At 57.0% G+C, this 252,040-nt stretch overlaps 5 protein-coding genes and 2 long non-coding RNA genes across 15 annotated transcripts; 3 read left to right on the forward strand and 4 right to left on the reverse strand.

Annotated features, from left to right (window-relative positions):
* The first annotated feature begins 18,049 nt into the window (after nucleotides 1-18,049).
* On the forward strand, nucleotides 18,050-129,788 carry DAB1 (DAB adaptor protein 1). Of its 2 annotated transcripts, none has more exons than XM_029046709.1 (16): nucleotides 18,050-18,103; nucleotides 69,147-69,213; nucleotides 96,084-96,269; nucleotides 103,402-103,541; nucleotides 106,609-106,707; nucleotides 114,758-114,889; nucleotides 115,990-116,109; nucleotides 116,555-116,593; nucleotides 120,885-120,950; nucleotides 122,297-122,356; nucleotides 124,370-124,432; nucleotides 124,909-125,020; nucleotides 126,119-126,676; nucleotides 127,941-128,068; nucleotides 128,222-128,339; nucleotides 129,704-129,788. In XM_029046709.1, the coding sequence occupies exons 3-15, from the start codon at nucleotides 96,203-96,205 to the stop codon at nucleotides 128,321-128,323; spliced, it is 1,686 nt and encodes a 561-aa protein (XP_028902542.1). In that variant the 5' UTR covers nucleotides 18,050-18,103; nucleotides 69,147-69,213; nucleotides 96,084-96,202; the 3' UTR covers nucleotides 128,324-128,339; nucleotides 129,704-129,788. The 2 variants fall into 2 exon arrangements, with proteins under 2 accessions (XP_028902542.1, XP_028902548.1); XM_029046715.1 differs by having other exon boundaries at nucleotides 122,297-122,350.
* Nucleotides 129,789-132,783: 2,995 nt separating this feature from the next.
* On the reverse strand, nucleotides 132,784-136,664 carry LOC120638977. Its single transcript, XR_005661042.1, has 2 exons — nucleotides 136,492-136,664; nucleotides 132,784-132,992 (listed from the first exon to the last, which is right to left on the reverse strand). It is a non-coding gene; the product is annotated as an uncharacterized LOC120638977 (long non-coding RNA).
* A 2,550-nt stretch (nucleotides 136,665-139,214) lies between these two features.
* Nucleotides 139,215-156,881, forward strand: C8B (complement C8 beta chain). Its single transcript, XM_029082983.2, has 12 exons — nucleotides 139,215-139,379; nucleotides 139,902-140,064; nucleotides 140,858-140,999; nucleotides 142,660-142,801; nucleotides 143,512-143,644; nucleotides 146,295-146,492; nucleotides 147,878-148,118; nucleotides 149,423-149,551; nucleotides 151,543-151,706; nucleotides 154,544-154,697; nucleotides 155,714-155,782; nucleotides 156,457-156,881. Exons 1-12 carry the CDS (start codon nucleotides 139,303-139,305, stop codon nucleotides 156,606-156,608), a joined length of 1,764 nt encoding a protein of 587 aa, XP_028938816.1. The 5' UTR covers nucleotides 139,215-139,302; the 3' UTR covers nucleotides 156,609-156,881.
* LOC120638988 lies at nucleotides 139,991-149,874 on the reverse strand. 2 transcript variants are annotated; one of them, XR_005661067.1, is made up of 3 exons: nucleotides 149,862-149,874; nucleotides 143,844-143,846; nucleotides 139,991-140,030 (listed from the first exon to the last, which is right to left on the reverse strand). It is a non-coding gene; the product is annotated as an uncharacterized LOC120638988 (long non-coding RNA). The 2 variants fall into 2 exon arrangements; XR_005661068.1 differs by lacking the exon at nucleotides 139,991-140,030 and adding an exon at nucleotides 142,663-142,702.
* Nucleotides 156,882-158,827: 1,946 nt separating the features above from the next.
* On the reverse strand, nucleotides 158,828-179,575 carry C8A (complement C8 alpha chain). Of its 2 annotated transcripts, XM_029083029.2 has the most exons (11): nucleotides 179,315-179,575; nucleotides 173,147-173,246; nucleotides 172,031-172,175; nucleotides 170,651-170,798; nucleotides 167,843-168,032; nucleotides 166,721-166,921; nucleotides 164,457-164,697; nucleotides 162,861-162,986; nucleotides 162,528-162,685; nucleotides 161,843-162,077; nucleotides 158,828-159,051 (listed from the first exon to the last, which is right to left on the reverse strand). In XM_029083029.2, the coding sequence occupies exons 1-11, from the start codon at nucleotides 179,413-179,415 to the stop codon at nucleotides 158,900-158,902; spliced, it is 1,797 nt and encodes a 598-aa protein (XP_028938862.1). In that variant the 5' UTR covers nucleotides 179,416-179,575; the 3' UTR covers nucleotides 158,828-158,899. The 2 variants fall into 2 exon arrangements, with proteins under 2 accessions (XP_028938862.1, XP_039770642.1); XM_039914708.1 differs by lacking the exons at nucleotides 161,843-162,077; nucleotides 162,528-162,685.
* Nucleotides 179,576-179,705: 130 nt separating this feature from the next.
* Nucleotides 179,706-197,528, forward strand: FYB2 (FYN binding protein 2). 3 transcript variants are annotated; one of them, XM_029082997.2, is made up of 16 exons: nucleotides 179,706-179,814; nucleotides 186,568-187,039; nucleotides 187,582-187,749; nucleotides 188,421-188,517; nucleotides 189,278-189,372; nucleotides 189,662-189,761; nucleotides 190,217-190,257; nucleotides 190,985-191,051; nucleotides 192,364-192,462; nucleotides 193,433-193,461; nucleotides 193,835-193,898; nucleotides 194,588-194,677; nucleotides 194,887-194,971; nucleotides 195,295-195,451; nucleotides 196,180-196,213; nucleotides 196,592-197,528. In XM_029082997.2, exons 2-16 carry the CDS (start codon nucleotides 186,685-186,687, stop codon nucleotides 196,659-196,661), a joined length of 1,551 nt encoding a protein of 516 aa, XP_028938830.1. In that variant the 5' UTR covers nucleotides 179,706-179,814; nucleotides 186,568-186,684; the 3' UTR covers nucleotides 196,662-197,528. The 3 variants fall into 3 exon arrangements, with proteins under 3 accessions (XP_028938830.1, XP_039770632.1, XP_039770631.1); XM_039914697.1 differs by having other exon boundaries at nucleotides 179,709-179,814; nucleotides 196,642-197,528; XM_039914698.1 differs by lacking the exons at nucleotides 195,295-195,451; nucleotides 196,180-196,213; nucleotides 196,592-197,528 and having other exon boundaries at nucleotides 194,841-194,965.
* Nucleotides 197,529-198,576: 1,048 nt separating this feature from the next.
* PRKAA2 (protein kinase AMP-activated catalytic subunit alpha 2) lies at nucleotides 198,577-226,983 on the reverse strand. 4 transcript variants are annotated; one of them, XM_029046650.1, is made up of 9 exons: nucleotides 226,865-226,983; nucleotides 208,624-208,765; nucleotides 208,104-208,197; nucleotides 205,387-205,531; nucleotides 203,006-203,093; nucleotides 202,056-202,280; nucleotides 201,294-201,801; nucleotides 200,748-200,874; nucleotides 198,577-199,599 (listed from the first exon to the last, which is right to left on the reverse strand). In XM_029046650.1, exons 1-9 carry the CDS (start codon nucleotides 226,956-226,958, stop codon nucleotides 199,403-199,405), a joined length of 1,620 nt encoding a protein of 539 aa, XP_028902483.1. In that variant the 5' UTR covers nucleotides 226,959-226,983; the 3' UTR covers nucleotides 198,577-199,402. The 4 variants fall into 4 exon arrangements, with proteins under 4 accessions (XP_028902483.1, XP_028902484.1, XP_028902486.1 ...); XM_029046651.2 differs by lacking the exon at nucleotides 226,865-226,983 and adding an exon at nucleotides 224,990-225,101; XM_029046653.1 differs by lacking the exon at nucleotides 226,865-226,983 and adding an exon at nucleotides 212,347-212,371.
* Nucleotides 226,984-252,040: the final 25,057 nt, after the last annotated feature.

Genomic DNA, 252,040 nt, shown 5'->3' on the forward strand with positions numbered 1-252,040 from the left:
GAGCAGGAGGAGGAGGAAGGAGAAAGGAAGAGGAGGAAGGAGCAGGAGGAGGAAGGAGGAAGAATGGGGAGGAGGAAGAAGGAGAAAGGAGAAGGAGAAAGGAAGAGGAGGAAGGAAGAATGAGGAGGAGAAGGAGGAGGAGGAGGAAGAAGGAGCAGGAGGAGGAGGAAGGAGAAAGGAGGAGGAAGGAGGGAGAAGCAGGAGGAGGAGGAAGGAGGAAGGAGGAGGAGGAGGAGGAGAAAGAAGGAGGAGGAGAAGGAGGAAAAAGGAGGAGGAGGAGGAGGAAGGAGGAAGAATGAGGAGGAGGAGAAGGAAGGAGGAAGAATGAGGAGAAGGAGGAAAAAGGAGGAGGAGGAGGAGGAGGAAGGAGGAAGAATGAGGAGGAAAAAGGAGGAGGAGGAGGAGGAGAAAAGGCAGAGGAGGAGGAAGGAGGGAGAAGGAGGAGAAGGAGGAAGGAGCAGGAGGAGGAGGAAGGATTAGGAGGAGGGGGAGGAAAAAGGAGGAGGAGGAAAGAGGAAGCAGGAGGAGCAGGAAGAGGAATGAAGAGGAGGAGGAAGGAGTAATGATAATAAAAATGGCATGAGAAGCAGCATGGCTCATTGGAAAGAGCACGGGCTTTGGAGTCAGAGGTCATGGGTTCGACTCCCAGCTCTGCCACGTGTCAGCTGTGTGACAGTGGGCGAGTCACTTAACTTCTCTGGGCCTCAGTTACCTCATCTGTAAAATGGGGATTAAGACCGGGAGGCCCACGTGGGACAACCCCATTCCCCTGTGTCTACCCCGGCGCTTAGAACAGCGCTCGGCACACAGTGAGCGCTTAACAGATACCAACATTATGATTATTATTATTATTATTCATTTGTTAAGCACTTACTAGGTGCCGAGCACTGTTCTAAGCACTGGGGGAGATACAAGGTCATCAGGACGTCCCACGTGGGGCTCCCGGTCTCCATCCCCATTTTACAGATGAGGTAACTGAGGCCCAGAGAAGTGAAGCGGCTTGTCCCGAGTCACCCAGCAGAGACGTGGCGGAGCCGGGATTAGAACCCACGACCCGTGACCCCCGGGCCCGGGCTCCAGCCACTCGGCCGGGCCGCTTCTCGCTTGTTTCGTCGTCCAGGGTGGGGAACGGCTGGTGTAAGTTTTCGGTCCCTGGGTCACCTACTCTGTGAAATGGGCCCCTGCCCAGCCTTGCTCCCGAGCGCCCGGCCCGGTGCCTCCGCCCACACGCCTCGGGGAGTCTTCGCCGGCACTGTACTGGACACCCGCTCTCTCCAGAGCTCCGCGCCGAGCCCCAGCGGGTAGGGAAGGCGGTGCTGGGAGCCCGCCCGCTGCGGGCAGGGCCCCGGACGGGGCGTCCGCGGCGTCCCCGGGGCCGCGCCGGGCGTCTACGCCGTGCGGAGCGCCGTCCCGGACGGCGGAGGCCCGCCGCGTGCGGATCGGGGCGCTCTACCGGATGCCGGATGCAGGCCGTGTGCAAAGCCGGGTGTCTACTACGTACAGACCGCTGTCCTGGGTGTCTGCGGTGTGCAGAGCACTGTGTTGGATGCCGGCTGCGGGCGAAGCCCCGCACTGGGTGTCTACTACGTACGGAGTGCTCCCCTGGGTGCCTGCAGCGTCCGGAGCGCCAAACTGGATCTCTGCTGCGTTCACGGCACTCGGCTGCGTGTCCGCTGTGTGCGGGGCACTGTACCGGGTGCCCGGCGTGGCTCAGTGGAAAGAGCCCGGGCCCGGGAGTCCGAGGCCGTGGGTTCGACTCCCGGCCCTGCCCCTCGTCGGCCGGGTGACCGCGGGCGAGTCGCTTCACGTCTCGGTGCCTCGGCGACCTCGTCTGTGAAACGGGGCTGAGGCCCGGGAGCCTCCCGGGGGACGACCCGATGACCCCGCATCACCCCCGGCGCTCAGAACGGTGGTCCGCACGTAGTAAGCGCTTCACAAATGCCAGCATCGTTATTATCAGTGCTGTCCGCTGCGTGCGGAGTGCTGTACCGGATGCCTGCTGGGTACAGAGCACTTTACCGGGTGTCTGCTGCGGGCCGCTGGGTCCTCCCGACTGACCGAGCCGTGGAGCTCGGCTGGCCGGCTCCAAACTCCGTGCGCGCGTGTGGATGGAGCCGGGCCTGGAAGTCGGAAGGCCCCGGGTTCTAATTCCGCCTCCGCCATCTGTCCGCCGGGTGTCCTTGCGCAAGCCACTTGACTTCCCCGGACCCCGGTGACCTCATCTGGAAGACGGGGACGGAGACCGTGGGTCCCGCGTGGGACGGGGGACCGTGGCCGACCCGATTCGCTTGGATCCACCCCGGCGCTTAGGACGGGGCCGGGCACGTAGTAAGCGCTCGACAGATGAGAGGCGGCGTGGCTCGGCGGCGGGAGGCCGGACCTGGGAGTCAGAGGTCGTGGGTTCGAATGCCGGCCCCGCCGCTTGCCGGCCGGCTGACCTGGGGCGAGTCGCTTCGCTTCTCTGGGCCTCGGTGACCTCGTCTGGAAAACGGGGATGAAGACTGGGAGCCCCTCGGGGGACAACCTGATCACCTTTGTCTCCCCCCAGGGCTTAGAACAGCGCTTGGCACGTAATAATACCGCTGTTGTTATTACGAAAGGCCATTATCTTCATCCTCGCTGTTATCCCTCCATCCCTTCCCTTCTCCGTCACCATCTGTCTCCGGGTGCGAGGGGCTCCGGCCGTCTTTTCCGAGCCGGTCTCCGTCTCTGCGGCCCCGACCCCCTCCTCCCGGCGGCCTCCTCCCCGCGGCGTCCATCGGGGAGCCGGGCCGGAGCCCCCGCCGGGCGGCCGCCCCTTCCCTCTCCCCCCCGGCCGCGGGGCGACCGGGTCGGAGCCGCCTCCCCGCCCGCGGAGGTCGACGTGGCGGCGGCCGGCCCGCCGGCCCACCGTCGTCTCTCTCCCACGGCCTGCTTCGGGTTTCATTCGATGGTATCTACCGAGGGCCTGCTCTGCGCAGAGCGCTGTACTAAGCGCTCGGAATGGACAGTTCGGCAAGGGAGAGAGACCGGCCCCGCCCAACGACGGGCAGGGCGCGGGCGGTTCAGAAGAAGCTTCCGGGGCGCGAGGGTTCGGCGGCCGGGATCGTTGCCCGTCGGGGGATCGGCGGTCCCCTCCTCTTCCCGAAGGAAGTTATGTTTTCATGTCGTAGGCTCCCAGGCGTTGGGTACAGTGCTCTGCGCCCGGTAAGCGCTCGGTAAATGAGATCGACTGAGGCGGGAGTCCTGGGTTCCGATCCCGGCCCCGGTCCGCTGGGCGACCCCGGGCGGGTCGCCTCACGCCGCGGGGTCCCGGTTTCCTCTTTGGGACAGAGGGGGCTCGGGAGCCGGTCTCCCTCCCCCTCGGACGCGGAGGGTCACCGGGGGCGGGGGGCCGGGGCCGGACGGAGGATGTCCTCTCTCCCCCAGCGCTTAGCGCGGGGCTCGGCGAGGCGGGAGGCGTGCGCTCGGGCCGCCGCCCGATCCGTAATTAAAGGCGGACGCGGCGTGGCCCGGTGGCAGGAGCCCGGGCCTGGGAGTCGGAAGGACCCGGGTTTTAATCCCCTCGTCTGCCGGGTGACCTCGGGCCAGTCGCTCCGCTTCTCCGGGCCCCGGTCCCCTCACCTGGAAAATGGGGATCGGCACCGCGAGCCCCACGAGGGACAGGGGTCCGAGACGACCGTCCCCCCCGCTGCTTAGAGCGGTGTTTCGGACACGGTCCGCGCTCAACGAGTACCGTGATCATCATCTCCGGACCGTAAGCTCCTCGTGGGCGGGGACCGTGTCTGTTTATTGTTTTATCGGACCCTCCCTGGCGCTCAGCACGGCGCCCCGCACGCAGCGAGCGCTCGGTAAATGCCATCGATGGTGATTATGAAGTGCCGAGTGTGCGTGAGAGTGCGTGTGTTGGGGGGTGGTCAGATCCCCGCTTCCCTCCCCCGCTTCAGCCCGGGGCCCGGGGGGCCGGGACCGGGCCTCCCGCGCCCCGATTCCAGTTCTCCCCAGACTGGGCCCGAGCCCTCCGTTCAGTCGTATTGACCGAGCGCTTACCGTGTGCAGAGCACCGTGCTAAGCGCTTGGGAGAGGACGGTAGATGAGAACCGGGTGGCACGTTCCCCGCCCACGACGAGCTTACGGTCTGGAGATGATTCATTCGATTCATTCAGTAGTATTTACCGAGCGCTTACTATGCGCGGAGCGCTGGACTAAGCGCTTGGAATGAACAAGTCGGCAACGGATAGAGACGGTCCCCGCCGTCTGACGGGCGCACGGTCTGATCGGGGGAGACGGGCCGACGAGAACAGTGGCGACAGATAGAGTCGAGGGGAAGGACGTCTGGTAAAAACAGTGGCGACTAAATAGAACCGAGGCGATGTACATTTCGTTAACAAGATGATGATCACGGTCCCCGTTGGGCGCCCACCGTGCGCCGAGCACCGTTCCAGGCCCCGGGCCGGACACGGTCCCCCTCCCACACGGGACGCCCGGCCCGGTCCGGGGGCGGCGGGGGCGACGGTCCGCCGGGGCCGGGCCCTTCCGGATGCCAACGGGACGGGGTCCGGCTGGCCGTCGGACGCGTCCGCGCCCCCCCGTCCCCGTCCCCCCAATCGTGGCCGGCGCCGCCCCCCCCTCCCCCGGCTCCTTCTCCGGGGGGCTCCCGGGTGGGGATGGGAGCATTTCCTAGCGGAGCAGATGCTGGCGGCGGGGGGAAGGGCTGGCCTGGCGGCGCTCGGAGGGATGGAAACAGATTGCTTTGTTCTCTCCGTTATATCGGCCCCCAAATCGCGGGATAAATCTGAAATTCAACGTGCTCGCTAATAACCGCTCTCCATCTCCGTGACGACGAACGGGACCCCGTTCCAGGTAACGGACGGCGGTAGCCACGAAAATCGGGGTGGGCGTTAAATGCTTACTAGGCGCTAAGCGCCGCGCCGGGCGCCGGCGTCGATCAGGGCGGTCCCCGGCCCGCTTGGGGCCCCTCCGGCCGAGGGGGAGGGAGGGCGGGCATCGAAAGCCCCTTTTACGGAGGGGGGAGACGGAGGCCCAGAAGAGCCTCGCCTGGGACCCCGCGATCAATCGGTGGTATTTCCTGAGCGCTTACCGGCTCCGCACCCGGTAAGCGCTCAGGAGATACCACCGATTGACGGATGGGTCGAAGTGACTTACCCGAGGTCTACTTGTTTCGTCTGGGGGTCGGTCTCCCCGCTCCTAGACCGTGAGCCCCTCGTTGGGTGGGGATCGCCTCTCTGTTGCCAGACTGTACTCTCCAACCGCTCGACACAGTGCTCCGCACCCAGCAGACGCTCGGTAAATACGACGGAATGAACGAGGGTCACGCAGCGGGCAAGGGGCGGAGCCGGGACTAGAACCCGGGTCCTCTGACTCCCGGGCCCGAGGTTCGTCCCACTGGGCCGCGCCGCTTCGAAAATAAACTTTCAGGACCTTCCCGGTCTTCGTCAAACCCCCTCCTCGCCCCCAGACGCGAGCCACTTGGGCAAGCGGGTTCAGAGGAGGGACTTGCCTGAGGGAAGAGGAGGTACTCGATAAGCGCCCCCCCCCCCCCCAACGGAGCTCCGACTCTCCCTGGACCGTAGGCAACCCCGCCGTCCTTCTCGCCTCCCGGGCCCGCCGCCTCGGCCTCGTCCTCAAGTCTCTGCTCTCCTTCAACCCGCGTATTCAATCTGGCACCGAACACCGTCGGTTCCGCCGTCGCGACGTGGCCGAAGCCCGGCCTTTCCTCTCCGGCCCGACTGCTACCGAGCCCCTCCACACGCTGCGCCTCTTCCGCCTGGATGACCGCTTCGGCCTCCTCGCTGACCTCCCTGCCTCCCGTCTCTCCCTGCTCCGGTCCCTCTGCCTCGTACCCACCCCAGCGCTTAGAACAGTGCTCTGGACATAGTAAGAGCTTAACAAATACCAACGTTGTTATCATCATTGCTATTCTCTGCCGCCCGGCTCGTGCTCCCACAGAAACGTTGGGGCCTCGTCTCCCCGTTCCTCAAGAACCTCCGGTGGTCGCCCGTCCTCCTCCTCCTCCTCCTCATCAGACACGAACTCCTCACCGTTGGCTCCCGAGCCGTCCATCGCCCGCCCCCCCTCCTACCTCCCCTCCGCTCCGTCTCCATGGCAGCCCGCACGCTCCGCTCACTGGGCCTCCACCTCGTCTCTCTGGCCTCCCACCCCTGGCCCGCGTCCTGCCTCCGCCCTCCCCCTCCGTATCCGACAGCCCGCCGCTCTCCCCGCCTTCGACGCCCTCCCGTTATCACCTCCGGGAAGCCCTCCTTGACTACCGTCTCCTCTCCTTGTCTCCTTTTCTGTCACCCGTGCAACCGCTGGGTCCGACCTGAATAGCTTCTTCTGTTTGGCGTCTGTTAAGCGCTTACTATGTGCCGACCGCTGGTCTAAGCGCGGGGGGAGATACAAGGGAATCGGGTTGTCCCACGTGGGGCTCCCAGTCTTCATCCCCCTTTTACAGATGAGGGAACCGAGGCACCGAGAAGTGAAGCGACCTGCCCGGAGTCACACAGCTGACGGGTGGCGGACGTGGGATTAGAACCCGTGACCTCTGACTCCCAAGCCCGGGCTCTTTCCACTGAGCCACGCTACTTCTATCTATCCCAGTGCTGGACACGTAGAAACTTCTTAACAAATACCATTATTCTTGGTCTCTCCACCCCGGCGCTTAGAAGAGCGCCCGGCACCCGGCAGGCGCTTAACAGATACCACAATTATTAAACTATTGATCCCCAGCTCCCGCCACTCGTCGGCTGTGTGAACCTGGGCGGGTCTCTTGAAGCGGTGTGGCTCTGTGGAAAGAGCCCGGGCTGGGGAGTCAAGAGGTGGTGGGTTCTAATCCCGGATCCGCCACCGATCCGCTTCTGTGACTCGGGGCGAGTCGCTTGACCTCTCTGCGCCTCGGTTCCCTCAACCGAAAAATGGAGATTAAGACCGTGAGCCCCACGGGGGACCACCTGATGACCCTGCATCTCCCCCAGCGCTTAGAACGGTGCTCGGCACATAGTGAGCGCTCAACAAATACCATCATCATCATCATCGTTACTATGCCTTGGGGTCTGCGTCTGCGGACCACCTTGATACCCACGGTCCCCACATACGTATCCTTACGCCACGCCGCCTCTCCATCTGTCAGATATTTTATCGTCTGTCTCCTCGTAGTCGGGGATGACGTCGGCCAGCCAGTCGCTCGTATTTATTGAGCGCTTAGTGCGTGCGGGGCACTGTCCTGAGCGCTTGGGAGAGGACAGTCCGACAAGAAACGGTCACATTCCCCCCCCCCCCCCGCCCCGCGACGAGCTGACGGTCTAGAGAGGGAGAAAGACATTAAGTAAAATTTGTCTGCTCATTCCACTGGACTCTCCGAGGTGCGTAGTACAGTCCTCTGCACACACTAGGTGCTCAGTGAATTGCTTCGTTAGTGGATTCTTACCGAATCATAGGCTCGTGGCTAGAACCCGGGCCTGGAGATCGGAAGGACTTGGGTTCTCATCCCAGCTCCGGTCTGCCGGGTGACCCCGGGCAAGTCACTCCACTTCCCCGGGCTTCAGTTCCCTTATAAAACTGATAACGATGATGATGGCATCCGTTAAGCGCTTACTACCTGCCAAGCACTGGGGTGGACTCATGGTTATCAGGCCGTCCCACTCGGGGCTCACAGTCTTCATCCCCATTTTCCAGACGAGGGAACCGAGGCGTCGAGAAGCGAAGCGACCGGCCCAGAGTCGCCCAGCTGACGAGCGGCGGAGCCGGGGATTAGAACCCACGACCTCTGACTCCCAAGCCCGGGATCTTTCGGGGGAGGCGGCACGGCGGAGCGGTTAGAGCACGGGACCCCGGAGTCAGAGGGTCGGGGGTTCGTCGCTTGTCTGCCGTGTGACCTCGGTCGAGTCGCTTCACTTCTCTGGGCCTCCGTGACCTCGTCTGTCAAACGGGGATGAAGACCGGGAGGCCCACGTGGGACAACCTCGTCACCTTGAATCCCCCCAGCGCTCAGAACAGTGCTTTGCACGTAGTAAGCGCTTAACAAATACCACGATTATTATTATTATTACAGTGCCTGGCACATAGTCAGAGCTTAACAACGCCCCGGTCACTGTTTCCACTAAGCCGCTCTGCTTATCTGTAAAATGGGGACGAAGACCGTGAGCCCCAGGTGGGACGGGGACTGTGTCCAACCCCATTAGCCTGTATCTATTCCATTGTTTAGAACGGTGCCGGACGCATGGTGAGCGCTTAAAAAATACCGTTGTTATTATTAGTATTACTGTTATTACCGGGCGGGGGGTGCTGTGCCAAGCGCTCCGGGAGAGTCCGGCGAAAGCGCACCGTGCCACGTTTCCTTGTCTTCGCGGAGCTTCCCGTCCCCCGGGGGCGACGGGCAGAGAAATATTTACAAACGGGGACCGGCCCCCTGATTTCGGTCGCCGAGTGGCCATCTTGGGCCTCCTCTAATGACGACTCTAACCGGTCCAGGAACAGATGGTTGAAGTCCACAGAACCGGAGCGAACGGCTCCAAACGGTAAAAACCCTCAAAGGCTCCAGAATGCAAAATCTGCCCGAGTCACAGATCCGTCGTCATCCAAAGCCCCGCATTAGACTTCCTCTCTCCGCCTCTCTCCCTCTGTCTCTCTCCGCCTCCGTGTCCCTGCGGTTCGCGATCACGGGCCGGGCCTGGCCGTCGGTCGGCCTACGGCCCCTTCCCCCCCTTAGGTACACGAGGCGACGACCGGGTGGCTGGCCCCTCCCCGTCCCCGACCGTCCCTCGGTGAAGCGGCTCGGACCGTCCGACGTCCCCGGCTCTCCGCTCTCCGTCCCTGACCGTCCTCAGTGACCCGGTCCGGACCGTCCGTCCGCCCCCGCCCCGGCTCTCCCCTCTCCGTCCCCGCCTCTCCCCGGTGACCCGCGATGGACCGTCCCACCCCCCCCCCCCGCCTCTCCCCTCACCGTCCCCGTCTCTCCCCCGGTGACCGACCCCCGGCTCTTTCCTTCCCGGCTCTGGGTCCGGGGGCTTCACCGACGGCGCCCTCCCACGCTTCCCCGAGCTGGATCGGCCTTGCGGAAGTCATTCTCCGGCCCCCTCTGTCTCTCCCCCTGCCCCCCCGGCCCAGATGCAATCGATTCGGTATCGATCTATTCATCCACGCCGCTGTTTACTGTTTAGATCCATTTCCACGCTCCTCTGACTAGACTGTCTTTCTCCATTTACGCGTGTCCCGGTCACGGCCTCTTCCGGGCCACGGACATCGGCTTGCGCTCCTCTCCGTCCCTCAAGTGCTCAGTACAGCGCTCTGCACGCGCTAGGGGCCCGGTACAGCTTGGGAATCAGAGGTCACGGGTTCAGTATCCCAGCTCTGCCACTTGTCAGCTGTGTGACTGTGGGCGAGTCACTTCTCTGGGCCTCAGTTCCCTCATCCGTCACATGGGGATGAAGACCGCGAGCCTCACGTGGGACGACCCGATGACCCCGTATCTCCCCCAGCGCTTAGAACGGTGCTCGGCACATCGTGAGCGCTTAACAAATACCAACGTTATTATTATGACAGCACTCTGCACACAGTAGGGGCCCGGTACAGCGTTCTGCACACACTAGGGGTCCGGTACAGCGCTCTGCACGCATCAAGTGCCCAGTACAACCCTCTGCCCAAAGCAGGAACCCAGTCCAGTGCTCTGCACACAACAGATGCCCGGCACAGCGCTCTGCACACAGCGGGTGCCCAGTTTATGGGACCGGGCACCCTGCGGGAGCCCAGAAGAGGTCAGTTCGTCACTCCGCCCCGAGCGGCCCGCCCAGCACAGCCCCGGGGGCACACAGTAGGTGCCCCGTGCAGTGCTCTGCACGGCGCAGGCGTCCGGGGCAGAGTTCTGGACGCTTTAGGCACCCAGTACGGTGCACACAGAGTAGACCGTCGGCAATGAGGATGTCGGCGCTGATGATGGAGGGGGAGCGAGGCCGCCCGGAAGCTGAGGGCGGGTGGACGTGGACTCCGCTGCCCAAGAGGGGGAAGGGGAAGGCTGACCGCGGGAGCCGCTCCCGTCGGCGCAGGCGGGGCCGGGATAAAATGGCCGCCGCTGCAGCAGGACTTCCCCGCCCGGTGGTGTGTCCACCTCGGGCGGGCTAGGCCGGAAGGTCACCGTGGGCGGGGAACACGGCTGTCGACTCTGTCGCGGCGTCCTCCCCCGACCGCTTAGTCCGGTGATCTGCACAGAGTAAAGCGCTGGATAAATCCCGCCGATGGATGGCCAAGGGTGGACTTAGCCTCCTTCCCCCCGGCCCCCGACCGTCCGTCCGGTCCACCGGGCGCTGCCCGTTCCGTCCGTCCGTTCCTGTGTCCGTGAGCCTGCCCAGGTGGGAGGGAGGCTGACCGGGGTTGGAGGAGGAGGAGGAGGAGGAGGAGGAGGCCTACCCTATATGCCGGCGTATACGGCCCCGCTCTCCGCCCCAGGCGACGCTGTGCTGCTGCTGTGGCGACTCCCCCGGGACCCCGACCGTCGTCCTCCGTGGAGTCCTCGGGACCGTGGGCTTCCCCCCTCCCGGACACACGGCCCTTAGGCCCAGATGTGTCATTTATTTATTATCGTCATCACGGTTATCAGTGGCAACCGTGGCACCTCTTAAGCCCTTACTATGTGCCAGGCACTGTCCCGAGCGCTGGGGTGGTGGAGACAGGCAGATGAGGTTGGATACGGCCCCTCTTCCCCGTGGCGCCCACGGCCTCCATCCCCATTTCCCAGATGAGGTCGCCGAGGCCCTGAGAAGCAAAGCGACTTGCCCGAGGTCACACGGCAGGCAGGTGGTGGAGCCGGGATTAGAACCCACGACCCCGGGGGCGGGGAGGTGGAGAGGAGAACCACGGGCTTTTGTCGTCTCCTTCAATCGTTCTGTCAGCCCCCTGGCTGGACGCTTCCCGGTTTCAGCTGCCGAATAGAGGGTGTAGATCATAATCGTGATTACGGTACTCGTTAAGCGCTTACTACGCGCTGAGCGCCGTTCTAAGCGCTGAGGTAGATCCGGGGTGATCAGATCGTCCCGCCTGGGGCTCACGTTTTTTGAATCCCCATTTTTACCGATGAGGTCGCCGAGGCACCGAGAGGTGAAGTGGCTTGCCCGAGGTGACTCAGCTGACAAGCGGCGGAGCCGGGATCAGAACCCACGGCCTCTGACTCCCAAGCCCGGGCTCTTTCCACCGAGCCACGCTGCTTCTCTAAGAGCAAATCGAAGAGGCAGGCTGGTGCCGTAGGGAGAGGGGGAGATGAGGGTTCAGTCAGGGAAGGCCTCCTGGAGGAGGAGGTGTGCTTGGAAGGCGGGGGAGAGCCACCGTCCGTGGGATTTGAGGAGGGAGGGCGTTCCGGGCCGGAGGCGGGACGTGGGCCGGGGGGCGGCGGCGAGACGGAGCGGCGTGGCTCAGTGGAAAGAGCCCGGGCTTGGGAGTCAGAGGTCATGGGTTCGACTCCCGGCTCCGCCACTCGTCAGCCGGGTGACCGCGGGCGGGTCGCTTCACTTCTCTGGGCCTCGGTTCCCTCGTCTGCGAAACGGGGATTCGCCGCGAGCCGCACGCGGGACGACCCGATGACCCCGTATCTCCCCCGGCGCTTAGAACGGCGCTCTGCGCAGAGTAAGCGCTTAACAGATACCAACGTTATCATCATGGAGGCCCGGGGAGAAGGTTGGCGGCGGAGGAGCGCAGCGTGCGGGCGGGGCGGGAGTAGGGGGGCGGCGAGGCGAGGCTCTAAGGCCGACGGCGAGGGGCTTCCCTTCGATACGACGGGGGGCGGGCAACCCCCGGAGGTTCCCGAGGAGCCGGGAAACGTGAAGCGGGCGCTTTTGGAGAAAAATGACGCGGGCAGCCAGGTCTCGGCGGGAGTGGGGAGAGGCGGGAGGCCGGGAGGTCACCCGGGGGAGGCCGAAGCAGGAGCCAAGGTGGGATTAGGAGAAGCGCCCGGATCGGCGTGATAACAGTTTGGATGGAGTCGTTTAGGCCCCGAGCCCGTCGTTGGGCAGGGATGGCCTCTCTCTGTTGCCCAATTGCCCGTTCCAAGGGCTTCGTACGGTGCTCCGAACGTAATAAGCGCTCAATAAATAGGACGGAATGAATGAACGGAGGGGAAAGAGCCGATTTTGTGGACAGCCCGAAGGCGCGGGTGGAGCGAGGGAGGGGGGTCGAGGCTAACGCCGGGGTTATCGACTCGTGAGGCGGGGAGGACGGAGGGGTCGGCGACGGCGACGAGAGAGTCGGGGAGACGACGGGGGTATCTTCAATATCCTAAACATTTGGATATCCTAAATTTGAGGCGGGACAGCCACGGAGAGACGTCTCGAAGGCGGGGGGAGATGCGCAGAGAGGGGGAGAGAGATCGGGGTTGGAGGTGGAGATGTGGGAATCACCCGCAGAGAGGCGGTAGTCGACGCCGCGGGAGCGAACGGGTTCTCCGAGGGCAACGGCGCAGATGGAAAACAGGAGACCCCGAACCGAGCCTGGAGGGACCCCCGGTCCTGCGGCAGTCAGCCGGTCATTTGTCGATCGTCTTTCCTCGGCTCTCGCAGTGTGCGGAGCGCTGTACTGAGCGTCGGGGAGAGGACAGCGCAACACTATAACAGACACGTGCCCCGCCCGCGTCGCGCTCACGGTCCAGATGTATAGATCCGATTGAACGGACGGAGGGATTTAGGTGGGGATTTGTTTTAATCCCCACCTAAATTTTCATTTTAATTTAGGGAAGCAGCGTGGCTCAGCGGAAAGAGCCCGGGCTTGGGAGTCAGAGGTCATGGGTTCGAATGCCGGCTCTGCCCCTCGTCAGCCGCGGGACCCTGGGCGAGTCACTTCACTTCTCTGTGCCTCAGCTCCCTCATCTGTCAAATGGGGACGAAGACCGTGAGCCTCACGTGGGACGACCTGATGACCCTGTATCTGCCCCGGCGCTCAGAACAGCCCTCTGCACATGGTAAGCGCCTAACAAATACCAACATTATTAGTAGTAGTAGTAGTAGTAGTATTTAACGGCTATGTCCCCCCCCCCCCCCCGGGCTGTTCACTCGTTGTGGACGGGTGTGGTGAGCGGGAGAGCCTCCACCCAGGACCCCCAGGAGAGAAGCAGCGTAAGTGGAAAGAGCCCGGCTCCGCCACCCGTCAGCTGGGCGACTTCGGGCCAGTCGCTTCACCTCGCGGTGCGTCAGTGACCCCATGGAAAACGGGGATGAAGACCGGGAGCCTCACGGGGGACGGCCCGATGACCCCGCATCTCCCCCTGCGCTTAGAACAGTGCTCGGGACCTAGTAAGCGCTTCACAGATACCAACATTATCATCATTACCGTCGTCATTCCACCGCCGGGAGCCGGAGGCCGGGGCCCGGCTGCGGCCCCGTGGACCCGCGGGCCGGCGCGGGGGCGGGCGGGGGTGGCGACCCGCGGGGGGCACGGCACGAGGCCGAGGGCCGGAACGGCGGGAAGCGGCACGGAAGCGGGGCCGGGCCGGAGCGGAAATATCGGCTCGCAACCCTTCAGGGATCTTTGTGCTTAAATCGCAGGCCTGTCAAGGCCGGGCTCGACGAGCCCTAATTAATGCATCCGCCGCCACCCGCCTGCTGGCGCGGGAGGGGACCCGGCGGCTCCGAGCCCGGGAGGCCCGGAGGAGCCAGGCTTGGCTGCTGCCGGAGGGGGGGACGGGGGTCCCGCCGGGGTCGGGAGGGGGGTCTCCGCCCCGGCCCACCCCTGCCCCGCGTCCCACCTCTGGCCCGGATGCGCCCTCCCTCCTCAAATCCCACCGCTCGACCGCTCTCCCCCGCTTCAGAGCCCCGTCGGAGGCCCGTCTCCTCCAAGAGGCCTTCCCCGCCCAAGCCCCCCTCCGTCCCTCCCCTCCCTTCTGCGCCGCCCCGACTCGCTCCCTCTCTTCGTCCCCCCGGCCCGGCCCCACGGCACCCGTGGCCATATCTGCCATTTCTTTATTCAGTACAGCGCCTGGCGCATAGCAGGCGCTCAACAAATACCGGAATCATCATCGTTACGATTTATTCGCATCAATGTCCGTCTCCCCCCCGCCGCCCCCGGATCGCAAGCTCCTCGTGGGCAGGGAATGTGTCAGTTTATTGCCGTATCATCCTCTCCCAACTGCTCGGTACGGGGCCCCGCACACGGCGAGCGCTCAATAAACGACGATCCGGCGAACGAACGAGCGGACGTTACCGCAGAGGGGGCTACCGTGGCGTGGGGATAGCACCGGGGGGGGGGGGGGTCTTGGCGGGGGGAAGGCGGTTAGGCAGTAGTTAAAAATTCACCCACGCAACATTTGAAGCAGCACGAGGTATTGGCTAGAGCCCGGGCCCGGGAGCCAGGAGGTCACGGGTTCTAATCCCGGCCCCACCGCTCGTCTGCTGCGGGACCTCGGGCCGGTCGCTTTACTTTTCTGTGCCTCGGTGACCTCATCCGCAAAACGGGGATTCATTCTACCTCCCCCGCGCCCCGTCGTTCATTCAGTCCTATTTATGGAGCGCTTACAGAACACTGTACCGAGCGCCTGGGAAGTACGATACAGCAGTAAGGAGAGACGATCCCTGTCCACAACAGGTTTGCAGTCTGGGCTGGGGGGAGACACATCAGAACAGGTAGGCATCGATATAAATCAATAGAACTGTAGATATCTACTTATATACGGGAGCGCTGCGGGGCGGGGAGAGGGGGAAGAGCACGGGGAGCGAGGCGGGGGGACGCGGAAGGGAGGGGGAGATGAGGAAAAGGGGGCTTGGTCAGGGAAGGCCTCTCGGAAGAGGCGAGCCTTCCGTAGGGCTTCGAAGGGGGGAAGGGAGTCGGGCGGATGTGAGGAGGGAGGGCGTTCCAGCTGCGGGCCGGGGGTCGACGGCGGGACGGGTGAGACCAGGCCCATCGAGAAGGCGAGCGGCCCCGGCGGGGCGGAGCGTGCGGCCTGCGATGGGCAAGGAGAGAAGGGAGGCGAGGCAGGAGGGGGCCGGGGGATGGACGGCTCGGAAGCCAAGAGCGAGGCGTTCCTGTTCGACGCGGACGTCGACGGGCAACCACCGGAGATCTTTGAGGAGGGAGGGAGGGAGGGAGGGGGTGACGTGCCCCGAGCCTTTCCGTAGAAAGATGACTTGGGCAGCGGAGGGAAGTGTAGACCGGAGTGGGAAGGGGCGGGAGGTTGGGAGATGAGAAAGGAGGCTGACGCAGTCATCCGGTCGGGAGAGGAGATGAGCGATCGGGCTAAGGCGGTAGCCTTTGGGACGGAGAGGAGGGGGCCGGATCTCGGCGGTGTCGCGGAGGTGAGACCGGCGGGATGCGGCGACCGGCCGGACGCGTGGGGCCAACGAGAGAGCCGAGCCAAGGACGACACCGAGGTTGCGGGCCCGGGAGACGGGAAGGGTGGCGGCGCCGTCCGCGGCGCCGGGGAAATCGGGGAGCGGACGGGGTCTGGGAGGGAAGCTGAGGAGCTCTGTCTTGGACGTGTGGAGTTTGAGGGGGCGGGAGGACATCCAGGTAGAGACGTCCGGAAGGCGGGAGGAGACGCGAGCCTGGAGCGGGGCGGGGGGGGGGGGGAGAGAACAGGGGAGGAGACGGAGATTCGGGTATCGTCCGCGTAGGGATGAGAGTCGAAGCCGCGGGAGCGAATGAGTTCTCCGAGGGAGTGAGTGTGGAGGGAGAATAGAAGGGGACCAGAACCGAACCTCGAGGGACCCCCAGAGTTAGGGGGACGGGAGGCGGAGGAGGAGCCGTGAAGGAGACCGAGAGCCGGGGCGGCCGGGGAGATAAGATAGGGGAGGACCGGCGGGGGACGGAGTCGGCGGAGCCAAGGTCGGATAGCGCGTCGAGGGGAAGGGGGCGGTCGACGGCGTCCAAGGCGGCCGAGAGGCCGAGGAGGATTGGCACGGAGTAGGAGCCTTCGGATTCGGCAAGGAGGAGGTCACCGGCGACCTTCGAGAGGGCGGTCTCGGTGGAGCGGAGGGGACGGGAACCGGGTCGGAGGGGGTCCCGGAGAGAGTCGGAGGAGAGGGATCGGCGGCAGCGAGCGTGGACGACTCCCGCCGGGGGTTCGGCAAGGAAGGGGAGGAGGGAGGAGGGGCCGTGACCGGAGGGGGCTGTGGGGCCGAGGGAGGGTCCCTTCAGGATGGGGGAGACGGAGCCGTCGGGGAGCGAGCCGTCGAAGACGGACGTCGAAGCGGGGACGGGGCAAGGGGCCAGAGTTTTCGTAAGGTGGGAGGGAATGGGGGCCGACGCGCACGTGGAGGGCCTGGGGCTCCAGGGGAGGCGGGCCGCCTCCTCCGGGAAGGATGGGAAAGCCGGAGAGGGGGTCGACGGGAGAGGGGGCGGAGGAGGGGGAGGGGTGACCCGGGGGAGGGGGACGGACGGACGGACGGACGGACGGCCCGAGGAGGGAGTCGGACGTCCGGAACGGTCCACGAGGACGATGGGCAAGGGCGGCGGTAAGGGAAGAGGAGGGGTTCCGCCGGGCAGAGGAGAGGGCCAGAGGGGACGGTCCCGAAGGGGACGAGGCCGGCCCAGCATCTCTTCGGTCATCCAGAGCGGGCGGGGAGACGGGTGGGCCGCGATGCCCCGAGAGACGGGCGCCGGGCCGCGTCCGCCCGGCGGGGGCCAACTCGTCAGCTGTGTGACTGCGGGCGAGTCGCTTAACTTCTCTGCGCCTCGGCGACCTCGGCTGTAAAACGGGGATTAACACTGCGAGCCCCCCGGGGGACCACCCGATGCCCCTGCGTCTCCCCCAGCGCTTGGCCCGGTGCTCGGCGGATAGTAAGCGCTTCACAGCTACCGACGTTATTATTATTCTCCAAGGGAGTGAGTGGAGATGGAGGAAAGAACCGAACCTCGAGAGACCCCCCCCCACCCCCCCCAGAATCGGGGGCGGGGGGTCCCGAGGGGGAATCGTGCGGATTTCCAGGAGGAGGAAGGAGGGGGGGGCGGGAGAGGAGGCGGGCGAGAAGGCTGCGGGGAGAGAGGGGGATCTGCCGGAGGCGGACGGGGACCGTGTCCGGCACGTAGCGAGCGCTTAACGGATCCCGTGATTCCGCAGCGGTCTGAGCGGGTTTCGCTACGATGTGATTATCCCAGGCTGGAGGGCGGGGGGGATCCGGTCGGTCCATGACGTCATAGGGATGGGGAAAGGACCGGGAGACAAAGTCGTCGTCCCCCCCCCCCCTCCCCTCCCCATCTGGGAAGAAGAGCGGCCCCGGGGAGGGGAGGTGTCGGGAATGCCCGCGGGTGCGTGCGGGGGTCCGAGTGGGACCCCGTGCGCGTGCGGGCCCGTGTGCACCTGCGGGGCTTGGGTGTGCACCGGTGGAGGGATGCAGGTGTGTAGGCGCGCCCGGCCGGAGGCGTCGTGCGAGGCCGGGGTGCGTGGGCGCCCGCGGGTCGGGGTCCTGTGTGCGTGTCCGGGCGCCCAGAGCCTCAGCATCTTTCGGGCAGAGACAGGCGGAGGTCGTGCCGAGGCAGAGACCGGGGGGGTGGGGGGGCGGGGGAGCGGGGAGGAGCTGGGGAGACCCTCCTCCCCTCCCCCGACCCCGGATGCGGAGACCCCCCCCCCCTCCTCCCTCCCCGTTTGCAGGGGGGAGGGCGAGCTGCACGGGAGGGAGGACGGCTGCAAGGGGGGGAGAGCCGCAGAGGGAGAGGAGAGCCGCGGGGGGGAGAGCCGCAGGGGCAGAGGACAGCCGCGGGCGACGGAGCGCTGCAGGTTAGCGTCCAAACCCCCGTGTGCCCGGCCGTGTGCACGCCCGCGTGCTCGTGTCCCCGCAGGAGCCAGGCGCCCCGGCCCGTCCCTCCGTCTCTATCGGGCTCGGGGCCGGCCCCGCTCTTAGGGGGAATGCGGTAGGAGCGATGCGCCCCCCGCCCCCCGCCGCTCCCTGAGACCCCCCCCCCCCCGCGTCCCTCCCTCCCCCCGTCCATCCCTCCATCCCCGTCCCCCGGGCTGCGGCGCTTTGCTCAGGACCGGGCCCGGGAAGGACCGGCTCCGTAGAGGGGGGCGGGGGGGAGGGGAGGAGGGGGCTGCGGGGGGGCGGGAGGGGGAGGGGGAGGAGCAGCGGGAGGAGGAGGAGGAGGAGGAAGGAGGAGGAAGAGCGGCGGCGGTGGCCTCGGCGGTGTCGCGGACGGCGAGGTAGGTAGGGGGGCTTCGCACCTTCTCCCCTCCCCGCCCCCCGCCGGACGGGCTAAGGGGGGGGGGAGGGGCGCCGGGGGGGGAGGGGCTGCCGAACTTTGGGGGTCCGTTCCCCCCACCCCGGGGGCGGGGGGGGGCTGCACAACTGTGTGCGCGCGCGTGTGTGTGTCCGGGGGCGGGGGAAGGGAGGGGAAACTGAGGCCCCAATCTCCGGTCCTGCTGGGGGAGGGGGAGGAGGACGGAGGGTCGCCGTCACTTTTCGGACGGACGGACGGTTTGATGGACGGATGGGTGGGTGGATGGATGGATGGGTGGATGGATGGGTGGGTGGATGGATGGATGGATGGATTGTCGGGGGGCCCCCTCCTCTCCTCTCCCCTCCCCTCCCGGCCCCCCGCGGCGTGAGAAGGACGGGCCGGGGGGGAGGGGGCGGGTGGGGGGGGGGGTCCCCGCTCCCACACTGAGCGGTACGAGAGGCCGGGACCCCTCCCCCCGCCCTGCCGCATCTCCTCCCCTCCCCCACGTCTCTCCCCGCCCGCTGTCTCTCCCCCATCCCCGTCTCTGTCTCCGTGTCTCTCCCCCATCCCCGTCTCTCCCTGACGGTCTCAGTCCGTCCGTCCGTCGTCTCTTTATGTCTCTGTCCCCGTGTCTCCCCGCTCCGTCTCTCCCTGTCCGACTGTCTCTTTACGCCTCCGTCTCTCCGGGCCTCGCTCGCCGTCTCTGGCTGTCTCTTTATGTCTCTGCGTCCCCGCCCCTCGCTCTCTGTCTCTCTCTCCCCGTCTGTCTCTCTCCCCGACTCCGTCTCTCCCCACGCTGTCTCTCTCTGACCGTCTGTCTCTCTGTGTCTCTGCCTGCCTCTGTCTCTCCGCCCCTCCCTCGCTGTCTCTCTCTCTCTCTCTGTGTCTCTCTGTGACTCTGTCTCCGTCCCCGTCTCTCCCCACTCGCTCTCTGTCTCTCTCTCAGCCTGTCTCTCTAGGACTGTCTCCCTCTCTGTCTCTCTCAGCCTGTGTCTCTCAGACTCTGTCTCTGTCTCTCTCAGCCCGTCTCTCCACGACTCTGTCTCTTTCAGGCTGTCTCTCTATGACTCTGTCTCTGTGTCTCTCAGCCTGTCTCTTTATGACTCCTCCGGCCTGTCTCTCTGTGAGTCTCTGTCTCTCAGCCTGTCTCTCCGTGACTCTGTCTCTCACTCTCTCAGGCTGTCTCTCTATGACTGTCTCTGTGTCTCTCAGGCTGTCTCTTTGTCTCTCTCAGCCTGTCTCTCCGTGACTCTGTCTCTCTGTCTCTCTCAGGCTGTCTCTCTAGGACTGTCTCTGTCTCTCTCAGCCTGTCTCTTTATGACTCCTTCAGCCTGTCTCTCTGTGACTCTCTGTCTCTCTGTCTCTCTCAGCCTGTCTCTCCATGACTCTGTCTCTCTGTCTCTCTCACTCGCTCAGGCTGTCTCTCTACGACTCTGTCTCTGTCTCTCTCAGCCTGTCTCTCTGTCTCTCTCAGCCTGTCTCTCCGTGACTCTGTCTCTCTGTCTCTCTCAGCCCGTCTCTCCATGACTCTGTCTCTGTGTCTCTCTCAGCCTGTCTCTCTGTGACGCTGTCTCTGTCTCTCACAGCCTGTCTCTTTATAACGCTCTCTCTGTCTCTCTCTCTCTCTCTCTCAGCCTGTCTCTTTACGATTCTCTCTGTCTCCGTCTCTCTCCACCCGTGTACGACTCTCTCTCTCTCTGTCTCTATCTCTCTCAGCCTGTCTCTCTCTGACTCTCTCTCTGTCTCTGTGTCTCTCGGCCTGTCGATCAATGACTCCTTCAGCCTGTCTCTCCAGGACAGTCTCTCTCTGTCTCTGTCTCTGTCTCAGCCCGTCTCTCTGTGACTGTCTCTGTCTCAGCCCGTCTCTCTAGGACTGTCTCTCTCCCAGCCCGTCTCTCTATGTCTCCGTCTCTGTCTCAGCCCGTCTCTCTAGGACTCTGTCTCTCCCTGTCTCTCCCCACTGGCTCTCTCTGTCTCTGGGCCCATCTCTGGTCCCCTCGCTCAGTGTCTCTGTCGGGCCGCCTCTCTAAGACCCTGTCTCTGGGTCCCTCCCTCCGCCTATCTCTTTATGACCCTCTGTCTCTCCCTGTCTCTGCCTGTCTCTGTGGAGAGAGAGAGAGAGTGTGGGTGTGTGCGGTGCAGCCGCTGCGTGCGGCCTGTCGGCCCGCCGTGGGCAGGGATCGTCTCTCTTTATGGCCGGACGGTACTTTCCAAGCGCTCAGTACGGTGCTCTGCACACTGTGAGCGCTCAATCCGTAAGATCGAAGGAATGAAGCTGTCCGGCGGCCCCCATGTCCCATATCCGGTGGTCTCGATGACCCGTGTCCGGAGGCCCCGATGACCCGTGGCCGGCGGCCCCGATCACCGTGTCCAGCGGCCTTGATGACCCTCGTCCAGTGGCCCTGATGACCCTTGTCCGGCGGCCCTGATGGCCCGTGTCCAGAGACCCCGATGACCCTTGTCCGGCGGCCTCGATGTCCCATATCCGGTGGTCTCTATGACCCGAGTCCAGAGGCCCCGATGACCCTTGTCCGGCAGCCCCGATGACTCTTGTCCAGCGGCCTTGATAACCCTCGTCCAGCGGCCCCGATGGCCCTTGTCCGGCGGCCTTTGTGGCCCACGTCCGGCGGCCCTTATGACCCTTGTCCAGCGGCCCCGATGACCGTGTCCAGCGGCCCCGATGACCTTATCCAGTGGACTTGATGGCCCGTGTCCAGCGGCCCTGGTGACCCTTGTCCAACTACCCTGATGACCCGTGTCCGGCGGCCCCGATGACCATGTCCGGCATCCCTGATGACCCTTATCCAGCGGACTTGATGGCCCGTGTCCAGCGGCCTTAATGGCCCGTGTCCAGCGGCCCTGGTGACCCCCGTCAACGACCCCGATGACCCTTGTCCGGCGACCCCGATGACCATGTCCAGCGGCCTTGACGACTCTTGTCCAGCGGCCTCGATGGCCCGTGTCCAGCGGCCCTGGGGACCCTTGTCCAACGACCCCGATGACCCTTGTCCGGCGACCTCGATGACCTTTGTCCAGCGGCCCTGATGACCCGTGTCCAGCGCCCGCCCAGAAATCCTGCCGCGACCCCGTCACCCCAATTACCCCGGTCCCCTCCCCGGCCAGAACCCCCAGGCCCCGGTCCGCACCCCGCCCGTCGGGAGAGAGTCTCTGCGGTCGGTGTCTCTGTGGTGTGCGTCTCTGTCCCCCCGGAGAGAGACGCCTCCCCCCGGGAGGCCTCCCCTCCCCCCCGGCCCCCCCCCCAGCGTGGCTCAGGACAATTAAGCTTTATGATTTCCTTATTAATCGCGTTTGAATTGCCATGCGATATTAAGTACGGCGAGATGGAGGTGATTTCCGGAGAAAGGCCTTTTCCACTCCGGGAACCCAAGTCACACGCGCCGTCCTAGCGGGGACCGGCCGGGAGCCGGACCCCTCGTCTCCCGGCGCCGTTGCTTCGGACTCTCCCGGGCGCTTAGTACAGCGCTCCGCGAGCAGCGAGCGCTCGGTAAATATCACCGGGGGAGAACGAGGGACGGAGAGTGGCGAGGGGTGTCGGGTGCTGGGCCTCTGAGGGAGGGACAGGGGACGGAGAGGGGGTGACAGTTGCATAGTTTGATTTCTCCGTATGTTCGCCCCACGGAGTCGCTTATTCGTCTAGCGCTTAGAACAGTGCTTTGCACATAGTGAGCGCTTAACAGATGCCATCGATATTAGAATCATTTAGCCGTTTCGTCCCGATGGCTGTTTGGCCGCTCTCTGCGCCAGCGGTTGCATCAGTGGAGTCGATTCCCGCCTTCCCCTTCTTCTCCCACTGTCTCTTACTGGCTTTAGGGCGGGGAAACTGGGCCTCGCCTTTAGCGTCGTCGTCGTCCCCCCCCCCCCCCCCCAAGTGCTTAGTACAGTGCCGGGCCCTCAAGAGGTGATCGGTACAGCGCCGTGGCCTCGGTAGTCGGGGCACTCGGCGGGCGATCGGGACGCTGCCGTGCGTTCGGTAGGTGAAGGGTATGGCCCTGGGGGCTCAGTAGGCGTTCAGTACGGCGCTGCGTGTTCGGGAGGCGATCGGTACAGAGCCGTGCTCCCGGGTGATGGGTAAAGGCGCCGCGCGCTCAGCAGGGGATCGGGACGGTCGCTGGGTGTTCGGTAGATGATCGGCCCAGTAGGTGATCAGTACGGTCGATGGGCGTTCGGTAGACGATGGGTAAAGGCGCCGCGCGCTCAGCAGGGGATCGGGACGGTCGCTGGGTGTCCGGCAGACGATCGGTAAATTTGCTGCGCGCTCGGTAGGAGATCAGTACGGTTGCCGTACGCTCAATGGGCAATCAGTACAGTGCTGGACACTCGATAGAGGCAATCGGCACAGTGCCGTGCAATGAGGAGGAGTCACTCAGCGACTGCCGTGGAGTTCTGAATTCCCGCCAGGTCACCCCTCTCCCCGACTTCGAAGCGCGGCTCAGTGGCAAGAGCCCGGGCTTGGGAGTCAGGGGTCGCGGGTTCTAATCCCGCCGCCGCCGCCACGAATCGGCCGTGCGACCTTGGGGAAGTCACTTCTCGGTGCCTCGGTTCCCTCATCCGGAAAATGGGGATGAAGACTGTGAGCCCCACGTGGGACAACCCGATGACCTCGTACCCCCCAACAGCGCTTAGAACAGTGCTCGGCACGTAGGAAGCGCTAAACGGATGTCATCGTCATTATTATTATGACTAAAGTCACGCCTCCTCCAAGAAGCCTTCCCGGATAAGGCCCTCTTTTCCCCGGCCGGCTCTCCCTTTCGCATCATCGACGTACCTGGACCCGTGACCGCCCCCAAACCCCACGTATTAGGTACATATCTTTAAATTATAGATTACAAATTATTTTATTTCTGTTACCATCTGTCTCTCCCCCAACTATTGTCATCATCATCATCATTATTATTATTATGCTATCTGTTAAGCGCCTACTACGTGCCGCGCACTGTTCTGAGCGCCGGAGGGGATACGGAGTCATCAGGTTGTCCCCCGGGGGGCTCCCCGTCTTCCGCCCCGTTTTCCAGCTGAGGTCACCGAGGCCCAGAGGAAGGGAAGCGACCGGCCCGAGGTCACACAGAGGGCACGTGGCCGAGCCGGGATTAGAACCCAGGTCCCTCTGAGTTCCCGAGCCCGGGCTCTTGCCGCCAGGCCACGCCGGCAGCTCGGCGTGGGCGGGGAACTGGTCTAGCAACTCCGTTGCATCCGTCCGATGGTATTCATTGAGCGCTTCCCGGGTGCGGGGCACTGTACCGAGCGCTTGGGAAAGTACGACACAGCAATGAAGAGTGCCGATCCCTGCCCACCACGAGCTCACCGCCTAGAGGAGTGTGCTCTCCCCAGCGTTTAGTGCGGTGCTCTGCACGTAGTAGGCGCTCACTAAATACCCCTGATGAGGGTGACGACTGATGCCGTGCGCGGCGCGCAGAGCGCCGTGCCGAGCGCTGAGTGTGTGCAAGGAGCTCAACTGGATGCCTGCGGCAGAAGCGAGAAGCAGCGTGGCTCAGCGGCCAGAGCCCGGGCTTGGGAGTCAGAGGTCGTGGGTTCGAATGCCGGCACCGCCGCCTGTCAGCTGGGTGACTTCGGGCAAGTCACTTCGCCGCTCCGGGCCTCAGTGACCTCATCTGGAAAATGGGGATTAAGACCGGGAGCCCCACGAGGGACACCCTGATGACCTCGTGTCTACCCCAGCGCCTAAAACAGTGCTTGGCGCAGAGCGGGCGCTTAGCAAATACCATCGTTCCCATTATCCCGGAGGGCCGTAGTGGGCACCTACTGTGCGCAGAGCGCTGTACCGGGCGCTTGCGGTGTGCTGAGCGCCGGACCTGGGCAAGAGTAGGCCGTGAGAAGAAGCAGCGGGGCCTCGCGGATCGAGCCCGGGCCCGAGAGTCGGAAGGACCCGGGTTCTGATTCCGCCTCCGCCACCCGTCTGCTGCCGTGTGACCGATGAGCGGTATTTATGGAGCCCTCTCTGTGTGCAGAGCACTGTACTGAGCGCTCCCTTGATAGATAGATTCATTCCCTGCCCCCGGCAAGCTCGCTTGACTTCTCTGGGCCTCAGTTCCCTCACCTGGAAAATGGGGATGCAGACGGTGAGCCCCGAGTGAGTCATGAGACGCGTCCAATCCGACGTGCTTGCGTCTGCCCCGGCGCTCAGTACACCGCCCGGCACATAGGAGAAGCAGAGTGGCTTGGCGGACGGAGCCCGGGCCCTGGGAGTCGGAGGGACCTGGGTTCCAATCCCGCCTCCGCCACGTGTCTGCCGGGTGACCTTGGGCCAGTCGCTTCACTTCTCTGGGCCTCGGTGACCTCATCTGTCAAATGGGGATGAAGACTGGGAGCCCCACGTGGGACAACCTGATGACCTGGTTATCTCCCCCGGCGCTTAGAACAGTGCTTGGCGCGGAGTAAGCGCTTAATAAATACCAACATTATTGTTGTTATTACTCTCTGGGCCTCAGTTCCCTCATCTGTCAAATGGGGATTAAGTGTGTGAGCCCCAGATGGGCCCGGGACTGTGTCCGACCCCACTGTCTTGTATCTACCCCAGCGCTTAGAACGGTGTTTGGCACGTAGTAAGCGCTTAACAAGTACCGCGATTGTTATTATTACTAAGTCACTTCGCTTCTCTGAGCCTCAGTTACCTGATCTGTAAATTGGGGATGAAGAGCGTGAGCCTCATGAGGAACAGGGACTGTGTCCGACCCGACTGTCTTGTATCTACCCCGGCGTTTAGAACAGTGTTTGATACATGGTAAGCGCTTAACAAGTGCCGTAATAAAAATGATAATAAATAATAGTTTTCAACTATTAAGTCACTTCGCTTCTCTGGGCCTCGGTTCCCTCCTCTGTAAAATGGGGATTAAGCGTCGGGCCGCCATGCGGGACGGGGACTGGGTCCAACCTGATGACCTGCCCACAGTAAGCGCTCAATAGATCCGATCGAATGAACGATCTCGTCTCTTCCCCGGCGCTTAGCACAGTGCCCGGCACAGAGTAAAGGCGCTTCACCAGGACCATTCATTTTCATTCATTCATTCACGCGTGCGGTGGTATTTACTGAGCGCCTCTGAGCATCCTCCAGAAGCAGCGCGGCTCAGGGGAAAGAACCCGGGCTGGGGAGTCCGAGGTCCTGGGTTCAAACCCCGGTTCAGCCGCTCGTCAGCCTTGTGACTTCGGGCAAGTCACTTCTCTGGGCCTCAGTGACCTCATCTGGAAAATGGGGCTGAAGACCGTGAGCCCCATGTGGGTCAACCTGATCGCCTTGTATCCTCCCCAGCGCTTAGAACGGTGCTTTGCACGTAGTAAGCGCTTAACTGATGCCATAATGATTATCATCATAGCCGAGTCGCGGCTCCGGGCCGGGCCTCGGCGTCCCCCCGCCGAGTGCCGGCCAGCGGAGCGGGGCGCCCTCGAACCTAGGCCGGGCGTTCAGCGGTCTGCCCATCGAGGGGAGATCCCGGCTTCTCGAACCCAGGACGAGCCATCCCTTCCCCCTGCTCCTTTAGCGAAAATGCAAAAAGACGCCTTTTTGCTAATTGAAAAATGGCCGGATCGAATCTCCATTTCTCCCCCCTATTTTTCCCAGCCCGGCGGCCTCCGTGGAGGGGCCAGTCTCCCGACGGAGTGCGGGCGGGGGGGGTCGGGCGGCGGCCTGGAGCCCGGGACCACTTTCTCACAAAGTATTTATGAGAGTATTTAGAGGAGCAGCGCGGCTCCGTGGCCAGAGCCCGGGCTGGGGCGTCAGAGGCCCTGGGTTCTAATCCTGGGCGTCTGCTGGGGTGAAATGTGAAATCCGATTAGCTTGCGTCTACCCCGGCGCTCAGCACAATGCCCAGCACAGAGGAGAAGCAAAGCGGCTTATCGGATAAAGCCCGGGCCTGGGAGTCTGAAGGACCTGGGTTCTAATTCAGGTCCCGCCGCTCGTCTGCTGGGTGACCTTGGGCGGGCCGCTCTACTTCTCTGGGCCTCGGTGACCCCACCTGTAAAATGGGGATTAAGACCGCGAGCCCCACGTGGGACTACCTGATGACCTTGTATCTACCCCGGCGCTTAGCACAGTGCTTGACATATAGTAAGCGCTTAACAAATATCATCATCATCATCATCATCATCATTATTATTTAACATTCTCCTGGAATGGGAGGAGCACCCCACCTCAGTGGAAAGAGCACGGGCCCGGGAGTCAGAGGACCTGTCTGCCGGCTGGCTGCTGGGCGACCTTGGGCGAGTCACCCGGCTACTCTGGGCCTCAGTTTCCTCATCTGTAACGTGGGGATTCAATGCCTCTTCTCCCTCCTACTTAGACCGTGAGTCAGGGTCTGTTTCTGACCTGCCTTAGGCTGTAAGCTCGTCCCCTAATAATAATAATTTGGGTATTTGCTAAGCGCTTATTATGTGCCAGGCACTGGGGTGGATACAAGCAAATCGGGTTGGACGCGGTCCCCGTCTCCCACGCGGGGCTCCCGGTCTCGATCCCCATCTGACAGGTGAGGGAACCGAGGCACGGAGGAGGCGAAATGACTCGCCCAGGGCCACCCAGCAGGCAAGTGGCGAAGCAGCGCGGCTCAGTGGCGAGAGCCCGGGCTGGGGAGTCAGAGGTCGTGGGTTCGAATCCCAGCTCTGCCTCTTGCCAGCTGTGAGACTGTGGGCCAGTCACTTCACTTCTCTGTGCCTCCGTTCCCTCATCTGTGAAATGGGCATTAAGACGGTGAGCCTCGCGTGGGACGACCCGATTCCCCCGTGTCTACCCCAGCGCTTAGAACGGTGCTCGGCACATAGGAAGCGCTTGACAGATACCAACATCATCATTATTAATCCACGACCTTCTGACTCCCAGGCCCGGACTCTAGCCACGCTGCTTCCCGCTGTGGGCGGGGAATGCGTCTGTTTCTTGTTCTCCCGCGCTCTCCCAAGCGCTCAGTACAGTGCTCTGCACACAGTAAGCGGTCGAGAAATCCGACTGGATGACTGACTCGAGCGCCAAGGTTCGTCGTCGGTTCCGCTGACGCCCGGAAGCCGCGCCGTCCCCGGGAGCTGCAGTGACCGCGGGCGAGTCACTTCACTTCTCCGTGCCTCGGTGACCTCATCTGGAAAATGGGGATGAAGACCGGGAGCCTCACGGGGGACGACCTGATGACCCTGTACGTCCCCCAGCGCTTAGAACGGCGCTCTGCGCGTAGTAAGCGCTTCGCCAATACCAACCGATACCTAATCGCGTGATAGCCCACGTTTCCACCTCCCTTTTCCTAGACCAGGAGCCCGCGTCGGGACAGGGACCGCGTCCGCCTCGGCCCTGCCGACCTTCCCCCGACGCTCGCCGAATCCCCCCTCCGTCGGGGCTCCCGGGAGCAATGAGAACTGCGGCGTTCGGTAAGCGCCTACCGTGGGCCGGGCACCCTCCGAAGCGCCGGGGTGGAGACGAGGGTTGAACGCGGTCCCCGTCCCCCGTGGGGCTCCCGGTCTCCATCCCCGTTTTACAGATGGGGTGGCCGAGGCCCGGAGGAATGAAGCGACTGGCCCAAGGCCTCCCAGCTGACAGGCGGCGGAGCCGGGATTAGAACCCCGGACCTGACTCCCAGGCCCGGGCTCCGGCCCTGCGTGGCTCAGTGGAAAGAGCCCGGGCTGGGGAGTCGGAGGTGGTGGGTTCCAATCCCGGCTCCGCCGCTTGTCGGCCGTGTGACTCGGGGCCGGTCACTTCACTCCTCTAGGCCTCGGTGACCTCATGGGGATGGAGACCGTGAGCCCCCCGTGGGACGGGGACTGTGTCCGACCCGATCCGCTTGTATCCATCCCGGCGCTTAGTACAGCGCCTGGCACCTAGTTAAGCGCTTAACGAACACCCTAAGCGCTATTATGATTAGTCCTGCGGCCCAGGCGGCCGGGTGGTCGGCGGGCGGGAGACCGACCTGCTGTGCGGGTCTCGGCCGTGCCACCCGCGGAAGCTGGCGTCGCCTCCTCCAGGGACACCTCCCGCAACTTCCGGAGAAGCGGCGCGGCTCGGCGGAAAGAGCCCGGGCTTGGGAGTCAGAGGTCATGGGTTCGAATCCCGGCTCCGCCACTTGTCAGCTGCGTGACCGTGGGCGAGTCACTTCACTTCTCGGGGCCTCAGTGACCTCATCTGGAAAATGGGGACGGTGAGCCCCAGGTGGGACAACCTGATTCCCCTGTGTCTACCCCAGCGCTTAAGAACAGTGCTTGGCGCTTAACAGATACCAACATTATTATCATTCCAGAGGCGACAACACGGGCCGGAAAGATCCAGGAAGTGTGGACAGACGCAGGGACACCAAAGGGACCGCGGGAATTCCTGCTTCCCAATCCCGCCGCCCCCCTGGGAGAGGGGTCCCCGGCGGGGCAGGGGACGGCGGGTTCGACTCCCGGGACTCCCTCCGTCCCCGCGGGGAGCCGGGAACTGGACACGTCCGCCGGTCCGGGGGGGGGGGGGCGGACGGGTCCGCGGACCACCCTCCGGGCCGGCTCGGCCGGGGAGAGGCAGGGACGGAGAGGGGCGACGCGGGGGCGTTGGACGGTCCGTGCCGGGTCACCGGGGGACGGTCGGGGATGGACAGGGAAGAGTGAGGGGGGTCGGATGGCTTGTACTGGTTCACATAGAGATGGCGGGATCATATAGAGATGGCGGGATCATATCTCATTCTCCAGTGTACTGTCCCAAGCGCTTAGTACAGTGTTCTGGACTCGGCGAGGGCTCGATAATCCCCGGGTCGATCGACTTGAGAAAGTCTGAGCTTAAATTAGACAAATTGGGTGCAGCTCCTTTCCCAAACAGAACTCCGACTCCAGAGGGACAGAGAGAGAGAGAGAGAGAGAGAGAGCGCGCGTGAGGATTTTATCCCCATTTTACAGGTGAGGTCACCGAGGCACAGAGAAGTGACTTAATAATAGTAACAATCGCGGTATTTGTTAAGCGCTTACGATGTGAAAAGCACCGTTCTAAGCACTGGGGGCATACAAGGTGATGAGGTCGTCCCACGTGGGGCTCCCAGTCTTCATCCCCGTTTTACAGATAAGGGGACGGAGGCCCAGAGAAGTGAAGTGACTGGCCCAAAGTCCCACAGCTGGCAAGCGGCGGAGCTGGGATTCGAACCCAGGACCTCGGACTCCCAAGCCCGGGCTCTTTCCACCGAGCCCCGCCGCTTCTCTTGGCCAAGGACCCAGAGCAGGCTGAGGGCAGAGCGGGCATCATCCCCGGCCCCCCGGCCCCCCGCCCCAGCTCCCACCCCTCACCCCAAGCAGCTCAGTCCTTGGGCGGGTCACTTCACTTCTCTGGGCCTCCGTCCCCTCATCTGTAAAACGGGGATCGAAACCGTGAGCCCCACGTGGGACGGACACCGGGTCCAACCCGATCTGTTGGCATCCACCCCGGCGCTTCGTACGTTTGGCGCGGAGTAGGCGCTTAACAAATAGCACGATCATCGGCATTATCGCGATCATCGTCTCGTTTTAGCAAGGTGAGGCCACCTGAGATCGCTTTGGTCACTGTGGGGGGGTCGCTGTGGGGTCATCACGGGAGGCGGGGACCACTTAGGTCCGCTCCAGGCCGGCCCATAGGGCAGTTGGGGGCACCGCACCGGGAGCGCCACGCTAGACGCATCAGGCTCCTCCCCACCCTCCTCCGGCCGCGGAGCCCGAGGCCTCCATTCCCTCCCATCTTCGGGGGGCTCCCGCCGGCTCCTGGCGGGGTCCGGGAGCGAGACGCCCGGGTCTTCTGCCCCGGACCCCTACGCTCAGCCCCGAGAGGGCGGGCCTGGGGGTCAGAGGACCCGGCTTCTAATCCCGCTCCGCCCCTGGCCCCTTAGGAGACCCCGAGGCGTCGCTTCGCTTCACTGGGCCTCGATTTCCTCCTCCGTAAAATGGGAAGTCAGCTGCCGTTCTCCCTCCCCCTTAGACGGTGGGACCGGGCCCGCGTCCGACCCGATCGTCTCGCCTCTGAGCCGGTGCTCAGCGCGGTGTTTGGAACGGGGTGAGCGCTTAACCGATTCTACCGCTAACTACTATTATGACGACGATTATGATCATTATTATTACGATTGACACTTCTTTTCGGGCCAGGGCATAAGGGACCGCTCCCCCTCTAGACCGGAAGCAGTCCTTATTGTGGCGTACCCTCCCAAGCGCTCAGTACAGTGTTCCGCACAGAGTGAGCGCTCGATAAGTACGATTCGCAGACCGACCGTAAAGGACGGGAAGCCGGCCGACCCACCGCACGGGAGGGGGTGTTCCGGGGGGACGCGTTCCCTGCCCTCGACGAGCTCGTCAGTATACACAGATAGATAAGTAATTAATAAATGAACGACGGCGCGGAATGGGTCCGGGGAGGGCGAGTCCCGGGCCCGAGCGACGGGCCGTGGGCAGGGGCGGCTCCGCTCCTTGAGGGGCGTGGGTGTGAGAGCGTCGCCCCGTCGGAAGATGTGTGTGTGTCTTTGGGGGCGAGTTTATCGGGGGGGGGGGGAGTCTGCGGGTGGGTGCGTTCGCGTCAGCGTGTGAGTCTGTGGCGTATCTGCCAGCGGGCGTGCGTATAAATGTGTCTGTGTGAGTGCGTGTTTATGTGCGTATGCTTTTGCGTTCGCACGGGCGTGCTGGTGCAAGTGTGGTTGTGTCCGTGCGTCTGAGTGTGCGTGCGGATGTGGTCGGGTGAGCGTGCGTGTGTTTATGGCGGGGGTGTACCCGTGTGTGAGCGTGTGAGTTTATGCCGGCGTGTACGTGTCTGTGTGAGTTCGTGGGTGTGTGCGGGCCTATGCGTGTGGATGTGCGTGTGTGAGTTTATGCCGGCGTGTACGTGTCGGTGTGAGTTTATGCCGGCGTGTACGTGTCTGTGTGAGTTCGTGGGTGTGTGCGGGCCTATGCGTGTGGATGTGTGTGTGTGAGTTTACGGCGGGGTGTGTGTGTGTGTGTGTGGATGGGGGTCTACGGTGGTGTGTCTGTGCGGATATGGGTCTACGGTGCGGACGTGCGGCCGTGCGGCGTGAACGTGTCTGCGTGGGGGTGCGAGCGAACGTGGCCGTGAACGCGCGAGCGGCCGGCGGCGGTCCGGCCGGGCCGCGAAGGCCTCACGCGCCGTAGCGGGGGAGGATGACGACGAGGGCGGGCCGCAGGGACGGCCCCTCGGGCCTTTTCGGACGGAGCCCCGAAGGCGCCGCGTCGTCGACCGATGAGGGGGGGCCCTCGCCCGCCGCCCCCTTGCCTTCTGGCCTCGGCCCTCGCTCGGCCCCCGTCCTAGATCGGGCGGAGCGAGGTGGACGCTTCGAGGACCGGGGGGGGGGGGCGGTCGTCCATCCGGCCGTCCCTCCGGCCGTCCCTCGTCGCTACGTACCGAGCGCCTGCTGCGTTCAGACCGCCGTGCTGGGCCCCTGCCGCGTGCAGGGCGCCGTGCTGGGCGCCTGCTGTGTGTGGAGTGCTGCGTCGGGTGCCTGTTGGGTAGCAGGAAGCAGGATGGCACAGCGGACAGAGCTCGGGCCCGGGAGTCCGGAGATCGTGGGTTCTGATCCCGGTTCCGCCACTGGTCTGCTGGGTGACCTTGGGCAAGCCGCTTCACTTGACTGGGCCTCGGTGACCTCATCTGGAAAATGGGGGTTAAGACCGTGAGCCCCACGGGGGACCACCCGATGACCTTGTACCTACCCCAGCGTTTACAACAGTGCTCGGCACATAGTCAGCGCTTAACAAATACCAACATTATTATTACCACATATACACCCCCCCCCACCCGCACGTTTATTATTTAGTCATTTTTATTGAGCGCTTACTGTGTGCAAACACTGTTCTAAGCGAATGGGAGAGGACGGTAAAACAATAAACCGACACGTTCCCCGCCCACAACGAGCTCACGGTCTGGAGGGGGAGACGGGCCTAATAATAACTGATAATAATAATAATTATGGTATTTGTTAAGCGCTTACTAGGTGCCGAGCACTGTTCTAAGCGCTGGGGGAGATAGAAGGTCATCAGATGGTCCCACGGGGGGCTCACCGTCTTCATCCCCATTTTCCAGATGAGGTCACCGAGCCCAGAGAAGTTAAAGTGGCTCGCCCGAGGTCACACAGCAGACGGGTGGCGGAGCCGGGATCAGAACCCGCGACCTCTGACTCCCGGGCCCGGGCTCTTGCCTCGCCGCGTTAATAGACCGGTAAATAAATAAATTGATTAACGATATACACTTGCATACAAACGCACGCCTGCGTACAAGCAGAAAGACACTGAGACAGGTGCCTGCATACACACTGACACGCAGGCACGCACACAGATTGGGACACACCCGCATGTGTAAAAAGTCACAGGCACCTCCCCACACACACCCCCACACAGCGTGGCTCGGTGGAAAGAGCCCGGGCTTGGGAGTCGGAGGTCGTGGGTTCGAATCCCCGCTCCGCCGCTTCTCAGCTGGGTGACTTGGGGCAAGTCACCTCACTTCTCTGGGCCTCGCTTACCTCGTCTGTCAAATGGGGATGAAGACCGGGAGCCCCACGTGGGATAACCTGATCACCTTGTACCCCCCCCCCCCGCCAGCGCTTAGAGCAGTGCTTTGCACATAGTAAGCGCTTAACAGATATCACCGTAACTGTTATTATTACACAGACTCACACACAGAGACGCCCCCGGCCCCCTCCCCAAACCCTGGGAAGGTTTTCGTTTCCCCGCTTCCCTCTCTCCATAGCGGCCTATGTCTTGGCCTCTTTCAGTAGCTGTGACCAATGGGAGGGTCGTGGGGAGGGGGTCCCACAGATTTATAAATCTATAAATTATAATAAATCTAAATCAAGATTTATTCATTTAGGACTGTGTCTCGATCCCTCCTCGCTGACCCTGAATCCTCTGACCGCCCACTGTCCGACTCTCATTGCCCAGAAAAATAATAACGATATTTAATCATTCTGATACTGGTTAAGCGCTTGCCGGGCGCCGGGCACCGCGCGAAGCGCTGGGGCGGATTCAAAGCGAATCGGGTCGGGCGCAGTCCCCGTCGCCCGTGGGGCTCCCGGTCTCCACCCCCATTTTACAGAGGAGGGAACTGAGGCAGGGGGAAGTGAAGCGACCGGCCCGAGGTCACACGGCAGACGAGTGGCGGAGCCGGGATGGGAACCCGCGGCCTACTGAGCGCCGGGTCCGTGGCCTATCGGCCACGCCAGGCCGAGGCTCGGAAAAGCGAACTAACTTGCCCAAGGTCACGCAGCGGACACGGGCCAGAGCCGGGATCGGAACCCAGAGCCCCTGGTTCGCGGGCCCGGGTGCTTCCCGCTGGGCCGAGCTCGCCAAACTTTCGGGAGACGCGAGCTCCGTTTCGGGCCGTGACATCTGGAAAGGAGGTTATCGGTGTCGGGAAAGAACCTCCTGGAGGCACACGGCGGCGGCTCGCGAGGCGGGCTGTGTTTGCGGGGTCGGTGAGCCCGGCTCCTGCCCCCAGGTTCTGCGCATGTGAGAGGAAAATGTTTGCGCTGAAAGCATCGGAAGTGTGATGGCGCGACTTCCCGAGCGAAGTGGTGTGTGCTCGTCGCACGGAAGCTGTTCCAAAACAAACGGCGGGGAGGGGCGGATGGGGCTGAGGGGCTGAGGGGAGACCGAGGAGAGCGAGGCGGCCGCCGGGCCGGCCTCCCCCGGCTCCCTCCCGCTCTCCCTTCCCGCCGCCCTCCCCCGGCCCGCGCCCTCCGCAACCTCTCCGCCTGGCTACCCTCAAAGGCGGTCGGGCATCCGGCACCGCGCCCCGCACCCAGCGGGGCACCCGGGACGGCGGTCTCTCCTCTCCGGCCCCGACCCCGGCACCGGCCATCCGGTGCCCCTGACTGTCCCCTCTCCGTCCCCGGCTCTCTCCCGGGGATCCAGCACGGATTGTCCGATGCCCCTGACTCTCCCCAATCCGTCCCTCACTCTCCCCGAGTGACCCAGCAGGGACTATCCAACACTCCTGACTCTCCCCTCTCCATCCTGACTGTCCCCCAGTGATCCGGCGCGGACCGTCTAACCCCCCTGACTCTCCCCTCTCCATCCTGACTGTCCCCTTGTGACCCAGCATGATCCATCTCCCACTCCTGACTCTCCCCTCTCCATCCCTGACTCTCCCCCAGTGCCCCAGCACGGACCGTCCAACCCCCCTGCCTCTCCCCTCTCCATCCCGATTGTCCCCCAGTGACCCCAACCCCCTCTGGACCAGAGTGTGTTTCTGGGTCCCCGTTCCCTGTGGGGATGGAGGCCCCGGGGTTCACTCCTGCCAGGGGGGAGGAAGACGGGTTCCCCCCCCCCCGTCCCGTCCACCTCCTCCGTGGCCCTTCCCCCTCCGGCCCTCATCTGTCCGCACGTCCCTGCCCCGACCCTTCCAGCCTGTCACATAGAACGCGCTCCCCCGCGAGCCCCGGCCATCTCGGTTGGCCTTCCCGACTCTCGTCCCGCTCCATCCCGTCGGAACAGCCTTTTGGAGGGGAGCGGGCTTCCCCTGTCCGCTGCGATCGATACCGATTATACTGACAAAGGCTCGTATCCGTTCAGCACGTACTCGGCACCAAGCATTGTGCCAAGTGCTGGGAGGGCCTTCCCGTGGCTTCCAAAATTCCCCTGTTGCCTCTCCCCCACCTTCCCGGGATCTGCGCGGCCAGTTAACTCCTCACTCGGGGCTCGAGGCCGGGCCCTCGGCTTTTGTTTTTTTCATTTAAATGGTATTTGTTAAGCGTTTACTATGCGCCAGCCACGATACTGAGCACTCGGGTTGGTACGAGCTCATTGGGTCGGACCCAGTCCGTGAGGCTTACGTTCTTAATCCCCATTTTATAGGTGAGGAAACCGAGGCCGGGAGAAGCGAAGTGACCTTCCCAAGGCCCCACAGCAGACGGGCGGCAGAGCCGGGATCGGAACCCGGGTCCCCTGCCCTCCGGGCCCGGGCTCCGTCCACTAGGCCACGCTCCTTTGCTTGGCACAGTGTCAGAGCTTAGAACAGTGCTTGGCACGTAGCAAGTGCTTAAAAAATAATAATAATAATAATAATGATAAAGTTGGTATTTGTTAAGCGCTTACTATGTGCCGAGCACTGTTCTAAGCGCTGGGGTAGATACAGGGTCATCGGGTTGCTCCACGTGGGGCTCACAGTCTTAATCCCCATTTTACAGATGAGGGAACTGAGGCACAGAGAAGTTAAATGAGTCGCCCAAGGTCACACAGCTGACAGGTGGCGGAGCCGGGATCAGAACCCACGACCTCTGACTCCTGAGCCCGGCCTCTTTCCACTGAGCCGCGCCGCTTCTAATCCCACCTCCGCCACTTGTCTGCTGTGAGACCTCGGTCCAGTCACTTCGCTTCTCTCAGTTCCCCCGTCTGAAAAATGGGGCCGAAGACCGTGAGCCCCACTTGGGACAGGGACCGTGTCCAACCCCGTTGGCTTCTATTCCCCCGCAGCGTTTCGAACGGTGCCTGGCACATAGTGAGCGCTCAACAAATACCACAGTTATAATTACTATCAATCCCAGCTCCGCCACTTCTCGGCCCTGTGAACTCGGGCAAGTCACTTGAAGCGGCGTGGCTTAGTGGAAAGAGCCCGGGCTTGGGAGTCAGAGGTGGTGGGTTCTAATCCCGCCTCCACCGCTGATCAGCTGTGTGACTTTGGGCACATTGCTTCACTTCTCTGTGCCTCAGTTACCTCAACTGTAAAATGGGGGTGAAGACTGTGAGCCCCACGTGGGACAGCCCGATGACCTCGTATCTACCCCAGCGCTTGGAACAGTGCTCGGCGCATAGTAGGCGCTTACCAAATGCCATTATTAGTATTGTTCTCTGGGCCTCAGTTTCCTCATCTGTAAAATGAGGAAGAGCGTGAGCCCCATGTGGGACAGGGACTGGGTCCAACCGGATTAGCTTGTATCTGTTTAGGGCTTATGGGAAGCAGCGTGGCTCAGTGGAAAGAGCCCGGGCTTGGGAGTCAGAGGTCATGGGTTCTAATCCCGACTCCGCCGCTTGTCAGCTGGGTGACTGTGGGCGAGTCACTTCACTTCTCTGGGCCTCGGTGACCTCATCTGTCAAATGGGGGTGAAGACGGTGAGCCTCACATGGACAACCTGATGACCTTGTATCTCCCCCAGCGCTTAGAGCAGTGCCCTGCCCGTAGTAAGCGCTTAATAAATGCCATCATTATTATTATTCCCCCAGCGCTTCGGACGGTGCCTGGCGCACGGTAACCGCCTCACAAATACCAAAAAAGAAACAGGAAAAGCAGGGAGCGAGGGCGGGGGGATTGAGGACCGGCCCCAAAGGCTCCCCGGGCGAAGCTATTATCCGGTCTTCACCTCCTCGGGCCGGCAGCCGGAAGGGAGGGGGTTCGATGGCCTGAATCCTCAATGGGAACGTGCTCTATTTACCCTGTATCTCCCCCAGCGCTTAGAACAGTGCTCGGCACATAGTAAGCGCTTAACAAAGGCCGTCCTTAACGTTCCCCGGGGCCGGCCGGTCCGCCTTCCCCGCTTGTTTTGGTTTCTTCCAAGCCCGACCCCTGACAGATGGAGGGGAATTGGGCTGGGAATAATTAAGGCCGCGTCTGCCCGCCGCTGCCCAGCGGCGGGGCTCGGGCCGGGGAGTTCCACATGTCTGCTGTGTGACTTGGGGCAAGGCGCTTCACTTCTCTGGGCCTCGGTTCCCTCATCTGGAAAATGGGGATTGAGAATGTGAGCCCCAAGTGGGACGGCGACGGTGTCCAGTTGGTTGTGGGCGGAGAATGCGTCTTTTTATTGTTATATTTTACTCTCTCAAGGGCTAGTAGAGTGTTTTGCGTACCGTAAGCGCTCAGTAAATCCCGATAGAATGAATGATTAACTTGTACGTACCCCAGCGCTTAATACAGTGCCTAGCCAGCAGCATGGCGTAGTGGGTAGAGCCCGGGCCCGGGACTCAGAAGATCCTGGGTTCTAATCCCGGCTCCACTACCTGTCTGCTGTGTGACCTTGGGCAAGTCGCTTCGCTTCTCCTGGGCCTCAGCGACCTCATCTGTAAAAGGGGGATTGAGACCGTGAGCCCCACGTGGGACCGGGACCGTGTCCAACCTGATTTACTTGCACCCACCCCGGTGCTTAATACGGTGCCTGGCATACAGTAAGCGCTTAACAAGTACCAAAATGTTCCCAGTCCGGCCCCGGGGGGTCCGGGAACTCCTGGCTGTGGTCCTGACCCCCTCCGGGGGGACCGAAACCCCTCTGGGGATGCCCTGCTGTGCTGGGAAAGGTGGGCGAGCGGGAGGAGGCCTTTCTTATAAATTCTTATAAATCCCTCCCCTGCCCCCTCAGCTCACTGGTCACCCCTCACTGCGTCTATCCCATCCGTCGGTCGATCGACCATCCAGCAGTAGTACGTACTGAGCGCCGACTGCGTGCGGAACACTCTACGGAACACTGGGGAGAGGACCGTAGAGTCGGTAGAGGTGATCCCTGACCCCCAAGAACTTAAAGTCCTGCATAGGGAGCACTGTAATCATGATAATAATAATAATAATTATGGTACTTAGGCTTGGGAGAGCACCGGACTACTAGACTTTGTAGACTACTAGAATTAGTGGACTTCTAGAATTAGGAGACATGGTGTAGTGGATGGATCACGGGCCTGGGAGTCAGAAGGTCACGGGTTCTAATCCTGGCTCCGCCACTTTAGGCAAGTCACTTCACTTCTCTGGCCTCAGTTCCCCCGTCTCTAAAATGGGGATGGAGACCGGGAGCCCCACGTGGGACGTGGTCAGTGTCCACCCCCGTTTGCTCGTATCCGCCCGAGTGCTTAGTACAGTGCCCGGCACGCAGTAAGCACGTATCAAATACCATTTTATTATTATTGTGTTATAAGATCTCTGCCTTCAAGGAGGTTCTAGTCTTCTGTGTGCAGAGCAGTGTACCGAACACTTGGGAGAGGACAATAGAGTTAGGAGAGAGGATCCGGGCCCTCGGGGAGCAAGCCACTGAGCCCTTGGGGGACGACCGCAGAGTTGTAGACGCAGGCCCTGCCCCCAAGGAGCTTCCAGGCAGCTGCTGTGTGCAGAACGCTGTACTGAGCGCCCGGGAGGGGACGATAGTGTTGGTAGACGGGATCCCTGCCCTCCGGGAGCTGCCGGTTTGGGGGTACAGAGCCGGGCCCAGCGATCTCGCCCCTGTCACCCCCCCCGCCCAACCACCCTCAGCCGGCCCCGAGGGTGCGGCTGCGGGTCCCCTCTGGTCCTCGTTCTAGATGGAGCCGGCACCCGCGCCCCCTTTCTCATAATGGCTAATTAACGGTGGGCTTTGGCAAGCACTTACTATGTGCCCAGCGCTGGGCTAAGCACTTGGGGTGTTGAGCACAGATAACCAGGTCGGGTACGGTCCCTCTCCCACACGGGGCCGCCCGTCGAAACGGGGCGGGAGAACTGGTGTTAAGACCCCATTTTAGAGATGAGGTAAGTGAGGCCTAGAGGAGTAGAGTGACCTACTCAAGGTCACACAGGCGGCACGTGGTAGAGCCGGGATTAGAACCCTGCGTACATATCTGTAAATTATTTATTTGTATTGACGTCTGTCTCCCCACCGGATGTAAGCTCGTTGTGGGCAGGGAATGGGTCTGTTTATTGTATTGTAGTCTCCCAAGCGCTTAGAACAGTGCTCTGCACACCGGGAGCGCTCAATACAGACGATTGAAAGGAGGGGAATCGGGTCCTCTGCTTCCCAGGCCTGTGTTATAGGCACTAGGCCACGCTGATTCTTGGCCTAAGCGTAGGCGGGGGCCGGTGGGCGACTCCAAAGTCGGGACCCCCCTCGACCCGCGTCCCGCCTGCGCCCCCACCGCCGGGCACCGCCACGGCCCGGGCGTCTGTCCGCGGAGGTCCGTCCGTCCCCCCTCTCCACCCGGCCGTGGCCAATCGAGATTAAAAATGCATTAACCTCCTCGGAGATAGCGAGCGGAGGCAGGAGGGGGACGACGTGTCCTGTCGGAGTGTCGATCTGCTCGCTCAACCTGAATTAAAGGCCAGCTGAGTGGAAAATTTATAGATGAGAGAGACAGAGACGGAGAGAAAGGCTGAGCCACCGAGAGACAGGCAGGCAGGGAGAGACAGCGCAAGGATGGAGAGACGCAGACTGGGAGGGACAGAGAGAGACGGAGAGAAGCGGGCGGTGAGAAGAGAGAGGGAAATCATTATCTTGGTATTGATCAAAGTGCTCACTGTGTGCCGAGGGCTCCGCTAAGCGCTGGGGACAGATACAAGACGATCGGGGAGAGAGAGATGAAGAGACGGAGCTAGAGACAGAAAGGGAGAGCAGGGAGACAGAAACAGAGATAGAGAGATGAGTCTGAGAGACAAAGAGATAAAACCCCCGTGGGGCGGGGGCTGTGTCCAACCTGATTTGCTTCTATTCACCCTAGCGCTCAGTACATAGTAGGCACTTAACAAATATCTTAATTATTATTATAAAGAAACAGGGGAAACAGAGACGGCAATAGTGAGTGAGAAGACAGAGTTGCATTAGAGAAGCGGCGTGGCTCAGTGGAAAGAGCCCGGGCTTAGGAGTCAGAGGTCAGGGGTTCTAATCCCGCTTCTGCCACCTGTCAGCTGTGTGACTTTGGGCAAGTCCCTTGACCTCTCGGTGCCTCAGTGACCTCAACTGTAAAATGGGGATTAAGACTGTGAGCCCCACGTGGGACAGCCTGATTCCCTTGTATTTACCCCAGCGCTTAGAACAGTGCTCGGCACGTAGTAAGCGCTTAACAAATACCAACATTATTATTCTTATAAAGAGACAGAGAGACATAGAAAGGCAGATGAGAGGACACGGCCACAAAGATCAGTCAATCGGTTGTATTTTGTGAAGGTTTTCTGTGTGCAGAGCGCTGTACTAAGCACTTGGGAGAGAACAGGGTAACAACGTGACAGACACATTCCCTGCCCACAACGAGCATGCAGTCTAGATGAGGGGACAGATATTAATATAAATAAATTATCGACCGATAAGGACATAAGTGGGGCGGGGTGAATAAAGGGAGCAAATCCAAGGGAGCAAAGAGATAAAGAGACAGAGGTGGAGACAGAGGGAAATAGAGACAGAAAGAAAGACAGTTAGTGAGAGAGAAGGCAGCGAAATAAAGAAAGAGACAGTCCGGGGCAGAGAGACAGGGGAGATAGGGAGTGGTGGGAGAGACGGAAAGCGAGCCGGGCCGGGAGATACCGTCAGTAGGTGCCGGAGAGGGGAGTTTTAAATGGAGGAAAGTCTTGATTTAGGTCAGGGGAGTCTTGGCAGCCAAAGGAAAACAGAAATTCCCAACAACACAGCCCGGAGAGCATCTCCAGAGTTCTTTCGCCGTCTCCCGTCAGCCCGCCCTCGCTACTGTCCGAACACCGCCCGAGAGCACTGGACTAATGAAGCACTAGGGAGGGTAGAAGAGAAATCACCATCTCTAGCTTCCAGGAGCTTACGGTCTGCTGGGTGACGTGCTCTGCACTTAGCAAGCGCTCAGTAAATACTCTTGAATGAATGAATGAAGAGCTCTGTACTGAGCGCTTGGGGGAGTATAATAGGGTTAGTAGTTCTGACTCCCGCTTCCAGGGGGGCCTTGGGTCTACGGGGTGTAGAACGCTGTCCTAAGCGGCCGAGAAGTTAGAGAAGACTGAGTAGACACCATCCCTGCCCCCAGTGAGTTTACAGTCTACTGGGAGTAGACCGCTGTAGTGAGCGGACCACCGTAGTGAGCGCCGGGGAGAATACGGAGGGGTTAGTAGACGTGATTCCTGCCCTAAAGGAGCTTCTCAGGGAAGAGAAAGAGAGAGAGAATCCCTTTAGACTGTAAGCTCGTTATCTGGGTAGGGAATGCGTCTCAGGCTGCTAATTCCGTTGTTGTATCGTAGAGCCTTGGGGCTGCCGGGTAGTTACCGGCAGAAAGGTTCGGGGTTGTCGGTGGGAGTTATGGGGGGAGTCGAGGCTGCCGGTGGTAGTTACTGGAGGGGAGCCTCGGGGCTGCCGCTGGTGGTTACAGGTAAGAAGGTTCGGGGCTGTCGGTGGGGGTTATGGGGAGAGTCGGGGCTGCCGGTGGTAGTTACTGGAGGGGAGCCTCGGGGCTGCCGCTGGTGGTTACAGGCAAAAAGATTCGGGGCTGTCGGTGGGGGTTATGAGGGGAGTCGGGACTGTCGGTAGTAGTTATTGGAGGGGAGCTTTGGGGCTGCCGGTGGTAGTTACAAGCGAGAAGGTTCGGGGCTGTCGGTGGGGGTTATGGGAGGAGTCGGGCCTGCCGGTGGTAGTTATTGGAGGGGAGCCTTGGGGCTGCCGGTGGTAGTTACAGGCGAGAAGGTTCGGGGCTGCCGGTGGGGGTTATGGGAGGAGTCGGGCCTGCCGGTGGTAGTTATTGGAGGGGAGCCTTGGGGCTGCCGGGGGTAGTTACAGGCGAGAAGGTTCGGGGCTGCCGGTGGGGGTTATGGGAGGAGTCGGGCCTGCCGGTGGTAGTTATTGGAGGGGAGCCTTGGGGCTGCCGGGGGTAGTTACAGGCGAGAAGGTTCGGGGCTGTCGGTGGGGGTTATGGGGGGAGTCGGGGCTGCCGGTGGTAGTTGCTTGTGGGAAGGTTGGGACTTGGTGGTGGTAGTTATATGGGTCGGGAGGTCGGTGGGTGCCGGTGGAAGTTTGGGGCAGGGAACCTTGCAGTTACAGGTGGTAGTTACCGCTGCAAGTTTGGACTCTGAAGTCACCTGAGGTTACCCGCTCTGTGTCTTTGGGCGTTCGACTCCTCTCTGCCTCAGTTTCCTCACTTGTAAAATAGGGATTCGGTACCTGTTCTCCTTTCCCCCTTAGACTGTGAACCCCACGTGGGACAGGGACTGTGGCCGACCCGATTATCTTCTCTCTACCCCGGCGCTCGGTGCAGTGCTTGGCAGAAAGGAAGTGCTTAGCAAACAGCGTAATTATTTATAATACGTTTATAAGCACTTCCTATGTTCCGGGCATCGTACTGAGCGCTGGGGTAGAAACAGGCAGATTGGATTGGCCACGGTCCCTGTCTGTCCCGCATGGGGCTCACAGTCTTAATCCCTATCTGATGGATGAGGTAACTGAGGCACAGGGAAGTTAAAAGACTTGCCTAAGATCACGCGACGGACAAGTGGCGGAGTCGGGATTAGAACCCAGGTCCTTCTGACTTCCAGGTCCATGCTCTGTCCACACTCACCCACATAATCTGAGTCCTGGGAGAATCCCAGGGTGGTCAGCTCCTGGTGTCCCGGCCTCTCCGATCCCCCAGAGCGGTCAGCTCCTTAACTCTCCGGCCTACCCGACCCACCGGAGCGATCGGCTCCTGGAGTCCTGCCCTCTCCGATCCACCGGAGCGGTCGGCTCCTTAAACTCCCAGACCTCTCCGATCCACCAGAATGGTCAGCTCCTGAAATCCCCGGCCTCTCCGATCCACCGGAGCGGTCAGCTCCTTAACTCCCGGCCTTTCTGGCCTCTCCGATCCACCCGAGCGGTCAGCGCCTGGACTCCCTGCCTTTCTGATCCACCAGAGCGGTCAGCTCCTTTAACTCCCGGCCTTTCTGATCCACCTGGGCGGACAACTCCCGGCCTTCTGGCCTCTCCGATCCACCCGAGCGGTCAGCGCCTGGACTCCCAGCCTTTCTGATCCAGCCGAGCGGTCAGTTCCTGGACTCCCAGCCTTTCTGATCCACCCGAGCGGTCAGCTCCCGGCCTCTCTGATCCATCGGGTGGGGGGGGATAGGTGGGCTTCCCCGCCCCCACCCCCCGTTCCCGGCTGTCTGGGGAGCCCCCCGCTGAGATCACACAGCAAACCCTGCCAGCCTCCAGATGAAAATCCCTTGCTCTGAGCCTTTGAAGTCCGGTCGGGCTGCTGGGCTGGGGGGTGGGGAAGGAGCCGGGGAGGGGGGGTGGGGAGGAGGGAGAGGGGGATGGGGAGGAGGGGGATGGGGAGGAGGGGGATGGGGAGGAGGGGGAGGGAGAGCGCTCCCCCTCCCCTGTCTCTTCCCTGCCATCTCCAACCCCTGCCCGCTCGCCAGGCTCCCGGCCTCCGCTGGGGCTGGAACTGGACTTCTGCTTTGTACAGAGCACTGGGAAAATCGTCATCAGGGTATTTGTTAAGCGCTCACCCCGTGCCGAACACTGTTCTACGCTCTGGGGTAGGCGCAAAGGTCATCAGGTTGCCCCCCGTGGGGCCCACGGTCTTCACCCCCATTTTACAGATGGAGTGACCGAGGCGCGGGGAAGTTGAAGTGACTTGCCCAAGGCCACCCAGCAGACAGGTGTCGGAACCGGGATTAGAACCCGCGTCCTCCGACTCCCAAGCCCGCGTGCTTCCCCCTGGGCCGTGCTGCTTCTCTCACTGGACTCCTGAGCACCGTACCGGCTGCTTACCGTGTCCAGTGTCCTGGGTTGGACCCCTACTGTGTGCTGAGTGCTGTGATAACAGCTACGGTACGGGTTAAGCGCTTACTATGTGCCGAGCACCGTTCTGAGCACTAGGGCACGGTCTTCATCCCCGTTTTAGAGATGAGGGTACCGAGGCACAGAGAAGTGAAGCGAGTCGCCCAAGGTCACGTAGCGGACACGGGACAGAGCCGGGATTGGGATCCGGGTCCCGGGTTCCAGCCGCCGAGCCGCGCTGCTTCCCAGTTGGGTGCGGAGCACCGTACTGGATATCTGCTGGGTGCTGAGTGCTGGACTGGACTCCTACTGTATTCAGAGCACTGCGCTGGCTGCGTGTCTTGTGCGGAGCACTGTGCTGGGTGCCTGCTCCGAGGAGAGTGCTGGATAGGGCTCCTACTTTATGCAGAATAATAATAATCGTAGTATTTATCAAGCGCTTACTACGTACCAGGCGCCCTTCTAAGCACTGAGGTGGATACAAGCAAACTGGGTTGGGTACAGTCTCCCCCAGCGCTTAGAACAGTGCTCTGCACATAGTAAGCGCTTAACAAATACCAACATTATCACAGTCCCTGTCCCGTATGGGGCTCCCGGTCTCGAGCCCCGTAATAATAACAGTGGTATTTGTTAAGCGCTTACTGTGTGCAGAGCACTGTTCTAAGCGCTGGGGCGATCCAAGGTGATCGGGTTGTCCCACGTGGGGCTCACCGTTTTAGTCCCCATTTTACAGATGAGGTAACTGAGGCCCAGAGAGGTGAAGTGACTTAATAATAATAATAATAATAATTGTGGTATTTGTTGAGCGCTTACTAGGAGCCAAGCACTGTTCTAAGTGCCGGGGTAGATGCGAGGTTGTCCCACGTGGGGCTCACGGTCTTTATTCCCCATTTTCCAGATGAGGACACTGAGGCCCAGAGAAGTGAAGCGGCTTGCCCAAGGTCACCCGGCAGACAAGTGGCGGGGGCGGGATAAGAACCCACGTCCTCCGACTCCCGAGCCCGGGCTCTTGCCACTAAGCCACGCTGCTTCGACTTGGCCGAGGTCACACAGCGGACGAGCGGCGGAGCGGGGATTAGAACCCAGAACGCTGTCCTGGGGGGCCTACTCTGTTTATTCATTCATTCAATGGTATGGATTGAGCGCTTACTATGGGCAGAGCACTCTACTGAGCGCTTGGAATGTACAGTTCGAGCACTGTGTCCAGCCCCTACCTTCACCTCCAGTTTCCGACTCCGGGCCCCATCACCAACGTCCATTCGCAGCCTCCATCCTTAGGCGCCCCCGGCCCAAATTTCATCTCCGGCCTCCACCCCCGCAATCCATCTCGAAGCAGCTTGACTCAGTGGAAAGAGCCCGGGCTTGGGAGTCAGAGGTCATGGGTTTGAATCCCGCCTCTGCCATCTGTCAGCTGTGTGACCGTGGGCAAGTCACTTCACTTCTCTGTGCCTCACTTACCTCATCTGTAAAATGGGGCTGAAGACTGTGAGCCTCACGTGGGACAACCTGATGACCCCGTATCTCCCCCAACGCTTAGAACGGTGCTCTGCACCTAGTAAGCGCTTAACAAATACCAACATTATCATCTCCGGCCTCCATCCAGAGTCCTCCCCCTCGGCCTTCATCCCCAGCCTCCGTCCTCCGCCTCCGCCCCCATCCTCCCTGCCCTGACGGTGCCTGGGGAGGTCGAATCCGTGTTTGCCAACCTAGCGCCGTGGCCGGGGTGGGGAGCTGCCAGAGAACGGGCTCCGGTGGCATTAGAAACATTCGTCAGTCCTTAATTACCAATTACCCCAAGGCCGCGCGCCAGGTTAGCGAGCATTCGTTCATTCGTCGGTATTTATTGAGCGCTTACTGGGTGCAGAGCACTGTACTGAGGGCTTGGGAAAGCGCACTACGACAATAAAGCGCGACAATTCCTTGTCCACTGTGAGCTCGCGGTCTAAATGGGGGAGGCAGACAGCAGAAGAAATAAATAAAGTGACGGATGTGGACGTACGTGCCGGGGGGGGCTGGGAAGAGCAAAGGGAGCGAGCCGGGGCGACGCAGAAGGGAGCGGGAGAAGAGGAAAGGAGGGCGCGGTCAGGGAAGGCCTCTCGGAGGAGATGGGCCTTCGATAAGGCTTGGGAAGCGGGGAGAGGGATTGTCTGTGGGATTTGAGGAGGGACGGCCTTCCACGCCGAGGGCAGGACGTGGGCCGGGGTCCGGTGAGGAGGTGAGCGGCGCCGGAGGAGCGGAGCGTGCGGGTTGGGCCGCAGAAGGAGAGAAGCCAGGTGAGGTGGGAGGGGGCGAGGCGGTCGATGGCTTTAAAGCCGGCGGTAACGGGTTTTTATTGGATACGGCGACGGACGGGCAACGGCTGGGGGCTTCTTTGAGGAGGGGGAGGTGACGTGTCCCGAGCGTTTCTGTAGAACAGGGATCGGGGCAGCGGAGTGAAATATGGACCGGAGCGGGGGGAGACGGGAGGCTGGCAACAGGGACTGGGCCGGCGTTGGTCGCGGCGTAAATAACTGGGAGAGGACACGTGGGCTTGGCATCCGTCCGGGCCCCGGCACCTCTGGGTTCGGTTCGGTTGCGGCCCGAGGCAGCCTCCGTCCCAATTTCGGGCGTCTGGGTTTCGGGCTTCGGAGTTGGACCCTGGGGTCCCCAGCTCGTACTCCTCACTGCCCGTTCCCCTTCTCCCTGTTCTGTCGCTCTTGACTCCCACTCGTTCCGTTCTCCCTCCCAGCGCCCCCCCCGAAAGCGGCCAGACCCCGGTTCTCCCCACCTCCGCGGCCTCCTGAGAGCCGCCTCCTCCAGGAGACCTTCCCTGATTAACCCCGACACCCACGAACCGCCAGTCCACAGCTCTCCCCGCCTCCGCTGCGTCCAGATTGTTGCCCTGGATGCCTACTGAGTGCAGAACACGGAACTGCATGCCTACTCTGTGCGGAGAGCTGTAATAATAATAATAATGTTGGTATTTGTTAAGCGTTTACTATGTGCAGAGCACTGTTCTAAGCGCTGGGGGAGATTCGGGGTCATCAGGTTGACCCACGTGAGGCTCCCAGTCTTCGTCCCCATTCTGCAGATGAGGGAACTGAGGCATGGAGAAGGGAAGTGACTCGCCCACGGTCACGCAGCTGCCAAGTGGCAGAGCCGGGATTCGAACCCATGACCTCTGACTCCCAAGCCCGGGCTCTTTCCACTGAGCCACGCTGCTTCTCTAAGCCAACTGCGTGCAGAGCACTGTATTGGGCGATGACTGGGTCCGGAGAGCTCTATTATTAATAATAGCGATAACACCTGTGGTATTTGTTAAGCACTTACTATGTGCCAGACACTGTACCGAGCCCTACGGCGGATACAAGCGAATCGGGTTGGGCACGGTCCCTGTCCCAGTGCGGGGCCCACAGTCTCGATCCTCATTTTACAGACGAGGGAACTGAGGCGCAGAGAGGAGAAGTGACTTGCCCCAGGTCACACAGCAGACGAGCGGAGGAGCCGGGATCAGCATCGGCCTCCCAGGCCTGTGCTCTATTTATAGTTTCTGCAAAATTAGGAAAACCGAGACCAGTGGGAGCTTTTACGAACGCCTCGTTTATTTCCCCGAGCGCCTGCGCAAGGATGCCGCCATCTTCCCTCCACGAGGTCCCGGTGCGGGAGGGACGGCGGGGGGTGGCTCCCCCCATTTTACAGGTGGGGAAACGGAGTCCCGGAGCGGGTCCGGTGACGCAGCGGGCCTGTGGCCAAGCCGGGGCTGGGACCCACGTCTCCTCTGCCCGGTCCCGTCCCCTTTCATTTCACGGCACTGCCTGCCTCCGTCCTCCTCCTAATGAGACCGAAACTGCAGGGTTCGATGAGCATTTACGGTGTGTCAGGCGCTGTGCTGAGCGCTGAGGGCGGTGTAACGTAATCGGGGTGCCACTCGGGGCTTGCCTTCGGAAAACCGAGGGAGAACGGGGTTTGAATCCCCGTTTTCCAGATGGGGGAATCGAGGCCGGAGAAGTGAAGCGACTTGCCCGCGCTTAGACCAGCGCTTGGCACATAGTAAGCGCTTAACAAATGCCAACGTTATTATTACTTGCCCAGGGCGTTCCAGCAGGCCCGTGGCAGAGCGGCAGCCGGGCGCGGTGGATATAGATCACGGGCCTGGGACTCAAAAGGACCTGGGTTCCCCTCCCGGCTCCGCCACTTGTTTGCCGAATGACCTCGGGCAAGTCACCTCGCGTCTCGGTGCCTCGGTTCCCTCATCTGTAAAATGGGGATGAAGACCGCGAGCCTCACGGGCGACAACCCGATGACCCCGTATCTACCCCAGCGCTTAGAACGGTGCTCGGCACCCAGCGGGTCCGACTGGACCGTAAGCCCGTCAGTGGGCAGGGATCGTCTCCGTCTGTTGCCGAATCGTCCATTCCAAGCGCTCAGTACGGTGCTCTGCACGTAGTGAGCGCTCGATCAATACTACTGAATGAACTTCGCTTCTCTGGGCCTCGGTTCCCTCATCTGGAAAATGGGATTAAGACTGTGAGCCCTCTGTGGGACAGGGACCGACCTGATGATCTTGTATCTACCCCAGTGCTTAGAACGGTGTCCGGCACATAGGGAGAAGCAGCGTGGCTCAGCGGCAAGAGCCCGGGCTTGGGAGTCAGAGGTCGTGGGTTCGAATCCCACTTGTCAGCGGTGTGGCTTTGGGCAAGTCACTTCACTTCTCCGGGCCTCAGCGACCTCATCTGTAAAATGAGGATTGGGACTGTGAGCCCCACCCGGGATTGCCCTGTATCCACTCCAGCGCTTGGCACATAGTGAGCGCTTAATGAATACGATTATTATTATTATTACTATTGCCCCCACAGGGCAGAGGGGGCCGAATCCGGAGCGGCGTGGGGAGGGGAAGGGAGCGGAGGCAGGGAGGACCAGCCAGCTGGGCTCCGTTAGCCCTGACGAGCAGACAGACCTTCCTCTTGCCCGGCCGCATTCGGAGCCCGGAGAGGGTCAGGTGGGCCGTGGCGCCCGTCAGATCCTTGGTGAGTTTTCCGTGCCCTCCCCTGGCGGGAACCGCTCTGGCTCCGGACTCATTCCTCCGAACATCTTCCGTGCAGGTGGACCACGTTCCTCATTTATTCAGAGTACTTACTGAGCGCTTACCGTGTGCAGAACACCGTGCTAAGCGTTTGGAAAGTACAGTACGGCCATAAAGAGAGACAGCCCCTGCCCACAACGGGATGGAAGATGTCGAATTGCCAGCCAGTCGTATTTATTAAGCGCTCACTGCGTGCAGAGCGCTGTACTGAGCACCCGGGTGAGTACAATACAAGAAACCTGCTTGCCTGCCCGTAGCTCATTCGTTTAGCCATTCGGTCGTATTCACGGAGCGCCTACCGTGTGCCGAGCACTGTACTAAGCGCTTGGGAAGGTACAATACAGCAGTAAACAGGGACATAATAATGTTGGTATTTGTTAAGCGCTTACTACGTGCAGAGCACCGTTCTGAGCGCTGGGGGAGATACGGGGTCGTCGGGTCGTCCCCCGTGAGGCTCACGGTCTTCACCCCCATTTTACAGATGAGGGAACCGAGGCACAGAGAAGTGAAGTGACTCGCCCGCAGTCACACAGCTGCCGAGTGGCAGAGCCGGGAGTCGAACCCGTGACCTCTGACTCCGAAGCCCAGGCTCTTCCCTGGCGAATGTCGAGGAGGGTGGAGATGTGGAAAAATTCCCGTAGAAAAATGATCCGGGCAGCAGGGCGAGGGGAGGGCCGGAGGTCAGCGGTGGTCGAGGCGGGAGAGGCCGAGTAGCGTTTTGGAAGGAGGAGAAAGGGTGGACTGTAGACCTTGTGAAGATCTTCGTTTACTGAGCACTCACTCTGTGCAGAGCACTGCGCAACGGGCTGGGGAATACGAGTGGGGTTGGAGATCCATTCATTCATTCATTCATTCAATAGTATTTATTGAGCGCTTACTATGTACAGAGCACTGTACTAAGCGCTTGGGATGAACAAGTCGGCAACAGATAGAGACAGTCCCTGCCGTTTGACGGGCTTACGGTCTGATCGGGGGAGACGGACAGACGAGAACGATGGCGATAAACAGCGTCAAGGGGAAGAACATCTCGTAAAAACCGATGGCGACTAAATAGAATCGAGGCGATGTACAATTCATTAACAAAATAAATAGGGTAACGAAAATATATACAGTCGAGCGGACGAGTACGGTGCTGTGGGGATGGGAAGGGAGAGGTGGAGGAGCAGAGAGAGATGGGGGGGAAAAGAGGCTTTAGCTGAGGAGAGGTAAAGGGGGATGGCAGAGGGAGTAGAGGGGGAAGAGGAGCTCAGTCTGGGAACGCCTCTTGGAGGAGGTGATTTTTAAGTAGGGTTTTGAAGAGGGAAAGAGAATCAGTTTGGCGGAGGTGAGGAGGGAGGGCGTTCCGGGACCGCGGGAGGACGGGGCCCGGGGGTCGACGGCGGGACGGGCGAGACCGAGGGACGGCGAGGAGGTGGGCGGCGGAGGAGCGGAGCGTGCGGGGTGGGCGGTAGAAAGAGAGAAGGGAGGAGAGGTAGGAAGGGGCAAGGTGACGGAGAGCCTCGAAGCCTAGAGTGAGGAGTTTTTGTTTGGAGCGGAGGTCGATGGGCAACCACTGGAGTTGTTTAAGAAGGGGAGTGACATGCCCGGATCGTTTCTGCGGGAAGATGAGCCGGGCGGCGGAGTGAAGAATAGACCGGAGCGGGGCGAGAGACGAGGAAGGGAGGTCAGAGAGAAGGCTGACACGGTAGTCTAGCCGGGATATGACGAGAGCCCGTAACAGTAAGGTAGCCGTTTGGGTGGAGAGGAGAGGGCGGATCTTGGCGATATTGTAGAGGTGAAACCGGCAGGTCTTGGTAACGGATAGGATGTGTGGGGTGAACGAGAGGGACGAGAGGGACGAGAGGGGAGATCCAGCCCCGGGGAGGGCGGCGGGATCCACCGAGCACCGTAGTAAGCACTCGGGAGAGTAGAATGTAATACGACAGACAGTGAGCTCACGGTCTGGAGTCCGGAGAAGGGTGGAAGACGCCGATCCCGGGCTTTTTCAGCTAGAACCCCGTGCAACTTCCTCCAACGCTGGGAAAGGTCGTAAAGGATGATTATAAGAATAATAATTGGGGTATCTGTTAAGCGCTCACTATGTGCCAGACCCTCTTCTAAGCGCTGGGTTAGACGAAAGATCGTCAGGCTGGACGCAGTCCCTGTCCCACACGGGGGTCACGATCTTAATCCCCATTTTGCAGGTGAGGTAACTGAGGCACAGAGAAGTGAAGTGACTTGCCCAAGGTCACCCCTCCAAGCGGCGGAGGGTGGATTAATAATAATGTCGGTATTTGCAGCGTGGCTCAGTGGAAAGAGCACGGGCTTTGGAGTCAGAGTTCATGGGTTCGAATCCCGGCTCGGCCACTCGTCTGCTGTGTGACTTCGGGCAAGTCACTTAACTTCTCTGTGCCTCAGTTCCCTCATCTGTAAAATGGGGATTAAGACTGTGAGCCCCACGTGGGACAACCTGATTCCCCTGTGTCTACCCCAGCGCTTAGAACGGTGCTCGGCACATAGTAAGCGCTTAACAAATACCAACATTATTATTATTATTGTTATTATTATTTGGTAAGCGCTTACTACGTGCAGAGCACCGTTCTAAGCGCTGGGGGAGATACGGGGTCGTCGGGTCGTCCCACGTGAGGCTCACGGTCTTCAGCCCCATTTTACAGATGAGGGGACCGAGGCCCAGAGAAGTGAAGTGACGGGCCCACAGTCACCCAGCTGACAAGGGGCAGAGCCAGGATTCGAACCCATGACCTCTGACTCCCAAGCCCGGGCTCCTTCCACTGAGCCACGCTGCTTCCGTAGAGCCCAGGTCCTTCTGACTCCCAGGCCCGAGCTGTAAGCACGGTGTGAGAAGCAACGTGGTGTGGCGGGTAGAGCCCGTGCTTGGGAGTCGGAAGGTCTTGGGTTCTAATCCCGGCCCCGACACGTGTCTGCTGTGTGACCTTGGGCAAGTCACTTCACTTCCTCTGGGCCTCAGTTCCCTCCTCTGTGAAATGGGCGTTGAGACTGTGAGCCCCATGGGGGGACAGGGACCGTGTCCAACCCCATTTGCTCATATCCACCCCAGTGCTTAGTACAGTGCCCGGCACATAGCAAGCGCTTGACAGATACCATCATTATCATTATTAGGCAACACTTTTGTGGTATGTTGATATCCCCAAATCTTGTTTACATCATCCCCTTGCAGTCCTTCATTCATTCAATCGTATTTATTGAGCGCTTACTGTGTGCAGAGCGTCATTGCTGGTTACTGGTTTGGGGACTTTTAGGCGCATACGAAGAAGCAGCGGGGCCTAGTGGAAAGTGCCTGGGCCCGGGAGTCGGGGGATCTGGGTTCTAATCGCGGCTTCACCGGTCAACTGCAGTGCCATCTTGGACGAGTCGATTTACTTCTCCGCGTCTCGGTTTCCTCATCTGTAGAACTGGGGATTCAATACGCCGTTCCCCCCTCCTCCTTAGATCGTGAGCCCCGTGGGAGACAGGGACCGTGCCCGACCTGATTATCTTGTATCGACCCCAGCGCTTAGCGCACAGTGAGCGCTTCGCAGCTATCACCGCGATGGCTGTTACGGCGAAAGGCGGAGTGGTTGGCCCTGCGGAGTTTCTAGTTGGTGGGGACCGGTCTCCGAGAGAGCTGGATCCCAGAGCAGCCAACGACCAGACAGAGGAATCGCGCGGCCGCCCGCGGGACCCGGGAGCGGTGGGTTGACCTGCCGGGGACGGCCGGGTGCCGTCGGGGGAGGCTTCCTGGAGGAGGAGGCTTTGGGGGGCCGGAGGGCGGCGGGGGGGACGAGGCGGGCAGCGGGTTTATAACAGCAGCCGAACGAGCGGGCACCGTGGCCTCGGAGAATGGAGGGCCGGTGGCCGGTCTCCACGGAGACCGTGGACCGGACGATGCCCGCGGTGACCTCTGTCCAGAGGCCGGAGCTAGGAAACGTGGACCCGCGTTCCCCGGTTTGGGTGTCCCTGGGGAACGGGGGGCAGCAGCGTGAACCCCGACTTCAGGGAACGACGCGTCCTCCCCCAGCACGGGGGAACCCCGGGATTCCGTCCGCACGGGGAACCGGAAACCTCCGCCGCTCTACGGGGATCTGGATGGATCCGCGGAGAAACCCCAGGCTGGGTCGCCGGGGGAGAGTCGGTCACGGAGAGGGGAGAGTCGGGGGTGGTGAGTGATCCATGGTGTAACAGCTGGGAGTCGGAAGGTCATGGGTTCTAATCCTGGCTATCCCCCCCCCCCCCAACTTGTCTGCTGTGTGATCTTGGGCCAGTTTCTTCACCTCTCTGGGCCTCAGTGACCTCATCTGTAAAATGGGGATTGAAACTGTGAGCCCCATGTGGGATGCAGCCTGCGTCCGACCAGATTTGCCTGTATTCACCCCACCTCTTAAGAACGGCGTCTGGCACAGAGTCGGTGCTTACCGACTATCGTAGCTATTATTACTATGATTATTATTATTACCGAGGAGACTCGGGGCTGCAGAGGGGAAGAGTCAGGGGTGTTGGATAGTCTGTGCTGGGTCAGTGGGGGAAAGTCAGGGATGGACAGGGGAGAGCCAGGAGTGTTGGATGGTTTGCCCTGGCTCACCGAGGAAGAATCAGGGATGGACTTTATTGCTGTATTGTACTTTCCCAAGCATTTAGTACGGCGCTCTGCACGCAATGAGTGCTTAATAAATACGATTGAATGAACCGATGAATGAGGGTCAGGGGTGTGGGACGGTCCCTGCACCGGGGAAGAGTCAGGGGGTGGAACGGTCCGCCCGGCTCCGGGGCCCGGTGTCCGCGCGCCGAGCCGATGCCGGTGACTTTGCCGCGGGTCCGCGTTGGCGTGGCCGCGTGGCTCGGTGGACGTTCCGTGCGCGCGGGACTCCGCCGTGCGCACGTTGAACGGGCAGCCGTGCCGGAGGCCCTTCGCTCTCAGTCTCCCGCTGGGCACGGCTCGCTCGGGGCGGGCTGGACGGCCTCCTCCCCGAGGGGCGCTGGGGTGAGGCCGCTGACCGTGAGAGATCACTGTGCTGAGCGCCGCGGGAGGTCCACGGTCTTCCTGTTGGACGCCATCCATGTCCCACGTGGAGGTGCCGGCGGCGCGGATGAGGGCCGGGGAGGCGGGAGACCCGCGTTCGAATCCCGGCTCTGCCCCCGGACCGCTGGGTGACTCTGGCTGAGTCCCCGAACCTCTCTGGGCCTCGGCGATCCCGTCTGTAGAATGGGGAGGAGACGTTCACGGATGAACCGTCTCAGCGAACGATCCGCAGATCTTCCTCTCTAGCCCCCACCTCTCCGCTTCTCTGCGGTCTGGCTTCTCCTGCTGCCTTCGCGACATCTCTCTTCGAGTTGTCCCGCCGACTCCTCCAACTCGACGTGTCCAGAACAGAGCACCTCATCTTCCCACCCCAACCCCGTTCTCCCCCGATTTTCTCATCACTGTAGACAACGCCGAGATCCTCCCTGTCTCACGAGCCCGGAACCTCGGCGCCGTCCCTCATCTCTCTCGCTCAACCCACATATTCGGTCGGTCACTACAACCCACCTTTCCCACGCCATCCGAACCGCTGCTAAGCTGATCCGAGCACTTATAACATTCTCCTCTCTGACCTCCCCGACTCCTGTCTCTCCCCACTCCGGTCCGTACTTCAACTCTGCTGCCCGGGGTCGCTTTTCTGCAAAACCGTTGGGTCCGTGTTTCTCTGCTCCTCAAGAACCGCCAGTGGTTGCCCATCGTCCTCCACATCGGGCAGAAGCTCCTCACCGTCGGCTGTGAAGCCGTCCGTCCCCTCGCCCCCTCCTACCTCACCTCGCTCCTCTCCTCCGTCGCGTCTGTCTCGCCGCCGACCCTCTCGCCCACGTCCCTCCTCTCGTCTCCGGCTCATCTCCGACAGGCGATCGCCCTCCCCACCTTCGAAGCCTCGTTAAAATCCCATCTCCTCCAAGAGGCCTTCCATGACTGAACCCTCCTCTCCCCTGCTCCCTCTCCCTGCCGCCCCCTCCCTCAGCCCCACACCCCTAATTTCCACATTTATGATTTATTTTCATGTCAACCTCCCCCTCTATACCGCGAGCTCGCGGCGGGCGGGGGACGTGTCTTCCGACTCGTATTTGTTGAGCCCTCGCCGTGTGCAGGACACTGTACCGGGCGCTTGGGAGAGGACGGCACAGTAATATGACCGACACGTTCCCCGCCCGTGATGAGTTTACGGTCTAGAAACCGCTAATTAAGGGGAACTCAAGTCAGCCGTGGAGGTGGCGATCGATCGGTGGAATTTATTGAGCACAACACTGTACTAAGCGCTTAAGGTAGAGCCGGTGGGTCATTTGGACGACCGAATTTGGACCAGGCTTGGCGTGGCCGGTGCGGGGGAGGTGGACGTTCCCCTCCTCCAACCTCTCAGGTGGAGGGACCCTCTCACACCGCCCTCCGGCCGCGGATGATCGCAAACGGATTCTCCCTCCCTCCCTCTCTCTCCTTCTCTTTCTCTCTTTCCCTCCCCCCGGAAAGGAACGTTTCCGGCACCCAGCCCGCTATCAAGATACGGTTTTAATTAACATTTGCTTTTTAGATAATAGACGCGATTTATTTTGGCACGAGTTCATTGAATGTAAAATCTACATAATTAAGATCCTAAACCTGCGATATTTTTCTCCTCTCAGTATTTTTACTAAATGGCATGGATTCAGTTGCATTCATTATGCCGGAGATAGCAGCACTGAGCGATGGCAGTTTCTTGCCTGGGTTTTTTTTTTTTTTCTGTTGTTCCTCTTTGCTGTAAATCAAAGCAAACCGGGCTAAATCATCAATCTCATGAGAGTTTCTGGGGTTTTTTTTTTTCCCTCCTAAGCATCTGTGAAGGCGGGGGCTGTTCTTCCAGGCTGTGGTCAAGAGCAATCACGAATTGGAAATAGAGAACGCGTATCGATCGGCAAGGGCGCCGTGGGGTCAGAGGCGCCGGGGCCCGGCGGCCAGGCGGAATCCGCCTCCGGTGGGCCCCGAGCCTGCTGGGGGGGACCGCGTGCCGGCTGCCTTCTGGACGGCCGCCCTCCCGGTCAGAGATGGACCGCCTGACGCCCCTGACTCTCCCCTCTCCGTCCCCGACCCTCCCCCGTCTCTCAAGGGGTCTCCATTCGAAGGTGTGACACGTGGAGGGGGAACTCGCTGAGAGCAGCGGTGAGAGCGGTGGAATTGCTTCGGCCCGTGAGTGGCATTTACTGGACGTCGGCGGTGTGCGGAGCGTGGTCCCGATTACCGGGGAACCGCGGCGGTAGTAGATGTGATCGTTTTGGGGGTTCATCCCGCCCGCTCCTCCGTAGTCGTTTCTGCTCTCCTGCCGTCCGTCTGCCCATCGGTCAGCACGAGGGAGGGGAGAGGGCTTCGCGCTCTGCTGACCGTCGGCCGCCGGTGACTGACAGCCCGTTTGGCCGCCGTTTGGGCAACGGCGCCCGTGGAGTCGTGACCGGTTAACGTGCCGAGCTAAAGGATTGGCCCCGGTAGAGGAGGCAGGGTTGGCTAGCGGAGGGCGGCTGGGAGCCCGGAGACCCGCCACTGAGGCCTGCTCTGTGACCTTGGACAGAGCGCGTGACCTCTCCGGGCCCCAGCGCTTAGAACGGTGCTTGGCCCCTAGTGAGCGCTTAGCGGATGCCATCGTCGTCATCCTCCTCTTCCTCTTTGAAACGAGGGGAAATAGCAACGCGGCCTGGCGGAAAAACAGCTCCAGCGAGGGAGTCGGGAGGCCCGGTTCCGCTCCCGGCCTGCCGCGGGACCTCGGGCGAGTCGCTTCGGTTCTCCGTCCCTCAGTTTCCGCATCTGTAAAATGGGGATTGGATACCTGTCCTCCCTCCCCCTTGGCCTGGGAGCCCCGAGTGGGACAGGGACTGTGACTGGTCTGAGCTGGGGAAGCAGCGTGGCCTGGGGGGAAGAGCCCAGGCCTGGGAGTCAGAGGACCTGGGTTCTAATTCCAACTCCGCCACCTGTCTGCCGGGCGGCCTGGGGCGAGTCATCCAACTTCTCTGTGCCTCAGTTCCCTCATCTGCAGAGTGGGGATTCGATATCCGTTCTCCCTCCTACTTACGCTGGCAGTCCCGCGTGGGGCGCGGTGACCTTGTACTCGCTCCGCCGCTTAGTACAGTGTTTGTCGCAGAGTAGGTGCTTAACAAATACCACGGTTATTGCTTATTCTCATTATGATCTTGGGTCTCCCCCAGCGCTGGGCTCAGAAGGCCTCCCCCGCACCCGGTCCGGTTTGATTCTGATGGGTCTCCCTCAGTGCCAGACACGGTATTGGACTCAAGAATGTCCCCCCCGCCCCGGACCCCCGGTTGATTCCGTCGGCGGCACCTCTAATTAGAGAAGCCGATCGTCTGCGAGATCAACGAGGAGGGAGATCGATGCGGGTCGGCTTTTCCCTCCGGGGCTGAGGAACGAGGCCCCCCCCTCCCTCCGTCCCCTCGCCCCCGCACCGATCGGGCCTCCGGCCTCCCCCCGCCCCAGCCCTCCCCCCCCCCCAGCCTGCTGCGTCTCCCACCCCCACCCAGCGACTCAAATAATGAAGCTTTTCTCCCATGGGGAACAATTAGCTGCTTCAAATATTATGAGGAGCAAGAACACATTTCTAATTACCGCCCCTCTCGGAAGGTGAAAACACGAATTATCCTTTGCTGGAGCTGAGCTGCCGTTCCCTTGCATCGCCGCCCCCTCCCCTCTGCCCCCCCCCCCCCCCCCGCCACCGGCCCGGCGGAGCTAATTGCCGTCGGAATATAACGAGCCGGCCCCGTCCCTCGACTCGGAGGATCCCCGGGAGAGGTAGTGGGAACCTCTCTTCTCCTTTGTCCGTCTAGAGCATTTACCTAGCGCTTCCTGTGGGCAGAACGCTGTACCGAGCGCCGGTACAGACGAGACCCCTGCCCTCGGGGAGCTTCTGGTCTGCGCGGAGCGCTGTGCCGAACGCTTGGGAGAGGACAAGGGTCAGACGTGGTCCCGGCCCTCGAGGGGCGTCAAGTCGACCGTGTGCACAGCCCTGAGCTGACCGCTCGCGAGAGGGCTGTAGAGTTAGCGGACACATTTTCCTGCTCTCGAGGAGCTTCCAGTCTACCGTGTGCAGGGCACTGTACTGAGCGCCTGGGGGAGGACAACAGAGTTGTAAACACGATCCCTGCCCTCAGAGAGCTTCCACTGTAGTTGGGAGGACAGGCAGGAGGAAGTAACGGGGAATCCAGATAAGGACCGGGGAGGTGAGAGGGAGGAAGGAAGACCCAAGTACTGAGGTGACCGGGGGAGCTAAGAGTGGTTAATCCGGGAAGGCCTCCTGGGGGAGGTGGGATTTTAATATGGCTTCGAAGAGGGGGAAGAGAGAACGTCCGTTGGATGTGAAGGAGGACGTTCCAGGCCAGAGGCGGGGCGTGGGCGGGAGGTCGGCGGCGAGATCGAGGTACGGCGAGAAGGTTGGCATTAGGGGGGCGAAGTGCGCGAGCTGGATGGTAGGAGAGTGCAGGTACGAGCGCTTAGTACGGTGCTTTGCTCAGTAAAGCGCTCAGTAAATAGGATTGAATGACAGTAACGAGGTGAGGTAGAAGGGGACCGGGTGATCGAGCGCCTCAAATGTTTCTGTGGGATGCGGAGGCGGGTGGGCAACCCCGGGAGGTTCTTGAGGAGTGGGAAGAGGTGGATTGGACCGTTTCTAGAGAAAAGCGTTCTGTAGGCAGCCGAGTGAAGCGAGCACGTGCGCAGGCTGGCGTCCCTGCCCGAGGCCCCCGCCCCTCCAGCGACCACCCCGGGCGGTGGACTCGGGGCCGGACTCACGCCCTCCCCCCGCCACGGGGCCGCGTCTCTCCCCTTCCCCCCAGCCCGCTCCCCAGAGTGCCAGGCTCTTACCAACCGCACCATCTTGACCGGCCGGATGTGTCTGTGGAGAAGTGGCCGGGGGCAACTCGAATGGCCTCCCGTGTCGGCGGAGAGCCGGCCAGGGACCGACGCGGTGGCTCCCCGGGGCGGCGGGTACATTTGCCCTGCGCCGCGGCTGCCCTAAGGGGCATCGCTTCTTCCGGTCAGCCCGCACACTGGGCTCCTCTGGTGCCAACCTACTCCCTGTCCCTCCGGCTCGTCTGTCTCGCCGCCGTCCCCTCACCCACGCCCCGCCTCCGGCCAGGAACGCCCTCCCTCTTCACATCCCACAGACGGTGACTCCCCCCGACCTCCGAAGCCTGACCGAAGGCCCATCTCCTCCAAGAGGCCTTCCCTGACTCAGCCCTCCTTTCCTCTTCTCCCGCTCCCTTCTGCGTCGCCCTTGCGCTTCACGTAATCGATCGATGATATCCGTTGAGCGCTTGCTATCTGCAGAACACCGTTCTGAGCGCCGGGGAGAGTACAGTCCAACAGGATTAGCAGAACGCCTCCCCTGCCCGTAATGAATTTACAGTCTAGAGGGGGAGGCAGACATTTAAATGAATAAATAGCATTAAAGTGTACAAATATTTGAATTTCTCATGCCCAGATCCGTATTTTATTGATTTCTATTAACGTCTCTCTCTCCCCATCTAGACCGTGAGCTCATCGTGGGCGGGGAATGTCTACCAGCGCTAACGCTTGGACCCTCCCGAAGACTTAGTACAGTGTCCTGCACGTGGTGATCAGTAAATACGACGGGTCGATTGATTCCCCCGCTGGACTCGGTCTCCTCATCTGTCAAATGGGGACGAGCTCCCTCCCTCCTTCCCCCTTAGACCGGAAGCCCCACGTGGGAGAGGGGCTGCGTCCGACCTGGCGACGGTGCGTCTCCCCCAGCGCTTAGCACGGTGCCGGGCAGAGAGTAAGCTCTTACCAAACACCCCACTGGCTAGTGCGGTTCTGATAATAATAACGATGGTATCCGTTAAGCGCTTACGGTGTGCCAGGCACTGTTCTAAGCACCGGGTCGGATACAAGCGAATGGGGGTGGGCACAGTCCCCGGCCCACGTGGGGCTCACAGTCTCGATCCCCATTTTACAGATGAGGGAACCGAGGCCCAGACAAGTGAAGCGACTCGCCCAAGGTCACCCAGCAGACAAGTGACGGAGGCGGGATGGGAACCCGTGACCTTCTGACTCCCAGGCCCGGCCTCCGTCCACTACGCCTCGCTGCTTCCACGTCTTAAGCACTTACTATGTGCCAGGCACTGTACCGAGCGCTGCCGGCTTAGTTGCGGTTCCAGGTGGGCCCCGGGGACGGTTTCAGGAATCGGCTGCTGGTTGGTGGCCTAGTGGGTAGAGCCCGGGCCTGGGAGCCAGAGGACCTGGGTTCCAATCCCGGCTCCGCCACGTGTCTGCGGTGGGACCTTGGATAAGTCACTTCACTTTTCTGGGCCTTCACTGACCGCATCTGTGAAAACGGGGATGAAGACCGTGAGCCCCGTGTGGGACGGGGACTGTGTCCAAAGCGCTTCGAACGGTGCTTGGCACGTAGTAAGCGCTTAACAGATACCTCGGTTATCAGTTATTATTATCGGTAGTTTATCACCGCCGCGTTTGCGTTCGTGGACCCGCGCCGGTTCCTCTCCCGAACCAGTGAGCCGTGATCGACGCGTAATATACGGCGGCTAACGGATGGCTTTTGATCCAGTCGTCATTGACAAACAAATCTGGGCGAGTGAAAAGCAATGAAAATGTCAATTCTGGAGGCGGGAGACCCTCACCACGTGTCAGGTCAGGGAATGTGGGCAGGTCTTCCCCCGGCTCCCCTCCCGCCGCTCGCCCGCACGCATCCATCACCAGCCGGAGGGAGAGAAGCGGTGCCGTCTAGCGGGCGGCGCACGGGCCTGGGAGCCGGAGGACCCGGGTTCTAATCTCCCCTGCCCGCCACGTGGCCTTCGGCAAGTGATGTGGCTTCTCTGGGCCTCAGTTGCCTCATCTGTAAAATGGGGATTCAATCCCCGTTCTCCCTCCTCACTTGGACTCTCTTGCCGCGTGCAGCTGGGCTTAGTGGATGGAAGCCCGGGCCGGGGAGTCAGAAGGGACCGGGTTCTAATCCCCGCTCTGCCATTCTAATCCCCGCTCTGCCACTTGTCTGCTGTGTGACCTTGGACGAGTCACCTCGCCTCTCTGGGCCTCAGTTCCCTCATCTGTAAAATGGGGATTAAGAGCCCCGTTTGGGACGGGGGCTGCGTCCAAACTGATTAACTTGCGTCCACCCCAGCGCTTAGAACAGTGCTTGCCACATAATAAGCGCTTAACGGGTACCGTTATAATTATTATCGTTATTACCTATGTGGGGTGAGGACCGTGTCCGATCCGATTGCCCCATATAATGATAATGATGGTATTTGTTAAGCGCTTACTATATACAAAGCACTGTTCTAAGCGCTGGGGGATACAAGGCGATCAGGTTGTCCCACATGGGGCTCACAGTCTTAATCCCCACTTTACAGATGAGGTAACTGAGGCAGGGAGATGATAATAATAATGTTGGTATTTGTTAAGCGCTTAGTACGTGCAGAGCACTGTTCTAAGCGCTGGGGGAGATACAGGGGAATGAGGTTGTCCCATGCGAGGCTCGCAGTCTTCACCCCCATTTTACGGACGAGGGAACTGAGGCACAGAGAAGTGAAGTGACTTGCCCAAAGTCACACGGCTGACTGGCAGCGGAGCCGGGATCTACCCCAGCATTTAATACACTGCTTGGTACATAGAAAGTGCTTATCGAATACAGTTATTATTAGCAGAAGTTGTGACGTATACTGAGCGCCCAGTGAGTGCAAGGCTCTGTACTGGGTGTTCGAGGAAACGGAGCCGTGCCAAGAGGCACATTCCCTGCCTTCAGGGAGTTTCCGCTTCGCAGACGGAGAAGAATTGGCGAGCAGTCCATCAGTCAATCACTGGTATTTCCTGAGCTCCTACTGTGTGCAGAGCGCTGCGCTCAGCCACCCTCACTCCCTGCAGATCTCTCATCCCAGTCTGCGTGGGGGGAGTCGGGGACGGAGAGGGAGAGTCGGGGGGGGTCGGACGGTCCGTGCCGGGTCACTGGGGAGAGTCGGGGTCGGAGAGGGGAGAGGCGGGGGGTCGGCCGGTCCGGGCCGGGTCACTGGGGGCGAGTCGGGGGGTCCCGTCCCCTCCCATGTTTGACGGCCCCCGCCCTCTCCGAACGCCACGGACTTACGCCCCCTCTGTCCCGCTCCCAGCCCTCCTGCCCTCCCCCGCCAGTGCGTGCGGACGGGTCATCGGCTGGGGACCGCGTGCCTCTCGAAGAAATAAGAATCAGACTCCTCCTGAGAGTAGCGAGGCCTAGTGGCTAGAGCCCGGGCCTGGGAGTCAGAAGGTCGTGGGTGCTCGTCCCGGCTCCGCCGCTCGTCTGCTGTGTGACCGTGGGCGAGTCACTTGGCTTCTCTGAGAAGCAGCGTGGCTCAGGGGAAAGAGCCCGGGCTTGGGAGTCCGAGGTCGTGGGTTCGAATCCCGGCTCGGCCACTTGCCAGCTGTGTGACTGCGGACGAGTCGCTTCACTTCTCTGGGCCTCAGTTCCCTCATCTGGAAAATGGGGATTAAGACTGTGAGCCCCACGTGGGGCGACCTGATTCCCCCGTGTCTCCCCCAGCGCTTAGAACGGTGCTCGGCACATAGTGAGCGCTTAACAGATACCAACGTTATTATTATTATTCTCTGGGCCTCAGTGACCTCATCCGTAAAATGGGGATTGAGGCTGTGAGCCCCACGTGGGTCAGGGACCGTGTCAGCGTGGCTCAGTGGGAAGAGCGTGGGCTTTGGAGTCAGAGGTCATGAGTTCAAATCCCAGCTCTGCCACTTGTCAACTGGGTGACTGTGGGCAAGTCACTTAACTTCTCTGTGCCTCAGTTACCTCATCTGTAAAAGGGGGACTAAGACTGTGAGCCCCACGTGGGACAACCTCATTCCCCTGTGTCTCCCCCAGCGCTTAGAACAGTGCTCTGCACATAGTGAGCGCTTAACAGATACCAACGTTATTGTTTGCTCGGATCCACCACAGTGCCGGGCATAAAGTAAGCGCTTAACGAATGCCATCATTGTTTGGCGAGGGGCATTTTTCTTCCCGGAACTCCTCCAAGACGGAAGTCGTCTTCTAGCGAGCGAGGAGGCGTATTCCCTTGGCGACCCCGGGGCCCGACTCCGGGCCGGGCCCGGGCCGGCGGGAATCCGACGAGCAGGGCGTCTCCCCTTGGGGGTTCGGGCGCCGCGCCGGGTGCCGGCGAGTGCCGGGACGGCGTGCTGGGCGCCTTGTGGATGTGGAGCGCCGGACTGGGCCCCGGCCCTGAGAAGGGCACCGTGCTAGGCCCCTGCCGGGTACGGGACCCTATACCGAGTGCCTGCCAATTGAGGGGTGCCGTGCTGGGCCCCGGCTGTGAGCGAGGCACCGTGCTGGACCCCTGACGTTCGTGGGACGCCGTACAGAGCGCCTGCCGTCTGCAAAGAAGTCGAGCCGCGAGGCCATCCGGCAGACGAGCGGCAGAACGGGGGTTAGAACCCACGCCCTCTGGCTCCCAACTCCAGGCTCAGTCGCTTTGCTGTGTGTACAGAGCACTGTACTAAGCGCTTGGGAGAGGACAGTGGAACGATCGACAGACGCATTCCCTGCCCACAAGGAGCTTACAGTCTCTCTCGACCCCCCTGAGCATCCGGCGCTTGGCAGAGGGTTTTCCCCCGCAGCCCCTGGGCGGCCCCCGCCCCTGGCGACCCCTACCCTGCGTGATGACCCCTGCTCCCCCGGCCCCTGCCCACGACGGCCCCTGCCGCGGCTCCGGGTCCCCCCTCGGCCCGGACGCGGAGCTGGCCGAGCTGGGGGAGGGGGGGTGGACGTGGTTGGTTGCCACGGCAACAGAAACGTGGGATCTCCTCCGGGTTGAGCGCCTTGAGCTTTCTGACCCCAGGTGCGGCTGGAGTTGCCGAGGTGACGAGAGCCACTGGCCGGAGCTGTCATTTATTTCGCGGAAATGACAACTGGGCGGGGGATGGTGGGGCGAAGAGGATCCCGAGGGTCTCCGATCACCCGGGGTCCGCCCACAAGCCGGGGGCACGGACTGTTGGCCGGCCCAGATCCCTCCTCCAGGCTGATGGGAATAATAATAACGATAATAAGGATAATCACAGTATTGGCTAAGCACTCACTACGTGCCGACCACTGTACTAAGCGCAAGATCGTCTGGTCCCGCATGGAGCTCACAGTCTAAGTAGGAAGAGCAGGTGTAATAATCATACTATTAATAATGTTGGTATTCGTTCAGCGCTTACTACGTGCAGAGCACCGTTCTAAGCGCTGGGGGAGCTACGGGGTCATCGGGTCGTCCCACGGGAGGCTCACGGTTAATCCCCATTTTCCAGACGAGGTCACTGAGGCCCAGAGAAGTGAAGCGACTCGCCCACGGTCACACAGCTGACGAGTGGCAGAGCCGGGATTCGAACTCACGACCTCTGACTCCCAAGCCCGGGCTCTTTCCACCGAGCCACGCTGCTTCTCTCATAATAATAATGATGATGGTATTTGTTAAGCACTCACTATGTGTTGAACACTGTTCTAAGTGCTGAGGTGGATGCAGGGTCATCGGGTTGTCCCACGTGAGGCTCCCAGTCTTCATCCCCATTTTCCAGATGAGGGAACTGAGGCCCAGAGAAGCGAAGCGACTTGCCCAAAGTCACACGGCTGACAAGTGGCAGAGTTGGTCTGGAGTCCTCATTTTATAGAGGAGGTAAATGAGGCCCAGAGTAAAGAAGCAGGGTGACCTAGTGGGTAGAACCCGGGCCTGGGAGTCAGAAGGACCTGGGTTCTGATCCCGTCTCCGCCACTCGTCTGCTGTGTGACCCTGGGCAAGTCACTTCACTTCCCTGGATCTCGGTGACCTCATCTGGAAAATGGGGACGAAGACCGTGAGCCTCACGTGGGACGACCTGATGACCCTGGATCTCCCCCAGCGCTTAGAAGAGTGCTCTGCACATAGTTAGCGCTTAACAAATACCAACATTAATATAAATAATAATAATAATTAATATGGTATTCGTTGACGGCTTACTATGTGCCAGGCAATGAAAATAAATGAATTACGGTTATGGACATCAGTGCTGTGGGGCTGAGGAAGGGTGAATAAAGGAGCATCGTGGCCTAGTGGGTAGAGCCCGAGCCTGGGAGTCAGTCGGTCATGGGTTCTAATCCCGCCCCCCCGCCCCTTGTCTTCCTGTGACGTCGGGCAAGTCACTTCTCTGTCCTCAGCGACCTCATTTTTAATATGGGGATTGAGACTGCGAGCCCCACGTGGGACAGGGGGCTGAGCCCCGTCCGATTTGCTCGTATCCACCCCGGCGCTTAGTACGGTGCTTGGCACATAGCGAGCGCTCAACAGATACCGCGGTCGTTATTAAAGGGAGCAAATCCAAGGGCGGAGACGACGCAGACGGGAGTGGGAGAAGAGGAAACGAGGGCTTGGTCGGGGGAGGCCTCTTATCCCCATCCTACAGATGAGGAAACTGAGGCCCCGAGAAGTCCCGGCCGCACGGGGGGGGGGGGGGGGGGGCATCCCCACCCCGGTGAGGGCAGTTCCCGCCTTTCCTTCCTCCGGCGGAGGTGACCGACGGGCCCAGGTGACGGGGCGACCCTTCGGAGCCCGGGGCCGGAGGAGAATCGACCGTTGCCCCGGGATATCGGTCCGGGCCTGTCCGCGTTACAGATGATCCACTAGAGGAAGTCACCGATGAAACCGATGGCCCCCGCCCCCCACCCCGTCCTGCCCGCGGGACCCCCCCCGGCCGGTGGACGCGACGGGGGCATCTTGGGGCGGGAGGAAGCGGGGGCCCCAAGCCATCGGCCTTGAGGAGAGAGGAGGTTTGCTTTCCGGCCCCTCCGCCGGCACCCCGCACGGCACTCCGCGCCCGGGGGACGCCCTGCCGCGGTGCTCTGCACAGCGTTCTGCACCCGGTGGCTGCCCAGTACGGCATCGTTTAGTGAAAAGAGTCTGGGCGTGGGAGTCGGGGCACCCGGAATTTAATTCTGGCTCCACTACCCGTCTGCCGTGTGACCTTGGGCAATCCACTTAACTTCTCTGGGCCTCAGTTTCTACCCCCGTAAAATGGGGATCAACGCCTGGTCTCCTTCCTAATTAATAACGATAATAATAATGATGGGATCTCTTAAGTTTATTCGTTCATTCAATCGTGTTTATTGAGCGCTTACTGTGTGCAGAACACTCTACTGAGCGCTTTGAAAGTACAATCCGGCAGCAGATACGGTCCCTACCCAACGACGGGCAACGTCGGCTACGTGTCGAGCGGCGTCCTGAGCCCTGAGAACAAGTTAATCCCGTCGAAAACTGTCCCGCGGGGGGCTCACGGTCTAGTAATAAGAATTGCGGTACTTGTCAAGCGCTTACTACGTGCCAAGCACCGATCTAAGCGCTGGGGTAGACACGAGTTAATCAGGTTGGACCCAGTCCCTGTCCCACGTGGGGCTCACGCCCTTGTTCCCGATTTTACAGGTGTGGCGACTGAGGCCCGGGGAAGCGAAGCGACTTGCCCGAGGTGACACAGCAGACACGTGGCGGCGGCGGGATCAGAACCCGGGCCCTTCTCACCTCCAGGCCGTGCTCCAGCCGCTTCCGCCGGGCTGCTTCTGAGTAGGAGGGAGGACGGGTTTTGTAGGTGAGGAGAGTGAGGCCCGCGGGTGCCCGACCCGAGGTGACCCAACGGGCCGTTGGCAGAGTCAGGATTAGAACCCAGGCCTTCTGAGGCCCAGGCCCGGACGCTTTCCACCGAGCCACGCCGTTTAGACTTCGCCCGGGGGACGGGAACTGCGTCCAACCCGATTCTCCTATCGTAGTGCTTAGCACGCTGCCGGGCCCATAGGGCCGAATAAGAACCACAGCAGTTATTATCATCATCCTTAAGATTCTCATCGACGATTCTCATCGACTCCTCTCCCTCCTCCCGGCCCCGCCGCGATCCTGGGGCCGGAGCCGTTAGTGACTTTGACTAATCGTCAACAGCGGCGATTACGACGCGCGATCCCTTATCGTATGTCACCGGCGAGGAATGCTAATTAAAACGGATCGTGGAGGTCGTCGTGTGCCCGGGCGACCGTCCCGCTGTCCCGTAATCATTCATTCAGTCGTATTTACTGAGCGCTTACTGTGCGCAGAGCACTGGACTAGGCGCTTGGGAAAGTGCGACGATAAACAGTGACATAATAATAATAACGGTATTTGTTAAGCGCTTACTCTGTGCCAAGCACTAGTCTAAGCACTGGGGGAGATACGGGGTTATCAGCTTGTCCTAGGTGGGGCTCGCAGTCTTGGCTCAGTGGAGAGTCACTGAGTCAGAGGTCGTGGGTTCGAATCCCGGCCCCGCCACCTGTCAGCTGTGTGACTTTGGGCTGGTCGCTTAACTTCTCTGGGCCTCAGGGACCTCCTCTGTGAAATGGGGAGGAAGACCGTGAGCCCCACGTGGGACAACCTGATGACCTTGTAGCTACTCCAGCGCTTAGTACAGTGCTCGGCACACAGTAAGCGCTTAACAATTACCATCACTATTATGAGACGCAGCAGGGCGGAGCGGATAAAGCAGGGCACTGGGAGTCGGAAGGTCATGGGTTCTACTCCGGGCTCCACCCCTTGTCTGCTGTGTGGCTTTGGGCAGGTCACTTCACTTTTCTGTGCCTCAGTGACCTCACCTGTAAAATGGGGGTTTAAGAGTGTGAGCCCCATGCGGGACAGGGACTGTGTCCAACCTGATTACTTGGTATCTATTCTGGCGCTCAGAACGGTGCTTGGCACATAGTAAGTGCTGAACAAACTCCATCATGATGATGATGATCAGGAGATTTATCAGGAGAAGCGGCGCCCTGCCCACATCGCGCTTGCGGTCCAGATAGATAAATCCGATTGAACGATTGGACGAATGGAGGGATTTAGGTGGGGATTTGTTTTAATCCCCACCTAAATTTTAATTTTAATTTAGGGAAGCAGCGTGGCTCAGTGGAAAGAGCATGGGCTTGGGAGTCACGGGTTATGGGTTCTAATTCTGGCTCCGCCACTTGTCAGCTGTGTGACTTTGGGCAAGTCACTTCACGTCTCTGGGCCTCAGTGACCTCAACTGTAAAATGGGGATGAAGACCGGGAGCCCCACGTGGGACGACCTGATGACCTTGTATCTACCCCAGCGCATAGAACAGCGCTTGGCCCGTAGGAAGCGCTCAACAAATACCATCATCGTTATTATTATGAAGAGCTGACTAGCTACCTGACACTATGCTAAAAGCTGGTTAAAAGTGTGTATCTACAAATATATTCTATTGACAGGATAAAGTTGGGCGTCTACGTCTCAATCCACAGTATCATTCGTTCATTCAGTTCGAACCCCGGCTCTGCCCCTCGTCAGCTGTGTGACTGTGGGCAAGTCATTTAACTTCTCTGTGCCTCAGTTCCCTCATCCGTAAAATGGGGATTAACCGTGAGCCTCACGTGGGACATCCTGATGACCCTGTATCTACCCCAGCGCTTAGAACAGTGCTCTGCACAGAGTAAGCGCTTAACAGATACCAACATTGTTATTATTTATTGAGTGCTTACTGTGTGCGGAGCGCTGTACTAAGCGCTTGGAAAGAATCGGGATACCTGCCTACAGAGCACTGTGCTGAGTCTTTGGGAGACTACGACAGAGTCGGTGTCCATGGTCCCTGCCCTTGAGGAACTCACAGTCTACCATATGCAGAACACTGTACTGGACGCTTGGGCAAGGACAGTTGACCGGATCCCCGCCCTCAAGGAGCTTAACACATACCACGGTTGTTTTTGTTATTATTGAACGCCATTGATCGGTTGGTTGAATGATCAGGCATCCTTCGGCCCGTCCCACCCTTCCCCAGGAAGCCCTCGGGAGGAGGTTCTGGGGACCCCTGGTCTGTCCCGCCCTCGATCCTGGGGAGACCCTGCCCCACAAACCCGGGGCCCCGGACCCGCGGGCCGAGATCACCCTTCGCTCGGTGGGGATCCTCAGGCGGCCGACACCCCGGGCGGCCGGGCGCTCCGGTGGTCGGGGCCGGGAGACCCGGATTCCCATCCCGGCCCGGGTTCCGGCTCCGCCCCCGCCCTGCTGGGTGACCTCGTGCGAGTCACTTCGCCGGGCCTCCCCCTCCCCCTCTGTAAAATGGGAATTTAATTCATTGATGCAGTCGAATTTATTGAGCGCTCACTGGGTGCAGAGCACTGTATTGCACTTGGGAGAGTGCAATAGAACAATCAACAGACACATTCCCGGCCCACACTGAGCCTACAGTGTAGAGGGGGAGACAGACGTTAATAGAAATAAATAAATGGCAGATGCGGACCAGAGTGAGGTGGGGCGATGAATGAAGGGGGCAAATCAGGGCGACGCAGGAGGGGGTGGGAGAAGAGGAAAGGAGGGCGCAGGCAGGGAAGGCCTCTTGGAGGAGACGGCCTTCGATAAGGCTCGGACGTGAAGAAGAGTCGACGTCTGTGGGGTAATCCCTGTTCTCCCTCCCCTTCGGCTGGCGAGTTGTGCGCGGCACCAAGATTAGGTCTGACCTGACCCGTCTCCTATTTGGCCCCGCGCTAAACCACCAGCAGAGCCGGCGACGGCGGCGATTTCTCCTATCACTTATGATTGTCTTTCTCCTTTTCCCGAACAGGAGGAGGCGTGGAGGCCGTGAGCAGCACGCCGTCGTCCTGATCCCGAGGCGTCTGTCCGGCCCGCAGGTAGCCCCCCGCCCCCGGCCGCCGTGGCCGCCCGCGGTCCGTCCCCGGGCTGGGGGGTGGGAGGCGGGAGAAGGGCGCTCGCCCGAGGTCTGGGGGGGGGCTCGGGGGCGTTGGGGGTCAATCAGGGGGGGCCTCCGGGAGGCGGTGGTATCGGGTGACCGTGAAGGCGGGGAGCGCCGGGGTCTGGCGGTTTGGGCGCGGAGGGTTGATCGTCAAGGCCTCCGGAGGAGGTGGGTTGCAGGAGGCGGTGAAGACGGGGAGCGCTGGAGTCCGGCAGTCGGTGGGGCTTGGGGGTTAGTCGGGGAAGGCTTCCTGGAGGAGGGGGGCTTCAGGAACCTGTGAAGGCGGGGAATGCTGCGATCTGTTGGTTTGGACCTGATGGAGATTAGTAATAATGATAATGTTGGCATTCGTTAAGCGCCAACTAGGAGCCGAGCACCGTTGTAAGCGCTGGGGGAGATACAGGGTCATCGGGTCGTCCCACGTGAGGTTCACGGACTTAATGCCCATTTTACAGACGAGGTCACTGAGGCCCAGAGAAGTCGAGTGACTTCCCCGAAGTCACGGGCAGGCCTCCTGGAGGAGGAGGTGGTTTCGGGAGGCTGGCGAGGTGGGGAGACCTGTGGTCCGGTGGTTTGGAGGGTGCTGGGGGCTAATCGGGGAAAAACTCCAGGAAGCGGTGGTTTCGGGTGACCGGGAAGGCGGGGAGCGCTGGGGTCAGTGTTGGGGGTTAATCGGGGCGGGCCTCCCGGAGGAGGTGGGTTCGGGGGGCTGGGGAGGTGGGGAGACCTGTGGTCCGGTGGTTTGGAGGGTGTTGGGGGTTAACCAGGGAAGGCCTCCAGGAAGCGGTGGTTTCGGGTGACCGGGAAGGCGGGGAGCGTTGGGGGGGAGGGGGCGGGTGTGTTGGGGGTTAATCAGGGCAGGCCTCCTGGAGGAGGTGGGTCTCGGGAGGCTGCGGAGGCGGGCAGGGTTAGGGCCTCCCCGGAGTTTGGGAGCAACCGGGATGGAGGCGGCGGGCGAGAAGAGAGGGCCCGTCCCCTCCCACCCCATTCCCCTCTCTCCACCCGGACCTTTCTTTCGGCCCGTCGCTGGTGCCGGGCCCGGCCGCGGCCCACACCCGTAGCACAGCGCGCCGCACCCGGCGGCCGTCTACCACGTGCCACTCTCGCTGCCGGGGCCAACCCTGCTGGTGCTACTGCTGCTGCCGATGAGCGCTGCGGCTAGGGAGGCAGCGTGGTTCCGTGGAAAGAGCTCGGGCTTGGGAGTCAGAGGTCATGGGTTCGAATCCCGGCTCCGACGCTTGCCAGCTGGGTGACTTTGGGCAAGTCACTTCACTTCTCTGGGCCTCAGTTACCTCATCTGGAAAATGGGGGTTAAAACTGTGAGCCCCACGTGGGACGACCTGATCTCCTTATATCCCCCCAGCACTTAGAACAGTGATTTGCACATAGTGAGCGCTTAACAGATACCATCGTTATTAATATTATTCTTATGTGACCGTTTATTGCGGTCTTGTCCCCTCCCAAGCGCTTAGTACAGCGCTCCGCACCCAGTAGGCGCTCAGTAAATACGACTGGATGAACCCCGACCGATCGATCCATCCGTCTCGGCAGCTTCTACCGTCTCGGCTGCGTCTCCTCAGGAAATTTTGTTGGTGCGGAGGGCGTAGAGCGGGGTTGTCAATGCGATGTCGACACCCTCTCCGGATATCAATGGAATCCTGTCACGGAATTTGGATACGCAAATTTGACAGCTAAAATGTCTGTTACGACGGAGATAACTACACTCTAATTCACTCAACTCTCTTCCAATTACCTTGATGAGAGGGTGAGGTTCGCACTGATTCATAAATGCACTTGAAAATGGGGATCGGGTCTGGGAGACGCCAAAATCTTGGTTCTGCTGGGGGCCCGGGGTGGGGGAGAAAGGGCGCTGGGAGCCAGGACCCCCTGGGTTCCGGGTCCGATTCTTCCCGCTGGACCGTGCCTTCCGTTGGTGGGGATGGTTTCGGGGCGGAGACCCCCCCCCTAATAATACTAATAATAATTATGGTACTTAAGCGCTTATTAGGTGCCAAGAACTCTTTTAATCACTGGGGCAGATGCAAGTTAATCAGCTTGGATCCAGTCCCCGTCCTACATGGGGCTCACAGTCTCAATCCCCATTTTCCAGATGAGGTCACTGAGGCACAAAGAAGTGAAGTGGCTTGCCCGACTTCGCCCAGCGGACAAGTGGCGGAGCTGGGATTCGAACCCAGGTCCTTTAGACCCCCCCCCCCCAGGCCCGGGTTCTACCCGTTAAGCCACCCTAGGTGTTCCGCAAAGGGGATGGGATGGGATTCCTGACCGCCGGCCGACGCGAGGGCGAAGACGGCCGCGGCTCCCGAGGCCCCCCGCCATGTGCCAAGCACTGCGTCAAGCTCTGCGATAGATACGACGCCATCAGATCGGCTCCGGTCCCTGTCCCGTGCAGGGCTCCCAGTCTAAGGGAGGAAGGCCTTCTCGGGTCCAGTCAGAAGGACCTGGGTTCTAATTCCGACTCTGCCACTTGTCCGCCATGTGACCTTGAGCAAGTCACTTCACTTCTCTGGGCCTCAGTTCCCTCATCTGGAAAATCGAATCAAATCGTCATTTTACGGATGAGGGATTTGAGGTGCCGAGACGGGCGAGGTCGCGCAGCGGGCACGTGTCAGAGCGGGGATTAGAACCCAAGACCTCTCGTGGCTTGGCCGGGGCTCTTTCTGCAAGGCCGCGTCACCGAGGCGCCGCAGCGTGATGCTTCATTCATTCACTCCGTCACATTTATTGAGAGCTTACTGTGCGCGGAGCATTGTGCCAAGCACTTGGGAGAATACAGTAGAACAATAAACAGAAACATTTCCTGCCCACGAGGAGCTTACAGCCTAGAGGGGGAGGAAGACATTAATAGAAATCAATAAATGACAGATGTGGACATAAGGGGTGTGGGGATGAAGAAAGCGAGTGAGGGAGGCGCAGAAGGGAGCGGGAGAAGAGGAAAGGAGGACTCAGGGAAGGCCTCTGGGAGGAGGTGGGCCTTCCATAAGGCTCGGAACGGAGATGAATTGTCTGTGGGATCTGAGGAGGGAGGGCGTTCCAGGCCGGAGGCGGGACGTGGGCCGGGGGTCGACGGCGGGACGGGCGAGAAGGAGGCCCAGTGAGGAGGTGAGCGGCGGCAGAGGAGCGGAGCGTGTGGACCGTGGTGGAGGAGGAGAGAAGGAGGGGGCCAGGGGATGGACGGCTCTGAAGCCAACGGTGGACGGTTTCTGTTCGACGCGGACGCGGATGGGCTTCCGAATCCGAACACGTTGACCGTCAGGCTACGGCCGGCGCGCTGAGGACCGGACGCCCCCGTCCGTACCCGAGTCTGACTTAATATTCATTTCTTCCCTCCAAATTCACCTTCGGCGCGCCAAGGTGAAACGGGAGAAGTTCAATAACTTCGGAAGCGTAATTATAATTCATCACAGGTGATTAAACAAGGCCGGAGGAATCCGTGGCTCCGATTTTCTCGCGGCCGATGTTTAATTTTCATTATCGCGGTAGCCCCCGGGGTCTCCCCGGTGGGGGGCTGGGATCTCGCCGCCGAATCCCGCCGGCCGTGTCAGACCCCCCTGCGGTGTCCAGAGGCGGTGGGTGGGTGATGAAATTTTCCGTCTCTGAGGTGTTCTTTTTTGTTCACTTGTTTTTCTTTTTTATGATATTAAGTTCCGGGCCCTGTACTGAGTGCCGGGGGAGATACGAAATAATAGGGTTGGACCCAGTCCCTGTCCCACGTGGGCTCACGGTCTTCACCCCCATTTTACAGATGAGGTAACTGAGGCTCAGAGAAGTGAAGCGACTCGCCCCGGGTCACACGGCAGGCAGGTGTCGGAGTCGGCGTTAGAACCCAGGTCCTTTAGTGAAGGTAGAATTCGTAAATATGATCCCTGCCCTCAAGGAGCTTACGAGCACTGTACTCGTATGAGTCCTGGGTATGAGCGCCTAGGAGAAGACAAAAGCATTAATAGACACAATCCCTGCCCGCCCTCCAGGAGCTTCTGATCTACTGCGTGTAGAGGGAGAGGACAGTAGAATGATGATGATGGTACTTGTTAAGCGCTTACTATGTGCCAAGCGCTGTTCTAAGCGCTGGGGGAAGATGTAATAATAATAATGTTGGTATTTGTTAAGCGCTTACTATGTGCAGAGCACCGTTCTAAGCGCTGGGGTAGATACAGGGTCATCAGGTCGTCCCACGGGAGGCTCACAGTTCATCCCCATTTTCCAGATGAGGTAACTGAGGCACAGAGAAGTGAAGTGACTCGCCCACAGTCACACAGCTGCCAAGCGGCGGAGCCGGGATTCGAACCCATGACCTCTGACTCCCAAGCCCGGGCTCTTTCCCAGGTGGGTAGTTAGTGTTCTCAGGCCCTCACGCTTTCCACTAGGCCACACTACTTAATAATAATAATAATAATAGTATTACTAATGATGATATTTGTTAAGCGCTTACTATGTGCAGAGCACTGTTCTAAGCGCTGGGGGAGATACAGGGTCATCACATGGGGCTCACAGACTTAATTCCCATTTGACAGATGAGGTCACTGAGGCCCAGAGAAGTGAAGTGACTGGCCCAGAGTCACCCAGCTGCTAAGTGGCGGGGCCGGGATTCGAACCCACGACCTCTGACTCCCAGGCTCGGGCTCTTGCCACTGAGCCGCACTGCTTCTCCACGCTGCTTCTCTGCTTCTTCTGTCTCCACCCCTGCGAGACTCGGAAGCTCCTTAAGGGTAGGGATTACTTTTCCCAACTGCTGAGTACAGTGCTCTGTATTCATTTATTCCATTGTATTTACCGAGCGCTTACTGTGTGCAGAGCACTGTACTAAGCGCTTGGGAAGTACAATTGGGCAACGGAGAGAGACGATCCCTCCCCAACAACGGGCTCACGGTCTAGAAGGGAGAGACGGACAGCAAAACAGAACAAATAGGCATCGCTAGCGTCAAAACAGATAAATAGAACCATAGATAAATGCACATCATTAATAAAATAAGTAGAGCAATAAATATGTACAGATATAGACGAGTGCTAATAATAATAATGTTGGTGTTTGTTAAGCGCTTACTATGTACAGAGCACTGTTCTAAGCGCTGGGGGAGATACAGGGTAACCAGGTTGTCCCACGTGAGGCTCACAGTGAAACCCCATTTTCCAGATGAGGTCACTGAGGCCCAGAGAAGTGAAGTGACTCGCCCACAGTCACCCAGCTGACAAGTGGCAGAGCCGGGTTTCGAACTCATGACCTCTGACTCCCAAGCCCGGGCTCTTTCCACTGTGCCACGCTGCTCCTCTATTGCGCCCTCCCTAGCGCTTAGTACAGCGCTCCTCGCCCGGGCAGCGCTCCCTAAATACCTCCGCCTCCTTGACCGCCTGCGTCGCCGGGGGGAAGGCGTGAAGCGGGTGACCCCGAGACGGGCGCCGGGTGCCTGGGGCCGAGTGCGGGGGGCCGGGCCGAGGACGGAGAGGGGAGAGAGTTGGGTGAGCGCCGTACCGAGCTGTTTGGATAACTCTAGCAGAAGTGAAAGATGAGATATTTGTCCTTGAGGATTAATTGGCTGGGTTGCGGGGTGGGGCGGGGAGAGACAGTAGATATAAATGACTAATATACCTTCATGCAGAGGGCGAGAATGGATATGAATAATAGATACCCATGAATCGATTAATCACCGAACGGAAAAATCTACGAGCTGGTCGGGCGGAGGCGTGACTGGGGAGAGAGAGGATCCCCCCCGACCCCGGAAAGACCTGCTGAGGAAAGCCTTTCCGGAAGGTTTGGAGGGAGAGGTGGGCCGCGGTGGGGAGGGTCTTCCAATCAATACTGTGCGAGGCACTGTACCGAGCGCTCGGAGAGCGCAAGAATTCAAAGGCAGATCCCCGCCTTCCAGGAGAAGTAGCATAATAGATAACGTTGGCCTTTTGTCAAGCGCTTACTACGTGCAGAGCACCGTTCTAAGCGCTGGAGGAGGTTCCGGGTCATCGGGTTGTCCCAGCTGGGGCTCCCAGTCCCCATCCCCATTTTGCAGATGAGGTCACTGAGGCCCAGAGAAGTGAAGCGACTCGCCCCCGGTCCCACAGCTGACAGGCGGCCGAGCCGGGATTCGAAACCACGACCTCTGACTCCCAAGCCCGGGCTCTTGCCGCTGAGCCGCGCGGCTTAGCGCGGTGGAGTGGCTAGAGCTTGGGCCCGGAATGATGACGATGATGCTATCTGTTAAGCGCTTACTATGTGCCAAGCGTGGGATCCAAGGTAATCAGGTTGTCCCACGTGGGACGACCCGATGACCCCGTGTCTCCCCCAGCGCTTCGAACAGTGCTCTGCACATAGTAAGCGCTTAACAGGTCCCAACGTTATTATTAATCCCCATTTTACAGATGAGGCCCAGAGAAGTGACTCGCCCAAAGTCCCCCAGCTGACGAGCGGCGGGGCCCGGATTCGAACCCACGACCCCTGACTCCCAAGCCCGGGCTCCTTCCATTGAGCCACGCCGCTTCTCTAAGTCAGAGGATCGTGAGTTCTAATCCCGGCTCCACCACTTGTCCGCTGGTGGACCTCCGGCCAGTCACTTCACTTCTCTGGGCCTCAGTTTCCTCTTCTGTAAAATGGGGATTGAAACTGTGAGCCCCATGGGGGACAGGGCCGGTGTCCAAAACGATTTGCTTGTATCCAACCCAGCGCTCGGTACGGTGCCTGGCACGGAGTAAGCGCTTAATAAATCCCGTAATTAATTAATTAAGGAGCTTCCAGCCTCCCCCTCCCCCCCCCTCCCCGCCCCAGACTGTGTCCCACCCGATAATGATAATGGCGGTATTTGTTAAGCGCTTACTATGTGCAGAGCAGCGTTCTAAGCGCCGGGGTAGATACGGGGTCATCGGGCTGTCCCACGTGGGGCTCGCAGTCTTAATCCCCATTTCCCAGATGAGGTAACTGAGGCCCAGAGAAGCGAAGTGACTCGCCCACAGTCACGCAGCTGGCAAGTGGCAGAGCCGGGATTCGAACCCATGGCCTCTGACTCCCAGGCCCGGGCTCTTTCCACTGAGCCACGCTGCTTCTCTTGAACCCCCAGAGCTCAGCTCACAGCAAGGGTTTAGCAAAAGCTATTGTTATCATGACTATTGTTTTGACGCTCCTTCGCCCTGCCTCCACTGAATTTTAAGGAGAAGCAGCGTGAAGCAGTGGCTCAGTGGCAAGAGCCCGGGCTTGGGAATCAGAGGTCACGGGTTCGAATCCCGGCTCTGCCACTCGTCAGCTGGGTGACCGGGGGCGAGCCACTTCACTTTGGGAAGCCGCGTGGCTCAGTGGAAAGAGCCTGGGCTTCGGAGTCAGAGGTCACGGGTTCGACTCCCGGCTCTGCCACTCGTCAGCTGTGTGACTGTGGGCAGGTCACTTAACTTCTCTGTGCCTCGGTTACCTCATCTGTAAAATGGGGATTAACCGGGAGCCTCCCGTGGGACGACCTGATGACCCCGTATCTCCCCCAGCGCTTAGGACAGTGCTCTGCACATAGTAAGCGCTTAACAGAGACCAACATTATTATTATTATTATTATTCTCTGGGCCTCAGTTCCCTCATCTGTAAAATGGGGATGAAGACTGTGAGCCTCGTGTGGGACAACCTGATGACCCCGTGTCTCCCCCAGCGCTTAGAACAGTGCTCGGCACGTAGTGAGCGCTTAACAGATACCAACGTCATTATTATTATTATTATTAAGGGAATATTATTCCCGGATTCTTTGAGATGAAGCTGCAGTGTTTACCCTGGGTTAGCACTTCACTTCCTCTCCCTTTGAAGTACTGCGACCGACTTTTAGGAAATGATCGAAGCCCACATCCGTCTAGTACAGATAATAACAAATCTCTAGCCGGGTAGCAGAAGGTGCCCTTCGGCTGGATAGTTGCTAACAGTGATCATGACGGTCTTTGTTAAGCGCTTACTGTATCCCAAGCACTGTTCTAAGCGCTGGGGTAGATATAAGGCGATCAGGTTGTCCCACGCGGGGCTCACGGTCTTAATCCCCATTTTAGGGGACTGAGGCCCAGAGACGTGAAGTGACCCGCCCCAGGTCACCCAGCTGACAAGCGGCGGAACCGGGATTAGAACCCAAGACCTCTGACCCCCGAGCCCGCGCTCTGTCCGCTAAGTCACGCCGCTTCTCTTGGGCCTCGCTTGCTGGAATTCCGATCGTCCCGTCTGCCTCGTCGGGGTGGAGGCTCCCGGCGGGCGGGACACGTCTCGGTCGCCCGTTGTCTGTCCCAAACGTCTAGTACAGTGTCCTGCACCCAGCCCATATCATTATTTATCGTGATGAAGTCGTCTTGTTTTGGTCCGTCCGTCTCCCCCGATTAGACCGTGAGCCCGGCAGTGGGCAGGGACCGTCTCTATCTGTTGCCCGATTGTCCATTCCAAGCGCTTAGGACAGTGCTCCGCACATAGTAAGCGCTCACTAAACACGGTCGGATGAATGAATGATCACTACAGCTACTAGAGCTAAATCAAAGTGCACCGCTTTGAAAATCAAGTATTGTATTAACAAACGGTCACCCCGGAAATCGAATGCCAAACCCGCCAATACTGGTATATATCCCGTCGTTGGGCAGGGACGGTCTCTCTCTGTTGCCGAATCGTCCATTCCAAGCGCTTAGTACAGTGCTCTGCCCATCGTAAGCGTTCAGTAAATACGAATGAATGAATGAATATTTACAGTGGTCTTGATCCCGAGGTTATATTCGTAGTATTTTTTTATCGCGGATTTTTTGGTTTTTTTATCTTGAGAGTGTAATAATAATGTCGGTATTTGTTAAGCGCTATGTGCCGAGCACTGTTCTAAGCGCTGGGGGAGATACGGGGTCATCAGGTCCCATGTGGGGCTCACAGTCTTCATCCCCATTTTCCAGATGAGGTAACTGAGGCCCAGAGAAGTTAAGTGACTTGCCCAAAGTCACACAGCTGACAAGCGCCGCAGCTGGGATTAGAACCCATGACCTCTGACTCCTAAACCCGTGCTCTTTCCGCTGGGGCACGCTGCTTCTCTATGAGTTCCTTAAGGAACTATGACATCGTGGATGACTCTCTTGCTGGAGAGTAATAATAATAATAGTAATTATTATTATTATGGTATTTGTTAAGCGCTTCCTATGTGCCAGGCACTGTTCTAAGCGCTGGGGGTAGGTACAAACGCTGGGGGTAGAGAAGCAGCGTGGCTCAGTGGAAAGAGCCCGGGCTTGGGACTCAGAGGTCCTGGGTTCGAATGCCGGCTCTGCCACTTGTCAGCTGGGTGACTGTGGGCAAGTCACTTCACTTCTCTGGGCCTCAGTTCCCTCATCTGGAAAATGGGGGTGAAGGCTGGGAGCCTCACGTGGGACGACCCGATGACCCCGTATCTCCCCCAGCGCGTAGAACGGTGCTCTGCACATAGTAAGCGCTTAGCAAATACCAACATTATTATTACAAGGTAATCGGGTTGGACACGGCCCCTGCCCCGCGTTGGGATCTCAGTCTTCATCCCCATTTTACGGAAGAGGGAACCGAGGCCCAGTGAAGTGACTTGCCCAAGGTCACGCAGCAAAGTGGCGGAGCCGGGATTAGAACTCATGACCTTCTGACTCTCGGGCCCGTGAACTACCCGTTAGTCCATGCCGCTCCTCACAAGGCACTCAGTACAGTGCAGGGTCCGAAGTAAGCGATTGGTCCAGCGTTGCGCACCGAGAACAGCACTGGGCATCCGGTAGGTGCCACTCAGTCCAGCACCGGGGGCTCGAGAGGCGTCGCTCGAAGAGGCCCGGGCGCTCAGAAGGCGTCACCTAGGGGATGGAGCCCGGCCCCGGGGGGTCAGAAGGTCATGGGTTCTAATCCTGCCTCTGCCCCTTGTCTGCTGTGACCTTGAGCCAGTCACTTCACTTCTCTGACCCTCGGTTACCTGATCTGTCAAATGGGGATGAAGACTGTGAGCCCCACGTGGGCCCACCTGATGACCTTGTATCTCCCTCAGCGGTTAGAACGGTGCTCGGCACGTAGTAAGCGCTTACCAAATACCGTAATTATTATTAATTATTATTATTACTTCACTTCTCCGGGCCTCGGTGACCTCATCTGTCAAATGGGGATTGAGACCGCGAGCCCCGCGTGGGACGGGGACTGTGTCCAACCCGATTTGCTCGTAGCCAACCCAGGGCTAGAAGCAGCGTGGCGCAGTGGAAAGAGCCCGGGCTTGGGAGTCAGAGGTCATGGGTTCGAATCCCCGCTCTGCCATTTGTCAGCTGTGTGACCGTGGGCGAGTCGCTTCGCTTCTCTGGGCCTCAGTTCCCTCATCTGGAAAATGGGGATGAAGACTGGGAGCCTCACGTGGGACAGCCCGATGACCCTGTATCTCCCCCAGCGCTTAGAACGGTGCTCGGCACGTAGTAGGCGCTTGAATACCAACCTTATTATTATTATTATTACAGTGCCTGGCACATAGGAAGCGCTGAACAAATATCACAGTGGTTATTGTTATTATTATTAGAGCCTGGGAGGTGTCGCTGGGCCCCCGGGAGGTGCCGTTCAGTGCGGTGCCGGGCTTTCGCGCTCCGACCCCGCGTGCCGGTGGTGTTGTCCATCACTGCTGTGAAAGTTCCCGGCTCCTGCCCCTCCCCGTGCCCCCCGCCACCCGTGGCGAGTGTCCTGGTCCCCCTCATTCCTCCAGGAGTCCCGCGGCAACCCGGTCAGTTGGGTCGCTGGCCGGCGGTCAGGGATTTCCACTGGGATTACCGCGGGTCGGGTCCCCGAGTTAACGCCATCTCGTTGGCGGCCGATTTGCATGGCAAATTAGGGTTCGAAGAGATGCAGATGCTCATTTGCTTAAATCAATTTAGCGCAATAACCTGGGGAACAATGGGGAGGAGGCTCCCGGCCAGTGGAAAGCAATAGTAATCACGATGTGGGTATTTGTTAAGCGCTTACCATGTGCAGAGCGCCGTTCTAAGCGCCGGGGTCATCAGGGTGTCCCACGTGAGGCTCACGGTCAATCCCCATTTTACAGATGAGGGAACTGAGGCACAGTGAAGCGACTGGCCCGCAGTCACCCAGCTGACGAGCGGCAGAGCTGGACTCCCGGGCCGCCCCGTCCGCGGAACGCAGGGCCCCTGGACTGTACTGGACCCCTGCCGGATGCGGTGCCCGGGACTGAACTGGGCACGGTGTGCAGAGTGCCAGGCTGGGTGCCCACTGGGCGCCGAATGCCGGGCTGGAATTTATAGGAGATGAAGTTGTGAGCGGTCCGCAGGGAGCCGACCCTCATAATAATAATGATGGTCCTTGTTAAGCGCTCACTACGCGCCCGACACTGTACTAAGCGCCGGGGTGGGTACAGGCAAATCGGGCCGGACCCGGTCCCTGTCTCACTTGGGGCTCACCGTCTCCATCCCCAACGTTACGTTGCCAACGTTATTATTATTCGCTGGGCACCTCATCTTCAAAATGAGGACCGGGGCTGTGTCCAACCCGAGGAGCCTCTGTCTCCCCCCTGGTGTAGAGGCCAGAGCCCAGGTTGGGAGTCGTTCTGTTTCCCAGAGATCATAATAATAATGTTGGTATTTGTTAAGCGCTTACTATGTGCCGGGCACCGTTCTAAGCGCTGGGGGAGATACGGGGTCATCAGGATGTCCCACGTGAGGCTCGGTCTTAATCCCCATTTTCCAGATGAGGGAACTGAGGCCCACAGAAGTGAAGAGACTTGCCCAAAGTCACCCAGCTGACAGGAGGCGGAGCGGGATTAGAACCCATGACCTCTGACTCCTAAGCCCGGGCTCTTCCCACCGAGCCACGTCTACTTACTCTTCTGTACTGTCCCAACCCTCGGTACAGTGCTCTGCCCACAGTCGACTATAAGCTCCTCTGTCGTATTCTCCTGAGCGCTCAGTACAGTGCTGTGCACGAGGTAGGCCGTCGGCTCTTTAAGGGCAGGGATCATGTCTACTAACCCTGTTGACTTTTTGCCCTCCCTTCATTCAGTCGTATTTATTGAGCGCTTACTGTGTGCAGAGCACCGTACTAAGCGCTCGGAAAGTACTATTTGGCAACAGAGAGGGACAATCCCTACCCGACAACGGGCTCACGGCCTAGAAGGGGGCGGAGACAGACAGCAAAACAAAATATGAATTTACTGCGTGCAGAGCACTGTACTAAGCGCCCGGGAGAGTACGACACAACAATAAACGGTGACATCCCCTGCCCACAAGGAGCTTAGAGTCTAAATAATAGTGATGGTATCTGTTAAGCGCTTATTATGTCCCAAGCACTGTTCTAAGCGCTGGGGGAGATACGAGGTCATCAGGTGGGCTCCCAGTCTTTATCCCCCTTTGACAGATGAGGTGACTGAGGCCCAGAGAAGTCAAGTGACTGGCCCAAGGCCACCCAGCTGCCGAGCGGCGGAGCCGGGATTAGAACCCACGACCTCTTTCTCCCAAGCCCGGGCTCGGTCCGCTAAGCCACGCCGCTTCTGTCGATACAAATAAATAAAACCGCACGTACGTACGTAGGCGCTCTGAAAAAGCAGGCACTCGGTCCGGTCTTCTGCACCTAGTAGGTGCCAAGCACAGTGTTCTGCATCCACCAGGGGTCCAGTACGGCTCCCCGCACCCGGCACAGCGCCCTTCACACACGGGGGCTGTGTCGGATGACACCGAGTTGTCGTTGCCTCCGTCCAACGACTACCGTCTCTTTCTTCCCCCGAGATGAACTAAAAATAAACAGCTCCCGCCGTGGAATGCGCGCCGGCATCCTGAGCTGGCATTAATGCAAATTATGCCAAGATTCCTATAAAATGTCATTAGACTCCTTGCGCGTAATCTATGGTTGAATTAACAAAGGAGTTGATTAAATGTGAAAATTGATTCCCGTCTTCAGAACGTTCTTTCGGTTAAGTTGGCGGTAAGAGCGGGTCTGAGGGTGTAGGGAAATTAGACGACGGAGTTGGAGCGTCGTTTCGGACGGTCCGTCCGTCCGCCGGGCTGGACTCTCCGCTCAGTACGGCGGTAGGCGGCCGGCACGGCGCCCGGCGGACGATGGGCAGCGCTATCGATCCGTCGATGGATGGATCCATAAACGCGGAGAGGTGCGGGGATTCCGCCGACGGTGTCCTGGACCCGCTCTCTCCCCTCAAGGAGCTTCTAGTCCACTGCATGCGGAACCCGGAACTGACCACTGGGGAGAGGACACTAGTCTGCTGTGTGACCCTGGGCGAGTCACTTCACTTCTCTGGGCCTCAGTTCCCTCATCTGTATAATGGGGATTAAGAGCGTGAGCCCCCACGTGGGACGACCTGATGACCCTGAATCTCCCCCAGCGCCTAGAACAGTGCTTGGCACCTAGTAAGTACTTAGCGTGGCTCATGGGCAAAAGCCCGGGCTTGGGAGTCAGAGGTCATGGGTTCGAATGCCGGCGCTGCCACTTGTCAGCTGGGTGACTGTGGGCGAGTCACTTCTTCACTTCTCGGGGCCTCAGTGACCTCATCTGTCAAATGGGGATAAAGACTGTGAACCTCACGTGGGCCGATCTGATGACGCTGTATCTCCCCCAGCGCTCAGAACGGTGCTCTGAGCATAGTAAGCACTTAAATACCAACATTATTATTATTATTATTAAATAGTAGACCATCAGGATGGGGACATAAGGGCTGTGGGGTCGAGTAAGTATCAGAGCGCTTAAGAGGTACACGGCCAAGTGAATAGATGATGCAAAGGGGGCGGGAAGAGAGGGAACCCGAAGGCTTAGTCAGGGGAGGCCTCTTGGAGGAGGTGTGATTTTAGGAGGGTTTTAAAGATGGAGAGCGCGGGGGGTCTGTCGTGAGTGAAGGGGGAGGGAGATCCGGGCCAGAGGGAGGACGAGGGGACGACGGCGAGATGAACGAGAGCGAGGTACGGTGTAAGTGCCCCCTCTAGACTCTTGCTCGGTGTGAGCAGGGAATGTGTCTGTTATATTTTGCTCTCCCAAGCGCTTAGTACAGTGCTCTGCACCCGGGTGAACACCCCATAAACACCACTGATTGAGGAATTGATCGAGGTAGAGTGAGTAGGTAAGAGAAACAGCGTGGCTCAGTGGAAAGGGCCCGGGCTTGGGAGTCAGAGGTCAGAGGTTCGAATCCCGGCTCTGCACTTTCAGCTGTGTGACTGTGGGCGAGTCACTTCACTTCTCTGTTCCTCAGTTACCCCGTCTGTAAAAATGGGGTTTCAGACTGTGAGCCTCATGTGGGACAACCTGATGACCCTGTATCAGCGCTTAAAACGGTGCTATGCACATAGTAAGCGCTTAACCAATACCAACATTATTATTATTAGGTTGCCATTAGGGGAGCGAAGTGTCAGTCGATCGTATTTATCGAACGCTTATTGTGCGCAGAGCACTGTACTAAGCGCCTGGGGGAGTGCGGTATGACAGACGCATTCTCTGCCCGCGGCGAGCTTACGGTCTGAGCGTGCGGGCCGGGCCGGAGGGGGCGAGGCGACGGACGGCTTTAAAGCCGACGGTGAGGGGTTTCTCTTTGATGGGGAGGCGGGTGGAGGTCCTCAAGGAGCGGGGAGATGTGCACTGAACGTCCTCTACACTGGAAGCTCGTTGTGGGCCGGGAACGTGTCTGTTTATTGCTGTATCGTCCTCTCCCAAGCGCTTAGTACGATGCTCTGGACACAGTGAGCGCTCAGTAAAGACGATCGACCGACTGAACATATTTCGTCGAAAAGCGATCGGGGCAGCGGAGCGAAGTATTCATTCCGAGGTATTTATTGAGCGCTTGCTCCGTGCAGAGCACTGTACTGAGCGCTTGGAATGGATAATTCGGCAACAGATAGAGACGATCCCCGCCCGGTGACGGGCTCAGAGTCTAATTGGGAACACGGACTGGAGCGGGGAGAGACCGGAGGCCGGGAGGTCAGCGTGGAGGCCGACGAGGTTGTCCAGGCGGGAGAGGACGAATCCTTGGATTCACGCGGTGGCTGTTTGGATGGGGAGGAAAGGGTGGATTTCAGCGACGTCGGGAAGGTTGAACCGGCAGGATTTGGTGACAGATGGAATGCGTGGGTTGGATGAGAGACACGAGTCGGGGATGACGCCAGGGTCACGGGCTTGTGAGACGGGGAGGGTGGTGGTGCCGTCTACAGTGGTGGGAAAGTCAGGGGGAGGCCAGCGTTTGAGTGGGAAGATGAGGAGCTCGGTTTTGGACCACGTTAGGTTTGTAGTGACGGTGTGACATCGGAGTAGAGACGTGTTCAAATTCAGAGGTCTGAAGACCCGATTCACCCGTTCATTCGGTCGTATTTCCTGAGCGCTTCCTGTGTGCAAAGCACCGTACCCGGAGCGCGGCTCAGTGGAAAGACCCCGGGCTCGGGGGTCAGAGGTCATGGGTTCAAATCCCGGCTCTGCCACTCGTCAGCTGTGGGACTGTGGGCAGGTCGCTTCACTTCTCTGGGCCTCAGTGATCTCGTCTGTCAAATGGGGATTAACTGTGAGCCTCACGTGGGACCACCCGATCACCCCGTATCTCCCCCAGCGCTTAGAACAGTGCTCCGCACATAGTAAGCGCTTAACAAAGGCCAACATTATTATTGTTATTATTGGGAGAGGACAGTATAGCCCACAGCGAGCTCACAGCCTGGCTGCGGGGAGCTTACGGTCCAGCGGCGGGCAGGATGGCGAGGTGGCAAGAGTTTTTGCACCGAAGAAGGAGGGCGCGTGAACCAACGAAGAGTCAGAGAGAGAGATTGGAGCTCAGAAATTCATTCATTCAATAGTATTTATTGAGCGCTTACTCTGTGCAGAGCATTCATTCATTCATTCAATGGTATTTATTGAGCGCTTACTATGTGGGCAAGTCACTTAACTTCTCTGGGCCTCAGTGACCTCATCTGTAAAATGGGGATTAACTGTGAGCCTCACGTGGGACAACCTGATTACCCCGTATCTACCCCAGCGCTTAGAACAGTGCTCGGCACATAGTAAGCGCTTAACAAATACCAACATTATTATTATTATTATTATGTGCAGAGCGCCGTACTAAGCGCTTGGAATGGACAGTTCGGCAACAGATAGAGACAGTCCCTGCCCGGTGACGGGCTCACGGTCTAATCGGGGGAGACGGACGGACAAAAACAGGACAACTTAATCACGTTAAATAGAATGAAGGGGATGGACGCCTCATGAGCAAAATAAATAGGGTAATAAAAATCTAGACAAATGAGCACAGTGCTGAGGGGAGGGAAAGGGAGAGAGGGAGGAGCAGAGGGAAAGGGGGGAAAGGGGGCTTAACTGAGGAGAGGTGAAGCGGGCGCAGAGAGGGAGCAGAGGGAAAAGGGGAAGCTCAGTCTGGGAAGGCCTCTTGGAGGAGGTGAGCTCTCAGTAGGGCAGAAATGCCACAGCTTCGAGCTGCCAGAAGGAAATGCACCACGGGTCTGTGGAATAGAGTGATTTCTAACTACAGATTCATCTCTTTCAGAGCTGGCAGAGAAGGTTAATCCCTAAATGACGTTTTTCACCGCAAAAACAGAAAACGCTTGGGATATATGTCTAAGGGAGTCTTGGGGCTTGTTTGATGTTTAGACTGCGAGCCCGTTATTGGGCAGGATTGTCTCTATCTGGTGCCGAATTGTACGTTCCAATCGCTTAGTAATAATGATAATAATGATAATGTTGGTATCTGTTAAGTGCTTACTGTGTGCCAAGCACCGTCCCAAGCGCTGGGAGAGATACAGGGTAATGAGGTTGTCCCACGTGGGGCTCACAGTCTTCCTCCCCGTTTGACAGGTGAGGGAACTGTACAGCGCTCCGCACATAGTAAGCGCTCAGTAAACACTATTGAATGAATGCACGTTGTTCAGTCGTGTCCGACCCACGGCGACGCCATGGACACATCTCTCCCAGAACGCCCCACCTCCGTGGGCGATCGTTCTGGGAGTGGATATAAATACGCTCGGTTTGCTTGTACCCACCCCAGCGCTTAGTACAGGGCCTGGCACACAGGAAGCGCTTTAAAATAAATAAATGGTGGTATTTGTTCAGCACTTACTATGATGATGATGTTGGTATTTGTTAAGCGCTTACTATGTGCAGAGCACTGTTCTAAGCGCTGGGGGAGATACAGGGGAATCAGGTCGTCCCACGTGAGGCTCACGGTTAATCCCCATTTTACAGATGAGGTCACTGAGGCCCAGAGAAGTGAAGTGACTTGCCCACAGTCACCCAGCTGACAAGTGGCAGAGCCGGGATTCGAACTCACGACCTCTGACTCCCAAGCCCGGGCTCTTTCCACTGAACCGCGCTGCTCTACAGATGTCGTTGTCGTCATCATTATCATCATCAAATCCATAATTGGTTGATTTTATCGTCTGCCTCCCGCTCCAGACTGTAAGCTCGCTGTGGGCAGGGAACGTGTCTATCAACTCTACTGTAGCGTACTCTCCCGGGCGTTTAGTACAGTGCTCTGCTCCCGATAAATGCCCCTGATTACTTGACGTGCGTTTTCAGAAAGACAGATACGCACGTACCCGTAAATGTAAAAATACCTGTCAAAATACTATTTGGAATTTGAAGAGCTGTCTCCTTTTTTTCCAAAATGTTTTGCGTGACAGATCATCGTTATTATTATTAATAATGACTATCAGTCACTATCATCAATAATAATAATTGTATTTACGCACTTACCACGTGCCAAGAGGTATTCTGAAGCATTTCATTGTGTCCTCACCTGATTGCGTCTGACCTGATTATTTTATCTCCCCCGATGCTTGGCACATAGGAAGCACTTGAGAAATCTCAGCATCGTTATTATGATCACGATGCACTTCACCTCTTAGTACATACTAGATTCTGGAAATGCGGTACTTAAATGCTGACTATGTGCTAAGCGCTGTATTAAGCGATGGGGTCGATAGGCGATAATCTGGTTGGACACGGTCCTTTTTCCCTAGAACTCACAGTCTAAGAAATAATAATAATAATGGTCGTGTTTTTTAAGAGGTTACTCTACAGCAAGCACTGTACTAAACACCGCAGCTGATACCAAATAATCAGGTTGGACACAGTTCATGTCCCACAGAGAACTCACAGTCTAAGAAATAATAATAATAATATAATAATAATAATAGTGGTATATTTAAGTGGTTACCTTATGTTAAGCATTGCGGTTGATACAAAAATAATCAGGTTGGACACGGTCCGTGTCCCACAGAGAACTCACGGTGTAAGAAATAATAACAATAATATTAATAGTGGTATTTTTTAAGGGCTTCTCTGTGTCAAACACTCTACTGAACACTGGAAGTTGATGCAAAATAATCAGGTTGGACACAGTCCGTGTCCCGCAGAGAACTCACCGTGTAAGAAATGATAACAATAATAATAATGATAGTGGTATCTTTTAAGTGGTTACCCGTTAAGCATTGCTGTTGATACAAGATAATCAGGTTGGACACGGTCCGTGTCCCACAGAGAACTCACAGTGTAAGAAATGATAACAATAATAATAATGATGGTATTTTTTAAGTGGTTACTCTGTGTCAAACACTGTACTAAGCACTGGAAGTTGATAGAAAATAATCAGGTTGGACACAGTCCACGTCCCGCAGAGAACTCACAGTGTAAGAAATGATATCAATAATAATAATCATAGTGGTATTTTTTAAGTGGTTACCTAATGTTAAGCACTGGAGTTGATACAAGATAATCAGGTTGGACACGGTCCGTGTCCCACAAAGAACTCACAGTGTAAGAAATAATAACAATAATAATAGCCTTTTTTTAAGCGGTTACCTAATGTTAAGCACTGGAGTTGATACAAGATAATCAGGTTGGACACAGTCCGTGTTCCACAAAGAACTCACAGTGTAAGAAATAGTAATAATAATAATGATAGTGTTAATTGTGTCACACACCGTACTAAGCACTGCAGTTGAGACACGATAATCAGGTTGGACACAGTCCGTGACCCACAGGACTCACAGTGTAAGAAATAATCACAGTGTAAGAAATAATAACAGTACTAACAATAATTATAATAATAATAGTGGTGTTTTTAAGTGGCGACTCTATGTCAAGCAATGTACTGAGCGTGGCATTTGATGGAAGATAATCAGGTTGGACACGGGCCGTGTCCCACAGAGAACTCACAGTCTGAGAAATCATAACAATAATACTAAGGACAATAATAACGACTGCGGTGTTTTGAAGTGGTTACTGTGGGCCAAGCACTGTACTGAGCAACGGGGTTGGTAGAAGATGATCAGGTAGGGCAGAACGAGGAGCCTCTTCCCGCTGGGCGGCTGAGTCGTGGAAGCGAGAGGGGCCGTGAGATGTTTGAACCGTTCTTTACTGGAGACAGGTGGGCCCTGATCCATCACGTCTGGGTGAAAAACCTCCTCTGGCCATCGACTTTATAATAATAAAAATAATAATGATTATGTTGGTATTTGCTTACTATGTGCAGAGCCCTGTTCTAAGCACTGGGGTAGATACAGGGTCATGAGGTTGTCCCACGTGAGGCTCACAGTCTTCATCCCCATTTTCCAGATGAGGTCACTGAGGCGCAGAGAAGTGAAATGACTCGCCCACAGTCACACAGCTGGCAAGTGGCAGAGCTGGGATTCGAACCCATGACCTCTGACTCCCAAGCCCCGGCTCTTTCCACTGAGCCACGCTGCTTCTCTTCACCTGCAAAGCCCCTGCAAAAAATGGGAGCGATATTTTAATTTTCCAGCGCAGCCGTGGTGACAGCGGGGGAGAGGAGGGACAGAGCATCCCTGGCCCCTTCCTCTCCCGCCGTCGTAGTGGAAGCCAAATAGGTCGTATTAATTGAGCCCTTACTGGGTGCAGAGCACTAAACGCCTGGGAGAGTATAAGAGATCGATATGAGATCCGCTCCTAGTCAGTCGATCAGTGGAATTTATTGAGCACCTACTACGTGCAGAGCACTGTACCGAGCACTTGGGAGAGGAAGATAGCGTTAGTTAGTAGACACGGTCCCTGCCCTCGAGGAATTTCCAGCCTACCATGTGCAGAGCACTGTACTGAGTGCTTAGGAGTGTACAGGGGAAGCAGCGAGGCTCAGCGGAAAGAGCCCGGGCTTGGGAGTCAGGGGTCGTGGGTTCTAATTCCGCCTCCGCCACTTGTCAGCTGTGTGACTGTGGGCCAGTCGCTTCGCTTCTCCGGACCTCAGCTCCCTCATCTGTAAAATGAGGATGGAGACTGGGAGCCCCACATGGGACAACCTGATGACCTTTCATTCATTCATTCAATAGTGTGTATTGAGCGCTTACTATGTGCAGAGCACTGTACAAAGCGCTTGGAATGAACAAGTCGGCAACCGATAGAGACAGTCCCTGCCGTTTGACGGGCTTACAGTCTAATGACCTTGTATCTCCCCCAGCGCTTAGAATACTGCTTGGTGTGTAGTAAGCGCTTAACCAATACCATCGTCATTATCATTATAGAAGTTAGTAGACACGACCCCTGCCCTCCGGTAGCTTCCAGTCTACTGCGTGCAGAGCGCTGTACTGAACGCTTGGGAGTGCACAGGAAACTTAGTAGACCCGTTTCCTGCCCTCGATGAACTTCCAGTCTACTGCTTGCACCGCGCCGTACCGGGGTTCTGCTGTGAGCAGAGAGTAGTCCTGGCCACCTCCGAAGATTTTTTACCCTGAGGTTTCAGAAAGTGATTTCTTGCCTCCTTTTGTAGCATAAAATAGATTCCAATTATGCTCTTCTTAATGAAGTGGTTTCATTTTATTAATTGGGTCTCACCTGCAAGCGTTCTTGGACTTCCCTCATGGGTTTCCAAATGAGGCCTGGAATGAATTACGTTAATTAGGTGCACAAATGGAGCTGGGCGGATCCAACACGGAGCGGGCAGAGTCGCAGTCGGGGCGAGGGAGGGAAGACGGCCTTCAGACCCCAGCTCGCCCCGCCGCCGCGGCCTCCTGAAACCCACCTCCTCCAGGACCCTTCCCCGATTAGCCCCACCACCTTCAAACCCACCCACCCGGACCCTAGCGCTCGCCGCCTCCACGGCCTCCAGAAACCCACCTCCTCCAGGACCCTTCCCTGGTTACCTCCAACACCCCTAAGCCACCAGACCCCAGCTCTCCCCGCCTCCCCAGCTTCCTGAAACCCACCTCCTCCACGAGCCTTCCCTGATTAGCCCCTACATCCCCCAAACCCCCAGACCCCAGCTCTCCCCGCCTCCACCACCTCCTGAAACCCTCCTCCTCCAGGAGACCGTCCCCGATTAACCCTAATCCCCCCAAACCACCAGACCCCAGCTCTCCCCGTCTCCACCCCCCTGAAGCCACCTCCTCCAGGAGACCTTCCCCGATTAACCCTAAACCCCCCTAAACCGCCAGACCGTGGCTCTCCCCACCCCCACAGCCTGCTAAAAACCCCCCTCCTCCAGGAGACCTTGCCCAGTTAAACCCCGTCATCTTCAATCCGCCAGACTCCAGCTCTCCCCGCCCTCGGCCTCCTGAAACTCCATCTCAATCAATCAGTGTATCGATCAGTGGCATTATTGAGCGTTTACCCTGTGCAGAGCACTGTCCTAAGCCCTTTGGGGAGTACAGTACAGCGGAGTTGAATGAATTAATTATGGTATTTGTTAAGCGCTTACTATGTGCCAGGCCCCGTACTAAGCTCTGGGGTGGATCCAAGCCAATCGTGTCGGACACGGCCCCTCTCCCACGTGGGGCTCACAGTCTCGGTCTCCCTTTTACACGTGAGGTAAGTGAGGCGCAGAGAAGTGAAATGACTTGCCCAAGGTCACACAGTAGACAAGCGGCAGAGCGACATCAGAACCCGTGACCTTCTGACTTCCAGGCCCCTGATGTATGCACTATGGCATGCTGAGCTGGTATAGATGTTCCCTTCCCACCGGGAGTTAATGGTTTAGAGGGGGAGACAGACGATAAATAAGTTAAATAAGAATAAATTATGGATATAGACACGTGTCTACGTATACAGATACATAAATGTACCCAGGACCTGGATTCAAATCCCAGCTCGGCCACCTGTCTGCTGTGTGACCTGGGGCAAGTCGCTTACCTTCTCTGGGCCTCAGTTCCCTCATCAGTAAAATGGGGATGAAGATTGTGAGCCCCATGTAGGACAGGGACTGTGTCCAACCCGATTATAATAATAACGATAATGTTGGTGTTGGTTAAGCGCTTACTATGTGCCGAGCACTGTTCTAAGCGCTGGGGGACATACGGGGGAATCAGTTTGTCCCACGTGAGGCTCGCGGTCTTAATCCCCATTTCACAGATGAGGTAACTGAGGCCCAGAGAAGTGAAGTGACAGGCCCAAAGTCACACAGCTGACAGGTGGCGGAGCCGGGATTAGAACCCATGACCCTCGATTCCTAAACCCGGGCTCTTTCCACTGAGCCACACTGATTAGCTTGTATACAGCGCTTCATTACAGTGCCTGGCACATAGTAAGTGCTTAACAAATGCCACGTATGTATATACTAAAAAAAAATTGGTAATAATGATGGTATTTAAGCGCTTACTATGTGCAGGCACTGTACTAAGCACCGAGGCACAGTATTAAACACTGACATGCTCCCTGTCCACAAGCTTTCAGTCTAGTTTTGTTGGCGATAGTGGCAGCAGTGGGCGGGAGGAGGGTTGGAGGTATTTATTGAGCCCTTACTGTGTGCAGAGCACTGTACTAAGCACTTGGGAGCGTACACTAACAATAATAATGATGATGATGGTATTTGCTAAGCACTTACTCTGTGCCACGCACTGTTCTAAAAGCTGAGGTGGATACAAGGTCATCAGGTGGTCCCACAGGGGCTCGTGGTCTTCATCCCCCTTTTACAGATGAGGTAACTGAGGCCCAGAGAAGTGAAGTGACTTGCCCAAAGTCACACAGCTGACAAATGGTGGAGCCGGGATTAGAACCCATGACCTCTGACTGCCAAGCCCGGGCTTTTGGCACGCTGCTTCTTGCCAACAATAATAATAATAATAATAATAATAATGTCGGTATTAAGCGCTTACTATGGGCAGAGCACCGTTCTAAGCGCCGGGGGGGGGATATAGGGTCATCAGGTCGTCCCACGTGAGGCTCACAGTCTTAATCCCCATTTGACAGATGAGGGAACTGAGGCCCAGAGAAGTGAAGTGACTTGCCCACAGTCACACGGCTGACAAGCAAGGATTGTCTCTATCTGTTGCCGAATTGTCCATTCCAAGCGCTTAGTCCGGTGCTCTGCACATAGTAAGCGCTCAATAAATACTACTGAATGAATGAAGTCGCAGATCCGGGACTCGAATCCATGACTCTGACTCCCCAGCCCGGGCTCTTCCCACTGAGCCACGCTGCTTCTCATTAAACGGACACATTCCCTACCCACAATGAGTTTACAGTTTAGAGGGGGAGGCAGACAGAGAATAGAATAAATAGAATACAAATGAATAAATAAATGACAGATATGGATATAAATGCTGGGGGCGGGGAGGGGAGAGGCCAATGGGGCTACAATGTGCACACACACACTCAGACACACTATCCCTTGTTGTGTTGTTGCGTTGTCATGCTTAATGTTAGCAGAGGCCTGTGCTCTTTCCTCTTTCGCTTACTACGTGCCAAGCACCGTGTGCGGGACCTTGTGGGGAACGATCCGGGGAGGGCCAGAGAAAGACCGGCAGCGGTCACTCTTCCGGGCAGCCGGCTGTCCGCCCCCCGTCCATCCCCGTCCATCCACAGAGAAGCAGCGTGGCTCAGTGGAAAGAGCCTGGGCTTCGGAGTCAGAGGTCACGGGTTCGACTCTCGGCAGCCGTGTGAATGTGGGCAGGTCACTTCACTTCTCTGTGCCTCAGTGACCTCATCTGTAAAATGGGGATTAACTGTGAGCCCCACGTGGGACAACCTGATCACCCTGTATCTCCCCCAGCGCTTAGAACAGTGCTCTGCACATAGTAAGCGCTTAACAAATACCAACATTAACATTATTATTACCCCAGCACTTAGGACAGTGCTCTGCACATCGTAAGCGCTTAACATATACCAACATTAATTAATTACAAAGGGGAGGGGAATCTCTGAACCACTAGAGGTTTTCTGAGCTGCTGGGGACAGGGGGTGTCTCTGAACTTGTTGTGGGCGGGGAATATGTCTGTTTATTGTTGAAGAATGTCTCCTTCTCTAGGCTCTAAGCTCATTGTGGGCAGGGACTGCGCCTGCTTATTGTTCTACTGTCCTCTCCCGAGCGCTTAGTACAGTGCTCTGCACACTGCGTGGCTCAGTGGAAAGAGCCCGGGCTTCGGAGTATTTAAATAAATACAACTGAGTGAATGAAAAAGCCACTGGGGGTTCTCTGACCTGCTGGGGAGGGGGTGGACTCTGAGCCACCAGAGGTTCTCTGAGCTGTTGGGGGTCTCTGAGCTGCTTTTGGGGGGGGGGGTCTCTGAGTGTCAGAGGTTGTGTGAACAGCTGCTGGAGGGCGGGAGGGGAAGCTTTTCTCTGGCCAAGCATCTCTGCCCAGCCCAGGGGTCAGCTCTCCGGGGTCTGCGGTGGTGGCCGGGAGGCTGGACCCCCATCCCGGACGCCAGAACCCCTCCCGGCCTCTGCCCGGAGCGGCGAGACGGAGGGGTCGGGCTGGGGGCGAGAGCCCCGTCCCAGCCCACCCACCTCAAAACAACAATGATAATAATAATAATTACCTGTGTGCCAGGCACTGTGCTGGGGTAGTTACCAGCTAATAAGGCTGGACACTGTCCCTGTCGTTCATTCATTCAATCGTATTTATTGATCGCTTACCGTATGCAGAGCACTGTACTAAGCGCTTGGGAGAGGACAGTAGAACAATAAGCAGGCGCAGTCCCTGCCCACAATGAGCTTAGAGCCTAGAGAAGGAGACATTCATAGAAATAAATAAATCACAGGTATGGACGTAAGTGCTGAGGGACTGGGACGGGGGATGAATAAAGCCACCTAGGGCTCACAGTCTTAATCCGGAGATGAGGGGATTGAGGCCCAGAGAAGTGAAGTGACTTGCCTAGGGTCACACAGCAGCCACCTGACGGAGCGGGGATTAGAACCCGGGTCCTTCCGACTCCCAGGCCCGGGCTTTAGCCACTAGGCCTCGCTGACCTACCCCTGTCCGCCTGCCACACCCTCCCTCCTCTCGGCTCCGCCCTGGGAACAGTCCTGCCCCGATCCCCGCCTCGGTTTCCCCACCGCCTGGACTCAGCCGGCATCCCGGAATCTCCGCACAGAGACCGTCGGCGGCCCGCGGTTCCCCGAGGCCCGGAGAGGCCGAGATCGGAATCGTTTTAGCGGCATTGACCGCAGCTTTATCTGACTTCCCTTAATTGGAAAATAAAGAGATGAAACGATGCCCATAACACGGTTGAATAATTCATCTCCGTGGCAGCCGGAGTTGTGGGGTCGGAGGCGGGGAAATCCGCCCGTGAGGTGGAGCGGCGGGAATTCATTCATTCAATCGCATTTACTGAGCGCTTACTGTGTGCGGGGCACTGTATTAAGCGCTTGGAATCTACAGTAAGGCAGTAGAGACAATCCCTGCTCACAACGTACAGTCTGGAGCGGGGCAGACGGACATCAGAACGAGTAAACAGGCATCGATATGTCTGTCCGCGGATTGGGGCGGCAGCAGATCGGGGAGGATTGGAGAGGGAGCACGGGGTTCTCATCCCGGCTTTGCCCATTCGGCTGCTGCGTGACCTCTGGAAAGTCACCTTTCTGTGCCTCAGTTTCTCCTCATCTGTAAAATAGGGATCCAGTACTCGTTCTCCCTCGCCACCTAGACCCGGGAGTCCATGTGGGCCAGAGATCGGGTTCAAACTGATCACTTTGTGCCTGCCCCAGGGCTTAGCGCAGTGCTTGGCACAGAATAAACCCTCAGTCCACACCCTCCCTTTTCTCGTCTTCCCCACGCGATCCCGCGTCAACCCCGAGGTGGGACACTCACTCCGGGAAGGGAGTCGAGAGTGGTTCAAAGCCGACAATTGGAAGTTTTCATCTGTGGGGAATGATAATGATAATGACGGTACTTGTTAAGCGCTTATTATGCGCCAAGCACTGTTCTAAGCACTGGACACTGTTCTAAGCGCTGGAAAAATATGGATGTGGCCTCTCCCATTGTCTCGTGTGGCGGTTCCCCCTACCCTCCACCCCCGCCCACTTAGGTCACTAAAATCGGCAAGCTGGAAAAAGGCCTCACCGGGTCATCTAGTAATAATAATAATAATGGTGGTATTTGTTAAGCGCTTACTATGTGCAAAGCACTGTTCTAAGCGCTGGGGGGATACAAGGTCATCAGGATGTCCCACGTGGGGCTCGCAGTTTTAAGCCCCATTTTACAGATGAGGTAACTGAAGCACGGAGAAGTGAAGCGACTTGCCCAAAGTCACACAGCTGGCAAGCGGAGGGGCCGGAATTAGAACCCACAACCTCTGACTCCCAAGCCTGGGCTCTTTCCACTGAGCCACGCTGCCTCTGCCTTCAGCCAGGAGGGCACAAACCCACCTGGAAAGAGAATCTTTAGTTCTCTTAGGGTCTCTACAGAGACAAAGCCGCCAGTCTCTTCTCATCACCGGCTCGCGCGTTACGGATTCATTTATCCCAACTGGAACCAGGTCGATTTACATCCGCTCGTCTCCCCCTGTTAGATTGAAGCTCCTCGTTAAGGTCTTTTGTAAGCAGAGATCGAATCTGCTACTTTTAGTGGACTCTCCCAAGCACTTAATCCGACGTTCTGCAAACGGGAGGCGCCCAGCACAGTGCCCTACACACAGGGCACGCACCTCTGACCCGTCTCTCCTTCCCCGCAGCTGTCCGGCGGAGCGGATGGGATGTGTCGTCGGGGCCGCGTCTGAGGGGCCGAGGGGGCTCGGGGCGCTCCCGGGACGGACGCGGGGTCCCCGCGCCGGGGGCCGGGAGCCGGAGCACGATGTCCACGGAGACCGAGCTGCAGGTGGCCGTGAGGGCCGGCACCAGGAGGGACTCACGCAGGAAAGGTAGGGGTCGCCGGCTGCCGCCCGCCGGGACCGGACTCTCCGCCGAGGGGTTTCCGCTCGTCCGGGGCCGCGGCCGTTGGTGGGCCGGAGCCTCGGTCCGTCCGAGGTCGCGGACACCAGGGACCAGAAGCACAGACCTCCACTCAATCCGCAGAGCTCAGACACCGCAGGGGCCCGGGCCCGGTGGTTCCGCGGCCTAGGCGAGTGATCCCACCCCCCCGGCTTCCTTAGGACGGCGGGCCAGTCGCCGGACCTTTCTGAGCCTCAGTTTCCTCCTCCGATCTTACTCTCCCCACCTCATGAGAATTTGGGGAGAAGAAAATGATAGTACCCACCTGAAAGTGCACTGGGGAAACAAATGATGGATCTCTTATTATTGTGGCTAAGTGGAAAGAGCCTGGGCTTCGGAGTCAGAGGTCATGGGTTCGACTCCCGGTTCTGCCACTTGTCAGCCGTGTGACTGTGGGCGAGTCACTTCACTTCTCTGTGCCTCAGTGACCTCATCTGGAAAATGGGGATTAACGGTGAGCCTCACGTGGGACAACCTGATCACCCTGTATCTACCCCAGCGCTTAGATCAGTGCTCTGCACATAGTAAGCGCTTAAATACCAACATTATTATAAGTAGTAGTAAAGCTCTCATCCCCACGATTAACGTCCCAAAGCAGGCCCTCCATCCCATATCCTGGTTTGAGCAAGGAGAGAGGGGGCGGGGGCGGAGGCCTCGATTGCAGCCCAGCCCTGAGGGCTGACCGTCCCCCCACACCCGCTCACTGGGTGGTTGCACCCCGAGGATGTGAGCTCCCTCCTCCAGTGAGAGCTGAGGGGGCTACCTGACCCTTGGGCGGGCAGGTTGCCGGGGGCCTCCTTGCAGGGTCCAAAGGGCCGGAAACAGGCCCTCTCTTTGGGCAGGGACCGCAGAGATGGTCAGTCACAATCACCTGCCTTGTTGGGCCTGGGGCTGAGTTAGCACTCCTGCGGACCCCGGGCCGGTGGACTTATTGGGGACCCTCGATCCCGGGTCCCTGGGTTAATCCAGCCCCAGGAACACCCACGCGGGATGGCATTCCAAGAGCTCTGAGCCCCTTCGTTCCTCTGGTAGTTCAACCACTTCCGCCCTTCGGATGGTCCCCCCAACCCTCTGCCCCCACCGACTTAGGTCACTGGAGAATCGGCCAGCTGGAAAAAGGCCTCACTGGGTCATCTAGTCCATCCCTCTGCCTCCAGCCAGGAGGGCACAAACCTGGCTGGAAAGAGAAGAATCTTCAGTCCTGTCAGGGTCTCTGCAGAGACAAAGCTGGCAGTCTCCTCTCATCACCAGACTGATCAGCCCCTGTCTGCTTGGCCCAGAACACACGTGCTGCCCCCCCTTTTACTCTCTCTCACTCTTTCTCTCTCCCTTCCTCCATCTCTTTTTTACAATTTCTCTCTCTCCCTCTTTCTCTCTCCTTCTCTCTCCCTCTTCTTTCACTCTCCCTTTCTCTCTCCCTTTCTTTCTCTCTTTCTCTTTTACTCTCTCCCTTCCTCCATCTCTCTTTTTTACTCTTTCTCTCAATTTCTCTCTCTCTTTCTCTTCTTTCTCTATCCCTCTTCTTTTCACTCTCCCTTTCTCTCTCCCTTTCTTTCTCTCTTTCTTTCTCTCTCTTTCTCTTTTACTATCTCTCTCCCTTCCTCCATCTCTCTCTCTTTTACCCTCTTTCTCTCTCTTTCTCTTTTACCCTCTTTCTCCGTCCCTTCTTCCATCTCTCTCTTTTTTACTCTTTCCTTCTCTCAATTTCTCTCTCTTCCTCTTCATCTCTCTATCCCTCTTCTTTCACTCTCCCTTTCTTTCTCTCTTTCTCTTTTATTATCTCTCTCCCTTCCTCCATCTCTCTTTTTTACTCTTTCTCTCTCTCAATTTTTCTCTCTCTTCCTCTTCTTTCTCTCTCTATCCCTCTTCTTTCACTCTCCCTTTCTCTCTCCCTTTCTTTTTCTCTTTTACTATCTCTCTCCCTTCCTCCATCTCTCTTTTACACTCTTTCTCCCTCTCTCTTTCTCTTTTACTCTCTTCCTCCCTCCCTCCCTCCCTCCCTCCATCTCTCTCTTTTACTCTCTTTCTCTCTCCCTTCCTCCCCCTCTCCCTCCCTCTCTCCCTCCTTCTCTCCCTCCCTCTCTCTGTCTCTCCCCCTCACAATGGGACTCCAGGAGGAACCATACTCTGGTCGCCCTAAGCACTGGGGAGAGCAGAGTAGAAGGAAGACACTTATTCCCTGACCCCAAGGAACTTCCCGTGTAATGGGGCAGACAGCGGACGGACCCCCCGACGGACGGTCATTCAGACGGAGACAGTCAGGCAGACAGAAATCACTTACTAAGAGTACAGCAGGAGGAAGAACAAGGAGAGAACAGGAAGGAATAGGAAAGTGTCAGAATGAAGGAGATGAGTAAGTACTTGAATATATGAATAAATGTTCAGAGGCGCAGATGAGAATGATAATAAAAGCATGTAAAGTACATAAGTACAGACAGTGGATGTGGGAGGCATGACTGAGGTGTCAGAGGGGAGAGCTGTGGTTTGGCGGGTTTGGGGATTTGGGGGGTTAATCAGGGAAGGTCTTCTGGGGGAGGCGGGTTTCAGGAGGCTGTGGAAGTGGGGAGAGCTGGGATCTGGCGGTTTGGGGGTGTTGGGGGGTGAATCAGGGAAGGTCTCCTAGAAGAGGTGGGTTTCAGAGGGGTGGAAGAGGTGGGGAGAGCTGGGATCTGGCGGTTTGGGGGTTTGGGGGGTTAATCAGCGAAGGTCTCCCGGTGGAGGTGGATTTCAGGAGGCTGTGGAAGTGGGGAGAGCTGGGATCTGGCAGTTCGGGGGTGTTGGGGGTTAAGCAGGGAAGGTCTTCTGGCGGAGGTGGGTATCAGGAGGCGAAGGAGGATAGGGGAGAGCCGAGGTCTGCTGAACCCGAAGGGGGAAGGAGGAGTTCCAGCCCAGAGGAAGTGTGTGAACGAGGTAGGGGGTGGAGAAGAGGGATGGTGGAAAGGCTGGCCTGGGGGAACCGGAGAGAGGGAGTCGAGGGCCTGGGGGTGAAGACAGCAGATAGGAAAGATGTTGGTATTTGTTAAGCGCTTACTATGTGCCGAGCACCGTTCTAAGCGCTGGGGTAGACACAGGGGAATCAGGTTGTCCCACGTGGGGCTCACAGTCTTAATCCCCATTTTACAGATGAGGGAACTGAGGCACCGAGAAGTTAAGTGACTTGCCCAAAGTCACACAGCTGGCAAGTGGCAGAGCCGGGGTTTGAACCCATGACCTCTGACTCCAAAGCCCGTGCTCTTTCCAGTGAGCCACGCTGCTCGCCAGTCGAAACCGGGAGCCGACCCAGTGGAAATTCGGCGCCGGCTTGGTTTTTCCGTCCCCAAGATTCCCCTTCGGGCGGCGATGCCATTTACGAATTGCTCGTTGGGATTCCGTGACTGGTCTCCTCCGCCCTACATTCCGTGGAATCTCGAGTCAGACGGTGTTCGCAAATTGCAGATCTCAGTGTCAATTTACGGGCCTCCTGGAGGTTGTCAGTCTGTCTGCATCCGTCTTCGTAGGTTGATTTCCACTGCCTTTTCCGTAGGAGCCGAGGCGGTGGGGAGGTCTGTGCTGGGCGCCTCCCCCACCCTGACAGCCACTCTGGGTGCACCGAGTCAGGGTAACCCTGAAGCCGACAGCCAGAAGAAACGTTGAGAGGCACTTTAGTCCAATTCAGTTCATTCGGTTGGATTTATTGAGCACTTATTGTGTACGGAGTGCTGTACTGAGCGCTTGGGAGAGGACAATACAACGATAGACACATTCCCTGCCCACAACGAGCGGTACGGCACGTTCATATGCAAACGCACCTGGAGTTGACGATTCAGGGTTTTACTCAGGCATAATAATATCGGTGTATTTATCAGCGTTTACTATGCGTTTTGTGCTGGGGTAGATGCTCCATAAGCAGATTGGACACATTCCCTGCCCCACACGGGGCTCCCCATTTTATAGATGAAGAAACCAAGGCTCAGAGGAAGTGAAATGACTTACCCAAGGTCACGCAGCAGCGAACGGCAGAGCCGGGATTAGAGCATCGGTGGGAGGGAGGGATGCTGAGACACCGCCCCTGCTGCCCCTCTAGATTGGAAGTCGCCTGTGGGCAGGGAACGTGTCTACCAACTCTCTTGTCCCCTCCCAGGCGCTCAGTACGGTGCTTTACACACAGTACACCGGAGGTTCCTTGAGGGCAGGAATCGTGTCTATTAACTTCATTGTCCTCTTCCAAGCACTCTGTACAGCGCTCTGCACACAGTGGACTGGAAGCTCTTTGACAGCAAGGCTCGTGTCTACTAACTCCTCCTCTCCCAAGCGCTCAGTACAGTGCTCTGCACGCGGTAGACCATGAGCTCCTCACAGGGAGGGACTGTGTCTATGGTAGAGCTTCAGCTTCTCGAAGGCAGGACAGCATGGAGTAATAGAGAAGCAGCATGACGTAGCGGATAGAGCGCGGTCGTGGGGGTCAGAAGGTCTTGGGTTCTAATCCCAGCTCCGCCCCGTGTCTGCTGGGTGACCTTGAGCAAGTCAATTCACTTCTCTGTGCCTCAGTTCCCTCATCTGTAAAATGGCGATTAAGACTACGAGCCCCACGTGGGACAACCTGATTACCTTGTATCTACCCCAGCGCTCAGAGCAGTGCTTGGCAAATAGTAAGCGCTTAACAAATACCAGAATTATTTATTATTATCATTATTATTCTGTGTGCCTCAGTTACCTCATCTGCAGATAAAGATTGAAACTGTGAGCCCTACATGAGACGGGGACCGTGTCCCACCTGATCTGCTTGTATTCAATCGTATTTATTGAGCACTTCTTACAGTGTGCAGAGCACTGTACTAAGCGCTTGGGAAAGTATAATATAACAATAAACATGAGAGCAGCGTGACTTAGTGGAAAGAGCACGGGCTTGGGAGTCAGAGGTCGTGGGTTCGAATCCCAGCTCTACCACTTGTCATCTGTGTGACTTGGGGCCAGTCACTTCACTTCTCTGTGCCTCAGTGACCTCATCTGTCAAATGGGGATGAAGACTGGGAGCCCCACGTGGGACAACCTGATGACCTTGTATCTCCCCCAGCGCTTAGAACAGTGCTTGGCACATAGGAAGCGCTCAACAAGTACATCATCATTATTATTGTTATTATTAGAGAGACAAAATCCCTGCCCTCCACGAGCTCCCCGGCGCGTATGCGATGCTTGGCACGTAGTGAGTGCTTAACGCATGATTTGTGTTTCCTAAGCGCTCAGTAGAGTGCTCTGCACACAGTCGGCACCTCAGTGCGTATTACTGATGGATTGACGGGGGTCCATCTGCGTCCTTCTGGGACTTGCTGTCAATTCTGGGTCCTCATTTCAGGGGGCTGGATTGAGGAAGTCTTTTCTCGGCGACAGCTGTGTAGATATAATTAAGGATACATGAATATAAAAATACCTGCTATCTCCAATTACTTTCTCAAAGGAGCGGGCACGGAGGAGGGGGAGGATTCTATTTCAGGTGTCTAAGACAGACACCTTAAGGGAAGCAGTCAAATGGAGGCCCTGTCTATCTGTCACTCAGCGGAGGTGACGGGCTCTCGAGTTGATCTCCCCCCTTCGCAGCTGCTCCTCCTCCTCCGCCTCTCTGTCAAGTCACTTCACGGCTTCTCTCCCACGCTAGACTGGAAGCTCCTCGGCAGCCGGGATCATATCTACAGTCAGGGTCTCCCTAGCATTCAGTACAGTGCTCTACATGATAATAATAATAATGATGATAATAATGATAAAGATGGTATTGGTTAAGCGCTTATCGTTCGTCCAGTCACATTTATTTAGTGCTCACTGTGGGCAGAGCACCGTACTAAGCGCTTGGAAAGTGTAATTCAGCAGCGGAGACAATCCCTCCCCAACAACGGCCTCGCCGTCTAGCTTAGTATGTGTCGAGCGCTGTTCGAAGCACTGGGGTAGATGCAAGCTAATCAGGTTGGACGCAGGCCCCGTCCCACGTGAGGCTCAGAGTCTCACCTCCCATTTTACGGATGAGGTAACTGAGTCACAGAGAGGTTAAGTGACTCGCCCAAGGTCACACAGCAGACAGGCGGTTCTGGAACTCCCAGGCCCGTGCTTTATTCACTAGGCCGTTCACTAACTCTGCTGTCCTCTCCCACGTGCTCAGTACAGCACTCAGCACACAGTAATAATAATAATGTTGATATTTGTTAAGCGCTTACTATGTGCAGAGCACTGTTCTAAGCGCTGGGGGAGATGCAGGGTCATCAGGTCGTCCCACGTGAGACTCACAGTCTTAATCCGCATTTTACAGATGAGGTCACTGGGGCACAGAGAAGTTGAGTGCCTTGCCTAAAGTCACCCAGCTGACAAGTGGCGGAGCTGGGATTCGAACCCATGACCTCTGACTCCCAAGCCCGTGCTCTTTCCACTGAGCCATGCTGCTTCTCTGTAGTTTGGAAGCTCCTCGAGGGCGGGGGGATGGCGCCTACTAATTCTCCTGTAACTGTCCCAAGCGGTCAGTACAGTGCTCAGCACACGGTAGACTGGAACCTCCTTGAGAGCAGGGATCGTGTTTCACTGTAGTCTCCCGAGGGCTCAGGGCAGCAATCTGCAGAGAGTTAGCGCTCAGGTAATACCACAGATGTCTGGTCGATCTTCATAACATCTCTGAGAGACAGGGAGAGGCGAAGATGTTTTCCCTTTAGTCCGTAGGAGGAAACTGAGGCTCAGAGAGGTTAGGTGACTTGCCCAAGGTCACCCAGCAGGGGATTTTTGAGGAATCCGCTCGCTATTCTCCGGTTTGAGCCGGCAGCCCCGGTCAGCGTTTGGGCTGGACGTGGCGCCCGGGGGCCGGCCTGAGCGGGGAAAGGGAGGGTCGAAGCCGGCCCATCTGCTTCTGTGTCCGTTCCTGCCCGCCGCCCGGCCCTGCCCATCCATCTCCTCCCTCTGTCTGTCCGCGCCCTCCTGCCATCCCTGCGTTCCCGTCGTCCCTGCCCATCCATCCCCCTCCGCCGTCCGGCCCTCGCTTCCCGCCGACCCGTCCCCTCCGTCCGCGCCCGCCCGTGCCCGCCCGAGCCTGCGTGTGCTCCCGCGGTGCAGGGCAGGGCCGCAGCGAGGCCGCTCTGATCCGGCGCTTCAAGGGGGACGGGGCCCGCTACAAGGCCAAGCTGATCGGCGTGGACGAGGTGGCCGCCGCCCGGGGAGACAAGCTGTGCCAGGACGCCATGATGAAGCTCAAGGTGCGGGCGCCGCCCGGGGCAGGGCGAGGGGTGGCGGTCGGGGCGGGGGCAAAGGGAGCATGGGGCGGGTGAGGGCACAGGCCAGCTATAAAGCTTTCCCAAAAGATCACGCAAATCCCCTCCATCTGTGATGTCAGTGCCCCCAAGGGGAATCAGTGCCCGTGGGAGGGCCGTGAGGATGGGGCGTCAACTCCCAGAAGGGGTCCGGGAGGACAGAGGGTCAGTACCCGTGAAGCGGGCTGAGGACGGGGAGTCAGCACCCGCAGCGTAGCTGGGTTTTTCACTCACTCTCCGACGGTTCCTACTCCGCTGGTTTAACCGTGCCCATCGGTCAATCGCTCAGTGGTATTTATTGAGCGCTTACTGTGTGCAAAGCACTATACTAAGCTCTTGGGAGAGGACAACGGTGTCGGTAGGTATGTTCCCTGCCCACAAGAAGCTCCCCATCTAGAGACGTCTCCCCTATCTAAAGACCCTCCCTTGCCCTCCGGTTATGGCCCCGTCTCCCTCCTACCCTTCCTCTCCAAACTCCTGGAGCGAGTCGTCTCCGCCCGCCGCCTCCCCTTCGCCTCCTCCGGTTCTCTCCTGGACGCCCCCCAATCTGGCTTCCGTCCCTTTCGCTCCACCGAAACCGCCCTGTCAAAGGTCACCGATCACAGGGGAGCAGCGTGGCTCCGTGGAAAGAGCGCGGGCTTGGGAGCCCGAGGTCGTGGCTTCTAATCCCGGCTCCGCCACTTGAAGCGAGCTAGCCGCTTCACTTCTCTGGGCCTCAGCGACCTCATCTGTCAAACGGGGATGAAGACTGTGAGCCCCACGGGGGACAACCTGATTATCTTGTATCTCCCCCAGCGTGTAGAACAGTGCTCGGCACAGAGTAAGCACTGAACGAATACCATTATTATTACTGTTATTTCCTTGCCCGATCCAACAGCCTCCACTCCACCCTAATCCTCCTCGACCTCTCGGCTGTCTTTGACCCCGTGGACCGTCCCCTTCTCCTGGGAACGATACCCGACCTCGGCTTCACTGACTCTGTCCTCTCCTGGTTCTCCTCCTAAAAAAAAAAAAGAAGTTGGTATTTGTTAAGCGCTTACTATGTGCCGAGCACTGTTCTAAGCGCTGGGATAGATACAGGGTAATCAGGTTGTCCCACGTGAGGCTCACGGTTAATCCCCATTTTACAGATGAGGGAACTGAGGCCCAGAGAAGTGAAGTGACTCGCCCACAGTCACACAGCTGACAAGTGGCGGAGCCGGGATTCGGACCCATGACCTCTGACTCCCAAGCCCGTGCTCTTTCCACTGAGCCACGCTGCTCTCTGGACGCTCATTCTCAGCGTCCTTCGTGGGCTCCTCCTCTGCCCCCCACCCCCCCAACTCTGGGGGTCCCTCAAGATTCATTTCTGGGTGCCCTTCTATCCCCATCTACACCCGCTGACCGATGATCTCCTTGACCTACTCCATCCTAATCCTCCTCGACCACTGAGCTGGCGTGGACGCCTCTGACCGCCCCACCTTCTGGGCGCACCGTCCAACCTCGGCTCCACCGACGCTATCCCCTCCTGGTTCTCCTCCCGACTCTCCGGCCGCTCATCCGCCGTCTCTTTTGCGGACTCCTCCTCCGCCTCCCCACTGGGGGAATCCCTCAAGGTCTGGGTCCCCTCCTAGTCTTCCCAAACCCGCTCCCTCGGACAGCTCATTCTCCCCCATGGCTCCGTCAGCCATCCTTTCATCGATGATTCCCAAATCTACCTCTCGAACCCCAACCCCCGCCGTCTCGCGTTTCCTCCTAATGACTACGACTACTAACGATGATGGGAATAATAATCGCGGTTGTGGTTAAACACTTACTATTCACGTCCACGTCGAACAAACTCCTCACCGTCGGCTCTAGAGCAGTCGGTCGGCTCTCCCCCTCCTCCTACCTCCCCTCACCGGTCTCCTACTCCGGCCCAGCCCTCATTCTTCGCTCCTCCAGCCCCAGCTTACTCACCGTCTCCCGATCTCGTCCGACTCTCCGCTGACCTCTGGCCCACGTCCTGCCCCCGTCCCGGTACTCCCTCCCTCGCTCGTATCTGGCAGATCATCACTCTCCGCACCCCGAAAGCCCTCCTAAAATCACGTCTCCTCCGAGGCCTTCCCTGATCAAGACTTCGTTTCCCTTCGTTGTCGGTTCACTCCGTCGTGTACCCCTTAAATAATTATGGTATTTGTTAAGCTGTGTGCCAGGCACTGTACTAAGCGCTGAGGTGGATACAGACAAATCAGGTTGGACACAGTTCCTGTCCTTCAGAGGGCTCCCAGTCTTAATCCCCTTAACCCCTGCCCCACGGCAGTTACGTCCGTATCCTTGGATATCGCTGCCCTCCCTGTCGTTTATTTCATCGTCCGTCTCCCCCTCTAGACTGTGAGTGGACGGGGATCGTGTCGACCAACAGAATTATATTGTACTCTCCCAAGCGCTCGACACAGTGCTCTGCCCACAGTAAGCACTCAAGAAATGCCACCGATGGATGTCAGGCCCCAGGGGTGGCGGTCTGGGGGTCAGGGCTGTGGGGTGGTCATGGGACGGGGCGTCCGGAACGGGACGCGTAAGGACAGTGGGGACGGGGCATTAAGGCCGTGGGGCGGCTGCGGGACGGGGCGTCGTGGCCGTGCGGACGGGATGTGTCGGGTGCGGGGAGATGTGACCGGAGGGACGCGGCGTGGCTCCGGGGCCGGCGGGATCAACGGCTCCCCGTGCCCGACGGTCGCGGGGAGGCCGGTAGTCTGGCGGCCCCGCCTGGGCTCCGAGCTGCCGGCCGGTCCGGAGGGGGAGCCGGACCGAGACAGCGCTCAGTACGGTGCTCTGCGCAACGGAAGCGTTCAATAAATTCGACTGTCCCTGACCGACAGGGAGAGAAGAGGGATGGAGGTGGGAGTGGGGAGGGAGGAACCTGGAAGGGAGGGGAACGGGGAGGTAGGGAGAGAGCAGGGTGCGGGGGTCGGGGGGGGGGGGACTCTGGGATGCGAGGAGGAGGCAGGGGGAGCAGTGTGTGACTGAGGCCGCCGGCCTGGTTTCTCGACAGGGCGTGGTCGCGGGGGCCCGGGCCAAGGGGGAGCACAAACAGAAAATCTTCCTGACCGTCTCCTTCGGAGGGATCAAGATCTTCGACGAGAAGACGGGGGTGAGTCCCACGGGCTGATTCCCCGGGGGTGGGGAAGATGGGGGGCCCGACAGGTCGGATGGGAGGCGTCATTCAGTCATTCAATAGTATTTACTGAGCCCTTACTATGTGCAGAGCACTGTACCAAGCGCTTGGAATGTACAGTTCGGCAACAGATAGAGACAATCCCTGCCCACTGACGGGCTTACGGTCGGAGGCCTGCGTGGGCGGGCGTCGAGGGAGCCGGAAGGTGTCCGACGAGGCCCCGCTGGGGGGCCCGGAGACCCCTGGAGGCTTGAGAGCCGTCGGCCCAAAGACCCCCCGACGAGGGCTGACGTTTATCGGGACATTCGTCAACTGGGTGCACCCACCGCCCGACTCTGGTGTCTCCCGCGTCCGGTTGTCCACCTCAACAGCCCAAAGGGCACAGGGGGATGCCCGAGGTCCGGCGGATGCTGAGCCGTCCGGCGGGAGAGGGGCAGCGGGAGAGCACCGCGCGGCGGGAGCCGAGCCTCACCGCATCCGGCCGCCGTCATCCCACCTCTTGCAGAGGGGCCGTGCCCTCTGGGCTCACCGGGGCGACCGGCAGCCCTGACCCCGTCCATTCATTCAATCTGTTGTATTTATTGGGCACTTACAGTGTGCAGAGCACTGTACTAAGCACTAGAGAGAGTACAATACAACAATAAACAGGCACATTTCCTGCTCACAGTGAACTTCCAGTCCATCCAGATGGCCCTCCATTCCCTCCCTCCTGTCCCCCCCCCCGCAGCTGCTGTTCACCCGGTCATTTAATCAGGGCAGAAGCGGGCGTTTTGGGGGGTGGGGGAGCCCAGTGTCCTCGTACAGCTCCCCTGGCTGGATCGGGTGTGGGAGGGGACTCCCACCCCTCAAAGCGATGGACCCGAGTCCAGCCTGAGGTCTCCCGCGCTTGGGGACGGCGTCCGTCTGGTCGGACGGCAGCGAGGCGCCAAGACCCTGGTGACCTGCTCGGGGAAGTGAGCTTGGTCCTGGGGATCAGAAGGTCTTGGGTTCTTATCCCGGCTTGGCCACTTGTCTGCTGGATGACCTTGGGCAAGTCACTTCACTTCTCTGTGCCTCAGTTACCTCATCTCTAAAGTGGGGAATGAAACCGTGAGCCCCACGTGGGATAGGGACTGTGACCAACCCGATTTGTTGTGTCCACCCCAGTGTTTAGAACAGTGCCTGGCACACGGTAAGCACTTAACAAATATCACAGTTATAATTATTGTCATTATTGTCATCGGGGGCCCCCACAGTGACTTCGTGAGGCCTCGGGGCTCAAATGATTCTGTCATTTCAGTAATGATACTAATGGTATTTGTTAAGTGCTTACTATGTGTGAAGCACTGTTCTAAGCACTGGCGTACATACGAGCTAATCAAGTTGGACACAGTCCGTCCCACGTGGGCTCACACTCAATCCCCATTTTACAGATGAGGTAACTGAGGCCCAGAATGGTTAAATGACTTGCCCAAAGTCACACAGCAGACAGGCGGTGCAGCCAGGATTAGAACCCAGGTCCTTCTGACTCCCAGACCCGGGCTCAAGCCACTAAGCCACGCTGCTTCTTGCAGTTTGAATCGATCAAGCCTCCGTCGTTATTATGGTATTGACTCGGTGCGGGATTTTCTCCGCACCCGGCTCCGGGCAGCCCCGGGCGACCAGGTCGGCCCCGGCCCTCACGGAGCTCACGGTCTGATCCCCATTTTACAGAGGAGGATACCGAGGCCCCGAGAAGTGACTCGGGCCAAAGTCACAGGATTCTCCCACAGAGTCCCTTTCGGAGCCGGGCCCCCGCGGGCACCGCCGCCAACGCCCGCCCGGAGACACCAGAGCAGCCGCCCTCTCTGGGGGCTCTGAGAGGGTCAGGAGCGGGTGGAGCGGCCGGGGCCGAAGTCTGACATCAAGCACGGAGAGATCTCCGGTCCCCCTCGCCCTTCCTCCCCGCACCCGTGACCCTCCGGAGCTCTGCTTGCCGGCCCAGCCACCTCATCCCCTGATGCCCGGCTCGGGGGTTGGGGGCTGGCGAGGGGTTTGACGAAGAAGAATAATAATGTTGGTATTTGTTAAGCGCTTACTATATGCAGAGCACAGTTCTAGGCGCTGGGGGAGATAAAGGGTCATTAGGTCGTCCCACGTGAGGCTCACGGTCTTCATCCCCATTTTACAGATGAGGTCACTGAGGCCCAGAGAAGAGAAGTGACTCGTCCACAGTCACACAGCTGCCAAGTGACGGAGGTGGGATTCAAACCCATGACCTCTGACTCCCAAGCCCGGGCTCTTTCCACTGAGCCACGCTGCTTCTCTAAGAAGAAGAGAGAAGCAGCGTGACCTGGTGGAAAGACCCTGGGCCTGGGAGTCAGTGGACCTGGGTTCTAATCCTGGCTTGCCACTTTGCTGTGTGACTGTGGGCAAGTCACTTAACTTCTCTGTGCCTCAGTTCCTCCTCTTTAAAATGAAGATTAAGATGGCGAGCCTCGTGTGGGACATGGACTGTCTCCAGCTTGATCAGCTTGAATCTACCCCAGTGCTTAGTAGAGTGCCTGGCACATGAGACTGTGAGCCCGTCATTGGGCAGGAATCGTCTCTATCTGTTGCCGAATTTTCCATTCCAAGCGCTTAGTCCAGTGCTCTGCACATAGTAAGCGCTCAATAAATATTAATGCAATTAAAAAAACATTATTAGTATTTATTATTGAAGTAGTAAAGAAGTTTATATTGATGCCTACCGAGCCCTTCTTCTCCCCATCCTACCCTAATTCATCGCGGTGCTCATTCAGCACTGACGCTGTGCCAAGCCCTGTGGTCAGTGCAGGAAGAGATTAGCTGGGACCCATTCGTTCATTCATTCAATGGTATTTATTGAATGCTTACTATTTGCAGAACACCGTTCAACAGAATTGACAGACGTAGTCCCTGCCCTCAACAATCTTACAGCCTAGAGGGGGAGACAGACATTAATATAAATAAATAGTGTCTAATATACATGTATTATATGCTCACTATGCTCACTGCTAGTAACAGACCAGTCGATCGATCATCACTGTCATTTACTGAACGCTTTCTGTAGGCGGAGTGTTGTTCTAGGTGCTTGGGAGAGAACAGTGCTTGGCGCATAGTAAGCGCTTAGCAAGTACCATCAGTAGTATTATAATTACAATATGGCTGGTAGATTTAATCCCTTCCCTCAGGGACCTTATAACCTACAGCGAGTGGAGCACTGTACTGAACGCTTGGGGGAGGACGATGGAGTAAGTAGACGGGGTCCCTGTCCCCACAAGGAGACGTCTGTCTACTGTAATAATAATAATGAGGGTATTTGTTAAGCGCTTACTAGGTGCAAAGCACTGTTCTAAGCGCTGGGGGGCTACAAGTTGATCAGGTTGTCCCACGTGGGGCTCACGGTCTTCATCCCCATTTTCCAGATGAGGGAACTGGGGCCCAGAGAAGTGAAGTGACTTGCCCAAAGTCACACAGCTGACAAGTGGTGGAGCCAGGATTAGAAGCCATGACCTCTGACTCCCAAGCCCAGGGTCTTCCCAGTGAGCCACGCTGCTTCTCTGCTTCTCTACTGTGTGCAGAGCACTGTACTGAACACTTGGGAGAGGACAAAAGAGTTTAGAAGACACAATCCCTCCCCTCAGGAGCTTCCAATCTACTATGTGCAGCGCGCTATTCATTCATTCAGTTTTATTTATTGAGAACTTACTGTGTGCGGAGCACTGTACTAAACACTTAGCACTATACTGAGCACTTGGGAGAGCCCAACAAAGTTAGACATGATTCCAGCCCTCTAGCAGGATAGTGGACTAGTGGACTAGGACCTTCTATCCAGCTATAAAATTGCAAACTAAAATAATAATAATAATAATAATGTGGGTATTTGTTAAGCGCTTACTACGTGCAGAGCACTGTTCTAAGCGCTGGGGGAGATACAGGGTAATCTGGTTGTCCCACATGAGGCTCACGGTTAATCCCCATTTTACAGATGAGGTCACTGAGGCCCAGAGAAGTGAAGTGACTTGCCCACAGTCACACAGCTGACGAGTGGCAGAGCCGGGTTTCGTTGTTTACTCTCCCACGTGCTCGCCACAGTGCTCAGCACTCTGTAAGTGCTGCACTGGGTCATTACCCCAGGGGGTTGATTGATTTTTTTCAGCCCAGCCCAGTGGGGAGTGGATGGAGATGGAGAATAGAAGGGGACCCAGAGCTGAACCTTGAGGGACCCCCAAAGTTAGGGGGTGGGAGGCAGAGGAGGAGCCCGCGAAGGAGACTGAGAACGAGCGGCCAGAGAGAGAGGAGGGGAACCAGGAGAGGACGGTGAACGAGAACGAGAACGAGAAGCAGCGTGGCTCAGTGGAAAGAGGCCGTGCTTGGGAGTCAGAGGTCATGGGTTCAAATCCTGGCTCCGCCGCTTGTCAGCTGTGTGACTGTGGGCAAATCACTTCACTTCTCTGGGCCTCAGGGACCTCATCCGGAAAATGGGGATGAAGACCGTGAGCCCCATGTAGGAGAACCTCATTACCGCGTATCCTCTCCAGCGCTTAGAACGGTGCTCGGCACATAGTAAGCGCTGAACAAATGCCATCATCATCATTATTATTATTAACGGTGTCAGTGAAGCCGAGGTTGGATAACGGCTCGTGGAGAAGTGGGGGTCCCCGGTGTCCGAGGCAGCTGAGAGGTGGAAGGCGATTAGGATGGAGTAGAGGCCGTTGGATTTGGCAAGAAGGAGGTCATGGGTGACGTTGGGAAGGGGGCTCTTTCCTGGGACCACGACCCCTTTCCTCCCCGTCCCGACCCCAGGACGCCGCCCCCTTCCCGAACCCCCAGACCTTCTCCGCCCACAGCCAGGAAAATGGCAAAAACTGAAATCGTTTGGCATCTGCAGCACGCGCTCTCTCAGTCGGAGTTAATTGATTCTAAAAAAAGCCTGCGAAATGAGGGCACGGTGGGTCCGTGTGGTGGCGGTCGGGGCTGACGAGCCCGGCTGGGGGAGACCCCCGGGACCTGGGGGAGGAGGGGAGGGTGGGGGAGGGGGCCCAGCCTTCCTTCCGGCTCCCATCCCCCATCGCTGGTACCCAGGGCAGCGTGGACCAGAGGGAAGACTGGAAACCCCTCGTGGATGGGGATTAGGCCTCCTATTGTGCTATTAATAATAATGATAATCAGAAGGATGATACTTGTTAAGCACTTAATATGCACCAAGCACTGGTCTAAGTGCTGAGGTAGATAATGCTAATAATAATGAAGCTATCTGTTAAGTCACTTCACTTCTCGGTGCCTCAGTTACCTCATCTGGAAAATGGGGATTAAGACTGTGAGCCCCACGTGGGACGACCCGATTCCCCTGTGTCTACCCCAGTGCTTAGAACAGTGCTCGGCACATAGTAAGCGCTTAACAAATACCAGCATTATTATTAAGCGTTCATTACGTGCCAAGCACTGGTCTAAGCGCTGGAGTAGATATAAGGTCATCAGGTCATCCCACGTGGGGCTCACGGTCTTCAACTCCATTTTACAGATGAGGTCACTGAGGCCCAGAGGAGTGAAGTGACTTGCACAAAGTCACCCAGCTAAGTGGCGGACCTGGGATTAGACCCTAATGAGGCTGGACACGGTCCCTGTCCCGCACGGGGCTCATACTCTTCATCCCCATTTTACAGAGGCGGTAACGGAGACCCAGAGAATGATAATAATAATGTTGGCATCTGTTAAGCGCTTACTATGTGCAGAGCACTGTTCTAAGCGCTGGGGGAGATAAAGGGTAATCAGGTTGTCCCACGTGAGGCTCACAGTTAATCCCCATTTTCCAGATGAGGTAACTGAGGCACAGAGAAGTGAAGTGACCCCGACAGTCACACAGTTGACAAGTGGCAGAGCCGGGATTCGAACCCATGACCTCTGACTCCCAAGCCCGGGCTCTTTCCACTGAGCCTCGCTAGTGATGTGACGCGTCCAAGGTCACACAGCAGACATGAGGCGGAATTGGGATTAGAATCCAGGTCCTTCCCAGGCCCGGGCTCTATCCACTAAGCCAAGTTGCTCCTCTTCCAAGTGCTTAGTACAGCGCTCTGCACGTAGGCACCCAGCACAGTGCTCCGCACACAGTTGACATTCAATACTGCACCCTGCATATAGTAAGTGTCTAGTCCAGCATTCTGCACGTAACAGTCGTTCAGTCCAGTGCTTTGAACAGCGGCGAGCGGGGCAGTGCTCAGTACAGTAGCATGGCACAGGGTAGAGAGCCCGGACCTGGAAGTCAGAAGGTCGCGGGTTCTAATCCCGGTTCCGCTACCTGTCTCTGTGTGACCTTGGGAAAGTCACTTCACTTCTCTGGGCCTCAGCGACCTCATCTGTAAAATAGGGATCAAGACCGTGAGCCCCACACGGGACAGGGACTGTGTCCAACCCGATTTGCTTGCATCCACCCCAGCGCTTAGTACAGCACCTGGCACATAGTAAGCGCTGAACAGATACCATATTTTTCAAAAAGAATTTACAGAGTAAGTAGGCACTGAAATTTTGCAGGATCCCCGGGGGTCTTGACTTATCTATATTGATGTCCGTCTCCCCCTCTAGACCGTTAAGATCATGGTGTGCAGGCTTATTGTTTTAATGGACTCTCCCAAGCGCTTAGCACAGTGCTCTGCCAATAGTAAGCGCTCGATAAATGCGATCGAATGAATGAATGAATGCCTTTGCAGTGCCCGGTTTCTGCAGCTGGGTAGCGGCAGGTCGGAGACAGCGCGCAGAGGAAAATGGAGAAAACATTTTAAACGTTGCTGTTGGCTGGGGGGAGGTACAGAATCTGTCTCCCCCCTAGAATATAAGCGCTTTGTGGTCAGGGATGTGTCTGTTTATTGTTTTACTGGACTCTCCTTCGTTCATTCGTTCATTCAGTCGTATTTATTAAGTGCTTACTGTGTGCAGAGCACTGTTCTAAACCCTTGGGAAAGCACAATATAACAATAAACAGTGACATTTCCTGCCCACAACGAGCTCACAGTCTAAAGGGGGACGACAAACATCAATACAAATAAATAAAATTAGAGATAGGTAGATAAGTGGTGTGGGGCGGGGAGAGGGAGAGAGCAAAGGGAGCAAGTTAGGGTGACGCAGAAGGGAGTGGGGGATGAGGAAAAGTGGGGCTTAGTCTGGGAAGGCGTCTTGGAGGAGATGGGCCTTCCCACACACTTAGTACAGCGGTCTGTCCACAGTAAGCGCTCAATAAATACGATCGAATGAAAATATGATTGAATGGATGAGCCCAGTTTCCCCCCCACAACTCCCCAGAGGCAAGTGACCACGGTTGGTCGTGGCTACTGGGGTTGTGAGGGGGGTCCCGTCCCGGGAACGTGCAGATCTGACTTGGCCTTGGGCCAAGCGCAATGGCCTCACAGGCGAGCGCGGTCCCTCCCCCGGACCTCCGAACTGGACGGGTCCCCAAAGGAGCAGCCGGTCGGCACGAGGTGGGCCGTGGGAAGGAGTCGCCGGAAGCTGCCGGAGAGCATCTCCTCCGGGCGCCGAACCTCGCCTTCGGGGAAGCGCGGGCTGGACCGGGTTTCCCGAGGGCAGACGCTACCCTGCTCTCCCATCTGCCCCCGGCTCGTCCCGATGGCTCGCCCTGCCCGGCTGATGATGGGCTGAGCGGTCCTCCGGGCCCTGGCTGGTGATCACCAGCGGGGTCTCCGTGGCCATCGACTTCAGGGTCTCCCCGGCCCGGCTGGTTGTCAGCTGCAGGGTGTCTCCAACCTGGCTAGCGATGAGCTTCGGGGTCTTCCCGGCCTGGCTGGTGTTCGGCCGTGAGGTCTCCCCGATCCTCAGCTGCGGGTTCTCCCCTGTCCCGGCTGACAGTCGACTGCGGTGTCTCCGTGGCCCAGCTGGCCACTGGCCCCAGCCGGCGGCCAGCTGCAGGGTCTTCCCAGCCCCAGCTGGCAATGGGCGGGGGGTTTCCCCGGCTCTGCCCGGCGACCGACTGCGGGACCTCTGGGCCCCCGGCCAGCGCTGCGGGGTGCTGAGGGCATCCTCTCGGGGTCTCCCCCAGGCTCTCCAGCACCACCACGCCGTCCACGAGATCTCCTACATCGCCAAGGACACCACGGACCACCGCGCCTTCGGCTACGTCTGCGGGAAGGAAGGGGACCACAAGTTCGTGGCTATCAAGACGGCCCAGGCGGTGAGTCCGTCCGCCCCGCCGGACCCCGGCCGGTGCCCGTCGGGCGGCTTGGCAGTCCCTCGGGGCGTGGGGCGGGCGTGGCAGGGGCGGGGAGACTGAGGCCAGTGAAAGCGGCCCATCCCAGGGGCGTCCCCTGACTCCGGCCCCTCCAGCTTTTCGATTTCTGATGATGATAATCCCCCTCACCCTCAGCCCCACAGTCGTATCTGTAATTTTATCGATTTTTATTAACGTCCGCCTCCCCTTCTAGACTGTGATCTCCTTTTGTCCAAGGAACATGTCTACCAACTCTGTTATACTCTCCTCTCCCAAGCGCTTAGTCCACACACAATAAGCGCTCAATAAATATGAGTGTTGGTATTTGTTAAGCGCTTACTATGTGCAGAGCACTGTTCTAAGCGCTGGGGTAGACACAGGGGAATCAGGTTGTCCCACGTGGGGCTCACAGTCTTCATCCTTATTTTACAGATGAGGGAACTGAGGCACAGAGAAGTTAAGTGACTTGCCCACAGTCACACAGCTCACAGGTGGCAGAGCTGGGATTCGAACTCATGAGCTCTGACTCCAAAGCCCAGGCTCTTTCCACTGAGCCACGCTGCTTCTCTAACCGATTGATTGATTGATTGATTAAGCAGGTCCCGTGCGGGGCTCACAGTCTGAGTAGGTGGGGCAATAGTTATTGAATCCCCATTTTACAGATGAGGAAACTGAGGCCCAGTGAAGTGAAATGCCCAAGGTCACACAACAGACAAGTGGAGGAGTCCGTTTTGACTCCCGGGCCTGGGCTCTTTCCACTGGCCACAGCGCTTCTCAGCTGCACCCGAACGGGGAACCTGGGGCCCACAGTCTCTTAGAGGAGGATAAGCCCCCCGGCCCACCCGGGTCAAAGAGGGGTAGGGGATGGCTCTCGGCTCCGGTTCTGACCGTTGCCGGACTCTGCAAACAGATGCAGTTGCAGAAACAACGCACTTTGCTCCAAGGAGGGTGGAGCGGGGAGGATGGATGCTGGGGGGAAGTGATTTCTCAGCTAGGGGTCGGGGGCCGGAGTGGCCGCCTTCCCTTCCCCTACGTCCACCGGCCCCCTTGCTGCCCCCTCCTAGGCGGAGCCCGTGATCCTGGACTTGCGAGATCTCTTCCAGCTCATCTACGAACTGAAGCAGAAGGAGGAAGTGGAGAAGAAGGCTCAGAAGGACAAGCAGTGTGAGCAGGCCGTGTACCAGGTAGCCGGGGGACGCGGGGGGGCGCGGGGGGCGGGACGGAGGATCGCCGGGCCACTCGGGGGGCGAAGGGGGAATGAGGACATGGGGGCGGGGCCCCGGCATTGTCAGGACGGGAACGGCGGCAGCCGTGGTCGTCGGCGCGACGGCGGTCCTCCCGGAGGCCGGGCGGTGGTTGACCTGATGATGGTTGTCATGGCGATGGAGCGCCGACGGATGGGACGGCGGTTGCTGTGACGATGCCGTGTCCCCTGCTGCTGGAGAATGGCCCGTCCCTCCATCCGACCCGGGCGGGAGGGCAAGGTGCAGGAGGGAACCCCCAAATCCAGCCGGGCCCCAGCCGGACCTCGTCCCCCGAGGGCGGTTTCTGAACCATCTCCTTCCTCCCGCTGCCTCGCCCGGCTCGCCCTCCCGTTCCCACCTCACCTCCGCTCCCGCTCCGCTCCAGACCATCCTGGAAGAGGACATGGAGGACCCGGTGTACCAGGTAACGGCCGAAGTCTGGGCAACGTCCGGACGGTCGGATGTAGAAGTCGCCCACGGGCCGTCCCCGGAGCAGGGAGGAGGGTTGGACGAGGGGGGCTTCTCAGTCCGCGGACGGACGCAACGATCCGTCGGCGGTGGTGACCGAGAGCAGGGCATCGTACTGAGCACATGGAGAGCAATACAGTAGAACTGATAGACACAATCCCTGTCCGCAAGGAGCTTACAATCTCCTTTTTTTTAAAATTTCAATGGTATTTGCTAAGCGCTGACTATGTGCCAGGCACTGTACTGAGTCCTGGGGTAGATGCAAGCTAAGGTCGGGCGCCATCCACGTCCTTCACGGGGCTGGCAGTCTACTGTGTGCGGAGTACTGTACTTGGGGTTTAGTAGACGCGATCCCAAAAGGAGCTTACCCCTCCTTTTTTTTTAATTTTAATGGTATTTGTTAGCCAAGCTCTGTACTAAACCCTGGGATATATACAAGATAATTAGGTTGGACACAGTCTCGGGCCCTCAGCGGGCTCATAGTCTAACCAAGAGGGTGAACAGGTATTGAATCCCCGTTTTGCCGATGCGGCCCAGAGAAACGAAGCGAATCCCCCAAGGTCACAGAGCAGGCAAGTGGCAGAGGTGGGATTAGAACCCAGGTCCTCCTGGCTCCCACGACCAGGCCCTGTCAACTAGGCCATGCTGCTTCTCATTACGCTGATCGCTTGGGAGAGGACAGTGGAGTTAGCGGACCAGATCCCTGCCATTGAGGTGCTACGGCCTACTGCGTGCAGAGCACTGTACTGTACTGAGCGTTTCCTTGCATTTCCTCCTGCCTTCACGACATCTCTGCTCGGATGACCCACCGTCACCTCAAACTTAACCTGTCCCGACCAGAACTCCTTATCTGCCCACCCAGAACCCTGTCCTCCCCCGACTCTCGCTCGCTGTAGATGGCAAGCAGCGTGGCTCAGTGGAAAGAGCACGGGCTTTGGGGTCAGGGCTCATGAGTTCGAATCCCAGCTCTGCCACTTGTCGGCTGTGTGACTGTGGGCGAGTCACTTAACTTCTCTGTGCCTCCGTTCCCTCATCTGTAAAATGGGGATTAAGACTGTGAGCCCCACGTGGGACAACCTGATTCCCCTATGTCTACCCAGCGCTTAGAACAGTGCTCGGCACATAGTAAGCGCTTAACAAATACCAACACCCCCATCCTGGCTTAGTGGAAAGAGCCCGGGCTTGGGAGTCAGAGATCATGGGTTCTAATCCCGACTCTGCCGCTTGTCAGCTGGGTGACCTTGGGCAAGCCACTTAGCTTTTCTGTGCCTCATTTCCCTCATCTTTAAAATGGGGATGAAGACTGTGAGCCCCACGTGGGACAACCTGATTACCGTCTATCTCCCCCAGTGCATAGAACGGTGCTCGGCACATAGTAAGCGCTTAACAAATGCCATCATTATTATAATTAGTATTATCCTTCCCGTCTCCCAAGCCCGCAACTTTGGCGTTACCCTTGACTCCTCTCATTCAACCTACATATTCAATCCATCACTAAATCCTGTCGGTTCAACCTTCACAACATCGCTAAAATCCTCCCTTTCCTCTCCATCCAAACAGCCACCACGTTGATCCGAGCACTTCTCCTCTCCCGCCTTGAGTACTGTATCAGCCTCCTTGCCGACCTCCCTGCCTCCTGTCTCGCCCCACTCCAGCCCGTACTTCCCTCTGCTGCCCGGATCATTTTTCTGCAGAAATGTTCAGGCCATATTTCCCCGTCCTCAAGAAGCTCCAGGGGTTGCCCATCCACCTCTGCATCGAACAGATGCTCTTTACCATCAGCTTTAACACTCAATCACCCCGTCCCCTCCTACCTCATCTCACTACTCTGCTACTCTTCATGCAGTCGTATTTACTGAGCTCTCACTGTGTGCAAAGCACTGTACCGAGCACTCGACTCCCTTCCTCCTGTCTCTCCCCGCTCCAGTCTATTCTTCATTCTGCTGCCCGGATCATCTTCCTGCAGAAATACTCTGGGCATGTCACTCCCCTCCTTAAAATCCTCCAGTGGTTGCCTATCGACCTCCGCACGAAACAAAGACTTTTCACTCTAGGCTACAAGGCTCTCCATCCCCCTGCCCCCTTCTACCTCTCCTCCCTTCTCTCTTTCTACCGCCCACCCCGCACGCTCCGCTCCTCCGCCGCCCACCTCCTCACCGTCCCCTGTTCGGGCCTATCCCACCGTCGACCCCCGGCCCACGTCCTCCTCCCGTCCCGGAATGCCCTCCCTCCTCACCTCCACCAAACTAACTCTATTTCCCTCTTCAAAGCCCTACTGAGAGCTCACCTCCTCCGAGAGGCCTTCCCAGACTGAGCTTTCCCTTTTCCCTCTGCTCTCTGTGCTCCCTCTCTGCGCCCCTTCACCTCCCCTCACCTAAGCCCCCTTTCCCCCCTTTCCCTCTGCTCTTCCCCCTCTCCCTTCCCCTCCCTTCAGCACTGTGCTCATTTGGATAGATTTTTATTACCCTATTTATTTTGTTCATGAGGTGTACATCCCCTTGATTCTCTTTATCGCGATTAAGTTGTCTTGTTTTTGTCCGTTTCCCCCGACTAGACTGTAAGCCCGTCAGTGGGCAGGGATGGTCTCTATCTGTTACCGAATTGTCCATTCCAAGCACTTAGTACAGTGTCCTGCACATAGTAAGCGCTCAATAAATACTAGTGAATGAATGAATCTGATGCCAACCTACTCTCCGTACCTCCATCTCATAATGTCGCGGTCGACCTCTCGCCCGCATCCTGCCTCTTCAAAGCTGACGGACAATGACTCTCCTCCTTTCAAAGCCTTATTGAAGACCCGTCTCCTCCGAGAGGCTTTCCTTGACTGCGCCCTCCTTTCCTCTTCTCCCACTCCTTTCTCCGTCACCCTGATTCACTCCCCTGATTCACCAACCCCTCCCCAGCCCCAGCACTTACGTCCTTATCCATAATATATTTATTTCTATTACTGCCTGTCTCCCCATCTAGACTGTGAGCTCCCTGAGGGCATGGAATGTGTCTGTTACTTTGTATTGTACTTTCTCAAGCGCTTAGTACAGCACACGGTAAGAGCTCAGTAAATATGACTGATGGATTGATTGAATGGACGATAGAGTTAGTAAACACCGTCCCTGGCTTCAGGGAGCTTCCAGTCAAGTGGGGTGCTCTCCCAAGCGCTGAGTAATAATAATAATAATGGGGGTACTTGTTAAGCGCTTACTATGTGCAAAGCACTGTTCTAAGCGCTGGGGGGATACAAGGTAATCAGGTTGTCCCACATGGGGCTCACAGTTTTAATCCCCATTTTACAGATGAGGTGACTGAGGCACAGAGAAGTTAAGTGACTTGCCCAAAGTCACACCGCTGGCAAGTGGCAGAGCTGGGATTCAAACCCATGACCTCTGACTCCCAAGCCCGGGCTCTTTACACTGAGCCACGCTGCTTCTCTATAGTGTGTTGCACATAGTAAGTGCTCAGTAAATGCCATTGGTTGAGCGGAGGAGACAGATATTAAAATAAATTCCAGATTGGGGGAAAAAGGGACGTGGATAAGTAGGTAATAATGATGAAAGCATTTGTTAAGTGCTTACTATGCGCGAAGCACTGTTCTAAGCACTGGGGAGGATACAAGATGATCAGGTTGTCCCACCCGGGGCTCACAGTCTTCATCCCCATTTTACAGATGAGGGAACTGAGGCCCAGAGAAGTGAAGTGACTGGCCTAAAGTCACACAGCTGACAAGTGGCGGAGCCGGGATTTGAACCCATGACCTCTGACTCCCAAGCCCGGGCTCTTGCCACTGAGCCACGCTGGTTTAGTGATGGGCCGGGTCCACGGAGACCTGTCACTCCCGCCCCAGGACCCCCGCGCATTGGCCGGGGCCCGGTCATCCGGAGGGAAAGGGCCCAGCCGTTGCTGACCGTTGACCGGGCCGTGCTCGAAGAAGCCCGTGGCCGGGGGTGGGGGGCGGGAGGCAGGGACGGTTGCCCGAGCCTTCACTCCGCTGGCCCCGGGGCCGACAGATCCCGGAGGGCCGTTGGCGGGGACAGGCCCCACACGGACAGTCCCTATGGCCGGTCCATACGGAGAGGCCGATGCTGGGCTCCGGATCCCGTTGGGGGAACCGGGTGGTCCCTCCCGGCTGCCCCCTTGGTCGGAGGGACCGGATGGCCAAGCTGGAGGTCCGGGCTGGGCGTCAGCCCCTCCAACGTCTGATCTTCCCTCCTCTTCCTCCTCCTCTGCCTCCGGCCTCTCCCCGCGGCCTCCAGTACATCGTGTTCGAGGCCGGACATGAGTCGATACGAGAGCCCGAGACGGAAGAGAGCATTTATCAGGTGAAACGCCATCCCCGTCCCTCCCGCCTCTGCGCTCGGCCCCTGGGCCGCCCCTTCCTAGCGGGAGGCCCGGCAGGACACCGCCTCCGCTCCCACGGGGACTGGGGAATGACCGCGCCGGGGACCCCACTCTGAAAAATCCTCGTTTTTCCATCACGGATTTCCGTCTGTGAGACGACGAAGGATTTCCCGAGGAATTTTCATTTTATAGACCCCCCCCCCCCCCCTTTGTTCACATCCTCCAGCCCACGATACCCTCGGACTGAGCCGTAAAGTGCTCCCCGGTAGTAGGGAGCAGCATTTTGGCTGTTTTCCAGCTCCCTGGAGCTGATGGAGACAATCTTTGATCCCCAAGTCACCCGGCCCCACGGTGGCGGTGGGAATGAAGGGGGAGAGGATGGTCCGGATGGGGACTGAGGGGTCGGAGGGACCGGAGACGGTCTCCTCTTCGGAGCAGGAAGCCTTCAAGGGGTGGGGGCCCAGGATGTTTTTACCGTTCAGGATGAGACCGGCCCCGGAGGCTTGCCGCGCGCTGCTGGGGGCGGGGGGGTCCTTCTGATCCCACCGAGCCAGGCTGGGGTCTCGCTGGGTCCCGCCCACCGGCCTGCTCTTCGGACACTTCTACCCCTGGGAGTTGGAGGAAGTGAGGAGGCAGGGGGAAGTGACAGGGGAAACTGAGGCCCTTTAGTTTGATGTGAAGAATCGATGTCTTTTAAACTTGACAGTGCCAGGATGGACTGGGGCCCCCCTCTGTGCAGAGCATCACTTCGCGTGCTGCGTGTAGGACACTGTGTTGGACACCTACTCTGTGTAGAGCACTGTGTTGGGCACCTACTGTGTGTAGAGCATTGCGTTGGGTGCCTATTGTGTGTAGAGCATTGTGTTGGGTGCCTCTTGTGTGTAGAGCACTGTACTGGGTGCCTGTTGTGTGCAGAATACTGAGATGGGTGCCTGCTGTGTGCAGGGCACTGTACTGAGTGCTTTCTGTGTGCTGCCTGCTGTGCTGGGCATTGGAGAAAAGACAGTAGTCAAAAATGCAAACCCCCCACCCTTACAGTCTACTTACAGTTGTGTGTACTTACACAACATTGTGACAAAATAATGATTCGATGTGGGTGAGGATGGCAGCGAGAATGTGGGAGGAAGGGAAGCGGAGAGGCCGAGCCGGGGTCAGTGGGAGCAGGGAGAGGAGGGTCCGGTGGAAGAGCTGCGGGAACGGGAGCAGCTTCCGATCCGTGGGCACGGTGGGCGGCCTGCGGGGGCGGGGAGGCTCTGGAAGGGGCCGGAGAGACGGGGCCGGGCCGGACCCCGGACCCTCGGACTCTGATTTCCTCCCCGCTGTCCAGGTCCCCACCAGCCAGAAGAAAGAAGGCATTTATGACGTGCCAAAAAGCCAGCCTGTAAGTGTAAGTACCCCCTGCCCCTCTCTGTCTTCACTCACTCCATCGATCGATCAGCGGTATTTATCGAGTGCTTGCTGAGTGCGGAGCAGCGTGCTAAGCACTGGGAGAGTACGATGTGACAGTAAACAGACACAGTTTAGAATCCATGGCGAGCGTATCAGCTTTTGCAGGGAAGCAGCGTGGCTCAGCGGAAAGAGCCCGGGCTTGAGAGTCGGGGGTCATGGGTTCGAATGCCGGCTCTGCCACTTGTCAGCTGTGTGACCTTGGGCAAGTCACTTAACTTCTCTGTGCCTCAGTTCACTCATCTGTAAAATGGGGATTAAGACTTGGGACAACCTGATTACCCTGTATCTACCCCAGCGCTTAGAACGGTGCTCTGCACATAGTAAGCGCTTAACAAATACCAACATTATTATTATTATTATTATTATTATTTTGACTTTTAGTAAGAGCAACGATAGTAATAATAACTTTGGTGGTATCTGTTAAGTGCTTACTCCGTGCAAAGCACTGTGCTGCACGCTGGGTTAGTCACAAGGCATTCAGGTCGGACACAGTCCCTGTCCCACACGGGGCTCACGGTCTAAATGGGAGGAAGAATGGGTATTTAAGCTCCATTTTACAGATGAGGCCACTGAGGCACAGAGAGGTGAAGTGATTCGCCCAAGGTCACACAGCAGACGAGTGGCAGAGCCGGGATTAGAACCCAGGTCTTCTGGCTTCCAGGCCCGGGTTCGTTTAACTAGTCCACGTCGCTTCTCTGTAACTAGGTCTCTGTAACTATGACCGTGATGGATACGTGACAAGTACGTGACAGGTATCAATCAGCCAGTCAATTAGTGGTAGTTATCAAGTACGGGCACACAAGGACACGAAGTGGGTGCATGATGGAGATAAGAGGAGTACGGGGAGGGCAGTATACGCATAATATGCCCCTCGAACGATAATCATAATAGTCAAGGTCTTTGTTAAACACTATGTGTTAAGCCCCGGGAGCGTTAAAAGTCTGACACGGTCTGACACAGCCTAAGAGAGAGAGAAAATAGGAGGCGCGCCTTTCTGCAGATGAGTAAACTGAGGCCCAGGGAGAGGAAGTGACTTGCCCACGGACACGCAGCGCCCGGTACTGTATAAGGCGGTATCCATCAGAGGCAAAGAATGGGGCCTCTGAGTGTGTTCAAGTGGCTTATCGCAATGTCACCGACGGGAGGAATTGTGTTTATTAAATTCCAGTGGTTCTCTGAAAAGACGACTCACTCCAGTCTGGGGTCTTCAGCCTCCGAGTCCCTCCCCACCCCGCCACCGCCCCGACTCCTTCTTTGAATCTTTAGGGTTTGAGAATTTCCTCTGAGGTAGAAGTTAATTAACCAAGGTGCAAATCAGAACAACACTGTGCAATCTGGAGGGTCCCCTCCTCCACCGTCCCACCTCCACTCTGTCGAGGTTTTAATGAAAATGGATGGAAATCTTCCGGGGAGAGAAAAATATATGAAAATAGACGTTTCAGAAATGAAGGTTATTTTCAAAGCTGTGCTCCAGGAGAAAATTAGGCCATCAATTCTATTTACGGCGTCGGATAAAGGATGGGAGGAAAGTCTGCTTTGGAAATGGGAATCGGAGGAGGGAATTACGAACTCGGTTTCCAGGTCGGAGAGCCGGGCCTGCCACAGACCCCGAGCCCAGTCCCCGATTTAGGGAGAATGGGGGATGGGGGGGTTTGGCGGGAAAGGCCGGAGTTGTCCTGGTGGTGGTTGAACAGGAATGACTGGTAGAGGTGTCTCCTCTAGGAAAATACTTCTATGGAAACAGGACTTCTGGATCCCTGGGGGAGTCAGGGATCCTGAGGGGAGAGTCAGGGGTGTGGGATGGTCTACGCTGAATTACTGGGGGAGAGTCAGGGATGCGTCAAGGGTCCGAAGTGGTCCACCCTTGACCGCGAGGGTGGGACGGGCCTTCTCAGCATCGTGGAGTCCCGGTACCTGCCCAGTCACCCCATTGCGGACTTCCTCCTTGCAGGCCGTGACGCGGCTGGAGCTCTTCGGGGACATGTCCACCCCGCCGGACATCACCTCTCCCCCGGTACGTACCCTCCTCTCCCCGTCCTCGTCTGCCCCTGCCCCGCCCCCACCCCTCGCCGGGCCCCGGATGGATTATCTCCAACCACCTCTCGCTCCCAAAGAGGAAGGCTGGGAATCACAACCCGTCCTTTCGAGACCCTAGACCGGGCCCCGGGGGACCGGTTTCCGGCCCGAACCGCTCGGCCGATGGCCCGGGGCAGACGGATGGCCGGTGGCAAGCCCCTCCCCACAGGCCCAGTATGCCTATTGTGCGCTTACCACAGGTGTATCCAGGTGCCCAGAGGTGCCCTCCACTAAATAGTGCCAATCTGTCTGCTGTACACATATTATTTGTTTAGCAGTGTGCAAGCACCCATCTCCTCCCCGGTTTGCATACTGTACCCTTCTGAACACCCCTTCTCCCTCTGAGCTTCCATTAGCACCCACTATTCCCAGGCCAGGGGCCCAGGCCTCCATCGGCTCTCTTGTCCGCCTCAGACTCCCGTGACCCCCGGAGACGCCTTCACCCCCGCTTCCTCCCAGACCCTGCCGGCCCCCGGGGCGGACACTCTGGGCTCCGGCCCCTTCGGCACCTCCGCCCTTCCCTCAGGTAACGGAGCCGCAGCCCGGAGCGACCGGCGGGAGAGCGGCCGGGGACGGGACAGGGCGGACCGACGCGGGGCGAGCAAGCCGGGGACGCGGCCTAGGGCGGGGGTCGGAGTCACAGCAAACAGCAGGAATCCCATCTTCCTCGGGCCCCGGGGCGAGGGGGTGACAGGAAATCAGTCCCCGCGGGACAGTACCATCCTCAATAATAAGAATAACGATAACGATGGAGTCGCTATGGGTCGGAGATGACTCGACGGCATAGAACAGGATTTGTTAAGCTCTTACTGTATGCCAAGCACTAAGTCCTGAAGTAGGTACAGGCTAATCATGTTGGACGCAGTCCCTGTCCCACTTGGGGCTCATAGTCTTAATCCCCATTTTGCAGCTGAGGTAACTGAGGCCCAGAGAAGTGAAGGGACTCGCCCAAGGGTGTCACAGCAGACAAATGGCAGAGCTGGGATTAGAACCCACGTCCTCTGACTCCCAAGCCCGGGCTCCAGCCACTACGCCATGCAGCTTCCCAAGTTATTTGGGTTAAGTGTTCACTATGTGCCAAGCACTGTTCTTAGCCCTGAGGTAGATACAAGGTAATCAAGTCGGACACAGTCCCTGCCCCACATGGGGCTCGGGCTGAATTCCCATTCTGCAGCTGAGGTAACTGAGGCCCAGAGAGGTGAAGGGACTCGCGCAAGGTCACTCAGCAGGCAAGCGGCAGAGCCGGGGTTAGAATTTACGTTCTCTGACTCCCAAGCCCGGGCTCCTGCCAGTAGGCCACGCTGCCCCCTGCTAAATGAGGGACCTCCACCCCGTCAGGGAGTAGGCCGATCCCCCTGCCCCGCTTCTGCCCCCGGCCCATGACCGCGGGTGACCGGATTGGAAGTTGGGGGCACCCCTAGGCTCCCCAGAGAGGGTGTGGGAGTTGGGGGCTCTGAGGTGGTCCGGACCCACGTCCCGGATTCTTCGGTTCCCTAGAACGCCCCCGGAGAAGGGTCTCTGGCCACCCGGCCCTGGGGGGTCTTGGGTCGGTGGCGGGGAGGGGAGGCCCCCCCGGCCGGTGGGCTCCTCCCCGACGCTGAGCAGACCGTTCCGGCCGTCGTAGGTTACGTGGCCATGGGCCCGGTCCTCCCCTCCTTCTGGGGTCAGCAGGCCGCGGTCCCGCCACACGTGGCCCTGGGGACACCGCCGGCCGTCGCTCAGGTCCTGCCCGGGGGTCAGCCCGTGGCCTGGGCTCCGCCTGGGCTCTTCGCCCCCGCCCGGTCCCCGTGGCCGCCCGGGGCCGGCCAGTTCGCGCCCGCCGCCTTCATGCCCACGCAGACTGTCTCACCTGTGCCAGCCGCCGCGTTCCCGGCGCCCCCGGCCCCCCTGGCTGCCGCCGCCGGGGCCCCCTCGGGGGAGCCCGCCCGGTCCGGACCCCCGTCGGCCGCGGCGGGCCGGGGGCCTCCCCGGGACCTCCTCCAGCTGGCCCCGCCTCCGCCAGTGCCGGCCCGCACCCCGGACCAGTGCGCCCTGGGCGGCGGCCCCTCAGAGGCCTTCTCCGGCTACCCCAGCCCCGGCGGCGGCCCCGCCGCGCTGACCGACCCCGACGACTGCGATGACCTGGACATCTCCCAGCTCAACCTGACGCCCGTCACCTCCACCACCCCCTCCACCAACTCCCGTGCGTTCCCCCGCCGGGGCCGGGGCCGGGCTGGGGGTGAGGGGCCGGGTGGTTGGCCCTACTGCGGTCCAGCGGGGTAGTTTACAAGCCCGTGGGACAGTTTACAATCCAATGGGAGAGGTTCCCATCCATCGGAGGAGTTGATTATCCCACGGGAGACCTTACAGTCCGGCGGAGGAGTTACAATCCAGTGAAGGAGTCGACAATCAAATGGCGGAGTTTATACAGTAGGGAAGCCGACAGTCCAGTGGGGGAGTTGACAATCCAGTGAAGGATTTGACAGTCCAGTGGGGGAAGAAGTTGATAATCCAGTGGGGGAGTCTACAATCCATGAGAGGAGTTGACGGTCCAGTGGGGGAAGTTAGTGGCAGGTTTCACAATCTAGAGAAGGTTTACCCTGTAACAGAGAAGCTTAGAATCCAGTGAATTCATTCATTCATTCATTCAGTCAGTCAGTCAGTCAGTCAGTCGTATTTATTGAGCGCTTACTGTGAGTAGAGCACTGTACTAAGCGCTTGGAAGGTAAAATTCGTTCAGTCATTCGATCGTATTTATCGAACACTTACTGTGTGTCGAGCACTCTACTAAGTGCTTGGAATGTACAGTTTGGCAAGAAAGAGAAGCAATCCCTGCTCACATGGGCTCAGTCTAGGTGGGAGAAGACTGATATTAATACAAGTAAAACAGGCGTCAATATAAATAAATAGAATTATAGATATATATGCACATAAGTGCTGTGGGGCGGGGAGAAGAGGGAAGGGCAAGGGGAGCGAGCCATGGTGACGCGGAAGAGAGTGGGAGCTGAGGAAAAGTGGGATTTAGTCTGGGAAGGCCTCTTGGAGGAGGTGAGCCTTCAGAAGGGATTTGAAGGGGGAAAGCGTGATTGGCGGATTTGAGGAGGGAGGGTGTTCCGGGCCAGAAGCAGGACGTGGGCCGGGGGTCGGCGGTGAGACGGGCGAGATGGAGGCCCAGTGAGAAGGTTAGCGCTACCAGAGGAGCGGAGTGTGCGGCCTGTGATGGAGGAGGAGAGAAGGGAGGTGAGGTAGGAGGGGGCGAGGGGATGGATGGCTTTAAAGCTAAGAGTGAGGGGGTTTTGTTTGATACAGAGGTGGGTAGGCCACCACTGGAGATTTTTGAGGAGGGTGGTGACATGCCCTGAACATTTCTGTAGAAAGATAATCCGGGCAGAGGAATGAAGTATGGGGTTCTCAGTCCAGTGCGGGAGTTGACGTTGCAGCATTTCTCCCCGCTCCATCCACCGCAGCCCCCACGCCAGCTCCCAGGCAGAGCTCTCCATCCAAATCGTCCGCGTCCCACACCAGCGACGCGGCCGCGGACGACGTGTTCGAGGAGGACTGTGAGAGCCCCGGCCGGAGCGAGGGGCCGGAGGCCGTGAGTACTGGGTCCCCGCGGGCCTCCCGCACCCGGGGGCATGGAGTTGTGGGGGTCGGGGGGCGGCTCGGGGGGTCGGTGGGAGGGCAGGCCGGGGGTCTTCCTGTGGCCTGTGGCTCAGGAGAGCCCCCGTCTCGTGTGCTTGGGTGGCAGGCCGCCGCCGCCCCGCTCTCCGGCCGCGGGGAGCCCCCGGACGAGGAGACCCCGGGACCACCCGGCGGGGCGGAGACCGACGAGCCCCGGCTGGCTAGCTAAGGCAGCTCAGGGCGGGGTAGGTGCCCGTCGCTTCCTTCCCTCCGCTCGCCCTTCCTAGGCTGGTCCCCGCCTGCCCCCTGCCTCTTCCCACCACCCTCAGATCCCCTCTCCCCCGCTCTCCCCTCATCCCTCACCTCACCACATCCCTCCCTCCAATCAATCGATCAATGGTGTTTATTTAGCGCTTACTGTCCCCTCTTCTCTCCTCTCCTGGCATCTCCCCACATCTCTCCTCTCCCTGCGTCTCTTCTCTCCCCTCCCCGCATCGCCCCACATCTCTCCTCTCCATTCCCCACATTTTTCGTCTCCCCACATCTCTTCTCTCCCTGCATCTTCCTTACATCTCTCCTCCCCTCATCTCCCCTCTCCATCTCTCCCCTCATCTCCCCTCACCTCACCTCCCTTTCCCATATCTCCCGACGTCTCCCTACATCTCCCCTCATCTCCCCACGTCAGTGAGTTACCCGGCTGAGGCTGGCATGAATTGTACATTCCAGGTGCTTAGTGCAGTGCTCTGCACATAGTAAGCGCTCAATAAATACTATTGAATGAATGAACGAATGTAAGCTCCGCCCTGGCCTGTCTGCCCACCTCCCACCAAACGTCGTCAGGGTGCAGGGGCCCACCCCGCCAGCCTTCAAGAACCACCACTAGCCGCCAGCCCAGAAAGAGGGGGTGGAGGTCGGGACCTTGGGGCCGGGGCAGTTTTGGCGTCCTGCGTGGTTCCCCCCGCCACCAATCCCGCCTGGAGACGGTGGCCACGGTGGCCGGTGGGAGGACAGAGTCCAGTCCCCCCACCGCCGCCCCCATCTTCCCCTCCCCCAGCGCCATGAGCTGGCCTAAGCGAGGCTGGACCCGCCTGCACAGATTCCACCCGGTGCGACCAGGCGAGGAAACCGAGGCCAGAGAAGTGAAGTAGAAGCAGCATGGCCAAGTGGATAGAGCACGGGCCTGGGAGTCTGAAGGTCACGGGTTTGAATCCCGGCTCCACCACCTGTCTGCTGTGTGACCTCCGGCAAGGCACTTCACTTCTCGGGGCCTCAGTTACCTCATGTGGAAAATGGGGATTGAGACCGTGAGCCCCACGTGGGACAGGGTCTGTGTCCAACCCGATTGGCTTGTGGTCACCCCGGCGCTCAGTACGGTGCCCGATACATAGTAAACACTTAACAAATACCACAATTATTATTATTATTATTGTTGTTGTTATCATTATTATTGATTGTTAAGCGACTTGCCTGAGGTCAGCCTAGAGCCGGGATGAGAACACGGGCTGTGTGACCCCACCCTCCCCACCGGGCCCCGGGCTCTGTCTGCCGGATGGCACTCTGGTCACCCGGGCTGGTCCGGTCCGTCCTCACCCTGCTTCTCTGTCACCAGGAACCTGAGTCCCTCGAAGCGCAGATGACGGGGCTGACGGAGAGGCTTTGGTGCTGGCTGGTCGGTGTGGGGGCCTTCCGGCCTGGACTGGGGGCCTCTGGCCTCTGCCACGGACCCTCGCTCCCCGGCCCCCTCCACGGAGCCTGGCGGGCGGACGGCCGGTTGGCCTGACAGCGCGCGCGCGCACACACTCACTCTCCCATGCGTTCCCATACCCCAACACCCCCATGGGCCATTATCTAGTCCCCCGCCCTCTCACTCGGCCTCCCGCCCCCTCCCCCCGGCCGTGGTGGACGTGGCACGGAGGGAGCAGAGGCTGCTGGGAAATTCCACTACCAACACCCCTGTGCGCGTGCCAGCTCAGAGTCCAGTCCGGGCGGCCGTCTACAGCCCATCTGCGTTTCCATCCTTGGGGCCGTATTTCCTCTCCCCCGGCTCCCCAGGCCAGATCTGCCATGAGTCCCCCTTCTCTCCCGCCCCTGGCCCAGTGGACGGTCAGTCCAGCGTGTGTGTGTGTGTGTGTGTGTGTGTGTGCGTGTCCGGTCCCGGGCACCTCCCTCTACTCTGGTTGGGGACCGGGTCCGACTAGAGACCGTGCCTCCAGCCGAGGGGGCCTTTGCTTGGGGAACCTGACCCCCTTGGCTCCGACCCCCTCGGAGTCCGAGCCCGGGGACGGAAGCCGCCGGCCCCCGCGGCCGAGAGCGGCAGAAATGCTTGGCTTCCCCGGGCTGGGGGAGACACCGTCTGTTTCCCACGAGCCCGCTGCTCCGACCTCCGACCTCCATTCCGGCCTCAGGCCCCCCACTCTGGGTCCCGTGCGGCCCGAAGGTCATCTGCCAAATCGTCCCGGCCGGTGGACCCGGCGTCCCCGACGCCCCGGGGGAGCGGGATCACGTCCACCTCGGCCTCTGCCGCCCTTCAGAAACCTCAGGTGGGTTCCCCGTCTCGTAACCAGAAGGAGCTCTCTCGGCCGCGGGCCGCCCGGACGCTCGGAGAGAACCGGCCTCGAGCGGCTGCGCCGGAAAGAACGCTTTTCTGGAAGTACGGTTCCGCGCTCGATGACACGCACGGCCCACCACGGGTCTCCCGCCCACCGAGGACGGGGGTGGAGAAGACTAAGGGCCGGGCCGCCTAGCTCGTGCCACGGGAGGGGCCCGGCCGTGCCGTCTGCTCTGCCCACGTGGTGGTCGGGGCACGTGGGGTGGGGCGGGGGAGCGGCCGGGTCGGAGAGCCGCCACCTTGGGTTTCCTCCACCCCGCCTGGAAACTCTCGGGTCCCGGTCGCAGGGAGCCGGGAAGAGCGGGGCTGCTCACGGCCGAGGAGCCGGGGGCGGAGGTCGCCCCGGGTGGGTGTTGACAGACCTCACTCCTGGTGACGCGAGCCACAGAGTTGACGGTGGCTCCGTGGTAGGCGGGGTGGCCGCCGCCTTCCCGGAGAAGCCGTTTTGCCTTGGGCCTGCAGGGCGGGCGATCCCGCCCAACGCCGCCGAGATCGGCTCGGTCGGCCCCCGGGAGGTCCAGGGAGCGGTCGAGGAGCCCCGGCTTGGGGGAGATTCCCCCTGGGGTCTAAAAGGTGGGCCGGGGGTCAGGGCCCAGGACGGTGCCGGGCACAAGGTTGGTGCCCGGTTCGCACCATCGATCGGTGGATGGCACCGCACCCGGCGCCGGGGCGGTGGCCGGTGGGCCGGCCATCGTAGCCGATAATGGTGGCCCCCGACCGGGTCCGGCGGAGGGGCAAGGAAAGGGCCCGGCTCCCGCGGACTTTGAGAGGCCCCCGGGGCTCCGTCTCCGGGGGAGGAAGGGTCAGAGGGCGCTGGGGGGTTCCCGGTGACGCCGTCGACCCGTGGTGCTAATTTCACTTCCTCCGGCTTCGCCCCGGCTTCCCTCTCGGAGTGGCCAGCGGGAGGATTTCGGGGTGATTTTCGAGCCTTCAGCACGCTCTCTCTCCGTCGGTCAGTCAGGGGGATGGACCGAGTGCTTCCCGTGTGTGGACCGACTGTGCTGAGCAGTTGGGCGAGGACAGTAGAGTTAATAGACCCAACCACTTCCTTCAAGGAGTTCACAGCCTGCGGTGTGCAGAGCACTGTACTGAACACTTGGGAGAGGGCAATGGAGTCGATAGATGTGATCCCCGCCCTCACAGAGCTTCCAGTCTACCGCGCGCAGAGCGCCGGACCGCGCGCTGGCGGGAAGGCAGTCGGGGCGGTGGACACGATCCCTGGCCTCGAGGAGCTTCCGGTCTACTGCGCGCGGAGCACTGTACCGAGCACTTGCAGGAGGGCAGTTGGGGCAGTAGTTAGGACCCCTGCCCTCGAGGAGCTTCCATTCTAGCCAATGCTGCTGGGGCGGTTGTGGTGTGCGTGTGCCAGGGCGATTCTGGGGCTTCTGCTTGGAGGGCGCCGGGCCCGTCAAGGTACCGGTGGGGGAGAGGCGGGTTCTCTGAGAGAGAGAGGGGAGGGGATGGCTTCCCGAACGGGGGCCGGCCGGGTGGGCTTCGGCGCCGGGGACCGGAACGGCCTTCCGCGTCTTCTAAGAGGCCGCGGCTGGAGACCCCCGGGCCTCCGGGATCGAGCCGTGCTGCCCGGTGGGAGAAGAGAGCACGCGGCTGCTTGGGACCGGGGTCAAAGGTCACCGCCCCAGACCGCCCCCCGCCCGCCCCCGGCCCCGAATCCGCTACTTTAAATTCGAAAACCGGGGGCTACCCCCGCCCCCCGCCCCCCGCCCCCCGCCAAGCCATTGCCCCCGGCTGGTCTCTGACGTTTTCATTTCGGCGGAGGAGGCGACCACCTCGGAGCCACAGAGGCCGCCATCCCGGAAACGGGGACTGCGTTTTCCCAGTAGGCCCTGCCGCGGCTCGGGGGCTCGTTTGGGTTTTGCCGATCCGACGTATTTTTGTAATGAAGATGAGCGAGAGAGAGAGAGAAAGAGAGAGAGAAAGAGAGCAAGCGAGAGAGAGAGAGCGCGGGGGCGGCGGAGCCCGTTTCTACGCCGGCTTTAACTTTACCTCAGAAGACTGTGGGTACATGTAACGGACACGTTATTTTTAACTCTGTGTAAACTGCAATCAACAGGACGGAAACGTTTTTAGAAATTTTCCATTAATTTCTGTAACACACCATGTACGACGGTTACAAATAAACACGTTTAAGTAAAGACGCAAGCCTGGGTTTTCCGGCCGCCATCCCCGGGCCCGCGAACGCCGGGACACGTCGTCCGGGACCGAGGGGGACGCGGCCCGGCTCCGATCCCATCCGGCCGCTGGGATCCTGGGAAGAACGGAGAACTCCTTCCTGTTGGCGGAACTGCACGATGGCAGTGGGAATTGGTCCCCGGTGAGTCTCGAGGTGGACGAGGATGAAATGCCAGCGGGTCCCGCTTGGCTCTGGTTTTTTAAATGGTATTTGTCGAGCGCTCATCGTGTCCCAGGCACTGAACTAAGCGCTGGGGTAAATCCAGAGAAGCAGCGTGGCTCAGTGGAAAGAGCATGGGCCGGGAAGTCAGAGATCATGGGTTCAAATCCCGGCTCTGCCGCTTGGCAGCTGTGCGACTTTAGGCAAGTCACTTCACTTCTCTGGGCCTCAGTTCCCTCATCTGGAAAACGGGGATTAAGACTGGGAGCCCCACGTGGGACAACCTGATCACCTTGTATACTTCCCAGCGCTTAGAACAGTGCTTTGCACATAGTAAGCGCTTAACAAATGCCAACATGATTATCATTATCCAGGTTGGGCACGGTCCCTATCCCACGTGGGGCTCACAGTCTCAATCTCCATTTTAAAGAGGAGGGACGCCCAGAGAAATGAAGCGACTAGCCCAAGGTCACACAGGAGGCGAGCGGCGGAGCCGGGATTAGAACTAGAGGATAGCGTATGGACCTGAGAGGAAAAAGGAGCTGTGTTCCGATCCCCGATCCTGACTGCGTGACCTTGGGTAGGTCACTCCACTTCTCTGGGCCTCAGTCCCCTCATCTGTAAAATGGGGATTAAGACTGTGAGCCCCGTGTGGGACAGGGACCTTGTCTGATTAGCTCGGATCTACCCCAACGCTTAGAACAGTGCTTGACACATAGTAAGCGCTTAACAAATAACATCATCACCCGTCGTAACGTCCTCTGACTCCGAGGCCCAAACTCTTTCCACTGAGGCACGCTGCTACTTCATAGAGTCTTGTGGTGGTCATTTGGGGAGAGAGAGGGATGGAGAGGGGACAGTCAGGGGTGTTGGAAAGTCCGTGCTGGGTTACCGGAGGAGAGCCAGGGATGGAGAAGGGAGAGTCAGGGGTGTTGGATCATTCTTATAATAATAATGATGATGATGATGACGGTATTTGTTCAGCGCTTACTATTTGCCAAGTATTGTTCTAAGCGCTGAAGTAGATACACGATAATTTGGTTGTCCCTCGTGGGCTTCACAGTCGTCATCCCCATTTGACAGATGAGATAACTGTGGCCCAGAGAAGTGAAGTGACTGGCCCAGAGTCACACAGCTGACAGCGGCGGAGCCGGAATTAGAACCCACGACCTCGGACTCCCAAGCCCGGGCTCTCTCCACTGAGCCACGCCGCTTCTCCGTTCTTAGCGATGAATCGGATCGAGTAGCCGAGATCATCCTGAGGTTCTCACTCAGAAGGTGTCTGACAAAGGCCTTTGGATTTGAGGTCAGAGAGCACAAGCTCACGCCAGTCCTTTTTTAGGAGGAATTTGGTAAGATAGAAGGAGAAGTCTCCTGCCCGGAGGCCGGGGGCTGGACAGAGTGACCCCGCCGGACTCCCTCCCGCGGTCCCCGCCGGGCCTGGTTTTCTACGCCGGCCTCGGCCACTTCCCCAAGGGTAGGGGAGACCGACGGCGTGGTCGGCGGGAAGGGCTTGGAGAGGTTAAGGAGCGGGGATTCCCTGATTTTGGGCCGGTGGGGGAGGAAAGGACAAGCTGCTTCCCTCCCCGCGAGTGGTTATCAACAGCGTGGACCCCCCTCGTCGCCACCTGCGTGGAGGCAGGGGGATAGTGTTGGCATTTGTTAAGCGCTTACTACGTGCCGAGCACTGTTCTAAGCGCTGGGGTAGATACAGTTTAATCAGGTTGTCCCACGTGAGGCTCACAGTCTTCACCCCCATTTTACAGAGGAGGGAACTGAGGCCCAGAGAAGTGAAGTGACTTGCCCACAGTCACACAGCTGACAAGTGGCGGATCCGGGATTCGAACCCATGACCTCTGACTCCCAAGCCCGCGCTCTTTCCACTGAGCCACGCTGCCTCAGATGACCTCAGCACCACCCCACTCACCAATTCCCGGGAATCTCGGTCTTTCCTGTCGACTTCCCTGTCCGCCCCCTGAGAGGTGTCCCGGCCCACGCCAGCGGCCCCGCCCCATCCCGGGCTCGCCAGGCAGCACCACAGCCCCATCCGGACGGCGGTAACTGTCAGTCGTATTTATTGAGCGCTTACTGTTTGCAGAACACTGTACTGAGCACTTGGGAGAGTGCAATATTCGTTCAGTCGTATTTATCGAACGCTTAGTGCGTGCAGACCACTGTACACTGTGGAGAAGCAGCGTGGCTCAGTGGAAAGAGCCCGGGTTTAGGAGCCAGAGGACATGGGTTCTAATCCCGGCTCCGCCACCTGTCAGCTGTGGGACTTTGGGTAAGTCACTTCACTTCTCGGTGCCTCAGTGACCTCATCTGCAAAATGGGGATTAAGACTGTTTTATCGTGATCGGGTTTTGTTTTTGTCCGTCTGTCTCCCCCGATTAGACTGTAAGCCCGTCAGTGGGCAGGGATGGTCTCTATCTGTTGCCGAATTGTACATTCCAAGCGCTTAGTACAGTGTTCTGCACATAGTAAGCGCTCAATAAATACTAGCCAATGAATGAATGTACTAAGGGCTCGGGAGAGTACAGAGCAACGATAAGCAGACATAGTCCATGCCCACAGTGAGCTTACCGTCTAGCGGGGCAGACAGACAGACATTAATTCTCTTCTCCCAAGCACTTAGTACAGTGCTCTGCACACATTAGGCGCCCGGCACAGAGTAACTCTTAATCCCGTCGAGGACGATGCTTTCTTTAACAGCGAAGCACTCCGCCTTAGCGTGGAAACAAAGTTCAATCGACTGCCTTTCGTTTGAGCAGCTAATAAATTCTTAAAACTCTGACAAACACATAACAGGCTGGCATTTTAGCTTTCATCCTTTCAGAAGGAGAAATCTTGTTTTGACGGCAAATGGCTCTGTGTTCCTGTCGGATTGATGGCAGAACGAAACTATCTAGCAGGAGACGGCTCATCAGCCCGGCCTAACATCCAGGAGAAGCAGCGTGGCTCAGTGGAAAGAGCCCGGGCTTGGGAGTCCGAGGCCTTGGGTTCTAATTCCGGCTCCGCCCCTTGCCAGCTGTGTGACTTTGGGCGAGTCACTTAACTTCTCTGTGCCTCAGTTCCTCATCTGTAAAATGGGGATTAAAACTGTGAGCCCCACGTGGGACATCCTGATCGGCTTGTATCCCCCCAGCGCTTAGAACAGTGCTTTGCACATAGTAAGCGCTTAACAAATACCACCATTATTATTATTACTGTTATCCACTCTGGAGTTTTCGGGGTCGAGATTCCAGCCCCCTGGGACCCGCTCCCTCCTTGGGGAAAGGGGCTTGGAAGCCTGGGGTTCTGGGGTCTCCAGACCCATCCTGGTGTCCCGTGAGAAGCAGGGTGGATAGATCCCAGGCCTGGAAGTCAGAAGGACCTGGGTTCTAATTCAGATCCACCACTTAATAATAATAATTAGTAATGGCATTTGTTAAGCACTTACTTTGTGCCAAGCACTGTACTAAGCGCTAGGGTGGATACCAGCAAATCGGGTTGGACGCAGTCTCACGTGGGGCTCACGGGCTCCGTCCTCAAGTTCTGCATCGGCCCGGTTCTTCAGTGGCACAAACGTTGCGTCCTCTGTTTTCCCAGAAACTCACTGGGTTGTGCAATAGGGAAAGCAGCCGTGTAAGGTCGGGTCCGGTCCGGGTCCAAGGTCTGCCCTCCTCTCCCCGGGGGTCACTGCTCCGGGGGCTGGGGGATTTTTCTGCCCTCCTTCTGATTGGCTAAGCGGAGAGGGACCCTAAAAACTTTTTGATTGACTGGGATGGATGGGATTTTCCTGGAATTTTGCCGACTGACTGTCAAAAGCTTCTTGATTGGCTGGCTGGACAGGGAAGGGATAATAATGTTAAGCACTTACTATGTGCAGAGCACTGTTCTAAGCGCTGGGGGAGATAGAGGGTAATCAGATTGTCCCACATGAGGCTCACTGTCTTAATCCCCATTTTAAAGATGAGGGAACTGAGGCACAGAGAAGTGAAGTGACTTGCCCACAGTCACACAGCTGACAAGTGGCGGAGCTGGGATTTTCCTGCAGACTTCCAATAAGGTTAGGGAAGCAAGTTGGCTTAGTGGATGGAGCACGAGGCTGGGAATCAGAAGGACCTGGATTCTAATCCTGGCTGCTGTGTGACCTTGGGCAAGTCACTTCTCTGGGCCTCAATTACCTCATCTGTAAAATGGGGATTAAGAGTGTGCACCCTACGAGAGATGGGGATTGTGTCCAACTTGATTAACTTGTATCTTCCCCAGTGCTTAGAACCGTGCTTGACACATAGTAAGCGCTTAACAAGTACCGTAACGATGATAATAATAATTATTATTATTAGGCTGCCGATAGTGGGGGAGGGGACAGATGTTCCACAAGTCTCCTGATTGGCTGGGGGAATAGAAGGAAAATGGGATTTTCCTGCAAGCCTCCTGAATGGCTGGTCGGGGGGAAATTTTCCTGCAGTCTTTTGATAGACTTGGGAGTTGGATTGGAATAATAATAATAATAATAATGATGATGGTATTTGTTAAGCGCTTACTATGTGCAGAGCACCGTTCTAAGCGCTGGGGTAGATACAGGGTTAATCAGGTTGTCCCATATGAGGCTCACAGTCTTAATCCCCATTTTACAGATGAGGTCACTGAGGCCCAGAGAAGTGAAGTGGCTTGCCCACAGTCACCCAGCTGACAAATGGCAGAGCCGGGATTCAAACCCGTGACCTCTGACTCCCAAGCCCGGGCTCTTGCCACTGAGCCACGCCGCTTCCCTTCCCAATCAAAAGCTTCCTAAAGGCTCTTGTCTCCAAGTCCACAAGTGCCTCGCTCAATGATATTTATTGAGCGCCTACAGAGCGCAAAGCGGAGCAGAGAAGCAGCGCTGCTCAGTGGAAAGAGCCCGGGCTTGGGAGTCAGAGGTCAGGGGTTCGAATCCCGGCTCTGCCACTCGTCAGCTGTGTGACTGTGGGCAAATGGGCAAGTGCCTCAGTGACCTCGTCTGTAAAATGGGGATGAAGACTGTGAGCCTCACGTGGGACAACCTGATCACCCTGTATCTACCCCAGCGCTTAGAACAGTGCTCTGCAAATAGTAAGCGCTTAACAAATACCAACATTAAAGCACTGTGCTAAGAGCTTGGGCGGCATCGTGGCCCATCGGATGGAGCGTGGGGCAAGGGGCCCGGAGGCCCTACTTTGCCCCTGGCCTGCCGGGTGACCTTGGGCGAGCCACTGCCCCTCCCTGGGCCTCGGGTTCCCCCTCTGTGAAGTGGGGATAACGGAACCTACCTTTCCCCACCTAACAGGGATCTTGAGAGGACAAGAGTGAGATGAGTGAATGAATGAATGAATGAATGAATGAATGAATGAATGAGTGATGCGAGAACAATTTAGGGATAATCACAGTCTAGAAAAGCAAGACCTTATTGTGCTGAGAATTGACCCCAGTGTAGGATTGTCATTCATTTCAACAGAAAGAGGCATAACAAACACCCTGGTACCAAGGAGATTCCAGTCTACTGTGTGCAGAGCACTGTACTGAGCGCTTGGGAGAGGACCATAACGTCAGTGTACATGAATTGCACTTCCCAAATGCCTAGTACAGTGCTCTGCACGCAGTAAGCGCTCAATAAATGCGATTGAATGAATGGATGATCCCTGCCCTCAAGGAGCTCTCGGTCTACTCTGTGCGCACCACTGTACTGAGCGCTTGAGAGAGGACAATAGAGTTACCTGAGGCAATCCCTGCCCTCGAGGAGCTCACAGTCTAGTGTGCGCAGAGTATGTATTGAGCGCTTCTGAGCGAACAAAAGCGTCGGTAGAAACGATCCCCGCTCTCGACACCTTACAGCCGACGGAGTGCAGAGCCCTGCACTGAGCACTGGGGAGAGATCTCTGCTCTCAAGGAACGTCCGGTCTAGCAGGGGAGAAGTCCAAGGAACGAATGACCGGCAGTACTGTCCCACCCAACGTTGAGTGAATTCCCCTTGGCCCCCAGCGCGGGTGTCCATCCTTCCAGCCCGTCCGGCCGAGAGATCCCCCCCGCCGGCCGCGGGACCCCCCTCGGGCAGGGCCTCTCCGTTCTTCCCACCTTGTCCCTCCGCGGCCGTTGACGACCGGGGCCAAAGGGCGGGAGGCTCCCGCCCCGCTGCCTCTGTTGACCGTGGCGGACGCTGTTTGCTCGGAGGCCGCTGACCCAGTGCGCTCCGGACGCTCGGCCGGCTGCCGCGCCGACCCCAGCCTCCCCCTCGCCGCCGGCCGCAGGCATGCCTCTGCCTCCGGGCCCTGCGGGGCCGCTCCTGCTGGGACTGGTGCTCGCCTGCCTGCTCCCGCCCTTCTCCCGGTCAGTCACCGGACGGGTGCCCGGGGTGTGTTTGTGTGTCTTTGTGCATGTGTGTAATACCCCTGCTGTGGGAGTAGGTGTGTTCCCATGGTGGGGATGTGTTCCCTGGTGTGCGTATATGGGTGTGTGTGTACATGCACCTGATGGGTGGTCCCTATGACCCAAGCAAGTAAAGCGGGAAGCAAAATTGGGCCTCCTCGCCCCCCGTCTCTGCCCAGGCTAAGTGTATATATGTGGGGGGGGGGAGTGTGGATATGTGTGGTCGCGCAGAGCCGTGACTACGGTATAAAGTTGCAGGAAGATCGCTCCCTCCTGCAGAGGTAGATTTTGTTCTTGCTGGGAAGTGTCCCCTCCTCCCTCTTCCCCTCCTCTCCCCACTTTCCCCTTCCGCCGTCCTCTTCCTCCCCTTCTCCCCTTCCTTCTCTTCCTCCAGAGAGGGGAGGGGCAGCGGGCTGGAAGTGGGTCGGGGGCTCTCCTCCCGGGAGGGCGTAGGCCGCTGACCTCTTTGCTCCCTGACATCAGGCCTGGCAGCGCCAACAGGACTGAGCCGGCGCCGGAGGCGCGCGGCAGAAGGCAGGCCCCGGCGAGGCGGCCCCGCAGTGTCCAGATCGCCCCCGAGCCGATCGACTGCCAGCTGTCTGACTGGTCACCCTGGACCACCTGTGACCCCTGTCAAAAACTACGGGTAAGGACCTCGACTCCCGGGACGGGGCAGTGCCGGCCGGGTCAGTGACGCCCACCCTTCACCCCCGCCCGGTGCCGAGGCGAACCCCGGGACTCCGGCCCCGCGGGAAGCCGGGCGGCCGGACACTCTGGCAGGTCCAGCGGGGATCGGACGGATCCGTGGCTGACCGTCTGTGCCGGGTCACTGGGGCAGAGTCAGGGATGGGAAGAGGAAAGCCAGGGGTGTTGGATGGTCAATCAGTCAGTCCATTGTATTTATCGAGTGCTTACTGGGTGCAGAGCACTGTACTAGGTGCTTGGGAGAGGACGATACGACAATAAACAGGCACATTCCCTGCCTACGTTCCCTGGTCACTGAAGGAGTGGGAGAGAGGGTGTGGGATGGTCCGTCCTGGTCGCTGGAGGCGAGTAGCAGGGTGTAGGGTGGTCCACGCTGGTCACCGGAGGAGAGTTGGAGAGAGTCAAGGTACGGAATGGTCGATGCTGGACAGTTGGGGTGAGTCAGAGACGGTCCAGGTGTGGGATGGTCCTTGCCGGACACTGGGGGCGAGTCGGAAACAGTGTGAGTGTAGACCGTAAGTCGGAGAGCGCCTGGTTCTCGGGTCAGAAAGGGCCCCCGTGTCCAGCGCAAGTCCCCCCGCCCTCCTCCCCTGCCTCTGGCTGCTCCTCCCACCCGCTTGTGGAGGGGGGCATGAGAGGGCCGGGGAGGTGGGTCCCCATCAGCGGCTCCGTGCGGCCGAGGGCTGGCCCCCCACGCCACCCCCAGCCACATCCCTCCCTCCCTCCGGCCGCAGTACAGGTCCGCCCGCGTGCTCCGGCCTTCCCAGTTCAACGGCGAGCCCTGCCAGGACCCGGACACCGAGGCCGAGGCCTGCGCCGCCCCCGGACCCTGCCCCAAGCTCAGACCCTGCGAGGGCTTCCTGTGCGAGGAGACAGGTGACCGGGCCGGGCCGCAGAGGGGACGGGAGGAGGGCCGAGGGGCGGTCCCCCGACCGGTCCCCGGGGGCTAGCAGTGGTCATTGTGTCCGGTCCCTGAGGGTGCAGGGCTGGCAGTAATGATTGATCCCCGGCCTCGTCACTGTGTCTGGTGCCCAGAGAGGATGAGGCTGGTGATGCAGGGCCTGTGCTTCGTCCCTGAGCGCTAACAGGGGCCACCGTATCCGGACCCCAGGGGCTAGAGATGGCCACCGTGTCTACTTCTGGGGGCTAGCGATGACTATCGTGACCAGACTTGACGACTAGCAGTAACCACCTTGTCCAGACCCCGGGGCTGGAAGTGGCCACCGTGCCTGCACCCTAGGGGCTAGTGATGGCCATTCTGTCCAGACCCGGGGGCTAGCCGTGGCCAGCACGTCCCCTTAGCTGTGCCGTGGGCTGGTCACGCAGAGACGAGTGGCATCATTTTGCATCTGTCTTCGTGGGTAAACGCCTCTCCGTTCTGGATCCTCGTCCACCGTCAGGCCGGTCAGAGCGGAAACGGGCCGGTGGCGGGTCAGTGCCGGGAAGGGCTCGGGGCCCAGGAGGGCAGCGCGGAGATAATCGGACTGGAAATGGTCCCCGCCCACCGTGACAAGGGAGAGAGACCAGTGGCCTTCTCCCCACGGTGCGCTTGGGGACACTCAAGTCCAGAGAGGTGCAGAGCCTGGTCCCAAGTCGCACAGCAGGCCGGGGGGAAAGCCAGGACTACAACCCGGGTTTCAATACTTCAACCAGTGGAATTTATTGAGCTCTTTCTATGTGCAGAGCTCTGTATTAAGCGCTTGGGAGGTACGGTATAGCAGAGTTGGGAGACACGTTCCCTCACTTGTCTGCTGTGTAAATTTGGGCAAGCCACTTTGTTTCTCTGGGCCTCAGTTCCCCCATCTGTAAAACGGGGATTGAGACCGTGAGCCCCACGTGGGACAGAGACTGTGTCCATCCCGATCTGCTTGTCTCCACCCCAGCGCTTACTACAGTGCCTAGCACACAGTGAGCACTTAACAAATACCACTATTATTATTATTGTTATTTTTACTCAGATCAATCAATCGGATGAGTCGTCCCCTCCTACCTCACCTTCCCTTCTCTCCGTCTACAGCCCAGCCCGCACGCTCCGCTGCTCTGCCGCTCACCTCCTGGCTGAGCCTCATTCACGCCCGTCCCGCTGTCCCGGAAGGCCCTCCCTCCTCACATCCTCCAGACTCACTCTCTTCCCCTCTTCAAAGCCCTACTGAGAGCTCACCTCCTCCGGGAGGCCTTCCCAGACTGAGCCCCTCCTTTTTCCTCTGCTCTTCCTCCCCTCCCCATCACCCCGACTCCCTCCCTCTGCTCTACCCCCTTCCCCTCCACACTGCACTCGTGTATATTTATACATATTTATTACTCTATTTTATTAACGATGTGTATATATCTACAATTCTTTTTATCTATTCCGATGCTCTTGATGCCTGTCTACTTGTTTTGTTTCGCTGCCTCCCCCCGTGAGCCCGTTGTTGGGTAGGGATCGTCTCTCTCGGTTGCCGAATTGGACTTGCCAAGCGGTTAGTCCAGTGCTCCGCGCACGGTAAGCGCTCCATAAATACGACTGCATGAATGATTGAATAAATCTGTATCCCAGGGAGATGCATCAAGCGGAGGCTGCGCTGTAACGGGGACGACGACTGTGGGGATGGGTCGGACGAGAGGGGCTGCAGCAAGATTTACCAGAAATGTAGCCCGGACCTGGAGCGGTACTGGGCCATCGGCCGGCTGGCCAGCGGGTCAGTGCCTCCCCCCGGGCGTGACCATCCCAGGGCTCCTGAGCTCCTGCTACGTGCTGAGCGCTGTGCGGGGCGTCTGCCGCGCTCAGGCCACTGTGCCGCTGTGTGCAGGATGCTATACTGAGTGCCCGCTGTATGTGGATGGGTGGGTTGGGTGTCTCCCGGGTGCAGAGTGCCGTGCTGAGTGTCTGCTGCTTGCGGAGCTCTGTGCTGGATGTCTGCCGTCTGCAGAGCGCTCTGCTGGTTTCCAGAGGCGTGCAATCAATCAACCGATGGTATTTATTTGAGCACTCGCTATGTGCAGAGCGCCGTACTAAGCGCTTGGGAGAGGGCAGTCCAGTAGGATTAGCAGACTGGTTCCCTGTCTATAACGAGCTTACGGTCTAGAGGACAGAGTGTGAGCTCGTTGTGGGCAGGGATGGTCTCCCTTTACCGCTGCACTGTACTTTCCCCAGGGCCTAGTACGGTGCTCTGCGTAGAGTGAGCTCTTGATAAATAGGATTGAATGAAGGAGTGCTGTGCCGGATGCTTGCGGTTCGCAGAGCGCCGTGCTGGGTGTCCGGTGTAGGCAGAGCGCTGTCCTGCTTTCCCCCGACCTCGCTAACCCTCTCCCGTGCTTCACCCCCTCGTGTCATCTCCCCCGCTCCACCTCCAGCGCTCCCCACCACTGTCCACCCCAAGCGCTCTTCCCCCCGACGCTCCGTCCCCAGGCTGAACCTGTTCACGAACCAGCTGGAGGGTCCCGTCCTGGACCACGTCCACTTCGCCGGAGCCTGCGCCCCCAACTACGTCCTGGACCGGCGCTTCCGAAAACCCTACAACGTCGAAGGCTACGAGCCCCAAGTCAGCCCCGGCCCCCGGGCCCCAGACCGCGTCACCCGGGGGACACCCGGCAATCCTAGGCACTGAGCGCTCACTCTGTGCGGAGCACTGGACTCAGCGCTGGGGAGAGGACGGTGCGACAGAGTCGGTAGACGGGCTCCACGCGCAGAACGGAGAGGGGACGGTGCCGAGGGGGGCGACCACCTGCTCCTGGATGGACAGACTGAGCTTGAGGACAGAGAGCCGTCCGAGAGGGTGGACGGTGGGAGGAGAGAGTCGGGGTGGGGGGACGGTCTGTGCGGGGTCACTGCGGGGAGGCAGCGATGGAGAGGGGAGAGGCGGGGTCATCGGGTGGTCTGTGCTGGGTCACTGGGAGACAGTCAGGATGGAGAGGGGAGAGTCAGGACGGTGGGATGGTCCCTCCTGGGTCACTGGGGGACAGTCAGGAGCGCTGGACATTCCATGCAGGATCACTGGGAAGAATCGGAGATGGAGAGGGGAGAGTCAGGGGTGTGGGATGGTCTCTGCTGGGTCACTCGGGGAGAAGCAGCGTGGCTTAGTTGAAACAGCCCGGGTTTGGGAGTCCGAGGTCGTGGGTTCTAATCCCGGCTTCCGCCGCTTGTCTGCTGTGTGACTTTGGGCCAGTCACTTCACTTCTCTCTGCCTCGTTTTCCTCATCTGTCAAAAGGGGGATTAAGACTGTGAGCCCCAGGTGGGGCAACCTGATTACCTTGTAAAAATAAATAAAATAAATGGTGGTATTTAAGCGCTTACTATGTGCAAAGCACCGTTCTAAGCGCTGAGGGATACAAGGCGATCAGGCTATCCCAAGTGGGGCTCACAGTTTTAAACCCCATTTTACAGACGAGGTCACGGAGGCACAGAGAAGTGAAGCGACCTGCCCAAAGTCACACAGCTGGCAAACGGCCGAGCGGGGCTTAGAACCCACGACCTCTGACTCCCAAGCCCGGGCTCCTTCCACCGAGCCACGCTGCTTCTCTTGTATTTACCCCAGTACTTAGAACGGTGTTTGGCACTTAGTGAGCGCTTAACAAATCCCATCATCGTTATCATTACAGGGGAAGAGTCAGGGAGGGTGGACATTCCATGCTGGATCACTGGGAAGAATCAGGGATGGGGGGGGGAATCAGGGGGTGGGATGGTCTGTGCCGGCTCCCTGGGGAAGAGTCAGAGGTGTCAGACCGTCCATCCCTGACCACGATGATCGGTGTCCAGCACACAGTGCCCCCCTCCCCGTCAGCACCCTGCTGCCCGCGTAGGAGACGGACCCCTGGGCCAGTGGGGCTGAGTCAGGAGTGGCGTTGCTAGTGTGGGTCACCTCCCCGGGGGAGCTTCTTCAGGGACCCTGGAGAGAGGCCAGGCCTTCTAATCCCGGCTCTGCCCCTTGTCTGTCGTGTGACTTTGAGTCACTTCACTTCTCTGTGACTCACTGACCTCATCTGTAAAATGGGGATGAAGACGGCGAACCGTCTTCACCTGCAAATGTCTACAGATGTCCAATTTGTACATTCCAAGCCCGATTTGTCCTTTCCAAGTGCTTAGTGCAGTGCCCTGCACATAGTCAGCGCTCAATAAATACTATTGAATGAATGAATGAATGAAACCCACCTGGGACAATCTGATTGCCTTGTATCTACCCCAGCGCTTGGAACAGTGCTTGCCACATAGTAAGCGCTTAACAAATACCAACATTATTATTATTAATGAAATGGGGATTGACATTACGAGCCCCACAAGGGCCAGGGACTGCGTTCAACCCGATCTGCTCGGATCCGGCGCTTAGAACAGTGCTCTGCACATAGTAAGCGCTTAACAAATACCAACATTATTATCTACCCCAGCGTTTAGACCGGTGCTTGGCATAGAGTAAGCGCTTAATGGATACCACAATTATCAATACTAATATTACATCCCAGCACCACTCCCGCCCCTGGCCCAGCCCCGGCCCCCACCCCTGATCCCATTCATTCATTCAATCGTATTTATTGAGCGCTTATTGTGTGCAAAGCACTGTACTAAGTGCTTGGGAGAGGATAATACAACAATAACTAATACATTCCCTGCCCACAATGAGCTTACAGTCTATATAGGGAGACAAACATTAATAGAAATAAATAATAATAATAATGATTCATTCAATCATATTTATTGAGCACTAACTCTGTGCAGAGCACTGTACTAAGCGCTTAATGTGCCAAGCACTGTTCTAACCCCTGGGGTAGATACAAGGTAATCAGATCGTCCCATCTGGGGCTCATGGCCTTAATCCCCATTTTACAGATGAGGTAACAGCCACAGAGAAGTGAAATGACTTGCCAAAGGTCACACAGCAGACAGGTGGCAGAGCCGGGATTAGAACCCATGACCCTCTGACTCTCAGGCCCGGCTCTTTCCACTAGGCCACGATATGAACATAAGTTCTCTGGGTCGGGGAGGTGAAGGGGGGATGAAGAGAGGGACCCCAGCCCTCACTCCCAGCTAGTCATTCATTCGGTCATATTTATTGAGCGCTCACTGTGTGCAGAACACTGTCCTAAGCGCTTGGGAGAGTCCAGTACAACAATAAGCAGACCCGTTCCCTTTCCCAGCCCCCGGCCCCCACCCCCGGCCCCTCTCTCACACCAGCGAGCTCCTGTCTTGTGCCGCGCAGACCAAGGGGAAGTACGAGTTCGTGCTGAAGGAATACAGCTCGTTCTCCAGCTTCGAACGTGACACCATGCTTAACCGCTCCGTCCAGTCCAGCTTCGGCTTGGGCTTCAAGATCTCCAAAGTCTTCGAGTTCGGCTTCAACCACAACAGCAACGACGTGCGCAACTACGTCAGCCGGACCAAACGCTTCTCCAGCTCGGTGAGACCCCCCCCCCGGACCCTCGCCCCCGGGGAGCCTCCCCCCCAGAACGGGGGGTGCGGGAGCGAGCGGGAGCCGGGGGAGTGTGAGCGAGCTTGTCCGCCGCCGGGACTGCGTGTGCACGTGTGTGGGGCGTGGGTGTGAAAGAACCATCGTGGCAGAGTGGATAGAGCAGTGGGCCTGGGAGAAGGTCATGGGTTCTAATCCCGGCTCCACCACTTGTCTGCTGGGAAACCTCGGGCAAGTCGCCTCACTTCTCCGGGCCTCAGTTCCTTCCTCTGTAAAACGGGGGTGGAGACTGGGAGCCCCACGTGAGATTGTGTCCAACCCGATTTGCTTGTTTCCACCCCAGTGCTTAATACAGTGCCAGGCGTGTAGTAAGTGCTTAACAAATACCATAATTATTATTATTATTATGTGTGTGCGTGTTTGTGTTCTGAATTTTTGTGTGTGCCTTTTGAGTGACTTTGATTTCAGTTTTGAGATTTCAGGAGGGATTTGGACATTAGGAGCGCTGGGATCCATGTGATGTGGGGACGGGTAGTCAGGAGAGTGGGGAGCGAAGCCAGGGTAGGTCATCTTGGAAGAGGCGAAGAGCGCGAGCCGGGGTCCGGAGGGAGAAGAGAGTGGACGGGGCAGGTGGTGGAGGGTGGGGGCGTGGAGAGTGCGAGCCGGTGGCAGGTGGGGCTGAGGGTGGGTGGAGAGCGTGAGCTGGGACCCGGCAGGAGAAGAGAGAGGTCAGGGCAGGTGGGGGCAGGGGGTCGGAGAGTGTGAGCTGGGACCCAGCGGAGAAGAGAGCAGACGGGACAGGTGGGGTCAGGGGGTGCTCAGTACGCACCGGGAGCCAGTGGGAGAATAATAATAATAATGATGATGATGATGATGGCATTTGTTTAAGCACATACTATGTGCCAAGCACTGTTCTAAGCACTGAGGTAGATACAAGGTAATCAGGTTGTCCCACGTGGGGCTCACGGTCTTAATCCTCATTTGACAGATGAGGTAGCTGAGGCACAGAGAAGTGAAGGGACTTGCCCAAAGTCCCACAGCTGACAAGTGGCAGAGCTGGAATTCGAACCCATGACCTCTGACTCCCAAGCCTGGGCACTTTCCTCTGAGCCACGCAGCTTCGACAGAGAGAGAGAGAGAGGGGATGGGGCAGGCCTGGGGGACAAAGCGTAAGAGCTGGGACTCGGAGGAAGAAGACAGCAGACGGAGCAGGCAGAGCTGGGGGGCGGAGAGTGTGAGCTGGGGTCCAGCGGGAGAAGAGAGCGGATGGTGCGGTCGGGGTTGGAGAGTGCGAGCTGGGGCCCGGTGGGAGTAGAGCGAACGGGACGTTGGGATCCAGGGTCCAGGGCGACCCGAGGGTGCCGTGTCCCGGGCAGGAAAGCCGGTTTATGTACGCGCGGTCGGAGCTCAGCGTGGCTCAATACAAGCTGAAGTCGCGGGGCCTGGTGCTGCATCCCGATTTCCTGCGGCGGGTCCGGAAGCTGCCCCTGCCCTACGCCTACGGGGACTACCGAGACCTCTTCCGCGACTTCGGGACGCACTTCGTCACCGAGGCCCGGCTGGGCGGCGTCTACGAGTACACCCTCGTGATGAACGGGCGTGCGCTGGAGGAACTAGGTAATAATAGTAAGAATACTATCGATAATGATGATAACGGTATTTGTTAAGCGCTCACTATGTGTCAAGCACTGTTCTAAGCCCTGAGGGCGATACGAGGTCATCAGGTTGTCCCACGTGGGGCTCACAGTCTCAATCCCCATTTTACAGACGAGGTCAATGAGGCACAGAGAAGTTAAGCGGCTTGCCCGAGGTCACCCAGCAGACACAGTGGCGGAGCCGGGATTAGAACCCATGCCCTCTGACTCCCAAGCCCGGGCTCTTTCCGCTAAGCCACACTGCTTCCAGCCCTGGCCGATCGCGGGCTCCACTCCATTCATTCATTCATTCGTTCATTCAGTCAAATATACTGAGCGCTTACTGTGTGCGGAGCGCTGTACAAAGCAGTTGGGACAATACAATACGATAAGCAGATACATCCCCTGCCCCAACAAGCTTACATTCTAGAGTCGAAGCAGCATGGTGTAGTGGCTAGATCCCGGGCCTGGGAGTCGGCGGGTCCTGGGTTCCAATCCTGGCTCTGCCCCTTGTCTGCCGGGTGACCTTGGGCAAGTCGCCTCACTCCTCCCGGCCTCCGTCGCCTCATCTGTGAAATGGGGATTGGGCCTGGGAGCCCCGCGTGGAAAAGGGACTGTGTCCAACCCGCTTTGGTCCTATCTATCCCAGCCCTTAGCGCAGAGCCTGGCACATAGTAAGCACTTAAGAAATACCATCATTATTAGAGGGGGAGGCTGAAAGCTCAGAATGACGATTGTGCCAGTCGGTCAGCGCTCACTCTGCGCTGAGCACTGTGCCCATCGCGGGGGGAGATGATGAGGTCAGACACAGATCTCCCCATCCCACCCCGGATGGTGGTGAGAGTGAGCAGGGATCCTTTACAGGTAAGGAAACTAAGGAGCGGCGAGGTTGAGGCTGCCCATAATAATAATAATAATTATTATAATTATGGTATTTAAGTGCTTACTACGTGCCAAACACTGTTCTAAGCACTGAGATAGATACAAACAAATCGGGTTGGACACAGTCTCTGCCCCACATAATAATAATGATGGCATTTGTTAAGCACTTACTCTGTGCCAAACACTAAGCTCTGAGGATACAAGGTCATGAGGTTGTCCCATGTGGCGCTCACAGTCTTCATCCCCATTTTCCAGATGAGGTCACTGAGGCCCAGAGAAGTCAAGTGACTTGCCCAAGGTCACACAGCAGATAAGGGGCGGAACCAGGATTAGAACCCATGTCCTCTGACTCCCAAGGCTGTGCTCCTGCCACTTGGCCACACTGCTTCTCCCCTGTCCTCCCAGGAGTCTCCCTGAGCGACGTGCAGTCGTGCGTGCAAGGAGGGCTCAAGGCGGGAGCGACCGTTAAGGGGGTCTACGTCAGCGTCGGAGTCTCGCATGGAAAGTGCAAGGCCATCCTGGACGATATCAGAGGTGAGAGCCTCCCGCCTGCCATCCTCTCCCTGCCCGGCCCCAGGTCTCCTTCCCCTCTCACCCTCTCCCAGCTCGCCCTCTCCTCCCCCCGACTATCCCATCCGGTCTCTTCTCCCACTGGGCGCCAGCTCACACTCTCTTCCCCTCGGCCTTGCCTAACCTGTCCTCCCTCTTTTCCCGGCTCATATTTCTCTGCCCCAGCCCCGCCTGCCCCGTCCACTCTCTTCTCCCACCGGGCCCCAGCTCGCCCTTTCCGCCTCTCCCAAGTTGCCCCGCACCCTCCACACCTGCCAAGCACTGTACTGAGCACTCGGAAGAGCACAGCATTAGCGGGACACCTGTTCCCTGCCCTGACGGGAGGCTTCCCCCGGAAGCGGACAGGGGTCGGGGCCTACGCGTGCTAGCAGGGGAAAAGAAAGGAATCAAGCACCCCAGAGTAGACACGTGTGCGTCAGAGCGTGCTGGGGTGGGAATTCAGCGGGGAGGGCTTCCTGGAGGAGAAGGGGGCTTTCAGGAGGCGGTGAAAGTGGGAAGAGCTGGAAGTCTGGGGAGGCGGAGAGGGAGCCTCGGCTCGGGAGGCCAGCGGGATCTGGGGGGCCGGAGGCAGGGGAATGGAAAGCGTGGGGAAGGGGAGCAGTCGAGCGTGGGGTGAGCAGAGACAGGATGCGTAAGGCCGGGAGAGGTGAGGGTGGGCCCAGGACCCAACGGTCGGGGCCGGCGCGGTGGGGGACGGACAGCCGCGGGGGGCTCAGAGGGGGCGGGGAGACAGTGCCCCGACGCCTCCGAGCTTTCCTGAGCCCCGGGAGATCTCTTCCCGCCCACGGCTCTTGCCTGTCTCTGGTTCAGTTGGTGACCGCCCTGTTCCCTCAGCGCTGACCTTATCCCCCCGCCCCTTCATTCATTCATTCAATCGCATTTATTGAGCGCTTACCGTGTGCAGAGCAGTCCACCACCTCGCCCCCTCCTACCTCACCTCGCTTCTCTCCTTCTCCAACCCTGCCCGCACTCTTCGCTCCTCTGGTGCCGCCAACCTTCTCCCTGGGCCTCCGTCTCGCCTGTCCCGCCGTCGACCCCGGCCCACGTCCCGCCTCTGGCCTGGACCGCCCTCCCTCCTCAGATCTGACGGAAAATTCCTCTCCCCCCCTTCAAAGCCTTCCCGAAGGCCCATCTCCTCCAAGAGGCCTTCCCGGACTAAACCCCACTTTTCCTCATCTTCCACTCCCTTCTGCGTCACCCCGACGTGCTCCCTCTTCTCTTCCCTCCTCTCCTCGCCCCTTATAGCACTTATATATTGCACTTACGTACATATCTTTCATTTTATTTATTTATACTGATGTGTGTCTCCCTCTAGACTGTGGGCTCGTTGTGGGCAGGGAATATGACTTTTAACCGTGGCACTGTACCCTCCCAAGCCGTTAGTACGGTGCTCTGCACGTAGTAAATACTCAAAAAATACACTCGAGGGAACGAACGAATGAATATGTCCTCGGGAGAGAACAATAAAACAGCAAAGAGATATATTACCTGCCCACATGAGCTGACGGTCTAGTCAGGGAGGCAGACTCATTCAGAAGTATTTACTGAACACTTACTGTGTGCGGAGCCCTGTACTAAGCGCTTGGGAGATATAACAATAAACAGACACATTCCCCGCCCACGACGAGCTTACAGTTCTAGGGGGAGAGCCAGTCTCATTTAATCGTATTTATTGAGCGCTTACCATGTGCAGAGCACTGTACTAAGCACTTGGGAGACTACAATATAACAATAAATGGGCACGTTCCCTGCCCACAACAAGCTTACAGTCTAGGGAGGGAGACAGATGTTAATAGAAGTAAATAAATTACGTGACCATGGACAGGGTTGCCCCGGCGGTCTCTCCGGCGCCCAGTACAGAGCCCGGCTCTGTCCTCGGTCCGAGGCGCCGGAGGGAGAGAGGGCAGGCTGATGGCTGGTGGTTCTGCCCCCTCCACTCTCCCTTCCCCCCTCAGAGAACACGTCAGAAAGGAAGTTCGTGCAAGATTTTGTGGTCCTGGTGCGGGGTGGAGGGAGTGAGCACGTCACAGCGTTGGCTCACAAGGATCTGCCCACGGCCGACCTCATGCAGGAGTGGGGAGACAGCGTCCAGTACAACCCGGAAATCATCCAGCTGCAGGTACCCCCGGCCCCCGCCACCCACCTCACCGCCATCCCTGCCGGAAACCAGGGCTCTCGCTGGACGCCCCCCTCCCTGGGAAGACCTCCCAGCCCCTGAGAGGGAGAACCCGAGAGGGAGGAAGAGTGGGAGCCGGGGAGTGGGACAAGAGAGTGGAGAAAGAGGGAGAGAGCTGATAATAATGATTGTGGTATTTGTTAAGCGCTTACTATGTGCCTAGCACTGTTCCAAGCGCTGGGGTGGATACAGAGTAATCGGGTTGTTCCACGTGGGGCTCACATTTTCAATCCCCATTTTCCAGATGAGGGAACTGAGGCCCAGAGAAGTGAAGTGACTTGCCCGAGGTCAAACAGCAGACAAGTGGTGGAGCCGGGATTAGAACCCACGACCTCTGACTCCCAAGCCCGGGCTCTTTCCACTAAGCCACGCTGTTTCTCAAGTCAGCAAGATCAGGAGTTAATAATAATCAGTAATAATTATGGTACTTGTTAAGGACTTACTATGTAATAATAATAATGGTACTTGTTTAACACTTATTATGTGCCAGGCACTGTTCTAAGCGCTGGGGTAGATACAGGCTAATCAGGTTGGACACAGTCCCTGTCCCCCGTGGGGCTTCCAGTCTTCATCCCCATTTTATAGATTGAGGTAACTGAGGCCCAGAAGAGTGAAGTGACTTGCCCAGGGTCACACAGCAGATGTGGTGGAGCCAGGATTAGAACCCAGGTCCTTCTGATTCCCAGGCTCGGGCTCTCTGCACTAAGCCATGATGCTTCTCTATGTGCCAAGCACTGTTCTAAGCGCTGGGGTAGATTGAAGTCGATCAGGTGGGACACGGTCCGTGTCGCATGTGGGCCTCACACTCTATCCCCATTTTTTACAGATGAGGTACCCGAGGCACAGAGAAGTTACTTAATAATAATAATGTTGGTATTTGTTAAGCGCTTACTATGTGCCGAGCACTGTTCTAAGCGCTGGGGTAGAAACAGGGTAATCAGGTTGTCCCACGTGAGGCTCACAGTCTTCTTCCCCATTTTACAGATGAGGTAACTGAGACACAGAGAAGCGAAGTGACTCGCCCACAGTCACACAGCTGACAGGTGGCAGAGCCGGGAGTCGAACCCATGACCCCTGACTCCGAAGCCCAGGCCCTTGACTTGCCCAAGGTCACACGGCAGACATATGGCAGAGCCGGGATTAGAACCCAGGTCCTCCAGACTCCCAGGTCTATGCTCTATCCACTGAGCCACGCTGCTTGTCCCTGATCTACTCTCCCAAGCACCTAGTACAGAGCTCTGCACACAGGAAGCGCTCAGTAAATACCACTGACGATAATGATGTGGAAAGGGACCAAGAAGCCAGGACGCATGAATCCCGGGTTCAGGTCCCAACCTTTTCCCCGTGCGAAAGGGATGAGTCGAAGATTACGTCAAGTTTACGGGATTGTAATAATTACGGTATTTAATAATTACGGTATTTGTTAAGCGTTTACTATGTGCAGAGCACTGTTCTAAACGCTGGGGTAGATACGGGGGAATCAAATTGTCCCACGGGGGGCTCACATTTTTTAGCCCCCATTTTGACAGATGTGAGACAGGGAGGGTGGTGGTGCTGTCTACGGTGATGGACACAGTCGGAGGAGAACACGGTTTGGGTGGAAGATAAGGAGCTCTGTTTTGGACACGTTAAGCTCGAGGTGACGGGAGGACATCCTAGTAGAGGTGTCTTGAAGGCAGGAGGAGATGCGAGATTGGAGAGAGGGAGAGACATCCGGGCTGGAGTTGGGGAATTTGGGAATCATCCGCCTAGAGGTGGGAGTGGAAGCCTTGGGAGCGAAAGAGTTCTCCAAGGGAGGGGGTGGAGATGGAGAAGTGAAGGGGACCCTGAACTGAGCCTTGAGGGACCCCCCACACGTTGAGGGGGTGGGAGGCAGAGGAGGAGCCCGCGAAAGAGACTGAGAACGAGCGGCCCAGAGCGATAAGAGGAGAACCAAGAGAGAACTGTGTCAGCGAAGCCGTGTTTGGATAATGTGTCCGGGAGAAGGGGGTGGTCCCCAGTGTCCAAGGCAGCTGCCCAGTGGAGCCGGGATAAGAACCCAGAGGTTCTTATCAGCTGTGTGACTGTGGGCAAGTCACTTCACTTCTCTGTGCCTCAGTTACCTCATCTGTACAATGGGGATTAAGATTGTGAGCCTCACGTGGGACAACCTGATGACCCCGTATCTATCCCAGCGTAGAACCGCGCTCTACACATAGTAAGCGCTTAACAAATACCAACATTGTTATTATTCTAGGAGAAGCAGTGTGGCCTGGTGAATAGAACACGGACCTGGGAGTCAGAAGGACCTGGTTTCTAATCCCGGCTTTGCCACTTGTCCGTAGTTTGATCTTGGGCAGGTCACTTCACTTCTCTGGGCCTCAGTTACCTCATCTGTCAAATGGGGATTAAGAATGTGAGCCCCATGTGGGTTGGCCCGTGTCCAACCTTCTGTCTACCCTAGCGCTTAGTACAGTGCCTAGCACGTAGTAAGTGCTTAATAAATGCCACAAAAAATTAAAAAAAAAAAACCCCAGGTCCCCTGACTCCCAGGGCCAGGCTCTTTCCCTATACCACCGTGCTGCTCCATGTGCTGCCGAGGTAGCGGAATTCGGGGACACCATTCAGCTCTGGGTTTGCGAAAGAAATATTTTGGGGTGCACCCGGAGGGCTCCCTGACCACCCAGCGTTCTGCCACTTGGGCTAGAATCTTTCCCGGGAAGCTCCCCACACTGAGAGCAGGGTTTTCCCACCCCACCGACCCCCATCCACTCCCTCCCCTCTCCCCGACGCTGCCTCAGGCCGAGCCGCTGTACGAGCTGGTCACCCCGGCCGACTTCGCCTCTGCCAGCACCCTGCGGCAGAACATGAAGCGGGCCCTGGACGAGTTCCACGAGGAGACCAGCCCCTGCCGCTGTGCCCCTTGCCGGGGGAACGGGATTCCCATCCTGAAAGGTGAGGATCCCCCCGAGGCTGGGGCCACCCCCTCCAGACGAGGCGGTGTCACGGCTGAAAGAGATCTGCTCCGGCCCCCCGGCGCCTCCGGGAGGGACCCCGGCTTTGGCCTCTGACCTAGCCTCCCCCGGCCTCCCCGCTCACCTCCTCTGGCCTCCCCACAGACCTCCTTGCCTCCAGTCTCTCCCCTCCACAGCCAGCCTTTCACTCCGCTGCAGTTTGGCACCCTTCTTTCCCCTCCATGGCCCCCGCCCCCCAGGGCTCCCCATTTCCCACCGCATCTAGCAGAACCTCCACTGGCCGTCGGCTTCGGGCTCTTCCCCAGCTCTCTCGTTCTCCCCTTCCCTCTCTCTCCTCCCACGGTACCCTAGCTCACACTCTTCTTTCCTCCCAATCTCCACCTTGTCCCTTGTGCCCCAGTCTCAGTTCCCACCCCCTCCCCCTTGTTCTCACCCTTTATCGAACCCGGGACTCTCCTCTCCCATAAACCTGCCAGGCCCTAGCTCTCCCCACCTCCTCCTGAAACCCAACTCCTCCAGGAGTCTTCCCTGTTTAACTCCCAACATCTCCAAACATCCAGACTGTAGTTCTCCCCACCTCCACTGTCTCCTGAAACTAACCTCCTCCAGGACGCCTTCCCTGATTAACTCCCAACACCCCCAAACCTCCAGACCACGGCTCTCCCTGCCTTCTGAAAATCCACCTCCTCCAGGTGGCTCTCCCTGATTAGTCACCACCTTAGCCCTCCTGTAGATATCAGTTCATTGCTTTAACTGCCAGTTCTATTTTTATTAATGATTTATGAGTTTTTAATATTATGCCTGAAGCAAATTTGTCATCTTTATTATTAACGATTGTCCCTTTCCCCCACCCCAGCATTTTCGGAGTGTCAGGGCCCCGAGGCAAGCCTCTGGGACTCGGTCTTCCCTGCCGTTGAATGGGGTGGGGGGCGGGGGTGAGCGGTCAGAGTCCAGCTGGCTCCCCCTCCGCCCACTACTGCCCCGGGTCCGTTTCAGAGACGCGCTGTGAATGCCTCTGCCCCGCCGGGTTCCGCGGCACGGCCTGCGAGATCTTCGTCCGGCAAGGTGAGGAGCGGACGGAACCGCTGACCGGGGCCGGGAGAGCAGATGGACGGGCGGGCGGGGCTAAGAGAGCAGACAGACAGATTGATCGGGGGTCGGGGGAGTGGGTGGACAGATGGATCGGGGCCAAGAGAGCGGATGGACAGATTGACCAGGGCCGGGGGAGAGGATGGACAGATGGATCGAGGCCAAGAGAGCAGATGGACAGATTGATTGGGGCTGGGGGAGCCGATGGACAGACGGATGGGGGGGGGTCAAGAGAGCAGACGGACAGATTGACCAGGGGCCAGGGGAGTGGGCAGACAGGCGGATCGGAGGCTGCGGCCAGGAAAGGGGATGGATGGATGGATGGATGGATGGATGGATGGATGGATGGATGGATGGATGGATGGATGGATGGATGGATGGGTGGATGGGTGGGTGGGTGGATGGGTGGGTGGATGGGTGGATGGATGGGTGGATGGATGGATGGATGGATGGATGGATGGATGGATGGATGGATGGATGGATGGATGTGGGGCAGGGGGCGGAGAACCCCTCCCAGACCAGATCCCAACCTCTGTCCCCACCCTCTCTGGTCCTCCCAATGCCCCATCGACCTCGGCCCTGAACCCGCCTTCCACCCACTTACTCCCCTGCCCCCTGCTGAGGCCGGCCCCTTCCCCCTCTCCCCTTAGCCCCCGTGGCGGACGGGCAGTGGAGCTGCTGGTCGAGCTGGTCCGGGTGTTCGGGAGGTCAGCGGCGGAGGAGCCGCACGTGCAGCCACCCTGCCCCGCAGGCCGGGGGCGGGGACTGCCTTGGGCCGTCCGACGAAACGGCCAGGTGCTAGACGCCCACCCCGGGCCCCGGCCCGCCGAGGATCTCTGCTCCCCTCCGCACGTGCTAGTCCTTCGTTCCCAATTACCCGGTGTGGGCCAGTACAGCGGTCTGCACCCAAATCCATCGTTCTGCCCATCGCGGGGGCTCTGCATTCAGTAGGCGCCCGGGACAGGCCTCTGCACATAGTAGGTGCCCATTACAGTGCTCTGTTGACAGCCAGCGCCCAGCACGGTCCTCTGCACAGAGTAACTGCTCAATAAATGTAGATAATGTTGAACTTCCATCTCGTCTCTTCCATTACCTGAAGGTGGCTCGGTTTGATCCTGTCAGGCTCCCTCTAACTGAGGGTCCGTTGGTCCAGGCCGAGAGGGTCCGGGCAGGCCGGGAGTGGCCGTTTGGGCCTGACGCTCCACCTGAGACCCTCCCCGTCCCCGCCCACCCCCCCAGCCACCCGGAGGGGGAATCCGAGCCCATCTAGGGGTTCACCTTCCCTCTCCACGTGACCGCCTGGCGCTCCCCGGCCCCCCGCCTCGTGCCCGGGAACAGGTACCCCCATTTCCCTCCCCTTCCCTCCCAGGCTCCCAGCGGCTCTTCCGTGTGGAGAGAGGCTGGAACTCTGGCCTCTAACCACCGTGCTACCGATTTCATTGAGAAAATTGAAACCAGCGGGGACCATCTCCCTAAAAGCTCCCCGGCTCCTCTCCGGCCCTCCCCTCCCTCCTGCCCCTTCTGCGACTCTCCCATCTTCCCCAGCAGCCTCTCAAGATGAGATCTCTTGCCTCCTCTCAAAATCCACCCCCTCCACCTGCACACCCGACCCCACCCCAGAAACAGCATGCCCTAGTGGATAGAGCACGAGCCCGGGGGGCAGAAGGACCTGGGTGCTAATCCCGGCTCTGCCGCTTGTCTGCTGTGTGACCTTGGGCAAGTCATTTCCTTTTCTGTGACTCAGTTACTTCATCTGTAAAATGGGGATTAAAACTGTGAGCGCCATGTGGGGCAGGGACTGCGTCCAACCGGGCTAACCTGTATCTACCCCAGGGCTTAGTAGAGTGTCTGGCACATAGTAAGCGCTTAACAAAATACCATTAAAAAAACCCTTATCCTTGACTCATATCTCTCTCAGTCAACCCACAGTCTGTCACCAAATCCTGTCAGTTCAGCCTTCACAACATGGCTAAAATCTGCCCTTTCCTCTCCATCCAAACTGACCTAAGCACTTCTCCCACCTTGGCTACTGCCTCGGCCTCCCCGCCGACCTCCCCGCCTCCTGTCTCTTTGCGCTCCAGTCCATACTTCACTCTGCTGCCCGATCACTTTTCTACAAAACCGTTGGTGTTTCCCCCCTCCTCAAGAACCTTCGGTGGTTGCCCATCCACCTCCGCACCCAACAGAAACTCCTCACCGTCAGCTTTAAAGCCATCAGTCGGCTCCTACCTCATCTGGCTGCTCTCCTCCTCCAGCCCAGCCCACACATTTCGCTCCTCTAGTGCCGACTTCCTCACCGCGCCCCGATCTCGTCTACCTGGCCGCCGACCCCTTTCCCACGTCCTCCCCAAGCCTGGCATTCCCTCTGTCTCCTGATCCATTTTCCCATCTTCAAAGCCTTATTAAGGCCACATCTCCTCCAAGAGGCCTTCCCAAATGAATGCCTCTTTTCCCTATTCCCTCTCCTCCCTGTGTTACCTACACGCTTGGATCTGTTCCCTTTGAGCTGCTGATATCCACCCCTTCTTCAGCCCCTCGGCACTCAGGTACATATCTGTAATTTTGTCAAGGCATTTGTTAAGCGTCTACTACGTGTCCAACACTGTTCTAAGCCCGGTTTCACTTTACTGTCTGTCTCCTCCTCTAGACCGCAAGCTCCTAGCGGGCAGGGACACGTCTGCTGCTGCCCACCTCGGTCCACTGTCGTCCCCCGGCCACTCCCACTGCCCATCTCTGACCACTGCTGTCCTCGGGCCACCCTCCGCTGCCCACCGCTGTCCTCGGGTTGACCCCTGATTGACCCCACGGGACCACTGGACCCCAGAAGGGGCACCAGGGTGTGGGCAGCCTGCCGAGGGACCACCACTGGTTCCCCAGGACAGCGGGGTCTCGGGGCGCCCCTCCACGGGGGCCAGGATGGACGGCGGATGGAGACATCGCAGAAGGAGCCGCAGGGTCGGAGACCAGCGGGGGACTTTATTTTTAACGCTGGCTCCCGCAGGAGGGTCAAGGTTGGGCCCCCGCGACTCTCCCGGGGAGGCCGGCCGCGGCCCCGGGGCCCGAGCCGCGCTGACCACCGCCCGGCCTGCAGCGCTAACAGGGCCGGCTCTGCCGGCTGGGCCCGAGGCAGCCGGTCCTCCCGCTGTCCGGGGCCGGGTTGTCGCAGGCTCGGGTGCGGGTCCTGCTTCCGGCCTGGCACGGCGACCAGGGCGCCCAGCAGCTCCAGTGCCCGGAGGTTTGGCTGCCTGCGGGGAGAAGGACCAGACACAACAGCGTGGCTCAGTGGAAAGAGCACGGGCTTCGGAGTCAGAGGTCATGGGTTCAAATCCTGGCTCGGCCACTTGTCAGCTATGTGACTTTGGGCAAGTCACTTAACTTCTCGGTGCCTCAATTACCTAATCTGTAAAATGGGGATTAAGACTGTGAGCCCCACGTGGGACGACCTGATTCCCTTGTGTCTACCCCAGCGCTTAGAACAGTGCTCGGCACATAGTAAGCGCTTAACAAATACCAACATTATTATTATTACCTGACCCCACGGGGGAACCGGTGGCCAGAAGGTCTGGGGGCCGGGGCTGGGGGGGAGCTGAGGGGACGGGAGAGACACTGGCAGGGCAGAAGACCTTCCTGAGCGGGAGGAGAGAGGACTGTTGGGCAGGAGAGGGGGAGCCACACCTGAAATGGAAACCAGAGTCTCCCCCTCTGGATTCGTTGTGGGCAGGGAATGTGTCTGAATATTGTTCTAGCGGACTCTCCCAAGCGCTTAGGACAGCACTCTGCGCCCAGTTAGTGCTCAATAGATACCACTGAATGAACGAATGAAAGGCAAAAGGACAGCTAGGCGGCTTCTAGTTGTCGTCCATACCCAGGGGCAAGAGCACAGACCCAGCGTCCAGAGACCCGAGATCTAGTCTGCTCTACCCTCAGCCCGCTGTGTGACTTCGGGCGAGTCACTCGACCTCTCCGGGCCTCAGTGGGGAGAAAATGGGGAGGGGATTCCTCCTTCCCTCCCTCCCTCAGAGACCGTGAGCCCATCTCTCTCCATCTATCCCGGGGCTTAGCACAGTGCCTGATTCGAGGTGAGCACTTAGCTAATACCGTGATTGTCGTCGTTACTGTTCGGTTAGAGCTCGCCGGCCCTCGTTGGGTAAAGTCAGGGGTGTCGGCTAGTCCGTTGCTGGGTCGCTGGGGGACAGTCAGGAAAGGGGAAGGGGATTCGGGGAGGGGGAAGGGGAGTCGAGGGTGTTGGATGGTCCGGAGCTGGGTCGCGGACGGACAGTCGGGGATGGAGAGGGGAGAAGACAGGGGTGTGGGGTGGTGCGTACTGGGGGACGGTCAGGACTGTGGAGTCGTCGAGTGGCTGGGATGGCCACCGCCGGAGCCGGGAAGGGGTCAGCCGGGCCCCAACGCGCTACATCATCTCCCCGCGGGGACACCGGGCCCCGCGCTGTGCCTTCGTGTAGAACCAGAGGCCTCGCTGCAGCGACCCAGACGCTGTCAGCTTCTCGCCGCCACCTTGCTGCGCGGCTGCCAAGCTGGCAGCTGGCAGGGTTGGCTCCGGGCCCCGGACCAGGCCGGCCTAGGCCGGGTTTCCCTGTCCCCGGCTCCCTGGTTTCCCGGACCGCGGGCCCCGGCTCCCGGCCGGAGGAGGGGAAGCCTGGGCCCGACCCTCCCCTGCAGGATGCTGATGCTGGGCTGGCGCCAGGTTGGCGCTCTGCGGGCCCTGCGGAGGGCAAGGGGACTGGCACGTTGCCATGACTGCGCTCTGCGCCGCGCCCCCTGGTGGCTGCCTGGGGACTTGCCGCGCCCACCCCCTGCGCCCCCTGGTGGCGACCTGGGGACCGGCGCGTTGCCTTGATTGCGCTCGGCGCCCCCTGGTGGCGGCCCGGGGAGTGGCCCGTTGCCGGTCTGGAGCTCCGCGCCCCCTGGTACCGTAATGATTATTACTACTAATAATAATAATCATGTTGGCATTTGTTAAGCGCTTACTATGCGCAGGGCACTGTTCTAAACGCTGGGGGAGATACGGGGTCATCAGGTTGTCCCCCGTGAGGCTCACAGTCTTCATCCCCATTTGACAGATGAGGGAACTGAGGCACAGAGAAGTGAAGTGACTTGCCCACAGTCACACAGCCGACAGGTGGCAGAGCCGGGTTTCGAACCCATGACCTCTGACTCCCAAGCCCGGGCTCTTTCCACTGAGCCGCGCTGACTAATGCTGGTATTTGTTAAGCGCTTACTACGTGCCAAGCACTGTTAATACTGGTATTTGTTGAGCGCTTACTACGTCCCAAGCACTGTTCTAAGCGCTGGGGTAGAAAGACGGTCATCGGGTTGCCCCACGTGGGGCTCACAGTCTCCATCCCCATTTTACGGATGAGGGAACTGGGGCCCAGCGAAGTGACTTGTCCAAAGTCACACAGCTGACAAGGGGCGGAAGCGGGATTAGAACCCACGACCTCTGCCTCCCAAGCCCGGGTTCTTTCCACTAAACTAGGCTGCTTCTCCATTAGGTCACCCGAGGTCACACGGCAGGCCGCGGGCGGAGATGGGGCTGGACCTCGGGGCGCCCGATGCCCAGCCCTGCCCTCTGACCCCCGGGCCGGGCTGCTTGCCCCAGGGCTGCACCCCATGGCTCGAGGAGGCCGGCCGCTGCCTCCGGGCCCGGGCTGAATGGCTGGGTTTTCTTGGGGCGGGCCCGCAGGGGAGGACCCCCTCTGCTCCTCCGTTGGCCGGAAAGGTCGATTGGACCCCGCTAAGCTCGGAATACCCATAGCAGCCGCACAAGGCGTTCTGCACACGGCAGGCGGCCGGCACGGCACTCTACGCACGCCTAGGTGCTCAGCACAGCACTCTACATCCAAGAGGTGGCCGGGATAGCACTCTGCATATAGCCGGGTGTTCAGCACAGCATTCCTGTATCTCCCCCAGCGCTTAGAACAGTGCTTGGCACGGGGTAAGCGCTTATTAACGAATGCCACGATGCTGCTGTGATGATGATGACGATCGGAGGGCTTGGGGGCGGTGGGTCCTCACCGGAGGGGGGTGCCTCCTGGCAGGCGGGCCCCCGGAAGGCCGCGGGGCAGAGGCAGGCGCAGCGGGTGCCGAGGAGGAGGGGGCGGCCACCGTTGAGGCAGGGTCCGCAGCGGCAGGCGTTGAAGTCGGCCAGGAAGGCCTCCAGGGCCCGGTCCAGGTGACGCCCCAGCCGCCGCCGCCGGGGCTCGGGGAAGCCCAGAGATGCCCGCCGCACGACCTCGCCCAGCGGCCGCAGCTGCCCCCGGCCCCGGCCGCGCCGTCAGCCCAGGTCGGGGGACGGGCCGGGGCCGCCGACCGTCCCCCAGGCCTCCCGGGACCCCTGCCTCCACACCCCCCGCTGCCCTAAGGGGCTCTCCGACCGCCTCCGCCTGCCCGGCCCAGGCCACCGACCCACCGACCCCAGCGCTCTGCACCACTGGCTGCCCGGCTCAGCGCTCTGCATGAAGTCAGTGCTCGATACGGTGCCCCGCACCTATTAGCCGCCCGGTTCGGTGCTCTGCACGCAGTCAGCGCTCGGTACAGTTTTCTGTACTCATTAGCTGCCCAGCTCGGCACTCGGCGTACAGTCAGAGCTCAGCACGGTGCTTGGCACCCATTAGCCACCCCCCCGGCCAACCCCCACTGGTCCTCCAGCTCCGCCGTGGGCCCGCCCGCCCGCCCGCCCAGAGTGAGCGCCCGGTCCAACCTCAAAGTCGACGAGGGCGGGATTGTACTTGAGCGAACGACCCCAGGCACGATACAGGTGTTGGCTCTGCAGGTCCAGGAGGCCCGAGGCCGGGCCCAGGTTCCCGCCTCGCACCCGGGAGATCACGTCTTCGACACCCAACTCCTTCAGGACATTCTCTGCGGGTCAGCGGCCCACGGGGGTCAGCCCGGGCCCGCGGGCCGGGGCGGGGGGCGGGGAGGGAGGGGGACCCGGGCCTCCCCCCTCCTTCAGCCCCCAGCTCAGAGTCGACCGGACCCTGCTCCCGGCCGCCCCCGGGGTCTGAGACCGGACCGGATCGACCGCTGACCTTACCCTTGCTCTTCTCGCCGTCTTTTTGGCAAAGATTCCCCTTCAGCTTTCCGTTCAGATCGACTTTGTTGCTGTAGGTGAGGCCGAGAGACCCGCCGAAGCAGGAGGAGACGGTCTCTCTGGTGATCCCTGGGAGGAAGAGGGAGAGGAGCTGAGCTGGGGGCTGGCCTCGCCCGACCCACGCTCGCCGCTCGGGCCATCCGGCGGTGGTATCTGTTGAGTGGTTACCGGGTGCAGAGCACCGTACTGAGCGCTTGGGAGAGGACGATATCATTGGTAGAAATGCTTCCCGTCCTCGAGGAGCTTTACCGTCCACCGGGCTCGTCACCCTGATGGACGGCCTGGCCCAGAGGGTGAAGCAGGACCGGAACCCGGGGGTCCCGGTTCGCAGCGTCCCGACGGGCCTCTGGTAAGTCCTTGACCGGTCATCGCTAAAGCCGGGGCCCGTTACTCTTGGACCCCAGCCCCAAGAGCTGATTTTAGGGCTGGACGAAACCGTTTTCCCCCCTCCCACCCTAGCCCGCCTCCCTCGGCTACCGTTTGCTCACCCCTGGCTCACAGAAGAAGAACCGGTGAAAGGCCAAACCGTGTCCCCCCACCTCGGGGATGATCAGACCAGATATCAGGTCTGAGCTGAGGACGGGGCCACCCCGAGTCCACCCGTCTGAGCCCGGGCCACCCCCCGGGCCCCGCTCTGAGCCCAGATCCCCGACAGATCACCAAACCCGACCCACGGCTTGGTGGACGGAGCGCAGGGCCGGGAGCCGGGAACCCTGGTTGGACGTTTCCAGCTCCTCACCTGCTGCTGTGCAGTAATAATAATGGTGATGTCTGTACAGCTCTGACGATGTGTCAAGCACCGTGCTGTACGCTGGGGCGGAACAAGTCCCCGTCCCACACGGGGCTCTCTTTGGGAGGGAGACCGGGATCGAATCTCCGTTTTACAGAGGTGGAAATCGAGGCCCGAAGAAGTGAAATGACTCAGCCGAGGTCAGACAGCATGCAACCGAGTGACCTCAGACAAATCCCCAAGGATTTGATCTCAGCCCTTCCCAGGCCTCAGTTTCCTCCTCTATCGAACAGAGAGAGGATCCCTGCCGCTCTCCGCCTCGGTGGGCCGGGAACTGCGTCCGATCCGACCGTCAGGTGTCAACCTGGTCGACCGTTGGCCACGAGGCTGGGGCGGACGGTGCCCTCCGAAGCGGGGCCTCCACACAGACGATGGTGGAGAGGCCGCCGGGGATCCGACCCCACGGGGAACTGGATAGCCGGAAACACCGGATGGTCCGGGGGGTGTGGACGGGTCCGCGGACCAGCATCCGTGCGGGGTCACCGAAAGAGAATTCAGGGATGGAGAGGGGAGAGTCAAGAGGGTTGGACGGTCCGTGCTGGGTCACTGGGGAGAGTCAGGGGTGGAAAGGGGTGAGTCGGGGGGTTGGACGGTCCGTGCTGGGGCACTGGGGAGAGTCAGGGATGGAGAGAATCAGGAATGTTGGACCGGATCAGTGGAGGAGGGTCAGGGCCAGAGATGGAAGAGCCCAGGGTGTCGGACGGTCCGTGCGGGGTCAGAGGGGAGAGCCCGGGATGACCCCCACTGACCTATCTTTTCCATCTTGTCTTTGTTGAGGACCAAGATGAACTCAAAGACGCCGCCCACCGTGCCGGAGGTGACGTAGTGGGTGCCAAAGCGGTGGAGCAGCCGGGAGTAGAGGCCGGAGTCATAGTGGTCGGGCAGCTCCTCCAGGGCCTGCAGCAGGTCCTCGTCCAGCACCAGGTCATCCCGCCGCATCCGGAAGCGGGCCGTCTGCACCGTCGTCACCACCCTGATGAACTCCACTTCCTGCGAAACCAGAGGGAACCGCGGCCGTACGTCACTCATCTGTCGATCGTATTTATTGAGCGCTCACTGTGCGCAGGGCACCTTACGATGCGCTTGGGAGAGGACAGTAGGACAATAAACAGACACGTTCCCGGTCCACCCCGAGCTTACAGTCTAGCGGGGAGACGGGCATCAATAGAAATAAATCAATCACGGCTATGGACGTAAGCGCCGTGGGGCTGGGGCAAAGACTTCCCCCCTCCAGGGGCCTTGGGCACTAATTCTGGCTCTGCCATTTGCCTGCTCCCGGTCGACCTGGGGCAGGTCACTTCACTTCTCTGGGCCTCAGTTACCTCATCTGGAAAATGGGGATTGAGACCGCAGCGTGGCTTAGTGGAAAGAACCTGGGCTGGGGAGTCAGAAGAACCTGGGTTCTGATCCCGGCTCCGTCACTTGTCTGTTGTGTGACCTTGGTTAAGTCATTTCACTTCTCTGGGCCTCAGTTCCCTCATCTGGAAAATGGGGGTTAAGACTGTGAGCCCCACTTGGGACAACCTGACTACCTTGTAGCTACCCCAGCGCTTAGAACAGTGCTTGGCACAGAGTAAGCGCTTAACAAATATCATGATTATTATTATCATTATGTGGGACAGGGACTGTATCCAACCCGATAATGCTTGTATCCTCCCCAGCGCTTAGTAGAGGAGCAGCGTGGCTCAGTGGCAAGAGCACGGGCTTCGGAGTCAGAGGTCAAGCGTTCGAATCCCGGCCCTGCCACTTGTCTGCTGTGTGACCTTGGGCGAATCACTTCACTTCTCTGTGCCTCAGTTACCTCATCTGTAAAATGGGGATTAAGACTGTGAGCCCCACGTGGGACAATCTGATTCCCTTGTGTCTACCCCAGCGCTTAGAACAGTGCTCTGCACATAGTAAGCGCTTAACCAATGCCAACATTATTATTACGGTGCCCGGCACGTAGTAAGCACTTAACAGATACCATTAATATTATTATTATTGTTTTTGCTATAATGATGATTTTCACTATTAACCCTAACCCTCTCCACCCAGTAAGTTGCTCCCAGGTTGGGGGGACCCTTATTAAGAATCCACAGAGAGTCAGAGGGACTGGACACCCCCAGCCTCCTGGTCCAACCCTTAGGGGTTCCCAACACAGCACACTGCATACAATAGGCAGGAATATGTCTGTCCGTTGTTCTGTCGTCCTCTCCCAAGCGCTTAGTACAGTGCTTTGCACCCAGTAAGCGCTCCATAAATACAATATAAATGAATGAATAGGTATCCAGCGCAGCGCTCGGCACCCAGCAGGCACCCAGCACCGTGCTCTGCCCACAGCGGAGGCCCAAAGCAGCACTCAGCACACAATAGGCGCCCAGTAAATGCTTTGCAGATAATAGACACCCAGTACAGTGTCCTAGCCAGTCCAGTCGATCCCGTGTTTTCTTCCTGGAGGTGTGGGGGCTGCAGTTGCCGCCAGACAGGTGGACGTATTATTAATTTTCATATTCATTTATATTTATATGATCGTCTGTCTCCCCTTCTAGATGGTAAGCTTGTTGTGGGCAGGGAATGTGTCCGTTTATTGTTCTATTGTACTCTCCCAAGCACTAAACACGGTGCTTGGCACCCAGTAGAAATAATAATAATTGTGGTATGTGTTAAACACTTACTATGTGCCAGGCACTGTACTAAACGCTGGGGCGGATCCAAACAAGTCGGGTGGGACACGGTCCCTGTCCCACGTGGGGCTCACAGTCTCCGTCACCCATTTTACAGGTGAAGGAACTGAGGCCCAGAGAAGTGAAGCGACTTGCCCAAGGCCGCACAGCAGACAAGGGGCGGAGCAGGGGTTGGGATCTTCTTGCTGCTCTATCCCCTACGCCGTGCTGCTCGGTGAGCGCTCGGTAAATACGGATGAATGGATGGACGGGGCCCAGTGGGAGGGCCCGCCACGGCATCGCTGGGAAGGGCGGACCGGCTGGGTGGGGAGGGGTCTCTGCGGGGGTTCCTCCCCCAACACACACACCTGCTCGCTGTATTTGGCGAGTTTCTTCAGGAGATTCACCCCGTCACTCAGGCCCAGCCCGACTTCCACGGTGACGGGGTTCTTGACGAGGCCCACCCCCACCGTCACCCCCAAGTTCCTCGACTTGTCCGTCTCCAGGGCCGAAATCAAGTGGCTCACATCCTCGTAAGTCTCCCAGCTGAACCCGGAGTCCGCCTGGGCCTGAAACGGGAACAAGCTCTCCCCTGCCCTGTCCCACCCCCCACCCTTCCCCCCACCCGATGCGGGGGACCCCATCCCTTTCTATTTTTCTGTAATACTGTTTGTTATCTGGTATATGGGCCGAGCGCTGTACTGAGCGCCGGATTAGATACGGGCTAATCAGGTTGGACACAGTCCAGGCCCCAGATGGGGCTCACGGTCTCGATCCCCATTTTGTAGATGAGGGAACTGAGGCTCAGAGAAGTGAAGTGACTAGCCCAAGGTCACACAGCTGACACGTGACAGAGCTGGATTAGAACCCAGGCCCTTCTGACTCCAGGCTCTGTGCACTAGGCCGTGCTGCTTCTCACCTGCTTCCCCGCTCCCAGGGCAGAAGCCCCTCCATCCCCACTCCCCCGAGGGATAGCCACCCCACGTCTTAATCCCCCGTCCCGACTCCTCCCCGGGGTGACCAGCCCCCATCTTCACCCCTCCCCAGAGAAGGACCCCTCCTAGTCCCGCCCCCTCCCCACTCTCCCCAGCTAGGCCAGCCCCCTAATCCCAGCTCTAGCTACTTGTCTGCTAGGTGACCTTGGACTAGTCACTTCGCTTCTCTGGACCTCAGTTACCTCATCTGTAAAATGGGGACGTCTCCACATGGGAGAGGGACTGTCCCCAACTCAATGTGCTTGTCTCCACCCCACTGCTTAGTACCGTGCTTGGCACATAGTAAGCGCTTAACGAATTTCATTATCATCATTATTCACCCCTCCCCAGAGAAGGGGCCCCCACCCCCTCCCCACTCTCTCCAGGGTGGCCAGCCCCCATCTTCACCGCTCCCCGGGAAGGGACCTTTCCTCCCGGGCCTGGGGTGGGCAGCCCCGTCCCCACCTTCGGCCCCCTCGCCTCCCCCTCCCCCGGCCCGCGGCGGGCCCCGCTGACCGTGAAATGGTAGAAGAGGACGTTGTGGGGCTTCCGGAAGTATTTGTCGTCGTCTCCGTAGTGCAGGCGCTCGCAGGCGGGGTCGTAGCGGAGCTCCCTCCATTGACCGTTGTACACGGACTCGCAGCGGCCCCCGAAGAAGGTGGGGTCCAGCACCGGGAGGGCCGACTCCTGGGTCAGGACGTTAAACCTCCCCAGGGAGGACGGGCGGCCTGGCCTCACCGACTGCCGTCCCCCAGCACCGGCCCACGCGGCCCTCCCGGGGACCGTGCCGAGCCGCCTACCGGGCGCTGGACTGAGCGCTCGGAAGGGCTCACGGGACAGAGTGGTGATGATGATGATGACGACGGTATTTGTGAAGCACTTACTATGTCCCAAGCACGGTTCTATGCGCTGGGGTCGATACAAGGTCATCGGGTTGTCCCACGTGGGGCTCACAGTCTTAATCCCCATTAGACAGATGAGGGGACTGAGGCACAGAGAAGTGAAGTGACTTGCCTAAGGTCACAAAACTGACAAGCGGCGGAGCCAGAATTAGAACCCATGACCTCTGACTCCCAAGCCTGGGCTCTTTCCACTGAGCCACGCTGCCTCCCTTCCCTTGAGTGTACCTTGTACCTTGAGTGGATACACAGCCCCTGCCCCCAAGCCATCAACAACAGCGTGGACAAAGCGGGCCGGACCTCGGGGCCTGGGAGTCAGGAGGACCTGGGTTCTAATCCCGGCTCCGCCACTTACTGGGGCAAGTCACTTCACTTCTCTATGCCTCGATTTCCTCACCTGTAAAATGGGGACTACGACTGTGAGCCCCACATGGGACAGGGACTGCGTCCAACCTCATCGGCTTGTATCTACCTCGGGGCTTAGTACGGTGCCTGGCACATAATAAGCGCTTAAAAAATACCATTTAAAAAAAAAAAAATTGGTGGCCTAGTGGAAAGAGCCCAGGCCTGAGAGTCAGAGGACCCGGGTTCTAACCCTATCTCCATCTCTTGCCTGCTGTGTGGCCTTGGGCAAGTCACTTCACCCCTCTGAGTCTCAGTTTCTTCACCTGTCAAATGGGGATTAATGTCTGTTCTCTTCCATAGATGGAGAGGCCATGGGGGAGATATCTTGTATCTCCCACAAGGGCTTGGCAGGCCGTGAGCACTTAACAAATATCACAGTGTTTATTACCCAGGGTTCCCACATCCCATCACCCAAAGACAGGAGACGTTTGGTCACGGTGCCCGTCTCCCTGATGGACCGGAGGGCGTGGGGGACGTTGGGCAGTTTGGGGTGGGTTGGGATAGTCGAGGCGTGAACTTTGGCGGCAGCAGGCCGTGCCTGCCGGACCCAGGGTTGGTCACCCCGACACGGGGTCGGAGGACGCTTCAATCAAGAGGGCCGGCGTAAACCGAGATCCTGACGTCGGTCCCCTCGGCCACGGCTACCGAGCAAGATGGACGGTCGCCGTTGCTCGAGCTGGGTGGTGATCCCGGATTGGGCAAAGGGTAGGGTGGCTCTGATGTCAGTGTAGGGCCCTGGGTGGTTTTGGTCAGTCGGCGAGATGGTGGTCAGTCGGCCCGGCGACCGGCCTGATGAGGGCGAGTCGGCAAGGTGACAGGTGTGGCGGTGGTCAGTCGGTGTGCTGATGAATCGGATGGCATGTTGATGATCAGTCGGCGTACCGACCGGTGTGGTTTTGGTCAGTTGGCATGGCGGGCAGCCAGTGTGATGATGGGATGTCGGTGTGGTTATGGTCAGCCGATGTGGTATTGGTCAGTAAGCGTAGCGATGGGGAGTTGGTCTGGTGACTGGTGAGATGATGGTCAGTCAGTATGGTGTTGGTCATTTGGCATGGTGATGGTCAATCGGCACGGTGACCAGTGGAGGTTGTCATCCAGAGAGGGAGTGGTATCCAAATGTTCCTTCTCCTCACCCCTCCTCATTCAGTCGTATTTATTGAGCACTTACTGTGTTCAAAGCACTGTACTAAGCGCTTGCACTGTCACCTCACAACTGCCCCTCGGCCTCGTCGTGCCCCTGACTGAAATCGGGGGTCTCCCCCCTCCTCTCCCCAACCCCCCAAACCCCTCGTGTCCGTGGCTTAATAGTCTGTCACCCCTCCTGCCTACCAGTCCATGACTTCAGTGCCATCTCCCCTGCCAGACTAGGAGCTCCCTGAGGGAAGGGAAACTGACTTCTGACTCTACTGTCCTCACCCCAGCGCTCAGTACAGTGCTCTGCACACAGTGAACTGGAGCTCCTCAAGGGCAGAGAGAGCGTCTTCTAACTCGATTTTCCTCTCTCCAGCACTCAGTACAGCGCTCTGCACACAATGGACACAGAGAAGCAGTGTGGCTTAGTGGAAAGAACCCGGGCTTGGGAGTCAGAGGTCGTGGGTTCTAATCCCCACTCTGCCACCTGTCAGCTGTGTGACTTTGGGCAAGTCATTTCACTTCTCGGTGCCTCAGTTCCCTCATCTGCAAAATGGGGATTAAGACTATGAGCCCCACGTGAGACAACCTGATTACCTTGTGTCTACCCCAGTGCTTGGCACATAGTAAATGCTTAACAAATACCATAATTATTATTATTATTATTATTATTATTATTAATGGACTGGAGCCTTTTGGAGGACAGGGATCGTGTCTACTGACTCTACTGTCCTCTTCCCAGTGCTCGGAACAGTGCTCTGCACCTAGGGGATGCTCAGGATGTGCCCTAGGTTGGTTGGCAGGCTGGTTGACGGTCTGCTAGGACTCATCACCATGGCGACAGGCCCCCGTTCGCGACCCCCTCCCTCCCGGAGCAGCGGCTCCTCACCCCAGAGTGACCGCCTCGGCGCCGGGGATGGGCAGGAGGTCCCCGCAGGCCAGCTGGACCTCCGGCTCTTCCTCGCAGTCCTCCTCGTCCGACCCGTCCCGACAGTCTCGGTCCCCGTTGCAGACAAGATGCCGTTTGATACAGCGACCTGGGGGTGGGGGGATGGAGGGGACGGAGAGCCGGTGAGCATCACCCCCGGCCGGAGGAGGTGGCCGCTCGCCCACCTTACTAGCCCGGGATGACCGGGTGGTGCGTTCGGGCTGAATCTGCAGTGGGAGGGAGCTGGGATGGTCTCTGACAGAGATCACTGAGTCAGGAATATGTCTGTTGTTATACTGTCAACTCCCAAGTGCTTAGTACAGTGTTTAGCACACAGTAAGCACTCAATAAATATGAATGAATGAATGAATGAATGAATGAATGGTCCCAGAGGGACTTACTGAGGGGGTTGGCTGAGCTGACGACCCGCTTGTAGGCAGGGGGCTGGACTGAATGACCTCGAGATCCCTCCTTCAGCCTCGATGAGCAAAGGTTGATTAATTTGTATTTACCTCAGTGTTTAGAACTGTGTTTGACACATGGCTTGACAAATACAATAATAATACCAGCTGTGTAACCAATCAGTCAATCCGTGGTATTGATTGAGCGTTTACTGTGTGCAGAGCAGGGTGACTTGGGGCAGGTCACATCACTTCTCTGTCCCTCAGTGTCCTTTTCTGTAAAGTGGGGATTAATATTCAATCGATCGTATTTACCGAGCGCTAACTGTGTGCAGAGCACTGTACTAAGCGCTTGGAAAGTACAATTCAGCAATAAAGAGAGACAGTCCCAGCCCACACCGGGCTTACAGTCTAGAACGCCTGTCCTCCCTCCTACTTAGGCCAGGGACTCTGTCTAACCTGGTTATCTTGTATCTCCCCGGGGTTTAGCACAGGGCTTGGTCCATAGAAAGCACTTAGCTAATATGGTCATTGTTGTGGTTGTTATTATTATCATAATTATCATCGTCATCTTTATTCCATTGACATCTCCGACCTTCCCCCCAATCCTGGGGCAGTCCGGGCCCCTTGACTCGTGGTGGGGTGAGGGGAGGAGCTTACAGTGGCCCGGCCCCGTGGACAGAGGGTCTGGGAGTCGGCAGACCCGGGTTCGAGTTCTGCCCTTGCCCTGCTGTGTGACCTCGAGGGGGACGCCCGACCTCTCTGGGCCTCAGCCTCCCCATCCGTGCCTTGGGACTGCGCCGGCTGCTCTCCCTCCCTACCTCCCGGAATCGTTAGACCCCGGGTGGGTCGAGGACGGGGGTACGGTCTGGTCCGGCGTCGAGCCCAGCGCTGGGCACGGAGTCAGAGCGTGGGGGACGTGAAGCGGGGAGGGGCTCACCTGTCTCCTTGCACTGGAAGTCTCGGGCGCAGGAGGTGGGCGGGGTGCAGGGTTGGGAGGTTCGGCAGGCGGCCTCCTCCCACAGGCTCCCCACGCACGGGCTGCCCTCCAACTTCGACGGCTGCAGCAGGCTCCGCCACCGGTGCTGAGACACACACACGGGCCCGTTCGGTTCCCTCCCTGCCACGTCCTCTGCCTCATCTTCCCCCCTCGACCCTCTCTGCTAACTCTACCGGCTTCTCCCCAGCGCTCAGTACAGTGCTCGGCACACAGTAGACTGGAAGCTCTTCGAGGGCAGAGGTCGTGCCCGCTAACTTTGCCGTACTCTCCTGAGCGCTCGGCGCACGGCTCTACACGCGATAGGGGCCCAGGACAGTGCTCTACGCCCAGGAGGAGGAGGCGTATGGTATCTGTTAGGCGCTTACTATGTGTCGAGCCCTGTTGTAAGCGCTGGGGTAGATAGAAGCAGCGTGGCTCAGTGGAAAGAGCCCGGGCTTGGGAGTCGGAGGTCATGGGTTCGAATCCCGGCTCTGCCCCTTGTCAGCTGGGTGACTGTGGGCGAGTCACTTCACTTCTCTGGGCCTCAGTGACCTCATCTGTACAACGGGGATTAACTGTGAGCCTCATGTGGGACAACCTGATTACCTTATATCTACCTCCAGCGCTTAGAACAGTACTCTGCGCATAATAAGCGCTTAACAAATACCAACATCATCATTATTATTATTAGATGGTAATTAGGTTGGACACAGCGTGGGTCTCGTACAAGAGGTGCTCGATCTAGTGCTGGGCACAATTGGGGGCACCCTACACAGCTCTCTACAGATGGGGGCACCCAGTACAGCTCTCTGCATGCAGGGAGCATCCTGTACAGTGCTCTGCACACAGTGGGGCACCCAGTACGGTGCTCTGCACAGAGTGGGGCACCCTGTACAGCTCTCTGCACACAGGGGGCACCCCGTACAGCTCACTGCGCACCATGGAGCACCCTGTACTGCTCTCTGCACACAGGGGGTGCCCTGTACAGATCTCTGCACACGATGCAGAGGGGGCGCCCCGTACAGCACCCTGCCCTGGCCACGGTGGGCAGCCAGTCCAGGCAGTAGAACTCCTTACTTTGAGGTTCTGACAGGGGAAGCAGTCGGTCCAGCCAGACCAGGAGCCGAGCTGGCAGTTGACAGAGGCGAGCAGGGTTCCAGAGCTGTCCCGGGGAACTCTGCAAGGAGAGGACGGTCAGGGTCGCACAGCCAGGGTGGGAGCCCACGGAAGCGGGAGGGGAAGCGGAGGCCGCCCCCGGGGAGGTGCAAAAGCCCGGGAGACAGTGGGAGGGTTGGGGAAGGTCGGTCCGGCCCACCAGCGATGGGGGGCTTGGATGCAGAAGGGGTGAGGGGCTGGGGACCGGGAGCAAATGGTCCATCCTTTGTCTCCCCACATGCAGGGGGTCCTGTGACGGTCCCCGCCTCAACAGCGGCCCTGCTACCGGCCCGAAAGGACCCCAGAGGGTCTGGAGAGCCTACCTGGGAAGAGTCCTCAAGGGCGGCCAGTAGAGCACACTGCAACCCTGCAGGCACCTAATACGGCGCTCTGCAACATTGCAGACACCCAGTCCAGAGCTCGTCACACTGCAGGACCCCAGGACAGTGTTTTGAACACAGTAGAGGCCCATTACTGAGCTTTCCTCACAGTAGGCTCCCAGAACAGTGCTCTGTACACAGTAGAGGCCCGGTACACAGCTCTGCACACAGTGGAAGCCCATTAGAGTGTTGTCCACTCAACGAGTGTCTAGTATGGCACTCTACATGCAGTAGGGGCCCAGTAAAGCGCTCTGCCCACAGTAGGCTCTCTTCAGCCCCTGGGCGCTCAGAGTAGCACGAGAAAATGGGCACCACCCAAGTCCCCCCGTGGTCCCCGTGGGGCCGGAGGAGAGGCCGCGGCTCGGATGGGATCCGCAGCGAGAAACAACGGAATCCAGGTCCGGTAGGCCCTCCCCTCCGACTCTACGAGGCCCGGGGTCACGTGGTCGGAGGGGCCTGAGAACCTTCTACGCGGAGGGGATGGTTTTCCTCCCTGTTAGGGACTTTTAAATTGCTTTTTTTGAGCAGATCGAATCAATGCAGTGTCCGAGAAAATATCAGGAGCAAAGCACCCGACTGAATTGATAGGTTTATCAATCAACCAATCTATCCTATTTACTGAGCACTTAGTGTGTGCAGAGCTTGGGAGAGCTCGGGAGAGTACAAGAGTCGGTAGTCAGATTCCCTGCCCACAACGAGCTTACAGTCTAGAGGGGGAGACGGACAATATAAATAAATATGCCACAGATGTGTACGTAAGTGGTGTGGGGCTGTGAGAGGGGTGAATAAAAGGTGCAATTCTAAGTGTAAGGGTGATGCAGAAGGGAATGGGAGAAGAGGAAATAAGGGCTTAGGCGGGGAAGGCCTCTTGGAGGAGATGGGCCTTCAATAAGGTTTTGAAGGTGGACGGGGTGATCGTCTGTCGGATATGAAGAGGGAGGGCGTTCCTGGCCAGAAGCAGGACGTGGGCGAGAGGTCGAGGGTGAGATGACGAGATCAAGGGACAGGGAGAAGGTTGGCATTAGAGGAGCCAAGCGTGTGGGCTGGGTTGGAGTAGGAAGGTAGCAAAGTGAGGTAAGAAGGAGCGAGGTGATCGACTGCTTGGTGAGGCGTTTCTGTTGGATGCAGAAGTGGACGGGCAGCCACTGGAGGTTCTTGAGGAGGGGGGAAACATGGCCTGAACGTTTTTGTAGAAACATGATCCGGGCAGCCGAGCAAAGAATGGACTGGAGCGGGGAGAGACAGGAGGCAGGGAGGTCAGCGAGCAAGCTGATTCAGTAATCAAGGCAGAATTGATTCTAATCTATAAGCACATCGTGGGCAGTGAATGCGTCTGCCATACTGTCATAGTCTACTCTCCCAAGTGCTTAGTACAGTGCTCTGCACACAGTAAGCGCTCAATAAATATGATTGATCGATTAGAGTGTTTGGATTAACCTGATAGCAGTTTGGATGGCGAGAAAAGGGCAGCTTTTAGTGTTGTCGTGAAGGTTGAACAGACAGAATTTAGTGACAGATTGAGTACGTGGGCTGGATGAGAGAGATGAGTCGAGGATAGCACCAAGGTTACAGGCTTGTGAGACAGAAAGAGTGGTGGTGCCGTCTATATTACCGGGAAAGTCGGGGAAGACAGCGTTTGGGCTGCAAGATGAGGAGATCTGTTTTGGGCACATTATAAATTTGAAGTGACAGCAGGACATCCAAATAGAGATGGAGGAAATGTGAGACTGCAGAGGAGAAAGATCAGGGCTGGAGATGGAGATTTGAGAATCATCTGCATAAAGATGGTAGTTGAAGCCATGGGAGTGAGTGAATTCTTTAAAAGAATGAGTTCTTTTAGAGAAGCAGCGTGGCTTAGTGGAAAGAGCACGGGTTTGGGACTCAGAGGCCGTGGGTTCTAATCCCTGCTACGCCACGTATCAGCTGTGTGACTTTGGGCAAGTCACTTCATTTCTCTGTGCCTCAGTTACCTCATCTATAAAATGGGGATTAAGACTGTCCCATGTGGGACAATCTGATGACCTTGTATCTACCCCAGCACTTAGAACAGTGTTTGGCACATAGTAAGTGCTTAACAAATACCATCTTCATCATTATTATTATTATTATTATTATTAAGGGAGTTGAGGTAAATGGAGAATAGATGAATAGAAGGGGACCCAGAACTGAACCTTGAGGGACACCCAGAGTTAGGGGGTGGGAGGCAGAGGAGGAGCCCACAAAAGAGACTGAGAATGAACTCCCAGAGAGCTAGGAGGGGAACCAGAGTCAGTGTTGCCAAGGTTGGATAACGTTTCGAGGAGGAGGGGGTGGTCCGCGGTGTCCAAGGCAGCTGAGAGGTCGAGGAGGATTAGGACGGAGTAGAGGCCGTTGGATTTGGCAAGAAGGAGGTCATTGGTGTCCTTTGACTGCGGTTTCTGCGGAGCGAAGGAGCAGATTGGAGGAGATCACGGAGAGAATTAGAGGAGGGAAAGTGGAAGCAGCGGGTGAAGATGACTCGCTTAAGGAGTTTGGAGAGGAAGGGTAGGAGGGAGTTGGGGCGATAACTGGAGGGAACCATGGGGGCAAGGAAGGGTTTTTTTTAGAACAAGAGACATGACAATGTTTGAAAGCAGTGGGGAAACACACACACACACACACACACACCCATCACAAAATAACCCAGGCCTGGGGAGTCAGGAGACCTCATTTCTCATCCCAGCTCCACCAGCTGGCTGCAGTGTAACCTTGGGTAAGTCATCATCTGTAAAATGGGAGTTGAATTCTTGTTCTCCTTTAGACTTCCCCAATGTGGGGCAGAGATTGTGTCCAACCTAATCATCTGGTATCTCCCCTAGGGCTTAGAACAGTGTTCAACAGACAATAAGTGCTTAACAAATGTCACAGTCACTAATTATTGGTTTAGCTGTTGAACGGCTGCCATCCAACCCCTTTCCCCTTTCTTCTAGACTATCAGCTCATTGTGGGCACTAACTCTGTTGCATTTTACTCTCCCAAGCACTCCACACAGATTAAGTGCTCAAATACCACCAATGGATTGATTTCCCAGTGTATTTGCTGAAACTCCTGTGGTCTAGGGAGGCTGTGCTACAGGAGGTTGGGTAAGAGAGTTATTTCTCACCAGTGAGAGGAAGGAGTCTGGTGGTAGGTTCAAACACCAGGCCTATGCTTTTAGCACAGGAAACCCTGAAAATTATACCCATTCTTGAGGAAGGATCTGAAAGGGGTCACACAATACGTGCTAAGAGCCTTAAGACTGTTGAGAACCCGGGCTTAGAAACCCAGGTCGATTCGCTGACACCAAACCCAGAAACAAAGTGTCCAGCAAAAATCCTGCCCGCCCAACTGGTTAGGTAAAAGAGGTCACTGGGAGGGGATCTCCAGGAGGGTGAGGGAGACCGTTCAAATGCAGAAAGACTCATTCCACGTAGGAGAACAGGAAGTGTTGGCAGGCCAGGTGCAAATAAGAGTAATAATAATGATGATGGTATTTGTTAAGTGCTTACTATGTGCCAAGCACTGTTCTAAGCGCTGGGGTAGATACAAGGTCATCAGGTTGTCCCACGTGAGGCTCACAGTCTTCATCCCCATTTTACAGATGAGGTCACTGAGGTCCAGAGAAGTTAAGTGACTTGCCCAAAGTCATAGAGCTGACAAGTGGCAGAGCTGGGATTAGAACCCGTGACCTCTGCCTCCCAAACCTGTGTTCTTTCCACTGAGTCACGCTGCTTCTTCAGCCACACTGCTTATGGGAGGTGAGACAGGCAAAAAAGAATTGGCATCTCGAGGGGTGTGGGATGGTCCATATTGGATCCTTAGGGGAGAGTCAGAAATGGAGAGGGAAGAGTCAGGGGGGATGGACAGTGTGTCCTGGGGGAGAGTTTGGGATGGAGAGTAGGCTCCTCTCTAGATTGTGTTTGCTTTTCTTTACGGTACTTGCTCAGTACTTACAACGAGCCAGGCACCGTACTAAGCACTTGGGTAGATATAAGCTATTCGGGTTGGACACAGTCCAAGTCCCACGTGGGGCTCGCAGTCTTCATCCCCATTTTACAGATGAGGGAACTGTGGCCCAGAGAAGTGAAGTGACTTGTCCAAGATCACACAGCAGATGAGTGGCTCAGCCAAAGCCCATTGCAGGCAGGGAACAGCTCTGCCAACTCTGTTGCATTGTTTTCTCCCAAGCATTTAGTACAGTGCCCTGTACATAGTAAGCGCTTAATAAGTACCACTGATTGATAGAGAGGGAAGATTCAGGAGTGGTGGACAGCCGATTTCTGACCACCTTCCGGTCCTTCTGACTCCCAAGCTCGTGCTCTATCCACTAGGCCTAAGCTCACTGTGGGCAGGGAATGTGTCTATTGTTACATCGTACTCTTAGAACGGTGCTCTGCACACAGTAAGCGCTCAATAAATACGATTGAATGTATGAGCAGGGCTGCCATTACAGACCAAGCCCTGGAATCTGTGGGCCGTTGGGCTGGGATATTGCTAACGTGGAAAATTATTTCTCCACTAAAGGGAGCCTGGGGGTGGTTTCCCTCCTTCTGCCCACCCCACCTTCCCTAGGGATAAGGGGATGGTGAACCAGTTCTTTATTAAGTGTTTAATTGGTTCACCTCCAGAGAGACTTCGAATTTTTCCCTCTAAGTCCATCCTGGGTGATGAGTTCATCAAGCGGCAAACCAGTGGGGGTTGTTCATTTGCAAAAGGGATTACAATAATCAGGTCTGATAATGAAATGTATCAGGATTTCTCTTATCCACATTTCCTGGCCTGCCTCTCCTAATCATTAGTGATGTATTTTCTGATTATTCTAAGCCATATTAGCTTTAAATACAAGCTGCAAATTAACAGCAGGAGGGGGAGGGGGCACGAGGAGAAGAATGGCTTTCCTTCACAAAATGGTCGCTTAAAGGGAATCTCTCCGACTCAAAAATGTAAAAGCCATAATGAGATTTTTTATTAAAGAAAGCTCTTAGGGACAACGTTCCACTGGAATACTAAAAGGTGCTAAGAAGCGGAAAGGATCGATGCGGGGGGAGGCCGAAACCTTGAAAACCTGTTGTGTTTGAGGGAGGGGGCCATGCGCTTAGTACAGTGCTCTGCACACAGTAAGCGCTCAATAAATACGATTGAATGACTGAATGAATGAATGGTCCACGCTTTGGGAGGGGTCACGGCCTCTGTGGAAGGGAGGTGGGGAGGGGGCTGCGGTCTGTGAGAGGAAGGGGGTGTGCGGTCTCTGTGGGAGGGAGGGGGCTGTGGTCTCTGTGTCCAACCCGGTTCTCTTGTATCTACCCCAGAATGGTGCCTGGCACATAGCGGGCGCTGCATAAATACCACCATTATTATTCTTATCTGGGGGAGGGAAGTGGGGAGGGAGGGGGCTATTATCTGTAAGTCAGGAGGGGCCTTGGTCTCCGTTGGAGCTGAGTGGGGATGGGGCCATGGTCTTTTGCGGAGAGAGGACTGCTGTCTGTGCTGGGCGAGAGGCCGTGGTCTCCGTGAGAGGTGGGGATGGACGTGGTTTGTGCCAGGGGAAGGGGCTAGGGGCCTGGGGTTGGGAGGCTGCATTTGGGGCTGGGAGAAGGGTGATGCAGTCTTCCCTGCCCCTCGTCAGGGTCTCCCCCATGCAGCAAGTTGCCCTGAAAGTCCCCTGGGCCAGCACAGCACCGGGGAGAGGCCGGGGGGCGGCCCATGGACTCACCTGCCGGTCCGGCTCTGACCGGTGGCATTCAGCTGCCCGGATGTCAGACCCAGAGCCAAGCAGAAGGGAATTAGAGCGGTCACTCTGGGCCCTGGACGCATGGCGGCCAGCAGGGGAACCGCCACGGGTGTCGATCAGCTGTCTGGAACGGCCTGGGGGGCGGCTGGGAACAGGGAAAGACCCAGGGGTAGGCTGGGAGCAGGGAACTCGCCGTCCCGGCTGGAATAGAATGGACACCCTGCCCCGGCCCGACCGGACGGTCAGTAATCTGGGCAGGGAGATCATCGAGCGGTCACTGCCTCAGGGCCTCAGGGTCAACAGGGCCCCTGCTGTGGCTGCTGGGAAGGTGGCCGACCCTTGAGCTCACCTGGAAAGTCCCCCGGGGCCCCTCCGCCCAGGGGAGGTGGGCCCAGGGCTGACGGGCAGTTTTGGGGGTTCTCTGACCAGGGCAGCTGGGAAAATCTGAGAACAGGAGCCCGGCCTCAGTACCCCGTGTGAGGGTGAGTGTCTGTGTGTGTGTGGTCTCCTGTGTATGCCTGAATGTTGGCTTGCCTGTGGGCATCTCTGGAAGGGCAGGTGAAGGGGATCTGTGAGACCCTATGATTGTGCGTTTTATTGTGTGCGACTGTGAGAAGGGTGTGCCTAAGTGTGCTTAAACGGCTGTGCCTGTGGGTACGTGATGTGTGCGATACGTGCGACGTGCGTGCCACTGCACAGGGACCAGACTCAGGGAGCGGTTTTCGAGAACCAGTCCGCCCAAGGTCCAGCGGCCCGGAGGCCTGATCGGAGCCGAACGGAAGACTCGAAAAGCAGCGTGATCTGTCTGGGGGAATGTGGGTGTGGGCATCTGGGTATCTCTGTGACTGTTTGTACCCCGACGAGCGTCTTTGTGTCGGGGAAGGGGAAGACGGAAGAGTATCTGGGGTGTCTGTGTGTCTGTGCGAATGCGTGTCTGTGTGGCCGTGTATCTGTATCGGTGTATCCATGTCGACGTGTGTGTCTATGTGGATTTGTACCCATGGCAGTGTATTTGGGTGTGTGTGTATGTGTGTCTGTGGGTGTGTATCCACGGCAGTGTATCCATGTCATTGTGTGTGTTTGTGCAAGTGTGTGTCTGTATGGGTGTGTATCCATGCCAGTGTAATAATAATAATAATAATAATGTTGGTATTTGTTAAGTGCTTACTCTGTGCAAGAGCACTGTTCTAAGGGCTGGGGGAGATCCAGGGTAATCAGGTTGTCCTACGTGAGGCTCACAGTCTTAATCCCCATTTTCCAGATGAGGTAACTGAGGCACAGAGAAGTTAAGTGACTTGCCCACAGTCACACAGCTGCCAAGTGGCAGATCCGGGATTCGAACCCATGACCTCTGACTCCCAAGCCCGGGCTCTTTCCACCGAGCCACGCTGCTTCCCAGTGTATCCCTGTTAATGTACGTATGTGCAGGTGTGTGTCTGTGTGGATGTGTATTATAATAATAATAATAGTACTGGTTAAGCACATACTATGTGCCAAGCACTGTCCTGAGCACTGGAGTAGGTACAAGTTAATCAGGTCAGACAGAGTCCCTGACCCACACGGAGCTCACGCTCTTGATCCCCATTGTACAGATGAGGTAACTGAGGCCCAGAGAAGTAAAGTGACTTGCCTAAGGTCACATAGCAGACGTGCGGCAGAGCTGGGATCAGAACCCAGGCCCTTCTGACTCCCAAGCCTGTGCTCTATCCACCGTGTCAGTGTATCCGTGTCAGTGTGTGTCTGTGCAAGGCCGTGTGTGTATGTATGGCTATGAATGTGAGTTCGTGGGTGTGCCTTAGTGAGAGGGTCACTGTTTTGTTTGTTTTATCGTCCTTGTTTAGCACTTTCTGTGTGTCAAACGGTGTTCTAGGTGCTGGGGAAGGTGCAGGACAGGCTATTGATGCCTGTCTACTTGTTTTGTTTTGTTGTCTGTCTCCCCCCTTCTAGACTGTGAGCCCGTTGTGGGGTAGGGATTGTCTCTATCTGTTGCCGAATTGTACTTTCCAAGCATTTAGTACAGTGCTCTGCACACAGTAAGCGCTCAATAAATAGGATGGAATGAATGAATGAATACAAACCAAGTAGATCGGACCCAGTCCCTGCTCTGCAGGGGCCTCATAGTCCTAAGTAGGAAGGAGAACAGGTACTGAATCCCTGTTTTACAGTTGAGGAACACGTGGCACAGAGAAGCTAAGTGACTTGACCAAGGTCACACAGCGAGCAACTGGCAGAGGCAGGATTAGAACCCAGGTCCCGACTCCCAGGCCAGCCGTCTTTCCCCTAGGTCGTGCTGCTTCTTGCTTGTCACTGTGTGTCTGAAGCTTTGGGTGTACACATCTGGTGTTATGTGAAACTGTTGGGGAACGCGGCACGGCAGAGTGGCTACAGCGCCGGCTTGGGAGTCAGAAGGTCATGGGTTCTAATCCCGGCTCCGCCTGCTGTGTGACCTTGGGCAAGTCACTTCATTTCACTGGGCCTCAGTGACCTCCTCTGTAAAACGGGGATCGAGACTGTGAGCCCCACGTGGGACAGGGACAGTGTCCAACCTGATCTGCTTGTATTCACCCCAGCGCTTAGTATAGTGCCTGGCACATAGTAAGCGCTTAATGAATACCATCATTATTATTCTTACTGTGTGACTGTGAATGCAGAGGTTGCATTACATTTGTGAGTCTGTACATATCGTGTGTGTGTGTCCGTGTGTTCATGTGTGGCAACTTCAGGCCAAGGAGTGGATGAGAGAGAAGACCAGGGGGTGGGGGGTGGGGAGAAGACCCCTGGAGTGGGCAGGAAATGTGATTCTTTATTATTCATTCTTTCATTCATTCAGTCATATTTATTGAACGCTTACCGTGTGCAGAACACTGTCCTAAGCGCTTGGGAAAGTACAACGCAACAAGAAACCGTGACATTCCCTGCCCACAACAAGCTACAGTTGTATCGAACTCTCCCAAGCGCTCAGGACAGTGTTCCGCATACAGGAAGGGCTCAAGAAATATGACGGAGGCTGAAACTCATGGAGGCTGAAGGGGGGAGGATCCTGCTTTCAGAGTGACCCGTCCCGGACCCCCAACGCCGGCCCCTTGGCCCCGGAGGGGCAGCTGCCCCCAGTCCGGCCTGGCCCCCGGTCCAGCCCCTTGGGTCCCCGTGTTACAGAGCAGGAACGTGGGACTCAGAGAGGTCGAATGACTGGCCCAAGGTCACCCAGCAGGTGGGGGCGGGGCCGGGGCCGTGCCCATGGACCCTGAAACCCTCTCACCGCCACCCGGGGAGGGCACAGTTCAGCCCTGCCCTGCCGGGCCCCAGTCCTGCCCTTTGGTCCCCCAGGGGAGGGGGCCAGCCTGGATTTGCAGCCGCTTCAGTTGAGGGTGCATCAGTCATTCATTCAGCTTTATTTACCGGCCACTTATTTCATTCCATCATGTTTATTGAGCACTTACGGTGTGCGGAGCACTTTACTAAGTGCTTGGGAGAGGACAGCGTGGCTCAGTGGAAAGAGCTCGGGCTTGGGAGTCAGAGGTCATGGGTTCTAATCCCATCTCCGCCCCTTGTCAGCTGGGTGGCTTTGGGCCAGTCACTTAACTTCCCCGTGCCTCAGTTCCCTCATCTGTAAAATGGGGATCGAGGCTGTGAGCCCCACGTGGGACACTCTGATCACCTTGCATCCCCCACCCCTGCGCTTAAAACAGTGTTTTGCACATAATAAGGGCTTAACAAATGCCATTATTATTATGATTATAACAAACTGACACATTCCCTGCCCCTAACGAGCTGGGCAGAGGTGGGATGGGGGTTGTCCCTGGCACCCCGGCCCCGGTGGGCACCGCTGGGGGGTGGGAGGGAGGGGGCGGGCCCAGGGGACACCTGCGGACTCCAGGTGTCTCCAAACTGGCGCCGGAGGAGGGAGGAGGCAGGAGAGGAGGCAGGAGGGAGGAGCCGGCGCCTGGCTGGGTGACTGGGTGAGATTTCTGAACGGGCACTGGGGCTTCGAGGCCGCGGGAGGAGGAGGAGGAGGAGGGGAGAGGGACAGGAGGAGGGAGAGGAGAGGAGGAGAGACAGGAGGAGGGACGGGGGGGGAGGGAGAGGAGGAAGGAAGAGGAGGGAAAGGGGGAGGAGGGAGAGAAGGAGGGGGAGGAGGGAGAAGGAGGAGAGGAGGAGGGGTGAGAAGGAAGAGGAGGGACAGGAGGAGGGACAGGAGGAGGGACAGGGAGAGGAGGAGGACGGAGGGGAGGTGGAGGACGGAGGGGAGGTGGAGGAGGGACGGGGGGTGGAGGAGGGACGGGGGGAGGAGGAGGTGGAAGGGAGAGGAGGAAGAGAAGGAGGGACAGGAGGAGGAGAAGGAGGGACAGGAGGAGGAGGAGGGAGAGGAGGAGGAGAAGAAGGGACAGGAGGAGGAGGAAAGAGGAGTTGGAGAAGGCGGCGGGGGGACCGAGTTGGTGACGCCCCGGGGGGCAGCGAGGCCATGGACGGGGTAAGGAAGGGGGACCGGGGTGGAGGGTCCTGGGGGCCCGGGCGGGTCCCATCCCCGGCTCGTTTGCGGTGCAGACAGGGTGCAGGCCGGGCAGCGGGGGCTGCCTGCCGCTAAACCGGGGGAGGGGAGGGGGGAGGTCGAGGAAGAGGAGGAGGGAGGGGGGGACCGTCACCCCCTCTGCTCCCCAGCCCCCCAGGACCCAGCCTCCCTCACATCCCACCTGGGCCAGCCAACCCCTCTGTGGCCGGCCTGGACGGAGGAAGAGGAGGAGGAGAAAGTGTGTGGGAGGAAGGGGGGGAGGTCTCCCCTCCATCCCCAGCCCCAGCCCGACCCCTCGCAGACCCCCGCAAGGGAAACCACGGCTCCCACCCTTCTGGCCCCCAAAGGAAGGACCTGAAGCCCAGAGACCTTCCCAAACCTACTTGAGGTCACACAGCACTCTGCCAGCAGATGAGGGACTCGAACTCGGGTCTTATAGGGTTCTCTACCTTCCGCTTCGTGTCTGCACCCATGCGCTGCCCGTTAGGGTTTCCTCTGCTTCGTGGGTGGGCCAGGGTCTTACCCTCAGGCCGCGGCCCACCTCTTCTGGCACTCTTTTGTTTTTATAATATTTGTTAAGCCCTTACTGCGTGTCAAACGCTTGAAGGACAGTGCTTGGTGCACACTAAGCGCTTAACAGATACCAACATCATCAAGTGAATACGAGTTAATTAGGTTGGACACAGTCCCTGTCCCACGTGGGGTTCACAATCTAAGTAGAAGGGAGAACAGGAGAGGCACAGAGAAGTGAATTGACTTGACCAAGGTCACGCTGCAAACAATTGGCAGAGCTGGGATTAGACCGACTCCCGGGCCCTGAATCTTTCCAAACCCGGCTGTGCTATCCCATCCAGCTCCGCCTCCAACAGAAAGTCCTCACCGTCGGTTTAGAGCCCTCAATCGCCTTGCCCCCTCCCATCTCGCCTTTCTGGTTTCCTTCTCCAAGCCAGCCGGCACACTTCCCTCCTCTAATGGCAACCGTCTCACCGTATCTCCATCTCGTCTATCGCACCGCCGACCTCTGGCCTACGCCGTAACTCTGGCCTGGAACTACCTCCCTCCTCAAATCCGACAATTACTTTTCCCCCACTTCAAAGCCTTATTGAAGGCCCGTCTCCTCCTAGAGGACTTACCCTGACTGCACCCTCCTTTCCTCTTCTCCCACTCCCTTCTATGCCGCCTTGACTTATTCCTTTTATTCATCCCCCCTCTCAGCCCCACAGCACTTATATCTGTCATTTATTTATTTCTATTAATGCCCCTCTCCCCCTCTTAACTGTAAAGTCCTTGTGGGCAAGGAATGCGTCTGTTATACTGTTATATCGAACTCTCCCAAGCACTTAGTACAGTATTCTGCACACAGTAAACACTCAAGAAATACAGCTGACTGATTCTGCCACTTGTCTGCTAGGTGACCGGGGGCAAGTCACTTCAGTTCTCTGGGCCTCAGTTTCCTCATCGGCAAAATGGGGATTAAATGCCCGTTCTCCCTCCTACTGAAACTGTTCATTCCTTCATTCAATCGTATTTATTGAGCGCTTACTGTGTGCAGAGAGCCCATATGGGACGGGGACTGTGTCCAACCTGATTAGCTTGTATCTGCCTCAGCCCTTAGAACAGTGCCTGACGCGTAATAAGTGCTTAATAAGCATTACAATAATAAGTCCTGGTTTGTGGGTTTTAGCTAAGGGGGTATGGGTGTATCGGAGCGTGATAAGGCAGTACCTCAGTTTCCTCTGTGTTGGTTTCCTCTACTGAATTATACCTCCATCTCGACTCTCTCACCATCGACCCCCTCGCCCACATCCTCCCTCCCGCCTGGAACACCCCCCCCATTCATATTCGACCGATTACCGCTCTCCCCCCGCCCCAAAAGCCCTCTGAAATCAGGATCTCCTCCAGGAAGCCTTCAGTCACTCAGTCAATCGGATTTACTCGAGGGTTAATTTGTGCAGAATACTGTACTAAGCGCTTGGGAGCATATAATCACCCCACCCTCTTCGCTGTCCCCTCTGGGCCGACTATTCAGTCAATCGGGTATATTTTGTGCTTACTGGGTGCAGAGCACTGTTCTAAGCACCTGGGAGAGTATGATATAACAGAATTGGTAGGCACGTTCCCACAGTGAGCTCTGAGTCTAGAGGCAGTACACCCCTTAAGCACTGAGCCCCTTGAGGCGGGGATTAGCTCTCTTTATTTCTGTATTTCACCTTCCAAATGCTTAGTACGATGCTCTGCACACAGTAAGTGCTCAATATATACGACTGAATGAATGAATGAATGAATGGATACTCACCCCCAGCCCCACAGCAAATCCTTATACCCTGCCCCTCCCCGTATCTGGACGATACAACCTTACAGTCTACTGTGTGCAAAGCACTGTCCTGAGCACTTGGGAGAGGACAGAAGAGTTAGTAGACTGATCCCTGGACTTTACACACAGGAGTTCAGTACATAACCTTACTATTTGACAAGGGGTCAGGGATGGGGGAAGAGGAGAAAGAGGATGCAGTGAGTTGGGACGTGAAGAGAATGAGCGGGGGAAAGGTGGGAGAGGGAAGTTGAAAGGAGGAGGAGAGATGGTGGGGATCAGGGCCGGCCACCTCTCCCGCCCATGTCCTTCTTCGAGGAAGGCCCATCTGGCCAGCCGGGAGATCTAGAGAACCCTCCTTCCCTCTCTTCCCGCCCGGATAACACCCCCATCCCCTGCCCTGTCATGTTTCAGGAAGAGGTGGGGACCCTGTCCTTCCTGGCCCTCCGAGCCCGGTTCCAGAGCAAGGCTACGGCGGGACCCCCGGGAGAGACCACCGGACACAGCCACCTGGATCCCGACCCTGCCCGGATGCCCAGAGAAGTGGGGGGCCCACCCAGAGCGTGGGCCCGGTCCCAGGGCAAAATGGACCTGAGCCCCAGGGTGATGACCACGGTGGTCGGGAGCAGCCCCGAGCGACGCACTTTCAGCGAGACGCTGCGCATATGGGAGGAGGCTGCGGCAGCGGCAGAGACCACCCGCCCACCCCCACTCCTGACCAGGCTGGCCAGGGGGGGCATCTCCCCTTGGAGACTGACGGGGCCAGGGGCCGGGACCACCCCTACCACCCAACCTGCGGGGCTCACATCGGTGGGGGCTGAGACCCCCAGGATTCCCCGGCCAGAGGGACCCCACAAGCCAAGAGAGATGTCCAGCGGGTCTCAGGGTTTGTCCACCTCCTCCAGCCCCTCAAAATAACCAGTGTGACCAACCCGGAATTTACTGGGCCTTTACTCCGTGCCAAACACCGGGGCCGATACAGGATAATCCTACTGGACGTAGTCCCCCGCCTCCCCGGGGCGTCCGGCCTAAGAGGGAGGGAGAGTGGGGATCTTATCCCCATTGTAATAATAATGTTGATATTTGTTAAGCGCTTAATATGTGCAGAGCACTGTTCTAAGCGCTGGGGTAGATACAGGGTGATCGGGTTGTCCCACGTGAGGCTCACAGTCTTACTCTCCATTTTACAGATGAGGTAACTGAAGCACAGAGAAGTGAAGTGACTCGCCCACAGTCACACAGCTGACAAGTGGCAGAGCCGGGATTCGAACTCATGACCTCTGACTCCCAAGCCCGTGCTCTTTCCACTGAGCCACGCTGCTTCTCTATAGAGAGGAGGAAACCGAAGCACCTGGCTCCAGACGGGCAAGGACAGGGGCGGGATCCAAAGCCGGGAACCTCGTGCTCAGGCGATCATTCCTCTGACAGGCCGTGCGGCGGTTGGAAGCCTCCGGCCACCCAGACGGCGCCCCCTCCCTGCCCTGGAGACCCTGGGCCCACCGCCCTCCAAGCCCCTCCGCCCTCTGGAAGTGACGCTCCACGGATTCCAGCACTCGGCGCTGACCCCGCCTTTAGCCCCCCGAACACGATCTCTCGGTGAGGGGAGCCTGGGATTCCGCCGGGATCTGTGCCACGGGCACGTCAGTGCCACGGGCAGGGCTGTCGCTTCCGGGCATCTGGGCCCCAGACCCTGGCCCAGACCCTCCTGCCACAAAGTGCTGTCTGAGCGTGGGCTCCGGTCTGAGCTGTGGGGAGGGAGAACCGGATCTCATCCCCACTTGACAGATGAGGAAAAAACAGGCCTAGAGAGGGGCGGTGACCTGCCTGAGGTCACACAGCAGGCCAGGGGCGGAGCTGGGATTCGAACCCAGCTCTCCCGAGTCCCACTGGGCCGTGCCTAGCTGGGCTCCCCCGGCACAGAGGGCTCAGGGGCCATCTCACACACACACTCGCACTTGAGAAGCAGCGTGCCTTAGTGGATAGAACACCGGCTTGGGAGTCGGAAGGTCGTTGGTTCCAGTTCCAGCTCTGTCGCTTGTCTGCTCAGTGACCTTGTCTGCCACTTCTCCAGGCCTCAGTTACCTCATCTGTAAAATGGGGATGAAGACTGTGAGCCCAGCATGAGACAGGGACTGTGACCGGCCCGATTTGCTTGCATCCACCCCAGGGCTTAGTCTAGTGCCTGGCACAGAGTTAGCGTTTGACAGATACCGTTATTATTATTATTATTACCATTCGGTCCCACAGACCCCTTGCTCTGTCTGCAGGTCTGAGGTGGAGACCTGGTTGTCTGCCCAACACCTCGGCCGCTTCTGCGGTTGCCCCCACCCCCGCCCCCGCCAAGGAAGACTGGAGCCCCAGTGAGTAAGTGCCAGATGCCCGCTGCGACCCCCTCTTGGGATCAGTCGGATGGCAGCGGGCAGTCCCGGGAGCGGTGGCCCAAGTCCCTCGGGCGCTGGTGGCTGTGGGAAACCCCAGGCAGGGAGGAGGGCAGAGAGGAATCCGGAACGACGTGAAGCCCCCGACTCTCGACCAGATCTGGGCTTGGGGGCGTCGGGGCCCAGAGCCCACCTTGCCCAAGATGGGGGGCGAGCCCCTGGGACCCCCAGCTGAGGAGGACAGCAGGGGAACTCAAGCTTTTCCTGGAAGGAGTGAAGGGCCAATTTTGCAGCAGGAGCTTCAGGCCCGGTCAGAGGGGAGGGTTGAGACGACTGCCCGGGGCAACCACAAAAAGAAGGGGAGTCCAGGACAGCACCCTGCCCTTGGTGGAGGGAGTAGGGAGAGAAGGGAGTCCAAAACAGCACCCTGCCCTTGGTGGGAGTGGGGGAGGAGAGTTCACCCTGCTCTTGGTAGCGGGGTGGAGGGGAAGGGAGTCCAGAGCAGCCATTGGTAGGGTCGGTGGGAGCCCAGAACAGAACCCCGCCCATGGCACGTACCCCCTCGGAGGATAGAGTGGGCGGTCTGCAGGGGAGTGGATAGGTAGGAGCTGACCCTCCCCTCAGGGCCAGTACTAGGTTCTGCTCATCGGGTCGGTGGGTATCCGGCACCACGGCTGCAGGAGGAAAGCAGTCCTTCTGTCCGGGCCCCCGACCCCTTCCACAACCATGTCTCTGGTCGATCTCAGCTCCACGTATGAGAATCCCGAGCAACTTGACTACCAGCTCCGGACAGCTTCGAACCCGCAGCCGGCAGGGGCTGCCCCGGACCCAAGGGTGGGCGGTGAGTCTGCTGGGGCCCTGGGAGCTGTCTGGGAGCTTCTGGTCTACCGTGGTCAGAACACAGTAGTGTGCAGTTGGGAGAGGAGAATAGAGTTGGTGGACACAACCCCTGTCCTCAAGGAGCTTCCAGTCTACTGTGTGTACAGAGCCCTGTACTGAGCCCTTGGAAGAGAACCGTAGAATTGGTAGACGTGATCCCTACCCTCAGGGGACATCCAGCCTAGTTGGTCATCTGTGGGCAGGTAATGGACAAGCGATAAATGTGGACAGACCCATTGTCCCGTTTCCAGGGGGCTTTGTGAACCCCATCAATGGACACAGACAAAGTCCAGCATCCGGCGCCAGGGACGACGACATGTACGATGATGTCGAGTGCCTGATGTGGGAGAGGTGAGTGTCCCGGCCTGTCGTCCAGAGGCTGTCCAGAGGGAGCCGGGAGAGGTGACCGCTCTGGCCAGCTGGAGGGAGGCGGTGGGGTGACCACTGCGGCCATAAGGAGAGAAACGGGCGAGCGCCCACTCTGACCTGAAGGGAGGGTGTGGGGGGACAAGTAGGATGATCGCGCTGACCATCCGGGATGAGGAAGAGAAGTAGGAGTGACCAGTCCAGCCGGTCAGAGGAAGAGAGGAAGGGGCAAGGATGAGTGACCACCTCTGCATGGGACCACCAGCCCTCAGCCGGACCCTCGGCCAAGCGGAGGCTTTGGCCTCCACGATCGACTGGGGGCTTCTCGAGGGCAGGGATGGGCAGGCCAGAGGTTATCCTGGACACCCTCTGTCAGGGGCCGGATGGCCGGATGGACGGCAGCTGGACGTCGGTGGTGTTTCATGCTTTCGTTCTCATAGGCCGCAGTTGACTCCATTCCCCTCGCTCTCTTCCGGAGGCGGTGAGTCCCAGGGAACCCCAAGATTCCCAGAGGTCTTCCCCACTCCCCGGGTACCCCCCGAGCGTCCCGGGAATCCCGAGACTCCAGCTTTGGGCAGCCTGCTTCCCCCGCCCCCTCAACAGTCTTCCCCTCTCAGCGCCTCCTCTCCTGGGCCGTGGGCAACCCACCTCCCTCCTGCTCCGGCCTTTACGGATTGGTCACTGTCATCAAGGTCATCGCCGGGGGCGGGGTTTATTGGGCGCCCCCCGGGGGCGGGGTACAGTTGGCGTAGGGCGGGGGTCGCTCGAGGGTATCGGATCAGGGGAGGAGATGCAGGGACTGTCCGACCCGATGGACTTCTATCTCTCCCAGTGCTTAGCACACGAATAAGCGCTTAACCAATTCCTCCATTATTATTATTGTTGTAATTATTATCTGGACTGTAAGAACAAATGGGCCAAGACATTGGCATCAGTCGATCCACACCTTCCCTTACCATCCCGACCCAGCCACTACCCCACCCCGGAAGTGGTCAGGGAAGGGTCGGAGGCGGGGTTGAGCACAGGGTGCGGGATTCTGAGCGTGGAGATGATGATAGAGCGGGGAATCAATTGTTGTGGGCGGGGAATGTGCCTGTTTATTGTTGTATTGTCCTCTCCCAAGCGCTCAGTGCAGGGCTCGGCACACAGTAAGCGCTCAATAAATACAAATGATTGAATGAAGGAGGGCCCGGTGGGTCCATCTGTAGTTGCAGGAGGCAGCGATGAAAAGGATGAGGGTGTCGGTGGAGAAGAGAGTTGTCCGCAGATCACAGAGTGAGTTTCCAGCCCCTGGCCTCTGGTTGCCGTCCGGAAGATGGTTTTCAATCTCGGCATCTGCCAGAAAACCTCCTTAATTCAAACCCCTGCCAATCGGGAATTAGTGATCATTCAGACTGAGGGGGAGTGGGCTGGGGAGGAAACTGTTGCAGGGCACCCAGAGGCGAAGATGAGAAGAAGGCGAGAAGCAGCGTGGCCTAGTGGAAAGAGACCGGCCCCGGGAGCCGGGGGACCTGAGTTCTAATCCCAGCTCCACCACCGACCCGCTGCGTGACCTTGGACAACTCACTTAACTTCCCTAGGCCTCAGCTTTCTCCTGTAAAACGGGGATTAAGTCCCAGTTCTCCCTCCCCTTTAGACCGTGAGCCCCATGTGGGTCAGGGATTGTGTCCGACCTGATTATCATTGTATCTACCCCAGCACCTCCTATGGTGCTTGCCACATAGTAAGCGCTTAATAAACAGTAATTATTTTCATTATTATTACTATTAACAAATAGCTCTACTATTGTACTTTCTCCAAGAGGTTTTCCCTGCTTAATCTCTTTTCTTCCCAACAAATTTTCCCCAATTTCCACTCAAGCACTTTGAGTCACTTAAGCAATAGGAACTCACCACCCTGTCCCCAATCCCTAATGAAGATGATGATGATAATAATAGAATTTTTGGAGTGCTTATAATGTATCAAGTACTTGTGCTGTGCTCTGGGGGAGAGTCAAGATAATCATGCTGGACACATGCCCTGTCCCACACGGAGCTCATATTCTAAGCGGGGAGCACCAGAGAAGGCAGTGCCCTAATTATAATAATGATTGAGGTCTTCGTTTGTGCCAGGCACTAGACTAAGCGCTGGGGTGGATACCGGCAAATCATGTTGGACACAGTCCCTGTCCCATATGGGACTCACAGTCTAAATCCCCATTTTACAGATGAGGGAACTGAGGCCCAGTGAAGTGACTTGTCCAAGGTCACACAGCAGACAAGTGTCCCTGCATCCCTCATGTTCTGTCCTGGGTAAAGCCCTTCTCCACCAGCCTGTGGAGGAAGCCAGGGGAGGTTTGGGTGGCGGTTACTGGGAATCTTCTCCTGGGAAATGAGGGAGGGGTGCCCTCCTCGCCTTCCCCCCCGCCTCCAGGGATGGAGGTGCAATAATTATCTGTGCTCAGGGTCTTGGCTCATACTTGGGGGCTCTGTCAGAGCCCCCCACCCCAGCAGGTGATCCCTGAGGGAAGTCAGAGGAGGCTGCGAGTTCCCCACCCAACGCCACCCGGACACAGCCGGACTTCCCGCTGTCTCTGTCTCCCCTGCAGCCGGGACGGTGGCAAGACCCCAAGGGGGTTGGGGAGATTTTTCAGGAAAGATAAGGAGAAATTCAAGATGAAGAAAGTCAAGTCCAAGATGACCCTGAGGTAGGCACCGGCGCTCCAGCGACTGGGGCGATCCGTCGGCTGGGCCCCCTCCTGCCGGCAGGAGCGGACCGGGGCGACGACTCGGGGACTGTGTCTGTTTTTGGTTCTATTGTATTCATTCATTCGTTCAATCGTATTTATTAAGCACTTACCGTGTGCAGGGCACTGTACTGAGCACTTGGGAGACTTCAATACGACGATAAACGGACACATTCCCTGCTCACAACAGTCTAGAAGGGAGGAGAAAGACATTAATATAAAGAAATAAATTACAAATATGTACATAAGTGCTGTGGGGCTGAGGGGGGGGATGGACAAAGGGAGCTTGTCAGTGCTCGTATTCTCCCAAGCGTTTAGTACAGTGCTCTGCACACAGTAAGTGCTCAATAAATATGATTGACTGACCGGTGCCGCCCAGAGCGGTCGGGGAGGGCCCGAGTCCTTGAATCGATCCATCAGATTGCAACAGCCTTGGGGAAGGGACTGCGGCCTCCGCCTCTATTGTATTTGCACGGGCGCCCAGCGCAGCGCTCTGCACACAGTAGGTGTCTGGCACAAGTCCCCTTACCCCAAGCACAGTGTTCTGCCCGGAGAAAGTGCTCGGCACGATTCTGTGCACAGAGTGGGTGCCTGGCACAACACTCTGCTTGCAAGGTGGTGCTTAAATGCCACTGCGATATATGTCTGTTGAAGCAGCCTTGCTTTAATATTTGATTTTTAGAGCAAACTGTCCCCTCCTACCAGCGTGGTGGAGTCTCTATTCCCTCCAGAATCAGGGAAGACGATCTGACCTCCTCCTCCCAGCAGATGGGCTTTGGCCGCAGCAGGGGGTGGGCAGGGGCTGGGGCCGAGGACCTCGGACCCCAGAACCAGAATCCGGGAGGGGGCACACAGTGCTTCTGTTCTGTCTGGGTCTTGCACCGGTCCTAACCTTACCCTTCTTTGCCCCCCCAATCCCCTTCCTTCCCAGCATGCTATCCGCCTCCCTGCCCAATCTAAGTAAGTGCCCGTACGTCCCGGCCTCGTGACAAGGGGGAGGGGGTGGAGAGGGATGGATGCAGGGAAGGGGTAGGGAGAAGAGGCGGAGAGCAGCCGTGCCCGTGTTAGAGGCTCCCTGGACTTAAAGGGTCAGTTTGGATCGGGGGAGAGGGGGCAGCAGGTCTCCGTTCTCCTGGCAGAGGAGAAGTTTCAGGAGGGATTTGAAGGGCGGGAAGAATGGAGTGTGTCTGGTTGGGATGGAGCTCCAGACTGGAGGTAGGGGATGGAGGGAGAGTTGAGAGTGAGGGGCAATTGGGAAGGGGTGGAAGAGGGCAGTGGGGGGCAGAGGCACTGCCCAATTTGTCTGAAGGGTGGCCCCCATTTCTGATCGCAGACTTTAGGTCTCAGGAGGCCACGGCCTACGATGACGTGGATGAAGGTGATCCCCGAGACTTGAGGTGAGTCTGCCCGGCTCCGCCCGGCCGCGGGCAGACTCTGGCCTCCGGCCCCAGACCGGGGGGTACATTGCCGCCTTTGGCGGCACAGACCAGCACCGGGCATCTCCGCGCCCAGCGGTGTTATTTCCGGCGGTCAGCCTCCCCTGCGACGGCTCAGATGAGGTGCCGAGGTTTACAGGGCCCCGGGTGGGATGCACCGGTCCTGGGGGAAGCGGGGAGGGTGGGCAGACCCCGTGGGTCACCCCCAAGAGTCTGGATTTCTGCATTCTCACTGCCCCTAGGACAGTCACAATGCAACACACGACCAATATTATGGTCCAGCACCCCGCTGCCCCTTCTGGGCCAGAAAGACCCAGGTGTGGCCGACCGGGATCGGCAACAAACGGGAGTGGGCAGCCACAGCATGAACAGACCACGACGCTGACCAGGTGGAGCGTCATGGTTGCAGGACTTATTGCCATTTTATTTCATTTATTTTTATTGCCATTGTCCTTGTCTGCCTGTCTCCCCCGATTAGACTGTAAGCCTGTCAAAGGGCAGGGACTGTCTCTATCTGTTGCCGATTTGTACATTCCAAGCACTTAGTACAGTGCTCTGCACATAGTAAGCGCTCAATAAATACTATTGAATGGAATACTATTGAATGAATGACTTGTATTCCCATCGTGGGTTCTGATTTCTCTCCTTAGGGAACAAGAGGAGAAACTGAAAACGAAGAAGTGGAAATTCCAGGGGGCCAGAGAGACTAAGGAGAAGCAGAAAGCCAGAGGGCCAGAAAGGTTAGGGGCAAAGGCGACTCAGCCGACTGCAGAGGGACCCGGGTGGCCGGCGGAGGGTCTCGTGGTTGGTGAGACGTGGCCGTGTGCGCTCCGGGGCTGGGGTGGGATCGTCGCGACCTTGAGTGTTGGATCCGCTGCGGGGTGGGATTTTGTGTGGGAGCAGGTCCATCCCGAACGGTCGACGTCCCCGCCCCTGCTCCGTCCCCTAGAAACTTCTTCCGAATGACAAAGCAGGACCCGCAAAAGAGCAAAGTGGCAATCAAAGAAGAAAAGATTTTTCGGGAGCGATTTGAGGTTCGTGGCCGTGCTGTCTCCCAGAGCGGGTCTTCCCTCAGGTATCGGGCCCGGTGCAGGACCCCCTGGCCGGGCAGTGGATGGTCAGGCGGTGGCCGCCGGAGCCTGCTGGGGCTAGGAGTGGGGACCCGGCCCAGTGTCCTGTCAGGGACAGACCACCCCCAAGATGCTCTCTCAGAGCAGGCTTTCACAGACCCATTCTGTGTCTTTGTGTGTCTGGACACATCCCATCTGTCTCTACCATCCCCACGCCTCTGCCCGGGTGGGATGTGGTCAGGCACGGGGGCGTGGGCAGGGTGAGACCGGCCGGCTCTGCCTTTCAGTACGACAAGGAGATTTTGGTCATCAACACGGCCGTCGCCTGCGCCAGCAGCTGCCCACCGGACGCCCTGCACCTAAAGGTGGAGCCGGGCGAGAGGCTGGACGTCATCGACGTCACCGAGAGCGACAGCGTCATCTGCCGGAACGCGGCCGGAAAATGTAAGCACCGAGGGTGGGGCGGGGTGGGGCACGGGTGGGGCTGGACCGGGCTCTGGGGCTCTGGGCCACCTGGATCCATCATGCCCTGATGGCGCCGTCCAGGCTCAGCTCCACTGAGGCCCGTCCAGCCCAGGGCTCCGTCTCCGAGGGGCCACCGGGACGAGCGGCGTCCTCGTTATCCTGGACACAAGCCCCCGTGGTCGGGGATGGACTATCTCACACCTCTGACTCTCCCCAGTGAGCCAGCAGGGGACCATCCCACACCCCTGACTCTCTTGCCCCCCTTCCCCCCATCCCTGATTCTCCCACGGTGACCCAGCACAGACCATCCGACACCCCCAATTCTCTTCTCTCCATCCTGACTCTTCCCCCAGTGACCCAAGCCCCCCGGACCAGTGGGTATTTCTGGCCCCTAGTTCCCTATGGGGAGGGAGGCCCGGGGCTCATCCCTACCGGAGGGAGGAAGACACGTTTCCTGCTGTCGGTGCTCAACCTGCCGCCCGTAGCTCCGGCGGGGACCATTCGTCCTGGGAACGGGTGGGGGTGGGGGTTGGGGATCGGCAATTCCGCGTTTGCCCTGCCCACCTCCTCTGTGGCCCCTTTACCCCTCCCCCTCCGTCCACATATGTCCGGATGGCCAAGCTCTGGCCTTTCCCCTGTTTTTTTGTACTCCTGGACACGGGCACCTGATTTCGAGGTGTCTGACCGCTCTGCCTTCTCCTCCACAGATGGTTATGTGCTCATCATGCATCTGGATTTTAAGTAAGTGTTTCGCTCAAGGCCTCCCTGTCTCCCGGGACCCATCCCGGTGCTGGCGACTCGTGTCCGAGCGAGGCGGGGAGGGGCTGGCACCTGGGGGGAACGTGGAGCAAAGGGAGGGAGGATTTAGGGAGACCCAAGGGAAATGAACCCTTCCCATCCACCACCCTCACGTGGACAGTCAGGAGTCCCCAGGGTCTCATCCCAGCTCTGCCGCTGGCCTACTGTCTGACTTTGGCCAAGTCTCACGACTTCTTTAAGCCTCAGTGTCCTCATCTGTAAAATGGGGAGAGATCATCCCTGCCCTCCCTCCGTCTTAAACTGGGAACCCCTCTTGGGACAGGGATTGGGTCCGACCTGATCATCCTGTATCTGCCCCAGGGTTTGGCAGCCGGTAAGTAAGTCCTCGTTATCATTGCACCTACGCCCAGGGCTCCATGCCTGGCTCTGAACTCACCCCCGACCATCACGACCGCCAGCTGTTGCTGACTGCGGGGCGAGAGCCTGCCGGGACTCTGGCGCCGGACGCAGGATCCCGTGAGCCAGGTCGGCGATGGACGGAACTTGAGCGAGGTTGCAATCTGCCTGCTGTTCGGGTCATTTTGGGGTCACTGAGTCCGAGTGAACCGGTGAAAAGGACCGTATTTATCCACGCTGACTCTGGTCACCAGACCGGACCCCATTTCCATCCTCCAGCGTTCCCAGGCTCCGAGGGAGGGGAGCAGGAGCTTATCCACACTGGACAGAGGACACTGAGGCCCAGAGAGCCTGAGTGCCTTTCCCAAGGTCACCCAGCCGCCGGGCACAGCTGGGTCCAGTACCTGGGTTTCCAGATGCCTGCAGCCAGCCCAGGAGGTCTTGCTGCCTCTGGTCATGGTCGGTGACCAAGAGATAGGCCTGGGAGATGGGTGGGAATGGGCGGGCTGGTGGGGGGGATTCAGAAGACGCTCCTTCCGTCCCCGGTCATCGTCGGCCCACTGCTGGGTGTTGGTTTTGTGTATTAGGCCCGAAAGGGCCTATCCACCCCTCTGGGCCTCTGGAGCCAGGACTCACCGGCCCCTTCCTGTCCTCCCGTGGCCTCCCCTTCCATCCTGGCCAGCGGGGACGGGCCTCACTTGGAAACCTCCGTTTCCAGGGACAGGACTCCACGCGCTCCCTTCACCGAGTTCTCCGGGGGTCACACGGGCCATCCAGGTCCCAGCCCAGGGTGGCCAAGCACGCGCAGGCGAGCGCAGGGCGTATGCAGCTGAATACAGCACGTGCCCAGACAAGCACGCACAGGCGAGGATGTACAGGAATAAAGAGTTGAAACCAGCAAGGCTTAGTGGATAGAGCATCGGCCCGGGAGTCAGAAGGTCGTGGGTTCTAATGCCGGCTCCGCCACTTGCTTGCTGTACGGCCTTGGGCAAGTCACCTCACTTCTCTGGGCCTGTTACCTCATTTCTAAAATGGGGATAAAGACTGCAAGCCCCATGCGGGGCAGGGACTGTATCCACCCTATTTGCTTGTATCCATCCCAGTGCTTAGTACAATAGCTGGCACAGAGTAATCACCTAAATACCATGATTATTAACCCCAAGGGTGCCTGGTCTAAGCACTTCTGAGTAGATTTCCAGTCTGTACATCCAGCGAGGTTCAATCAGAGACCAAATTAAACCTGGAGCTTGTGGTCCCCTGAGGTCAGGCTGGCCTTTCCGGGAGCTCCCTCCTCTGCTCCCTGCACTGCGCTCTGAGCCGCAGCACCCCAGGCTGGGGGCTAATCCCGGCTCCGCCTCTTGTCTGCAGGGTGACACCTTGGACAGGTCAGTTAACATCACTGGGCCTCAGTTTCCTCATCTGTAAAATGAGAGTTTGCCTCCTGGTCTCTCTCCCCCTTAGACTGTGAGCCCCATGTGGGACAGGAACTGAATCCAACCTGATGATCTTGTCTTTCCCCCAGCTTTTAGTACAACGTTTGGCACCCAGCGTTTAATCAAAGCCACAATTGAATGTAACTATTCCTCCCCTCCAGGGCTCCCCAAAGGAGCAGCAGGGGGTAGCTGGTGGAGGAAGAGAAGTCCTGCAGTTGGCCCGGCGGGGGGTGGGGGTCCTTGACGGGAAGCACGGGGCTAGGGCGGAGCGGGCATCAGGAGGGACTTGGGCATTTGGGGGTGGACGCTGGGGGATTGGTTCTCGTGGCTGTGGGGCCACCGGGCCCCCGAGGAGGGAGGACCGGTGGATCCTTGGGCTTCTCTTGGCCCGGAGGGGAGATCTCCCCCGCCCCCCGACGGCCCACCAGCCCGGGTGCCTCTAGAGGACCGCCCCCTCCCACCCCACTGCCAGTTCCTCCGTCTTCCCCAGCCGTTTCCAAAACAGGGCATCTCTGATGGCGTTGGTCTACCGGAAAACAGACTTTATGGAAACAAAGATGCCCCGGTCCACTCCTCCGGAAGGCTGGGTTCCAAACAGCCCGTAGATCCCACAGCAGGGGTCCAGAACCGGAGCCCTCCCAACCCCCGACTGCGCCCCAGTGCCCCAGCCGTTTCTCGAGTGCCACTGCTGGTGGGCACCCGTGCCACCCGGGAATCACGATGCTCAGAGGGCGGAGGTGGAAATCAGAAATCAACTCAAGAATTCAAGCCACCGGCGGCGGAATCGCCTGCTGCGGGCCGGGGGCCGTGGGAAACTACGGGAGAGGGAACCCAGAAATGCCGGGCTCCCGGCGATGTGGTTTCCCCGGAGGTCAGGCCAGACGCCGGCCCCGGGGTCCCGGAGAGACCCGGCAGCAGAGGCCGGGCAGTGCTGACTTCTACGGGCATGGGGTCCCTGGAAGGGCCAAGCCGCTGACCTGCCGGAGGTGCTGCTGACCCCGTAGGAGCACTGACCAGACTCATCACCTCATCACTGGTGAGATGAGCTGAGGGAGACCAGCTTGACCGAAAGAGATGGATTGCAGGGTCAAGCCAGCCTTCCTCCCCAGGACCCCGTGGCCCGGGACCCGGTGGAGGGCAGGGGGATGGAGGTACAGGAGGGCACTCGGGCTGCGGTGTGGGACCAGAGGAGCCGTGTGCCAACGGCAGGCCTGCACGGGCAGCCGCTGGTGCCGAGCCAGGCCCGACCACCCGAGCGCCCGTCGGGTGCGTGGTGGCCGGTCTGGCACGGGCAAACCGGACGCCAGCAGAACGGGCGCAGCTGGGGCCCGATCGGCCGTGGTCAGCGGGCCAGGGCAACGATGAGGCTGGCACAGGTCTCGAAGAAGTCCATGGTGTGGCTGCCCAGGCGTGGGGGCAGGGGGCCGGGGGGAGCCGGGCCGTCGGCGGGGCCGCCCTCTGAGCTCAGTCTCGATCGGTACAGGGTGGGGGTGGCGGCGGGGGCGACGGCAGAGCCTGACCGTGGTTCAGAGATGTCATCTGAGAGGGACGGGAGGACGGACAGACGGACGGATGGACAGGCCGGGGGCGGCGAGTAAGATGGACGCTCTCGCTGGATGCCTCACCCCCACCCCATTCATAACAACCTTGGTACTTTTTAAGCACCACTAGGGGCCGAGTACTGTGCTGAGCACTGGGGTGTGTATGAGATAATCGGGTCAGACACGGTCACTAGCTCCACGGTCACCGCTTAAGTCGGAGGTAGGACGGGTATCAGATCCCCATTTTTCAGATAAAGAAACTGAAGCCCAGAGAAGTGAAGCGACTCGTCCAGGGAATGTATCCGTTATGTTGTTCGTTCATTCATTCATTCACTAGTATTTATTGAGCGCTTCCTAAGTGCACAGCACTGTACTAAGCGCTTGGAATGTACAAATTGTTATAGTGTACTCTCCCAAGTGCTTAATATAGTACACAGAAGCAGCACGGACTAGAGAATAGAGCGCGGGTCTGGGAGCCAGGAGGACCTGGATTCTAATTCCAGCCCTGTCACTGTCCTGTGTAACCTTGGCGAGTCATTTCACTTCTCTGGGCCTCAGTTACCTCATGTGTAAAATGGGGATGAAGACTATGAGCCATCTGTGGGACAGGGGCTGTGAACACCTGACTACCTTGTATCTACCCCAGCGGTTGATACGGTACCTGGCCCATAGTAAGCGCTTAACAGATAAAACAATTATTATTATTGCTACAGAGATCTGCACACAGTAAGCTCCCAGTAAATAAGCAGCGTGACCTAATGGCAAGACCCCGGGCTTGGGAGTCAGAGGACGTGGGTTCTAATCCCGGCTCCGACACTGTACTTCTCTGGGCCTCAGTCCTCTCATCTGTAAAATGGGGACTGAGAGTGTGAGCCCCACGTGGGACAACCTGATTACCTTGTATCTACCCCAGTGCTTAGAACAGTGCTTGGCAAATACCGTGATTATTATTATTACGACCGACTGAGTGTGTTCCTCTGACAGATCGGCTGTTGGAAGCTTCCCTGCTCCGGGGTCCACGGCCCCTCTCCCCGAGAGGGCTCGCTCCCTGCCCGGCCCCCAGACCAGCCCTGGCAGCGGCCCCCGGGCGGGGAGAGGCCACCCGGACCCCCAGGGTGGGACTAGGGGTGTGTGTGGGAGTCTCACCGTCGATGCTTTTGAAGTCCAGGAGGTAACTGTGGTTGTCCACCTGGTACAGCTGCAAGCTCAACTTCACAAAATTCTCCGTCACTGGGTTCTTGCGGCGTACGCGGAGGTGGTACGCGGTCACCACCTGCCCGGGAGGCGGTGCGAAAGGAGCGGGGACCGCCGCCTGGGTCCAGATCCTGTCCCCCCGTCCCTGCCCCCTCCCCCTCCGCCGCCTCTTTTCCTGGGAAGCCCCGGTGTGACCAGACGCCGGCCAGGACAAGCCCCTCGTCTCCAGACCTCTTCTGGCCCGACCACCCACGCTGACCACAGTGGGGCGGCGACTCCGGGGGCCATGTCTGCAATCCCCAAGGAGGAGGGGGAAACCCCCAGCCTCGTCGGCAATACAAACGGTCAGACAAAGCAGATAGCGACCACATCCCGGGTTCCCCAAGCCACCCAAGTCCATAAGCCGACCTGGTCGGGCGGAATGAGAGCTCACGCCGTCCCGATGGCCGGGACCACAGGCTGTGCGGGACCCCTCCGCCCCGCGCCGGGCCTACCTACCTTCCACTGGAAGCCCAGCTGCCTCATGGCCCGGTAGACTTCGGCCATGATGTCGCCGGGCCGGCTCTGGCTGCGGATACCCAGGTGCCACTTGGCCTTCTTGACGGCGAGCGGCTTGGGCCGCGTGGTGTTGAGGGCGTCCAGGGGGCAGCGGGCCTTGGGGCTGTCGGCCACCAGCGGGGGCATGCGCTCGGGGTGCGGCCGGAGCGGCGGGGACGGGGCCGCGAGGCCGTCGTCGGTGGCGAAGGAGCCCGAGGGCGGGCTGGACGCCAGGTAGAACTCGCTGGCCTGGTTCATGATGCGGCGGTTGTCGATGACCAGGTGGTAGGCCACGGCCAGCTGGTCCTGGGGGTCGCCGCCGGCCAGGCTGGCCAGCACCTCCGCCTCGGGGCAGTCGAACTTGGCGCAGACCTCGTGGATGGCCTCCTCGTCGGGCACGCTGGCGTCGTAGGCCGGGTCTTCGGGGAACAGGTAGCTTGGCAGGTCCTGCTTGAACCACTCGTGCTCCCTGCGAGGCCGGAAGAGGGGGGCTGGCCGGTGAGTTTGGGGGATCCGGGGGACCCGGGGCTGGCCGGCGAGTTCGGGGCACCTGGGGCGGGGGGGGGGGCGGCGGTCGGGGACCCAGAAGACGCCAGGGCCAGTTGAGGGGTGTGAGCCACACCGCACGTTTCCGGCCCCCGGCAGCGTCCAGTGGGCCCGGAGATGCCAACTGGCTGGTTTATGGGTGGGGGGCAGGGGGAATCTGGGGGCAGAACCCGGCACCTGATGTCTTTGATGGTGCTGCGCTCGAGCGGGTCGACCCGGAGCATGTGGGTGAGGAGCGTGGCCACGGGGCGGGGCAGGTGGTCAGGGATGTGGAAGACGCCTCCGCGGATCTTCTTGAAGAGCGCGGGGACGTACTCGTCGTCGAAGGGCAGTGCCCCGCACAGCAGGGCATACAGAATCACGCCGCAGCTCCACAGGTCCACCTCTGGACCCGCGTACAATCTGGGCACACACACACACACATAAATGCAAAAGATGTGGGTGAAGCACCAGGCTGGGATTCTGGACCCCCCGGGTTCCTGTCTCTACCCTACCCCCCACTCAGCCGTATGCCTCTCCAGTCACTCAACCTCTTTTTTTCATTTTTATTATATCTCTTAATCGCTTATTATGTGCCAGGCACTGTACTAAGCGCTGGGATAGATACAAGCGAATCGGGTTGGACACGGCCCCCGTTCCCATGGGGCTCACAGATTTAATCCCCATTTCATTAATAATAATAATTCTGGTATTTAAGTGCTGTTTCAAGTACAGGGGTAAATACAAGATACTCAGCTTGGACACAGTCCCTGTCCCACGTGGGGCTCAGAGTCTTAATCCCCATTTTCCAGATGAGCTGACTGAGGCACAAAGAAGTGAAGTGACTGGCCCAAGGACACACAGCAGACAAGTGGTGGAGCCGGGATTAGAACCCACATCCTCTGGCTCCTAAGCCCCGGTGCTTCCCGGTGGGGATTCAACACCAGTTCTCCCTTCTCCTTAGACCGTGAGCTCCACGTGGGACCGTGACCATTTCGTCCCAGGGCTTGGCACACAGTAAGCGCTGAACAAACACCACGATTAGGATTGTTCCTATTTGCCGAGTGCCCCTGAGGCCGAGGCGGCGTACTGGCCGTACCCCTGCTCTACCGCCCGGTCTCCCTGGGGACACGAGGGGGTCTCGTTACCTGCCGGAGATGACTTCTGGGGCGGCGTAATTGGGCGAGCCACAGCTGGTCCTCAGGAACTCACCGTCCGACATCATGTTCGACAGCCCTGGGAGCGAGACCGGGCTCAGCCGCAGCTGGACACGGAGGCCCGGAGCCCCGGGGGACGGTGAGCGGGCGCGGGAGGCCGGGGCGGGGGGGGGCGGAGTGTGGGGGGGAGGAAAGGGGCCGTGGTGGATTTGGGGAGCTAAGGAGCGACGGGATGTACTGTAAGGCCGCTGTGGGCAGGGAATGTGGCCGTTTATTATATTGTCCTCTCCCAAGTGCTTAGTACGGTGCTTTGCACACGGTAAGCGCTCAATAAATATGAATGAATGAATGACCCCTGGGCTAGGTGGTGGTGACCTAGGTGGGATGAAGGAGGAACAGAGCAGGAGACAGATTCTAGGCCTGATTTCTAATCGGCAGCTCTGCGGGCTGGTGAGACCGCAAGCTCACTGTGGGTGGGGAATGTGTCCGTTTATTGTGATAGTGTACTCTCCCAAGCGCTTAGTACAGTGCTTTGCACACGGTAAGTGCTCAATAGATATGAATGAATGAAGGAAAACCCCCCGGGCTTGGGCGTCCCTCACCCAAGAGGGGATGAGGAGCTCTTCAAAGCCCTACTGAGAGCTCACCTCCTCCAGGAGGTCTTCCCAAACTGAGCCCCCCTTTCCTCTGCTCCTCCTCCCTTCCCCACTCCTCCTTCTCCCGCCCTCTTTTCTACCCCCTTCCCCTCAGCACTGCGCATATTTGTATGTATTATTTATTACTCAATTAATTTTGTTCATGATATATCTATGATTCTATTTATCTTGGTGATATCTACGCCAGACTACTTGTTTTGTTCTGTTTTCCTTTGCTGTCTGTCTCCCCCATTTAGGCTGTGAGCCGTTATGGGGCAGGGAACTGGCTCTCTCTGTTAGCTCTGTTAGTACAGTGCTCCGCACACAGTAAGTGCTCGATAAATACTACTGAATGAATACATGAATGAGGTAGGCATTCTAGACCTGATTTGGAGTTGGCCAGATCCCTCTCCCAGGAAGCTCTGGGATTGACTGTAAGATCCCTGTGGGCAGGGAATGTACCTGCTTATTGTTGTATTGTACTCTCCCAAGCGCTTAGTACTCTGCTCATAGTAAGCGCTCAATCAATACTACTGAATGAATGAGGCCCGATTTGGGGTAGACCAGATCCCTCTCCCAGGAAGCTCTGGGATTGACTGTAAGATCCCTGTGGACAGGGAAGGTACCTGTTTATTGTTGTATTGTACTCTCCCAAGCGCTTAGTACTCTGCACATAGTAAGCGCTCAATAAATGCTACTGAATGAATGAGACAGTCATTCTAGACCTGATTTGGGGTTGGCCAGCTCCCCCTCCTAGGGAGCTCTGGGAATGACTGTAAGATCGTTGAGGGGAGGGAATGCACCTGCTTATTGTTGTATTGTGCTCTCCCAAGCGCTTAGTACAGTGCTCTGCACATAGTAGGTGCTCAGTAAATACTACTGAATGAATTCATGAATGAGACTGGCATTCCAGACCTGATTTGGAGTTGGCCGGATCCCTCTCCCAGGGAATGACCGTAAGATCATTGTGGGCAAGGAATGTATCTGCTTATTGTTGTATTATACTCGCCCAAGCGCTCAGTACTCTGCACATAATAAGCGCTCAATAAATACTACTGAATGAACGCGGCCCGATTTGGGGTTGGCCAGATCCCTCTCCCAGGGAGCTTCGGGAATGACTGTAAGATCCTTGTGGACAGGGAAGGTATCTGCTTATGGTTGTACTGTACTCGCCCAAGCGCTCAGTACTCTGCACATAGTAAGCGCTCAATAAATACTACTGAATGAACGAGGCCCCATTTGGGGTTGGCCAGATCCCTCTCCCAGGGAGCTCTGGGAATGACTGTAAGACCCCCGTGGTAAGGGAATGTATCTGCTTATGGTTGTATTGTACTCTCCCAAGCGCTTAGTACAGTGCTCTGCACACCGTAAGCGCTCAGTAAGTGCGACGGACCGACAGATCGTGCAGGACGCCGCCGGGAGCGGCCCGAGGCCTGGACTTTGAGCGGAGGGCGCCCCCTCGCGGCGAGGGAGAAACGGCGCCCCGCCCTCCGGGCCGAAGACCACGCCCCCTCCCTCCCTCCCGCGCTCCTGATTGGCCTGAGCGGACACGGCGTGCGCGCGCAGCTCCCGGTGGGGCTCCACCCGGGCCCCGCCCCCCCCGCGCCCCGATTGGTCCGAGCGGACCTCCGCCCTCCTGATTGGTCCGGACGCTCCTTGGGGAGGGGCCACGCCCCCCTCCCTGGGGATTGGTCGGCGCGGAGGCCCCGCCCCCTCGTCGGGCCCCGCCCCCCTGACCGAAATCGGCGATCTTGGCGTTCATGTGGGCGTCGAGCAGCACGTTCTCGGGCTTGAGGTCCCGGTGGACCACCATGTGGCGGTGACAGTAGTCCACCGCGGACAGGATCTGCTGGAACAGGCGCCGGGCCTCCGCCTCCTCCACCTGCCAGTGGAAAGAAAGAGCCCGGGCTGGGGAGGCGGGGGTCATGGGTTCCAATCCCCACTCTGGGGTCTTGGGTTCCAATCCCCACTCTGGGGGTCATGGGTTGCCGACCTGTTCATCCCAAGCGCTTAGTCCAGTGCTCTGCACCTAGTAAGCGCTCAATAAATACTATTGAATGAATGGGTTCCAATCCCCACTCTGGGGGGTCATGGGTTCCAATCCCCACTCGGGGGTCATGGGTTCATTCATGCATTCAATAGTATTTACTGAGCGCTTACTATGTGCGCTCAGTATGGAGAAGCAGCGTGGCTCAGTGGAAAGAGCACGGGCTTTGGAGTCAGGGCTCACGAGTTCGAATCCCAGCTCTGCCACTTGTCGGCTGTGTGACTGTGGGCGAGTCACTTAACTTCTCTGTGCCTCCGTTCCCTCATCTGTAAAATGGGGATTAAGACTGTGAGCCCCACGTGGGACGACCTGATTCCCCTATGTCTACCCCAGCGCTTAGAACAGTGCTCGGCACATAGTAAGCGCTTAACAAATACCAACATTATTATTATTACTATGTGCAGAGCACTGGACTAAGCGCTTGGAATGAACAATGTACATCGCCTCGATTCTATTTAGTCGCCACTGTTTTTACGAGATGTTCTTCCCCTCGACTCTATTTATCGCCATCGTTCTCGTCTGTCCGTCTCCCCCGATCAGACCGTAAGCCCGTCGAACGGCAGGGACCGGCTCTATCCGTTGTCGACTTGTTCATTCCAAGCGCTTAGTACAGTGCTCTGCACATAGTAAGCGCTTAATAAATACTATTGAATGAATGAATGAACAAGTCGGCAACGGATAGAGACGGTCCCTGCCGTCTGACGGGCGCACGGTCTAATCGGGAGAGACGGACAGACGAGAACGATGGCGATAAATGGAGTCAAGGGGTTCCAATCCCCATTCCAGGGTCTTGGGTTCCAAACCCCACTCGGGGGGTCATGGGTTCCAATCCCCACTCCGCCCCTTAATACTAATAATGACGGCGTGACTTATTGTTAAGCGCTTACTATGTGCCAAGTACTGTTCTCAGCGCTGGAGGAGGATACGAGGTGATCGGGTTGTGATAATAATGTTGGTATCTGTTAAGCGCTTACTATGTGCAGAGCACTGTTCTAAGCGCTGGGGGAGATACGGGGTCATCGGGTCGTCCCACGTGAGGCTCACAGTTAATCCCCATTTTACAGATGAGGTCACTGGGGCACAGAGAAGTGAAGTGACTCGCCCACAGTCACACAGCTGACAAGTGGCAGAGCCGGGAGTCGAACCCATGACCTCTGACTCCGGAGCCCAGATTCTTTCCACTGAGCCACGCTGCTTCCCTTATCCCCACTCCGCCCCTTATCCCAAATTCCAATCCCCACTCTGCCCCTTAATACTACTACTAATAATAATGTTGGTATTTGTTAAGCGCTTACTATGTGCAGAGCACTGTTCCAGGTGCTGGGGTAGATACAGGGTGATCAGATTGTCCCACATGGGACTCACAGTTTTATTCCCCATTTTCCAGATGAGGTAACTGAGGCACAGAGAAGTGAAGTGACTTGCCCACGGTCACACAGCTGACAAGTGGCAGAGTCGGGATTTGAACCCATGACCTCTGACTCCCAAGCCCGGGCTCTTTCCATTGAGCCCCGCTGCATGACTTATTGTTAAGCGCTTACTATGTGCCAAGCACTGTTCTCAATGCTGGGGGAGGATACAAGGTGATCAGGTTTTAATAATAATAATAATAATAATAGTAATGTTGGTATTTGTTAAGCGCTTACTCTGTACAGAGCACTGTTCTAAGCGCTGGGGGAGATACAGGGTCATCGGGTGGTCCCCCGTGAGGCTCACAGTCTTCATCTCCATTTTACAGATGAGGGAACTGAGGCACGGAGAAGTGAAGTGACTCGCCCACAGTCACCCAGCTGCCAAGTGGCGGAGCCGGGATTCGAACCCATGACCTCTGACTCCCAAGCCCGGGCTCCTTCCACTGAGCCACATGGGTTCCAGTCCCCACTCAGGGGTCATGGGTTCCAATCCCCACTCCACCCCATAATACTAATAATGATGGCATGACATTGTTAAGCGCTTACTATGTGCCAAGCACTGTTCTCAGCGCTGGGGGAGGATACGAGGTGATCAGGTCGTCCCGCGTGGGGCTCACAGTCTTCATCCCCATTTTCCAGATGAGGTCACAGAGGCCCAGTTTAGTGACGTGCCCGAAGTCACCCAGCTGACAAGCGGCAGAGCCGGCATTCGAACCCATGACCTCTGACTCCCCAGCCCGGGTTCTTTCCACTGAGCCACGCTGCTTCTCCACTCCCCTTGCCAGCTGGGTGACTCTGGGCCAGTCGCTTCCCTCCTCCGGGCCTCGGTGACCCCATCTGTCAAATGGGGACGAAGACCGTGAGCCCCACGGGGGGGCGGGGGGGCAACCTGATCGCCTTCTGTCCTCCTCGGCGTTTAGTACGGCGCTCGGCCCCTAGTAAGCGCCTGACAAATGCCATCGTTCTTGGGAGCGGCAGTCGATTCCGGCACTCACCCTTCCGTGTTTACAGATGTAGTCGAACAACTCTCCGCCGGACACGTATTCCATGACCATGAAGAAGTCCGTCGGCGTGCTGATGACCTGGTACCTTCCGGGAAGAGACAGAGAACGCCTTGCTGTCGCGAGAGAATCAGGACCGGAACCCAATCCAGCTCGCCCGGTTGGGACCCGGGCACCAAAAACTGCGAGGAACCTGTAAACTAGTCAGTCATTCAGTCGGTCGTATTTACTGAGCGCCTACTCCGTGCAGAGCACTGTACTAAGCTCTTGGGAGAGGACAGTACCACAATAAACGGAGCACTTCTGCTCCAAATACACTTTTAATAATGTTGGTATTTGTTAAGCGCTTACTATGTGCTGAGCACTGTTCTAAGCGCTGGGGGAGATCCGGGGTCATCAGGTGGTCCCACGTAGGGCTCACAGTCTTCATCCCCATCCCCGGCCCGGCCCCGAGGGGACAGGCCCCTGACCAGGCCCCAGAAGCGGCCAGCCCGACGGCCTCGGTGGGACTCACAGTTTGATAATGTGCGGATGGCGGAAGAGCTTGAGGTTTTGGATCTCCCGTTTGATCTTTCCGACCACATCCAGACTGCGGATCTTCTGCCTGTTCAGGATTTTGACGGCCACCTTGTGGCCCGTCAACTGGTGCTCTCCGACTGGGCCAAAGAAAGAAAGCGGAGGGGGTGTCTGGGGGGCGGCCGGTGGGCACCTTCACCCGCCTCGCCCGGACGCTCGCCCATCGCTCGGGCCCTGACCCGGGTGCCGACGGGTCCGCGGTTTCTGGGCCCGGCGGCACGGAGGGAGTCGGCGCCGAGTCGATGCCATTGGAGTTACGGGCGCGATGGAGGCGGGTCAGGCCCCTTCCACCGACTCACCACCGCGGGCCCGAGGTGAGGGCTCGGACCCATCACCGGTAATAATAACAATAATTACCGTATTTGTTAAGCGCTTTCTATGGGCCGAGCGCTAGTCTAAGCGCTAGGGGACATAACCAGGTAAGCAGGTGGCCCGCACGGGGCTCACAGTCTCAATCTCCATTTTACAGATGAGGTCACTGAGGCACAGAGGAAGGGAAGTGACTCACCCAAGGTCACACGGCAGACAAATGGAGGAGCCGGGATGAGAACCCACGTCCTCTGACTCCCAAGCCCGGGCTCTTGCCCCTAAGCCATGCTGCTTCCACTGGACTGGAAGCACCCGGCGGGCAGGGAACGGGGCCACTTTTTTGGTTTAGAGGAAGTACTTATTGACAACCTACTGTGTGCTGAACACCTGGGAGAATGATAGCGTCGGTAGGCACGTTCTGGAGGCGCTTCCAATCTACCGTGTGCCCAGCGCTGTACGCAACGCTTGGGAGAAGCCCGCAGGGTCAGCATACATATCCCCTGCCCGCAAGGAGCTTCCAGTCTACTGTGGGGGGGCAGGGACTGGGGCTGTTGGACTCTTACATCGTACTCTCCCGAGTGCTTAGTACAGGGCTCGGACATAGTAAGCCCTCAATAAATACGATTGATCGATCGATCGATTGATTGTACAGTGCTTTACTGCACGCTTGTGAGAGGATAATAGTTACTAACCCCTTTTCCCTGCTCTCAAAGAGCGTCCAGTCCGACTCTGTTCAGAGCACTGGACTGAGCATTTGGGGGAGGACAGCAGAGTCAGTAGGCACTTGTGTGACCTCGGTCAAGTCACCCGACCTCTCTGGGCCTTTCATTCATTCATTCAATAGTATTTATTGAGCGCTTACTATGTGCAGAGCACTGGACTAAGCGCTTGGAATGGACAAATCGGCAACAGATAGAGACAGCCCCTGCCCATTGACGGGCTCACGGTCTAATCGGCGACTTCATCTGTAAAATGGGGATAAGGTTCCTGCCTCTAACTTGGGGGGGATTTTGTGAGGATACAATGCGGTATCGGCTGTGAAAGCACTTGGAAAAAATTACCACTCTATTCCAAAACAGTGTGTTTTTATTATCGTTATGGGTATTATTGATATGTTGATACACTGATGTTATTATTGAGGGATACTGTTATGACTACTGCCGTTGATATTCTCATCACTATTACAGCGGGAAGCCTGGGCCAGTCATGTAACTTTTCTGGGCTATAGCTATCAATATCTATAAATCATATGTTACTATATCTACAAATTATATGATATAAATTCATTCATTCGATCGTATTTATGGAGCACTTACTGTGTGCAGAGCACTGTACTAAGCTCTTGGGAAGGTATAGCGTGGCTCAGTGGCAAGAGCCCGGGCTGGGGAGTCGGAGGTCATGGGTTCGAATCCCAGATCTGCCACTTGTCAGCTGTGTGACTGTGGGCGAGTCACTTAACTTCTTTCTCTGTGCCTCAGTTCCCTCATCTGTAAAATGGGGATCAACTGTGAGCCTCACGTGGGACAACCTGATGACCCTGTACCTCCCCCAGCGCTTAGAACAGTGCTCTGCACAGAGTAAGTGCTTAACAAATACCAACGTAATTATTATTACAATAACTGTACAAAAATTATCGTTTATATTAATGTCTGTCTCTCTCTCTCTAGACTGTAAACTTGCTGCCGGACAAGCTGACTGCCAATGTTGTTGTCTTGTACTCTCCCAAACGCTCGGTACAGCACCCCGTGCATAGGAAGCGCTCGATAAATAGCATCGATGATGATGTTGGCTTCAGTTTCCTCATCTGGAAAATGGGTTCAACTCCTGCCTTCCCTCCCCTTGGTCTTGGAGTCCCATGTGGGACAGGGACCGTGTCCCACCTAATTATCTCCTATCTACCCTAGCATTTAGCGAAGCGCTTAGCTCAGAGTCAGCACTAACAAATCCCTCGGTGACTTCTGTCGCTGGAGAGAGGGGCACAGAGGACACCCCGAGACCGATCTGTGAGAGCTGGATTCAGCGCCTGCCCTGCGCTGACCCCTGAGCTCAGAGCCGGGGAGGATGCTGGGAGGTGAGATCGGACAAGGTGCTCGCCCCGCTCGGGGTCCACGGGCTGAGAGGGAGGGAGAGCGGGCCTCTCCTCCCCATTCTTCAGGTGAGGACGTCGAGGCCCGGAGGGGTCCGATGACCGGCCCGCAGCTGGTTGGGGGTGGGGCTGGGACCAGATCCCAGGTGTCCTGGCTCCCAGCCACGGGCACTCTCCACCAGGCCGCCCCACCTGCTTTTTTCTTCAAGGAAGGGGAAAACGCCGCAACGATCGAGACTGGGGAGAAAGCCAGACCGGCAGGCTCCTCAAAAGTTCCGCAGCGGCATCGGGATGCCTGCTTCCTCTGCCCGGCCCGAGGAGGGTTTCGCCCCAAGGTGAGCTTGGTCACTCAGTCAATCGACCAGTGGCATTTAAGGAAGACTTACTGTGTGCAGAGCACTGTAATGAGCACTTGGGAGAGTACAATTCAGTCAGTAGACATGAACCCTGCTCTCAAGGAGTCAGTTAATCAGCGGTATTTACTGCATGCAGGGCACTGTACTCGGCACTTGGAAAAGTACAGTACAGCTTTTTGGGTTTTTTAAATGGTATTTGTTAGGCGTTTACTATGTGCCCAACACTGTTCTAAGCACTGGGTAGATACAAGGCGATCAGGTTGTCCCACTTGGGGCTCACAGTCTTCATCCCCATTTTCCAGATGAGGGAACTGAGGCACAGAGAATAATAATAATGTTGGTATTTGTGAAGCACTTACTATGTGCAGAGCACTGTTCTAAGCGCTGGGGTAGATACAGGGTCATCAGGTTGCCCCACGTGAGGGTCACAGTCTTAATCCCCATTTTACCGATGAGGGAACTGAGGCCCAGAGAAGTGAAGTGACTGGCCCAAAGTCACACAGCTGATAAGTGGCAGAGCCAGGATTAGAACCCACGACCTCTGACTCCCCAGCCCGGGCTCTTGCCACTGAGGATGTCCTACCGAGGCTTTGTTTTTCCTTTCATTCCCCCTTCTGAGAGAGCTGGTTGCACTGGCGGGGAAAGTCTGGAAAAACAGCAACTCAGGGACAACCGACTCTTGGGACGCGGCAGGAAACAGGGAGACGGGGAGCGAGAGACAGGGAGAGATCCCTAGAGAGAGACACAGAGAAAGAGACACGCAGAGACAGACATTGACAGAGACATCTAGAGACAGCAAGAGACCCCCCCCCCCCCAGAGATGCAGGGCGAGAGACTGCCTTACGAAATCATTAATGGATGGGAACTACCTCCTTCTCAAATCAATCGGGAGTATTTATTGAGCACATACCTTGTGCAGAGCACTGTACTAAGCTTGGTAGAGTACAGTACAATGAAGTTGGTAGACATGATCCCTGGCCAAAAGCAGCAGCGCGGCTTAATGGAGAGAGCCCGGGCTTGGGAGTCAGAGGACATGGGTTCTAATCCCGCCTCCTCCACTTGTCTGCTGTGTGACCTCGGGCAAGCCTCTTCTCTGTGCCTCAGTTACCTCCTCTGTAAAATGGGGATTAATAATAATGTTGGTATTTGTTAAGCGATCACTATGTGCGAGGCACTGTTCTGAGCGCTGGGTGAGCCCCACGTGGGACAACCTGATTCTATTTATTTTGATTCTATTTATTGCTACTGTTCTTGTCCGTCCGTCTCCCCCGATTAGACCGTAAGCCCGTCAAAGGGCAGGGACTGTCTCTATCTGTTACCGATCTGTCCATTCCAAGCGCTTAGTACAGTGCTCTGCACAGAGTAAGCGCTCAATAAATATTATTGAATGAAATACTACTGAATGAACCTGTTTACCTTGTATCTACCCCAGAGCTTAGAACGGTGCTTAGCACATAGTAAGCATTTAACAGATGTCATCATTATTATTATTAGTGAGAAGCAGCGTGGCTTAGTGGAAGGAGTCCGGGCTTGGGAGTCACAAGTCATGGGTTCTAATCCCGGCTCCACCGTTTGTCAGCTGTGTCACTTTGGGCAAGTCACTTAACTTGTCTGTGCCTTCAGTTACCTCATCTGTAGAGTGGGGGATTAAAACTGTGAGCCCAATGTGGGAAAACCTGATATCCTTGTATCTACCCTAGTGCTTAGAACAGTGCTTGGCACATAGTAGCACTTAAGAAATACCATCATTATTATTGTTGGTATTACTAGTGGAAAGAGCCCGGGCTTGGGAGTCAGAGGATCTGAGTTCTAGTGCCGGCTCTGCCAAATGCTTGCTGTGTGACCTTTTCTCTGCCTCGGTTCTTCTTTTTATTTAGACTGTGAGCTCTATGTGGGACAGGGACTGTGTCCAACCTAATTAACTTGAATCTACCCCAGTTCTTAGAACGGTTTTTGACACGTAGTAAACGCTTACTGACGTCTAGGAGTCGGAAGGACCTGAGTTCTAATCCCAGCCCCGCCACGTCTGCTTGGGCAAATCACTTCACTTCTCTGGCCTCAGTTGCCTCATCTGTAAAATGGGGTTTAAGAGTGTGAGCCAGCCCCATAAGGGACAGGGACTATGTCCAACCTGATTAACGTGTATCTACTCCAGGGCTTAGAACACATTGTAAACGCTTAACAAGTGCATGGAGTAGTGGATAGAGCACGGGCCTGGCAGTCAGGAGGTGATGAGTTCTAATCCCGGCTCTGCTACTTGTCTGCTGTGTGATCTTGGGCAAGTCACTTTACTTCTCCGTGCCTCAGTTACCTCATCTGTAACATGGGGATTGAAACTGTGAGCCCCAAGTGGGACAGGGACTGTGCCTAACCCGATTTGGTTGTATCCGAACCAGCGCTTAGTACAGTGCCTGGAACATAGTAAGCGCTTAACAAATACCACCATTATTATTACTATAATTTTAGTAGTATTATTATTATTAACAAATACCATATAAAGGAGTTTACAATCTAAGAGGAGAGGATGAGGTAAGAATGTTTACAAACAGAGGGGTCAAAACAAGTGATCGAGTGACCCGTGTATAAACATATACACAGAAGTGCTGAGTCTGAGTCTGGGCGCAAATAAGGCCATGAGAACCGGCATGACTGGAGGAATGAATAACTCGGGGCCGGGAGGGGAATCAGGGGAGGCCAGCAGGAGGAGGTGGGGTTTCGGGAGGGATCTGGAAGTTGGGAGTGCCAAGGTCCGTGCGACGTGGGGATGGACGGAGGGAGGGAGCTCCAGGCCGGGAGATCGCCACGAGCGAGGGGACGGAGGTGGAAGAGCGAGGAGCAAGGCCCACCCTGAAGGTTAGGTTGGAAGAGGCAGAGATTACGAGCCGGGGCCCGGTGGGAGAAGAGAATGGACGGGGCAGACAGGGCCACGGGGTGGAGAGTTCATTCATTCATTCATTCAATAGCATTTATTGAGCACTTACTCTGTGCAGAGCACTGTACCAAGCGCTTGGACTGTACAATTCGGCCACAGATAGAGACCGTCCCTGCCCTGTGACGGACTCACAGTCTAAACGGAGGAGACAGCAAAGCAAAAGAGAACAAAACAAGGACATCACCAAGATAAATAGCATCAAGGAGATAGACACCTCATTAACAAAATAAATAGAGTCATAAATAAAATATACAAATGAGCACAGTGCTAAGGGGAGGGGAAGGGGGAAGAGCGGGGGGGGGGGGGGGGGCTCAGTTTGGGAAGGCCTCCTGGAGGAGGTGAGCTCTCAGTAGGGCTTTGAAGAGGAGAAGAGTGCGAGCTGGGGCCTAGTGGGAGAAGAGAGCAGTCAGACCAGGTGGGGTCAGGGGATGGAGAGCAGGAATGGGGGAGGCAGAGGGAGATGGGAGCAGTCTGAACAGGAAAAGCCAGGGGGTGGAGAGCCCGGAAGCCTCTGGGGAAGGGTCTTTGACTTGGGGGCCTTGGGCAGAGCCTGAGGGTTTGCAAAGCATCATGGCTTAGTGGAAAGGACCCAGGCCTGGGAGTCAAAAGACCTGGGTTCTGATCCTGGCTCTGCCACTTGTCTGCTGGGTAACCTGGGGCAAAGCATTTCACCTCTCTGTTTTTCCCGTTCCTAACCTGTAAAATGGGAATTTAACACCTGTTTTCCCTCCCTGTTGGACTTTGAGCTCCATGTGGGACAGGGACTGTGTCTGATCTGGTGATCCTGTGTCTACCCCAGCTCCTATCACAGTGCTTGACATACAGTCGGCGCTTAACCAAAATTATCATTAATTCATTCTGAAGCACTTCCATATAAAAATTTGGTAGAGTAACTGAAAAAAAAACCCCAAACCGGCATCTCTTGCTGATAAGTCTTAAAAATAACTTTTCATTTAGCATAAGTTAAAATGTAATGACAATCGGAATTAGGGGAAGAACCCTGCATAAAGCCAACTAAGAAAGCAGGATTGAGAAGTCGGTTCTTATTTTGAGCTGTGTGGAAGCTGTTTAAGAAAAAAAAACCCAACAGAGCAAAACAAAAACCCATGAGCAGATAAAGAATCAGCTTTTAAGAAGGTGCCAAGAATTGCAGAATTCCTGCAGGTAGGCTTAGCTGAACAGTAGAACAAAGTGATTGTACCCCATCTCTCCCGAGAGGGAGGGGGGGGAAAGGAGCTTTCTATTCTTAGGAAAGAGATAAGAAGGGCCTGAAATTCTTTCCTTAATAACAACCTGCTAAAAATAAAAGGTTGGACGCCTGAAAGCCGATCCTCTGTCCTTGACCGTTCCAGGATCCGGGAGGAAAGGGGAGGGGAAGAGTGGGAAGGAGACAGCAGTGGAAGGAAGGGGAAGGGGAGGGGATGGGGGCAAGGATGTTGAGGGGTGGGGGGGATTACAAGTGGGGAGGGGCAGATGGGGAGAAGAGGGGTACAAGAGGGGGGAGACCGATGGGGAGGGGAATGGATGAACCCACATAGGGTTCAAAGTCTTAATCCCCATTTTACAGAGGAGGTAACTGAGGCACAGAAGTGAGGTGACTTGCCCAAGGCCACACAGCAGACAAACGGGGAGGGTACGGGGAGGGGGGCTGAAGTGGATGGAGATGGGAGATTGGGTCCAACAATTCTGCTGTTTTGTACTCTCCCAGGTGCTCAGTACAGAGCACTGCACACAGTAAGCGCTCCATAAATACCACTGATTGAGTGATTGGCAGGAGGGGAAGGAGGAAAGAGGGGGAGGGGTGGGGAAAAGGCAGGCGGGTGGGAAGAGGAGGGAAGGGAAAGAGAAAGAAGAAACAAACCGACTGAAAGCCAACCCCTTCATCCTTTTCTGCAGAGATCTCGGGGATCCACTTTTCCACAGAACAGGATGAAGAAAGCTGGTAGTAATAACAATAATAACAATGTTGGCATTTGTTGAGTGCTTACTATGTGCCAGGCACTATACTAAGCGCTGGGGTGGGTTCAAGCAAATCGGGTTGGACACAGTCGCTGTCCCACATAGGGTTCCCAGTCTTAATCCCTATTTTACAGTTGAGGTAACTGAGGCACAGAGGAGTGAAGTGACTTGCCCAAGGCCACACAGCCGACAAAGGGAGGTATTAGGAGAGAGGAGAGAGCTACTTTTGGAAAATAAAACTCCCTTTCAACTTGTATTGTACTCTCCCAAGCACTTAGTACAGTGCTCTGTGCATAGTAAGTGCTCAATAAATACTATTGATAGGTAGATTATCTGACCCGATTTGCTTCTATCCACCCCAGGGCTTAGGACAATGTTTGGCACATAGTAAGCACTTAACAAAAAACACAATTATCATTATTATGGTAGAGAAGCTGGGTCACCCAGTGGCTAGAGCCTGGGCCTGGGAATCAGAAGGACCTGGATTCTAATCCCAGCTCCACCACTTGTCTGCTGTGTGGCCTTGGGCAAGTCACTTCAATTCTCTGCGTCTCAGTTGCCTCCTCTGTAAAATGGAGATTAAGACTGTGAGTCCCCGGTGGGACACAGACTGTGTCCAACCTACTTATCCTATATCTACCCCAGCGTTTAGTATACAGTGCCTGTCACATAGTAAGTACTTAACAAATACTATTTTAAAAAATGGATTGATTGACACGGTGACCTTCACCAACAATTTTACCATTCGACCCCCAAGAGCGAAGAGAATTCCCCCAATTGAGCTACTTTAATCTGATTTATAGGGGACCTGGATTCTGATCGTAGCTTTGCCATTTGCTTGCAGTGTGAACTTGGGTGAGTCACTTGGCTTCTCCAGGCCTCAGTTTCTCATCTGTAAAATGGGGATTAAGCACCTGTTCTCTCCCTCCCTCTTAGTCTACGGCCCCGTATGGGAGAAGAGCCGTATGGAGTTATCCTGTAACTCCCCCAGTGCATAGCCCAGTGCTCAGTTCCGAGCACTTAACAGATTCCACAATTATTATTCGTGTTATTCGGATTTGCATCCTTTATTCACCCATCCCTCAGCCCCACAGCCTTTATGTCTGTGTCTATAATTTATTTATTTATATTAATTTCTGACTTGCCCCCTGAACTCTAAGCAGGGAACCTGTCTACCAACTCTTTTATGTTGTACTCTCCCAAGCGCTCAGTACAGTGATCTGTGCACAGTAAGTGCTCAATAAATGCGGTTGATTGACGGATTGTTATTACGTTTGGCGAGAAAATGAAAGGACTAAATAGCTCCTGCATTCTCCACTTACAGATTCTCCAGAGCTCTCTGTGAACAGAACTGGTCGTGTGTAGGAAGGCAGAGATGGAGGTAAATTAACCTCTGAATTTCTCATCCCTCTTTTGCATCAAGGAAAAAAAGCGAAACCGAAATTGTATCATAATGGCTGTAATTCTGTGTGCAAACAATACCAGCAGCTCTAATCTCGCTTTGAAAAGGAGGGTGTTACCTCTGCTACTGTTGGGGTTAGGGAAATTTTGAGCAATCTGGAGGTGGGACACAGAATTTCTCCATGAAAAGAGGTTTTCATTAATCAAGGTCGTTTGTGTTTCTTTAAAACGGTTAAAAAATAAGCAGCTGCTCAAGATGGTAAACAAATCCTGGAGGGATTTTAATCTCTCTTTGGCAACAATCTGACTCTCGCTGACAGCTTTTCAATCTGTTCATTCAGGAGTTTGAATGAAGCGAAGACTGATAAAGATCCAAAAATAAGTGAGGCGGGGCAGGAAAATCTGTTCCCTGATTTTTACGGAGCCACCCGGAAGGGTGGTAGACGGGCCTAGGTCGGAAGCCACTGAACCGAGCCCCTGACAGACCTCGGTTTTGAGCACTTATTCATTTACTTATTTGTTGAGCACTTATTATGTGCAAAACACTGTACTAAGCTCTTGGGAGAGTACAACATAACAAAAAACAGACACATTCCCTGCCCACAGTGAGCTTACAGTCTAGAGGGGGAGACGAACATTAATAAAAGTGAACAAATTACAGATATGGACATAAATGCTGTGGGGCTGGGAGCGGGGGATGAATAAAAGGAGCAAGCCAGGAGACGAAGAAGGGAGTGGGAGATGAAGAAAGGAGGGCTTAGTCAGGGAAGGCCTCTCGGAGGAGATGGGCCTTCAGTAAGGCCTTGAAGAGGGGAAGAGTCACTTTCTGTCGGGCTATGGAGAGGGAGGGCATTCCTGGCCAGAGGCAGGACGTGGGTGAGAGGTCAGCGGCGAGTGAAAATGTTGGCGTTGGTGTGAGGGCTGGATTGTAGAAGAATAATAATAACAATAATTATGGTATTTAAGGACCTACTATGTGCCCCACACTGTTCTAAGAGCTGGGGTAGATACAAGGTAATCAGGTTGTCCCACGTGGAGTTCACAGTCTTAATCCCCATTTTACAGATGAGGTAACCAAAGTCTGGAGAAGTGAAGTGACTTGCCCAGGGTCACACAGCAGACAAGCGCGGAGCTGGGATTAGAGCCCACGTCCTCTGACTCCCAAGCCCAGGCTCTTGCCACTAGGCCACGGTGCTTCTCACTGAGGAGAAGTGGGAGGGGGCGAGGTGATTGACTGCAAGGTGATTGAGTGGAGGGAGTCCCTGAGAAGCCTCAGAGAGCTCTGGACGGAGCCTCCGCACCACGTAGGAGTTGATGCCAGGGCTGGTGGCTGGCGCCGGCGGCCTGTTCTCTCTGATCCCAGCCCTCAGGGGCCTGGGGTGTAGAGGGAGAAGAGGTAGGCTGGGGGGCGGCACATCAATCAAACAAAGCACTGGACTCAGCGCTTGGGAGTTGCGAGACGCGTCCCCTGCCCACAAGAAGCTTCCAGGCTAAAGGCGGTGAGACACGAGCTTCTACTCTCCCTCCCTTGAAGAAGTTGTTCGCTCCCACTGCTTCAACTCCCACCTCTATATGGATGATCCCCAAATCTCCATCTCCAGCCCCGATGTCTCTCCCTCTCTCCAGTCTCGCATCTCCTCCTGCCTTCAAGACATCTCTATTTGGATGTCCTCCCGTCACCTCGAGCTTAACGTGTTCAAAACAGATCTCCTTATCTTCCCACCCAAACCCTGCCCTCCCCCTGACTTTCCCAACACTACAGATGGCAACACCATCCTTCTTGTCTCACAAGCCCATATCCTTGGTGTTATCCTTGATTCTTCTCTCTCATTCGATCCACACATTCAGGCCATCACCAAATCCTGTCGGTCCCAAATTCACATCGCTAAAATCTGCCATTTCCTCTCTATCCAATCACTCATCCTATCCTGTCCGGATTACCGCATCGGCCTCTTTGATGACCTCCCAGCCTCCCCACTCTAGTCCATAGTTCACTCCGCTGCCCGGATCATTTTTCTACAAAAACGTTCAGGACATGCCACTCCCGCTCCTCAAAAAAACTCCAGTGGTTGCCCATCCACTTCTGCATTAAATAAAAACTCCTCACCATTGGCTTTAAAGCACTCTATCACCTCACCCCCTCCTATCTCACCTCGCTCAGACGCACTTCACTCCTCTAATGCCGACCTTTTCACTGTGCCTCGATTTCGCCTATCTCGCCGCCGACCCCTCGCCCACATCCTGCCTCTGGCCTGGAACACCCTCCCTCCTCAAATCTGACAGCCAATTACTCTCCCTCCATTTCAAAGCCTTATTCATTAATTCAATCATATTTATTAAGCGCTGTGTGCAGAGCACTGTACTAAGCGCTTGGGAAAGTACTATACAACAAAAAACAGGGACATTCCCTGCTCACAACAAGCTCCCAGTCTGGAAGCAGGGAGACGGACATCAATACAAATAAATAAAATTACAGATAGATACGTAAGTCCTGTGGGGCTGGGAGGGGGGAGAAGGGCAAAGCGAAGCCCCCCCTTTCCTCTTCTCCTACTCCCTTCTGCATCGCCCTGACTTGCTCCCTTTGCTCTTCCCCCATCCCAGCCCCAAACCACTCAAGTACATATCTCTAATTTTGTTTCCACTAATGTCTGTCTCCCCACTTCTAAACAGTAAGCTCGTTGCGGCCAGGAAATGTGTCCGTTTATGGTTCTAGCGTACTCTCCCGAGTAGTGCTCTGCACACAGTAAATGCTCAATAAATAGGATTGAATGAATGAAGAGCAAGAGCTTGCACAGGCAGGGGATGGGCCGGACCCCTGGCTCAGGGTTGTGGTGCTGTGCCCCGGGGGGGTGGGGGGGAGGGCCGATCCTGGGAGTGGCCCTGTCTTCCCCCACCCACCCCATGTTAGTTGACCAGCTGATGGTCAGTAGTGCCACTGGTTCTTGGCCTGGAAACCGTTCCCTCCGATGGACAACACGGCCCAGCGGGTGGAGCAGGACCAGAACCCGCTTCCCAGAGTCCCTACGCTCTCCCCACCAGGGACCTGAGTGGGGCTGTGACACAATTCCAGGGACAACTCAGAGGAAATTCGTTATGTCTGCTGGGGGCTGTGTGTACCCTTACCAAGGGCTGAGTGACAATAATAATAATAATAGCAGTATTTGTTAAGCACTTACTACGTGCCAAGCACTGTTCTAAGCACTGGGGCTCACAGTCTTAGAAATAATAATAATAATAATAATGTTGGTATTTGTTAAGCGCTTACTATGTGCCGAGCACTGTTCTAAGCGCTGGGGTAGACATAGGGGAATCAGGTTGTCCCACGTGGGGCTCACAGTCTTAATCCCCATTTTACAGATGAGGGAACTGAGGCGCAGAGAAGTGAAGTGACTCGCCCACAGTCACACAGCCGACAAGTGGCAGAGCTGGGATTCGAACTCATGAGCCCTGACTCCAAAGCCCGTGCTCTTTCCACTGAGCCACGCTGCTTCTCATAATAATATTGATGGTATTTGTTAAGCACTTACTATGTGCCAAGTACTGTTCTAAGCACTGGGGTAGATACAAGGTAATCAAGTAGTCCCTCGTGAGGCTCACAGTCTTCGTCCCCATTTTACCGATGTGAGAACCAATGCTCAGAGAAGTTAAGTGGCTTGCCCAAGGTCACACAACAGACAAGTGGCAAAGGCAGGATTAGAACCCACGTCCTCTGACTCCAAAGCCCATGCTCTTGCCACTAAGCCATGCAAAGTAATTCAGGACAGTGATTAGTGACCGGGACACAGAGGCCACGGGTTCTAATCCCAGCTCCGCCACCTGTCAGCTGTGTGACTTTGGGCAAGTTACTTGACTTCTCGGTGCCTCAGTTGCCTCCTCGGTAAAATGGGGATTAAGACTGTGAGCCTCATGTGGGACAACCTGATTATCCTGTCCTAACACTTAGAGAATAGTGCTCGGCATATAATAAGCGCTTAATACCAACATTATTATTATTATTATGACAGAGGGAAGGAGGAGAAGGAGAAAGAGGGAAGGAGAAGGAGTGAAGGAGGAGGGGGAGGAAGAGGGAAAATGAAAGAGGAGGAGGAGTGGGGGGGGAAGGAGGGGAAGAGGAGGGGGAATGTAGACTGTAAGCTTAGTTGTGGGCAGAGAACATGTCTACCAACTCTGTTATCTTATACTCAATTTCTTAGTACAGTGATCTGCGCATAGTAAGTGCTCAATAAATACCATCGATTGATTGAGGAGGTGGAGGGGAAGAGGAGGAGGAGGAGGATCCAATTCCAAGAACCTCCCCACGGGTTGTCTCCCTCACCCCACCCTGCGGAATGTTCCCTGCACTTTATATCTCCTGGCAAAATGAGCTTGGAGCCCCCATGGTGGAAGGAGGGGAAAGGAGGGAGGGAGGAGGCGGGATGGGGGAGGGGATGGTGACCCGTCCCGGGTCATCTGTTGTGGAAAACAGCCCCAGGATTCCCCACCACCCTGGCCCGCACAGCCATGACCACCTATTTCTTCATTCTACTAGACTGGAAGCTCCCTCTGTTGCCTTCCCCCCAGCAGTTAGTACAGTGCTCTGCACAGAGTAGACTGAAAGCTCTTTGAGGGCAAGGTCACGTCGACTAATTCTACTGTCCTCTTCCAAGCGTTCAGTACAGCCCTCTGCAGAGTAAACTGGAAGCTCCTTACGGGCAGGGGTCACGTCTACTAATTCTTTTGTCCTCTCCCAAGCGTTCAGTACAGCGCTCTGCACACAATAGACTGTAAGCTCTTCAAGAGCAGAGATGGTGTCTACTAACTCTCTTATCGTCTGCCAAGTGCTCGGTTCAGGGCTCTGCACACTGGAAGCTCCCAAGGGCAGGGATTGTGTCTATTAACTAATTCTATTCTACTTCCCCCACTGCCCAATTTGGTGTTGTGCCCATAAAAGGCACCCAGCACAGTGCTCTGCACAGAAGAGACTCAGTACATAGGACTGACTGCTCTGAACTGGAACTTGGACAAGAATAGAAAAGGAGAGAAAACATCCAGAGGCAGAAATGAATCCAGACTCTTTAGGGGGGTCACCACCCCAAATGCAGGGTAAACAGGTGTCTCAGTGGAAAAATCCCAGGCTTGGCAGGGTAAATACCAACATTATTATTATTATTATTCTCGATTCCCAAAAATCAGAGGCAGTAGGCAGTTTAGCTGGGTGGACTGAAACTGGGACATGGGGAGAAATGAATATGTTGAACTGATGATGATGGAATTTATTAAACTCCTACTAGGTGCTAAAGAGAAGCAGCATGGCCTAGTGTCAAGAACAGAGGCTTGGGAGTCAGAGGAGGCGGGTTCTAATCCTGACTCTGCCACTTTGCTGTGTGACCTTGGGCAAATCACTTAACTTCTCTGTTACCTCATACGTAAAATTGGGATGGAGACTGTGAACCCCACGTGGGACAGGGACTCTATCCAGCCCAGTTTGCTTGTCTCCACCCCAGTGCTCAGTACAGTGCCTGGCACATAGTAAGCACTTAACAAATACCATTATTATTATTATTATTAATAAAGCCCTGTGCTAAGCACTGAGGTAGAAATGGAAGCTCGTGGGCAGGGAACCTGTCTACCAGGTTCTGTGTCTGTTTACTGTTACAGTGTACTCTCACAAGTGCTTAGTACCATGCTCTGCACACAGTAAGCACTCAATAAATATGCCTGATTGATATGAGATGATCAGATCTGATGAAGTCCCTGTCCCACATGGGGCTCTCAGCCTAACAGGGAGGGACAGTAGGAAACTGACCTCTATTTTACAAATGAGGAAACTGAGGCCCAGAGGAGTCCTTGAGGGCAGGGATCAATACTGCGCTCTGCACACAGGAAGCACTCAATAAATACCATTGATTGATTTACCGTATTATACTCTCCCAAGTGCTTAGTATAGTGTTCTTCACACCATGTTCAATAAATACCTTGGACCGATTGCCTGATCGATTGTTTCGCCCTGGGCCACACAGCAGACCAGGGGCCGGGATGGGATGAGAACCCAGGTCTCCGAACTCCCAGCTCCGGGCTCTGAGCCTCACAGCCCCGGGGGCAGCACTTGGTCAAGGGCGGTGGTGAGCGTATGGGACAGGAGGATGGGGGTCCGGGGCTGTGGGGGTGGCTAGGGTCAGCCCCAGAGAAGACCCTCGGTGGAGGGTGGGCTCTACTCCCCTCGAAAACGGTCAAATTTGGCCGCCACAGGTCGTGAGGGCTCGGAGTTCCAGCGGTCCCAGAGGTGACCCCTGACCCCACATCCTGCCCCTGCCAACCGGGCTCTGACCACCACCTGCCATCGCCCTGTTGCCCCCCTGGCCCCACACCCTGCCCCTAATAATAATAGCAGTAATTATGGCATTTGTACTATGCGCCAGGCACTGTACTAGGCCCTGGGATGGATACGAGTAAATCGGGTTGGACACAATCCCTGTCCCACGTGGGGCTCACGGTCTCAATCCCCATTTTACAGATGAGGGAAGTGAGGCCCAGAGAAGTGAAGTAATAATAATAAAAATAGTATTTTTAAGTGCTTACTATGTGCCAAGCACTGTACTAGGTGCCGCGGTGGATACGAGCAAATCGGGTTGGACAGTCTCTGTCCCACCAGGGGCTCACAGTCTTAATCCCTATTTTACAGATGAGTGAACTGAGGCCCAGAGAAGTGAAGGGACTTGCCCAAGGTCACAGATCAGACAAGTGGCAGAGCCAGAGATTAGATCCCCTGGCTTTCCGATTTTCAGGCCCTATCTACTACCCCAGAGAAGCAGCATGGCTCAGTGGAAAGAGCCCGGGCTTGGGAGTCAGCGGTCATGGGTTCGAATGCCGACTCTGCCACTTGTCAGCTGTGTGACTGTGGGCGAGTCACTTCACTTCTCTGTGCCTCAGTTCCTCCATCTGTCAAATGGGGATTAAGACTGTGAGACTCACGTGAGACAACCTGATGACCCTGTGTCTACCCCAGCACTTAGAACAGTGCTCTGCACATAGTAAGCACTTAACAAATACCAACATTATTATTATTATTACCCCATGCTGTTCCTCCAAGTGACTGTGAAATGACTTGCCCAAGGTCTCACAGCAGACAGGAGGTGGAGCAGGGATTAGAACCCAGGACCCTCTGACTCCCCAGCTCGGGCTCTAGCCACTTCACCCCTCTGACAACCACCTGCTCACCACCCTGATGCCCCTCTGACTCCCGACCCCAGACCCTGCCCCTGCCAGCCATACTGACAACCACCTGTCGAATACGATGGTTTGAAATGGTGCCTTCTCCAATCGGCGTGGTTGGGAGTCAGAAGATATGGGTTCTAATCCTGACTCCACCACTCGTCTGATTGGTGATCTTGGGCGAGTCACTTAACTTCTCTGTGGCACAGTTACCTCATCTGTAAAATGGGGATGAAGACTGTGAGCCCCACGAGGAACAACATGATTACCTTGTATCTCCTCCAGGGCTTACAACAGTGTTTGGCACATAGTAAGCGCTTAACAAATACCATAATTATTATTATTATTATTATTACTGACTGACACCCGTCCTCGAGCCCGGCACCCCCTCTGCTGCCTCTTCCCCCTCAAAGGGAGTCCTGCCCCCCAAATCCCAGAGATTTGCCCCCAGACACCCCCCTCCCTGGGCACAATCCTCTCCCTTCACAAAAGTCCCATGGCACTCCCATCCTGTCCCAAATCCCCTGCCCAGCCCCAGAAGCAGCTTGGCGTAGTGGCTAGAGCACAGGCCTGGGAGTCGGAAAGTCATGAGTTCTAATCCCGACTCTTCCACTTGTCTGCCGTGTAACCGTGGGCAGGTCGCTTCACTTCTTATTGCCTCAGTTACTTGATGTGTAAAATGGGGATTGAGACTGTGAGCCCCACGCGGGACAGGGACCGTGTCCAACCCGATTTGCTTGTATCCACCCCAGGGCCTAGTACAGTGCCTGGTACATAGTAAGCGCTTAACAGATACCGTAATTATAAATATTATTGTCCCAGAATAGCTCCCTCCCAATCCAGACCCCTACCCATCCGGTCCCAGGTCTTCGGCCCGGCCCCCTCCCCTATCCTGTCCCAGCATATCCCCCTCTTCCTCCATCCTGCCCCACGATGGACCCCTCCCCCCAACACAGTCCACTTTGCACCTGTCCCAAGATGGATCCCTCCCCCAACACAGCCCCCTCCCCACCTGCCCCAGGATGGACCCCTCCCCCCAACTCAGCCCCCTCTCCACCTGCCCCAGGATGGACCCCCTCCCCCCAACACAGCCCCTCCCTACCTGCCCCAGGATGGGCCCCTCCTCCCAACACAGTCCACTTTGCACCTGTCCCAAGATGGATCCCTCCCCCCAACACAGCCCCCTACCCACCTGCCCCAGGATGGACCCCCGTCCCCTCAAAACAGCCCCCTCCCCATCTGCCTCAAGATGGACCCCTCCCCCAACTCAGCCCCCTACCCACCTGCCCAGGATGGACCCCTCCCCCCAACACAGCCCCCTACCCACCTGCCCCAGAATGGACCAGTACCCCCAACACAGCCAACTCCCGCACCGATCCTAGGAGGGACCCCCCTCCCCAGAACACAACCCCCTCCCCAACTGCCCCAGGATGGACCCCTCCCCCCAACACAGTCCCCTCCCCACCCGCCCCAGGATGGACCCCTCCCCCAACACAGTCCACTTTGCACCTGTCCCAAGATGGATCCCTCCCCCAACACAGCCCCCTCCCCACCCGCCCCAGGATGGACCCCTCCCCCAACACAGTCCACTTTGCACCTGTCCCAAGATGGATCCCTCCCCCAACACAGCCCCCTCCCCACCTGGCCCAGGATGGACCCCCCTCCCACCAAAACAGCCCCCTCCCCACCTGGCCCAGGATGGACCCCCCTCCCACCAAAACAGCCCTCTCCCCACCCCCCCCCCCAGGATGGACCCCCTCCCCCCAACACAGCCCCCTCCCCACCTGCCCCAGGATGGACCCCCCTCCCCCTCCCAGGCCCAGCCCAGCAGCCGACCCCCCTTGCCCAGCTGAGACCCCTTCCCCTGCCTAGCCCCCTCCCTTCTCCCGGCCGGGCCCGGGGAGGCCGCCCCCCACCCCCGCCGCCCCCCACCGGGCTCCCGAACCTTTGACTTTGCCGAAGGTGCCGACCCCCAGGGTGTCCCCCAGGACGTAGTGTCCGATCTTCACCCGGCCGTCGTGCTTCGGCCGCTCCGCCATCTTCGACAAGCCCCCCACCCCCCGCCCCCGCAGCCCCCCAGCCCGGCCAGACACCTGGGCCCACCCGGGCCAGGCCCAACGCTTGGACCAGGAGCAGGACCAGGGCCAGGACCAGGAGGGGAGGGACGAGGGGGAGGAGCCAGGGGTCGGGGAGGAGTCAGGGGGTCGGGGCACTGCCGATGCTCATGGTAGTGGTTAAGCGCTTACCCTGTGCCAAGCACTGTTCGGAGCGCCGGGGTAGATCCGAGCTCATCAGGCCGCCCCCCTTGGGGCTCACAGTCTCCATCCCCATTTTCCAGATGAGGCCACTGAGGCCCAGAGAAGTGAAATGGCTCACACTTAATAATAATAATAATGTTGCTTACTATGTGCAGAGCACTGTTCTAAGCGCCGGGGGAGATACAGGGTCATCGGGTTGTCCCACGTGAGGCTCACCGTTAATCCCCATTTTACAGATGAGGGAACTGAGGCACAGAGAAGTGACTCGCCCACAGTCACACAGCTGACAAGTGGCAGCGCCGGGAGTCGAACTCATGACCTCTGACTCCGAAGCCCGGGCTCTTTTCCACTGAGCCACGCTGCTTGAAGATCACGTTCAAGGTGATCTGCCCAAGGTCACGCAGCAGACAAGGGGCGGAGCCGGGATTAGAATCCACGTTCTCTAACTCCCAAACCCGGATTCTGATGCTTCCTCCAGGAGGCTTTCCCTGATGAAGCTCTCGCTTCCCCTAGTCACTCTCCCATCTGCAGTGGTAATGCCCTCGAATCCGTGGCTTAGTGGAAAGAACCCGGGCTTGGGAGTTAGAGGTCATGGATTCTAATCCTGACTCTGCCACATATCAATTGTGTGATTTTGGGCGAGTCACTTAAACTTCTCTGTGCCTCAGTTCCCTCATCTGTAAAATGGGGATTAAGACCGTGAGCCCTATGTGAAACAACCTGATTACCTTCTATCTATCCCAGTGCTTAGAACAGTGCTTGGCATATAGAAAGCACTTAACCAATACCATTAGTATTATTATTATCATCTTAAGGACTCGCTATTCACCCGGTCCCCAGCCACAGAGCTCTCAGATACATATATCTAGACTCATATTTTTCCTGTCAGTGATTTATTTTAATTTTTAAATTTTACTTTATGGCTTTATTTTATTTTAATGCCCGTCTTCCCTACTAAACTGTAAACTCCTTGAAGGTAAGAATCATGTCTACTAACTCTCCTGTCCGCTCCGAAGCAGCATAGAGGAGCAGGGTGGCCCAATGGCTAGAGCACGGACTTGGGAGTCAGAAGGACCTGGATTCTAATCCCGGCTCCGCCATTTGTCTGCTGGGTGACTTTGGACACGTCACTTCACTTCTCTGGGCCTCAGTTACCTCTTCTGGAAAATGTGGGACAGGGACGGCGTCCAACCAGATAAACTTGTATCTACCCCAGCTCTTAGAACAGTGCTTGGCACATAGCAAGCGCTTAACAAGTACAATAATTATTATTACTATATTATTATTAATGCAGTGCTCTGCAGGGACAGGGGCTGGACCTGTCAGATGCCTTGGACACTGAGGACCACGCCCTTCTCCTGGAAACGTTATCCAACTTTGGCTTCACTGTCTCTGTCCTCTTCTGGTTCTCCTCTTATCTCTCTGGCCGTTCATTCTCAAACTCCTTAAACAGATTCCTCCTCTTTCACCCACCCCCTAACTGTGGGAATTCCTCAAGGCTCATTTCTGAGCCCCCTTCTATTCTCCATCCACACCCACTCCCTTGGAGAACTCGTTTGCTCTCATGGCTTCAACTCTCATATCAATGTGGATGATCCCCAAATCTCCATCTCCAACCCCGATCTCTCTCCCCCTCTGCAGTCTCACATCTCCTCCTGCCTTCGAATCATCTCTACTTGGATGTCCTCCCGTCACCTCGAGCTTAATTTGTCCAAAACAGGACTCCTTATCTTCCCACCCAAACCCTGTCCTCCCTCTGACTTTCCCATCACCGTAGATGTCACCACCATCCTTCCTGTCTCACGAGCCCCTAACCTAGGCGTTATCCTTGACTCCTCACTCTCATTTAACCCACATATTCAACCACTAAATCCTGTCGGTCCCACCTTGACAACATAGCTAAAATCTGCCCTTTCCTCTCCACCCAAACCACTACCACGTTAGTACAATCACTCATTTTATCCCGCCTGGATTACAGCACCAGCCTCCTTGCTGACCTCCCAGCCTCCTGCCTCTCCCCACTCCAATCCACACTTCACTCTCCTACCTGGATCATTTTTCTACAAAAACTTTCAGGACGTGCCATCCCACTCCTCAAAAAACTCTAGTGGTAGCCCATCCACTTCATCAAACAAAAACTCCTCACCTTTGGCTTTGAAGCTCTCCATCACCTTGCCCGCTCCTGACTCACCTCCCTGCTCTCCTTCTCCAGCCCAGCCCGCACATGCCTCTCCTCTGGTGCTGTTAACTTTCTCACTGGGTCTCAGTCTCACCCGTCTCACCACTAACCCCTGGCCCAAGTGCCTCCTTTAGCCTGGAACGCCCTTCCTCTTCAAATCCCCCAAACAATCCCCCTTCTTCTCCCCACACACACTTCAAAGCTTTATTGAAGCCCATCTCCTCCAAGAAACCTTCCCAGACTAAGCCCCACTTTTCCTCATCTCCCATTGCCTTCTGTGTCACCCTGACTTGTTCTTTGCTTTTCTCCTCTCCCAGGTCCACAGTGCTAATGTCCATATCTGTCATTTTGTTTCATTCAATCGTATTTATTGAAGGCTTACTGTGTGCAGAGCACCGTACTGAGCACTTGGAAAGTACAGTTCGACAGCAGATAGAAACAATCCCTACCCAACGACAGGCTGATAAACTGTTAACTCTTTGTGGGCAGGGAATGTGTCTGTTTATTGTTGTATTGTACTCTCCCAAACGCTTAGTACGGTGCTCTGCGCACAGTAAGTGCTCAATTAACTCGATAAAATGAATGAATGAATGAATGACTGGAGCAGGGCTCTTTCTGGGTATGGCACTGAGGAAGGGGAGGGCTGACAGTGATCAGGCCTTGCAAGGAGCTGGGACCCAAGGCCTTTCCACCCGCAGGGAGTCGCAGGGATGGGGGGACTGGGAAACGAACTGCAATTGTCCGGGAAACGAACTGCAATTGTCCTGGAAACGGCCAGCAGGGGGCGCGCGTACCCCTTCAGACTATAATCTGTCCGACCAGCAGGGGGCGCGCAGGTGCCCTCAGGCTGCAGTTACAACGGGGTCAACCAGCAGGGGGCGCGCGTGCGCCCTCGGGCTGCAAGTTCCATTGGGGACCGGCCAGCAGGGGGCGCGGCGGGGCCAGCAGAGTCTCCCGGATAATCATTATTATTATCATTATTATTACTAATAATAATAATGTTGGCATTTGTTAAACGCTTACTATGTGCCAAGCACTGTTCTAAGTTCTGGGGTAGATACAAGGCAATCAGGTTGTCCCACGTGGGCCTCGCAGTCTTCATCCCCATTTTACAGATAAGGTAACTGAGGCACAGAGAATAATAATAACAATAATAATAATAATAATGGCATTTGTTAAGCGCTTACTATGTGCAAAGCAGTGTTCTAAGCGCTGGGGGGGATAAAGGTGATCAGGTTGTCCCACGTGGGTCTCGCAGTCTCAATCCCCATTTTACAGATGAGGGAACTGAGGCACAGAGAAGTGATTTACCCAAGGTCACACAGTAGACAAGCGGTGGAGCTGGGGTTAGAACCGTGACCTTCTGACTCCCAGGCACTTGCTCAATCCACTGCGCCATGCTGCTTCTGCTTCTGCTTGGGTAGGGGTGCCAAGCCAAAAATCCTTCTCTGGCCTGTGGCCATTTGGCATCAGTGAAAGTGGGAAAGTCTGTCCTAAGGCCTGGAGTTGCAGCAGCATTCCAAGCGCTTAGTACAGTGCTCTGCACATAGTAAGCACTCAATAAATACTATTGAATGAATGAATGAATAATAGTAGAGAAGCAGTGTGGCTTAGTGGATAAAACAGGAGCCTGGAAGTCAGAAGGACCTGGGTTCTTATCCTGCCTTTGCCACATGTCCGCTGTGTGACCTTGGGCAAGCCACTTCACTTCTCTGGGGCTCAATTACCTAATCTGTAAAACGGGGATGAAGAGCGTGAGCCCCATGGGAGAGAGGGACTGTGTCCAACTGATTAACTGTATCTACCCCAGTGCTTAGGACAGTGCTTGGCACATAATAAGCACTTAACAAGTACCATCATTATTATTATTATTAGGGATGGTGTACACTGAGTCATCTACACTCTGACGCAGTGCCCACTAACCAGAAACTGGTAGGGAGGACTTGGGGTGTCTGTGGCCTTAGGCTAGAATGTCTCAGAGCCTTCAACAATAATAATCGTTGTGATATTGTGTAGCTCTTTCTATGTAGGCTGTAAACTTGTTATGGTCAGGTAACGTGTTTACTGTTAAACTGTACTCTCCCAAGCGCTTAGCACAGTGCTCTGCACACAGTGTGTTCAATAAATACGATAGACTGACAATATTAAACGAAAAGCAGCATGGCCCGGTGGATAGAGTACGGGCTTGGGAGTCAGAGGACGTGGGTTCTAATCCCAGCTCCGCCACTCGGCAAGCCACCTCATTCATTCATTCATTCATTCATTCATTCATTCATTCATTCATTCGTTCGTTCGTTCGTTCGTTCGTTCGTTCGTTCGTTCGTTCGTTCGTTCGTTCATTCGTATTTATTGAGCGCTTACTATGTGCAGAGCACTGTACTAAGCGCTTGGAATGTACAAATCAGTTCCCTCATCTGGAAAATGGGGATGAAGACTGGTTAGGGCATGGGTAGGACAACCTGATCATCTTGTACCTACCGCAGCGCTTAGAACAGTGCTTGGCACGTTGTAAGCGCTTCACAAATACCATCATTATGATGATGATTAGGCCGGAAGGCTGCGTCTCTCGGCCGCCCTCTGGTGGCCTCCGGCGTCGGTCCTGGAGGCGGAAGCGACCACCTGCCCTTCCCCATGATGGCGTTATTCTTCTGCATCAAGATGGAGCTCCGGCTACTCTGCCCTTTCCCAAGATGGCGACATTCCCTTTGAAAAAATGGCGTCCATAACGTCTTTGCCCTGTTCCAAGATGGCGACGGGCACCCATCGGGAAAATGGCGACCGTGGCTAGTCTGCCCTCAACCAAGATGGCGTCCTCGCCCTTAACAAAGATGACGACTCTAGTTCCGTTGCCCCTCTCCAAGATGGCGGTCAGCTCAGTCTCAGGGGGCCTCAAAAGGAAGCCCCGCCCCCAAGCAGTAATCAATCAATCAGTGGTATTTATTGAGCACTTATTGAGTGGGAAATTCTGTACTGAGAGCTTGGGAGAGTGCAATGAGTAGAATTGGCAGGCAGAAAAGCAGCATGGCCTAATGGAAAAGTATGGGGCTGGGAGTTGGAGGACCTGGGTTCAAGTCATACATCTCCCACTTGCCTACAGTGTGACCTTGGGCAAGCCACGTAAATACTTTATGCCTTAGATTTCCTATCTGTAAAATGGGGATTAAATCCACTCCTTCTTACTTAAACTGCGAACCCCATGTCCAACAAGGACTGTGTCCAACTTGATTATCATGTATCTACACCAGCATTTAAAACAGTGGTTGGTACATAGTAAGTACTTGAGTAATATTATTATTAGCATTGTTGTTATTATTATCCCTGCCCACAAGGAGCTTGCAATCTAGAGGAAGAAGCAGGCATTAAAATAAATTGCAGGCTGGGGAAGCAGCAAAGTAGAAGGATATGGTCATAAGTGCTGGGATTGAAGATAGGGTGAGTATCAAGTGCTTGATAATCATATTAATAATGGTATTTGTTAAGTGCTTACTACGTTCCAGGTACTGTTCTAAGTGCTGAGGTGGATACAATCATATCGGGTTGGACGCAGTCCCTCTCCCACATAGGGCTCATAGTCTTATTCCCCATTTTACAGATGAGGTAATATAACAATTATAGTGGTATTTGTGCTCAGGTGTTTCACAGTCTTACGGAAAAGCCCTTCCCTTATGATGCCAGGTGCAACTAACTGGGTTGCTGGATCCTTCATATAAAACTAGATTTGGAGCCGGGAGGAGGAAAGAGAGAGGGAAAGAAAGAAAAGGAAATATGTAGTCTTTGGGAGTGGGTTGGAGAAAGTGGATCTAACTAGGAGGGGATCGGGGGGGTTCTAGGGAGGTATGAACAAGAAGTCTGGAGAGGGGAGAATGAGACTCAATGAGTAGGTTGACTTCAGAGGAATGAAGAGTGCAAGCTGGGGTGTAGTGGGGGAAGAGAGCTAACAGAGTAACTTTAGGCCAGTGATAAGGGGGCTGAAAAAATATCAGTCAATTGTGTATATTGAGTGCTCACTTTGTGCAGAGCACTGTAGTAAGCACTTGGAAGAGTACAATGTAACAGTAAGATATGTTCTCTGCCCACCATGAGTTTACAATCTAGAGGGGAAGACAGGATAAATCAAGGACAATGCCAAGGTTGTGGGCTTCACCAATGGGGAGGATGGTATCTACAGTAATGGGAAAGTCAGGGGGAAGACAGGGTTTGGGTGGGAAGATGAATTCTGTTAAGATCAAAGAGTTGGCGGGACATCCAAGTAGAGGTGTCTTGGAGGCAGGAGGGAATGTGAGACGGCAGAGGAGAGAGGTTGGGGAAGGAGAGGTAGATTTGGGAATCATCCCTTGAGAGGGGGAGGCAGAGCTCGTCCTGACCCAGGGTAACCCCGAGGGCAGCCGGCAGGGGCGATGGTTGCCCGCTGACTCCGCCTTCGGACGTTTGACCCCCTGGGCTTCGGAGTCAGAGGTCATAATAATGTTGGTATTTGTAAAGCGCTTACTATGTGCCGAGCACTGTTCTAGGCGCTGGGGTAGACACAGGGGAATCAGGTTGTCCCACTTGGGGCTCACAATCTTCATCCCCATTTTACAGATGAGGTAACTGAGGCACCGAGAAGTTAAGTGACTTGCCCAAAGTCACACAGCTGACAAGTGGCCGAGCAGGGATTCGAACCCATGACCTCTGACTCCAAAGCCCGTGCTCTTTCCACTGAGCCACGCTGCTTCTCAGCGTGAAGGTCATGAGTTCGACTCCCAGCTCTGCCACTTGTCAGCTGTGTGACTGTGGGCAAGTCACTTCACTTCTCTGGGCCTCAGTGACCTTATCTGGAAAATGGGGATTAACTGTGAGTCTCACGTGGGACAACCTGATGACCCTGTATCTCCCCCAGCGCTTAGAACAGTGCTCTGCACATAGTAAGCGCTTAACAAATACCAACATTATTAGTAGTAGCAGCCGGCAAGGGGCGCCGGATTCATTCCTTCATTCCATCGTATTTATTGAGCGCTTAGTATGTGCGGAGCACTGGACTAAGTGCTTGGAAGGTACAATTCGGCAACAGTTAGAGACTCCCTACCCATTGACGGGCTTACAGTCTAGTCTAGAGAAGCAGCGTGGCTCAGTGGAAAGAGCCTGGGCTTGGGAGTCAAAGGTCATGGGTTCGTATCCCGGCTCTGCCCCTTGGCAGCTGTGTGACTGTGGGCAAGGCACTTCACTTCACTTCTCTGTGCCTCAGTTACCTCATCTGGAAAATGGTGATTAACAGTGAGCCTCATGGGGGACAACCTGATTACCCTGTATCTACCCCAGCGCTTAGAACAGTGCTCTGCACATAGTAAGCGCTTCACAAATACCAACATGATTATTATTATTATTATTAGTTGGGGAGACAGACAAAAACAATAGCAATAAATAGAATCAAGGGGATGTATACCTCATTAACAAAATATATAGGGTAATAAAGATATAAAAAAGAAGCAGCGTGGCTCAGTGGAAAGAGCCCGGGATTGGGAGTCAGGGGTTCGAATCCCAGCTCTGCCACTTGTCAGCTGTGTGACCTTGGGCAAGTCCCTTCACTTCTCTCGGCCTCAGTTACCTCATCTGTAAAATGGGGATTAACTGTGAGCCTCACGTGGGACAACCTGATTACCCTGTATGTACCCCGGCGCTTACAACAGTGCTCGGCACATAGTAAGCGCTTAACAAATACCAACATTATTATAAAGACAAATGAGCACAGACCCCACTGGTAACGACTCGGGCGGCCGGAAGGGGGCGCTAGATGGCAGGCCGACTCCGCCTCGGGACGTTCGACCCCCTGGTAACGACTCGGGTGACCGGCAGGGGGCGATGGATGTCAGGCTGTCATGTCAGAGGTCATGAGTTCAAATCCCGGCTCTGCCACTTGCCAGCTGTGTGACTGTGGGCAAGTCACTTAACTTCTCTGTGCCTCAGTTACCTCATCTGTAAAATGGGAATTAAGACTGTGAGCCCCACATGGGACATCCTGATTCCCCTGTGTCTACCCCAGCGCTTAGAACAGTGCTCGGCACATAGTAAGCGCTTAACAAATACCAACATTGTTGTTATTTAACAGTGTTTGGCACATAGTAAACACTTAACGCTTAGAGAAGCAGCGTGGCTCACTGGAAAGAGCCCGGGCTTGGAAGTCAGAGGTCATGGGTTCGAATCCCCACTCTGCCACTTATCAAGTCGCTCGACCTCTGGTCATGCTGAAGACGGCCGTCAGGAGGCGCTGGTTTGCAGGCCGACTCCACCCGGGACGCCCGATCTCCGGTAATAGTAATAATAATAATGAAGGTATTTGTTAATAATAATAATAATGTTAGTATTTGTTAAGCGCTTACTGTGTGCAGAGCACTGTTCAAAGCGCTGGGGTAGTTACAGGGGAATGAGGTTGTCCCACGTGAGGCTCACAGTCTTCATCCCCATTTTACAGATGAGGGAACTGAGACACAGAGAAGTGAAGTGACTTGCCCACAGTCACCCAGCTGACAAGGGGCAGAGCCGGGATTCGAACCCATGACCTCTGACTCCCAAGCCCGGGCTCTTTCTAGTGAGCCACGCTGCTTCTCTAAGCATTAAGCGTTTACTATGTGCCAAGCACTGTTCTAAGCACTGGGGGGAGGGGGAAACTAGATAATCAGGTTGTCCCATGTGGGGCTCACAGTCTTAATCCCCATTTTGCAGATGTGGGAACTGAGGCACAGAGGAAGTGAAGCGACTGGCCCAAGGTCACCCAGCTGACAAGTGGCGGAGCGGGGATTCGAACCCACGACCTCCGGGACCCAAGGCCGCGCTTTTCCATTGAGGGCGGCCGGCAGGGGGCGCCGGAGGGCAGGTCGACGACTTCTGGTGATACCGAGGGCGGCCGTCAGGGGGCGCCAGTTGCGAGGAGTCCTGGGCCCGGGCTCCTGGGCCCGGGCTCCTCGCCCCGCCGCTCAGCTCGTGGGGAGCAGGGCCGGGGAGGAGCCCAGCGGCTCCCGGCCTCCAACATTTTCTCCGGAGAGTTTTTCTTTTCTTTCCTTTTCTTTTCTTTGCTCCCTGGACCCCGTCCAGGCGGGCGGGTTTGAGCATCCCGTAGGTGGGTGCGACCCCAGGGGCTCGCAGCTGTGGGCTGGGCGCCTTGGAACGGCCGGCCCCCAGGCAAGGGCATGAAAAATCCCCGTTTATGAAAACTCTTACGCAGATTTTACAAAAAGAATGGCGTTTAATCACTTCCTGGCCGAAGCAGCCAGAATAAATCTCCGACTCTCCTGTTACTCAGCAAACTTCCCCCAAACCCCCGAGCGGATCAGGTTGCCAGGAACAGAGAGGGGGATTGGGGGGAGGGGGGGAGGAGAATGAGTGGTGGGGGCAAAAAGGCAGGCGGTGGGAATCGTCCGAGTCTTGTTCCGCCCCAGGCTCAGAGGGGGTTTGGGGATTCAGGCCGGCCACCGGACCCTCCCCGTGCAGGGGCACTCCCGGACACCAATCCTCATGAGCAGAGAGGGACCATCCCATCCCCTCGACGACGACCCACCACGGATCGCCCAACACCCCTGCCTCTCCCCTGTCCGCCCCTGACTGTCCCTCAGTGACCCAGCACGGACCGTCCAACACCGCTGACTCTCCCCCGGTGACCCAGCGTGGATCATCTGACACCCCTAACTCTCCCCCTCCATCCCTGACTCCCCAAACGTAGCACAGACCATCCAACACCCCCGACTCTCCCTTCTCCATTCCTGACTCTCCTCCAGCGACCCGGCACGGACCATCCGACACCCCTGACTCCCCCGGGGAGATCCAGCACGGTCGATCCGACACCCCCTGATCTCCCCCAGTGACCCAGCACGGACCATCCAACACCCCTGACTCTCCCCTCTCCATCTCTGACTTCCCCAGTGACCCAGCAGGGACCAACCGACACCGCTGACTCTGCCCAGGAATCCAGCACAGGCTATCCAATATCCCTGACTCTCCCCCTCTCCATCCCTGACTTTCCCCCGGTGACCCAGGACAGACCAGCCAACACCCCTGACTCTCCCCTCTCCATCCCTGACTCTCCCCCAGTGACCCGGCATGGACCATCTGACACCCCTGACCCTCCTTTCTCTGTCTCTGCCTCTCACCCGGTGACCCAGTACAGACCATCCGCCATCCCTGATCTCCCCCAGTGACTCAGCATGGACCGCTCCTCCATGGGTCCGTCCAAACCCCTCTTGGGTTTTCTGCCATCTCTAATTTTTCCAGATAATCCAATCCAATGCAACAATTCCACCCCATTTCTGGAGGTACTGTGAACGGAGTGACTGCCAGAGCCCCTATCTGGTTGTGCTGGGGGATTTCTCCCACTGGTTCTTTCGGATTGTGAAATCTAGGCAATTCAGGCCCCAGCCATGTTTAGGGTGGAAGAGTCTATGCATTTCACAAGCGTCATATAGACACATTATAGTGATGGTATTTGTTAAGCGCTTGCTATGTGCCGAGCACTGTTCCAAGCGCAGGCTTAGGTTCTTGTCAGCCAAAGTGGATCTGGAGGGGCCTCGGTTATCCGGAGACGAGCCGGTCTGCTCAGCTCAGTCCTCCTGTGCGTGCGTGTAAGTGCGTGTGTGTCTGTGTGTGAGCGTATGTGTGTATGCGTCTGTGCGTGTCTCCGTGACCTCCCCACTTCCATCTGTTTGTAATTGCTGGCGATGCAGCCGAGAGCACTTCAGGGGCCAGGATACAGCCCAGTGCTCCCCTGCTGCTCCGCGTAGGGGTGGGGGGGAGAGGTTCAATCAATCAATCGGGTGGGGAGGGCCCCCGGTACCCCCCACCCCGGTGATCTGGCAAGAGCTCCCTGCTTTAAGATAGGGGCCCTTCCTCTGGCAATCGAATGAATCAGTGGAATATTTTGAACACTTATGTATGCAGAGTACTGTTCCGAGCACTTGGGAGAATACAAGAGTTTAGGTAGACACAATCCTTCCCCTAAAGAAGCTTCCACTCTACTGTGTGCATAGCTCCGTGCTGACGGCTTGGGAGAGGACGGTAGAACGTGATTCCTGCCCATGAGGAGTTTCCGGTCTACTGTGTGCAGAGCTCTGTGCTGAGCACTTAGGAGAGGACAATAAATAGAACATGATCCTTGCCCCACGAGGAGCTTCCAATCTTCGTGCAGAGCACTGGTTGAGTGCTTGGGAAAGGATATTAATAATGTCGGTATTTGTTAAGCGCTTACTATGTGCCGAGCACTGTTCTAAGCGCTGGGGTAGATACAGGGTAAACAGGTTGTCCCACGTGGGGCTCACAGTTAATTCCCATTTTACAGATGAGGTAACTGAGGCACAGAGAAGTGAAGTGACTTGCCCACAGTCACACAGCTGACATTAGAGTTAGTAGATACAGTCCCTGCCCTCAAAGAGCTTACAGTGTGTGCAGAGCATTGTACTGAGCACTTGGGGAGGACGATGCAAACAAGAGCCGGGACTTGGGAGTCAGAGGTCATGGGTTCTAATCCCAGCTCCACCACTTGTCTGCTGTGTGACTTTGGGCAAGTCACTTCACCTCTCTGTGCCTCAGTGACCCCATCTGTAAAATGCGGATGAAGACTGTGAGCCCCACGTGGGACAACCTGATCACCTTGTATCCCCCCCAGCGCTTAGAACAGTGCTTTGCACACAGTAAGGTTTAACAAATACCATCATCATTATTATTATCTAATCACTGCCCTTAAGAAGCTTACAATCTAGCAGGAGAGGGCAGAGGGTGAGATAAATTGCAGTTAAGGGAAGCAACAGGAAGGGATGGGATGAGTACCTCAATTTTTCCAGGGTTATAGACTCCAGTGGATAGGTTTCACAGTTATGGTTCAAACATGACCATTAGTACTAAGATGATGTCATGAATCCCCAAGTGCTTGGGTGATGTAGAAACGCTGAAGTGGGTGTCGGTGGGGAGATGAGGTCAGTTAGGGAAGGCCACCCAGAGGAGGTGTGATTTTTTTTTTTTAGTAGAGGTTTGAAGAGGGGGAGAGCAGTGGTCTGCCCATTGTCACGTGGGGGGGAGTTCCAGGTAGTAGGGAGGGCAAGAGACACGACATCGAGGCACAGTGAGTAGGTGGATGTTAGCGGAGCGAAGTGTGAGAAACTGGGGTGTGGGGGGGGGAGGAGTGAGGTAAGGTTGAAGGTGGAGAGCTGATTGTGTGCCTTACAGCTGATGGTGAGGAGTTTCCGAGTGATGTGCAAGTGGGTGGGCAGCCACTGGAGGTTTCTGAGGAGTGGGGAGATAATAATAATAATTTGTATTTTGTTAAGCACTTACTATGTGCCAAGCTCTGTTCTAAGTGCTGGGGTAGATACAAGGTAATCAGGTTGTCTCAAGTGGGGCTCACAGTCTTAATCCCCATTTTACAGATGAGGTAACTGAGGCACAGAGAAGTAAAGTGACTTGCCCAAAGTCACACAGCTAAGTGGCAGAGTCGGGATTAGAATCCACGACCTCCGACTCCCAGATCTGTGCTCTTGCCACTAAGCCACGTTTTTTTTGTTTGTTTTTTAGAAAACTGATCTGGACAGCAGATTAAAGTAAGGATGGAGAGAGGAGAGGCCAGAGGTGGGGAGGTCATCAGGTGGTGAGGCTGATGCAGGTTGAGGCAGGCCATGACAAGTCCCTGGAGCGGACGTGGTGGCGGTCGGTATGGCAAGGGAGGGGCAGGTTCTGGAGCTGGTGTGACCTGGCTCGGGGGTTCCCGCTCCAGTGGGGAAGGGCCCCCTCCCACGGTTTCAGGAACCATCTTCCCAAAAACCAATTCTCCGGCACCAAGTCTGGCCACTTAGGGCCACCCTTTCATTCATTCATTCATTCATTCATTCATTCATTCATTCATTCATTCATTCAATAGTATTTATTGAGCGCTTACTATGTGCAGAGCACTGTACTAAGTGCTTGGGATGAACAAGTCGGCAACAGATAGAGACAGTCCCTGCCGTTTGACGGGCTTACGGTCTAATTGGGGGAGACGGACAGACAAGAACAATGGCGATAAATAGAGTCGAGGGGAAGAACATCTCGTAAAAACAATGGCGACTAAATAGAATCAAGGCGATGTACAATTCATTAACAAAATAAATAGGGTAATGGAAATATATACAGTTGAGCGGACGAGTACGGTGCTGAGGGGATGGGAAGAGAGGGGGGAGGAGCAGAGGGAAAGGGGGAAAAGAGGGTTTAGCTGCAGAGAGGTGAAGGGGGGGTGGTAGAGGGAGTAGAGGGAGAAGAGGAGCTCAGTCTGGGAAGGCCTCTTGGAGGAGGTGAGTTTTAAGTAGGCTTTTGAAGAGGGGAAGAGAATCAGTTTGGCGGAGGTGAGGAGGGAGGGCGTTCCAGACCGCGGGAGGTCGTGGCCCGGGGGTCGACGGCGGGATAAGCGAGACCGAGGGATGGTGAGGAGGTGGGCGGCGGAGGAGCGGAGCGTGCGGGGTGGGCGGTAGAAAGAGAGAAGGGAGGAGAGGTAGGAAGGGGCAAGGTGATGGAGAGCCTTGAAGCCTAGAGTGAGGAGTTTTGTGACCACCGCTGCCCGGAGCCTGGCTGACCGCTCCCCATCATCTGCAGGGTGGTTCAGGTCTGACCCACCGAGTGTGCTCCCTCCCCTCGCCCCTGGGCATCCTCCATCTGCTCCAAACCCAGGAGGCCCTGACACACAGCAGGGTTCACCGCCAACCCTCACCCATGTCCTGCCTCTGGCCTGGAACGCTCTTCCTCTCAATGGCCAACAGACCCTCACTTTCCCCACCTTCAAAACCCTCTCTAGGAACCTTCCCCCAACTAAACCTTTTCCCCAGCTCTCTCCTCCTTCTGCCTCACCCTGACCCTTGTATATCTACCCACTAAGCACTTGCTTGTCTCCCCTCCCTTAACCCCAGAGGGCTTAGGTACATAACTATAATTTATTTTAATGTCTGTCTTCCCCTCTAGACTGTAAACTCCTTGTGGACAGGAAGTGTGTCTGCCAACTCTGTTTTATTGTTCTCTCCAATGCTTCTGCTGGGAAGCAGAATGACTTAGTGGATAGAGCACGGGCCTGACAGCCAGGAGGACCTGGGTTCTAATCCCGACTCTGCCACTTGTCTGCTGGGTGACCTTGGGCCAGGCACTTCACTTCTCTGGGCCTCAGTTACCTCATCTGCAAAATGGGGATTAAGAGTGTGAGCCCCATGTGGGACAGGGTCTGTGTCCAGCCTGATTCACTTGTATCTACCCCAGCGCTTAGAACAGTACTTGGCACATAGTAAGGGCTTAACAAGTGTGGGAATTTTTTTTTTCCTCTGCACACAGTAAGTACTCAGTAAATACCATTGATTGACTCCTGGAATACAGTGTAGGTTGTGTCTGGATGAGGGGAAGAGGAGTGGGGAAGTGGGCGGGGGGAGGAAAAGGGGAGACGGCTAGTGGGTTTGGGTGGAGAAGAGTGGGTGGATTTTAGCAGTTGTGAAGGTTGAACCAACAGGATTTGGTGACTGATTGAATACTCTGAATCCCCATTTTACATGAGGTAACTGAGGTCCAGAGAAGTGAAGTGCCTTGCCCAAGGTCACCCAGCAGACAAGTGGCAGAGTCAGGATTAGAACCCAGGTCCTCCTGAAGATGTGAGTTGAATGAGAGAGATGAATGGAGGACAATGCCAAGGTTATGGGCTTGTGAGGCAGGGAAGATGGTGATGCTTTTATCACCGTTCATTGAATGAATGAATAATAATAATAATGATGGCATTTGTTAAGCGCTTACCATGTGCAAAGCACTGTTCTTAATAGTGTTTACAGTGACAAGAAAGTCATGGGGAGGACAGGGTTTGGGTGGGTCATTCAAATAGAGATGTCCTGAAAGCAAGAGAAAATGTGAGACTGCAGAGAAGGAGAGAGAGATCAGGGCTGGAGATGGAGATTTGGGAATCATCCACAGAGAGATGGTAGTCGAAGCCGTGGGAGCAAATGAGTTCTTCAAGGGAGGGGGAGTAAGTGGAGAATAGAATAGATGGGGACCCAGAACTGAGCCTTGAGAGACTCCCACAGTTAGGGGGATACGGAGGCAGAGGAGGAGCCCAAGAAAGAGAACTTGAATAAGTGCCCGGAGAGATACGTGGTGAACCAGGAGTGGACGGTATCAGTGAGACCAAGGTTGGGTAATGTTTCCAGGAGAAGTGGGTGGTCGACAGTGTTGAAGGCAGTTGACCGGTCAAGGAGGAATAGGATGGAGTAAAAACTGTTGGATTTGGCAAGAAGGAGGTTATTGGTGACCTTTGCGAGGGTGGATTCTATGGAGCGAAGGGAATGGAAGCCAGATTAGAGGGGGTCAAGGAGAGAATTGGAGGAGAAGGACTTGAGTCAGCGGGGGTAGACTACTTGCTCAAGGAGTATGGGGAGAAAGGGTATAAGGGAGATGGGATGAAAACTGGAGGAAGCCGTGAGGTCAAGTGAAGTTTTTGTTTTTTTGGGTTTTTTAGGCTAGGAGACATGAACATGTTTGAAAGCAGCGGGGAAGAATCCAATGGAGAGTGAACAGTTGAAGATGGCGGTCAGGGAGGGAAGAAGGGAAGGAGCAAACGTTTTGATAAGCGGCACAGAGATGGGGTAGGAGGTGCAGGTGAAGGGAGTGGATTTTGAGAGGAGGTGGAAGAGCTCCTGATGTACTGCTGGTGAAGATGGGAGAGTTGAAGAAGGGGGCAGGAGGAGGGACTCAAAAAGAGCAGGAGAGGTTTTAGGGCAATCATGCATGATAGTTTTAATTTTCTCAATAAAGCGCATGGCCAGGTCATTAGGAACAAGAGATGGAGGAGGTGGGGGGACAGAGGCTTTGAGGCGTGAGTTAAATGTCTGAAACAACTGTCGAAGGCATTGGGCATGGGAGTCAATAAGGATGGAGAAATAATGTTGGCAGGCGAGAAGAGAGAAGAGTTAAAGCCGGCAACGATGAGCTTGAGGTGGGTGAGGTCAGACAGATCTGAATTTTTGTCTGCTGTGCTCTGGCTCATACACAGGAGTGAAGGAAACAGACTGTAGAGGTGATCTAGGGGTTTGGGTTAGCGGTTTGAGATTAAAAGGATAAGGCTATGAGTGAGTTGAGGTCAGTGGGGAGGGTTGATGGCGATTTGGTCTTCAAAGGAAGGTACTTGGAGTATGGAAACTAAATCGGGCATGATTACATGTGAAAATTGGATGGGATCAAAATATTGGGGCTCTGTGGGGAAACAAGACAGATTTTCGAGGAGGGGATGTGTGAGAAAGAAGGCAGTTTGTGGTATGGGATTGGAGGTGGGATCTGAGCTCTCACTGCCTGAACTCTGGGGACCCCAGAATGCCCACCCTCCCAAATCAACCAATGGTATTTATTGAGCGCTTACTATGTGCAGAGCACTATACTAAGCTCTTGGGAGAGTAGAATACAACAATTGAACTCCCCCAAGAGCCCTTTCCTCTCCATCCAAATTGCTACCACATCAATCCACGCTCTTATCGTATTCTGCTTTAATTACTGTTTAAACCTCCTTGCTGACCTCCCAGCCTCCTATCCATACTTTACTCTGCTGCCCGGATCATTTTTCTACAAAAATGTTCAGGACATGTTTTCCCCACACCTCAAAAAACTCCAGTGGTTGGTCCATCAACCTCTGCATCAAACAAAAACTCCTCACCATTGGCTTTAAAGCAGGCCATCACCTCACCCCCTCCTACCTCGCCTCGCTACCCTCCTACTTCCACCCAGTCCCCATGCTTCGCTCCTCTAATGCTGACCGTCTCACTGTCCCTCCATCTCTTCTATCTCACCGACGACGACTCCTCATCCACGTCCTGCCGCTGTCCTGGAAGACCCTCCCTCCTCAATTCCGACAGACGATCACTCTCCCTTCCTTCAAAGCTTTATCGAGGGCACATCTCCTCAGAGTGGCCTTCCCTGACTAAGCCTCCCCTTTCCGCTTCTCCCACTCCCTTCTGCGTCGCCCTGACTTCCTCTCTTTGTTCTTCCCCCTTCCCAGCTCCACAGCACTTATGTCCATAGCTGTAATTTCTTTACTTATATTCATGTCTGTCTCTCCCCTTTCCTCTAGACTATAAGCTCATTGTGGGCAGGGAATGTGTCTGTTTAGTGTTGTATTGTACTCACCCAAGGGCTTAGTACAGGGCTCTGCACACAGTAAACGCTTAATACAATTGAATGAATGAACAATTAGCAGGGACGTCCCCCATCTCCGGAGAAGGGGTCCAAGACGTCTCCAGGGTCCCTACGATTCCCAGGCCGACACTAGATGGTAGCCATGACTTCCCTGGGTGTGAGGAAGCCCAACCCTCTGGCCTCATCCCACCCCCACCCCGAACCCCTTGTCCGGCCTTCAACCCCAAGGGATCACTTCTTTGCTTCCATTAAATTAGAGAGGAGAGAGGAAGAGTACGTGCTAAGCAGAATCTAGTTTCCTGGCAAGTGTGTGAATTTGTTCCCAAGATCCACCAAAACCGTCAAAGGAAATAAATCACTCAATGGTATTTCTTGAGTGTTTACTATTTGTAGAGAGGACTGTAATAAGTGCCTGGGAAAATACCATAAAACAGAGTCAGCAGACACATTCCCTGCCCTTAACAAGCTTAAAGTCTAGAGGGGGAAACAGACATTAATATAAATTTATAATATATAATTTTAGAGATATGTCCACTGAGAAGTGCTAACCTTCTCACTGTGCTTCGATCTCCCTGTCTCGCCGCCAACCCCAGGCCCACGTCCTACCTCTGGCCTGGAACGCCCTCCCTCCTCAAATCTGCCAGGCGATGACTCTTCCCCCGCTTCAAAGCTTTCCTGAAGGTGTATCTCCTCCAAGAGGCCTTCCCAGACTAAGCCCCACTTTTCCTCATCTCCCACTCCCTTCTGCGTCACCCTGACTTGCTCCCTTTGCTTTTCTCCCCCTCTCCCCACCCCACGGCACTTATGTATATATCTCTTAATTTCTTTTATTTATATTGATGTCTGTTTATTTGTACTGATGTTTATCTCCCCCCTCTACACTGTGAGCTTGTTGTGGGCAGAGACTGTCTGTCTTTATTGCTATATTGTACTTTCCCAAGCACTTAGTACAGTGCTCTCCACACAGTAAGCGCTTAATAAATACGATTGAATGAAGAATGAAAGTGCTGGGGGATTGAGGGTGGGTTGAATATAAACAAAACCACACAGTAAGTATAGTAGTCCTGTTATTTCTTGAGCATCTACTGAGTTCTATGTACTGTTCTGAGCACTCAGGAAATACAATAGAGGTATGTATTTCATTCAATCATATTTGAGTGCTTACTGTGTGCAAAGCATTGTACTAAGTGCTTGGGAGACTACAATACGGCAATAAAAATCTCATCTCCTTAAAGAGCTTCCACTCTAATGGGAGACAGTAGCAAAATATAATAATAATTGTGCTATTTAAGCACTTGCTAAGCAGTGGGGAGAAATACAGTGCAAACAGGATCAGACACAGTCCCTGTCCCAAATGGAGTTCATAGTCTTAGGAAGAAGGAGAATAGGTCTTGAATTTCCATTTTAGAGAGGAGGAAACTGAGGCACAGGAAAGTGAAGTGACTAGCCCAAGATCACACAGCAGAGGAGTGGAGAAGCCAGGATTAGGACCCAGGGATTTTTGAATTGGATATTTTGAATGTGTGCCTATGCGAAGCAGCGTGATCTAGTGGATAGAGCACAGGTCTGGGAGTCAAAAGGACCTGGGTTCTAATGCCGGCTCCGCCACTTGCCTGTAGGGTGACCTTGGACAAGTCACTTAACTTCTCTGTGTCTTTTACCTAATCTGTAAAATGGGGATGGAGATTGTGAGTCCCATGTGGGACACAGACTGTCAAAATAGATTAGCTTGTTTCTATCCCAGCACTTAGAACAGTGCTTGGCCCATAGTAAGCGCTTAACAAATACCATCATCATCATCATCGTGATCATTATTATTATTATTACCCCAGTGCTTGGCATAACCTGATTTGCTTGCATCCACTCCAGCGCTTAGTACAGTGCCTGGCACATACCTCAATAAATACCGTTGATATTGATGGATTTTAATCACTCTTCAGGCAAACATCTACAAGTAGGAGGGGGAGGGAGGTGTTTGAGTCCAAGCCAGTGATACAGAGCATAGGCTCGAAGTGAGAAAATGTGCTTAGAGACACTAGCTGGATAGCTGAGCAGCACCCAGTGAACACTGGGGACAGGACAATAGACTTAGTACTCTCAGAGTTAGTACTCATGATCCCTACCCTCAAGCAGCTTCCAATCTATTGCAGAGGCTGGAAGGGAGGAGGAAAAGGAGATTTTGACGTAAAGACTCATCTTTCTATGTCCCATGTAGTCAATCTGTCACCAGATCCTGTTGGTTCTACCTTCACGATGTTGCTAAAATCTGCTCTTTCCTCTCCATCCAAACTGCTACCATTCTGAACCAAGCTGTCGTCATACCCCACCTTGACTTCTTCCTCAGCCTCCTGCCTCTCCCCACTCCAGTTCTTGCTTCACTCTGCTGCGCCCATCGTTTTTCTACAGTTCCGCCACTCCTCCAGAGTCTCCAGGGGTTGCTCATCCACATCAAGTGGAAGCCCCTGGCCATCCGTTTGAAAGCACTCAATCTCCTCACCCCCGACTAACTCGCCTCCCTGATTTCCTACCACAACCCAGTCTACACACTTCGCTTCTCTGACGCCAACCTACTCCCTGTACCTCGATCTTGCCTATCGCCCCACCAAACCCCTCACCCATGAGTCCTCCCTCTGACCTGGAACGCCCTCCCCCTTCATATGTGACAGACCTCCCCTCTCCCCACCTTCAAAGCCTTATTAAAATCACATCTCCAGGAGGCCTTCCCCACTAAGTCCTTCTTTCTCCTACTCCCCCTCCCTTCTGTGTCACCCTTGCACCTGGATTTACACCCTTTATTCACCCCGACAATGTACATCCATATCTGTAATTTACTTTAATGCCTGGCTCCCCCTCTAGACTATAAACTCGTTTCGGGCAGGGAACGTGGCTCCCAGGTGCTTAGTACAGTGCTCTGCACACAGTAAGCGCTCAGTAAATACAATTAAGGTAACAGTGAGATCAGCACAGTAGCCCTGCAGGTGGAACGGAGTTCACAAGTGCATGAGCTGTGCAGAAAGTGCCGAAATAGCCCCTGGGGGAGGTGTGGATGGTAACCACAAAGGGCATTTCCCCACTAGACTGACTGCAAGTACCATGAAAGCAGAGACCCGCTGCAAGTACCATGAAAGCAGAGACTCGCTCCCTTTGCTCATAAATAATAATCCTTATAAATTTATGGGCAGGGAACGTGTCTGCTAATCGTACTCTCCCAAGCCCTTAGTGCAGCACTCCGCACATAGTAAGCGCTCAATAAGTACCATTCATTGTTTGATTGTGGTATTTAAGTGTTTAAGAGGTGCCAAGCACTGTTTTAAGCACTGGGGTGTCAAGAGCATGGGCTTGGGAGTCAGAGGTTGTGGATTCTAATCCCGGCTCTACCACTTATCAGCTGTGTGACTTTGGGCAACTTAACTTCTCTGTGCCTCTGTTACCTCATATGTAAAATAAGGATTAAGACTGTGAGCCCCATGTGGGACAACCTGATTAGCTTGTATCTACCCCAGCTCTTAGAACAGTGCTTGCACTTAACAGCAACCTCATTATGTCCATAATGAGGTTGGACACAGTCCCTGTCCCACACGGGGCTCATGGTCTAAGCTGGAGGGAGAACAGGTATTGAATCCCCATTTTACAGATGAGGTAACTGAGGCCTAGAGAAGTAGATTCAAGATAATCCGGGTAGATACAAGATAATGTGGGTAGATACAAGATAATTCGGTTGGACACGGTCAGTCCCTGTCCCACATAGGGCTCACAGTCTAAGAGGGAGGGTGAACAGGTACTGAATCCCCTTTTTATAGATGAGGAAACTGAGGCCCAGAGAAGTGACCCGTTCAAGGTCTCCCAGGAGGCAAGTGGCGGAGCTGGGATAAGAACTCAGGTCCCCTGATTGGCAGGCTGGCCTCAGCAATCCCAAAGAGGCTCTGGTTTGAGCCTTCTCCTTTCTGACCTCTGTTTGATCCCTTTAGCCTTCAGAATGGCCCCGTTCGGAAAACGTAAAGCGTGAATGGTCTGTGGAGTCCTGTAAGAGGAAACATGAGACTCTGAATGAAACGCCGTCAATTCAGCTTGGCAAGACCCCCAAGGCCTTGCCCTTGGCTCCAGCTTCTGCTCCTGGGCACCCCCGCCTCGCAAGATGGAAATACCTAACCTTCCAGAGCCCAGCAAATAATTCCCAACTCACGTGGATCACTAGAAATTGATTTTCCCCTACTGCCCTCCAAAAAAAGTCTTAAACGAAGGGCAGGTTGCAACTAGCCAAAGGAAGTCATCGGAGATGCAGGGATTTTCCTGAGGGGCTGGAGAAGCAGTGCGATCTGATGGGAAGAGCATTGGGTTGGAAGTCAGGCGAACAGGTTCTAGTCCCAGCTCTGTCACTTGTCTCCTATGTGACCTTGAACTTGTCACTCTGCTTGGCCTCAGTTTCCTCATCCATAAAATGGGGATTCAGTACCTGTTCTTCCTCCCTTTTAGACTGTAAGCCCCATTTGGGATGGGGACTAACTGTGTCCAACCAGATTATCTTGTATCTACCCCAGCGCTTCACACAGTGCCTGGACAGTAGGCAGCATGACATAGTCGTCAAAGCCCGGGCCTGGGAATCAGAAGGACCTGGGTTCTAATCCCGGCTCTGCCACTTGACTGCTGTAAGACCTCAGGCAAGTCACTTCACTTCTCTGTGCCTCAGTACCTCATCTGTAAAATGGGGATTTAAACTGTGAGCCCCATATGGGATAGGAACTGTCTCCAACCTGATTAGCTTGTATCTACCCCAGCGCTTAGAACAGTGCTTGACACATAGTAAGCGCTTAACAGAAACCATCATTAAGTACCATTATTATTATTAATAACTCAAATGCTATAGGTATTAGTAGTATTAATAATAAGGGCTAAGGTGTGCTCACTGCCCAGTGAGTAGGTTCCCAGTCCACCCCACTGCAAACTGATAAACCCCTGGAGGAAGAGTTCCTTCATGCCAACTGGGAGCGTGCCTAGGTTGAGACTGCTCTGATGATCAATCGATTGCCCACTCTGACCCTGTGGGGGTTGGAGTGAGGGGTGACCCCTGAGGGAAGGTGATGGTGGGGTCAGCTTGGACTGGAGGCTAAAGAGGACAGTGGACGGGAGTCCCTGGCAGCAGAAAAGTGGGGAATAATGGTGTTTATTAAGCAGTTGTTCATTCATTCATTCAATCATATTTATTGAGCGCTTACTATGTGCAGAGCACTGTACTAAGCGCTTGAAATGTACAATTGGGCAACAGAATTCCATTCCATTCTTCTTCCATTCTGGGGGCTGGGGTGGACAGAGCAAAATCAGATGGGACCCAGTACCCTGTCCTAAAAGAGGCTCACAGGCTGAGAAGGAGAGATAGGAGGGATCTTGTGGCCATTTTACAGAGGAGGGCACCAAGGCCCAGAGAGGGTTAGTGACTTGGCAAAGGAAACACAGCAGGCCAGGGGCAGACTCAGTCAATCATATTGAATGCTTACTGTGTACAGAGCATTATACTAAGCACTCGGGAGAGTACAGTATAACATAGTGATAATTATGGTTTTGGTTAAGTACTTACTTTGTACCAGGCATTGTACTAAGGGCTGGGGTGGATACAAGCAAATTGGGTTGGACACAGTTCCTGGCCCACGTGGGGTTTACAGTCTCAATCCCCATTTTGCAGAGGAGGTAAATGAGGCCCTAAAAATTGAAGTGACTTGTCAAGGTCATACAGCAGACAAATGTGAAGCGCAGGATTAGAACACATGACCTGTAACAGACACATAATAATAATAACTGTGGTAGATAAGTGTTTGCTGTGTGCCAGGCACTGTACTAAGTGCTGGGGTGGATACAGGCAGATAGGATTGGACACAGTCCCTGTTCCATGTGGGGTTCACAGCCTCAATCCCCATTTTACAGATGAGGTTAGAGGCCCAGAGAAATGATTTGCCCGAAGTCCCACAGCAGACAAGTGGCCGAGCTGGGATTAGAACCCATGACCTTCTGACTCCCAGGTCTGTGCTATATCCACTACGCCACACGTTCCCAGCTCATAAAAGGCTTGCAGTCTAGAAGGGAAGAGGGACATTAATAGAAATAAATAAATGATGGGTGTGTATATAAGTGCTCTTGGCGGGATGAATAAAGGGAGCAAGTCAGGGTGACGCAGAGGGAGTAGGGGAAGAGGAAAGGGGGGCTTAGTCTGGGAAGGCCTCTTGGAGGAGACGGGCCTTCAATAAGGCTTTGACGTGGGGGAGAGTCATTGCCTGTCGGATATGAAGAGGGAGGGCAATTCCAGGCAAGAGACAGGACATGGATGAGAGGTCAGCGGCGAGATAGACGAGACAAGATAGAGTTGAGAAGGTTAGCAGGAGAGGAGCGATGCGTGCAGGCTGCGTGGGAGTAGGAGGGGAGTGAGGCTGTTGAGCACTTTAATAATAACAATAATAATGTTGGTATTTAAGCGCTTACTATGTGCAGAGCACTGTTCTAAGCGCTGGGGGAGATACAGGGTCATCGGGTTGTCCCTCGTGAGGCTCACAGTCTTAATCCCCATTTTACAGATGAGGTAACTGAGGCACAGAGAAGTGAAGTGACGCCCGCAGTCACAGCTGCCAAGTGGCGGAGGCGGGATTCGAACCCATGACCTCTGACTCCCAAGTCCGTGCTCTTTCCACTGAGCCATACTGCTTCTTTACTGCCTGTCAGGCACTGGACTAAACGATGAAGTAGATACAAGCCAGTGAGGTTGGACACAGTCCTTGACCCGTGCAGAGTTCATGGTCTTGTTCCCCATTTTTCCAGTGAGGTAACCGAGGTCCAGAGTAATGAAGCGACTTGCCCAAGGTCACAAAGCAGACATGTGTCACAACCTCTCTGTGTCTCAGTTACCTCATCTGTAAAATGGGGATTGAGAATGTGAGCCCCATGTGGGACAGGGACTGTGTCCAATTTGATTACCTTGTATCTACCCCAATGTTTAGAACAGTGCTTGGCACATAGAGAAGCAACTTGGCTTGGTGGAAAGAGCACGGGTTTAGGAGTCAGAGGATGAGGGTTCTAATCCCTGCTCCGCCACTTGTCTGCTGTGTGAAGCCACTTGGCTTCTCTGTGCCTCAGTTGCCTCCTTTGTAAAATGGGGATTAAGACTGTGAGCACCAACGGGGGACAACCTGATTACCTTGTATCTATCCCAGCATTTAGAACGGTGCTTGGCACACAGTAAGCGCTTAATAATAATATTAATAATAATCATGTTGGTATTTAAGTGCTTACTATACCAACTTGGCACTTAAATACCAACATGATTATTATTAATATTATTATTAAGTGCTTACTATATGCCAAGCACTGTTCTAAGCGCTGGGGTAGACACAAGGTCATCAGGTTGTCCCATGTGGGGCTCAAAGTCTTCATCCCCATTTGACAGATGAGGGAACTGAGGCACAGAGAAATTTAATCATCATTATTATTATAGTAAGTGCTTAAAAAAATCAGTATTATTATTATTTTCCAGAGGAGGGTGGTGCAGAGGAAAGGGCAGAGCCCCCAC

The sequence above is a fragment of the Ornithorhynchus anatinus genome, chromosome 18 (assembly GCF_004115215.2).
Source record: "Ornithorhynchus anatinus isolate Pmale09 chromosome 18, mOrnAna1.pri.v4, whole genome shotgun sequence".
Taxonomy (NCBI): domain Eukaryota; kingdom Metazoa; phylum Chordata; class Mammalia; order Monotremata; family Ornithorhynchidae; genus Ornithorhynchus; species Ornithorhynchus anatinus.

Coding starts and splice junctions, on each gene's coding strand:
- DAB1 (XM_029046709.1), top strand. CDS start 96,203: ATGTCCACGGAGACCGAGCTGCAGGTGGCCGTGAGGGCCGGCACCAGG. Junction 106,708..114,757: donor TCTTCGACGAGAAGACGGGG/GTGAGTCCCACG, acceptor GGTCTCCCCCAG/GCTCTCCAGCACCACCACGC. Junction 116,110..116,554: donor GTGAGCAGGCCGTGTACCAG/GTAGCCGGGGGA, acceptor GCTCCGCTCCAG/ACCATCCTGGAAGAGGACAT.
- C8B (XM_029082983.2), top strand. CDS start 139,303: ATGCCTCTGCCTCCGGGCCCTGCGGGGCCGCTCCTGCTGGGACTGGTG. Junction 140,065..140,857: donor ACCCCTGTCAAAAACTACGG/GTAAGGACCTCG, acceptor CTCCGGCCGCAG/TACAGGTCCGCCCGCGTGCT. Junction 148,119..149,422: donor GCGTGCGCTGGAGGAACTAG/GTAATAATAGTA, acceptor CTGTCCTCCCAG/GAGTCTCCCTGAGCGACGTG.
- C8A (XM_029083029.2), bottom strand. CDS start 179,415: ATGCGTCCAGGGCCCAGAGTGACCGCTCTAATTCCCTTCTGCTTGGCT. Junction 172,176..173,146: donor TCCCCTGTCAGAACCTCAAA/GTAAGGAGTTCT, acceptor TGTGTGTCTCAG/CACCGGTGGCGGAGCCTGCT. Junction 166,922..167,842: donor TCCTCTTCTACCATTTCACG/GTCAGCGGGGCC, acceptor TTCCCGTTTCAG/GCCCAGGCGGACTCCGGGTT.
- FYB2 (XM_029082997.2), top strand. CDS start 186,685: ATGCCCAGAGAAGTGGGGGGCCCACCCAGAGCGTGGGCCCGGTCCCAG. Junction 191,052..192,363: donor AGTTGTCCGCAGATCACAGA/GTGAGTTTCCAG, acceptor TCTCCCCTGCAG/CCGGGACGGTGGCAAGACCC. Junction 196,214..196,591: donor ATCATGCATCTGGATTTTAA/GTAAGTGTTTCG, acceptor TATCTGCCCCAG/GGTTTGGCAGCCGGTAAGTA.
- PRKAA2 (XM_029046650.1), bottom strand. CDS start 226,958: ATGGCGGAGCGGCCGAAGCACGACGGCCGGGTGAAGATCGGACACTAC. Junction 208,198..208,623: donor CATCCGCACATTATCAAACT/GTGAGTCCCACC, acceptor TCTTCCCGGAAG/GTACCAGGTCATCAGCACGC. Junction 201,802..202,055: donor AGCACCATCAAAGACATCAG/GTGCCGGGTTCT, acceptor CCGGCCTCGCAG/GGAGCACGAGTGGTTCAAGC.